At 37.5% G+C, this 283,772-nt stretch overlaps 2 protein-coding genes and 1 long non-coding RNA gene across 9 annotated transcripts; all 3 read left to right on the forward strand.

The window, feature by feature from the left end:
• Nucleotides 1–11,306: 11,306 nt before the first annotated feature.
• CFAP54 (cilia and flagella associated protein 54) lies at nucleotides 11,307–110,559 on the forward strand. 4 transcript variants are annotated; one of them, XM_015858704.3, is made up of 69 exons: nucleotides 11,307–11,547; nucleotides 17,930–18,035; nucleotides 21,924–22,070; nucleotides 23,544–23,715; nucleotides 24,900–24,958; nucleotides 26,646–26,789; nucleotides 27,149–27,262; nucleotides 27,357–27,458; nucleotides 31,399–31,597; nucleotides 32,039–32,134; nucleotides 33,215–33,327; nucleotides 33,487–33,664; nucleotides 34,315–34,397; nucleotides 35,304–35,438; nucleotides 36,105–36,255; nucleotides 37,567–37,625; nucleotides 38,339–38,467; nucleotides 39,143–39,290; nucleotides 40,580–40,657; nucleotides 40,731–40,852; nucleotides 44,612–44,785; nucleotides 47,344–47,436; nucleotides 48,528–48,713; nucleotides 49,251–49,393; nucleotides 52,073–52,220; nucleotides 53,378–53,533; nucleotides 54,539–54,661; nucleotides 57,877–58,011; nucleotides 59,407–59,503; nucleotides 60,863–60,952; nucleotides 61,270–61,396; nucleotides 62,338–62,449; nucleotides 63,371–63,519; nucleotides 64,268–64,498; nucleotides 65,112–65,254; nucleotides 65,690–65,871; nucleotides 66,551–66,778; nucleotides 66,987–67,210; nucleotides 67,309–67,444; nucleotides 69,106–69,220; nucleotides 70,179–70,331; nucleotides 70,851–71,039; nucleotides 71,844–71,925; nucleotides 72,362–72,568; nucleotides 74,128–74,194; nucleotides 76,533–76,715; nucleotides 78,487–78,573; nucleotides 79,622–79,744; nucleotides 81,306–81,359; nucleotides 82,500–82,692; nucleotides 82,948–83,042; nucleotides 84,383–84,552; nucleotides 88,239–88,341; nucleotides 89,565–89,703; nucleotides 90,522–90,679; nucleotides 90,891–91,076; nucleotides 91,988–92,114; nucleotides 92,623–92,778; nucleotides 93,940–94,048; nucleotides 95,912–96,017; nucleotides 96,783–96,878; nucleotides 97,370–97,511; nucleotides 99,379–99,576; nucleotides 100,635–100,843; nucleotides 103,826–104,011; nucleotides 105,390–105,496; nucleotides 106,289–106,475; nucleotides 107,754–107,831; nucleotides 110,234–110,559. In XM_015858704.3, the coding sequence occupies exons 1-69, from the start codon at nucleotides 11,351–11,353 to the stop codon at nucleotides 110,351–110,353; spliced, it is 9,534 nt and encodes a 3,177-aa protein (XP_015714190.3). In that variant the 5' UTR covers nucleotides 11,307–11,350; the 3' UTR covers nucleotides 110,354–110,559. The 4 variants fall into 4 exon arrangements, 3 of the variants coding, with proteins under 3 accessions (XP_015714190.3, XP_085371271.1, XP_085371276.1); XM_085515145.1 differs by lacking the exons at nucleotides 82,500–82,692; nucleotides 82,948–83,042; XR_014934236.1 differs by lacking the exons at nucleotides 82,500–82,692; nucleotides 82,948–83,042; nucleotides 88,239–88,341; ... (9 more) ...; nucleotides 107,754–107,831; nucleotides 110,234–110,559 and having other exon boundaries at nucleotides 92,623–92,747.
• A 4,229-nt stretch (nucleotides 110,560–114,788) lies between these two features.
• Nucleotides 114,789–136,133, forward strand: NEDD1 (NEDD1 gamma-tubulin ring complex targeting factor). Of its 4 annotated transcripts, none has more exons than XM_015858738.3 (15): nucleotides 114,789–114,947; nucleotides 115,871–116,014; nucleotides 117,130–117,224; nucleotides 118,280–118,396; nucleotides 119,298–119,438; nucleotides 125,000–125,229; nucleotides 126,183–126,384; nucleotides 127,306–127,492; nucleotides 129,141–129,272; nucleotides 129,451–129,513; nucleotides 129,967–130,190; nucleotides 130,890–131,049; nucleotides 131,265–131,421; nucleotides 133,083–133,149; nucleotides 133,822–136,133. In XM_015858738.3, the coding sequence occupies exons 2-15, from the start codon at nucleotides 115,879–115,881 to the stop codon at nucleotides 133,924–133,926; spliced, it is 2,016 nt and encodes a 671-aa protein (XP_015714224.2). In that variant the 5' UTR covers nucleotides 114,789–114,947; nucleotides 115,871–115,878; the 3' UTR covers nucleotides 133,927–136,133. The 4 variants fall into 4 exon arrangements, with proteins under 4 accessions (XP_015714224.2, XP_015714241.2, XP_015714215.2 ...); XM_015858755.3 differs by having other exon boundaries at nucleotides 117,134–117,224; XM_015858729.3 differs by having other exon boundaries at nucleotides 114,789–114,832.
• Nucleotides 136,134–260,001: 123,868 nt separating this feature from the next.
• LOC146762367 (uncharacterized) lies at nucleotides 260,002–262,376 on the forward strand. Its single transcript, XR_014943100.1, has 3 exons — nucleotides 260,002–260,184; nucleotides 260,869–261,046; nucleotides 262,289–262,376. It is a non-coding gene; the product is annotated as an uncharacterized LOC146762367 (long non-coding RNA).
• Nucleotides 262,377–283,772: the final 21,396 nt, after the last annotated feature.

Genomic DNA, 283,772 nt, shown 5'->3' on the forward strand with positions numbered 1-283,772 from the left:
GTTGAACTAGTCATTACTTTCTATTTTCTTCTTCCCTGTAAATCTCTTTTGTGGTTTGCATTATTTAGTAACCTAATTGTGTCTGCTTTTCAGGTATTCTGTACAGAAGATAATAGTCAATGGAAATAATACAGATGTAGCAGAAGTGCTACAAATGCACCGAGCAGGAAAAAAATGAATTCATTTATAGTTAGTGATGCCTCAAAAAACCTGTTAGTATTGAAATCTAACAAATTTATCTCCTTATTGACTAGTTCAGCGTGACATGGCTTCAGGCTACTGTTGATGTACTTTAACTTCCCATGTAACTTGTTGTTGGCCAAATGGCTTTTTAAAGGGAATGAAATTTAGCCTAGGCAGCAATGAACTGTTTCCTTCTAAAATCCTGCAATCATTTCAGTTACTAAAATGCAGTGACCACCTTAAAAAAAACAAACAAAAACAAAACCATAAAAAAGTAGGATAAAATAAATGAAATAGAAAAGGACACAAAAGAAAATCACCAGTCCAAATCTGGATAACAACCTTATAACAAGACAATAATAAAGAACAGAGATATCCCTGGAGCGTAACAGAAGTGTACTTTAGTGTAGACAAGGCATTATCAAATCATTTGCTCTGCAACAGGGTGAACCCAAAAAGTCATCCTATGCCACTTATGAGCACCAATCCCTTCAAAGCTTCCAAAACTCACTCATGGCTGACTAATGAAGAGAAGATTGTCTTGGCTCAGTCCTCCCAAGCTCCCTCTGCATAAGAACAACTCTGGAGTAACCTCCGCCATTTCTACCCTCGGGGTAAAACACTTTCCTTAAGGAAGTTTCCCACAGGTCCCCATCTGCAGACTTCTCAGGGATTAAGCGCCAGACTGTCTCTGTATTTTAATGTCTCTCTTCCATATTAATAACTGCAGAGCCCCAGAGAGGAAGCATCACCTGTTGAAGAGGTTTAAAGACCTGAAATTCCAGCACCATTTCTAAAACATTTGCCTTGACCTACTCCCACTTCATGTTTTTCTTTGCTTCTTTCTCTCTTCTATTGCTCTTAGTTACTGCCTTGTCCTTCTCCTAAGGAAGACCATTATCTCAGATCTCTGCTATACCCAGCACATATAATTGCCACCAACAACTCTGAATGCTCTGACTCAGAAAATGTAAGTCAAAGGCTTGAGGGAGCTCCACCCATCCCATGGAGAATCACCCTGACACCCTCACCTTCCCCTGCAGCCCTCCCACTCTCTTCTACTTCAATGGCTTTTCCTAAAAATGTTTCAGATGATGGAAATTGTAGGAGCTGTAACATTTCTCCCCCACCCACCTCTGCTGAGAGTCTTCATTTTTATTTTTAAATCGTGCAAAAGATTTTCCAAAGACAAAAAAAGAAACAGGTCAGGATGCTTATGATACCATCTTTTCTGTAATACAAACTAAGGCTTTTTTTCCCCTGAAAAAAGAGCTGGAATCACCTTTTAGATGTGCGAAGGCTGTGAGCATCAGTAACACGCTGCAAACTGGAGCTAGATACTAGTCAGGGTTGCTGCTGTTATAGAGAAGCTTGCCAATTTTAGATCTGAGAAACCAAGACCTGAGATCTGCCACATCCAGCTGCATCTTGTTCCTTGCCCATAAACCTACTCAATGATCTCTGGAGGTCCTTTCCAACCCCTACGATTCTGTGATTCTGTGAACCTAAACCACAACAAAAACACACACAAAAGTGAAAGCATCTCTTTTCAGGAAAATTCTGAACAACGTATTATTTTTCCTTTCTCCCTCCCCTCTCCTGTCCAGCCTGTCTGCCTCTGTTCTTCTGAGCAGCCTCTGAGGCTGTGCTGGAGAGACTTTCTTGCATCAGCATTCACGGTAGCATTACTTTTCCCTTAAGAGAAGACTTGAAACCAGACTCTCAGACATCACAGGCACTGAAGATGCTACAGTCTATTTTCCTTTTTTTTTTTCTTCTTTTTTTTTTTTTTTCTTTTCTTTTTTCCCCCCCACTGATTATTCCTTTTTTTCCCCCTCCTTATCCCCTTATTCTCTCTTCTTTGCCTCTTCCCCTATTGCTTTCTGTGGATTCCTATTTTCTCCGCCCATCTGCTCTTTTGTTTACTTCACCCAAATCAAATATCACCTGCATACTCTTTTCCATCCTATTCAGCTACAACAGGCATACTATCACCTACTAGTTTCTCCTCCATTTATGGCAGACACCACATCTTATGGCCTTTGAACTTTCAAAGGCAAATTACAATCTCTCACCACATCCCTGTAGCAAGTTTCTCTCATCTTGTCATCTCCATATTTTTACATCCTCAATTTCTTCACTTTGTGCACCTGTGCTACCATGAACACCGGCCATAAAATATGCACCCACACTATGCAAAGTAAAATAGTACTTTATCAGAAATACATAACACGGTCCTAGATATATGAACTTCAGAGAGCTTGCTCCGTCCTGCTGTAATTACATTGTTTTGATATTTCCACACAGCACTATGCCAAGAGGGTAAGGCTGTTCAGAGCTGGCTCAGCTGCTGTACCTGACGTCAGATCCAGGACTGGCAACAGAGTCATCTGATCCCTGAGTGAAGTTGCTATTTGGCATTATGGTACTGATCAATTCATTTAATCTTCTAATGCTCGTGTAGGGATCCCTCAATTTTCACTCTCATCAATAGGCTGCCGCACGCTATAGCTGACATGGGTGCTGAGAAGTCGCAGAAGTGAACCATGTGCTTCTGAGCCTGCACACTGCTGAAAGATCGTGCTAGGTGGGATATTGCTGGGGTATTTGAAAGAACAGTCTGAAAAATGCTACACTGAGATAGGTATTATGCTGAGACATGCTTCTTCACTTGTGCTTTAAGGAAAATTAGTTTATTTGGAAAGACCATGTGTATCTGCAGGCTCTGTATAAACAGAGCCATTGTCATGAATCTTCCAATGGGAGCCTGCCCTTTGTGTAGTCTGACTGATTTGCTGCCTAGAGAGCTGCACAGTCAAGTGCCTCTGAGCAAGGGACAGTTCACATAGATGAACTATGGAGAGCAGCCTGCAGAAATAGAGGCTCCTAGAAAAGCACACGATGTATGCTAAGTTTATTAACTTTAAGAAAATCAATCAAAGGTCTAAAGAAAAAGATTTTTGTATTCACAAAGATGGAAAATACTTTTTGTGGCTGAGCTTAATAATACGGTTCTTTTTTCTTAACTAAATCTTAACTAAATCCTAACAAGCCTGGGGCATGAGCTACTTGTAATCTTTGAAAGAGATAAAATACCATATGGAATGCCCTGGCATGTTTTCTTAGGTACTTACAATTACAGCAGGTTTGTCGTCTGTGGTGTTGGCATTAAGGAAACACTCAGAATCGTCTCTTTAACTCTTTAAGACAAACAGAAGGTACAGTTCTGGGACACGTAAAAAATCATGTTTAGCTTGCTGCACGAAGTTTGGATGAAATTTCTCTCTCCCCTCTCTGCAAAAAAACCCCACAACAACCAACCAACGAACCACAACAACAAACCCAACGAAGAACTCCAGCTGTAAAGCCATGTGGGTTGCTTTGGTGTCTTACCAGCTTTTTTCTTCAAGTGCAGATATTTTAAAATACTTTTCTTCAGAAGCAACATAGTTGTTTTTCATGTTACTTCAGTAAATGTTGTTTACCGACTAGCAAAGTAGGCCATGGCGATATTAACAAGCAAAGCAGTGCAATTGGAGATCAGTACAGTGAAACAGTTACTCCCAGGGACCATATGTTCACATAATGCATGTTTTGGAGGTTTTACTTTGAAGTAGTTCTAGTCTGTTCCTACAGGCTGTATCTCCAGTACCAGATGGAAGATACTGGGTACCCTCCTGGAGAGCAGCTTTCAGCCTAGTTCCATTCCCCTGGAATTCAACCCATGCACTCAAGATCAACTTCATAACATGAGACAAATGTGGGAGCTGGAGATGCTTCAAAAGTGCACTGAACTAAATTGGTAATGTAGAAGCATCCATTAGCTCACATCTACAAATTAGCATGAATTTTTATTCATGTTTCCTACTAGTGATTATGATTCTGATTACTAAATTTTAATCATTTTGTTTTTTTGCAAATTCACATGGGTGCATAAGGCTTGGTTTCAATGACGTTGTGCCTACATGCAAGCAATCGTTCTAACAGTCTTTTCCAATGAGATTATACAGGTGAAGCACAACAAAAATTGTTCCTGTAGTGATAATTTATTTAGCAGCAATATTGGTAATAATGCAGAAGGAAGAATAAAATCCGGTTGACTTATTTTAGTTTGGCAGAGATAAAAAATGTTCCACCTCTGAATTTAATAGACATACCAGGATATACCAAGTAGGACCACGATGTAAAAAATAGCTGAAATAGCCGTTTGAATATATCCATCCCTAACAGATGAAGAGCCATACATTCACTTGAGAGCATTTTAGCAAAACTTTCAAAATTTGTTTCTGATATTTCATCTGCATTGTGTGGCCAAGTTCGGTGTGATTTTTATTATCTCATCAGTTAAACAAGTAAAAATACTGGTAGAAATTGAATTTATCCTGATATATTTGTGATAAACCGCAAAGTTTCAGGGTAACCTTTGGAGAATAGGAGGGTCTCCTGTTTATTAGCAGAGTTGTTGGTTTGGCAGAATGTTAAAACTGCAAGAATGAGGATTAATTAGCTTTTCTTCTATAAGAGTATAGAAGAGATATTGGAAACAAACCCCCCAAATGGGATGTCTAAGATCTCTGAATCTGATTCTCCAGTCATCTAACTTCAAAAATCACAGCACTGTTTCTCCACCCCTGTTTAGCATTTGTATGTTCCTATTCCTCTCAAAAGCAATACTGAACATAATGGTCTTTCTTTTACAGTGTTAAGAAAACATCTAAAGGAAAGCTTACTTAAGCCATATTTGCTATAACAGACTACTTCTGCTGTCCAGCTCAATTTCTAAAGGCTCAGCTATCAGTGGCAATCAGTGGCTAATCACTGAAAGGAGTCAGAATTCCTGTGGGAAATACCTGCACTTCTTCCCACTCTTGTTAGCGACAGAATGCAAGTTTAGAATTTTAATCTTCCTTCTAGCAACTATTTACTTCTCTTTATTGTCATCAGACTTTTGGATATTGTGGCTTTTCCCCCAGTCCTACTGTGGATTTAATGATCCCATATCCGCATTTCTATCAATGTAGATGTGTAATGCTGTTCCCGGTGACTATTTATTTCAGATGTAATATAATCAGGCAACAGCACCAGTTGCTCTAAAAATAAATAATTTTAATTTTATTCTTGAACTGAAATAAAGCCGAAATGCGCCAAATTCACCATTCCAGACAGTAGCTAAAGAAACTTCCCACCTGTATGCAGAACACAAAACAATTACTTTTGCTCCAATGCAATTTTCTAAATTTCTAAAGTAATCACATAAAGGCTCCCAATGACATAGATTTATCATTGTTATATTTGGTTGTAACAGTATATTTTATTAAGAGTAAATGTGTGCCAAGATAATACAACGGTATGTACCCAAAGCTCAGAATGATGTCTATTATTAGAAATAACAATCTGGAAAATATGACATAGAATAATAAAAAAAGTATTATTGAAAAATGTGAATCATCCAAAGAATTATGTGAAGATAAAGATTTTTTTTCTACTTCCTTGAATAAGCAAGGCTTATTAACAACAACAACAAAAAAATAGCTACTCTTATACATTGTGTAACTTTCTACCGCTGAGTTCCAAGCTGCTAAATCTCCTAGGCCAAGGTCAGGCTATCGCTCAAAACAACCTCTGTCAGCTGCTTGCGCAAACCTCAATCAGCAGACACTTTGACCCTGGAGTGAAGTATTCTGGCAAGTGAGTAAAAAAGTCATATAAATGGAATGTAGAGGCAATGATGCAAAAAAAAAAAAGTGTCAAAAATCATACTGTACTGCAATAAGAAATGGCTGAAAACTGAAGTGCATTGATCTAAAAATACAGGAGGTCATCACCAGATTATTTCAGCTCTCCCTTTGTTTGTTGTCAATGGTTAATTCCTGGAACAGTTTATTTTGATCCTCTGAGCACTCCCTGACCAAACACACGACAGAGAAAGTGTTGTGATAAGGATGCATTTGTCTACTCAGAAACTATATATACAAACAGCAGTGATTTCCCTGAGATGATTTCTATCAACAGCATGTGTAGTAGCTCAGAATTATAACAACAAACACACATCAGGGGAATATGAACAAAAATGCACTGTCACATTTGGCTTCAAGAAAGATTTGGGAAAAGCTTCAGAACTAATTTATTTCTTGGATTAAACTATACTTCCTTTCATTTAACATTTGTCTTGAGAATCTTCATGAAATGAAGAAAATGCTCAATGGTTTAAACAAAGCACATCACTGTTTTCCTCACAGACTGGAATCTTAACTGTTGGATGCCTAGCAGTTAGCTTAAGCAAAACACAGCTAAAATGGAATTCATTTCTCTGTTCTATCTCTGCTGTTTCTTTTCTCACATGCCATAGAAAAATATAGACATTTTACCTTGTCTCCATTCACTAATTTAGATGTCATCTTTAGCTCGGCCCCCAGTGTTTTCATGCATACAGCTAAGTGTTGAACATTTTTAGTATGTTTTTAGATGCGACTTTCAAGCACATCATTAAAACCTTGCTCAGACTTTCTTCCTTTCATGCTGGGAAAGGATGTACAGGACTTTTGCACAAGAGTTCTTTATTATTGCTTTAACTAGCCTTAGGCATGGCTTCTTTATTAAAAGAGCCACTCCAGCTTCCTGAGATTTGAGACAACCTTTGAATGAGAGAAACTGTTCACCTTTGCAGTCTCTACAGTGATCCAAAATTAGTGCATCCTCCATAGATACATCTGCAGATCCCTCGAAGTCTTTCCAAAATAAGTTCTAGCAATTGATACCTACTTCAGTAGAACAGTATATGTAAGCTGGAAAAAAACATACATTAATGAAATAAAGAAAGAACCACAAATTTTAAGCACAGTATCTCCTTGTAGAAATAGCTGCATCTTTTGAAAGTCCCTTATGGACTTTTATGTGTCCTGCTGCTGCCTTAGGTACTTTACTTTGTAAAGCAGATCTGAGAAGATGTTGTGTTTCAACTTAAACCTCTTAGGAACTTGAGCATCTGTATAACAACCCTGCTGCATCTGCCTCCCCAAAGACCAGCTGACCCATTCAGTGCATAACAGTACAGCCTGAGTGGGTTGAGCCATATTGTTCAGATTGTTCACACAAATATTAAACATTCCTACATTTTCTTGGAAAAAAAGAAAAAATCAGCTACAAGAGGATCACTTCTTCCATATAAAATATTTTCTGGAAATTGTCTGAAATTCACCTATATGCTCAGGAGTATTTCCCCATGCAAAGAAACTGAAACAAACTCTTGGGAGCATTCACGCTCACACTAGAAAAAAGAAAACACAACCAATTTCTGTAATATAACCTTGGCACACTGTATCTACAGAATTTGGCACTGAAACCTTTCATATGTTACAACCAAAACACGGTGAGAACTGTCACCACAAACTCAAATGCAGCCTTACAAGAATCTGACAGTTGTGCAGTTCTCAGTAGCTGCCATCCTCCCTCATGCTGATCATTCTTTTCCCTTCCTCTTACTACAGAACCCAGCACCAGCTCAGAAATGAAGCCAGGTACACTTCTCATTTAAAACCAGAGTATTTTCTTTCTCTGAGCATCCACTTACACTAAAATTGTTCCAGATCTGCACTCATAGTATCTGAATAGACCAGCAGCTGTTTGTCAAAATGTGTAAGTTTCAGTTACTTTCAAAGAATGGCTGGGGTCACAGGGGACCTTAAAGATCACCTACTTTCACCCACTAGATGATTACTTGGCCAATGTATGTTTTAGAGTATTAGAGAGCATTTTTCTGTTTAACAAACTTTGTATATCAACCACTGATAGGAAAAGCACTACTAACCATTCAATTGAAAGGCAGCCCCGAGATAAGGGTAGGAACCTACAAATTCTGTTTGAACTGCTAAGATAGATATATTGTAAAACATCTGAGTCTAAAGACACTCACTAAGTAGTAAGCCACAAGCAACTGTACCAAACAGCCCTAAAACAAAAAGTGCAGAATAATGGGAAGGAAATGATGACAGTGTAATCTCACATAACTGCCCATTAATATCCTGTACTCTCATATCCGTCTCATCAGTTATAGGTTCAGACATGTGCCACAAATTCTGATAGCAGTGAACTTGCACAGCTGTTGCCTCTCTTCTTCCTTATGCAGTTAGTTACTTCCAGCAAATAGAGTTCCTCTTGTATGTTTCATACAAATTCTTCCTTTTCCTTCTCCCACTGAGCAACTTTCACTTCATTTATAAAGTATAACATGACATTCAACAACACAGTTCACCTTTTCCAGCTATCTGATGGCTTTTTAAGTTGGACCTATAAGAGGCAGCACAGAGCTGTTTTTTTTTCTTTTTTCCCCCCCACAATACCTGATTCCTCTATACCATGTGAATAGCAAATGCTGTACTGCCATATAAGACATTTTGTTTCTATTGGTCCTCAATTATGTCTTCCTTGGCTATCTCATGAACTGTGAATTACTCCACAAAAATCAGCACACTGCTTCCTTCTCTAGCACTGCTACTCAAAGACAGAGAACTGTAAGTTAGACTTGGCAGGCACACTATGGATAGAGCAGACGTGAACCCACACTTCTAAGCCTATTAGTCCACAAGTATTCAGCATTATTTTGAAGTCCTGTGTTATCCTAACAGCCTGAAATTGCTAAGCAATGACCTAGAATCACCTCAACTCAAATACTTTTTCTTTTCTAAAAGCATCAATAAAGATATCATGTAAATTTAGATCTTTGGTCTCTGAGGTCTGCCAATTTACCCTACTGGAAACGCAGCACCCAAGGTTGCCTCTTGCATACAGAAAAGTCCTTAATCATCCTAATTCAGGTGTACATTTGCTACAAGCAACCTAAGAAGGGATCTGAATGTGAACCTCAGCATTACCGGTAGGGAACAAACTTTACTGTTATACTAAAAGGGCTCAGCAGACGTTACCTCAGCCCCTGCACCCTGAAACCACTGTACACTCTTCCTGTCTAACTTTATTGTGACCACACAGTGTTTTCCCTCCTTTGTTCTTTATAACTTCACTGTAGTTCACACAGGTGGAAGTGACACAGCAGAAGTAAATGGCAGCTTGATGAGTAGCAACAAAGATTTTCCCCTTTCTGACTCAAGCATATTCTTGGTCCCACAACCATTACAGCAGATGTTTCTGATATGGGTTTTTACTAAGTTAACTCTTTGTGGGCTCTTCTTTGACTTAATTTCTGAGGAACCTTCCTCATATTTGACCTGGCAATATTAAATCACAGATTGCTATGACCTCTCTGCTTGACTCAATGGATTTACCTAAATCCTACTTCTTGGAATCCTTTTTTGTGCCAGCACTCCTACAAGACCTTTATCTTGTCTTGTTTCTCACTAATCTCCCTTTGATTCAGATTACAGTCTAAATATTCGCCTACTGATGACAAAGTCACTAGTCTTCCAATTAATAAAATCACTATTATTTATTTATTTATTTAAGATATTAGGCCATGTAATTCAAAGAACTGTGATAAGCTCTCAAATTCATTCAGTCCAATATGTTCAATCTTTTTTTCTTTGGAGGAAATTCTCCTCTCATGGCTGCAGTTTCAATAGTCATCCCTTACTGTTTTGCACCACCAAAGCTTTTCTCTGTAAACATTCTGAAGGCTTCAGAAGAACTGATAATCTTTCTGAAGTTAAAAAGCTCCATTCATTTAATAGGAAGTCCTTTGGACTTTTGGGCCCACTAAGCATTAGAGAGATTAAATGTTAGATGCAGACTATCTTTTGAGTCTTCTCCAGAACAGTAAAACAGCCATCACTATTATAAACACAAAAAGCCTGAAATAACATACATAATAGGATGGTTGCTGCTGTTCTTCGTTATGGCTCTGCAGGGTGTTTTGCACTGGGTGCTGGAAGGGCCTGAACTGTCCTCCCTACACTGAACTCTGTTTATAGGAGGGAGCGGATGTTGGACCCTGTTGAGCTCTGACGCAGAAATTTTAGCCTGAACATTCTTCACGAGCTGGCTGGTCAGCTACGCCCTACTTAACTTCCCAGCAGTTAAAGCTTTATCTTTACTTAGCTCTCTAATCTTCCCCTTTGGGAAATGACTCTGCTCCATTTCTCTCATTGTTTTCTTTGACTCCAATTGTTTCTATGGCTGCAAACACTGATTCAAGCTCGCTAATATTACATCCACTCCACCATCTGCTTGCCAAATGTTAAGAGATGCACAAAGTTTTACTCAAGAGTCTCGTTTGCTGCTTCTCGAGCACTTCTCAAGCTTTTAGGTACTGCTGCTTCATAAGGGCACATCCTACGTCAGCTCTGAGTTTGAATATCAGCCCTTTGGGATACAGCACCACCTAGTGAGGCAAAACAGCTGAGCTCCAAGGGACTTGTGGACAAAGCCAGCGGCACAAGCAGCCTTTCCAAAGGAGCTGGGGTGTGACAGTCAGCTGGAGTGCATCACAGGGAGCACTTTGGTTACTGTGGCACTTAAGTGATTCCTATGTCATTTTGCTGGCCTGCAGAATGCAATGCTTTCAGTTTCCTCATGCTGATGCTGAGTTGTTTTTACTATGAGCAATGGGATGCACCATCCTTTGTCATTCCTTGTCACAAAATGGCAGCCAGGGCCAGCTGCAGGGTGGTGCTCACCGCTCACCCATCGCTCCTCAGCTTTTGCAGCCCTGTTGCAAGTTAAGCATCATGTCTCTCATGTATAGGAACGCGGACATGGGCCTGGTTTCATTCCCCTCCCTCCCAAACGCCTTCACTGTATTGCCTACAGAGAAGCTGAAAGCACTCCGGTTGCCATGGCCTCCTCCAGCAGGGTTGATCGACTCGGCCCGGTTGTTTCCCAGCGTGCCGCCGTTGTTTTACAGGCAGATAACGCTGCTCATAGGGCTTGCAGAGAAGGGCTTTTTTGCTCTTTTCTCTGTAGCAGCGTGGGAGGCCCGCTATGCCATGCAATCAGCGAGTTCAAAGCAACGAGCCAAACATCCATTTCTAACAGCGCCCCTAAGCCAGCTGCCGTATGGCACTGCTGACACCGGGGTGCTGTGAGGCACAGCCGGGACACGCGGGGACAAGGGGCTCCAGCCGCCACAGCTGCGTCCTCCGGGAACGGCCGGGCCGCCATCTCCCCGCCGCCGTTGCCTGGCGACGCCGCCGCGTCCCCTCCGCTCCCGGGCCGGAGCATGGCGGAGCCCACAGAACCGCCGCCCCTCGCTCCGCCGCCGCGGCCGCTGCCGGCTGATTTCTTCGGGGCCGTGGTACCGGGCAACCCCGTGGTGGACAGCCTGGAGGCCGAACTGCGGGACGTCCTAGGCTTCCTGCGGCGGCTGAGAGGCACATGGGAGTCCGAGCCTCAGCGGCACGAGCTGCACCGCCGCGGGTAGGGCCGCGTCCCAGCCCGCTCCGCGGAGCCCCTCTCCGTTCCGTTCTTCCCCGCTGTCCTCGCCGCCCTCCTCCAGCCCACATCCCTTCCCCGGGTCCCCTTACATAGCACCCACGGTGCAGGCGGCCCTTCCCTGTCAGTTTTTCTAGTGGTGTGGCAAGCTGCTCAACCTCCTTTAGTTTTGCTTTTTATCTTTTCTTTTTCTGCTTTATTATCATAGAATCACAGAATCGTAGAGGTTGGAAGGGACTTTTGGGGATGCAGTTTCCCTATGGTAGGTTACATAGGAAAGAGTCCAGGCAGGTCTTGAATCACTCCAGAGAAGGAAGCTCCAGCAGCTCTCTGGGCAGCCTGTTCAGCACTATCACCCTCACAGTAAAGCAGTTCTTCCTCCTGTTTGTAGTTCTGATGTAGTTTGTGCCCATTGCCCCTTGTCTCATCGCTGTGCACCTCTAAAAAGAACGTGGTCTCCTCTGTTTGACTTCATTTTAAGATATTTAGAAGCACTGGTAAAATCTTCTCTCAGCTTTCTCTCCTCCAGGCTGAACAGCCCCATATCTCTCAGCCTTTCCTCCTAAGGGAGATGTTCCAGGCCCCTCCTTTTATGGCCCTCTGCTGGACTCTCTCTTGAAGGAAGTTCTCTCTTGAACTGGATGCAGTTCTTCATATGTGGTCTCACCAGAGCATAGAGAGGAGGATCACCTCCCTTTATCTGCAGGCCACGCTCTTTTTAATACACTCCAAGATACCTTTGTCCTTTTTGGCCGCTAGGGCACAATGCTGGATCATGGCCAACTAGTTGTCCACCAGGACACTTAAGTCCTTCTCTTCACAGCTTCTCTCCAGCAGGTCATACCCTAATTATCTTTTCCTAATTAAAACCCCCTCTCTCAAACACAAACAGCTCATGTTTCCGCACTTCCTAGCGTTTAACACTGTATGAAGATAACACGAGGTGCTGTGGCTGTTGATAGTGCCGCTGTTTGCTGTGTCAGAGCTGCTGGAGCTTTTCAGCAGGGAACCCCCCTTGCTGTGCCAGAGCAGTTGGCAGCCCACCAGCAAGTGCTGCAGGTGCAAGCATGGTGTGGATGGCATACACATGCCTTGAGAGCTGTGCCCATAGCAAGGCCACATGAGGACAGCCCACACAGCTCTTTTTGTGCATGTGTCTGCGTCTATGTAGGTATATTTTTATACCCGTCAGTGCAGGCAGAACATATGGCAAGTGTATTTGTGCATATTTGTTTGCTCACATACATGCATATCTGTGGGTATGCATAAGTCTAAATTTTCTAATGCAGGAAATGTAGAGCAACTAAAATTGGAGGATGATTCACAGTTCATGCATATGTCTTACAGGGACTGTGCATTTCTCGTGTAGCTCTTTCTGCTGTATTTAGGTACATTATGACACAAATGTTCAACTGCCTCTTTTAAACTAATTGTTGATTTTCTATGGTTATTATCTGAACAATGTTCTGTTCTAAATTTACGGATCTTAGACATTAATATGAAAGTCTCCCAGATTATCACAATTTCATTCAAAAGGAGCACAGCAGGTAGCTGTAAGGGTGGTTAGCTTACCACTCTGTGCAACTTCTACCCTTATGTATTTTGCTTGGTACTTTCTAAGATGGAGTCCACAAATATTACTTCTCTAATGGAGCTGTAAACATTTTATGTGGTACTCAAATCTGGCAATCTATGATTTGTATCCATGGGAGATCTTTTGTTTTCTAAATGTTCTGTATTTCTAATTTGTTTATGTGGCATGTCCAGGTCTATGTCTCTCACACAGATTGGAGTCTTTGGGCTTTAGTCTCTCTGTCTATATATATTTTTTTATATTGCTTCAGCAAATGATTTCTGTGCTTTGGTATTTTTAAGCCTTTCATTTACAGCTTCAGACTGTTCTTTGCTTTAGCTGATCTGTATTCTTAGTTTGAAAGTATTCCCTGCAGGCCCCTCAGAGGAAGGAGTGCCACTTAGCTGCTCCATACAGCACCAATTCAACAGAAAACTGCTGATCATGAACACATCCATTTTAACTTCTGGTTGTGAGCTGGGCATGCTGAATCTGATCTGTTTGCAGATATAATACCAAGTAATTGGTTTCTGCATCCAGTGTCTCCAAGCCATACTTTACTTTCTCCTGTGGAATATTTTGATGTGAGCAGGCTCTATCATTTTAAAACTGGTATTTTGTAGATGTTTCCCATGTCCATGCTGGCTCAGCTGATATGAGAACATTTCCCAACCTGAAGAATTCTTCAGCATTCATCATAAAGACAAGAATTAGCACTACCTGGGGCTTGGTTCCAGAAGCTGTTGACAGTAGTGATTCATGCTGGAACTCCAAGGCATTGAGAAAGTTGCACAATATCAAACTCCCCATGGCTCCACGTCTTCCAGCATTCACTGTATGTACAGAGGCAATGCAGAGATAGAAAACTGTAATTCTGATAATTAGCTCACACACTCAGCTGGCAAACTTACAGATATTTGTGATTGTGAAATTTCTATGCTGATTTTCCTTTTACTCTCATTGCTCAAGTTTGGAATACGTGCTGCTTGCAGAACTAGTCATAGTCTAGTTGTTTCTAAGAATTGCTGAAGGTAATAGCTGTTACAGATGATTTCCTAAATGCTCTGAAGGTTCTTGCTTTGTCATTTGTCAAGCTATGTTTTCTGCCTTGGGTTGGTTATCAAAGTGCGTACTATTAGAGCAGCAAGAAAATGAGCTTCCACATGGCACAGTTTAAAAGACTGTCAGCTTCATTATTCCATTGCTATCAGCCTTTGATGTTGATAAGTTAATAGTAAGGCTATAGGTTAGGTGCTTATAATGTTCTAATGTAAGAAATAAAAACACTGATTCATTGTACTGGAATTATGAATATTTTACATTGGAAGAAGTAGTAAAAAGAAATTTTTCCCATCAGGTAAATGAGGAGCTGTTTTAACCCATTTCTCTGGTCAATGGAGGTATCTGAGAATCCCTGTGAATTGCTGGTTTTGTTTCATATTGTGTGGTTTAGGTATCCTCATTCAGCATGACGTTTTTTGATCTGTATCAGAAAATCCTTTGCTAATTCTAGTAAAGACATTTCACCCAGAAAGAAATCCTCATGAGCTTTACCCTGTACAAAATATTATGGATTGACCTTTCAGGAGAAGACTTTTATTATCCACAGAGTGGCTGGAAATGAAGAAGTTTCACCTTTGAGCTCCAACAGCACAGTTTTTTTTCCTGAGAATTCACTTGCTGCTCAACTTGTTCTTCTGGTGTCCTACAGCCTCTTTAAAGGAGAGACTTATTAGCTGTTTGGAAAACATTGTGCTTTCCTTTGTCTGTGTAAGACATTCCTGTGTCATGCACTAACTTCTACTCAGTCATGACATTGTAGCAGAAACCAGCACTGGTAGTACTCTCTCCATGTTAAGAGGTCAATAGCCACAGAGGTTTTTAATTCCTTACAGGTGGACCATGAGAAATACAGTCCCCATTTAGAAGGCGCTCTTTACTATACTGGGGTATGATTCTTTTAAAGACATAATGTGAAAGAAGTTTTTATTCAGGTTGTTGCTTTTGGCCTAGTTTATGCTTTTACTGCATTTTCTCTTTAGGATACACCTCTAGAATGCCCCATTTATTTCTTTGCTGTTTACTTTGAAGAACTGAGAATTGTGCCAAGCTGATGCTTTTAGGGAAAAAAAAGTGTTGCAATTCTTTGGTGTAGAGATCATTTTGACAAGTTGCTCATACAGCCATCTGTTTCACCTTGAAATGTGAAGGTGACTTGTAGCTTTCTGTGTGGGAAAGCTGATGTTTCTGGTTATGTCTTTTATTTCTTTCTTTTACTGGAGTCTTATCATAAGATAAAATGAAATGCTGTCTAGGAAAATGGAAAAATGAATTTCAAGTTCCTGAATGTCAGAAAATAGCTGAAGAAAGTGTCTCGCATTCTAGCCCACCATCACTAACTTAGGAGAGTGAAAGGGTCCTGAAATCTCACACCAAAAACCTTAAAGCTCAGATGTGTAAATTCAGCTAGAAGGTTATTTTCAAACAATAATTCCTCTCTTTCCAGTTGTTTCCCTTTCTTATAAATTGCTACCTATCAATAATTTAGCTGTTGTGGTTTCACAAGACAATCTTTGCTGAGGTTCCTGTAGAAACGATTAGTTAAGTGATTAAATGCAGAAGATGCCTGGCACTATGAACACTGTCAATATTGTTAATTCTGTAACAGGATTCATTTCAGAAAAATGCCTGTGCTTATTAGCAGCCTGTCTGAGCTGATATTGTTTTTAAGTTTGAATATAGATTTCTTTAAGAAATCTAAGTCAGCTAAGTAGTACAAAGGCACTAAGACATCAAAGGCAGCCAGAAGGGACAACACAGCAAGCTGAAAGCAACCCAGGAGATTCCTGGAGTCAGTTGAGGATAACATTCTGGTTCAGGTATTGGACACACCAACAAGAGGCAAAGCGTCACTGGACCTGGTGCTCACCATTGCAGAGGAGATCATTAAAGAGACTGAGATTAGAGGCAGCCTGGGCTGTAGTGACCATACCCTGGTTGAGTTTGTGATATCAAGGAATATGGGCCTGGCAAAGAGTGGAGTCATGACCCTGAACTTCAAGAGAGTGAACTTCAGGCTGTTTAAGAAATTATTAGATGAGGTCTCCTGGGAAATTTTCCCTAAGGACATGGGAACAAAACAGAGCTGGCAGATCTTTAAGGACACCCATTCTGAAGCATAAGAAATCAAGCAGAGGAGACAGAAAACCAGCATGGCTGAGCAAAGACCTTGTATATACCTGGTATGAAGTATATTGGTCAGAAGAGGTAGGCAAAGGAGAGTGTACCCACTCTGATAAATGAGAAGGGAGAACTGGCTACAACACACATGGAGAAGGCAATAGATACTCAAGTTCTTTGCCTCAGACTTCACTTGCAATCAGGCTTCCCATGCCTCTCATGTCCCTAATCCTCTAGGTGGGAGCTGGGGAAGCAAAATCCCTCCCACTGTAAAAGCAGGGCAAGTTTGTGTCTGTGTCATGAGGCTGAATGTGTTCAAGTCTATGGGGCCAGACAACATGCATCTCAGGCTCCCGAAGCAACTGGCTGATGTGGTTGCCAAGGCACTCTCTATCATGTCTGAAAAGTTATGGCTCAGGTAAAATCTCTGGTGAATTGCAAAAGGGAAACATTACTCTCATTTTTAAGAAAGAGTGAAGGACCCAGGGAACTACAGGCTGGTGAACCTCATCTGGGCCTCAGAAGATCATGGCACAGATTCTCCTGGAAGATATGTATGTTGCTCTGAAAGTAGTATCTCGTAGGATAACAGAAGAGCAAAGCAGCTATAGCCATAAAATCCTTTCTTTTTTAACAAATGTATCATTTGCTTGTTCTTTTGTGGAGTCCCATGCTACCGGATTTAATATCCATGAACTTTTCATGCTAGGTGCACTTCAGTGCTAGAGGCTTTCTAATAGGCCTCTTCTTTTTGTGATTCGTGGTACAGCTCTATAGTTTATTTCACAATTACAAGTTCTTAAGTTTGCTGCTTCCGGATAAGCATTGTTATTTTGAGATCTTTTCCCCCTGTTCTAAGTGTCTGTAGCTTCTTGTCCAACGATTGCTCTGACTTGCAATCCACTGAGTTAATCCTTAGGATACCAAAATGTTTCTTCAGAGCTTCTCAAATTCTATCTGCAAAGTGGATGAGATGGGAACTTACTCCCAGGAGGGGAGTAAACTCTTTGAAAAGGCTGATAATAGCAGGACTAGGGGAAATGGTTTTAAATTAAAAGAAGGAAGATTTAGGTTGGATGTTAGGGGGAAGTTCTTTACTAGGAGAGTGGTTAGGTCCTGGAACAGGCTGCCCAGGGAGGTTGTGGATGCCCCGTCCTTGGAGGTGTTCAAGACCAGGTTGGACAGAGCTCTGGGCAACCTGATCTAGTAAAGGTGTATGTTTGGTGGCCCTGCCAGGCAGGGGGGTTGGAACTACATGATCCTTGAGGTCCCTTCCAACCCGGGTCATTCTGTGATTCTGTGATTCTGTGACCTTGTTTCAACATTACAAAGGAATTGATATTGTCATTCCAATAAGTATTTATGTATGAAACAATTCCTTCTCTTTTAAAATCTATGCAATAAAGACTGTTGACAGACATGAAACCCAGAAATGTCCTTGGCTGCTTGTTAAATCTTGCTTTAATGATAACTTGTTTTGAAATATTAAAAGATTCCAATACATTTGGAAGAAGGAGGTTTTCACAATTTGAAGCTTTCTTGATTTGTTTACTTGTTACGATGGCTCTACTGCCAGTTTAATGTGGAATTTTTCTCTCCTGTATTTTCTTTTAGAGCAAATGCTCTGTTTAATACCTGGATCAGATACAAGCCTCGGCTGCCAGACTGGTATTACAATGATAAACTTGTGGAAGTTGGTGATTCCCTTACTCAGATCAAAGTAAGTCATATCAAAACAGAAATGGTTCAATCACAATTTTTGTTTCATTCTGTTTCTATGCTACTTTAATTTTTAATTATATTTCACAGGAAGCTACTTAGAAAGTTGCAAAAACTTTCGCAAAATAACGCCAATGAGAGTAGGTAGTTTGTATCTCTTAATTACCATTGTAAAATCTCCCAGTTTTTACAGTGTATTTGCTATACCTGCATTTTCTATGCACCTGTTGCTTTTTAAAGTTGAACACCCAAGATCTTTATACAGTATTCATTTGTAGTGGTGATTTGCTGCACAGAAATGTCAACTCGGTGCTCAGTTAAGCAAAGTGAATGTAAAGAATCGCAAGGATGGGAACAGAGAACAAAAATCAGATTTCAATTACAAATCTGTATGTATTAATGGCGCTCTTGCATCTTGAATTCAGTGTGCACACATGGACGTAATTTATCCTTTTGAGAAGACCAGAATTGCAACAAGGAAAGACTCGGGAGAAAGTAATGAAGATAACCAAAATCATGAAACAGCACCACATAATGAACAAAAGTTGGCTAAAACTATAAAATTAGGAGCAGAGATCACTGACCAGAGTGTGATGCAGGTCTTTGAATTCAGGAGTAAAAGAGGCTGAATAGGGACTGATATCTTCCAATATAAGAACACTAAATGAAACTAGTAGGTGACAAGTTCAGAGGAAAAACATCTTCTCTGAATACATACTTAACAGTGGATTTTTTTGCTCTCTGTATGATTAGCATCTGAGATTATGTCTTGCTACAAACCTGACCTTATTGTTTAAATAATTATGTTTTGGAGTTCCTAAATAGTTACTGTAAACTTCTTTAGATGAAATGTTATTTGGATTTTTTTATGACAATATTGAAGAAAAAATAGATTTGGATTTGTTTCCTGTTGAAACAGGAAACTTGTTCTGTCCCCACCAGCAAAAGAAAAATAGGTAATTGGTATTGTGCTTACACTGAAAATAATTTTTAAGATCACCCTATTGACTTTTCTATTAAGGAAGCAGTTAAATGCCTATTGTCATGTTTTTTATTATCTGCTGCTGTACGACATTTACTCTCTGACGCTATCAGATTCCCTCTTTACACCTAGAAAAATAGCAGGCATAATTGGAAATGTATCGAGACATTTTGATGAGCCATTTCTTGAGAGGAATATATCTCCTGAAATTGTTCTCCTATGATACCCTTTGCTTATGGAGTCCAACAAGTATAAAAACTATTTGTTATTTATGAACAGTATTTGTATGTTCGTATGTGGCTATTGGGCCACCTTTACTGAAGACCTGGAGGAAGGAATGATGATCATATAAATGTTGCACAGTCTTACCTGACCTAAAGAATTGCATAGAAGTGGTCTGCCTCCTAAATAGAGAACAGCAAGCTATAGCTCAGCTGTGGCAATACTGAATACTCACTGGTAGGTTGAAAGCACATAGAAGAGTTTGTAATTGTGGCACTATTATAACTGAAGATAAAGTCTCATGGTATAGGTTTAGAAATATTCACAGAAATTCTCATGGCAGTTCTCAAGTAACAGTATTTGTTAATAGCTCCTTCATCACCTAGGCAATTCCACTTATATTTTCTTCATATTCATATTCTCCTTAAGCTTTCATAGCTTCTGGTCCTAGGAATTGATTTGAGTATTATGCAGTGATTTTAGTGCTTGAAACTGCTGCTCTTATAATGCATTCAGTAAAAAGTTATTTGAAATAAATCAAACCTTACCCTCTTTGCTTTGCACTGACTTCCCATAGCATAACTCAAAGATGATAGTTTGCTCCTTGTATTCAAGGGTCGTAGAAAAGCTTGTCTTTCTGGCTAGCATAAAACTTTGAAACGAGCTGTCCCCAGAACTCCCATTTTTAAGTGTGTTGCTTTCACGTTTTTACAGATTTAGCTTTCAGTGTATCCACATTTTTCTCAGGAGAAAAGGGAAAAAAACATGATGGGTATTAGTTACAAATTTCAGTGCGTTATGGGAAAGACAAATGTGGTGTAACAGCAAGTTCTGTAATAAGTCGGGTAGAATCTATTCCATACATGAAACATTCTTTTGGTCCCTTTTGATTCTTAGTTGGAAACTGCTGACGGTCGTTTTAAAACTGAATCCTCCTTTATGTTCTGTAATGCTTAATGATACATGGTCTTTTAAAATGAGTTACTGGTGACTGAGTACCAACTTAACTTTCTGTCCTCCAGCAGTTTATTTTAATGCTATCTCACACCGAATTCCTTTCTATTACACATCTGCTATGTATCTTTTAGGACACACCTAAATTCATTATGTTATGTATATTGAAATTAGATACCTGTTAGTCATCATACTAATCAGTACTGACTCATTTCTTTGCCCCCTCCCTCTGCCTCTATCTGTCTCTTATCTCCAGTCTTACACGTGTATTTTAAACTGTCTGGAGGAGGAATCACATTTCATTAGTTAGTAAGTAGCTGATGCGTGGTTCTGATCCATTGGCGTTGTTGTCACAACCGTCCATGGAAAGTAAAAGTTTCTGTTCATCCACTCCTTTCACACAGCAAAGGTAATGGGGTCATGCAAGTAAGATTCCTTAGACATTAAGAAATTTAGGGGAAGTGTTACTGTGGTGGTGGGAATTTGAATGGAAAATAGTGTTTATGAGGAAATACTGTTGGATTTTCTGGGATTAAACATCAAAGGACCATTTTCTACAGATAGAAATTAGCTATTTTTGTTCTTTCTAGAATTTCTCATGATTGGTGTTTGTGTGGTCTAGCATTAGTGAAGTTAGTAGAGAAACCTCTGAACAGTCTTTGCTGTAGGGAGTGACAGGTGATTCAGTAAGTTAAATGGCACTTGGGCAGCTGAGTCAGATCTCACTGTCACAGTATGATGTCAGAATGTATCAGAGTGCTGCTGGGGAGCTGAGCACTGCATGACACAGAGCTCAGCATCCTGTTTATTAACAGTTCTTAAAGTATCAGTGTGATTTCTGCTCTATTAATTTTGACCTCTTGGCCTTATTTAATTCCAATATTCACTGGTTATGTTTTTCTTCTCCTGCATCTTGTTTGAAAAGATGAGCTTTGACATCAGGGCAAAGGGGGAGAGAAGTGATATCTGCATATTTTTTATAAAGTTCTGCCCTGTGACATTTCTCAGTGTAGCACCATTGTCATTACTGTTCACAAACTGCAGGATATTTCAGAAATTTTGTTTGGTTTTGACTTTGATTTTGATATTTTGATATTAGCCTAAGATCATACTCTACACTTGTTCTCTGGTTTGTCATATTGTAGCAGAAATGCCAAGTCAGGGCTTGAAGCAATGGTTGAGCACCTGGTGGGAAGGCAGGGCCAACCCAGGGGAGCTCAGGTGCATGCAGTGCACCTCAGCAACCAGAAGGGATATAACCAGCCTGCACCCCTTCCTAGACTTTACTGAAGGGTTGGCAGTGGAGGCAGTGGATCTCTTGCTGAAGATCCCTGTGCACCTGAGGCCTTTTGAAGATAAGGAGAATCTTTCCTTTGTTTCTGTGCCCCCAGCTGTTGTATTTGAGCAAGTCCTCACTTGCTGCAGTCTGAGACTTTGCTATTCTGTTGTTATTGTTTTGTTTTCCATCATGTTACAGTATTACAAGTATTTATGACAAAAATTAACAAACTCTCTTATCACGAGCTCTTCTTTTAAGTATTTTAGCTTTCCTCCACTGAGGATTTTCACATTTGAAATAACATTGATGGATGTTTGCGTGAAACTTTGTTGCTTTACTTCCAGGTGATTTCTCATGTTGATACTTCTTACGTAAGCATAATAAAATGACACATTTTATAGAAACAGATGTAATATGTAAACTATAAAAGTAACTTATTCTTTATTTTTCAGGAGTATAAGTTGGCACTTACTCAGTGCTATGGAAGGTATCTTCAGCAGTTCTGTTCTGTAAACCCTGATGACATCCCAGCTGATGAAAATCAATTAAAATCCACTTTTTTCCCAAATGGTTTCAGGGATGAAAATGCAGCTCTTACGGTAGGATGGTGATCATTTTTCTTGTTAAAGACATTCACAGTTTCAAAACAAGTAGTGTGTTTTATCACCTGTAAGTGTGCTTCATGTTACTCTGTTAATTAAATATTAATATTAATGCATCTTTTGCCTTGCCTGTACAGCTTATACAGACTTAAGTCATATGTATAATATGAACATCCAGAGAGGTGTATGCTTCCAAGAATGAATAAGTGTTTATGCTTCTGTGGCATAAACCAACCTCTGTCAATGTGAAAAAGGCAATTTTCTCTGAATAGGCTTTGTTCTGAAATAGTTGCTAATAGCCACTGTCAGAATCAGGATATGGACCGAAGTTGATAACTGTCTTTTAATTGTTGTGGAAATTTCCATATGGTATGATCTAAGAACTGGACAGAATACAAGAGAATTTAAACATCGTGCTTTAATTTTTATTGTATTTATGCAAGAATATTCCTGACATCAGTGCATTACAATCAATAGATTATTTGCTCAGCATGGAAAAAAAAAAAAAAAAAAAAAAGAAGAAGTTTTGTAAGTGTTCTAACCATTGGGGGGCTAAGTGACCTCAAGAGTATGTTGGCACTCTTGTGTATTAACTTTCATTTTAGGGGTAGGTGTCTGCAGTTTATTGCTTTTTAACCAAAAAAGAAAATGTTTCAGTTGGTATAGCGGAGTGCTATAAACACACTGGATTTTATCTTAACCAGTGCTTTGCTGAGAAGCTCTCTTTTCATTACATGGTGGATATTTTGAGAAAAGAAATATACAAAAAACAAACAAACAAAAAAAAATAATGCAAGTAATGGAATAGATTGGCCAGAGAAGCTCAGTCCCTGGAGGTGCTGAAGGTCTGTGTTGAAGATGGACAAATTAAACCCCAGTCTTTTGAGTACAGTTAACATGTCTTAACATTTCTCGCTTCAACTATTCATATGGCTTATGTACTAGGTGCATTTTTACCTTGTCTTTTTCCCCTTCGTCTTTTTCCCCTTCGTCTTTTTCCCCTTCGTCTTTTTCCCCTTCGTCTTTTTCCCCTTCGTCTTTTTCCCCTTCGTCTTTTTCCCCTTCGTCTTTTTCCCCTTCGTCTTTTTCCCCTTCGTCTTTTTCCCCTTCGTCTTTTTCCCCTTCGTCTTTTTCCCCTTCGTCTTTTTCCCCTTCGTCTTTTTCCCCTTCGTCTTTTTCCCCTTCGTCTTTTTCCCCTTCGTCTTTTTCCCCTTCGTCTTTTTCCCCTTCGTCTTTTTCCCCTTCGTCTTTTTCCCCTTCGTCTTTTTCCCCTTCGTCTTTTTCCCCTTCTTCTTTTTCCCCTTCTTCTTTTTCCTCTTCTTCTTTTTCCTCTTCCTCTTTTCTTCTGTGTGTGTGTGAGTGATGGATCTTTTCATGCTCAACGTTTTATTATAGTTTACCAATGTAAATAATGTGTATCTGTTAAAAATATGTGCATGTATATTTTACATGTATTTCCATGTGTTTCAGTTCCATGCTTTGCAAGAGAGGAATGTTTGCGTTTATCAGATGGTTTGTAGCAATGACAGAAATCTTCAGAAACAAGAATCCCTGCAGGCTTGTTTCAAAGTCTTGTCATCATTACGACTCACCATGCAAGTGGCTCTACCTCAGCAGAATTTGTGTTGGCTTGTCTACAATGGTATCTTTGCATTTCTTTGCTAAGCAGAACATCTTGGAGATGTTTTAAAGGTCAATGTAAGGGTTGTGAATGAAGCTCTAATTAGTTTTTAATGAACTTCTAATTAGTTTTTAATTGCAGCAGTGGATTTTAAAAAATGTTTCTTGTTCTAAAATAAGGGAGTTCTAAGTTTCTAAGCTGAGGTGTATTTTTGTTTGTTTTGTTTTATGGATAAATAATTAAAATTAAAATATAATCACCTGCCATTCTTAAGTTCAACTATGGGTCTCTGTACCAAGCCTAGACAATAAGGAATTTTTTCCTCTGAATAGAAGTTAATGTTAGGTAATTAGTCTGACTTTTCCCAGTTCCTAAGCACTTTCCTGCAACTTCTGGCAACAGATTTTGTCTTATTACATTTGACTGATTAAAAAAATAAATCGTACTAGTACTTGGTGAAGTCTTGTTTATTGGGATAATAACACCCTTCAAACTATTACAGTAGGCACTGTGATGTCTCCTGCTGCTGCAGGTGTCCCCTTCTGAACAGTCACACACACAGAAGAGAAGACTTTTTTTTCCCCTTAGATTTTTCCCTAAGAACTTCAGTCTTTTGTACTTCTAGGGCTGATTTTTATTTATTTATTTATTTAAATGTGGCATAGCCTAAATTAAGTAATTTATTTTGACATGATTTTATTCATAAGTGACCTTGATGCTTTTGAAAATTATATTCACGATCAGTTTCCTTCATTTCATGTATCACGCGGAATATCATCTTGAACAGTGTTGCTGTGTGCCAGGATAGTGCTATGACAAACTAAAAGATTCCTGCTAGTTAAGATGTGAGAAGTCAGCCTATTGAAAGAAAGAAAAATACAACTAGGGATAAAAAAAATACCAAGCCTATTTATTTCATCACTCCATTGAATAAAAAAATCAGTGTATTGAATTTTTGTATTTAATTATTTAATGGTGCTACTTTATTAAAAAGTTATTTAAAAAGTTGATACTGCTCAAGAATCTGATGTTTTCATCTTCTCTAACTTACAAATAGTCACAGAAAGATGATGATGATGATTATTATTTATTATTATTTTCACCCTTTGGAAATACCAATCCAGATATATGAGGAAGTTCCAGTTGCTGAACATATTTCTTCTAGGAATCCAGAACTTACCTGTTCCTTTATTTTATTTTTACAGGTACGATTCATATTTATACCATATGCAGACATTTGATGACGATAGGTCAGTCTGCTAAGGTATGGAAAATAAACAGAAGTATTTGAAAACTGCACAGAAGATTAGAAAATGCATCTCTTTCTTGTGTAACACTGTAGCCTGATGTCTGTTTTATTCTCCTTGCCAGCAGTAGTGCTTGTCACACTCAAATAAACACTCTAGGTGGCAGAATGGCCAATTCAAAAGTCCTTGTGCCTTGATGCCACTGTACCTCTTTAGCTATGGAATGGAGCCCAGCTCATTGTCTCCCTGGACCCTGAGATGGAATGTTTGATGATTTTAGAGTGCTCTGGATGTTTTTTTTTTTGTCTGAGCAACTCATCGGGATCCAAGGATTGTTTTTGTTTCTTAAAAAGTGGAGATGTGCTGACACCTGGTGGATATTTTTTAAAATCTGTTGTTTATGTCAGTTGTTTCCTGAACAAGAGCTTTTCCTCCTTGTATGTCCGAATAGAAGTGAGTTAGCATCTCCTTTAACTTTTAGTCTTATAGTACCATATTCAGAGAGACTAATCATTGGCGTTTCAGATTATTTTAATTTATATAGGGCACTCCAGAATGTCTCCCATTTATTTCCACAGAAGCTACACTAGCTGCAAACAGCACAATAATACTCTTTTACAGAGCAAATTCTCAGCCACAAAACACTTTATTCAACTCAGTCACCACTGTTAGCTGTAGGTTTTTGCCAGGGATGGATGTGCATGCTACACTAAAAATCTGCATGACTGTCTGGAATGTGGCTTATCTTTCACATTGCTGCTGCCACTACTGAAGTGCGCCACTCACTGCCTTACTGTGCTCACATCCATTGTTTGGTTTCCAAAAACATTCAGGAATCGTCTCCAACTATCAATGGACACAATTTTTTTCCATATGGAGGTATTCAGTTCCACAGCTTTGCTTCACGCGCACTTTTATCAGACTCCGTTCTGTCCAACTGCCCCTCTGCTGCCATCTGTTGCACAGCAACAGAAAGCGATGTTGGTGTAACGTTCAATCTCTATTGCTGTACCATCAACATCTGCCTTGCATGTAACAGCCCAACATAATAAGCCCTCATCTATTGACTATCTGTGCGTTGATTTAGTTTGGGAATAAAGCTGTGTGTATTTAGTGTGCCATGTGGAGCATCGCACCAAAGAGAATGGAAAGGAAGATACGGTTCAGCCAGTATTGAAGGGCTAATTCTCTAAACAGAGCGTTTGCTGCAATGACTGTTAGTAGAGACAGATGTAACTTAATATTAAGAGCAAATAATATGGTTCCATGGTTATAAATTGATTTCAGTGCAGGCTGTCATCAAAGAAGGCAGACTCCATTGTGTCACGTCTGCTTGCTTGAAATGTAACTTAGAAATTAAAATGATCACTAGAGGTGGCACAAAGGAGAGAGGGAGCTCTCATATTAAGAGTAGATGAGAGAGAAGGGTGGGACCAGTGTCTGCTGGCTAGTCTACAGTGAAGTAGAATGGCAAAGTAGCTCAGTGGTTAAAATGCTTGCCTGTAGCTTCTGATAGAAAACCAATAATAAACAGGAAGATTACTTCTTAATCAACAAAATATGTTAAAAATCAATATAAATTCTGTGACTTTTTTTCCTCTTTGAATTAGTCCTACCAAGAGGAGAAGTGTCCTTACCTGATAGAAAGTATGTTGGTACAGTAGAAAATGAGTTCAGTTTGAAGCTGGATTTTTTTAATTACAGGTACTGGAATATCTACTGTGGGCCAGTGTATGTATGGAATTATCCATTCCACTCTTATCTGTACATTATTTGACATGGAGAGCTACCCTATATGCTGCAGTTTCTCAGTGTTATTATGACTGTCAAGCCGGCATTCATGGAGAGGTATCTTGATTTACCATATGTCTATTTACATATGCCAGCTTATCAGACCATATGCATTTAGAATTCTTTCTTTATTCCAAAATTTAACTACATTGTGGAAGTGTTTTGACTTGTAAATGAGTAGACAATTAAATTAGTACTTTGCATTCTAATAATACAGATTTCTATCACTGAGTAGTGGCAAACCCCAGTACAGATGTACGAAATATATCTTGCAAAATTTTTCTTCTTATTTTCTATTGACTTTCCTGAACTCCTTTGCAGTTTCCTGAGTTCAAGTATGATGTGACTGTAAAATTACATACCTGCAAACAGAAAAGAAAAATCTAGTCACAGGTTTTTTTTTGTACTTTGGACAGGTATTTGCTCGTCGTGGTCTGCTTCAAATCGATGAACTGAAGCAATTAGAAAATATCAGTTCTTCGCAGACAAGTTCAGAAACAGAAAAGATTTTTAGAGAGGCCACTATAAAGGTATAATTCTGCAAGTAATTATTAACAGCTACAGTAGCTAAACAGTCTCTGTGTGGGGCATATGACATAGTTACTTGCTTTTTTCTTTTGCTAGATGTCAGTAATGATTTTCAAAAGAGCAGTATATGAATCCAGAAGAAAGCCAAAAAGCCAGTCGCGAACTAAGTTAAGAGTTAGCTTGAAAGAATCACAAAATGTAAGTTTAACATTTTGTATAATCCTTCTCTTTGCTTATTCTTCGCAGGTGATGAGTATGTGATACAGTTCTGCTTAGTGCATATGGTGCTATTTACAAAGAGGAAGTATAATCTTTCCGTTTTGTAATGAATGCAATTTATCATTAAAATGCAGAAGAAACTTGAAAAAGAGAAAATGTGGCAGTTCAGTGAGAAATACTGTCTTTTGTACCTTTTTGTTTCCTTAGCAATAAAACCAAGAAAAATCTCGCTTAAATTTATACTGAATGTATGGGCTTTTGCCCTGCTATGCCCAATTACTCTCTTGAAGGGATACCTTGAAAAAAAAAGTTTTAGTGCTTTCATTTTTATTTATTTATTTCTAATCTGCTTATTAGGTCCACTTTTCTGAAAGATGTTAGAGATGTTAGTTAGAGAAAGATATTCAGAATACAAAGTAGTCATCTAAGGATGTAACAATTTCCCCTAAATACCATTCTATCTTTTTGTTCTTTACAGCCAGCATCGTAAGATAGGTAATTCACTGGCATAAGAATTATAAAATATTAAGGTGATGATTTTAGGTATGTGATTGTGTTGTTCCTCTTCTTTTTCATTAAAAGAAAATTGCCTGCTGACATTAGAAAGGCTGATCAGGAGTAACTGAGGTTGCTCATTTGATGCTGCTAATGGCTAATAAAAAGTTATAATGAAGTTATACTGATGTGCTACAGATGCAATTTGATCATGTTGAACACTTTTTATTTTTACATAAAAAATTACAAAACCATTACAATAACTTATTCATTTAAGCTTCACAGAAGATTGTCTGATACCTCAGTTTTGAATCACTGACTTAAATCAGAATTGATACTGAATTATTGTGTGGACAGCACAATTGTTTTGTTGCAGACTTCACTTAATAGAAATTTCCTGTTATCCAAAATGGGGCCCAAACCTCAACATGTTCAAGTATGTGTGGTCTGCACATAAGAAGATGCTGGTTAACTTTCTTAAAGTCAACTGATTCCAGAAGACTTAAGTACTACCGAATGGTGATCATTTAAGAGTTTTGCTCAACAGTCAGGGTATTGGGAACCCAGCATACTCTCTTATTGTTAGTTCATCAGGCATTCACAATAGTACTATGTCTGTCACACAGGAGGAGCCTCACGTATCTGGTCTCCATACAGTGGAAGAATCTTCAGTAATTAATTTTGCTCTGCAGTTTCTGATTGAACACCTGACATTAACAACACATTGTTAGAAATTGTTCTGTTCCTCCACCAAAATTCTTTTGCTTCTAGAATGTTCTCTGACAGTTTTCATGAATTTATGCAAGAAGCAATAATACTGAATTTTCATACGTGTTTCTGTACGTTTAGTAGTTTTAGAAGATTTCTTATGTGTTGTAAAATCTGAAAGCACTCTTCTATAATTATTTGAGAATATTTTGTAGATTTATTGTGTCAAGTAAATATGAAAATGTAGGATATTTATTTTTGCTTGATGTTCTGACTTTAAAAACAATTTCCTCTGTTATTTATAGAATATATAGTATAACAGGTAGAGCACTTACATTTAGAGCTCATTCCAGCATGTTGTAAAGCACATAATTCTGGAATTAGCAAAGAATTAACACTCTTCCTTCTAGAATGTGTGCAGTGCAAATTATTTTTACACTTAGATCAGCTTGAAAATCGAAACAGGCATGTCATATCTATTTAGTTCTATTTAACTTTCACTTTTAAGATTCTTTTCCATTAATACAATGCTTGTTTTCTAAACATGAAAGAGCTATCGTTATGTGAAATTCTACTACTTGTAGATTACTTACCATTCTGCTCTGCATCTTTAAAAATAAAAAAAGTATTTAAATGAAACCTGCAGTTTGAGATCAGCCTGCCCTAGAATATATGTGAAATATGTTGCTTTCAACTTGAATAGATCTGATTCCTAGATGGATTTGATGAAAACGAATCCACAGAAATGTTGAATATGATAGTGCAATATATTGAATAACTTTCTGTAGTTTTGTATAGCTAGCTTCAAACACTGTTACAAAGATTTAGTGGAAAGAAAACAAGAAGTGTTGAAAATTTATTTTGTAGTTATTTTGTTAGGAGGATGTCAGAATCCCAGAATGGCTGGGGTTCACCTTTGTCTAACCCTCCATTCAAGCACTGACAAACCTAGAACAGGGTGCCCAGGCCCATGTCCAGGTGGCTTTTGAAGATCTCCAAGGAGGTGGGCAGCCTGTGCCACTGCCTTAGCAGCAAGGGTACTTTGTTGACTTAGCTTCAATCTGATGTCCACCAGAACCCCTAGATCATTTTCTGCCAACTTGCTTTCCAGCTGGGTGGCCTCCAACATATATTTCTGCTTCTGTATGAGGTTGCTCCTCACCAAACTCCTGTCAGCCCATTTCTCCAGCCTGCTGAGGTCCCCCTGGATGCCAGCACAACCCTCTCGTATATCAGCTACACCTCCCTTTCATGTGTCATCTGCAAACCTACTGTTGCTAAACTCTGTCCCATCATTAGAATCATTAATGAAGATTAATGGATAAGCCAAAATGGACCCAGCAATGATCTCTGGAGTACACTTCTACTAACTGTCCTCCGAGTAGACTTTATGCCACTCATCAGCACCCTCTGGCCTGGCTGTTCAGCCCATTTACAATCCATTTCACTGTCTGCTTACCCAGCCCCTGCAACAACAACTTGTTAATGAGTATCTTATGGGAGACAGTGTGAAAGGTCCTACTGAAGACTAGCTAGACAATAATCACCGCTCTCACCTTGTTTACTAGATGAGTCATTTTATCACAGAAGTTTATGAAATTGGTCAAGCATGACTTCCCCTTGGTGATTCTATGCTAGTTACTCCTAATGATTTTCTTGTCCTTGATGTACATAGAAGTGGTTTCAAGGATCATCTCCATTAATATCCGGTATTAAATGCCTTTCTATGTTTGCTTTGTGTGCTTTTTACAGCATCAAAATAGTTCCTCTTTCTTTGGAAAAGACAAATATTATTGATGAGGTTCACTTGCAATATAAGCTTATTTGGAAATGAAAACAGCCTGCCAGCTTTAATACTTAGAATACTGCCTGATATCGAACAGATCAGTTTTATTTTCATCAGATAAACATCTCAGCTTTTCTTTAAGCGTTCATTTGGAAGCAAAAATATAAGATGCTACTGCAGCAAAGTGAGAAGGAAATTCCAAACTTTTGTCTAGTGAAATGTGCCTGGAAACCATTCAGAGGTGTTTTTATGTGGGGAAGTGCCAAATAAATTGAACTGGAATGTTGCTGGAGTAATAAGCAACTTTTTCAAGCACTGTGTTTCTGATTTACGTTGTGTCTGGTAACAGTTTAGTTAGGAAAATTAATAATTATGTGGAAAGAATATTGAAATAAATTTTTGAATGTTTTCTTGTGTAGATCTCTAATTTCCTAATTATCGATAATGAAAACATATTGCTTGTGTGTTCTGTACTGTATTTTGTGTTATGCTGCTTGCAAATGTGCTAGTCAGTGAAGGTAGTGCTTTCTCTGCAGTGCAGAGAAATGTTTCCCTGATTTTCTGTGAAGTATGTAGAACTTGATTTTTAATGGTCCCGTTTGTATCGTTATAAGGAGAGATCTGGATGGCTTTGAACTGTGTGACCTCTTTCACTCATAATTTCTACTCTCGTGTTTTCTAAGGGAAATAGTATGGAGAATTGTGTGATTGCAAAGAAAATATAGAACTTACTAAGTACTGTACTCACTTAGCATGTGGCTTTGCTATGCCTCTGAAACACAAAATTTGTAAAAACAATATTTTTTACCATATATTTTATAATGTTTTAAATATGTTCTTTCTGAAAGAGAACTGTTTCAAAAGAAGTCCTGCTTTTTTATGAGAATGGCTTTAGATATTACAAGACTCACATTGCTTTTTCCTGCACAGTCGTCAGGGCCTCGCACCACTACTGAACGGCTGCTGACGGAAATGTTTGATGGTACTGCAGCTCAGTTCCTTGCCATCCTGGAAGCTCTGTCTGATAGCAGTAGGCGCGTGCTGCACCCTACTCCACCTGTTCCCGATGAACCTGAAATCTGTGATGTGATTTCAGAGCTTTTACTTGCAGGCCTGGAAATCCTCTCAGGTAATAGCATAAAGAACCAAGAGTGTTGGTGAGGAGCACAGACTTCCATTTTCTTAGTTTTTCCTTGCTGTGAAAGAAAAAGCTTGCCTGAAGGCAAATATTTTAACAAGGAGAGGAAATGGAAGAGCAGCTTGGTGGCAATGTGACAGACAGCCAAGGTCAACCCACCACAGTGATTTATGTTTTTTTTTATTTTTAAGTTCACTCAAAGTTAGATTTAAAACTTGAGAAAAGCTTTCGACTCATTGATTCCTTCCAAACCATCTTTGCTATGCTATAGACTGAGCATAGCTATAGGTATAAAGAAATTCTGTTAATAAAATTATCTAGAGAAATTAAATGCACTTCAGTATCATATTTACTTTGTATGACTGTTGGCTAATTGGCATATAGCAGGTCAAATACAGTATAAAGCAGTGTAATGAATTGTCTGTTTTAAAGGTGGAGTGAGCAGTACTGATGTTCAAGGTGATGACTGCACTGATAAATTTGGTATAATTGATGCATCATCAACTCTTCTGCAGCTGATACTAACAGGTAAACTAGCTCTGAATTTTGAGAGGATGCTGTACCCAGCAGCTGCACTAATGCTTGGTGAGCAGAATTCATTTCCATATTAGTTGCATGTATGTGCATGAAGGTATTGCAAGACACTGTCCTTTTCAGGTGAATTTTATATATATAATGCCAAGGCATTCAAAATGAATTATTTACAGAAATGGTAACAATTTCCTTGAAACAAATGCTACCTATTTAACATATAGAAATATATTTACAGTGTGGTGATTATGTATTGTTCAGATATGTTAATGTCCCTAAGCCATTTAAAGGCCAGCCTCTACAGCGATGTTCTGGTATATTTTTGCAAAAGGGAAGTGGGATGTGGCAACGTTAGGACTGCTGTAAGCTTCTTGAGATCCTACAATAAATCAGTGTGCTGTTTTAGAACATAGCAGCTCTCTATTATGAAGTTGGTATATTTTTTCCTCTGTGTGTCCATTTGCCCAGGTGATAAAACAATTGTGGCACTTCCTTAGGATAGTATAACACTACTGAAGATACTAGCTAAGCCACTTTCCTAGAGTTCCCATGATCAGGAAATCACTCTTACACTTGTCTGTACTTAGGATAAACTTGGAGAGTGGAGAAAAATAGACTCTCTCTGTATACATTATATGTTTTCTGACACTGCAGTGAGAAATGCTCAGCTGTCTTGTAAGAAGTTGTTCCTGTTTCTATGCATTGCTTTTTAAGTGAATTGCTGGTGAGGAGGGTTGCCTTGAGAACATATCCAGATTTAATCTCTTTCTGCATTAGAAAGGACTAAATCCTTGATGCCCTCTACACAGTCAAATCAATATCAATGAATAAAGCCTCTTCATAGTGAAGCAGGACACTGTGAATACATCATTATAGTAGTATGCAAGTGTAGATACTATGGCAAAAAACCTCTTCATTGCATTGTAGAGTTATTAAGAAATCTTTCAGGATTATGATGAATGTACAAAAACAGTTTTACCTTTGTATTTATAAACACCAAATTATTGCTTAAATTAAACTTCTGAATATATATATATGTAAAGTATTAAATATTAAAATGTTTTGTCATCATTATAGGAGAAAAGAGAGTGTCTGGAGAGGCTGCTGTGAAGTTTGTAAAATTAGCTTTCAACTATGAAGAGTGGGATGTGTTTGATCCTGCTATTGAATTTGTTACTAATTTTCTTCAGGTAACCATGATTTTTATTATTTATTATTATTATTATTTTATTATTTATATTATTATTATTATTTATTTAGACATTCTTTATTTAGTCTATTCCCACGAGGAACAATATTTGATTTGCAAATTTTAAGACAAATTTCTACTGGTTGTTTCTGTCAATTAGGCTCAGAATGACCCAAGATGGAAGAAGGCAGAACTGGAACTCAAACTTCTTACCTCAATGCGACCATTCCTATTTCCAAGAAAATTTAGGCATGGTTTTTCTGTTAGTGAAAGCAGTACCAGGATCAATCGCACTCCTCGTGTTTCTATTAAGAAGAGCAGTGTTCAGATAAGAAGAAGTGAGTGTTTTTGGTTATGGCTCTGTTTGCATTTCAGATATTTTTGTGGCAAGAAATATTGTTCATTGATTAAAAGCTTTATAATATGTTGCATGCAGTATTCGGTGAAACAAACAAACAAACACAAAAGCCAGCAATTGATAACTGCCACCTACTGACTTTTGCCCAGTTGTCATTTGCCAAAACCTGTCTTCATACTGTTTCTCTCACATGAAATGACCTGACCTCTATTTGAGATGCATCTTGTTATATGCAAATATGTAAAATGAATGGATATTTTTGAACAGGTTTTCAGGAAAAACATGAAGCAGACTTTCTTTTGCCCATTGTTTTACTTTGTTTATTTTAAAATCCTTGCCACTGAAGCAAGAAAAAACTTATCAAAGAAAATAATTTAATTCAGTGAAATTCCAAAAAATGCAAAATCTTGAGGAATTTTATTTCCAAAAATAGTAGTGTTTGTTTTACACAGTAAGGGAATTAACTTAGTAATATCCGTCTTCTTCATATTTATTTTTTCTCATACCACGTTATCTGCTGGTATAACTTTGTAAGTTTCTTCTCTGAATGTTTTTGAATATAGGTCTGTATCCAGAAATAATGTCTTCTGTTTCCTTTTCTCTCCTTTGTATAAACACTGAATGTAACAGGTTCCTTAAAGAATGAAGAGCCTTCTCGTGATCTTATCGTTTTGGCAACAACTGCGTTTTCCTGTGTCTCTGCATCTAAGCAGGTATAACAAGATTAGAAACGTGTCTTATTAATTACTCACTTAATCTGTAATGAATATATGTAATTTAAGACCAAAGGAATCAGGGGCATTAACAAACTATAAAAGAGAAATAGTAAAAATGAAAAATTTAAGCCCCTAAAATGTGATCTATTGGGATTTTTAAAAAAAGTTTATTTATTAAATGTAATCAGGCTACCAAAATTTAACAGGTATTCAGTCCATTTGGAACTGACATGGTATGTACATGCTCTTTTGCCTTATTAACTGTGCTATTTAGAAGGTTAACTGAATGGAGTTTTGAATTTATTCTTTATTCTCTCATAAGATAGAGATAGGTTTTAACATTTCTATCAGCTGTTCCACTGCAACCCTTTTTTTTAGTTAAATTATTCTTCAGTGTTCTGTTCAGTGAACCAAAAACCTGTGGAAGTACTCTGTCGATACAAAATAAAAACCTACTGATTTTGACCTTCTGCAAATATATAAATACTCCAATAAAAAAATTCCCCAGGATAATGTAACAGTTAAATTACATTATGGTTTTCCAAAAATGTATTGACTATTATAATGTTTCAGTGACTGTTAATTTCCTTGTTTCTTCCTTGTATTTTTCATCTCACTGTTTGCTTGGTATGACTTTTAAAAGCTTGCCAATAAAGAGGGAAATGATAATACTAATAATAAGCTTCTAAAACCACACATATTGTCAGCAGAAGAAAATCTGGGTGACCAGAAACTACTTTAAAAAATATTTCTTAAGCTTTCAAAATGTTGTCTCTTCTAATCATACAGATAAATATGATCATGGTTATTTACTTACTTTGAAAACTTTTAAAAGTGTTTATGTACAGTGCATGCAGATCTGTTTTTACAATTGTGTTCTTTTTTTTTTTTTTTAATTTCCAGAATATCCTACCTGACAAAGAAATTCTTTTTGATGTCCTCAGCTTTTTGTGGCAGAAGTGTAAAACAGGACTTCAGTTAATCCAGACGAATGGAAGTGGCTACTTTAAATATAACCACAAACACAAAGCTTCCAAAGTACTCCTTTATTATAATGTGTTTCTCTTAATACAAATGTCATCTGTTATAGTAAAGCCAAGAAAAAATACTGGTCTCTAGACTAAGTGCATTTTCTTATGGTAAAATTCAGATAAATCACATTCACTGAGAATGTGAATTGTATGTACACTCTGAACAAACTGTGCTCTCATATGCCATATCCAAATATCTCAACCTTTTCACATTAAAGTAACCCTTTGTCTGGCAGTAGGCCAGTTGATTTCTAAAAAAATTATTGATAGATTCACCAGAAGGGAGCTTACAGTTAAAGTCCTGTATGTGTACAACAGAAACACTGAGGTATCTTTTACATTGGTTAAGTGGGAAGATACGGAGATAACTAAGTGGCAGATCATATTTGCTGCAACGCTTACCATGCTAAGTATGAATGTTCATAATATTTTCCCTTTATAGAATAATAATAAGTAATAACTTTCTAAATTTTTTAAAGTGTTTCTGATGTTTTAGTGGTTTGTTTCTTTGTCTGGTAGCACTAAAGAATAGATGTCAAGTAGAAGTTGTGTTCAGGTTTATGAATGTCTTTAAACAATGTTGAGTGCAAAACCCTACCTGCCTCTAATATATAAATATCTTAAAAATGTTTTAATTATATCTTGATCCTGTTTTTATTCCCTCCTTTTTTAGTGGGTTCGTGTACTCTGGATAATAAATGAAGTAATTCTGCAAAGTAATGTAGCAGACACTGATGTTGTAATGGTAGCAGAGATAACCTTATGTCTCACTGCAATACTGGAAAGTATGGCTGATTCCTCAATTAAATCTAAGAAAAATGCAGGTAAAGCTTTCAACAAAAAAATGATTGTTTAGAACAGTATGATGCAATTTTGTAAATGCAGCTTCATGAATAGCTAGAACTAATGAAACCTGCTTTTCAAAGGATTTACATCTTCCTACATTTCCAGTTCTGAAATATTCCCATTTTGAATCACATATTTTAAGAGTCATCTTCTGCACAGTTCTTTTTACATTTCTCTAAGACCCTTCTTAGTAGCTTTGGGTTATTCTTATGCTCTTTGGATATTGACTAGATAGAAGGCAGCATGTGCTGCGGCTCATTTGGGGAGTTGAACTGCTGTTTAACTAGTGACACAACAAACAAAAGAGGGAAATACTGAGGTCATACTGAAGGTTTTGCTTTTATTATGTCATTAATTTGGATCTTGTCTACACAAATCTTGTTTTTTGTATTGGAATTTAAACAGATTTCCTAAAAAGACCTTACTAATGATGTAGAATGTGAATATATCTATATACTTTAAAACTTTTCTGTTACTGTTGATGAAGGATCCTGTACTATGAACTATATTTTTATCATAATTAATTTACAACTTATTTAGAGACTAGATGTTAAAGATTCTTAAAGCATATCTAGGAACAGAAGAGAGTGACAGTACATTTTGTTTGTTTTGGAAATAAAATAATGGGACACTTCTACTATAAGGTCAAATAGGTATTGTTTTCTGTTAATGTCATGAAAATCATACAATTCAGATGGAAACTGATGAATTATCTTTGCAGCATATTACTCTTTTTCACTTAGTTTATATATGTCTTTTTTTGGAGGGAAAAAGACTGAACTGTTGGGAACTGTTGCACAACACAGGCTGATGAAAAGCCAGTCAAACTTATTTATTAATAAGTAGGAAAGGAAGATGTAATTCTCATTATCATAAAGATATGAACTTACATGTTTAGAAATCATCAAAAAGTTCTATGTTCATTAAAAAACTGTTGTGAATTAAATAAAAATAGATTTGGATTGATTTAAAGATAAAATACCAATGTGGATCATACCATAGTGAGAGGAGGTATGGAATGAGTCCAATTTTCATTGCTTGGATCTAATGTTACTATGAAAATTGTACTGAAAAATACTACTTTACTCAATAATCATATACTAAATTATTGTAATTGCACATAGGTAACAGTGGTGTTTAAACTCTCAAAACCTTTCAAGAGTATAATTAATGGTCAAGCACAGAAGAAGTGAATTGCCAAGCTCTTAAATTAGTGGTAAATTTAATCCAACAGTACTCAAGTTGAGATTTTCGTTTTTACTTCTGATTTTTTTTTTCTATAATAAAAGGAAAAAGAAGTGTAATTCTCTCTGAAGATGAAACCTGTGACTTTCCTGAAATATTAAAGGTAATGCCTAATATATTTTCCCTTGTACAATGTTTTTGAATAGCATAAGAATGCTTATTTCCCCTAGTAGCATCTTTATAACATCTTATTTTAAATTTTATAATGTTGAAACGATTAATACAATGATACTATTGAAGAGGAAGAATAAGCAAAGATTTATTAAAATGAAATAAAATTCATAAATATTTGTGTCATCTTTTATAATAAACAGTAATATGAGTGAAATTTTATTTGAAATGTTTTTAGCAGCATGATCATCTTGATTTCCACTCTCTCCTGCCAATGCTTAGTACCTGCTTTTAAATGTTTAATAACACTTATTAGTAGCATCATACATTTTTTGCGTTATTTGGGGAAATATTTAAAGTTGTGCTTTTGATAGTTTGCTTTGTAAGTTTGGTGTGGAGCAGGTGGAACACCCTTGTTTTGTTCAGTCTGTTCAGTGCTCAGCACTGTGCTGAAATGTCAAACCAAAAAGCCACAATTTCTTAATAAAACACAGTAAAAGAACTGGTATGAGGATTCAGAAATTTTATCAGTATTATGTATACCTAATGAAACTTTATGAAATGACTTCTGAAAATGCTATTTGTAAACTCAGTTCTCTAAGTTCAGTTTCATTCCGCTCTGAAATAGATTCTGTGATGTAGCAAATTTCTTTTCAAGAGCTTAGGGAAAATTCTGAATTAATTAAAGTTTTGTGTTCATCTCAGAGAAGTCCTACAGAACAACTGCAGCTTGCTTATGAATATCTTGAAAAAACAATTAATGAAATGAACAAATCTCGCTTAATGACCTTTCAACAAGATGGAAAGTCAATATTTGACAGCTGCTGTACAAAGGTAAATCCTACACAAAGCTGTATTGCAACTAACTATAGAAATAATATATGGGACTTTTTGGTCACAAAACTCCTATTTTCTACTTAGAAATCTTTGTATTATCAAATGAACTTCATCTTCTGGTCTCCTGTAAGATGAGGGTAGAAAGAATAAATCATTGTGTGGGAGGCATAACATTTTCTCATACAATAATAAACTACAAACTCTTCTAGGTTTTGCTCTTTTCGTTTGGAGACAGATATAATTTGCTACTTTCTCCTATATTGCAGAAAATAAATCATTTTCATCTGTATTGTTTGCAGATCTTCGTTACTAAATGTAATTTTGGTTGTGGGAAGGAATCTAGATTTTCTAAATTTTGTCATTCTATGCCAACTCAATCTTTGTTTCATGGTTTGGTAACAAAAGAAACCAAAGTCTTCTACAGTTTCTTGTTTATTATTAACCCTATATCCTATTGATTATTAGTTTTTGCATACTCCTTATCCATTATCCATGCTCTTCTCTGTCTAGACATTGTCCTTGTGTGTTCTCTTTTATGATTGCATACTACAGCTATGAATAATTTCAAAGTATTTGTCAGCTTGCTGAAATAATAGTACAAACATCAAGATAAATGTAGAAAAAATTTGAAATAAGCTTGCGTTTGCTTATTTAGCATTTTCTGTTTACTAGATGGGCTCACATGTCCAGAATTTGAGTTCTGACTTGGAATGGAGTAGTGATAGGACAAGAACAGGAAATCATTTTTTAATGGATTTACACTTGGAGCTCATTCAGGCTCAACATCGAATAGCTGTGAAAATTCTTAAACTGACACAAGGTAAGCTGCAGTAAAGCTAAATGATAATCATAGCTTGATTGCAGTCCTCTGTTAATACATTTCGCAATACTAATAAATAATGGAGTATCTACTTTCCAATGAGGAGCCAATATAGGGCAATTGGCGTGTCCTATGCTGACAGAAATAGGATACCTTATTTGTAAGAATTTCAGTTTACCACATGTTTATCTCTAATCTATAGTCATCTGAAGGGAGTTAAACTTTGCTAGCAACTACTAGATTTGATTCCTATAGAGGGTTCTTTTTTGGTTTGGTTGGCTTGTTTTGTTATTTTTCCAGTTACAGTATATTTTCAGTCACAGTGTCAATAAGGACACTGTGCAGGAGTTCTTTTTTCTGCAATTTAGAAAATTTTCTCTGGAGGATTATACTTGGGTACTTTCATAGAATTGTGGAATAATAGAATCTCAAGATGGCTCAGGTTGGAAGAGACACTTGAAGATCATCCAGTTCCAACTCCTGGCCATGGACAGGGCTGCCACTTGCCAGATCAAGCTGCCCAGTGTCCCATCCAACCTGACCTTGAACACCTCCAGTAATGGGGCATCCACAGCTACTCTGGCAGCCTGTGCCAGTACCTCACCGTCCTCTGAGTAAAGAATTTCCTCCAAAAATCTAATCTAATTTTCTCATCTTTTTGTTTAAAGCCACCCCCCCTTGTCCTATTACTGTCTGCCTGTTTGAAAGGTCAATTTCCCTCCTTCTTATAAGCTCCCCTCAAGTGATGAAGGTTGCAATGAAATCTCTTCAGAGCCTTCTCTAAGCTAAAGCAAGAACAGCTCCCTCAGCCTTTCTGCATAGGAGCAATGTTGCAGCCCTCTGATCATCTTCATGGCCCTTTTCTGTTCTCTTTGTAATCTCAGTGTCTACTCCTATGAATTTGTTCTTATCTCTGCAGCAGATACCCAACTCCTGCCAACTGCCTCCTGCAAATAGTGTTACTTTGTCTTCCATTCCTGTAATTTTTTTATATTTTTTTTAAATTGAAGTTATTATTAACTTGACACAAAAGAGTTCCCTTGTGAACTGCACTTCACAACCAGAAAAGATCTTTACTTTTGTGTGATATTGGCATAACTACTCAAGTTGCCAGAGTATAAGGGAGGGACAGGGTTACTGGCATGGTCTTTCCAATAAGTTCTTGATCCAACATAAAGAGCACATGGTGAAACAGAGCTTTTCTATAGAGCTATATGTTAACCCTCCTTACTGAAATCTTTTCAATGGTACTATTAGAATTAATTACTCAGGATTTGCTTTCTGTATAGGTGTTCAAAAGGATGGAAGAAGTCTTAAGTCTAGCAAGTATCAAGTGAAGAATACTGAAGATTCCCATTATTTAACAGGTAAGGCCTATTAATTAAGATTTTAGGAGTATAATAAATTATTACTGCTGTTTTACAAATATCTATTTTACAGAGGCAGATATAATGGGAAAAATAAAGAAGAATAAGTTATCAAGAGCAATCTTTTTGATGGAAAAAGCTGTACAGGTGTTCCCTAAAGACTTAAGTACTTCTTCCCAAAGGCAGCTACTGAAGGTAATATCACCTGCAATATCTCAATTTTCCATGCTCTGTAGAATTATGCCTTGAATTACCCCTTCTTACAAACAGAAGAAAAATTGAAGGAACTCAAAGAACAATGAGTGTTTTTGGCAACTTTTGTTTTTTCCTTGAGAAGCGTCATTGTGATGAAGAAATAAAGAGACTTAAAGTAGGAGAGAGGATATCTTCAAATTTTGTGCATATGTGCAGGTTACAGGAAATCTGAAAGGGATGACTTTTATTTCTACACTTGATTACCTAGGTTTTGCTATTTTCTACACTTCATCACCTTTTCCTTGCCAAAATGTCATGAAGTTCTTCCCACTGCAACCTTCAACATTCTTATTTTCTAAAAAATCTGGATTTTTTTTTTTTTTTTTTAAGATTACTGTGTCTGGTGATGATGACATTCATTTTATTTAAACATTTAAAAAAAACATTTTATTTATCTAAATTTATCTAAATTTAGAGGTTTTGGAATTTATGGAGGTTAAAGGTAGACTGTACGTGGGTTCCCTTCAAGGTCTTCTGAAATCAGTGGAAGTCTTTCCGCTATGTGACCTTTGTGACTTTTTTAACCCATATCTATCCATGAAAATTGACTATTCATCAGTAGGGCACAAAATTTGTCTATAGCCTCTACAATGCATATCTGAAATATTCAGTTATATAATACATGAAGAAGTATATTAAACAAGAAGTTACAAGAAAGTGTTTTTCTTTCAAGTGCTACAAGTTTAGAACGTGCTAAATTGATTTGAGTGCAAAAACTGCATCAGAAAAGACACACTAAAATTAGCAAGAATATCAGATATATCAGTATATTATGAAAGTTGTAACTGTTGCCACCAATGAAGACTTAGAAGCAATTCCCAAGAAATGTATAGTTACCCCAAACAAGTGTTTGCATAGGCCTTTTGTTGACCTTCCTTATGTTTTGGTTCTATGCACTCTTTACAGAGAAGGGAATAGGTAAAATTATACGTTTGCATCTGGTTACCAGAAAACATTAGGTTAATTTTTGACAAATTTAACATGGTGATTTTAGATAATTTTACTGTGATGCACTCTATTCCTTTTCCTTCTTGAGGCAGAGAGTACTCACTTCACAAACAGCAAATTTATGTTTTTGTTTCTATGCTTCTGTATACACATTATTGCCTTTTTATTGTTGAACATCCAAGAGCTTTACAGAGAATCACTTGTATCTTCTGATGTTTTTAACAATATGATATGAAACCTTACTTTTGTTGCAAAACAGAAAAATATTCTTTCTGCTGTTTATTTATTGTGAAAACATAGATAAACCTCTTACCATTTATCAAACCACTGGACAGGTATGGAGACTTCTTAGTAGTATGCGTATGCTCATCCACATCACACTGTTTAACTACTTAAATAGCTATGTGTCTTTTATTTTGTTTGATTCCCTTCTGTTGTTTTATCCTTCCTTTCTGTCCTGTATGGCTACTTGGATATGCAAGTCTTTACAGATTTGGATACACTAACAGTTCTTGTTGTCCAGCTCTAAACTGAATAAACATGATCAAGCTACTGCCAGGGGGCAGGTCTGTGCCAGAACCTTCCTCAATCATAAGATTATTCTTTCTCCTCTTGTAGCACTGCCACATTGATTGCCTCCTGTTCTTCAGTTAATGATGGAGAGGTCATGCAGGGCCTCTTGCAGTCCCAGCACTATCTCTGTTCAGACTGGGATAGCGTGGATTGCCCTAATAAGAATTATGTCCTCAGGGAAGAATGATTCTATAATCCTTTTAATTAAAATTTCTATCATAGCACAGTTTGCCATGAAGAAGTATTATTTTTAAGCAAGCAATGGAGTTCTTCCAGAAGTTGACTGGTTGTGTGATTTCTTGTTTATGTTATATTCTTCCTTAGATATTTCCCACTAGGGTTGAAATCTGAAAGTGGAGAGGGTGGGGAGAAGTAAGGGGACTGATCTGTGCTTCCCCTGGGGAAAAGGGTTTGAGGATGTAGGTAGATTGAAGACCCAATATAAGCTGTCAGTCTGTGCTTTCAGCCCAGGTGGCCAACTGTATCCTAGGTTACATCAAGATAAACATAACCGTCAGGTCGAGGGAGATGATTCTGCCCCTCTACTCTGCTCTTATGAGAACCCACCTACAATTCTGTGTCCAGTTCTGGGGCACCCAACGCAAGTAGGCCATTGAGCTGTTGGAGCAGGCTAAGAGGAGAGCCACAAAGATAGTCAGAGGGCTGGAGCGTCTCCCTTATGAGGAGAGCTGGAGCTCTTCAGCCTAGAGAAGAGAAAGCTCTGCAGGGACCTTGTAGTGGCCTTCCAGTACCTGAAGGAGTCCTACAGGACAGGTGGGGAGGGACTTTTTATAAGGGCATGTAGTGACAGGATGAGGGGAAATGGTTTTAAACTGGAAGAGTTAGATTAGATATTAGGAACAAACTCTTTACTGTGAGGGTGGTGAGGCACTGGAACAGGTTACCCAGTGAGTTTGTGGATGCTACATCTGTGGAAGCATTTGAGGCCAGACTGGATGTCCCTGCCTGTAGCAGAAGGGTTGGAACTAGATGACCTTACTGGTTCCTTCCAACCCAAACCATTCCGTGGTTCTATGTGATCTGATTAAGACTGTATTAAATTTTAACTTCCCATTTTGCTATAAGTTTAGTTTTTGATCATTTTGTGGAGATGAGGTACAAGACGAAGTTGACCAGTAGCAGTATGGCTGTTCTTATGACTTTATCAATTTCTGAGGACAGAAGTAAGGAACTGTTAAGGTGCAAGTTTATGGGGCTCTGACTGAATAACCAGTAACTTGGGATTTTCCTTGTCAGTTCATCATCCAGTGTCAATTCAGCCTGAACTTTTTGTTCAGTGTGTGGACAGTGCTATAAATGTATGAATAAAAACTCTAATTATAAGAACATGTTGTATTTCTCCCAAAGAAATGTAATTTGTCCAAGACTTCCTTGATATCTTTATCTCAACTGACCTTTTTGATTTGCACTGAACAGGTACTACAAGTAAAGATATAAATGTAGCAAGTTCTTAATATTAGTTTTTGAAGCAATATTTCTTTTATTGTGATGATACAAAGTAAAGAAAGCTACCAGTTTGGCATTTGGTTCAGTTAAGAAAAAACGTACCCCGTAAGCCATGTAATTGCTTTATGCAGGAGGTACACACATTTCTGAAGTACTGCTAATAGATTATGATGGCAATTAGGACCATCAGTCAGCTTTCAGCTATCTCTGGCTAACCAAGAGGACTGGCATAGCCCTAATTATTTCATGACCGCAGCCTCCTCCCTTTTCATTATTTCTTTTCTTTCTAGAAGGCAAGTCTTCAAAAATGCCACAGGTAGGTCCTCAGCTCTCTCCTAAAGCAAAGTTGTTTATCTTTTTTTATATCTTGGAGCTAATCACTCTTCACCTTAAGCTGATAATCATCATTAGTTGTAACTGACTTTCTTTCTGTAGATTCTTTCAAAATTGGAGATGCCTCATCCCTGCCTCTTTCAGACATAACTCTGCATTCACTTTATTGTACAGTGTAAAATTAATCTGCATATGTAAGTCATGCACAACATACCATTCATACTAATTTAAGACCTAAGAGAATATGCAAGTTTGAAAAAACTTCTCTATGTAGCAGTGATTTTTTTTTTCTGATAAGATTTCTTCTGAAAACAATTTATTACGTCTGCTAACTGTTGTTTTAACAATGTTTGCCTTTTGTTTTAATTTAAATCATAGGAGGCACTAACTTTAATTGAACAAGTTGAAGCTGAACAAAGTGCATTGTATCACAGTCTCAAAGAATTTAAGAGCGGCAAGAAAAAAAGCAAGATTCCTCCTCCTCCTATATTACTTTCTAGATCACATTGCTCCATGACATTTAAACCAGCCTCATTCTCCTCAGATGTTCAGGTAATGTTTTTCATAATGACCGTGGAAGAAATATATTAAATAATGCATGAGAGAAAAAGTTGTTTCAGCAGTGCTGCACTATCACAGTTTTCTCTGTTAGTCTCGAGAAGATTATGTTACCCTGACTTAATTAAGTATGCATTTTTTATATCCTGTGACTCAGTCATGACTCACTGTTTTGATCTTCACATTTACACTGAACTTTCTTTATCTCACATATCATCTGCGGTTTTTCTGCTTTATAATTCTCATTTATTATAATTGTCAGAAGTTCAGTCTTTTTCTGGGGATTGACATATGCCTAATCACTCTCTGAAGAGAAGGAAGACTGTTGTATCATGTGTTGCAAGGAAGTATCACAGTCAAAGCTCTCTTAATAAAGTGCTAATGTGCCATAACTCAGGTAGAAAATCTACCTCCTATCATATGTGTAGAGTCAGAACAACTCAGACCAGAAGGTATCTTTGGAGAGTTCTCTAGTCCAAACTTTTGCTCAAAAGAGAGTCATCTGTGAAATTAGACCATTTTGCTGGGCTTTGTCAAGTCCATTCTGAAAAATATCCCTGGATGGACACTGCACAGCTTCTGTGGTCAGCCTGTTCACGGGGAAATTTTTTTACTTATGATAAACTCTCTTGCTTCAATTTAGGACTGATATTTTTCATTATCTTACCATGCACTACTGTGAAAAGCCTGACTGCATCTTAACCTTCTTGCAAGCATTCAGTGACTTTAGACAGATCCACTGAGGTCATCTCTTCTCTGGGCTGAATAAGCCCAGCTCTCCCAGACTCTTCCGGCAGGGCTAATTCTCTATCTCTCAACCGTCTTGCCGGCCCTCTGTTATAATCACCAAAGTTAGTTTTTTAACATCTTTCTTGCCAGAATGGTGGGGGCAGGAGGGAACCTGGCTGTAGTATTTAAATGTAGACTAACAAGTTCTACCTAGAGGTAATCTTTTTCCTTAATTTCCTAAGTATGACTGCTTAACAACTACTCCAATTCTGATCTTCAACTGTTATTTTTACCCATTTATCTTTCCATACACCCATGTCATCCTACTTCATCATAAGAATAATAGAAGACTGCCGAAAGCCTTGCTAAGGTCCTGGTAAAGGCCAGCTACTCCTCTTCCCTCCTCTATCTCACCTGTAAATCCAGCCATTTTGTCCTAGAGACCAATGATGGTGGTCTGCAATGATTTGCCCTTTGTAAATTCGTGCTGACTGTTCTGAATCATGCTGATCTCCTTCATATGCCCAGAATACCCAAACAGGGTAATATATGAAAATTCCACTAGTTGCAGTTTTCCCAAAAGAGAAATTTTCATAGTGATTTTGCAAGCTACTGTAAAATAATAGCGTGCTTTGTAGCATGTATAAAACCAATAGAAAACTAAATTGTAATTGAAGGATGATTCTACGAATAGTTGTTTTATAACTTGCAATTTAATTGCTGCTTTGTAAGCAAATTACAAACAAAATGATTAGGAAAAAGTCTTTCATTTTTATTCCTAATGCACATAAAATTAAAAATAGGTTTTCCTATACGTCTTGGTGTTCTTTGTTAGCTACTGTTAAAGCTTTTATTTCGATACAGGGCATTGAATGCAATGCATTGAGCCACTAGATGGTGCTATGCGATTATTATTCTTATAATTTGAGCCCATTATTCTATGATTATTATTATTATTATTTTTTCCAAAAGATATGTAGCTGTTAAGAAAACATGAAAAGCAGATTTTTAAATGATAAGCTTATTAACTGAAAATGGACACCTAGTATTAAGTGAAACATATATAAATCTTGTACTGGAAGTCCAAGTATCTCTACTTGTTTTCTGAAAATAATTTCCTCTACTTCAATATGAAATTTTGAAAACACAGTCAGGATTTGTTACAAGACAAATTACATGTAACACAAGAAAAATGAATGTTCCAATTGTTCAGAAATTTTTTATATTGATAAATGATCTCATCAGTCCCACCTGAGGTCTACTGAGAACAAATTGATTTAGTACAACCTAATAGAAGTTTGCTGTAAAAGAAGTTACTGTAATCCATCTGCCCAGTTCTGTGGGGCTGCATCAAAATGATAATGTTTGATTTCAATGGGCACACCTGATCAAGGTATACATGCTCACATTCTCTCTTGATTAAATATATTATAGAACTTAGACTGGTATACCAAATGAGATTATCAGCAACTCAATGACATGGAAAAAGCATTTATTTCAATATAAATTAAGAACATGGACATTTTTGAAAATATTACTAGGTTTGTGTGTGAATTTCTGTTGCCTTCTTGTAAGGATTTTTCCTCAAGTGATTTGCTGAATCAGAATGACATGCCAATTTTAGAAGAAAACCATTGCAAAAATGAAATAAGGGTTCTTTAATTTACATCAGCAAGGTGACTTATTGAGTTTATACTTTGGGATGTGTTTGAGGTATAGGATAGAACAAAGTAGGAGACAGAAAAATGGAGTTACCTGCTTTCATCATCACTATAGTATAATTGTTTTTAAAACAGCTCATTATGTCTTCATTTTCTTTAAAGGTTGCATGGTACACTATTTTGGGCTGTGTAGCAGGAGAAAATAATCAGAAAGTAAGATTAAATCACAACAAACTTCCAAATGCTGGAGAAGAGGTAAGACAGAGCTCAAATCCATTCAGGTCATTCTCTAATCCTTAAAAACCAAGTAACCAACCAACACAGCAAACAAACAAAAACTACAAGAAAAAAGACCACTCTACATGCATCTGTTATAAGTGTATGTATTTATGTCTTTTTAAAATTAGGTAACGAGCCAAGTCTTTGACAAACAGTTTGAATATTTTTTATGATACTGGAACTTTGCTAGGTGGAAGGCATGATATATTCTGGAAACCTTTGATGAATAAGGAATTAAATGCTTTCAAGAGCTTCGTGTTAGAGAATTCTCTGTCATTTCTGTAATAACTTTTTTTTTTTTTTGGGGGGGGGGGGGGGATGTATGTGTGTGTTTTGTTTTCTTTGAGAGAGAGATAAGAAATAGAAAAGCAAATGAATTTTTATGATGTATTTATAGTGTACTTTGGATATTATTCTGTTTTCAGGAAGTCAGAAAAAGATAAATATAAACTTCTAACATGTTGGTAAATTTTCTATCATCTACCAGCTATTTCTCCATAGTAAGAATATGTCTTTCTTAATTCTGGCAACAAGGTAATATAACTCCTTCAATAATCCATGTGTTGTGACATGGTTGACCTCTATGTTCATGTGTTAGAGAACCTGAACCATCCTCTGCCCTTTTCTATTATACGTATGTGGCATGTAAGGAGGAGAGCCACATGCATTTTTGCTGGAAGTACAGCACAGGTCAAGAACATCTCCAGTGTGAACTCTGCAAGCATGCACACTCACAGTGTAAATTTGGAAAACTATATGTAGTTTATATCGAGAGATATGTAATTTTTATATTTAGCAATCTCTTGGAAAAAGGGCCTTTGTAATTAACTTTTAGGATATGTTCTTTGTACAACCAAATTGCATTTCATAGAGAATTGATACTTTGCCTACTCTCGTTTCATTGTTTTCCCATTGTTTTTAAGAGTTCAGCATTGTGTGGAAATTATATGCTGATTTTGATTGTATCCAAGAACATTAAATAAATTATTTAAGGACAAAAGCGTAGAGTTTGAGTTTTGTTTTTGACATACTCTTAGGATGTAACCAGGAAATATTTTTATTCATAGATACCAGCTGATGGAAAAAGCCTATTGGAAATACAAGACTTAGATCCCAATGAGGAATACATATTTGCTGTTGCAGCATATTCTTCTGATGGAAAACTTATTGGCAATGCGACTGGGGAAACAACTAGGCCGATCCTCGCATATCCACCGCTTTCTGCTACTATTGTTCGAGCTTATCTAACTCAGGTGGGGTTAGAATGTTTGGTAATAAGCTTTAACATGGTTGTAGTTACTGTTCTTTGGTAACTCTAAGATTTCTAGCCATAACTCAATATGCTCCTCCCAAAAGTAGAAAACAGAATTTCAACATTCTGCAGTAGTAACAAAGGTAAAATGAGTCTAGATGAAATAATATATATATGATATATAATATATGTTAAGTATTTCACAAAGGAATATTAAATCCTTGGTTAACAGCTAAGAAACGTTTTTGCCTTACCTGATGCTACTTCTGAAGAGAAACTATTATTAGCATAATCAGATGGCTACTACATTTATTTTTTTCAAATACATCAGAATATTCTTACAGCTATTGTAAGCTCAAATGTTGAAGGAAGAGAGTTTTAAAACCTTTCTTTTTCCTGTAATCATATTTGCTTATCTGAAGACCACAGAAACTCAGTCAATTAGTTTTAATTAGCAGTTAGTATATAAAAGGAAATCTAATGTGTATATATATATATTTCTGTAAAAAGTTGCATAAATATATGTGTTTTCTGACAGGCAGCCTATCAGACTGGCAACTACATGTTAGCCAAAGGAGCATTTTCACCGATGTGGGATTATTTTGTTTCAAATTCTTCTGCACTGCCCACCAATGCAGCTGTTATTTCTGCAAGAAGTACTTTGACTATATCTGAAAAGAGGTAACTGGTGAAATCAAAATTAAAATAATAGTTAATTATAGATGTGCATATTTTTATTTTGAAGTGTACCAGGGTGTGAAATTCTGTTCAGCCTTCTCATATGAAAAACATTCTACAAAAAAGGTGTGAAATGTGCTGTAAAGATACAGTGTTGTGTAATTAGAGGAGGGTTTTTGTTATTTATGGAAATGGTAGCATTTACACACCTAAGTCTTTATAGCGGTTGTTTTATTACTCTAGATAATTGGGAAATATTTATAAAGTGGCTATTCATACCATAAAGTGAATTATTCTATGTGAAGTATGTAATATTAACTGGGTTCTTGATTTCAGTTCCAATAAAGGAAGCAGTAGTGCTCAGAAATGATTCATAATTTTCTTGGAACACCACCCAGAATGGGTAAATGGTTGCTAATTTTATTTTGAGCTGATTATATAAATGTTCTAATATTTTTTTAAATATACCTCTGTACTTTAGAAGAGACATTAAAAAAAAAAGAGAAAAAAGAAAAAGAAAAGCACAAAACTATTCTGTAAAAGATATGTATTTCAAATGTTTAGCCATAATATGGATTTGTTGTGATAGCAAAGCCGGGCTGGAAATACTGTGGTTAAACTCACTGCAATCCTTTAGATAAAAATGCAAAAACAAATCAAAACTTAATTAATTTCTGGTTAGAAAAAAGAGACTTGTATGAAATGGTAGATATGAAATACAGTAGTAAAAAGTAATTCTTTATAATGTTGGTCAGCTGCTTGTAATTTAATAATAAATTAACATCAACGTATCTGATTGCAAATAATCCTCTTTGCTTGTGTTGAATTCTTCTAAGACTAATTCTTTCATTAGGAGAGCTTTGGCAGCCTGCTGTAGGAGATAAGTAGTCTTGCAGCTTCTGAGTTTCAGTTTTAGCAGACTGCCTTAGTTCTGAAAGTATCATAACAGAAAGCATCCTTGCTGCATATGTTTTTAACAGTTCTGTGAAACATGGATCTTAGTTCCAAGAAATAGATATTAGGGCAATTTTGTAGCAGTTTGGTCCTAATACTTTCACTTCTACCTTGTAGACAGAATAACCAATAATCAGCTGTTGTGAGACATGTAATAAATACGGAGAGTTTTTCTGTATTGTTTTGTTAAACTTGCATAAGAGCCCACAGTTTTCTCTGCTGTTTGAATGTGAGCTGATAGTGTAAGTTTGTATGTGCTTAAGTAGTATTACAGGTAATGCATCTATGTGTACTAGTTATGTGGGGTTCAATCATATTTCTGGTAAATATCTTCTGTGTTCATCGATGCCATCAATGTGTCTGATACCTGCCATACAGTTTGACATGAAAGTCTCAATGTTACATGCCATCGGGGGTTTACAGACAGCCCATGGACTGTTTGTCTCAGACTGTTAATCACTAGATATCCTATGTCATGGCTGTATCTATGCCTTAAATCTGTCCATGGTCTGGGAATGATGCAGGAATGCCGTCTGGTGACTATGACTTTTTTATTCTTGTTTTTCATTACTTATTTTTTTACTAATCACTTTCTCCATTTTATTTTATTTTATTTTATTTTATTTTATTTTATTTTATTTTATTTTATTTTATTTTATTTTATTTTATTTTATTTTATTTTATTTTATTTTATTTTTACTTTTAAGCACATACTGTTATAGAAGTAACATTTAAATTAAACTCCGTTCAAACAAGGAGCAAATTTAAATGAAAAAAAAAAAAAGGTCAGGAATTTTGCTTTTCTGATATTTAAGTTAGGACATATTATATTATTATTTTATGATTTTTACAGCAGGAGAGAGTCTCAAAGTTACATTATGGGACCTGAAACGAGACAGTTTCAGTTTTACTCCTTGGTAGGTAGGAAATTAACTGGACTAGCTTGACAGCACAGAGAGCATAAGGAGACAGTAGAGGGAGCTGGAAGGAAAGGAAGACTCCTGTTTCCAGACAGAAATTCTGTTGATGTCTTGTCAATGTCAAGTATGGGAATATGTCTATTTGTTATCCCTTTTTGAGTTCCAGTCTCTTTTAGGAAGTGCAGTCAAGGAGAAGTAGAAATCTGAATCTTATACTTCAAAATGATAGAATTGTTGCTGTAATAAGTAACAGAACAACAGCAACAAAGAGGAAAAAAAAAGCCCCAAAATAAGAAGGACAAATACACTCCTCCTCCTAGGGAAGAAGAAAATAGTCCAAAAGAAAAAAAAATTAAAAGGCAGAAGGAAAAAAATAGCATTTTGAGACTTGTGATACAGGCCTCAGTGATGAAAAGGAGTCTGTTATTAATATCAGAAGGGTTCTTTACAACTTCACCCATCGTTGTCAGTACAGAAGATAACATGGTAAGTGAGCTGTGGTGTCCCAAGTTTCCAAAGGAAATTCAAACTAAGCTTCACTGTATCAGATGAACCTACTAAGGAAAAGATACTTTAGTATAGTAGAATGAGGGCAATTTGAAAAGGAACTTTATTCCTTTTATTTGTTTTTAAGATAGAAGTATGAAGCAATTTTTTTTTTCAGTTTTTTGTGTGTCTCATTTCCAGCAGCAGCTACAGCAATCCATTTTGCCTATCTTTCTACTATTAAAGATTGCATTTTTGTGTAATGTAATTTCAGCGCATTGCTATCTTGCTTTTACCATTCTTTTGCCTTTTTGTTTTGTAGGTTACGTTTCGAGGTTATATGTCAGACTTCTCCTATCACCTTGTATCTCTTTCTGAGGAATATATTTGTTATCTGTGACATTAATATCATGGAAGGAACACTCTTCTGTGATTCCATTTGTTGCAATGAGATACTTTATAAGGAACAAGTACGTGCAGCATAAAATAATATACTGGTTTTTTTTTTCTTTCATTTTTGATCAGCATGATTTCATCATTCCCAAATAACACAATACACTGTTAGTCTTAATTCGCAGAATACTAACCTACTTTTTGCTTATTTCAGGCACTTTTATATTACAATGGCATGCTTAATTTCTATTTTTTTTTATTATTCTGTATTATTCTATTACTATTCCACTCTTTCTTTGCTAAGTGTTTACCTCTTATACATGTGAGTATTCAGTTACACTATAGCTTTAATGTATCTGTTCACATGCAACAACCATAGCAGATAGGTGTTATCTTCCACTTACCTACTCAGAGATCTTAGCATGTGAATTTTCCAGTCTGACCATTATGAGGGTAGCTATCAGGGCATTATAAACTACACAGATAAACTCAGAGGGCAACATTGATTCAAGACAAGCAGTTTCTTTCAGAATCACGAATACGGCTGCTTTTGTTTATATACTTTTAACTGAAAATTCATTGGTGGAGGTCAGCCTCTTCTCCCAGGTAACGGTGACAGGGCAAGAGGGAATGGCCTCAAGTTGCACCAGGAGAGGTTTGGGCTGAAATTTCTTCTTTCTAAGAGTGGTGATGCATTGGAACAGGTTGCCCATGGAGGTGGTGGAGTCACCATCTCTGGAAGTGTTTAAGGGGAGGTGTAGTACTTAGGGACATGATTTAGTGGACGATATTGGGCAATTGAACTAGATGGTCTTTGAGGACTTTTCCAACCTTAGTAATTCTACAGTTGTATAATCTTTAAACCTTAATCTTCCTTGCTGCTTACACTGCTTTTTAAATTGCAATAATCATAGAATCACAGAATGGTTTTGGTTGGAAGGGACCATTAAGATCTCTAGTTCCAACCCCCCTGCTATAGCCAGGGACACTTTCCACAAGACCAGTTTGCTCAGAGCCCCATCCAGCCTGGCCTTTAATGCTTCCAGGGATGGGGCATCCACAACTTTGCTGGGCAACCTGTCCCACTGTCTCACCACCCTTACAGTAAAGAATTTCCTCCTAACATGTAGTCTAACATCTGTCTTCTTTCACTCTCTGAAATGATTATAATCAGTGGTATTTATATTTAAATCACTATTTATTTATTTATTTATTTATTTATTTTCACCCACAGGTCAGTAGATTAGCACAATGTGAAAGAATGTCTGTGGCAATTGAACTTAGTAGTTTCTTGAATGATGCAAGTTATGCACTGCAGTCAGTCGTACAATGCTATGGTCTCCTTGCTCCACTTATTTATCACAAGATTTCTGCAGTTCCAGTAGTTCAGGTGAGAGCATTTAAGACCTTCTTGCACCCAATTCCTGTGATTCAATCTAAACTTACATAGAGATTCAGTCTTACCTTAAAATGGAGTTTATGGTAAGACAGCCAAGTATCCAAGCCTCTACTTTTAGAGAAGCTATGGAAAGAGAAGCCTTTACTGGTTTTATGTGTTCTTAATGCACATGTTCAGTGTGACCTGCATAGGTTCTGCTCTGATATGCTTAAGTAAATGCCGAATATTGATAATTTCTTTAGGACCATTCATTGGTATTTTTAAACTATAATTTGCTACAGCTTCTACTTGCATGCCATTTGCAAATAGCAATTTTGAGGAAAGAAAAGCAGCATTTTCTCTCTCTCTCTCTCTCTCTTTTTTTTAATGTTTGGTTTATTTACAATTTTATAATCTAGAAAACAAGGCTGTTCAACATTTTGATAATACAGTCCATGGTTTTCAAGCAAGTGTCCCTTTCCAGAAGCAAATATCCTCTCCTTGAAAGCAGAGTACCTGAATGCTTCTCTGTCATTTCTAAAGCACAAGGCTTGTTTTTTGAGATTCGGCATGGATACAGAAGGAACTTGCAACATTTTTATGGTCTTTTATTTTTAGAACATACTGAAAAGATTTTTCTTTCTTTTAAAATTCTGATCAGCTCAATGTATTTTTAAGCAGTCCTCTACTAGGAGTATGTCATCTCACTGAATTAAACATTCTTTGATTTCATGTTAATTAAATCAGCAAAAATATCCATCATGTATCTATAATTTAATATCTAAGATATTGTGTGAACTTGTCATTTATATCAAAGGGCTGTGGATGGAATTTTGACACTATTAAATTCAATGGAAATTTTATTATTAGTTTTTGTAGAGCAAGCATTTCATCATAGCTGCTAGATCTTAAAGTATTTTTAAAGTTCACCATCAAATGCAATACACTGAACAGAGGTACAAACTTGAAATTGTGTTACAGAACTTCAAAACTATTTTTTAACCCTTGTATTTACAGATTCTCATTAAGTGCTTGGCTGTTCTTCAAGAAATTCCAAATGCTACTTTGCAAAGGAGACAGGAAGGATGTTATGAGAGTATTCAGCATATGATAGCTTGTACTTCATTTTTTACAGCAAAGGTATGGTACAAATTATTGCATTTCCAACTTTATTTAAGATACAGCTCCTCCCATACAGGAAAAAGAAAAAAAGCTGTGATATCTTCAGATATTTCAGTGTGATGTCTTAGAGAATGGGCACTATTAAATGGTATGGAAATATTTATTTTCAACCTTCATATTAGTGCATTTTATATAATAATGACATTTAGAATTTTAAGTAAAATAATGTTATTTCTTCACAAAATAAAAAGTAATTATTAGTCCTTGACATGAAATCTGTATTATATGTGTTCATATGAGTTTACATTTAAGGTCAATTATTTTCAGTAAGAAACATAAACATATAAATTAAAAAAAAAATTTACTGAAAAGAGGTCACAGTTTTAGTTTTAATTTGGTTAACATACATGCCTTATTTCCTAATTAGATATGAGAGATTTTATGCTATTTTTTTCCATGTGTTGATGGCAACATAAACATGGTAATTTTAAAATATAATATATATATATCTGTAGATGGCATTTATGATTCAGATAGTACATTTTGTAAGATTAGGAGAAACATGGTACTTGTAGGATATTTTAATCACAGCCATGTTAGAGTCAAAGTACCTGCCATGTAAAAGTAAACATATGACCTTGAGCAAGCTAGATTTTCTTTGTCTCTGAGTGCATCTCAGCAACAAGTTCATGCTGAAGCAGAGCTGTGGCTGCTGCTTTGAAGGATTCCCCTGCTTTTGGGATCCGTCACATGAGTCATTATTAGAGCGAGATCTCTGTACTCACCGTGAAAGATCAGATTTTTAAAGAATATATGAAGTCCTAAAATCAATACGATTTTCTTGATGTTAATTAATTGCTACATGGTTGTGATAGCAGTGTCAGGGCACAGATTGGGCTGAGAAGCTAGGAGCTGAAAACAGTACCATAGCCAGCAGGGCAGCTCCTTGCCAGCCAAGCCCGCTGCCCCAGTCAAGGAGAAGGGCAAGCCAGAGGTGGTGGTCAGGTTCAGCCCGGGGTACAGGTTTTTGGGAAAGCTTGTGGTGGCAGGCAGGTCAAGTTGAGAAGTCTACAGGTCAGGATCACGTCTCATGAAGGTAGTTGGGTCAGGTACAGCACGTGGGTCTGCCGTGATGGGAGCAATCTGAGGTCGAGTTGAGGAGTTAGGCCATGGTTCAGCTGTCCAGATTAGTGGATTCATGGCCAAGATAGGCATGACTTTTGCTAGAGATTTTTTGCTAGAGATTGGGGCACCAATAGTGTAGCTCAGGCAGGGAATGTACTCTCAGGCCTGAGCTGAAAGGAAGCTCATACAGCCATGGGGAGAGAGCTTTGAGAGGGGATTGTCTGTAACCTCAGAGCTGTCCGCTCAGTGTCACAGTATTGGAAGTACAGATTTGTGGCATTAGGAAACATAATTCTGTTGTACCTAAGTCACTGTTGTGACATCATCGCTAAAGAAACTATTACTATGAAATATTTATACACTCATCTCCAAACTTAGTACTAAAAGGTTGTGCATTGTAGGACACCTGACTTGTCAGCATTTAGGAGCTTACCAGAGGACATGATGTTGCAAAAGTGAGCCCAAATTAAAAAAAAAAAAATAGTGTGCTTGATGTTAAGATGATTTTTTTGAGTTTATCAGTGAGACATTCACAGCAGATGGCTGAAATCTGAGGAAGCACTTGCTTGAGGAAGCATGTTTTTAAACATAGTTTGAATCACCTTGTATCTCAGTTTGCAATAACTTTCATGCAGGAACATTCCTTATCTAGATATATTGGGAGTTGAACTAACTGATGAACTCATTATTTTCTGTTTGAGAGTGGATATGACATGTCCAGTGTCACTGATTCTCTTTCATGTCTTTAATCCTGAATGCCAATTCAAAATATCAAGTAGATAAAGCTGAAGTGACTCAAGTAATTTCACCATGAGCAAGGCAAAGCTGGTTTCAGGATAAAAAAAAGTCTGACCCACAAGGCATCCAATATCTCTCACTGCTTTAAGCAACTTTTCAGGATTTTCAAAGCTCCACTGTCTCTTGTTTCTTTATATGTATAGTGTTCTGGCTAGGTTTTAGTTAATATGTTGAAAAAATATATATTATTTAAATGTCCTGATTTAGTGAAGACAGTATTCCATGACTGGTAAGTGTTATACCAGAGAAGATGCTTCTGCTAAGTCTCTTACTGTAAAATTTGTTCTCAACAAGTACAATATTATATTCTTAAGTAAATCCCATCTTTAAGACAGCTGAAATAATAATATGACCTGTAGATGTTTCCTTGTGACTTTTTTATACATCATCTATTATAAGTCCCCCCAAATTCTTGCTTCTTTTTTTCTTTTTTTTTTTCCTATGAGGGTCAACATATTTTACAAGACCAGCTACCTTGATTCCTTCAATATCAGATCTTTTTTTTTCTTGAAATCTTAACATAGTGCTTGTTTGTTGTTGGATTCCCAAGTTAAATGATTGTCTGCTGGTACTACAGATGTTTTTCCTTAGAGACATCACAGAGAAAGAATATCATGCAGAACAGCAAACAGAACAAATTAATCACAAAAGTTTCTAATTAATCCATTTTATAGTTTTCTGTTGTTTCATTCAGGCTGTGTACAGTTATTTTTTATTCCAAAGCCAAACATCTTAATTTGAAATTACAGTGCATATAGTAAAATTACTTGACCTTTAAAACTCTGAGGGAGATGAAAACACCTAAATAACATAACCTGTAATGTTCAGTTACAAACTTCATATTTTTCAAAATAAATTTCACCATTCTATTTTATTAAATAAGTTTTACCAGCATGGTTGAGTTTTTCAAGTGTGCACTTGATACCAGAGTGGTAAATGAGGATAATGTGGTTACCTTTTATATTCTTTGATAGTAGTACTGCCTGAGAACAGGGAGAATGTCAAGCACTGCTATAGGTACTTCTAGCTGAGTATTTTTATTCTTTGAAGTACAGTCTATGGGTAAGCAGAACACATAGACAGATTATCTGTAATTCCAAGTATTTTACAGGTCTATAGTTCCATTGTTTTCTTAAAGGAAACCTAAGTATTAGTTGATGTCTATTTGTAATATACAAATAGTATACATATACAAACCTAAGTATAGTTGATGTCTATTTGTAATATTCATATGTTTTGTCAGCTATGTATATAATAATTAAACATGTGTTATGCAAAACAGAAAAATGTAACTGATGATTCCTTACTAGGTTCTACGTTCATGGAAAGAATATGAACTAGCAGTAGTTATTGTTAACTATGGGAAAAAATTGTTGGGTTCCTCACAAACAACCACACCTGGCCAACCAGGAGCTAAAGAAACTGAAGAAACACGCAAAATTAAGGTAACTACTCTGATATTCATTTTTTTCTTTTTCTTTTATCTCAACATGCTATTCTTTTATTTTAAAGACCATATGTATTAATTTTCTGTTTATATTGTGTGGAATAGAATTTTAGATGTAGAGTATGAGTTCCCAAGAATACAGACAGCTGAGAAGCTTAGCCATCTGTAAGGACCAGTTGCAGACTACAGTAGGTACAGGGTCTAGTTTAGTTAAGCTGGAGAGGAATTAGCAATAATACTGTTCAGAGCCATATGACCCATAGTACCAGCATCCTTAACTGATCTGCATATAGTGTTTCAGCTGAAAAAGAAATGCTTTTCTGGGCAGGAAAAAAATCCATAGGACAGGAAAATCAAAAGTGTCACGAACAGTGTAGAAACAGCTTCTCATTTTGTGTAGCAGCTACTTGAGACTGAATCTATTAGAATAGTAACTTGGGAATGTGTAGAATAAAAATAAAATCTAAATGAAGGAAAAACTTTCAACCTCAAAGACCTCTATACATCAATTATGAAGAGATGGAGTAGGTTGCAAGGTTTCCTACAACTTAGGATAAAGTGCTTATTCTTTATAGTTCCCTGATAGATTTTACTAGTAAAGGAGATTTGAAAAAGATATAAGAAAGTAGGAATAATGAAGCAGGAGGAAAAGAAGCACTGAAAGCATGAAAAGAGGTAAGCTGAGGAGAGGAGCAGCAAGTCAATCAGTTTACAGGGGTGGATTTCTGGAAAAAAATATATTCTAGGACACTGGTATGATCCATCCAGGACAATTTTTCTCCAGTATTTATTGCTGATTTTCTGCTAGTTGCACTCAAATTAATTTTAAAAAAAAAAACCACACACACACACACACACACACACAAAAAAAAAAAAAAAGGAAAAGAGAAGAGAAGAGAAATCTATCCAAGTTCAAAGGAATATTATAATACCTTGAAATAGATAGAGCCAACTAAAAATTATATTTTCATTAAAATGAAAATAAGATCCTTTTTTTTCTTGAGGAAGATTTTCATATCTCTAGAAAGTAAATAATCTTCGGAAGAGTATTATTTTTCTGGAAAGCAACATATCTTGTCAAAAATCTGTCTAAGTACATTGTTGTAGTAGCTGGTAGCATGTGAGAGTTTGCAAAATTTTTCTGTGGCAGAGCACATCCAGTGACTACTTTGGGAAACAATTAAGAATAAATCATGACCAAGATTTTGGAGTCATACTAAAAATGGTATGAACCTCAATTTTAACTCAATTGAAAAAGTGGACAATAGTTGTTAAATCACCAGATAAAGAATTAGAAGATTTGGAATTGAATCCAAGTTCCACTGTCAATGTGCTCTTTTTAGTTAGGTTGAAGCTAATTTTCTTAAAAGCTATTCGTTATTCAATATTTCAGAAAATTTCTTCAAAGATGTCCCAAATAGCTGCAATGGAAAAAGCAACAGAAAATCTAAATGCTCTTGAATCAAATCTCCTAAAACTGACACAACCAGGTGGGTGCACTTTGTCATCCACCTTCTCTGTGTATGCATGCTTAAGTCCTAGAAGAGAAAGCACTCTGTAACAAACAGGGTAAAAACCATGATGCAAAACTGTTCCTCTGTGTGCTGACCCTTCTGTTTTTGCTACTGACACTGATGTCTTCATTCCTGTAGGACAAGTCACAGGATGAATGAATTCTGTAAGTTAATTGAAAATTACATTGATTGTTTGACAAAATGATCTTCCATTCTTACTTAATAGAAAGTTAAACTAATGGATTTATCAGTTAGAGAAGAACGAGTTTTCATTAACTGACAAACACTTGACTGCTGAAGTCTGCTCTGTTGCTAAAACAGGATAATTTTATACCAATCAATACAAGAACCTTCTGGTGAGACGATGCATAACAAATAACAAAGCTTAGAGGCATCATTACAAACATGTATAGGTGATTTAGAAAAAAAGAGCATGCTTGTAGGGCATGCTGTTGAGAAGAAATATTGGAAAAGCCTTCTGTAGGATATCCTTAAAGTGAATCAATACTTAATATTCCATTGATGGTAGCCTAAGAGAAAAATGAAAAAGGGCTGAATATGCATCTTTGGTAGAAAATGGAGGAAAACAAAATGTTTCACACACATTGCAATGTTACATTGTGAAATTTCAGATGTGTTTTCCTATTTAAAATTTTTTGGGAATCACTTTACTTTGTTAAAATGCTTGTTTGAAATACTATCTTGTTGAACTATTAAACAGGAGGTAATACCAACATAGGTGGTGGCTTGACCTAAAAATAATAACTAAAAATCTACTTATATTCTAGTCCAATGTATTTGATTTCGCAATATTTGCATGCCATAGACTGTTGCCACTGGAGGATGCAGTTCGTGATCCACTATCTGAAATGGTTGTTCCAGAGTTCATTTTTAACCTCACTTTTTTTCAGGGACTGGCTGCATTCATCTTTTTCAACCACGGAACTTGGAAACTTTTACATTAGTGACTGGCACACTTATAGCTTCATGTGTTAAGTTCATGCTGTACATCTTTAAAAGTAATGTCTGGATATTTCCTTACTGCACAAGTGATCTCCTCCATAGATGATATATATGGACCTTTGTAAGACATGTGGTGAACTCCAGACATTTACTCATGAGTGTAATAGCTGTAAGTTCATCAGTAACATCTGTAAGCTCTCAATGCCCAAGCAGCGCAAATGCTTATGAGTTCTGAATTTCTCTCAGAAAGACAGTGAGAGATTTAAAAGCCAAAGAAGGATTTTGCTAGTTTTCATTTATGATTCCAAGTGCAATTTGTATTGAACACTGTCGCTACTTGTCATAATGGATTTTATTTGTTTATTCATGTAGCTCGTGTGTCAAAACTTGGAGGACAGGAAGATCCTTTGTTCCTCTACCCTATAATTTCATGTTGGACATCAAACAATGCTTATCGAGAAGGTAGGGTAACTGGCATCTATTTCAGTTGTAAAGGCTTTCTTTCTTTATATAGTTTCCAAGAAAACAATCTTTTTACTGCTTGGAATAAACTCTTAGAAACCTTTTCATCTTTTTATTTTCATATATTTAGAATCAATTAAAACATAGCTTAAAAAATCTATAATGTTTGTATACTAATGTGGCTGTCACTGAAGAGATCAGTCAGTGTGAATAGCATGCTTTTACTTTGTTTGTCCTTGCTTTATTGTGGTGCTTTTTTTTTAATTTAAAAAAAAAAAAAGAAAAAAAAAGAAAAAAGTGTTATTATTGTATTGCAGTGATGAAATTCAAAAAACAATCGCGTTTTCTGGAGTTCTTTATTCAAGTTTTGCACAAAATCCTGAATGAAGAGCAATTTCACAGTGTTCTTGAATGGGCAGAAAATGTGCAAACAGACTTGAAAAGGTAGGACTCTGCTATAGTTAAATTATTACTTAGTTTCATCCATGTCACAGTTATAATCAAACGTAAATTGTATGTATGTCACTCTGTCCATGGAAATGATTATAGATACAAAGAGCAGAATAATACTATTTGATAGGAAAAATTCTCGGCTACAAAACTCTTTTTCATCATAACCACCACTATTAGCTATGCATTTTCACCAGCAATGAACAAGAGCCTTTATGCTACACTCATAACAATCTGGTGGAGGTGACAAAGTGTTTAACAACTACTATGATGGCATCGTTTCTGCAAAAATGTTTCCCATTCAATACAACTTTCCGTGTGTTTACATCCAGTATTTGCTTCATAAACATTCAGCAAGCGTCAAGGAATATCAGTGGGTGCCACTTTTTCTGCATGGATGAATCCAGTGGCACAGCTTTTCTTCATACACACTTCCATATCAGACACCACTCTGTCACACTGCTTCCCTGCTGCCATCTGTTGCACAGCAACGAAATTTCATGGAATTTTGGTGGGAAGGTTCAATCTCTGCTGCTATACCACCACAACCTACCTCTGACATTGCAGGCCAAAGCAATACATTATGGGGTGTTATTTCTAGAGCAGCCCTCACATGTTGTAGGGAACAGAAATTTCTATTACAACAAATAAACAAACAAACAAACAAACAAAAGAATTGAAGGATTGGATTTCTCATCAGCCTTCTGTTAGCTACATGCTAAGAAAGTGAGATAGTTATTACCTATCAATTCATATTTGTATAATGAATTTTGATGGTGAGCACTCTCTCTGAATAAGAAGAAAGAAAAGCTGATGAATTCACAAATTCTAGTGAAATATGAATTGCATATGCCTTATGCGCTTCCAAAGATAACCCTTTAAATATCAAAGGAGTTTAACATGATGATGATAATTTTATCATTATTATTTGTCAGGAGGAACAACCATCTTCTTGGCATCAGTGAAACGCCAGGACAAAAATCAGTTTCTCCCAGTGAGCCTGAGGGCACCAAGACGTCCTCTGCAGGAGCTAAGGAGTCCCAGAAGGTGAGTTTTACTTCTGAAAAGTCATGTTAGTCTTAACTAGGCAGCAATGCCAAGTACAAATATATTGTTTAAAAGCTGTCTTTATAAAAAGTACAGATGGAGACATGCATAATTGCTATAATTTGAGACACAGACTATCCCTCAGTAAACCTCTGCACAGAAAAAGTTCACATTGGATTTCTCTGAAAGACCAACTGTTGTGAGGCATTTCAGTCAGAGCACTGAATTCTAAAATCAATGAAAGCTTTAATCTTCCCATTTTAGAAAAATAATATGAAGAGACTTGGGTACCATCACATTAAGAAAGGGAGATCAGTTCTGGCTTTTCTTTTTGGTGCAGTATGTTGTACATTTTATGAGTAGTTGTTCACTATTAATGTCTATCCAATAAATGTCTATTCAATGGCATTTTGTTTAGAATTCTTTTAAAATACATTTTTTGCTTTTATTCCAATGTAGGACAAATCCTAATGGATTTGTATTATTTTTGAAGAAGAGATTTTTCCCTCCTAACCCTCTAGAGATGCTGTAATGCTACTAGCATCTCAGATGGATGAGGGTAAGGCTTCTGTGTGTTTTTGCATTACAGTTTTTTTACTATTTACTATTTATAGTAGTAAAAAAAACCCACACATTATGTATGAGATAGAAACCAATGGCATACGAAAGAAAATTTGGGAGACCTGTCTGGATCTTAGTGTCAGTATTTGAAACATCCATTACAGAAAAACTCTAGAGTCTTCAGGAATATTAAGTATTCCTTTTCCTGCCATATTTTGAGAAGCAATTTGAGAATTTATTTACTGTTCTGTTGTGTTACTGCATAAGCCAAACTGCTGTATAGCTCAAGTAATTAATAATATAGGTATAAATAAATATTTGAGTTTTATTTAAGATTGTCATGGAATATTTTTTTCGAAGAGTACAAAGTCCCCATCTGAAAAGAAGAAGGAAGCATCAGCTTCAAAGAAGCAAAGAAAAGAAACCCCGAGTCCCACTAGAAAAGGGCCAACTCTTAGACAGTTTCTTGAGAAACATCCAGACATAATGAATTCTCCAGAAGAACAAAGGTAAATGAATATAGACTGTCTGGTTAATTTACAGGAAAAACAAAAATAATAATAAACCCACAACAAGGCTGAACACAGGCAGAAAAATATTTTGGAAAGTTAAAGAGATCTGTTTATAGTTTATCAAAAAGAAAAAAAAAAAAAGAGCTGTGATTTCACTACAGTGTCATTATGCATCTTCATAAAGAGAAAATACTGCGTCATGAAGAATTATTTGGTCTGGCAGAGAAACAACAACTGAAAAACTCTGTGGCTGTAAATTGAATCCAAGCACCCACATCTGAAATGGAATGCTTTCTTCAAATTAAGGATGGTTAGCTACTAAAACAAAGCAATAAAATAATGATCCAAATTTGCAGTAAAATAGTTGATCCTCCATCTCCTGAGCAGACTGTGTGAAGCACACACTGCATTTTGTATAATAATCTGTTTGAATGATTGAACTTTGAGTAACTGCAGACATAGAGCTAAACTTACTTTTAAGTACTAAAACAAATACCTTACTGAAGTTGGTAGAATGTAGGATTTAGTGTGTGTTAAACACCCTTAAGATGAAAAGCAAGATTGATTTTCTTGACTGTAGCAAAAATCATTTTGCAAGAAATGCGACTTCTGAGTTAAATACAGGTCTGTGGATATGTAATGGGATATGTCTGTGTATCTTTATCATGCTTTGGAATTCCAGATCTTTGAGAAAAACCAGTTTCATTTTTTTTTTTTGCTACTGTTTTTTTAAAAATCATTTTAGGAAACATATGGAAGAATTAGAAAAATTAGCTCATAAAACCTTAGTGATACTGCTGAAACCAATTGTGAGTAATTACTTAAACCGAAAGCAGTTCCATCAAATATGTCTTGAAGAGATGCCTTGGAGGTCCCAGATGAATATTTATCTGGCGATTGCACACTACAACTTATTTACAAAGAAACTAGAAGAACAATATAACATTGGAATTTGTGGTTCACATCACCAGGACAGGTATGTCTTACTGAGTTATCAGTGTTTGCTATTAATATTGATTATTGTATTATTGCCATTAATGCAAATAGATATGAATAACAGTATCATCAGTCAGCTTGCCTTGTGAACAATTTGTCTTCCACATACAAATGAAGTTACAGTTTAATACGTTTTGACTTCAATTATATGGCAGGTAGCATTAACATTTTTGACTGCTTACTGGACTGGTCAGGTTTAATGTCTTCTGAAAGCTTTGGAATGTACTATAGATAATAGTAGATAATAGTCTTGTGCAGGTTGGAAGGGACCTTAGAGATCGTCGAGTCCAACCCCTGGGATTCGAGCCTCTGTGTAGCAGAGCGGCACTTCTACCACTTGCGCCACAGGGGGGATTCGAACTTGGGGCCTGGTGTTGCAAAGCGGCATTCCTACCACTGCGCCACCGGGGCACATACTATACTGCAGTGTGTCATGGGCAGTTTGCACCTTTCACCTATTTTTAAATCTAGTTGCTAAAGCAGCTAAAAAACAATGAAAACTCACTTTTGAGAAACTGATTTTTGTGCATGTTTATATAAAAATTCTTTGGTATTATTATTATTATTTATTTCTCTTTTCTTCTATTCTGCAGTTACAATATTCTAGATCCTGAAATATTCTCATTAAATAATTCTGGAACTGTAGTGGTGAGAGAAGCTGTGGAGAATAACAGAAGAACTTCAAATCCTCTTCCTCTTGAGAAGTCACCATCAGCCATGACCAAAAAACAAACAGGTAAGAACTTTTAATGGATGCACGATGGTAAAGAATAAAATAATGAAACAGTTCTACATATATTGCAGATTTTTTTCAAAAAACCTTTCTTCCTAACTTCTCCTTTTAAGACTTTGGTTTCAGATTCTTGTGAGCTTGACAAATGGTAATTTCTTCCTTAAATTTGGTAACTTCTAGGATTAGTTGTGGTTTGGCTTTGAGGCTGAAAACTAGTTGGAACATATTATTGTGCTTTCTACTTCTTCCTCCTCTTAAGTAAGAAGCATCTTATATTTTAAATATCATAACCTTATAAATTTGATAACCCCAACTCTGGCATTTCCTGACACATAAGTATTTAGCTGGCACAAAAATCCTAGCTGTCTGATAACGTTTTCTTTCTTATGATTTTGAGAACTTTAATTCAGTATTAACCAGTTAAGTCTCTGTCTTCAGGTACAGATAGATCTTCTGAGCACAGCACTAAACTGAAGGCAAGAGATACTCCTCAAACTCGAATGACAAAAGATAAGAAAATATCCCTCTCACTTTCTCCCAAAGAACGCAAGCAGTTTCCATCAAATACCATTTTATTGGACCATTTTACAAAAACCTTTCTACATTTAAGAAGAGCAGCGGTAATATAAATTTTTTTGCTAAAAATTTTATGTTCTACTAAACACTGCATTACAAAACTTACTACTTTTTACATGTAAAAAAATCCTAAGACACTTTAAAAAACTTTTTTTTTGAGGGGGTAAAAGCAATGATTCCTCATCTTCTGCAAGGTGTCTAAGTACGGTGTATCAAAAGTCAGAGGTATTACCTATTGTAATGTATCCCAATCAAATATACAGTAATGTGCATGTGTTTTTTAAAATGCATTTAGTCTTTGTAACTTTCATGCTTGTTAAATCTTTCTCAAACAGTTGTGGACTTACTTTTCCATTTATAGGTCAGAGCAGATACCTTGCTAGTATAAAAAGAAAGGAAAAGTAGTCTGACTAGTTTTCCCATAAACCTTCCTAAAACAAAGTAAAAAATACATTTTTAGGTGATGTGAATTAATTTGTTCTCTTATTCTCACACCAGAAGCAACAATTAAATGCTGTTATTAATTAGTGCTTCCATGAAAAAAATCCCAAATTAAGTTTTTGCAATGCCTTCTATAAATTGAAATTCTGAGTAAGAATCTGTTACTGAGGATGATTTGTTGAGTCTAATTTTGAAAGACTAGTCCTGCCTAGGCTCTGCCATGAAAAAAGGAGGCTTTTCATTTCTGTATTTCTGAAGTATAATTTTGAATGATATGCATAGGTTCTTGCTCACCGTGGAGGCCACTGGACATTGCTTCAAAATGCATGCAGAGAACTGTGGAACTACACTCAAGAATCACAGTCAATTGCTAACCATTCCTATTCCCACAAGGATGCATTTCCCATTACCAGGCAGTTTCTTAGGAACACAGTTTGGTTGCCATTTTATTTGGCATCGGACATGCTTATTGATATGATAACTGAACTACAAGCAAGCAATTCTCTTAAGGTAAAAATATGAAGATGATGTACCCTATATTATCATGCCTTCTGTAGAGACAATTTTTTCACTCTTTTTTATGTTCTCATATCTCCAAGTTATTTTCTGTTAAATGTTTTTAGACAAGCACAATATTTTCTGATCTTTATAATCTGATTTCTCCTGAAAACAGTTTTGACAGTACCAGGTAAAATAAATTTTTTTTTTTTTGCTATAGATTGTGGAGCCTGAAGGAGATTTCTGCATTCCCAGTTGCTTAGGAGGTACTACTAGTGAGAATGGTGGTTCAAATCTCCATCCACAGTCTCCCCTGGATGATGTGAATGTGGTTGACTTGAAATGGATATGTAATCTGATTCTTAAAACATTAGAATTTTTGTATAAAATGAAGAAATGGGAAGCACTGGTACACATAGCTCTACAGTTTAATGTCTTTACACAGTAAGTTACAACAACTCTGACAAAAACTAAAAAGCAGCATTATACCTTTAGACATACTATTATTTTGATTAATTACTATGCTTCGCTTTTTCTTTCAGTGAGAGATATACAGAACAAGTGAGTCCATTGCTGGTGTACGCTCAGAGGCAACTACTGGAAAGGATACAGCAGTTCAGTGGCCCAGACAGCAATGAATCTCATTTCACAAAGTATCTATCCAGTAACGTAAATAAGGTGACCAAAAATTTCTTTTTTTTTTGGGTACTAACTGTTAATGCCAACTAAACATAGAAAAGTATGTTTGCTGATTAGATTAATATGGTTTTCCATAACGTCCACAAATAGAAAATTAAAATAAGAACTTAATGAACATAATTGGCTGAAGTGCATGAGGGGGCTTTCATGATAGGATTCCCTCAACAGCAGAGGTCTGGACTTGCTGACCCAGAGAACATTTCTTACATGCATTATGTATTCATTCCATATTATGAGCCTAAATCTAATTTCATGTCCTTGATGCTCTTTTAACTGGAAAATAATTATTTAGGGATTGAGTAATCTTTGCGATTAATTAAAATTAAATACAAAGAAATTCTTTCTTTCCACATTGGAATGCTGCTTTTAAATTAATCACATGAAGTTATCCCAAGCATTGACCACGCCAAGAAAAAGCATGCAATACTTTATTAAAACAAACAAACAAAAAACAACCCAGCTGCTCAGCAAGTTCCTTTCATTAGAAGACATGGCTTTCTATATTTACTAAACTGATATCCCTACTTCCATTTTTTTGTGGAATTACCTACTGCAAGTAAGGGTTTTTCTTAAACTTTATTTTTAATAAGTGGCATGATTTATATTTTTTATATATTTCTATTAACTAACATAAACACAGGACACGAAGGAGAAGGGGAAAGTGGGGATGGAAATTCAACTAGGCGTAGTTCTGAATTTGTTTTCAGTTCAGGATCCACTGCCTTGCCTAGAGACAATTTCTGCATAATACCTGCAAGACATTCGGAAGGCACTCAGGGCTTATAAAGGGAGCTGAGGATATTCTATGATTCTCTGATCGTACATCACTGTGGTCTGAGCAGTGTGGAAAAGGAATCATAGTAATGAAAACATCTTAATTTACAGAATGAAGGCTAATGTTCTTTAATAGTAAATAAGGAGTGCTCAAAAAAGACAGCACTGAATTAGAAATTCAGAGAATATGGCTACATTTTGCAATGCTATTCAGGGAGAGTGAAACTAGCTCTGAATTGATTTGTTCTTTCCTGAAATGATGTGGCTACATGTGCACAACTAAATGCTACTTTAGTCCTGTATAGAAGCTAAATACACTTTTATGGAAGTTTGCCTTTCTCACAGAGTTAGACTCTTGTTATTTCCCTAGAGTTATTTTGGGTATCCGTCCTCAAGATGACCATGTGCTTTGTAGGCAGCATGCTCTTCAGGCATACATACACTTATAGGTTATTTGCAAACATGCATTTCTCCAGATTAAGAAAGAGTGTCTACTGAATTTCAATAGCTTGCTTATGATTATGGCAAACACCATATGAAATTCAAGTTTAATTCATTAATATGAATTGCTTATATTTTCCTACTCCGATCCCTAAAGATAAAAAAATCTGTGACATAAAATTTCACACATACATGATATCTCTACTATTTAAATATTGTGAATGCTGTACCTCTTATTAACCTGGGTATTAGTGCCGTGTCGTTAGTGTTTTTGGAAGTTAGTCCTCTTTAATTTTGTGATATAGGACTGCTTAGATGTTTAACTATAAACGTGAAACACTTGTGATTTTGTTGTTGTTGTTTTTCTGTTTTTTGTTTTTCTCTAAATATTGTTCAATGATTATGAAATAAAACTTGTTTCTTAGATGAGCTGCAGAGACTACATAGGGCAGAATCTACAGCCACCTGTTGCCCATTCTGATAGTATACTGGTCTTTTCTGGCTGCTTTTTCGATCCTGAGACAAAAAATGACTATGCAGGTCAGAGCACATTTCACTATCTTGAGTTATGTTTTCTCCCCAACCCTTTTTCTTTTCTTATTTTAATCCTACTGGATGTTGTGTTTTTATTTTCCTTCTTACTGTTTGCCTTCCACTGTTTCTACAATAGGATTCTTTGAATATAGGATCAGTTTAGTCTTTAAATTATTATTGTTGATATTTTGATTGGATAATAATGCTGTGAAGACCTTTCCAAACACATTCAGACTGCATCTGAAAGCAGTTGTTGCAAGATAGCCACAGGATGTTGAGTAAGGTTGGTGGTCTTTGCTCAGTTTTCTGAGGGTGTTGAATGCCAAGCAGCGTATCCAGAAGTTAACGTGAACCTTCACTGTTATTGGTAGAACCAAAACAAAAATTGAGAGAAAGTATGAAATGACAGAGAGCCTTTTTTACATGTAAAGATGTTATTTCCAGTCAGGATTAAAATGTTTTAATAACTGATGTAAGTTTGTAAAACATCGTTCCATCTTCAGAGATGTCAGGACATTGCACAGAAGGCTTTGCGTGCATTTCAGTGGAGGAAAGTCATTAAATGGTGCATAATGCTGCAGAGTACATAACATTATGCAAGCAGCAGAGAGAGCGTGTCAGCTAACAGGTTTGGTATGTAGAAGCTACAGGAATAGTATTAAGTAGGACCAGTGGTTGTAAATAAATATTTGTTCCTGCACTAAAGACATATGAATCCAAAGAAGAGATAACAGCTGATTCATGCTCAAGACAGATGGAATTCATGGAATGTAGGTGTCATGTAACAGTAGAAACTTAATGCTGAAAAAGACACACATGCTCAGAAGTGCGGTTCCTGATTGTTAGTATTTTGCTAGTTTCGGTGTTAGTTTATGGAATACAAGTGCATGTACAGGTTGCTCTCCTAAAATATATGTGCTTTTATGTAGCAAAATTGTTCCCCATAATTGTTAATTTCTTTTAGATGGCAGTGAAGCTAAACCCACAGTTTATGTACCCCTTGATGTAAATGACGCACTGAAATGTTTTAGAGAAACTTTACAAAAATCTAAATACCACAGCAGAGCATTGAGACACAGCAGAAAACTGCTTTCACTTTTTCTTGCATCCACACAAGGTGAGTACTTCATTGAAGTGTTTCTCACTCAGCAATAAGTGTGTTTACAGTTAAAATATTACAGAGCAGAAGACAGTTCTTTAGAAGATGAATTATAATCATTATTGAGAGTCGGAACTAAGATATAATATTATGCATGAAATTCTTTAATTGCATGTTTTAAGCTGCATTTCACATGATTTGTGCCTCTCAGTTGGATGATAAAAGTTTTTCTCATACAAATATGTAACTTGTCTTTCTGTTGTCAAACCTCCATCAGAGGGACTGACTGGCAGTTCTTATCAAGCTTATTTTCTCCGCATGGCCCTGCATTTTCATTTTGATGTGCTCCCCAAAGAGTTATGACCAATGAGCTTGATTAGATGACACTGACAGAATCAGAACATAGGAAACAAGATTAAAAGAGGACACAAAGGAATTGTATATTTCTTTGAATGATGCAACATGGAAATATTTTTGGTGCTAGAAATAGAACAATACTTTACAGAATTGTTCATATAAATTGCTTTTCTGATCTAGAAAATGTTGGAAGAACAACCAGCACTCCAAGTAGAAGGCTGGAATTTGATGTGGGAGCCGAATTGGCATTTCTACCAACACCAAGTGACCTTTCTCAAGAAAAATTTAATTTCTCCAGTAGCATCGAGAGTAAACCAATACCACAGTCACAGTTTTCATTAGTTGTCTCTTCCTATGAAGAAACAATTGGTAATTGCTTTTTATAACTTTCTGTTTACAACTAACACCACCTTTCTATCTATTTGGGCTCACTATCTGTTTATTCCAGTGTTATTTTTCTCTATCAGACAGCTATAACTGTGTGGAAAATGGTCACCAGAAATACAAAAGCTTCTCTTTTAATTCTGAAAATGTATATTAGCTCCAGAACAAAGCATTCATTGGTTGTCACCTCTACAGTATCTTTTCTTATGGAAAAGTATTACTTCTGTGGTGTCATGCTGATTGATCTCAAAAGTCTGTCAAGTTCAAGGAAGTCATTTCAATTTCATGATACATACATAGATATATGTATATGTATGTATATGTATGTATATGTCTATTTACATCTGAATATGAGAACATGATTTAGGGGAGGGTTTTAGTTAGGGTAGTATGGTTAGGTTGTGGTTGGATTCAATAATCTTTAATGTCATTTCCAACCTGAGCAGTTCTATGATTCTGTTCTATTATATTACTTTATAATAAGACTTTACTCATATATTTACATCTCAGCTTGAGAACATTTTCTCAGTCTAAGAAAAGAAAAATACAACAGCTTAGGTAAACAGATGTGTGTAAATATGTAGTAATCCAGCTTTTAGATTTAGTAGAAATAAGAAATTATACATTTAAATAGAAAATGTACAAGCTTGGTAAATATTTAAAACATTCTTGCAATGAATTACATGCCAATGCATGTCTACTTTTTATGCAAAATTTGTTCAAGATCCTGTAACTGACTTAATGATGTGATGATATTTTTTTTGTATTTGATTATATAATAAATAACAGAAATCCTGGACAACCAGAGAGACCTCAAAGTTCAGGCTCTACACGAACTTGGAAATCTTCACTTTTATGCTGGAAACAAAAGGTAGGTAATTATTGGATTAAAAAAGAGCATAGATTCATTTTTTTTAAAATTGTGATTCTTACTCACACGAACTGTCTTGTAAGGTCCTGTGCTGTTTTAAGGTCTGTATCACTTCTTTCATCTATCTCACTGCTAGCTCTATTTTGAGATTTTCTTTTTCTCTGGTTTTGGTTTATCTTTGCTGACTAATTGTCAGATTAAGCATTGCTATGTGTATTTAGGAAGTAACATTTATCTTGTGTCAATTTAATCTCAGTAAGTGTCCAAATGAACAAGTTGACCAGAGATGGTATCTTTTTCTCAAAACTATATTTCTGTTTTTGACCTAATCAGAGTTAGTTATAGCTTGGACAGTGGAGGTAATATGAATCTAGTCTTATCTTCTGCTTTAGAAAATGTCAGCTATATGATGAGTAAATTTTCTTATGTGTTACAGAGCTGCTTTTAAATATTGGTGTCAAGCCCTTGATGAAACACTCAACACTGTGAATATTCTTAACACCTGGCAAGAGTTAGACTTTCCAAAAAATGCTACAGAGTGCTTTGCAGTTGGAAGATCTACGAATATTAGTCAGAAATTTCTTTCTCAGGCTGGAATTTGGGGATGTTTGCATGCAGCAGTTTTAGTAGCTAAGATAGCTCAGTAAGTATTTTATTACTATATTTTTAAATATAGGTGTATACATTTCTTCCATATTTTAAAAGAACTGCTTGTCCAGGACATTTCACAACTTGAAATTAATTTAAAATACTAAAAATTTGCTATTAAAAAGACTCAACAAAAGAAGAAAAAAATGTTCCTTTCAAGAAGAAAGTTGCTCTTTTGGCAAATAGTGTTTCTTCCCTTTCCTGTAGTGCTCATCTTTGATCATAATTGCAGCTGTATATTACATGGAGAGATCTTGGAAATAAAACAAGATGATAAAGAGTCATAAGCACAAGGATTTCACAGTCTTATTGATTTTCAATTGAAATATCACATCCCCCAAGTCATTGCATGTATTAAATATTAATGTATCCTAAGGACAGATTTGCTGCCTAAAGTATTCATTTTCTGGTGAATTACAACTAAATAAGATCTGAGTTACTGTATGAAAGTCTGCCATCAATAAACATTTCATTCCAGTACTGCTTGGCTGCTGGTAAAACACTACAGATGTAACTCTGAGCTGTTCCTCGATATATTATGCATTATATAAAATGTACAAGATTTAAAACTTAGAAGTATCTAAGCCAGTTCCAAGTGACCTTAGAAATGTTATTCCCATGAAAAGTCAGAGCTTTATCTGAATGAACCGCATTAGCTCGCAAGCAGGTCCTAGTAATAGCACGGTAAAATATCTGTAAACCAAAGTACTTTTGAAAGCATTAACATGGGTATTTCAGCATGAAATGGCATTGTGCAGCTCACAATTAGCAATCCTGTGAAAAGAAGTGATTTTACATGGATTCTAAACCACCTTTGCACTCTTCTAATTCTGAGCTCTGGTGCAGCCTCAGGCTCACAGCAGGACCCAATCCTGAGCTACTTCTTAAAGTGCTTGTGATGCACCTTTGCTGGACTTCATACTGTCTTTTGCAATATCCATTCCAAATCCTGGTAGGGATCTGGATGGAGTATCCTCTCAGCTTATCTCTTAGGTAGATCTTTTCTCAGATACACATTTGGCTGTTAGCAATCCTTAAGTTGCTCTTTCTATAATAACTTATTATGATTGTGAAATGCACATTAGAGGACTCCAGTATTGCATTAAAGATTTTTGAATATTATAGATCACAGGAATACCCTGCTACCATGATGGTTTAAAACTGGTGAGGTAGTGTGTGTTTCATTTAATCTAGGTGAACAGCTACCATGTGAAACTTCATGTGTGCTAGACTTCCCTTATGAAAAGAAATACACCTTATAAACATGCTTTATCTTGTTTGAGGTGAGATTAATTTTGGTCTTAAATTGCATATTTTTCTCCCATAACTTTAAAGGGAATCTAGACAACTCCTTTTATCTAGGTATGCCTTTGGTCAGATGATTCTTTCTTTGCATGACATGGCTGAACACCTATCTACAGAAGAGTCAGCTGTTTTCCAAGATGGAAAGCATCTAGGTTGCATTAGTATTATTATTATGCTACATTAAAAAGGGGTTTAAATAATTTATATTGATAGACACATTCACATCTCTTATTATTTGTTGTACTTTAGGTATGTAACAACATCAAATGTGAGATTAAGAACTAAATATTGCCACTTTTCTGCTATACTCTTTAAGGTAAGGATACAATTTCAGTTAGAATTCACAGAGACGACAAATTGCTTATAATATTTGAATCTCAATAACATCCTGTTGTAATATTCCTTTTCTCATTCTGATTGTAACAGAAAGCTGGAGATCAGAGGTAACTGACAATTTATGCACATTAGATGTATTTATTCTCTGTTTTTAACAATATTCCAATTCTAAAGCCTAAAAATTATCACTTCAATAAGACATGGGTCTCTCCAAGAAATAAAGAAATATTGAAAAATGAAGATGACTGAAGTATTTGGCAGTCAATTATATATCTTTTTCTCTTGAAGTGTTTTGCTCAAGAAGTAGATAGTATAAACTGGATACTCAGTCACTGAGCTGATGTACATTGTACAAAGTCTTCAAAGATTGTCAAACATTTTCAAGCAGGAGAACAGACTCTTTAGAAAAAGTTTTTTTTTTCTTTTTGTATTTTTTAACATTGCAAAGTATTTTTTTTGTTTTGTATTACTAATATAATACAAAAGAAATTTGCTCTAGAAGTAGTGGGTAGTCAAAATAATTTGATTTCATTTACTAAGAAAGTAAGCTTATTATATTGAGTTTGCAAACTTTCAGGAACAAACGATGGAGAAAATAGAAGTGTTTCATTTTACTTCTAAAACAAGGCTTTAAAACATTAGTAGTTGAATTGATACTGGAAAAAATAATGGCAGATATTCTGTCAATCAAGCTCCACTGGGGTCAATGCTAACTCATCTCAATGCAGCAACAGGAATTTAGTTGGCCTCTACAGAACAAACTGATGCCAGTTTCCAACATCTCATGCCAGCTGAGACTGTGACTGTGTGACCTGTTCTAGGTCATATTTAAAACCTTGCTAATTTCAGCAAAGGGAGAACGAGATGAAGAAACAGAGATATAGGGGAATTATGATTAGCTTCTAGCTCTGTGATCTGCAGGTGGTACAAAGCTGAACAATTTCGATTCCTCCTATTGAGGAGTTACAGTTTGTTTCAGCTATATAGTGGTAGAAATAATTGTGACTTGACTGAACTGAGACTGATATTGAGGTAGGAGCACGTTGCAGGATGAGAGGCTTGAAAAATACTGAACTGAGTTACTGAACTTTGCCAAGTTCAAGCCCATAATTTTTTCTATGATGTGGAATGCTCTTTTAAACCTTACTTAAACTGCACCTCTGGTATTGACTTCAGGCTTATTAATATCTGAGATCTAAGTATGTTTGTCTAATGTATCTTTGCCAACAATGACACGATAAACACAATTAGAAAGGAGTATCCTACATGAGAGACAATGTTAATGTTACTTCCTTCAAAGAGATTAATTTTTAAGTTATATCACTTAAGCTGCACTAGACCTAGATTGAAGCAAGCTTTGGTTAGTATACTTTGGTCTGGTTATATGTCACAGAGATAGTGGTAAGGTGGAGCCTGCTTCCTACAGTATTTATAGTATGCAGGGCACTTATTAATTCAGAAAGATAACAGTACATAGTTCATACAGTTTAGGCATTTTAGAGGAAATGTCCTATTATATATAATTTGAAATGCATTTTATTCAGAATGACTTTAAATACAAAATGTCAAAGTTTTAACCAGCCTCTAACTGGACTTAAATAGTGTGTCTCAGAGGTAATGACAGAGGTGATGATTGAGCAAGTGCTTAATGGTGAGTAAAATCAAACTACTGCTCTCAGTTTAAGAAAAGAAAAAAAAAAATAGAGGAAGAAAAATATTTTTCTTCTGATAGAAACATTTGCCATGAAACATCTGTGCACTGATAAATTGATTGAATATTTCTCCAAAGTCACTGTAGTGATTTTTTCCTTGTTATTTTTCTTGACTGTGGAGATGTTTGAATACATCACTGTATTATTTCAGTGTGCTGATCAGAATCTTATCCTAAGCATTATCAAAGTAGTCTCTAAGAACCCTTAGTGACTTCCTAGTTTTTTTCCAGTACTTCAGAAGTTTTGTTTCAGATGCTTTCACTTGGAATCTGAGAGAAATGCCATTGGCCCTTCAGGAAGATTTCTCATTGCTTGGGGAGTACTTGCTAAGGAATCTGTCATGATTATTTTTCTGCTTGTGCCATGAAATGCTGTCCATAAACTAATTTTTTTTTTTCTTTTTTTTCTTCTCCATCAAGTTCACTTATAAATCAGTAATCATTTAAAAATAGATATTTTCATGTTTTTATCCAGAAACTAGATACTTTGTCATTGACTTAGTTTCATTTATAAGGTAATTTATGAATCTCAAGGGTTAGAGATTCTTAGTGTCTCACCTAATGACTATACATCTTTTTGTATGTATTTCACTGCTTTTTCTTCCAGACTCTGTTTAGAGCCTCTCTTCCACATCCCACATTTGACTGTGACTTTGCACAGTATGAAACACATATGCTTATTCCTGGAATTGACTTGTTCTCTGATCGCTACAGAGCTGATATCTCTACTGTAGTTGCAAGTCTGAATTTCCTTATGTTTGAATTGCATTGTGCAAAACGAAATTTAACAGTAAGTATCATTTAATAGTATTTATTTATTTATTTATGATGTTGTAACATTAATAACTTTTTATTACATTATTGGATGTATTTATGGCAATCCATGGAAGCTCTAGTGAAATATGCCTGTGTTAGGTTCTGTGGCAACTTTCTCACGTTCTGTAACTACTCTGACTGCTTTTATACTTTCCTTCTTATGCTGATTATGTGGCCATTGCCTTTGTTTAATGACTAACCTCTTCTGGTTTAATCTAACTTCTTTCAAGGGTGCTACGCCATCCAGTGGAATAAATAGACTGTGTTGCTTTATAGTACTGAAAAGGGGCAGTCTGTATCTCTTCCTATTTGCAACTGGATGCTCCAACAGATTTTCTTACATCTTGTCAGACAATTGGATACCTTAATAAATCAACTCCCAACTGGAAAAGAAAACAAAACCTTTGAAGCAAAGCAACAAGATAGATAGATAGCTGCTGTTTTAATGAGCTGAATCCACTTAGGTAAAGGTCCTTCAAAAGTGGCAAAGGCAGTGTGAGGGGATAAGATTGTATGGCTATCAGGACAAGTTTGGCGGTGGAGATGGAAGGGGGATTAGAGAGGAGGTGAGGTGATGTGATACTCCTTTTTGTCAGCAAACCATTCATTGGACTGATTTCTTCTGGAACTTCAGGCTAAGTATCTATTTTGTCTCTGGTTGATGTTTCTTTCCTCCTTTCTTTACTGGAGCTCACGTTGTTAGTGATCTTTATCTAACCTGCCTTCACTGTGGGAGATACAGTGAGGTAAAAGAACAGTTACCTGGAGGCAGGGGTACTTAATGTGGCTGCTTGCATTTTTTATTCTTTTTGTGCTTGTACTGGCATATTATAGATCCAGGCTGTAGATTATAATCAAAGCAATAACAAATTCGGCAGAATGAGAACTTCATTTCCACTGAATGCTTAATGTGTAGGAATGTTTTGAGTGATGAGGACTGAGATGATTTGACATAAATCATAATATATCAATATTAAAGTTTTATTAAAAAGAAAAAAGAGACTTCAAAGACTAATTTTGCAGAAGCACCACAAATTTCAGTTAGAAACAGTACGGGTACAATTAAAATGTTTGCCTGAAGCTCTTGTAATCCAAATTCTGAAGCTATTCTATAAAAAAATAAAAGCACATTTCACAAGAAAGTAACAAGGCTGATATGATTTGTCTTTTCTGAAGGCTTTTATTCTGTGAGTGCTTACTAGAAAGCTTTTTTTTAAAAATTCATGTAGTTTTTCCCCACAAAACCATTTAATTGAACAGAAATGGTCAAAAAGCCTCCTCATTATCTAGTTTATTTTACAATTGGTATCTTTTCACCTAGACAATTGCTAGACACCAAAGTATTTATATCTAAAGCTCACAACATTCCATCCTTTTGTTGCTTATATGGAAACAATTGTGGCATTAAAATACAGACAGCTTTAGAAACCCCTTATATCAATATCTCTCCAGTAGGTTTACTAACCAACAGTATCAAAAAACAAAACAAAACGAAGTTTTGGAGAACCTTTACATTGTGTTTTGTGAATCCCATGTAAGATAGTGCTAAATAATTAGGGGTTGCATTTAGCCAGCTGAAAAACTTTGTAAAAACTTCATCTTTCATACACATAAGGGAAATAGTGGTGACATCCTGGCATGTGGCAGTGAAAGCAGTACTGCTTTATTATCAGTGTATTTGTGATATATAATTGTGATACACATTTCTGTAATTGAAACCTTTATGACCTAATATTTTCCTACAGATTTTACCTTTGTTCACATTATACCAATACTTTGTTTCTGAGATTTGTAAGGACCCCACTAAAAGCATCGAAGGAAGAATCTTCAAGGTAATCAAAGAAGCTTTCTTCTTTTCATGGCACATTGTAATTGCAATAAACTTTTTGCTTCCTTTGCTTCCTTGCTTCCAATAAATTTTTGCTTCCTTTCCATGCTTTAATATGAGTTCATATACAACTACTGTAAAAAATGGTGCTTTAAAGTAGAGCTGGTTTAGTATTAAATGTGGAAGTTGGTGGGCCTGCCTGTGGCGGGGGTTGGAGATACATGATCCTTGAGGTCCCTTCCAACCCGGGCCATTTTGTGATTCTGTGAGCAGATTCTCAGTATTTCTTAATAAAACAGACTGCAGAATAGGAATACTTTCTAAATGAATAATGGTAGGATGTAGGGTTATTTAGAAAATTTTATTATTAGTGACTTAGAGTGAGTGCTAAATAGTTCCATCATTTTTCTACTTTCCATTTAGAATATATGATTTTCCCCTCTTAAATCCATACTCATCGTTTCTTGTTTTATCTTCTTCTGTTGTTCTCTTCTGTTTTCCTAAGAGCAAAACATGAATTATTTGCTCATAATATTCACTTTCAGATTTGTGATCAATATCATAGCGAAACCAAGTTGTCAGACTCCTAGGAACAGACCTTAATGATTCCACTAGTGTTTTCAAAGAATGTACCTCTGAAGAGCCAAGGTATTATTGCTTTTAGACATCTTCAGGAAATGCTGAGATGGATTAGAGAGACTAGATGATGAGTACTATGAGATTAATAGGAGAAAGTAGCTGATCTTGGACTATGACTCAACTGCATGAATTAAGATCTTTTCCTTTCACAGGAGTTTTTGAAGAAGGTTATGAATTTTTTTTACCTCTTTTTTTTTTTTTTTTTTTAAAGACCCATATTTGAGATTTCACTTAGGAAAAACTATGAAATAATTCATTATAGAACGTTCTCCATCAATGTGCTGTTCCAGGAGTCAAATCTATTTGAAAATTACCTTTAAAAATATCTAATTTAGAGGAAAAAAGAAAAAAAAAAGCTGATTTTTTTTTTTTAAACTTAAGCCTCTGTTATTATTATTTTTTTTTTTTTACAGATTAAAGTACTTACAGATTTAGGATTTTTTACAGAGGCTTTCAATGAACTGTATTTACTTAATTATGCAGAAAGAATCCCATGGAAAATACCAGCAGGGTACAAACAAAATGAAGAAATGAAGGTAAGCACCAGTAAAATATAACATTGATAAATAACACTTTAATTCTCTTCATTAAAGAGACATAAAGATTAATTCTCATCCCATTTAAGGTGGATGGCAGGGACAGGACACCAGGGGGTCCAGGCAGCTCCCTGGGGCTGGGCTGAGCCCAGGCTGGGCAGGGCTGTGAGGAGCTGGTTCCTGGCCCTCCTACATCCTCACTAGGACCTGGGACCTTGGGTGACATGGTTGATGGGGACCTGGGGTGACATGGGGCCAGTGTGATCAGTGGCCTGACTGACCTTATCCTGGCTAGAATGAGCACCAAAGCAGCAGTATCTTTTTTCACAGTAGCAAACTGTCTGAGCTAATTAATAGGGGAAATTACAACTAAGTTTATGATGTTAAATATTTACATTTAATATATTTGACAAGCAGTCAGACCTTTTGAGCTTCCCAATGACTCCTTTGTACAAACTGCATGGAAAGATAAAAACCTGAAACCCAGTCTTTTTCCTTAGAGCACAAGCTTCATTGCATTTTCACAAAGTTGAGCCTTACAGTTATTTGCTCCCTCACTGGAATTGATTCTGCAAAACTTCCTTCTTCATGCCTACAGTAAGGAATGTATTTAATCCTTACTGATGCTAATGAGATTAAAATACACCCTGAAGTCATCTTAATTTGGATATTGTGTCAGTAGCTCACAGTTACAATGAGGTCTGGTTAATTTTGGCACCTGTATTTTTCTAATGTGGCTTGTAGATGAACATTTGGCCTAACAGCCGAGAAAATTCAGTATTAGGACTCTTGTTAGGATGTGGCTCAAGCAGTAATTCTTGCTGGACTTCTTATGGCTCTCAGACTGGGAAGAAGGACCCACTTTTCAGAGATGAACAGTAATAGTATGGGGCTACAATTGGAGTTTATGAAAGAGTTAATAAAAATCATACAAAACACAAGTGACAGTTGTGTGTAGAGCTCTCAGTTAGGATGAAGGCTGGAAATGATCTTTATTTCTATCTTTTCCTTCCCCTCTGCAGACAGATTAGTGAAAAGGTAAAGGATTTTTGAGCAGGGATTGGAATTAGGTTTATGACTCAGAAAACAAAGCCTGCATAAGTAAAAAAATATCTGTAGCTTTTATGGCCCTCAGAGAGAGTTGAAAGTCTTCAGTTCAACTTGACTTGTAGTTTGCACTTTCATTACATTCACAGGTCTGTGTTCTGCTGAACAGCAGTGCAGGTATGTGCTAAGTCTGGAGTTAGCTTTTGGATTCAGGTGAAGAACATAAATGGCAAATGGTGGCCGATATTTTTGTTGGAAGAAGATTTTTGTTGTCTGCCTTCTTTTGACTCATGTTGAAGAGTCCTGGTGAATGGCATAGGAGATGTAGGGGTAGATCTGGTTTCAGGTTGTTGTTCAGAACTGTGAAGCCCTTAGATACCAACTGTTAATGTTTTCAGGGCCCTCAAAAATAGTTGGAAATGCATTATACTTGTCTACTGCTCTGCTAATGTGCTTATTTCATACTTCTGTTATAACACATTACTAATTTTTTTTATTCTGTTGATTTTTACAGAACTTCCTGTACTTTGACTCCTCAAAACCACTCCTGAATTCTACAAATTTACAGGTATAAAAATAACCTGAAAGTACCAAAATTTTAATGCTGGATGTATAGATTTATTTCAGTGGCTTTAGTTAGAGATTATTTGGTTCAGAAAACATATTTTAGTAAACACAAATAAAAGAAAACATATTCTCCTCAATAGTTTTGTTGCAACAAGTAGCAACTGTTTTTCATCCTACCAAGAACATCAGTTGTTTGACCTTCTGATTTTATCTGAGCTGTCTTCATAGGCTTATCCTAATTTAGATTGGAGCTGAAAGAAAAACATTAATCTGAATATTAATTAATCATGAGTAAATTCTTATTTTAATTAAAATTATGTTTATCAGTAATATTTTTTGTTTATTTTTAGTTGCTCTGTCACAGACCTGTTGAGCAAGTCGAAGTAGATGTTAGCAAAAACAGCAAAAAAGCCATACCATAAAACCATACTGATAAAATAGAAAAAAGAACAACTTTTTTCCTTGACTTTCATTTACTATTTACAGCAAGGTTATATGTCTCTTTCAACAGCTGATATTGGAAGATAGAAATGAAATGTCTATCTCGACAGCTTTCAATTTCACTTGTTTCAGATTTATTTCTCAATTGTGCTTTTTGCTGAGATTTTGATTTGAACACTTCACAGTCTGTATGCAGTTCTTATTGGTCTCCTCCTGATTTTGCAAAGCTGTGTAGACTTTCTACTTCTAAATGTATTAATCTAAAGCGAGGGTAGTGAACTCTAGACAGAATGATGAACATTTTTTTCTTTGCCTCACCTTTCTAGTTAGGGGAAGTCGTAGCAGAGTTTCCTTTGAGTTTGCTTTATGAACTACAGTTTACCTATGGACTTTTTGTTATCGCTTTAGCTAAAAGAGTGCTATGGACAATGTAGAAAACTAGAACTCGCACAGAGGGTTAGACGCATCTTCTGTGGGAAAATTGATCACTGAGGCTATAGCCTCAGCAGTAGCTGCTAGGGAGTGAATTACATTTGGGAAGAAGAACGTCAACTATGACTAAGACCAAGATCACACTGCTAATGCCGCTCATGTTAATTATTGATAAACATTGTTATTATTAGAAGTAGAAAATGCCTTGAACAATGAAAATATAAAATACATAATTTCAACTAGTCACAATTATTAATTTTTTTTGTAGGTCCTGGAGGACATATTTAATTGGAGTCTGTCTCTAACAATAGTGCCACTGTGCAACCAACAAATCATGAATAAATTAATCTTAGCCAAAATGCATTTCATCATTTGCCTTTCTGCCACAATAAATAATATACCTGAAAAAGTAGAAAAATGCATATATTCTGTTGATGGAAAAACACCAGGGAATGTAAAAGGTAACAGTTTAAGGGCAGTGAAAAAGTGAATTTATTCTGCAAATTATGAAACAGCGTTTTTTTACTTTTAACAATTGCACATGCATTAAACTGTCGCATTTTAAATAATGTTCATGTTAACTGTTGCTGATCATATCAGTCCTTATGGAAATAAACAACATTAAGATCTTTCAAGTCATTTTAGCTAATATATCTAAATATGGATTTGATTCTGCTTCTGTTATCTGAAATCATCATTTGAAATGCATTTGACAGGTGATTCTGTTAAGAATTCAAGACAACGGGAACAAAGAGGCACAGTGATGCAGCTTATTGACTGTAAAGCTGAATTAAATATGACCATGCTGAAGGTAATTTTTTTCACCCAAAAAACGACATAATAAATTTCAGGTTGTTCCAAAAACATAACTAATGTTTTCAGTGTATCTGAATTTATGATGGCAGAATGACATAGATGTCCATATTTTCACAGTTAGATCTCAGTATGGCAGTTTCAGCAACAAGAGTAGAGAGTGAATGGATTTTCAGGAACTAACTATCTCCTTTCAGAGGTGGCAGTTGTAGAACATGTCAGAGACTTTGATGAAGCAGTATGTTCTACAAATAAATGGAAATGAATTCTCTATCATATATGAAATATCTCACATTTTTCACCTTGCTCTCTCTCATGATTTATTTAGAGAAAAATACCATAGGTTGTTTTTTAGGTGGTTTGTTTGTTGATAAATTGTAACTTTCATGTCTGGCGGATCCACATCGTGAAAAGTCAAAAGCTGACATATTCTTCTTTCAGAGTGGTTTTCCATTTCAGGCGTATCTGCTTTTAGCCATTCTAACAGAGTAGTATGTGAAATACATCTGGTGAAATGGGGCTTGGTTTTGAATGGCAGTTGCTACATGCTGTGAATGAGAAACTTAAAAGTTTTAGTATAACTTTAAAATGGTGTGAACATAGCATCTTGAAGATACTTAAATTAATCTGAATCAGACTCAATTAAGAGGCAGAATATATTTCTTACACTCTTGATTTTTCTTTTATCATTTGATCCTTTCTCTTAAAGTAGAGCTCTGAATTTGTCAGAGAAATTGGCTAAAAAGGCCAAGGAATTCTTCTGAAAGTTCCATGATTGAGCTTTTATGTAAAGCTTACTTTGTTTTAGACTTGGCTTTCCCAGCTTCTTGCAGCTCTGTTTGTTAGAAAGACTGCAAATTACAGCTGAAATTTTAGGATACATACTATGCTCAAAGATCTGTCACAATACAGATAGAAAACACTGTAATATGTCTTGCAATGTCGTTTATATTGTATTCTAATATTGTAATTTATGATATGAAATTACTAAGTAAAAAGTACAGTATAAAATTATCAAGTATAGCTATGAGATAATGAGAGGAATTAAGATTATTGAGTACTGCTGTTAAGCTGTAAAATAATCTTTTATGGTATATAATGTAGTTGAAATTGAAATAGTACAGGCACAGTTAAAATGTTGCTATTTTAAGCACTTGGAACCTATAAATATGCAAAATCAAAATTATAAATCCCAGCTGCTTATAGGAAAAGGACGTTGTCTTAACGTTGGTTTGTTCCAGAGTGTAGTGCTATCAGGCTATCATGGAAAAGAATACTTTTTAAGAAACATTTTGTGGTATTTTTTTTGAAATTATACAATGCTGTGTTCTTCTCTAGGGAATTCTGTTAACAGAAGCTGAAGAAAGTCTTAACCTTCTTGTGCAGAACATACAGGACAAATATGATGGGAAGGTATCCCAGTGTTCTGCAGAAGATTTAGAGGTTCTTATTGAAGCCAAACTTCAGCTTGCAGCTATTTCTCAGCAGTGGCACCGAGCAGCTCTCAGGTAAATATCCTTATGAATGTATGTTATATAGCCTTGCTTATGTAAACTAACCAAATAAATAAAAGCTTGCAACTTCTTCTTTGAATCATTTATTTCTAAGTTACAGCGATTTTCTAAATTTTAGTAGCTAATCATAATAAGCCCATTAATGCACACACAAACATAATTTGTACTGGTATTTCATTTTTTATTACTGCTTTATCTTTCTTTTTTAAAGGTTGTCAGATATAAGCCTGTGATTTCTCTGTGAGGTGTTTTTGTGATATGGTTTTGTACAAAATCAAAGAATAAGCTGCAAAGTTTTCTCATTTTTTAGAGTCTGGATTTGTTAGGTCCTGCATTTTTTATGATTTTAAAGTGTTTTGAGGTTTTCAATTATTTTGGAGAACTTCAAGAAACTACAGTTGTGCTGTTCCTTGAATATACAGAGCATACATAAATATATTAACTACTTACAGATATTGAATCTGAGCATTGTTTTGATCTTTCATCTAGGAGGATTCTTCTGCTTAGTATACTTGTAATTTTAATTTTAATTTGTATAAAAAGTATAATACTTTAAAAATACATCACTTTTAGTAGTGACAAGCTTCTTCTGGGCATCTTTTATTAAACTGAAAACTCTCTGAGGATACAAGCAGCTTATGCAGGCATAGCACTGTTACTTGTCAGGCTGTACTGAGGTTAGATAGAAAGTAATCCCTGTTTGTCACTTTCGTCAGGTCTAGTCTGGCTAAACAACACCAAAAATATTACATAAAATCATACATTACAGTGAGCATCAGCCAAAAAGCAAATTAATGTTTTCTTTTATTGTTAGAATACCCTTATTGTAAAGATTCCTGCAACACTTGCTGAAGCTGTAGATTATTCAGGTGGCCAATCAATCTCAAGCGCTTTTTTCCCTTTATGCCTAATTAAAAAAAAAGTTTCATTCTATGTCAAAAGCAAACTACTTTACTTCACCCAGCTGTCCTAGGCAAACAAACATAGCTCCAAATCAGATAGCTTTTAAATAGCACAGTTCCTTTTTAGCTGTGATGTTACAGCAATAAAAAACATTAACGAGGACAGGAGCTTCAGAATGCTGTATGGAGTACTAAAATGAAAGCAGTAAAATAATACTGCTGCCCAATCTATCACCTAAGTTTCCATTAGATTATTTTAAAACCTAGGGGTGTACTTAAAGTTCACAAATTAGGACTACAATAATTTATATCCAAGCTAGTAAGGTCATTGGTGAAGATGAGAAATAAGAACTTGTAGGCTATTGTAGGCATTTCTACATTTCTCACCATGAAATATTAATCTGAGTGCTCTCTGAATTAGATTAGTTTGCCATAAATTTGTCAAAGAGATAACAGCAAATCACTGGACAATGTTCTCATCACTTTTTTGAATATGGATTTTATTAAGTTTTCATATTAGCAACTAAGGACCAGCACACAGATTTATGCAATATTTTGTGAATAATTCTGGGTTATCTTGATAGTAGGCTTGGTAAAAATCGGTGTCTATAGAACACTGACTCTAGCATATGCACCCTGCTAAATTGGCTCCCTTCTTTTTGACCTGTCGTTATTTCTTATAGTTTCTCTGCTGACTTATAACTTGCATAATACTGAAGTCACTATTTCACATTGTCAGTGGTTCACAATAGATGTGAAGCATTTTATAGATTTTTTTTTTAGGGCTCGCAAATTTTTGATGGCTGTAAGATGGGCCTTATATATTGACAGTGGTCAGATAACAGAGAAGAAGAACCCAACAACCTACAGACAAAGCAAGAGGGTTTTTTGTTTGTTTGTTTTACTTTGTTTTTTGTTTGTTTGTTTTACTTTGTTTTTTTTTACACTATTTTACAACTTTATTGCAATGCCATGGAAACTGCTGATCTGTCTGCCTCAGATAGAAATGAAACATTCCTTTGGACAGCTAAATGTTTCCTGCCTGCCAGCCTAGAAATCAAACTTTGCATGATATTACAGAAATTTATCTTTTTTTTTTTTTTTTTTTTTCCTTTGGTGAAATGATTTAGTGGTGAAATTGATACAGTCAGCTGTACTTTCTTATTTTGATCATCTTGCCACTTTCTGAGTTGGCTGATGAAAGGATGTGTATTTTGTCAAGGGAAATATATAGACCCATCACTCTTGTTGGCAGCAAAAGAGGGTCACAAAAATTTCATCAAGGAAAACTTCTATGTTATAGCCTCTGTCTTGCAAAAAATTAATCCCTCGGTATAACTGTATGTATAAGAATATTTGATCTCAATGAGAATATCTACACAGTATCTCCCCAAGTTTGTGAGGTTTCTAATTATCTAAATATGTACTTGTCTGTCTACGTGAATAAACTACTGTTTAAAAGAGTGTATATATGAAGTCTTGGCTTTGCAGCCTACATTTTAATGCTGAAATTGTATGTAAGCATGTTTAAAAAAATCACCTCATTTTCGGAATTGCTGGGCACACAGTTAACTGAGGGCCATGGCACTTGGGAAGGTAGATTAATATTTCTTAAAAGCTTGGATATACTCTTGAGTGCTGCACCTTCTCTATTTTATATGAGAGAAGTCAGCCATAGCACCTCAAAAAATGTTTTGAATAATGTCAGTTTTTGCCATAATTTTAACTTTGATGTCTGGTTTCAGGAGGAAACTTTTCTTAGTAAAAAGATAGAAAAGCATCTGGGATATTTCACTGCAATATCCATAGTGTCTATTTTGCTCTTATAAGCAAATTTTCTTTCAAATTTTCTGTTTGTTTTTTTTTTTTGTTTGTTTGTTTTTTGAAAGAGGTGTCATCAAATTCAACGCTGATTTATTCTACTTTCACTTCATTGAATAAACCTGAGGTAAAGGGATGATGAAGGAGATTCATAAGGACTGAATTCTGAAAGCTGAAAGACAAGATATTAACAGTTGTGGTTCTCACTGCTACTTTTGGGTCTATTTCTGGTGAATTGGTGTTATCCATCCAATTCTGTATCACAAAAACAAGCAGGATAGAATTAGAAATGGCAAGAGAACTTCTAAATACCCTCTTATCTCTGGAGCTTATATATCCTGTGGTCACATAAATGTTGGCAGAACAGTGTGAGTAATTTCAGAGTAGTGAACTCTTCATGCATGAATCAGGAACTTTGCCTTCATAGCAATTAATCTAACACTTCTCAAAAGCAGTACACTCAAACAATCCAAATCCTTCTCACATTATAAGCTCTTTATATCACCCTGGTAGTGCAAGTAAGAAGACCTTAAGGCATTCATAAATTATTTTTTCCTTTTGCTTCATAGCAGCCAGTCTCTGTACAGAGTCTATATATGTAAAATCTATGTAAAGAGGCTTTAGCATAGATTTGAATTTTGGATATGCATCTTTAACAATTAACTGGAAAATCTTTGAGGTGACCTAGAGATACCCCTAAGTACTTTTCCATCATTAGGAGAATGTGTTTCAGTGGGTGAAGAGTAAGTAGCATTGCAAAACAAGCAAACAAACTAAAGATGTTTCAGAGGAGAGCTAGGAAATTAGAAGTTTACAGATTCAGGGGAAAATGAAGCAAAAATTGATAATTGCTTACAAATATCTCTGATAAAGTCAGAAATGGAGTATCTATTATAATGAAAACATACAATGAGAAATATAATGAGTGGATTTTAATAATATTCTTCTGTCTCTTAGCGTTGCTTTGGTTTTCTCTGCAATTCAGCTTCTCCAAGATGCAGATATTTTTAGGATGACAGCAACAAATTTTCAAGAAAAAAAAGATAAAAGGGAGAGTTTGGTATGTGTGGATTTAGTATTTAAATGACTGTTTTTTGTTATATGAAGCCTTGTGCTAAGTGTTGGGAGATTTTCATAATGTTGAAACACAGCAGTCACCCATGGTTGCAGTTATTTTGGGAAGAAAATGATATATAACGTGCTTCAATTGCCTGATTACCTGTACTATATTCAACATGTCTCTATATAATCACCATCATTTTGTATGTGGTTAGGAATTACATTTTCTATATGAGCACTTTCCTGTGCCAGCATTGAAAATCTCCTTTTATTTTATAAAAAACAAGATAGAAAATGGAAAAACAGGTAGCAGGTGAACATTTCAATTAAGAGAACTTGTAGATTTTTTTTTTCTTTTTAATTGAAAACCTTCCACAGAGTATTCTCTTTTTTAAGAGCCAAACAGAACAGTTCTCATTATTGCTGCATTCCAAATTTAGCAAGGTATCCGTGAAATTCTGTTGGCTAGCATGGAGAGATACTGACCTATGCTTTGGGAAACCAGTGTGCAAAACCTATTTGTCATACACCGCACATCTGCATTCGCACAGTTAGGCAAATAGACTCCTATGAACAGAGCAAGTGTTCTTCTATTGCTTAGACTATGGACTGCAGAGCTTTAGTAATAAAAATACTTTATAATATGTAAAGAATGGTACAGGGAGCTGAGTTGAGAATTCTACTAGGTGTTTCCAGTCAGTACTACATTAAATTGGTGTTTGTTTCAAATTAAAGAAGTGCTTAGAACTGGAAATCAAAGACTAGAAATTTGTTTCTAATCTTTACTATTGCCAGAACTCAATACTGTCCCCACTGATAGACTATTATGGACCTTAGAATTTGGTGCAGTGGATTCTTTTTGATACAAGTCCAAACTCTTAGAATTATTCTCCATGAGCCACTCATTGTGTGGTGCTTCAGGTTTTCTTACTTACATGTAATATATATTTATGCACATTCCCGTAAAAACTGGTTTAATTAGATTATGTTTTGATTTTTGCATAGATTTTAATTTAAATAATAAGTGAAATCCTCCTATGTATTTAAAAACAAACAACTAACAGTATCTTTTCTTCAAATAAAATTTTTGTTATGGTTATGTATTTATGTTTAATATATTTGCATTAACTTGATTTATCTTAAACTGATACTGTCCTGTTGCTTTGTTTGTAGTAAAGCAATCGACTCCATAATTAACATTTGTCTTGCTTCTGGAAATATTAGGATCCTTGTGTTGAAGATGACCAAGAGACTCACAGTGCTATAGCCCAAGATCATCTGAATATACATCTGTGGCAAAGGTGTCGTAGAATGTTAGTTACTGCACTAGCAACACAGCTACACCATGCTGGTGATAAGGAAGGTATTACCTTTTTTCAATTTAGACTTTTGGAGTATTATGGGAAGATTCAATTATTTTTCATAAATAAAAATGCTAACGGTGCTCTGCAGTTATTTGTAATAAATTCATCCAATGCAGCAAGGACACCGTACTGTATTTCTGAGTATCATCTCTCCTCAGAGCATTGAAAACACATAGCATTACATTGGTGTTTACTATCTTTTGATAATCATATAGTAAAAAGTTTCAAATGTAATTAAAAGTGAAATTAAATTAAATTGTTATGCCTGTTTTAAAACATACAAGGCACTAGTTTTAAAAATATAAAAGCTTTCTTTTTTCAGTTTTTATATTGCCTATAAATGAAAATATTATGTTCTAGATTCTTTTTAAGATTTTGAATGAGATCCCATGTAGTACGTTTAAAGATTTGTTTGATGATGAAAGAAAACTTTTCCTACTTAGTTCTATAAACTGCATAAACTCTGAAGCTCACTCTAGTATCAAAATCACAGTTCAGGTCGGCAGTCAAACTTTTATATTAATCTCTCCTGCGATACTATTTTGGAATGCTAAGTAAGACCAGATTTTTGAATATGACGTCTATTCTGCAAAATCTAATTATTAATGTTGGTGACTTACATACATAGAATGCAATTGGATGAATTTAAAGATTGTATGAATTAAACACTGTAGTTTTTTTTGTTTTTTGAGAGCAAATTTGGCACAGAATGGATGAAGCAGTAAATGTGGAACCTGTATTTTCAGATTCCCTGTAAATTTTTAGAGAAGAATCAACTTGTGTTATATTTTACTAATCATATATTTCCTCATTTTAGAAAAGTATGTGGCCGAACGCAGAAGTATTATAAAAGAAGTAATATTAGAGTCAGAAGCCTTTCGTGATACTGAGACTCAGGCTGAAATGATGGTTCAAGCAGCAATTCTTGACCTGCAAGAAGGATGTCCTGTGGCTGACATTAAACTTATTTTGCAGGTTTGAGCACAAAGGAGAAACTGTTGGCTTTTCTTTGATACATTTTTTTTTTTTTTTTTGGTAGAGTCAGAACAGCTGATGCCAGCATTAAATAAGCTTGTAATAGTGCCTCTACAGTAGATTTCGTTTTTCACTTTCTGTAATTTGTCCTCATAAATAGACAGCAAAAGTAGTAACTACATTGTTTTTTTTTTTATCTATGTCCAAACAGAATATCATCAGTTTACTGCAAGAGGATAAATTTATTTCTCCTCCAGCTTCTTTGACGCTTGTGAAAAGTATGCTTCTGATGGCAGACATGCTAGAGCTGCAAAGAGCAGAGAATATGGAATATTGTTCTTCTGCAGTGGAACCATTAAACATATTAAATTTGGCACATGAAATCACCTTGAAAGAAGTGAGTATGTGATTTATATAGCATTTGCACATTCTTACAACAATTTTGGTAGTTCTTCTAACAAATTATTACGAGGGCTATTCCCATTAACTAGAAATTTTCCCAAGATCACATAGTATAAAGAAGTAATTCACCTTGCCAAACTTATTTTGTGTACTCCTCTTGCATACTCATGGTCCTAAGTAGCCTGATATTTTTGTGGTTTAAAAAACACTGAAAACTTGCAGATGTATATTCATTTGTGAGAACTGAAATAGGGAGTTTCATTTTTTGTAGGTGCTGAAAGCTCAGATTTCCCACTTGAATCTGAGGGATACGTTATGCTGAGCACCTCAGGGAAGATGTACATCTCATAAAATTCCTGACTTTTGAGCACAGAATTTTAAGAATTTAGCTTTATTCTGTAACTTACTTAGAATCATTTGACTTACTTAGAAAATCTTTACAGAAAATCTTTACAATTTGTAATGTGTCCTCCCTTACTCTTATGAATTCATTATGAATGAAAAGTTTGATTGATCCGTAGGTACATTATTTTTCCTTTCTGGCCTTTGCCTTTGGTTGGATGTCAGATTTCTTTCCAGAAATAACAGTTTCTTTCTAATAATAGTGTTACTTGGGAGTTCTCCTTCTTTAGGACAATTTGTTTTGAGGGAATTTGATTTTAGAAACAGAAATGATGTTAATAAATCTGATTAAGAGTTCATTGAAATTCTCCGTTTGATACCAAACTTCTCTGCAAAGAACACAATCACAAATTGAAGTAAAGGAGTTCAAGAGTATCAGGCCGTCTTCTAGTGCTCTTTTATAAGAAACTCTTGAGTTCTAGGGTCTTGCAAGTACCTAACCTACTTCAAAGGATTTAATTTGCTGTCTGTAACACGGTTTTACAAAACATACTCTTTTCATAGATTTTTTTTTGTGGAGAATGTATTGAACAGCAGATAGAAGACAGAACATTGTCCTGCCTTATCCTGCCTGCAAAAAATATCTACTTGCCCTACATAAACCTTCTAGCCCAGGTCAAAATGAGAATTGGTAAGAAAAATGCAATTCATTAATATATATATATATATATATATTTCCATTCATTTTCATTCATATTTTATACATCAGCAGATAAAACAAGCTGATATGTCAGAAGTAAAGATAATGAAGCAATTATTTCAGAGAAGGTTCTGATTAGTAGATAGGGAATTTCAGAATTTGTTAATTCTCAGGGAGGGGTGGGTTCTGCCTGCAACTGTCAAGTGAAACAATGGTAGGAAGTGGCTTACTGCAGGTTCTTACGGATCGGTTGTGGCAGATATGATTAGTGAAGCCTAAACTTATTATTGTCTAAGTAAACCTTATTAGCATTGCGAAGTAGTGAAATAGTATTATACTTCCATACCTATACCCGTTAATCACTCAGATTTTTGAGAATTGGATTGTAATGGCAAATATGTAACAGTATTTGTTCTAGGAAATTAATTTTGCTTTGCATAGCTTTTTAAAAAATCGTCATTATTAAATCATTTCCTAAGATATGTCTGTTTTTCCTTAGGAAACACATTAGCTGAAAGAGTAGCTTGCACACCTGAAAGGGAAGATCCGCTGCAATGGTTACCTGCTCTCAAACATCTAGAAACAGCACTGAAGCTTTGCAGGGCATCTGCAACAAAAGTATTAGATATGGAAGCTCAACTTCTTTTTCAGATAGGTAAATAAAATCCTGTTTGTTTGTCATGATAGCATTTCTGTCACAATCTTATACTTGTGGGCTTTCTTGAAACTCAGATGTTTTCCTGTCAAAATAGAACAGATGTGGATATGTATCCCTATAACTGCAGAATATTATGATAGCATAGTTCAAGGTCCATTATGCAATAAATAATTTCAAAACTGCAGTAGAACTTTTCCCATCTCTGTGTTATGAGGGATCAAAGGGCATAACTGATGAGGTTTAAGATACTGTAGAAAGCTAATTAGCTTATTTGCATCAGTCTGAAGTAAAGAAGATGAGAGCTTCATAAAGTATTTCTAAATGACTTAACAAAGCTAACGAGTTACACAATGTCTGCATGCATTTGGACTTCACTGGCATTATGTTTTGCACCACAAAGAGCTGGCTTGTTAGGGTCCTAGACAGAAAGTTACTCAGACTATAACACTTAAAATGCCATGTGCAAGAGTTAACACTATAAAGGTGAGGATAGTGCAGTAGAACTTATATCCATTCACATGCTGAGAATCCCAAGTTGTTCATTATTGAGTGGGCCTTCAGTCAGGGTGCAGTACACCATAAACATCCTGTCAGTGAAAGGATTGTCTAATTTTTTGTCTTTTGGAACTGGTAAAGGATTTCCTTAAAGGAAAACAATTATATTCATTGTTTCTACTGTCAAAGGAAAAACATATTCACATAACTTTTTGCTACAATTTTGCAGAAAGGCAAGGGCCTGCAGGTGGCATAATCATTGGTAGGAAGAAGCTGATGCCAGCAGGCTTTCTTTGTTCAGACTGGCTCAGTTCATCCTGTGGCCAGGGGACATCCTTCTGGCCACGTACAGGCCTACACATTGACTGTTACATAGATCTCTAATCCCACAATGTAAAATGATCTTCTGGTTAAGTCTGCTGCATATTAGGTATTGTTATGGTTCTAAAGATCGAATATTTTATCTACTTTATGAAATAACTTCTAATACAGGATTTATGCATAACATTTAAAAGATCTGGAAAGGCTTTTGCTTATAGGGAAGAAAAATCATAGTGCAATCCATTGTTGAATTCTCCTAATAGGCAAGCAGGTTAGGTCTTATGGGAAACAAACAAAAAACAGCAAAATCCTCCAAATTAGCTTTCTGTATTTCTTTCTTAGGTAAGGTGGAATGCCAGATAACCAAAGCAGGCAATAACAAGTCTTATCAAGCTGTGGAAACCCTGTTGGAAGCTATAAAACTGAGCCAGCAGCATGATCAAAACTTTGAGTAAGAAAATATATATAGAATTATCAAAACATGTTTTGACCTTTTTCTAAGACTTGATGTTGTATTTCTTGTGGTTTTGGACAGTTTTCTTTACGGATAATGTAGAACGATGGTATATTGATTCTCTTCCTTGAAAGAAATGTGAAGACAACTTTAAAACATCTTTTTGAGTACACAAAGCTATGGCTTTTGTTTTTATTTCCAAATTTCTTCCCCTTCTCCCAACCCAGAGACAGTGCTAGTTAAAGAGGAGTTTTATTCATATTTCAGAAGATGAGCTGTGGCCTGCCCCCTTCCAGATAATAGAAATCCAGCTTGAAAAGGTTAGCAGCCAGAAAAAAAGCAGAACAGAGGCAGAAGGAGCATAGGAAATGTGTTTGTAACAGATATCAGGACAGTGACTTTGACATTAGTTATCTTTATAGAAGATGCCTGAAGAACTGAGCCAAGCCAGCCAATAAATTCTTTCAAGCAGCTCTGACATATTGGACTTCAGCATTTTTTTAGATCGTTGACCAGTCTTAATGAATAATGTACCATGTATGTTTACGGACAGTGTGAAGACAGCAGTTTACCTTGATTGTGTGGGTATTCCGCTACTTAAGTTAATGAACCAGAACTCTGAACACTGGAGCAGTAGCATAGTTATAAACATCTACAAGCCATCAACATGATAGAGGATGGTACAGAAATGGGCTGTGGTGAAGTTCTCCAAGTTTAATTTGCTGCACTCTTACTTAATTTGCTGCAGTCTTTCTAAAAGTCTGCCCAGCAACTTCAGTGAACCCTGGCTCTCTTATTTTAGGTAACTAAACACCCCAATCACCCTTGTATAAGCTGTTAGATATCTGTGGAATTGTCAAGTCTTCATGCCTGAAATACTTATTTATTAGTGAGACTAGAATGTTAACTAAATCATGGCCAACTGAGTGTAGAACTTGTCATCTTCACACTTCTTGTTTTCCTGTACATCATTCTGTGACTTTCATATTTTGCTTCAACAAGTCACACAAGCTGAAATTTATGGGACTGTCTCAGCAGCCAACTCTGTGCAATGTGACTGTCCAAAAGAGTAACTGCATGTGCAGGGGTTTATTGCTAAGATTAAGGAAGCCAATTCTTAGGGGAAATCTGCTGCAGTTTTCTGCAGTGCTGGGAGGAATCTACATAAAAAGTTTTAGAAACAGTGAATATAAATGTACAAGAAGTTCTGCAGATACACTTATTTGGGCCTGGTTTATGATACTACTGTAAAAGTGAACAAAGGAGAAGGAAATACTAGAAGGAGCTGATAAGGAGAGTTTGTCTGAAGATGGAGAATATTCTGGTATAGAACTCGTTACTAAGAAGGTTCCTCAGTTGAGTTCAGAGATTATTTTGGTCACCCTTAGCATTTTTGCTGGTTCTTGGAAGAGAGAAGGATTTTCTATGGAGTGACTGAAGAACCATATCCAAATCTGCCATCCATATGTCAAGGAAAAGCAGGACAACAGATATATGCCTTGACTTGAGGAAGGAAGGGCAACCCTTGCCGGTTCTGTACTGAAAGATCACTTTTCTTTTAGAATTACAATTTTCTTACTAAACATTTGCCATTTATTTATTCACTACTTGTTGCTCATGGAGCAAATTGTATTTGTCAAACTCATAAACCATTGTGTTATATGTTAAGCATACCATAGGGATGTTTTAGACTCGCAGAGACTTCAAAGCAAGATTACGTGGCTTTGAAAGGAGATGTGTTTTAAGTAGATGATTTGGACTGGATGAATGATTTATATAGTGATGCTGCTTGGCAAGTCTTATTATCATAACACTGTCTTTTGTAGTAACACTGATTAACCTGTATGTTGTCTCTTAAAGGTTAATAAGAAGATCATACCTTGAAATAGCACTACTGTATTTGCATTTTGCCACAAATAATGAGAATTTGTCACAAAGAGAGAAGGTGATCCCTTCAGAATCAGAGGTATGTTTTCTATCTTTTAGGTAGTGGCCTCTTCAAAGCAGGAAGCATCTTTCTGTTAGAGCATTGTTCTTGCCAAGCTATTACTTGCCAAGACTTATTACATATAATAATATATAATATATAATACTTATTATAAATAATACTGATATGAAAATCCTACTAGAAAAACCACATGAAAAAAAATCACATAGTACAGCAGTAGAACTATATAATGTCTAATGTGATTTGTCATTTTTTACTGAATATAATGACATTTTAGACTTTTTTTTTTTTTGTGTTGTTGATGGTATCATAAAATGGGAAGAAACAGAACCAAGTGGTTTCATTCCTGATTCTGTACAAGTTTATCTTTGCAAAGAAAATGTAACATTCTAACATGATTCTTACATGGTAATACTCATACTTTACCATATCTCAATTTTTTTCAAGTCAGACATGAGAAATATGTTAACTGTGTTACAGCAGCTGCTAACTGCTTTCAGAATGTAATGTCTAATATAAAAGAATAACTAAGATTGTAGAAAATAGAAAATTATACCAAAAGTCCATAGGACAGTGAGGGTAATTGTATGAGCTGATCTGAGAAAATTTTTAGAGGAGCAACTTTATAAGTTTTACCATTCAATCAATGTATTTATTAAATCATTGCCAATTTTTAGTTTTAAATGAAACAATTCTGCAAGTCTGAGGACTTTTGCTACCAGCAAAGTATATTTTTTCACAAAACATTTGGAATCATAATTAAGAATGGGTGTATAATTTTAGATCTCTGCTGGAGAATACTCTTCCTCTCCCGGTGAGGCTCTGAAATCAGAAGGCTACAAAGTACGAGCTTGGATTGCAGTAAGAGCAGCCAGACAGGTTGGAACAATATTCTAAAGAGTTAATTTTTTTTGTCTGGTTTTATCTCATACAAAGAGCATGCAAAAACAAGACAAGAATTAAGGCTCTCTGAAATTTCTGGCAGGGGTCTTAATTTGAGGAAATTAGAATGGACACTGTGTGAGTGGTGCATTTAATCTCTCATGGACAGATATGACCCTGTTTGCCTCTATGTTGATTAAATGCAAATATAACAGCACACTGCCTGATATGTGCATATGTATTTGACGTGTGGGTAGACATCAGCAGCGCCCAGGTGAAGATATCTGATTTGAAATCACTTGTATAGTAATTAAGCTGCCAGCAATAATGATTTATTTAAATACAGTATGTATCATATGACAGGTGCTTTAAAAAATATAATATGTTGAATAATTAATTTTTCATTGTTAGCATGCTGGTCTCACATTTTAAAATCTGTATAAATATCACAGTGAGCAGGTCTTAAATAAAATAAATGTTATTTTTAGGTCAGTGAAGCAGTGGTTGCCTCTCAGCTGTTAATTGGAATGGAGAACGTTAAAGAACGCAATGTGGAGGATGCAGTACAGCAGAAAATTCCAGAATTTGCTTCCATGGATCTTCTTGCTTCATACATAGATTACTTGTCTGGTATTATTTTCTACCTAGTAATATTAGAACATTAAAGAAGAAATAATGTATGCCATAAAATCTAGTAATACGTTTCGCATCTAATTTTCATTTATTAAAACTGCAAGTCAGATTTGGAAAATAAAAGCTGAATCCTGAAAGCATGAAATAAGAGCAGTTTAGGTCACCTGACTAATGGATCTTCAATATCAGCTGGTGTGTGTGTTTGATAGGCTAAGCAAAATAGCACTGATTGCATCATGTGGCTCAGAGAAAGAAAGTGAAAGGAATAGTGCACATACTTTAGGAAAGCACATGGACCTTTGTAACAAGGCTTCCCTAGGCATATACTAGCTCTTGGCCCCCAGTCAGTCATCACAGTTTTTTTTTAATCAAGCAGTCAACTAGAATGCATTTTTTCCTGTAGCTATACAGCTTTTGCTTGGATATTTTCACATTTCCTTATGATTTGGTAAAGAAATCTTTATGTTGAATAGCTCCCCACTAAAATAATACAAAACATCAACAACAGAAAAACAGCAAACCAAATAAACAACTCCACCTCTTTCTAAATTATCTGCCCAGGCACTGCATTTTACAATTACAAGCTAATAAGAATCTGTCTTTCTGGTTCAATGTATTATCTACTAGGGATTGTTCCACTGGCTTTTCTGTGGAACTATGCCTGGTTTACTTCCAGCTTCTGCATTTATTTTACGATGACTGGATTTGATGGAATGAAAGTTTTTCAGAAACTATAAACTGAATGCAATTAGGAATTCTGTTTATTTTTACACTTGGAAACATTTAGTAACAAATTTTGGTTCTGTGGCTTCATTTCAGTCATCTCAAATGGCTGACAAAGATTGAACAGTTCTGCCTGATGGTTGCTGGCAAAGCTGAGCAATGTCTGCTTACTTTACAGCATTTAAACATATGTGTTTTGATTGGTTTATGAAATCAAATGTTTTCTGCTAAGACCTCCCATCAATCTGATTGTCTCGTGCTGGCACCATTTGTTTATAATTATGGGTCCTTTTTTTATCGTAGCAAACGCAGCAGGTGTTTATCCTGATAGGACTGTTGGGCAGTCCAAGGAAAAATGAAACCATAGAAAAGCAAAATGGGCCAAAATACACAAACACGAATTGAAATGGAATTGATCAGCACAGCATGGCAAATATTTTCTTTAAAGCCATTAATGAAACACAGTGTTTAAGTTTTGTTAATACACAGTGTAGATATTTTAAGTAAATTCTGCTTTTACAATTGCCTGTGAAAAGACAGTAATACAGTTGTACAGGAGAGCACGTGGTGTAATTAATTTGGCCTTTTGTGATTCCACTAGTAGAGAGGAGTAGGATTGCATTTTGCTGTGGATTTAGAGGGTTCAGGAGAAGCGTTAGATGACAGAGACTAGACATGGATCTGCGTTTAAGTTAAGCGGTTTATTTAAATGTTTTAATTAACAGAGTTTTGTAAATAGATCTAAACACGATGTATGCTGTAGCATTAATGAGTCAGAACACAGTGATACAGATAGATGGTTGTGTGCCCCACAGTTTGGAGACAAAGCGCAGTGACTTCTGCATTTGCTTTGATCTTCCATAGCTCAAATATAGAGAGAGAAGAAAGCCATTTTCTCTGCCCTTCTGTCTTTCTTGCCAGGATCACTCAGATTCTTGGCTATGATAAGAGAAATATTTTCTGTACAGTGTTCAAAAAGTGCTGAAACAATATGAAGAATATTCCTCTTATGAAAAACATAATTGAGTTCACAAGTTGCTTTTCTAGTTACAGACAGCCAGTTGCAACACAGTGCAGAAACAGGTTTTGAATTGCAACCTTTGGCTTAATATCTATTTTTGATCTGTTACTGGATTTGCAGATGGATACAGCGTTGTCTGTGGAAGTCGTACAACATCGTCTACTGAAAATAAACAAATCACACAGAAGGAGCAGAACCAAAATGAAGGAATGGAATGTCTTGACGCCAGCTCCAGCCAGAAGAAAGAGATAACAACATGGGCTCACCTAATTCGCTACCACAGTTATATAAAAGGGCTTTGTCACACAAACCTATTTGGTATGATTTTTTTTTCTTTCTGGAAAACTGCTGTAGGCAACATACTGTTTTTATGGGCCTAAAGTTTCAGATTTTAAGTCCATAATCTCAGATAGTCTCATTTTTAGTTCCTTTAAATTGTGTAAAAGTGAAAAAGTCTTCACTGAAGTCATGATTTATACCAGCGTACAAGTGGTGTTGGTGAAGATATCAAGACCTTTTTTAATAGTTATTCACAGACCTTAGTGATACCATAAAGAGCATCCAACAAAACTTAATTTCTGTTACTGTATGTAGCAGAAATGTTAAGTCATGGCTTGAAGACCTCAGTGATTGAGCACCTGGTGGGAAGGCAGGGCAACCCAGGGGAGCTCAGGTGCACGCATGCAGTGCATCTGAATGACTGGAAGGAGTGGGACCAGAACTCACCCCTTCCCAGTCCTCATGTAAGGGCTAGCAGTGGAGGTAAGGGAATCTTGCTGGAGATCTCTGCCTACCTGAGACCTTCTGAAGGTAAACAGCTTTTTTCCTTTGTTTCTGCATCCACGGCTGCCGCATTTGGGCTTATCCTCACTTGCTGCAGCCTGGGACTGTGCTACCCTGCTGTCATTGCTGTGTTTTCCATCGTATTATAGTGTTACACTATCTCTGGAGCATTAAACCCCCCTTCCGTCCCCCCCCCAAAAAAAAAACAACCCCCCGAAAAAACAACTTAAGCTGTGTATTATTTTAATTCTAGGTATGTCAGGCTTAGATCAGAAATAGAGCTGTTCAGTTTGGAGGTTCATTTGTGAAGATGGGAACTGACTAGTTTAAATTGAATGCTGAACATTGTGGAGCATTTGGGCTAAATGCCCAGATAATACATACTTGATTTATTTCACTACAAACCAAGACAGATCCTTTTAAAAAGAGTAAGAAACTATTACTTTCAGGGCTGGATATAAAAGTGCTGCTTTAATAACTAAGAGTCAGGCCAGATAATTTATGTATTTTACTGTATTTTAGAAGGTGTGAATTTTTAAAATTTACTTTTAAATGGCAGATGGTAATTTAATAAACATATTATCTTTTCAAAGCTGCCCAAGAATCAGAACTTGGATCTCTTTCTGGAAGAGACGGACACTCAAATTCTCCTTTCAACTCATGGATTGTTCTGCGCGTCGCAGAAATGCATTCCTTTCTCAGAAAACACTTACTTGAATACTCGGTGTGTTGTCTCGAGAATTCCCCAGAACAGCTACAAGATTTAGAGGCGTCACATGTTTGTCCGTCTGATTCTTCAAAGGTACTTGCTGTTCTCGTGGATTTTTCAGTAGTATTTATTACAGCTGCATTCTGTAACTCTTCAGGCTCTTGCAAGTTCTGGACATGATGTTTCTGGGAGCACTTCTGAGGGAAGAAATTATTTACCTAGAAGGTGTATTTTCTCAAAATTTGATGGAGCCATGTGTCTCAAATTTAATTGATGTTTGAATTTTTTCACTCCCTGGTGTTGGGTAGAAAATCAGCCTTTTCTGGCTTGCAAAAAGCCTATCTGAGCTTTCAAATACATAAGCAGCTCAGTCTATGCCACCAAGAGAAATATCGAATTGAAGTTCTGGAGTCCACGTTGATCGTGGCATATGTATAGAACACTGAATGGGAAAAGACGCTGAAGATTCAATTCCAAAGTAACTTTCTTCCAAGTTTCTCCATTCTGCTTCTCATATTAATAAGTACCTTAATACTTAAAAAAAAAATAAAAATATTAAAATGACAGCTTACTCTCTGTGGTTTATTTTCTGCCTACTGTGCCCAGGGTTAGGCAGAGGCAGGGGACCCTTGCAGATTGAGAACTTTTTATTTTATAAAAATGCAATAAAAGTACTTTTTAGCAAGTAACTCTTCTAGAGTTGGTGAACTTTCTGCAGTGTTGGACAGCATATCATCACTCATTTCCCAACAAAGAGCTGACTGTGCCGCTGAATATATTGTAAATATATGGTATGTGACATTTGTAACAGCCGTCGTATATCAAAAATTATTTTACTCTGTCTGCTCTTCTTTTGACATAATTAGTATTACAGTGTCCTGGAATAATAAGCTTCAGAGCTTGCTGTCATGTTCGTGACAGGTGCAAGCCGCATAATCGTGTGCTCGCTTCACTGTTGCAGACAGCTAACAAGCATAAAGCTCTTACTTCTTTAAATTTTAAGCTTCATTGAATTCTACCACAATATTTTTAGAAGCTTTAACTATTTAGAAAACTGTATAAGTTTCTTTTTTTTTAATGTTACTGTAATTTGATACTAGCATTTTTAACAGTACTAAAAATTCCAGAAAGAGTAAATTTTATGTACAAAATTGTTTCATTCACACATGTCTTGTAACTGTTTTTAACTCACTGATTTATGTTTTTTTTTTTTCAGTTCTACTGAACAAGGAATCCAAGTATGTTAGGGTGTTTATAATTAAAATCGTGTGCCTGTGGCAATTTACATGCTTTTTTTCCCCCCTTCTCCAATCCATGATAGCACATAGGAATGGCAACACTTGAAGTCAGCTTGTTCTCAGACTTTCAAGAGGGTCAAATGGATAAGTAGTTGTATGTAATTCAGCAACCCTCCAGTTTGACCAGAGCAGTTATAGTATCATTCCTCAAAAAGAGTCAATTTGATATAAATAACAAAAGATGTAGTTCCATGAAAGAAGAAAGTCTACCACACGTTTTAGAAAGATATATGCCCAAGGAGGTTGTGGATGCCCCATCTCTAGAGGCATTCAAGGCCAGGCTGGATGTGGCTCTGGGCAACCTGGTCTGGCGGTTGACATCCCTGCCTATGGCCGAGGAGTTGAAACTGGATGATCATTGTGGTCCTTTACAACCCAGGTCATTCTATGATTCTATACATCATAAAATGAACTTTTGAGAACTTCAATTGAAGGTTATGTCACAGATGATATTGTTCCAGCTCCATGTAGATGTGTGTCTATTTCTTATAATTTTCTTCACATTCCATGTTAGCAGAATCATGGGTGATTCATGGCCAAAACTAAAATCCTGAATACAAAATATTCTTGTTCTAGATGAGTTAACTAGCAGTACTTGTGGTGGCTGTGAGATATGGCCACTGTTATCACTGCCTTGGTAGTCTCAGTCTGTGTAGCATGGATCAGCCCCAGTTAGTTGTACCATGCCATAATGAAGGTATATGTATGTACCCAAATGCATGACTCCATATTTATCTTTGCTTCATAAAGCCACACAGCTGAAGTAATATTAGGTCAGAGTGAAAAATCCATCTTCCACTCATTTAGATTTATTGCCTTATGTCAGTCATGAGCTGCAATTTCTGAAAATGAGTTGGGTAAAGTTCTCCAGGCTTTTTCAGCAATGAATATTCAAAGTATTCAAAATCCAGAACTAATGCCCCAGGCAGGTGTTTTCACATTTTGGAATCAGTGATGGCAACAATATGTCTCCAAAGAGCAGCAGTATTCCCCCAAAATGCCATTTTTTAGCCTCTATTCTTTGCAAATCTGCAAATCACTTTTAAAACTAGGAATGGCGTGGCACTGTTCAGCCTTTAAATAAAATCTATAGCCATTTTTAAAGGCTTTTATTCATAAATGAATGTTGGTTGCCAATACTCCTCCAATTGTTTCCTTGTTAAATTACGTCCAAAAAGTGATGTCTGCTAATGCTCCACATGTATCTTAGTAGATAATGTATATGAAAATTCCTCACAATGTAAATGACTGCATTTCTGTAAGTATCACTGTTTGTGGGCAGTACAGCAAATGACAAAAAGAAAAAAGTAAAAAAAAAGTTATGCATAAATAAAACATCAGTCTGGCATTCAGAACTGTTTTTTATTATCAACATGGATAGCAGCCCAGTTTCTTTCTTAGCAATAACTCCTGTGTGGCGTGTCAGTGCTTATTTTTTAACAAAAAGGATAAAACCATAAGGAAGACAAGTCAAATATAACAATCACAGGTACCGTAGCTGCCTAAGTCAGCAAGGAGGTCCTTTGTATTGTCAGTAGAAATATCTCTTCATGTGAACTTTGCAAAGCTTTCACTTGGTAAAATCGACACCTTTTTATATTGCCTGTTTATCTAAATAATCATATATTTGTGCAGGACTGAAAGTCGTATTGATTGTAAGAGATGGTAGATTATGATAAACATTATTATTAAAAAAAACAACACATGTTGTACCAAAAAATTATTATTATCATCAACGTTATTATTATTCTTCCTATTTCGTATGTGTGTGTTTCAGACGTCTCTTGAAGATTCTGGAATTTCACCGAAGGTGTCATGTGTGAAGATGGCTTCTCTGGATTCTGGCATCACAGAAGCAGGCAGTCAGATGGAGAGTAGGGCGGCAAATGCTTCAAATAAAGAAATTAGCATTCAGTGGTATATTCCTCCTCTGGCAAAGCCAACTGATGACACAGAGACTCAGGTATAACTACACCAAAGCAGTTCCTTATGTATTAAAACAAATTAAGTCTCATTTCTAATCAATATTGTGCCAGAAACAATCAGCTTTTTAACTGAATTATACCTACATTAATTATCAAGCTGGACAGCAGGGAACTATTAACTTACATTGACACAAAACTGCTATGCAGGGCACAGAACGCCCTGACAGTCATTTGGTGACAGGCCAAAGAACAAACATTGGAGGTGATGTAGAGCCCCCAGGCCATATTGTATTCATGCCTTTTGCAAGACATTGAAGCCTTTAAAACCTCCACTTTGTTAAATTTGGTCGAGATCTTCTCACTGTGAAATTTGGCTGAAGGTTAAGGATATTCATACAGCAGCGTTTGATGGGGGGCTGTCAGAAAGGCCCAGGTATGCATATATAGAGAAAATAGGGTTTCTTGAACCTTGTTTCCCTAAGAAAACAGATTGAAAATGAAAAGTAAGAGGAACTGCAGGTGTGTGTAGAAGTGAGAGACTGGGAGAAGGAAGTTGTGTTGTCTTTAAACAAGAGAGTTGCATGTAAATACAATTTCTTATACCCACTGTCTCCAAACATTTTGGATCAACAGATCAGTGTTGAAATTTCTACTAGATCCTTTGCTTATCTGCTAGAAAGTTAATAAAGCTATGTGAAATTATGCAAAGAATGTCATATTCTATATAGTTGTTTTTTCTTTTGTTATTTCAACTGGGCCTTACAGATCAGTAGAGATCTGGAGACAAGTCTTGAAAATAACTTGCTTGTGAACGCCACGTTCTTGACACTCTCCATATAGCCAATATATTCAGCTACTACTAGGTGCATACAATTCATCGTACAAAAGATTAATTCAGTGAAAGAAAAGAATATCCTAGTTCATCATCTTGTGCTCTGATATTGATACTGCTGTATTAGGCTGGTGAGTTACGTGCAGTTCATGGATTTAATTTCAGTGTGATGACAGCCATGTACAAGGTCATATGGGAAACATAAATAATTGCCCTTTGGAAACTCAGTAAAAGCTCTCTGTTCAGCCTACTTGAAGCAAGAACTTTTGAATTGAATGTAAGTAGGATTGATTGACTAGGATCAGGACTAGACTGAGATTTTAATGGCGACTCTACTATAGAGTACAACTCATTTTCAAAGCCATATAAATTATATCCCTTAAGAAATTGCTTTAACGTCTATAAAAACTGAGTGTAGTACAAATTCAGAGGATCCCAGACACTACCTTGTTATTGAAAGTCAGTTATCTAAATCTTTATCAGTACAATGAATTTGTTAATAATTATGAGTCAGTATCACTGAAATAGCTCGGGTCTCCTACAACACACTACTTTATGGCTTACCTATTCCATCTCTTTTACAGATTTTGCTGCTTTATGCTTATAATACAGAGCCTGTCAAGATCAGCAATTTCAAGTTTTTCAGTTCAGTGTCTGTGTTTTCAGGTCAGTTGTGGATTCCATTAGCAAGGTAAGCAATCACTGACTTTGTCCTGATATTTCATGCCATATTAAATATCAGACAACCATTTAGGACTAAAGAATATAAAATAGAAAATATCAAAAAGCTGTAAATCTTTTAAAAGCATCCATTCGAGCTTCTTGGAGACTTTCTCTATAAAAACTGTAAGATGAAAACTGAATTAAACCTGTCCAAATGTGTGCCTTCAGAGTATTCCAGTCTTCTAGACTGGTTTCTTAAGGAGCTGAGTAACATACATTAATTACACTACACTGGCAGAGCAACAGAAGAAAATGCTACTAAATTTAAGAACCAGTCCAAGCTGTTTTCCCCAGTCTCTCATAGGATCAGCTACTCTCTTCTTCCCATACAGCTCTCTGTCTGCAAGAGTTTTTCTCAGCTGTAGCCCCGTGTTCAGCCCTTTATTGTCACATATTTACCCCAGATCTTCTTGGAACTGTTCAATAGATGGATGGGAAGGACTAATTGGACAAGAACTAATGGCTGCCTCTGCCACCCGGCCAACCCTCTGCCAACCCACCTTGTTCTGGTTGAATGAGAGTCGGGGTTCTTTTTAATTGTTAAAGAGGCTTTTTTAAACTACTGCTTCCTACTGTTTTAATGCAAAAAGATAAAACATTCCATATTTCCACTCCCATTAATAGGAACTGTATTGTTAAATTATGAAATCAGTCTTGAAATGAAAAATGTCGAACCTACTCAATACATAATTCAAGCTAGGCCAGTTTAATTACAACCTGTAGATTTATAAAAACAATTTAAAAAATTGTTGTATTTCAGAATTATTTCTCTAAGAGAGAAACTATCTAATCTGAAACATCAAGTTGAAATGCTGATGCAAAGTTCGGGAAACTCTTCAGCTGCAGAACCAACAAGTTTTATTGAACAGAATGAAACCCTGGAAACAACTCCTTCGGAAAAAGCTGAAATGAATATTGCGGGAGTGCATCTTGATGAAAAAACAGAAGTATGTGAGAAGAGTTCTGCTCTTAAATATGTCTGACAGTTTTATTTAAAATGTCTATTTTGGGAAAATAAACGACAGGTAACTTGGAAGGCAGACACAGGAGATTAAATTTGCTTCTCTCTTTTCAAGGAATGTTGAAATATTTTCACTTTTCATTTGCTGTTTTACTTTTTCTCCTCCTCACATATTGCTTGATGCCTTACAGAAAGGCCAGGCGTGTTCAGCCTTCCCCTTGAAAAATACAGGCTACATCTTCAGGCAGAGAAATTGGAAAATCGATGCCTAATTTAGAGCAATCTACATTTGAAAATGCTTGGCACAGTGTTAAATTAGCACAGAGATCAACCCAAAAGTGGTTTTTAAAAATCAGTTATGCGTCTTCAATGCAAAATGGGCAGTGATGGTTTCTGAAATAGGAACCTTGTAGTAATACTATTGAGAGTGAAGTAAAACTGGCAGTGAATTTATTTTCATTTTCTCTATGCCCCCTTTCTCTTTCTTTATTATTAAAAAGGTTGAATATGGTCCGCAACCAAATAACTCCCCCAACATACATACACAAAAGAGGTAATTTCAGAATTTTCCATGTGGTCTCTTTGAGATAATGTCAGTGGAATAGAATGTTGCCACAGCATAACTGCTGCTTGATAAATGCCAAGGCAAAATAGACGTTTATTTTCAATGTGAGAGACATTTATCATGTGACAGGATTCTCTTTATATCTATTATATGAAATGATTAATGATGTAGAGGCTGTCATTTGGTCTGATGGATGCTATGAAACAGTGACAACTGTGCACCGTGCCATTATTATGAGGCTGTATTTCTACCAGCTTGGAGAACAAATGATGTTTTGGCCAATCACAGCGTATGGTGTTTTTGGTAGAATAGACAGAGCTGTCCTTTAGTGGGCATTTCTGATTACCTGTAGGTTTTTGCTCAAACTTTCATTAATATCTGTCACTAATTGGAAAAGCAACATTTTGAATACTAATAAGATCGATATGCCATGTATTAGACATGTATAAATAACATCTTGTCAGATAGTTTATAATATCTTCAGTAAACACGTAGCAAAAGTGTGTGTTGGTTTTTATATCTGAGCCAGCAGCAATTTATATACAGTTCTTGGTTTTTTTTTTTTTTTTTCTTCTGTGAATTCAACTAGAATAAGGAAAATCTTGATTGTGCTGAAAAATGTTGTAAAGCCAAACCATCTGTTAGCTTAGCAGAAGAGACTGATAGAACATCCATTTTTTTTCTTGTTTATTCCACTAGGAAATGGCTACGAGGTGCTTATCTGAACTCAAAGCTCTGCTCTCTGCTGTTCCAGTCCTGACCTTGCCATTAACTGAGGTATGCTATTTCCATTAACTATATTCACAATAATTAAATGTGTTTTCTAAAGTAAAAACGATTATTCAGCTAGGCTGAAGCATGGATTTTACCAGTTAAGTAACTTTCAATTCTTTTCTCATATGTTGTTGGGGTTTCTCTTCTTTTTCTGTCTTCACAAATAAAATACAAATGTGCATGATTACCAACTGTGAATATTGTCACTGTTGGAGTCACCTTTTTATACATACAAAAATGCATTCGAAATGAATCTCGCTCACAATGAATTTATCTAGTTTATCCACCATTCTCTGACCATTGTTTACATGGACTCCATTGAATTTCCATGATGCAATTGCCAAATGCAATTTACTTCCATCCCTGTCCCTTTTTTTTCAGTTATTCAGGTTTCCCATCTATTTTCTCTAGCTTTTTCTGCCTTTTCAATGTCCTCAGAGACAGCATACCATTTTTCATCCATGCTGTTGTATTCAAATTGTTACTTTAGTTGAGTATCCCAGAGTAGTCCATGGGAACAGGAGATGATGGGACCTGGCCCACAGCAAGCAACAATTCTGCTCAGTGTTCTTGTTCATCCCAGAGGATCAGTAGAGGAGAGGAGCTGCTAATGCTCAAGGAGCTCCAAGGAAGATTTCTGAATCCATAATGAATTATATTAACTGAGTAATTCTCAGATATCTTGCTTATCATTGTTCAAATAGAATGATAATAGATAAGCTTTCAACTATATTCGTTTGTAGTCAGGTAGCTCTTTTTCTACCAAAAGGAAATACCTGGTTATATCTAGAGTTTGACAAGTGGCCTGTTATTTAAGAGAAAATCAGTAATGCTGCTCTGTGCATCCTGCAGGTTGGCTTTGCAAGTTTTCTATTCCCCTGTTATAACTACTGCACCATTCTTGCTATTCTGTCTATCCTGGAGGTCTCTCCCACCTGACTCCCAGACCTTCATATCACTCTGTCCACCCACGTCAGTGCATACATGCACACGCATTGTACAAAGCTGTATTTTCTACAGTCCCACTGTAATACCTCCCATGGTATGGACTTGACAAAAACCTAGTCAAAGGTGCAGCTGAGCTTCCTTTGAATCCCATGGACCTCTCAGACTTGTTGAGATGTCTCAACAGATGAATCAATTGTTTTTTCACTATGAAGCATCAGTCAGGGGCTTCAAACTAGAGTCTATTAAATATGGGGGATTTGATTGAGCCAGTGAAGCCTTATCATTAAAGACTTTGAATATCTTCATTCTTCTCTGGAGCCAGCTGAAGTAGTAGACTCCTTAACACTTCGTTATGCATAGAATATTTTTATGTACCGTTTCCAAACTTTCAAATAAGTTGTGTGTGCGCACTACCCTCTCTTCTTTGCAAAGGCTGGAAACCTCAGCATGGAGTTATGTATGCTATAGAGTAGGACATTCCCTTTGTTTTCAGACACACAGGATAAAGCAGAAAATACATTGCTTATAAGCAGTTTTACATCAAATTTTCCCCACTGTACGCTTTTTTTTTTTTTTTTTTTTTTTTTTTTTGCTGGTCTTTTGCGAATTAATTGGGCAAAGTTGGTTCTAATTTGTGGTATTTGTTTTCTCATTCTCTCAGCTGTCACACTTTAACTTCTCTCGTGTTTTCAGTTTCTCTTCTTTGATTCTCTTTTTTCTCTTCATGTGTCTTCTGGTGCTTTTGCTTCAGTACTGAGTTACATTTCTAAGGGGAAAAAATACGCCTTTTCATTGAATTATTCATTTAAAATGATTTGACTGTTCATGTTCTAAGAATAAAAACTGATTCAATAGCTTGTTTTTAAAGCTAGTTAATGAATAGCTACATCCTTGAGGGAAGATAATAAAGTATTATGCTTGGGAGTTCCGATTTTAAATGTTTAAAGCAAATTTCTCAATAAAATAATTGCATTAAAACTTAACCTCCCTGGATAGTCTCTTCCAATGTTTCTCTTCATACAGTTAGTTTTTCTTAATATCATAATAATCATTTTGGTTGTAAAATGAGCTCTAAATAGCTCTTTTCGCGTCTGGTGGGCACACAAAACAACTTACCAGTGCTCGCTGTTTCACTGGTTACATCTAGCTCAGTTCTTTCAATTTCTTGTCCAAGGAAAAACTTTCAAATTAACTGATCATTCTTTCTTCTCTTTTCTGATGTTTTCATTTTACCTACGGATGATCAAAAGAAACTAAGCTTCTAGGTTCAAGTTAGAAATGTCATTAACCACAATCTTATATTGTGGCAACAAGCATTTCTAACTATTTCTTTGGTTGCAGATCTTTAATAGGAGATATTTGAATACTACGTATATTTGAATACTAAAGTATGTACTTTCTGGTAGCTGTACACTTAATTAAGTTATTTATTGGGTATCTATTTTCCTGTTTTTCAGATTCCATTTGACATTACTTTGCAATCAATAGCAAGCTTGGAAGATATGTTTGATCTTGCAAATGGATGCACAATAACTGAAGAAAGTCTTTTCAGTTGGATCATTTCTCTTTTCCAGTAAATTCTGGTTTTGCAGTAACTCAAGCAGTTGCTGCTTGTTAAACATTTTGACTTCACTTCTGGTGTTAACCGAACAACTTCACTTGGCTTCTAATGTGTTTGTTTCATCATTTTCATTTTCAGGTCATTTTCATCTATTTGAAAATTAAATTTTAAAACTTAATACATGTTTTTAGGAATTAAATGTACTGAAGGTACTTTCTGAGAGAGGAGATTAAGAATCTGTGAGTTTGCTTTTTGGGGATTTTCTGTCTTTTCAAAAATGTCTTATTGATTAGAAAAGCTGGACAGGCTTGTAGCGTTATCATAGAGTTTTATTTTCATAGAGTACCTTGGGTTGGAAGAGACCCCAAGGATCATCAAGTTCCATTCCCCCCTACCACAGGCAGGATTGCCAACCACTAGATCAAGTACTAGATTAGATTGCACAGAGCCCCATCCAAGTTGGTTTTAATCACCTCCAGGGACAGGGCAATTATGAGCAATTTTAAAACTGGTTTTGTAATCACAAAAAGGGGGTTTTAGTTTTGAGTCTGGGACTGTGCCCAGAGAATGGTTGTCTATGGCTTAATGTCTGAATGAAGGCAAGGACTGACCACAGCCTTGCCATAAAGGACCTGGGGGAACTGGTGGATGGCAACCTGGACATGAGGCAGCAGTGTACAGGAAGGAAACTGTACCCTGGGCTGCATCAAAAGCAGCGTGGTCAGTAGGGTGATGGAGGTGATCCTGCCCCTCTGCTCTGTGCTGGTGAGACCTCACCTGGAGTACTGCGTCAACATGGGGAGTCCTCAGTACAGGAGAGACATGGGCCTGTTGGAGAGCATCTAGAGGAGGGCCACAGAAATGATCCAAGGGATGGAACATTTTCCTGTGAAGACAGGCTGAGAGAGATGGGGGTGTTTGGTGTGGTGAAGGGAATACTCTGGGGAGACCTAGGAGTGATCTTTCAGTATCTAAAGGGGGGTTACAAGAAAGGAGAGACTCTTTATCAGTCTATTGTATAGGACAAGTGGAGATGTCTTCAGACTAAAAGAGGGGAGGTATAGATGGGATGTAAGGAAAAAGTGTTTTACAGTGAAGGTGGTGAAGCACCGGCACAGGTTGCCCAGAGAGGCGGTGGATGCCCCATCCCTGGAGACAAGCAAGGTCGGGCTGGAGGGGCTCTGAGCATCCTGATCAGCCATAGGTGCCCCTGGTCAGTGCAGGTGAGTTGGACCAGATGGCTTTTACGATTCCGACTCAAATGATTCTATAATTCTAATCTGTAATCCTTCCCTCCCTCCCCCCCTTTCCCTCCCATGGATCATAGATTGTCAAGAGTGAAAATGATCATTCAGATGTCTCCATAACTTCCTTGGTCTGAAAAAAGCCAGCTTAAAAAATAAGTATAATGGTACTACAGACAACCTTTTTAGACATCATTCTAAAATGCCAACAGATCCTCTACTTATGCTGTCACTATGGTAAATATGATTTTAAAGTGCTGAAGAAACCTTACTGAGTCCTACCAACAACCTCCTGAGGATCTATATTTGTCCCAGATGGGGAATTTGGTACAGAAAAGTTAATAAGGCTGAATAAGAAAATGCGGTAAGATTTGGGGGGAGAGGGAAGGGGCAAGGGAGGGAAGAAGAGGGGGAGAGAGAAGATTTAACACAGCGCACATCTTAAATGTGTTCAGTAACAGGAAAAAAACAGAGAAACAGAGTTCTGTGTCCCACAGTTTGTTTTTATTCCTATAAAGAGAAATGTCTGAATATACTTGAGATGTGTGCACTATTTTTAAGTTTCTCTCTCCTCTTCTGTAATGTTGTGGGTAGCAGAAAAATTAAAAGGATTGAGATAACATGATAAAAAGAAAGTGAAAAACGGAGTAATGGAAAGGGAAGGTATTTCCGTGAGCCAATTTTAAAACCCAGTTTGAATGGTTATTTAACTCAGCTGCCTAACAGCCAATTTGGAGGAGATTTTCCTCAGCAATCGCCCTTCAATTAAAAGAATTTCTGGTTCTGGAGTTCTTAAGAAAGCAGGGGAGATACAAATTGACGTTACTCGTTTTTCTTTCACAAGAAACAAGTAGAAATTCGCAGCCCTTTCAAGAAGCTCCTCATGCTCTGTAATAAAAAAAAACCACCATACAACCTTTTCTTTGAGTCACCTTGGGGATTAACATAGGAGTTTTGTGCAGCTTAATGAGCATTTGTAAAACGCTGCAGGAGTGTCAGGTGAAAATGGAAGAAATGGAAGTACCCTTCTAGTGCAGACAAGGTGTTTCTTCAGCACTGCCAGTCTGCACCTTGTTCTAATTCCGAGGTTCATACTGAAAAGAGAAATATTAAGTGAAATGCTTTACATATGCATTTAAAACATGTCACACTTTAAGGTATTTGCCTGGAAACAAAAAATGTTATCTCACCATCTCCTCCAACCCTGCACAGTAAAGTAATGATGAAAAGTTGACCTCACTGTATCCATAGCAGCAGCGTTTACTCTCAGAAGCACGGGATTAAGTATTCAATGCAGGCTTCAAAAGGAAATATTAGAGAAAAACATCTTTTTCTTTAAGCAGAGAATTAAACTTTTTGTTTAAAATCTGTTTGTAAGGAAGAAAGCTTGCATTTAAACTTCTCCAGTAATTACACAGAAAAAATCCAGTATAGAGCTAACAGCAAAGTAAAAAGCTTCTTGTTTTAGTTCTTACAGCAGGTGGGTTTGTCCTTAGCATTGAATGCAGGTGGAAGTTTTCCATGCATTAGAACAGAATAAATTTGTGTCAATGTTGTGTTCAATTAAGTGTCTGTGGAACACTTCTGTGCTTCACTGTCTCCAAAAGCATAAAGGAGGAGAGGGAAGGCACCGGGTTGTTTTCATGGCCAGGTTGGGGGTCAGGAGGGCCCTCTGTGGCCTGAGGCCTGCTCTGCCCAGTGTGCTTGCATACCCCTGTGGAAGGGCTCCTTCCTGCTTTTGGCAGCTTCTAACAGATGTCCTGCCTGTAAATTCTTTTCATTGTAGCTGAAAGTTTGCCTCCATTCCACATCTGGAAAAGGAATTGGTAGTATTTCCAGATCTGATAAGTTGTGAGATAGTGTAAGGGAAGAGAGAGTACCGTGGGGACAAGTTGAAAGGACTGCAGAATACACAGCGTTTATCTGCAGTGCATCTCCTGGATGATGCACAGGATGGATCCTACTGGGAACCAAAGAAAAGTAAAAGCAGCATTTCCTTTACATTCCTTTGGTGTTCTCTGTTCTGTGAGCTGAATGTAGTAAGAAACCAGCAAGCAAAAAAAATCTTCTGGTCCTGTAACGAATAACTGCATGTCCCAGGCTGTGGTGGGCCTCAGATTGAAACTGAATGGAACTGAATGCACTGACAACTCTGAAGGTGCTTATTTATTTATTTATTTTATGTTTATTTCATTCTTTCAAATTCTGCTTTGATATATTCTTAACTAATATTCCCTCCCCCCCACTCCTCCCCCCCCCCCCCCCCCACCATTTGCGGCACTCGGAGGATCTGTCTCGCACCAACAGATATCCAGCAACTTGGAATTATTTCTGCTTAAATTAATTTGACGATGTGGAAATCGGTAATTTCACACACATTTATTCAATTGTATGTGACTGGCTTTTAATTCCTACTACAGCTCCAGCTCACGTTCACGTTTTGTTTGGCATCAGGATTTCCCCAGTATTTGGAAGCCAGCAATCTAACAGAATAATCCTGGTAATGAGCCGCTCTATGCCTCAGTTTCTTTATTGGATGATGACAGCGATCCCTTCATTGCTGTGTATTATGGAGCTTTTTGCATCGACATCTGGAAAATGTTTTCAGATCCTTGAATTAAAGAGGCGGAGGATTGAAGTTATTAAGAAATTGATTCGCAGTGTAAAAGGAGCAGCCAGTTGTTTCCAAAACCGCTTTCAGTCAAATCCAAGAATAAAGATTTTATACACTGAATAATGAGGGAACTCGAATTAATAGTTGGAATTATAGGCTAATATGCTGAACTAATTAAGCTAGCAGAGAGTTCCATTAATGTTTGCCAAAGATCCTCTTTGTGTTACAGATACTGAGTATATCATCAAATGGGAGAAATGAAAACACGAAGCATAGGTTTATGAGGGTGGAAGGGTCCAGGGGCAAGCGCAGAAGTGAAATATTAACCAGTGCAATTTAATTTTCCACTTTGAAACAAGAGATAATGAGAATGAATCATCAGCATGATTGAGGACTCTACTCAACTAAGTAGTAACTCTCACTCTCACTTTGCCACCCCTCAGTGCTAACCCACAAGCACAGCGATGCTCTATGGTTGAACACCGGCTGTATCCCATCCAGCACCCGCACCCCTCCAGCCCCGCCCCGCCCGGCTTCTCTCGCCCCCTCCGGGCCACCGTAGCGGCGTTGGGAGGCGGGTGCGCGCGGGGGCTGTTGGGACGGGTTGTGAAGTTGGACGAGGCGCGGAAAGTCGGCGGTGAGTAGCGGAACCGGACAGAACCGCGAGCGGCGGCTGCTGAGCACATCGGAGCGGCCCGCTCCTGCTGCCGGGCACGGGCACTGAGGAGGCGCCGCCGGGCGGGGAGGGGAAGGTGGGCGGCGAGGCCCAGAGGTGCTGAGGGAACCTGTGGAGCGGCAGGGATGGGGGTCGGGGGGATCACCGTCAGCTTCTGCTTCTGAGTGAGGGGGAGCGGAGAGCGAAGCCGTGTGGGAGCGTCCCGTCAGAGCTCCCGGCTGGAGGCCTCTCAGCGTGTGTGGGTGCTGCTGGTGCTTCAGGTTACCCGGGTGTAAGCTCCACAGGGCTGGGCCTCGGCTCCCAGCGGCAGCACAGTTCAGCAACACGGCGGGTTTTCCTGCTTCTGGAATATTGTATTCAGTTCTGGACTCCCCGGTACGTAAAAGAGAGGGATCTCTTGGAAAGAGTCCAGCAGAGGGCCACTAAGATGGTGAAGGGCCTGGAGCATCTCCCCTATGAGGAGAAACTACGTGAACTGGGTCTGTTCAGCCTTGAGAAAAGAAGGCTGAGAGGGGACTTGATCCAGGTTTATAAATACCTGAGGAGCCATAGTGGTGAGTCTGGTCTCTTTTCAGTAGTGCGTGGGGATAGGACTAGGGGTAATGGGATGAAAGTTCCGCACGAATGTGTGGAAGAACTTCTTTACAGTGAGGGTGACGGAGCACTGGAACAGGCTGCCCAGGGAGGTGGTGGAGTCTCCTTCTCTGGAGATATTCAAGACCCGCCTGGACGCCTTCCTGTGTGACATGGTGTAGGGAGCCTGCTTTGGCAGGGGGGTTGGACTCGATGATCTCTGGAGGTCCCTTCCAACCCCTACAATTCTGTGATTCTGTGATTCTTCATTTGTGAGCTGCCTTAAAAAAGACCTTGTAGTGTCATGTTTCAAGTAAATCACCTTGTTCTCAAGGGAATGGTGTTGAATGGGGTTGTTCTTGACTTGTAAAGTGACCTGTTGTGTGTTCTTCATTAATTATTATTATTATTTTCTTTGCAAATTAGGTGCAGCCATGCAAGAGAGCATTCGTTTTGCTTCATCAGGAGATGACATTAAGATATGGGATTCCTCATCTCTGACTGTGGTGGAGCAGTTCAACCCACATACATCTCCGCATCCCATCAGCTCTCTGTGTTGGGCCACCAATAGTATCCTTTACAGCTTCAGTTCTGTGGGTGCTCTGCAGTGATTAAGCGTAGCAGGAAGGGGAGGGAAACAAGATCTGTGTATTTTTGTGCGTACAAATGTGCGTGTGTATGTATATTTACTATGTCTATACACACACACATCTATATATGTCTGTGTCGATAAGTAAACTTGAGCATAGACACTTTTGTCCTACTTGCTTTATCTCTTTATCCCTGTCTCCAGAGCTGAACAGCATCCTGCTCCATATGCTTGTTAGGTTAAACAGTTGGGTTTCATTCTGCATAGTTCTTTGAGCTAAAATGTCTTGAAATAAAGAAAAAGTCACCACTCTGCATATCACCTTATAGTTGGACTAGATGATCTTAGTGGTCTTTTTCAACTTAATGATTCTGTGGTGTCAAATGTAGTCCTATAAGTTCTTAGTAAGTCTCCTTAGTAAGCAAATATAGAATCACAATGGGTATCAGCCTGAAGACGTAGGGGATGCAGATCTGAGTGATTACCCAAATAGTTTGGGGTTGGGTGCAGGGCCAGTTTCCTTACTCTGCTCCTATACTGGAGGCTTTTCTTAGCGCTTTGACCTACTTGGTGCAATAAAAGGTATTTTCTTCCTTTCCCCCTCCCCCATACAGACAGAGACAAGCTAGCAAACGTATTTATTGTATTCCAGGGACAATTAGACAAACTGCTTTTATTAACATTTATCACGTGCAGGACTTCTCAGTCAAATTCTTTTGCTCTTTCAATTTGTTCTGGTAGCAGCAGCAGGTGTCACTCTGAACTCCAGTGATAAAGGAGCTTGTACTTGGGCTGGTGGGGTTAAAAAGGAACTGGGTGAGCTGCCACAGGGAAGAGCTCTTAAACAATATCTGCCCGATATTTCTCTTCTGAAAGAAATGGCACTGCTTTGTATTGGGAAGCAAGAGCTGCAAACGCTGCGAGAGCTTCTTAGGGGAAGCTCATTAAATAGCCTTATGTTTCTATTTCTAGGGCCCTTCAAGGTGAAGTACTGCAGATAGTTTGGTTTCCTGTTAGCTTTTCAGTACGGGAGACTCACGGTTGCTTGTATTAATTGAAAGTTTGATGTGGTTATCATCCATAACTTGTCCCTAAGATAGCTTCCTGGTCAGTGCTTCAGCTGCTGGGGATAAAATCGTTGTGTCAAGCTGCAAAAGTAAACCTGTTCCACTTTTTGAAGTAGCTGAAGGAGTAAGTATGGTGTGTGTGTGTGTGTGTGTGTGTGCACGCCCAACCCATCTTGTGTGCTGTTTGCATCTCATCTCTCCTGCACATTGATTATCAGTTAGATTTTGGAGGGGTGAAAAGTGAATGTGAAGGGGACAGGTGGCACTATAAACTCTTCAGAGAGCCAGACTTGGTTTTGACAGGGTTACTCCAGTGACTCCTTGTAATCTAAGCCATTCTAGTTGTTCTCCTTAAGTAGCTACTGTAATGTTCATTTAATTGGGAGTCCTGGGAGGTGTGCAGAGAGGCTTTTAGGTGTGCAGAGCAAACGCTTTCAGAGGTGGGGAGTTTCTTGTGGAGATTCCACCGAATCTGATGCGATCTGAATGCGATCGTTCCAGTTTAACCATCCCAATCATTAGATGGACTTGTGTGGTTTGTTTTTTTTTTCTTCTTCAAATCCCAGGAACTTAAAAGTGAATTTTCAACGTGATAGAAGTGAATAATTTGCCCTCGCTGTGGGTCTATTGCTGAGACTGATGGGGTTTTTTTTCTATTCCAAAAGCTGCCACTTTGGTGATTATTTTAAAAAGAAGCACTTTGTGGACTTAGGAGGTTTGGCTGCTTTAATATTCTTTGTCATGTTTTGGGAATGTGAAGTACGTGACTGAGACAACTTCTTAATGTTCCGAGGGCTTTTTTCCCCAGACTTTAGCTGCTTCTTTTGAAGAGTCTCTACCCAAATAGAAGCCTATGATTGTACTTTAGAGAGCTCTAATTTCAAGGGAAAATGCATTTTGAAGGAAAAAGATGCTCAAATAATTTAAAATAGTGATACTAGAATGTAGTGTTGGAGAGTTTATTAATTAGAATATTTGACCATTGAAGTATATTGAACGTATGTCCAAATTGGGTTGGACTTGAAATGCTTCATGTTTGGCAATGACTGTGGTGTACCAATAGGTCCATCAGGCAGTGTGGTATGTTGAAAACACCATCATTGTGCTTATAAGCAGATGTGAATACATCTCTTAATTACCTTTAGAGTACAATTTTTCCTTTCCCTCCTTTCCTGTCAGGCTAAACAGACGTGCGTGAGCTTAAGTTCCAGTTCTTTGTATGTTGCCAGCGGTGGCCTTGATAGCACCGTTCATATCTGGGATCTCAAATCCAGAAGGGTTCACCGCAGCCTTAAGGTAAGCTTGACTGGAGAGGGACTGGAGCTTACATGACTTCCAGAACTTGTTGCCAGTTGTAGTAATGTACTTTCTCTGTCATGGATCTGTAGGATCAAGTTCATAGGTAGGAGCTAGAATGGCTGTGTGTCTTATTTAACTTTGTGTTTTTTTATGTATGGTAACTTGCAAATATAATAACCAGGCTTAACTTGATGTCTTCAAGGTACAAGTCTATAATAGCTTGTGTTGAAACTTTCAGAATAGACTTCCTATTTTGAGAATTTTTGTTGCTATTCTCTAGTGTTTTTCCAAGGGCTGTTTTGGGTAATTGCTGCTTTTGATACTTCAAACCTGGAAGGTGCTTCTGTATTTTGTGCAGTCAAACGATGGCTGAAGTTGGAAGGGACTTGAAAGTTCATCCATTCCAACCCCACCAGCTCAGGCTGCCCAGGGCCCCATTCAATCTGGCCTTGATGCCTCCAGGGATTGGGCACCCACAGCTCTCTGGGCAGCCTGTGCCACCACTTCACAGCCTTCTGAGTAAAGAATTTCCCTCTAACATCTAACCTAAATCTCCCCTTTTAGTTTAAAGCCACTATTGCCCCTTCTCCTGTCACTAGTTGTAGGATACTGTAGTAGAGCTGATGCCAGGCACGACTCGGTAAGAGAAAATAAATGCAGAACTGACAGCCATTTTTCTCTTTTAAACTGGATCTAATATGATTTCTCAGAATATTTCTATGATGTGAAAAATATTACAGTGTTCAATGATGCGTGTATTTCCATGTTCACTTCAGCAGATGATTTGCCCTCATTTAGGACCACTGTTAAAGGTACTATAGTGCTGCTATGGTGGTTTTATAAAACTGCTTTTTTTTTCTAAATGTCTTGGTCTTTTTCCTCCTACCTTCTTCCACAGGATCATAAAGACGAAGTTACATGTGTTGCGTATAATTGGAATGATTACTACATTGCTTCTGGATCTTTGAGTGGTGAAATAATCCTACACAGCGTTACCACCAATTTATCCAGTACTCCCTTTGGTTATAACAGCAGTCAGGTAGGATCTGCATTAACTTACTGTTGTGTATGAAGCTTAAGTTTGCATGAGGTGTTTAGAAATGAGAAGTCTGTATTGAGAGCTGTACGACTTCTTCAAAAGCTGCCAGAACATTGTTGGCTTCTTTTTTTTTTTTCCTTTTGATGTTTTTAGGGGTGCCTTAACTGGAAGGAAAAAAACAGACCTCTATTTATTCTAGCCTTAAATAATTGGTATTAAGACAGGGATCTCTTGGAAAGAGTCCAGCGGAGGGCCACAAAGATGGTGAAGGGCCTGGAGCATCTCCCCTATGAGGAGAGACTAAGTGAACTGGGTCTGGGTCTGTTCAGCCTTGAGAAAAGAAGGCTGAGAGGGGATTTGATCCAGGTTTATAAATACCTGAGGTGTGGGGGCCATAGTGGTGAGGCTGGTCTCTTTTCAGTAGTGCGTGGGGACAGGACTAGGGGTAGTGGGATGAAACTACAGCATTGGAAGTTCCACACGAATGTGCAGAAGAACTTCTTTACGGTGAGGGTGACAGAGCACTGGAACAGGCTGCCCAGGGAGGTGGTGGAGTCTCCTTCTCTGGAGATATTTAAGACCCGCCTGGATGCCTTCCTGTGTGACGTGGTGTAGGGAGCCTGCTTTGGCAGGGGGGTTGGACTCGATGATCTCTAGAGGTCCCTTCCAACCCCTACAATTCTGTGATTCTGTATCGTGGAAGTGCAAACTTGGGAGATGTATTGCCAGTGTTCCTTAGCACAGGTTTGCCCTTTCTGAGTCGGTTCTGGTTCAGTGTTGTCCTTTCTTGACTATGCTGATGTTGTTGGTTTCTGGAACTGCAGTGATTTCCTGTGGTGATTCTGGGGCACCCTTGTACTCTTGCAACATCTCAATTTCTCTGTTGCTTTGATGACTGCATACCTCATGGAGTTCATTTTACACCCTGGGATTACGCCCACAGACCTGGGATTCCCTCTAGCAGAGGAATTCCCACTTCCTTACCCATCTTATTTTCCTCAGGTCTGCCTACTACACCAACTGTACTGCAGATGCCCCAGTGCTTCTGCATGAGGCTTACTGATCCCAAAGGCAGTACACAGAGGCAAGTTATCAGCCAGCACTTGAATGGAAGAGTATTTGGATTACCGAGAGCAACTGGTGCATAGTGTGTCCGCCAAATCCTTGTTTCTGGTGGTGGCTGGCTGGTAGGGTGTCTGCTCTGGGTTTTACCCCCGCAGGTAGATGTGGGAGCAGGCCAGCCAGATGTCCTCACAGCCCCTCGGTGCTGTGGCTATATATATATATAGCAGCAGGAGACTATAAAGCATCCCATATTGGAGTCATTCGTAGGAAGCAGCAGGACTTGTTTACAGCTACAGAGCAGTTTCTCACAAACAAGTTTTTTCTAGCTATGTGTTCAAGCTAGAAGCGGTTTACTTGTATTTTCAAGCTAACGTGAGCTCTTTCTCATGGGCTGGTTACCCTTTCAGGCCATGATCATTATTTTTCTGCTCAGGAGGTACATTTATTTTTATGCAGTTTACAGCAGATTTTATTTTGTAGGCTCTGCTGCCTCAAGAACAAACTTCTGTGCATCTTAAGACTGAAAAAAATACAGTCAGCTCCACATACCAAAGCAGGATTTCAATATTCTACTCGATGTCTGTTGTTGCCATGAGCAGACTAGGTAGCCCAGTTTCTGATTTATCCAATTTAATCAGATTTACGACTGAACAGAGCCATCTGTAGAGTAAATGAGAATGTAAGCCTATGTTTGAAAATAATACATTTATTTAATCTGGAGATTAAAATCGCACAGCTGCTCACCAAGTAAGAGCATTGAGGTTTTATATTACCTACTTAGGTACTTCAGGGAGATTTTTTGAATGACTAATTTGAAGGAAAACTGGGAAAGACAAATAGAAATCAGGTGTACTATTGAAGGCTTTGGTAGTTTCCACTGCAGTTCCTTTCTGCAGACTCAGAAAATACTGCAGAATTAGGGAAGTGTCATTAGGATGTCAAGGCTTGGTATCAAAGCTGCCACAATAGTGAAGGAGCTCTGTTGTCCCGCTGGATGTTCCACAGTGTGTTCTTACAGTGACTTCTAGCTGAGGAATGATGAAGGTGTTGTGCTCTGGATGTTCTTCTCCCTTTTTCATTGAGCCACTTTCATAGAGCCAGTGTGGGGACCTTACCAGTGGGAAATACTGAAGTTGTGCCGTAGTTTTCTGTCACTACAACAGCATTTTTTAGTCTTAGATTGCGGATGGAGTAGGAGGTTGCATTTTTCTCCTATCTAACCTGAACAATACAAGTTGATGAAGAATGTCTTATGGCTTTACAGCATCACAAAGATCGTGGTGCATTTCTGTTGAAAAAATCTCCATTAAGTTCAAACCTTACTTTCAGTGCTGCAGTATCTTTGATCCATCACCGTAGTCTCATACTTATATTGAAACAAAATTGTACTTCATGCTTGGCTTGATCTTAAAAATCCATCTGTCTAGTCAGTTCATTTTTTTCTGATTTGATTGTTGCTGTGAAAAACATGGATGTGAGACAAAGACTGCGGGAATATCCACGGGTGGATTAAAAGGCTGAGATGAATATCTGGAGTGGGGATTGTTCTGCTAGTTAGTTGGAAAATTAAAGAAGTTCTGGTGAGGATGATTTGCATCAACCTGTTTGATAGATTTCTACTCTTTCCACCAAGAAGTGATTAGGAGTAAGTGATGCAGTGAATAGCTATTTTGGCAGATGAAATCAAGAGGCCTACTGCAAAGCTGAGTGACCTTTAAGATGGCTGAAGATCTCTGAAGTGTTAAATCAAAGTAATTGCGAGCATGGAGTTACCGTTCGCTTTCTAAAGGGCCTCTAACATGTTTTAAACTGGGGCAGTTATTTGATTGCAGTGTTAATTTAAAATGGAATTTAGTTGTAATTTGTAATGTGGTGACTGCTTGGGTGTTCGGATTTATCAGCTTATCTCGTGTCCTAATAATGATCTCCGTTCTCCTGTGCAAAAAAGTTTTGTTTTTGTTAGGGAGTTTAATTGATACTTGCAGGGGATTGCAGGATTAATTGTGCAGTGAAGCAAATACATGAAGACTCGAGTCACTCCCTTAAAGAAATCTAAAAAGCCTCTACTTGATTTATAGTTTAGGGGCACAGTTATCTGAGAGTGAGCTTGAATAGATACACGGTGTATTGTTCTGCCTGGTCTTGGCGAAGCCGTCTGGCTTAGTAAGGGTCACCACTCCTTAGTAACTTTTCTCCTGTTGGGGAACGTGAGGTCAGACTAACCTTATAAAACTGAGCTTGTCTCTGTTTGGTTCCCTGTGGTGGAATGTAGTTGCCTTGCCAGTTAATTTCTGTAATCGTCTGGACTCTACAAGTAGCAGAATAGCCCAAGGTTGCGGTGCTTTCTGTGACTTTAAACAATACTCTTTTCAAATGAGTATTGGCCTATGTTCTATTAATTGATTTTGATTTAGAAACATCTTTGTGCTTTCTTAGAGCTAAGTCCTTGCACTAAATTGTTTGCAGATCCCATAATTTGTCTTTGCTGTTGGTATTCATTAAGACTACCAGATTCTTATCTGCTTGCTGTTGTGAGGTTGAATTAAAGTTTGTTTTGAGGCATAAAGATTGTTCAAGTCTTTGCTGCCTTGTGCTATTCTCCTAGCAACAGGATTTAGTTTAGCTGTTTGATCAGCTGGCTGATTTGTAAAGAGATGTGATGAGTTTTGGTCACCTCGTATAATGAAATAGCCCTCAGCTTTTTAAACTGTCAATTGTGTTTACAGCCGCCTTCTCGCTTACAAGGCTCACTGAGGTGAAAGGAGGTAGTGTAGTTTCTTTATCTTTAAATGAGATAGTCGATAACTCTGGACTACTTTGTGTTTAGTTTTGAGTGTGTCATTTGTTTTCCAACTGTGGAAAGCCCTGAATGCAGGCAATCCTGAGCAATGGGATAACCATTGTCTGAAGCGTGCTTTGCATGGTCTGCCTGTTTTACAGTGAGGTGTGAAGGTAAAATGTACTTCTGGGTCTTACAGAAAGTCTGCTTCAGTCACAGCTAAGGCATAAAAATGTGTGTGGTTTGTGCTGTGTTTTCACTGTGCAGTGAAACTTCCCTCATATCTGCTCCTTTCCTTGTAGCCTTGGCAGCTTTAGCTCCTGAAAGTGGCTCTTTACAAATCACTGCTGTGTACTAAATAATCTTGAAATGATTTTTCCTACTAGCTTAGAAAACAGACACCCGCTTCTATTCAGTGACGTACTTAAGTGTGTTTGAGTTTCAGCCACAAATTTAAGCCTCCTGTTTCCTTGAGTGTGGTTTAGCAGTTGCATTAATGCTTGTTTAGCTTGGAGCTTGTTGCTGACCAGGTCGTTGACAGCGAGGAGTGAATGGGAGCTTCCCTCACGCATCTTCCGTCAACAAAAGTTGGACTGAAACTGCTCTGAGGAAGCACAATGACTTTAATGAGAAGTGTAGAGTAGAGATAATATGGGAAGGGTTTGTCATATGAAAGACATGAGAACTGGGCCTGAGGAGAAGGAACATTAGGAAAGAAAATGGGAGGCTTGAAAGGAGAGCAAGGCAGGTTTGAGGAGAGCTGAGAGAATGGAAATGGTGGGCAGGAGGATGGGTGAAGGCAAATATGGAACATGAGCAGGTGCTGGTGCAGAAAGGAAGGGATTTGAAAGTGAATAGGAGAACTGTGAGGGATGGAAATGTGTCCCATGTAGATCTTGTAATTCATTTACTCTATGGAGATAAATTGAAAGATGCCAGTAAAAAAAAAGTCTCCTTCATGTCTGGTAGTGGATCGTGTTAACTATATCAAGTCATACTCCATCTTGCTTGAATGCACAGTTGAGAGCACCACTTCTTTGTTAGGCCCTTGCACTTCCAGTGAGACATACAACACAACTGCTAGAGTTTGTGCTTAGAGGTCCAACAAATGTCTCCAGTAAAATGAAGAGAAAAATACGATAGTGTTTAGTACAGTGCACTGTGATGAGGGCCATGCTAGGAAGTACGATAGCTCTTCTTGTGAGAGCATTGTCAGACAAGCTGATGGCTCTCATCTGTCTGGACTTGAGTGAAGCACTTGAACTTGTGCCTTTTGAGAAGACATTAGCAAGGATGGAGGTTGGAAGAGGAATAGGGGTGGGTGGGAATCATGGGCTACATGAAAGAAAACAGTAGGTAATACTGAAGGAATTATTCTGATTTGGTTATCATGAGCTGACTTTGTTCAGTGTTTTCAGTTGTGCTTATGATTTTTTTTTTTTAGTGTGATGTATAAGTTGACTTCTTATGTATTCGGAACCAAGAAACTTTTCCAGTTCTTTTTTTCTCGTCCATCGTTGGATGGATCAGGGCTGATCAGGGCACGTGCTGCCCTCAGACAGTAAGAATGGAATAATAACGCAAAATGAACTATTCATTTGTGTGTAGAGTGGCCAGCCATTGTAGAGTCAGCTTAACGTTGGTACTTCTAACGTGTGTGCTGTAAGTAATTTGGTGATGTCTAATGGCAGTATTGCAATCTGTGTTTGTTTTACAGCCTATTCGACATTTGAAATACTCATCCTTTAAGAAATCCTTGTTGGGCAGCGTTTCTGACAGTGGAAATGTGACGCTGTGGGATGTAAATACTCAGAACCCGTACCGCAATTTTGAAAACACCCATAAAGCACCAGCTTCAGAAATCTGCTTTTCTCCAGTAAATGAGTTGCTCCTTGTAACTGTAGGGTTGGATAAAAGAATTAATCTCTATGACACTTCAAGTAAAAAGTGAGTACGTTAAACACCTTTGATTTTTTTTGCTGGACGTGAACGTTTTATGAGCTGAAAAAACACCTGGCTATGACATTAAATATTTAATTCAGACCGTGTTCAGAGTGGTTGAAGTGGTTGACACATTTCTGCTGGAGAACCTGTTCCAAAAGCCTTTCTGCTTTTTTTTTTTCTTTTTTTCTTTTTAATTAAAATGGGAACTAATCGAAGTGCTGCATGAGTGACCACTTGCAAGTGCTTAAGTGTGAGATTTTCTTATTGACGGAGAGCAATTGGCTACTGTGGTGGCCAGTACAGCCTGTGAGGACCTGCAAACCACCTGGCCTTAGCTCGCCTGCTCTTCTATTTTGCAATACAACAGCTGTTGAAAGGTGCACAGAGCTGCTGAGCCTTAAATATGGGCAGGGTGTTGGATGAAAAAGGAGGTGATGGTGCTGTGAAGTAAGAGAATGGGGTCGCGAGTGTTTTCATGGAACTTTGGTTTTAGTTTGGAGCGTGCTTTTAGTCTAGCTGAATGAAAGCAGGTGTTTGGCCAGAGCTTGGAGGGCTTTAGTAGGATTCAAACACAGATCTGAAGTTGTTCCTAGAGTTGTGGGGAGGTTAGAAGTGATACACCTGGACAACAGAATGATACATGCAGTGTGGTTGCTGCTGGAAATGATGATTGCAGTAAATCTTTGTGTCAAAATGGTTGCTTTGAAGATGAAATCTTTTGGAGCACATGCAGTTCTTCATTGGTTAAGCTTCAACACTCAGTATGTCTAAGCCACTGTTCTGTAAGGTGTATCAATGAATTTACTTGGCACGGGAGAATCAGGACTACTGACCTGCTGTTGAATTCTTAGAGCTGTTTTTTAATACATACTCTGTTGTGAACAGTCTAACCATAAAATGAACGTTGTGATGAAGAAGTCTAAAGGCTTTTCTCCTGTTCTTTCTCCTCTTTGAAGATTACTGACAACAATAGTAGCAGATCATCCTCTGACGACAGTGAACTTCATGCCTGATGGTACCACTTTGACTATAGGAAGTTCCCGGGGAAAAATCTGCCAGTATGACTTGAGGAAACTGACATCACCAGTGAGAACAGTTATTGCTCACAAAGGCTGCGTGACATGCATACGTCTTCAGTCCAGTAGCACTTTTTCCAAGGTAAAAACAAACAAACAAGAACCCAAACTGGAAATTTTCCAATTTATTATTCAGCGTGTAGATTGATAAAAGCAAAATGTAAGCTTAAGATCTGAGAAATGTGAGTAATGAATTTCTAAGCATTATAAATGCCAGCAAAGATGATTCATACGACACGGAAATAAGAGCTTTATAAATCGCTCAGTCTCATGTGAGCGAGGTAATGTTAATGACATTTTTTTTTCCTCCTAATTTTCAATGCAGAGATGAGCGAAACTTTTTAATCTTAAACTTCCTGGTGTGAATGTGTTGCCGTTGCAGATCAGTTTGCGGCATCCTAAATGGATTTGCAGACAGTAGCGCAAAGATCCGTAGTAACCCCTTTTACTTAAGGGGAAGACACACAGCAGCTCAGCTTGAAGTATTTTGCCTGTGGAGAACTTGATTAAATAGTATAGAAGGCTTAAGACGTTCTTCCAAGACCCAAGTAGGCTCTACTTGATCCAAAAAACACAAATGCCAGTTCACTGGAGGTGGGAGAGAATGTTTGAAGTGTATTTTCTTTTTAACTGCTCCAAGACTTTCTTCTTCTTCCAGCTTGCTTGCTGCTGGTGTTGGACTATCCCATTGCCATTTCTGCTAATGTTATTTCTTGCTTTACCTGTGCCTAAGCCTAGGATTAAAATTGGCTAGTACCAGCTCATTGTCACCTTCAGTTCTATTGCTGTTTTCTTGCAGATCCAAACAGCATTCTTATTATAATGCACAAGTTTCCCATGTTCTTTGAAATTACATTAAGATGTATATATTTGTAAAGGCACATCTCCTAGGTAGATTTTGGAAATTGAACTATTTTAGTGTTTTGAAACAGAATATTGGCTTATATTTTTCCTTCTAACTGAACAGATAGTAACTTCTCTTACTTTGTTCTTTTTTCCTCAGGCTAACCTTAAGGGTTCTTCAAGTAAACCTGTACCCAAAAGAGTAGAAGTCAAAGCTGGTAGTAACCTTGCAGGAATTCCAAATACTGGCATCAAAAATCTAGTTTCTCAGGCATCGGCAGCTATTTCCTCCCATCTGACACTGACAAATGAGAGTAAAGGGGGAGAGGTTTTTCAGGATAAAACAGGTAGCGTCTTCTTCCTACTCTTATGTATTAGATATAATGTGGAAGATAGGAGGAATATTTCATGCTTTGACTGCTACGATAGAAAAATTACACTGAGCGAAGGGCATTTATTTCAAAGAAGAAATGTATACACATGCACCTCTTTACTTTCTTCATCTTACCTTGCTGCATTCTTTGGACAGGCTTTGAGACTGTGGGACACAAATCAGGTCCTAGTTTAGAAACTCTTGCTTCAAGTCCAGAATTTTAGACTACTTATATGTATGTAAATATTAAAAGAGAATGTTCCATGGTGACATCATGGGACTCTTCTGTGTTATGCTTTCTTGCAAATTATCCTTGTGTTCATAATATACAAAGCCTGTATGGAATGCAGAGCTAATTATTTGCAATTCTATTAATAAATTGGGGCAACAGACCTCATCAAATAACTAAACCAAACAAACACACACACAGAACAAAACAAACCCACAAACAAAAACCCAAGTGAGAACTGTGCTGTATTATTCCTATGATAGGAAAATGTTAAATATAGTTGCAAGTATAATTAGTTGTATAACTGTACTTGCTATTTTTGCTTCTGAAATTAACAAGTATTTTTGGTAAGAATTCTCAGTGTTATTCTGAAGTTCTGCCACTGTGTGAAATGTACTCTTAATTTTAGTTAATTCAGGAGTTCTTAAAATATGATCACATCAGCAACTGTTAGTTTGATTCTTGGAGATTCCAACAGCACTTTTTCCACATTTTTAAATAAGAAGATATACATTTAGAAACACTAATTAGGCAATAAGCCACTGCAGTCCGCAGGGACGTGTATTAATGACCTCCCTTGGGCATGCAATGAATTGTGAGGTGAAGTAGAATGATTCCTATGTACTCCAGAAGAGTTGCTAATCAACATTACTGTATAGTGTGGAAAATTTTACTTAATTTAAGAAATTCATAGTTTATTATCTCTTATTGCCATTGCACTTTGAAAGTGTGATGATTGTTACCTGTTAAGTGGGACCACGTGTAACAAGTTAATGTTTGAAGGAAATAGAGGTTTATCAAATAAAACGTATTTTGTGAAGCAAAGTATTCAGCTTGGAAAGTGAAGGAAGTCTGCTTAGGAAGATCATAGAACCATAGAAAGGCCTGGGTTGAAAAGTATCACAGTTTCAGTCCACCTGCCATGGGCAAGGTCACCAGCCACTGCTCCAGGCTGCCCAGAGCCACATACAGCCTGGCTGTGGTCTTCAAACTTCAAAATTGGAATGGTTGAGAGACCATAAACAGCATTTTTTCTTTGCTGTGGAAAATCTAAGCCAAGAAGATGTATTTTGGCATTGTAGAAATACGTAGTATTCAGTGAAGTGACCTGATAGCATATTTAAATTAAAAAACAAACAGTAGCCACCTGTTCATACAACTTACAAATGGACTGGAGCTTTCAGAACAGGCCATTCGATGATTCTGTGACAGTCACCTGTGATGACAGCTCATGTGAGGTTGTTCAAGTTGTCCCTCGAACCCGAATGTGTAGAATGTTCTGAAGTACTTACTGGACTTTGCAGGCATCAGGCTTGCTGTGAGTTTATTTAGGGATAATGCATGTTGTTTTTGAAACTGTCAGTTACTAACTGAGTGTTGTTGTCCTTTTAAGGCCTTCCCCACAGCTGCAGCCTGGATGTGATTCCATCGAAAGAAACAGATAGTGGGAAAAGTGCAGATTTAAGTAGTTTTGATGACTTGGGTCGAAGTAGTTTAGGTGATGTGTTTTCTCCTATCAGAGATGGTAAGTTGCTAATACTGACACTTGTTTAAAAAAAATAAAATGATTTGCATAGCATTACAGTTTGGCCTGTGTGTACTCACTTGGTCTCGTAGTTTAACAATGAACTGAATACAATTATCTGAAAACTTCAATGATGTTCATTTAATTAAAGAACTGTTTCTGTTCTGCTGTTTTGTAGATGTTATTGTGTCTAAAGCAAATGAAGATCCTCCAGGAAAAGGAGACGATAAAGATAGTTTGAGTAAGTTTTTCTATGTGGTCACCAGAAGCCTACGCTTGTTCTTCTATGCTAGCTTTGTCATACCATAGGAAGATGTCAAATGATGCAAGCAGGCACTGAAGCAGATGAACTTGATGAGCTTTTCTGGAAGTTGTCTAATATTGCATGTTAAGGCCCAACATGCAACAATGGGAAATCACAGATATGGTCTCAAAGTGATTTTGCTGTCCTCTTAGGAAACTGGGAGTGGTGTATGTACACTTTGCTTATTTTGTTGCTTTCACGTGGACAGCAACAGCATAATTTGGGGATTCCTTTGTTTTGGTGGGCTGTGCTTTTTGAGTGAGCTCTTTGCTTTTGTGGGTGTGTGGGCTTATTTTTGTTATCATGTCTTTGTGTGATCGTGTTTTATTTGTTTGGTTTTTTCTTTTGTTTTTAAAATTTGTGTGTTTCAGCTTTTCCTTCTCATTTTAGGTCTGGATTTTCAGTCCTACCTTTCAAGTTTAGATTTGCTCCCACAGCTCACCACTGCCTTTCCAGTAAAAAGAAACCCAGTGGGCAGTAGCACACAAGGGATACGGTCCAGCCCATTACATGCACAAGTGGGATCTCCAATTAAAGAAGAGGAAGAGCAACCAGAGACTGACATTAAAAAAATGAATGTTGGGAAACAAGAAACTAAAGAAGCCTTAAAGCAGGTATACTGTGTTAATCGCTGTTATGAGTGCTCTTTTTAGTATCTGACAGAAGTATTTCTACTTGAAGGAAAGATTCCTAAGCATCCCAGCTAATCTTTTTCAGTTCTTTTCACACTGACACAACCTGTGAAATGTTCAGCTTGAAGTATGTTGGTTTTCAGCAATGCAAAGTAGTTGTATATTCCTATTAGGCTCAGATTACAAAAGTTTATGTGGAACAAAACTGAGCTAACTTTTAAAATACCGTTGATTTTTCTAAAAACATCACAAATGTCATTAGTAGATCATATCACTATGTTTCTTTATTGTTTATTAGGTCAAGTCCAGCAGCTTTTCTCTCTGTTCTCTCTGCCAAAATTCTTTTTTGAGATACCTTTGACATGCTAATGCTGAGACCCCAGCTCCTTCTGTTTTCATTTTGAGAAGTCTGGTTTACTAGGAATGATATTTATAACTCTGGCTGCTCTTTTTGCACTCCTTTCTCTATGTTTGCAGCTGAGGCAATTTTGAGATATTTAAGCAATCGATTTTTAAGGTGTGTTACTAGAAGAAAAAGGCATTTTATTGATAGTTTCTTAAAGCCAAAAGTATTTGAAAGCTGTGTGTTCTTGAAAACTTGGTTTTCAAGTGATGCTTAACTTAGTTTTCAAGTGCAATTAGATAACTGTAATCAGTAGGGATGTGTTTTTGTTTTTTCAGCTTTCGAAGCTGAGCTCAGTAAATGCAGAGTCCAGAACTTTAAGTCCTCCTCCACCAGTATCCACTGCTATAAAGAGTCTTGAAACAAATGAGCGATTAGTGAAGAATATTCAGGCCCATCCTGCGTATGATCTAGCAGTGAATGGTACTACCTCAGCAAGTAAGTTGATAGGTTTTCTTTGTGGGTTTTTTTTTCAGCCCAGTTGTAGATGGTGTTCATTGCAAACTGATGCAAAACCTGCTAAAATGGGCTTAACAACACTCAGCCTGGATTCTTCTGTAAATTCAGATAGCTCTCTTAGAACATCTCTATTTGCCCATGAAAAAAACTTGTTCTACATCTGTATTTTTATGCATTTCTTGTTAATTGTAAAGGTCCAAAGATAACTGCACCTGTCACTACTGGAGTTGCCAACTCACTGTCAGAAAAAATAGTAGAAACCATTGGGAGTGGCAGAATAAATGCACCTCTGACATCAATCCAAATAAACTTCATTCAGAATATGATCCAAGAAACACTGGATGACTTCAGGTACTGACGTTTATGCAGAACGCTCTGTCTTCAGTGACGTGTTTTCTTAGTAAGGTATTCTAACATTTGCTTTAGCGTATTTCTTACTCGCATTAGGAGATGACTCCACAAATAGCCTTAATCTTGAAAATCTAGGTATGAAACTTTATTTTGAACAGCTCTGAGAATGTTTTTTGTGTGTGTGACTTTGCTAACATATTGCCAGAGTGACTGTTTGAATAACTCTCAGACAGTACATTTATCTGCATAATGAGGTTCTCACTGCTTTCACGCAGCCCTGTGCTGACTTCTTTCCCTCTCCTGTAGTCCTAGCAGGAGAAATTCCTTTTCTTAAAGCTGATACTGTGAAGAGCATGGTTGATTTGTTGGACAGTTGATTTGTGTTGGCTTTGATTGATTGTTGTTTGCTTTGCATGTGTAAGGTAAATCACTTTGTATATTTCTGTTGGCAAAGCTTTGCATAAAAAGATATTTGTGCTGTAAATCATAGATCCATAGAATATCCTCAGTCAGAAGGGCTCTGTAAGAATTATAGAGTCACTTTCCTAAAACATGTAGCAAACAAAGAGAGGGAGGAAAACAATTGCTGGGCAGGGGAGGTGTTGCCATCTTGGTGACAAAAGGCAACACAGAACTATTGCAGGAGGTCCATGTGCTGTGGATGTCTGCATCTGCAGACAGAGTACACTGATAGTTACTAAAAATCTTTAAATAAGAATACCATGCTGTAAAACTTTATTGGGGATATTTGGCTATAATTGCGCATCTGATTTTAAAACTTCCTCATGATTTAAAATACAGTTTATGGATTGTGTTTCCTTTCTCTTCGAAGTTTGTTTTTTGGCATTTTAATATTGGAAAATAAATTGTTAGATTTGTACTTCCAGTGTCTGAGATGCAGAGTTTGTGAGATTGTGTTTCTCACAATTTATTTGAATTGAAAAGAAAAACCACTCATCTCTTGAGCTTTGTGTTTTTGGGAGATAACCAGCATTTTGGACTCTAAGATGGCATCTGTGCTTAATATACATGAGGAAAATGTTTTACCTCTAGTAGGAGTTCTGCACCACAACAACATGTGGAGACTGAAATTGAAGGTCATAGTGCCTTTTGCATACACTGTGTGTTTTAGGAAAGGAGGATGGTCCATGTGTGACTACTTACAAATTACCTTAATTTGTCAGACCAGTGACACCAATAGCACAGTACTTATTATTGGGCATTGGCACTGCCAGTCTTCAGGAAGAGCATATGAGCTTGCCTGCTTTTTTTTGGGGGGGGTGGCTTGGGGGTGATGAACTGAAGCAGCGGCTTTTTAGTAGCAGATAAATATCACACAGTGGTGCTTGTGGTCTAGGAACTGAAAATCAGCTTTGCATGGTAAAAATGAGGGTTAGAAGTTAACAGCTTGCAAGTGAAAAAGCCATCTTGATATCACCATGTATATATTTCTGTTTCTAAATGGAAAAGTTCCTAAACAAAGATTAAATCTTCCAGTAAATAGCTGGTAAAGGAGTCAGTTGTGCAGTTTAAATGTTTTTAGGCTGATATTTTGTAATGTCACAAAAGTGAAGAAGTAGAGCTCTGGTCACTCAGGACTGGAGATAATTGCTGCTTCCTAAATAAAATAAAGCATTATCCATCTGTAATTCTTTCCCCAGAGAAGCATGCCATCGAGATATTGTAAATTTGCAAGTGGAGATGATCAAACAATTCCATATGCAGCTGGTATGTATAAAGAGAGTGTTCACTTTTAGTAGTACCAAGGTTTGGCAGCTATTCTGTCAAAATTGGAAATCAATTTTTGCTTACTATGAACAAGAAAGTGAAGATGGGATGCGAAGGAGGGAGAAAATGTTATGAGATGTAATCTGTTAAACTGCTTTGTGTTTAATAAGTAAACATATGTGTTGGATGGGTATCATCAGTTCCATATTTCAGAAGTTAGGACAAAAAGGAATCAAATTTAGTTGTCCTTCATAAAGGACCAAGAGCTGGGCTAAGTAGGCGGTAGATGGAGTTTATAGGGACTGCTTTACGTACATGTCCCATGTGTGCTGCCTGGTGCTCTGTGTCCTTTAACTTCTCCTTTCTATGAAACTTTGTTCTTTTGATCAGTGCTGGAAATACCTTGTCTCAATACCAAACATTTTAATGGAACCTCTGTTAGTAGAATCTCATCCTAAAGAAATGCAAAATAGACTTTGATAAAATATTCACTAATGTATTAATAATCAGAATACTGTATGTTTAATAAAAATAAAATTAAAAAAAATCTTACTTTCCTTACCAGAAGTTTAAAACCAGTCTTATTTAGGTTATTTAATTTCCAAGAGGGAAAAAAATGGGAAAAAAAAATTGGTATGGTTGCTTATTGGTTTTTTTTTTCCTTTTTTCTAGAATGAAATGCACGCTCTACTTGAAAGATATTCTGTAAATGAAAGCTTAGTGGCTGAAATTGAGAGACTGCGAGAGGAAAACAAAAGACTGAGGACTCACTTCTGAAAGCTTCCCACTGCTAAATTTGTTAGCATGAACTCACTGCGTGTGGTGCGTTGCTTGTGACAGATCGTCCATCATCACTGACGCACTGTGTGGAGACCTGCTATTATCTCGAATGTGAATCTTTCCTAAATGGTGTCACATACTGTATGTAATGAAAAGATTTGTAACAGATAAACACCACATGAAGAAAGTTTGCCTAGGCATGCTTACAGTCTTGAAATTTATCCTTCCAATTGAGAAGCTGAAAGGATAACTACTTGATCAGAGTTTTAGCGATATGCAAAGTGCCTTTTTATAAGCAAAACCAAAATAGGACAGATGCTTTTTGTATAAGAATTTTTTGATATACCGACTTTTCTATCTCTTTCTGTGTTTTACTGGTGTCAGAAACAATCACTGTAGCTTGCCTTTCAGAAACTTTTCTCAGAGAAGGAGGGAGAAGGCTCAACTTCCATATGGCACAGAGCCTGCGGTATTTTGTTGATCTTATTCAGCTGGCAACTCTTCAGCCCTGAGTAAAAACTAAGTTTCAACATATTCCCAAATTCAGTGCCCACCACCTCACTTGTTATATTTGTAACTCTGAAACCTGTGCTTGTCTGCAGTGAACTCTGTTGCTGCAAACACTACTTCAACCACATAATGAGGTTTTTAATTGTATGACTTCAGCTGTCAATCTAGAAACCCGTTTTTACTCACACATTTGGATAATGTCATAGTTTGCCCAGTTTGAATGCAGCCTTAGACTTCCAAAAATGAGTAAATTCAGCCATATGATGTAACAGTGTGTGAATGTGGTCCTTCAGTCTGTGATTTAAGCACCTTTGTCCCCCCCTCCATTTTTTTTCAATGCTCAGAGGCCCATGCTTACTACTGAGCAGTTGTTTTACAGTTTTGACTGTGGTTTAGCAGCATTGCAGCCCTCTTCTCTGAGGTCAGCTGCAAACCAAACATGGGTGTGTGAGTCACATAACAAATGGCGTAGAGGAGAAATTATTACATCCGTGTGGTAATGTTATCGTAGCTGTGTGTAAGTGCACTAAAGTGAAGCTCAATATGGAATCCTCACTGCTGAAGTTCATGAGGAATTTATCTTGGCCTTTTTTTTATTATAAGCCAAGAGATTAAATTCAATTAAAACATCAATTTAATTTCATTTGAAAATTGAATTAAATTTTTTAGTGTTCATTTATAAATTCTTCTGAAAAATCTCTTCTATAGAAGTGCTTTTTGCTATTTAAATTGTTCTGAAAGCTTCTTAATTTTCTCACTAATATTTTGTGGTTTCTTTTCATGAAATCATTAAATCTCAAGCAAGGGAAGTCTGTGAGCGTGGTGAGTTAATTAGTTAAAACATCAAGTGCTGAAAGTCATGGTGGCACTCTTCCACTAAATGAGAAAGCCATAATATATAATGTAACTTATTTTTAAATGTTGTAAAACTAAAAAAAAACAACACAAAAAACCCTATATCTTTTCGCCACCTTAACTTCTTTTTAAAAGTTAATTTTTAATGTCAGTTAATGACAAATAAAACCTCGTATCAAAATGAGGGTGTTCTAGTCGTCAGTATTGCGGACAGGACTTTGCACGTCTGCAGGCTTATTGCTGTTGCCTTTTAAATGCATTTCTATGCCATAACTTCATGGGGAGAGGATGTGGAGTAGGTTAAACTTTTGTTTTTGTAATTTAACACAGTATAAAGAACTTAAGAAATAAGATTAACTTATAGATGATGTAAGTTTAAGTCAACCTATTAACCACAGTTTTTTAAGACAGTAGGAGTTAAAGGCATCGAAAATGTTACAGTTCTTCAACTAGTTTTGCAGCATTAACAAGTAACCTTGCGTAGTTGCATCTCTTGGTTTGTTCCCCAAGTGCTCTTGCTGGTATACCCAGATGACAGCAGGGACTTAGGTAAGTATCTAGGGTATTTGGCTTGTAGATACTTGTTTTTTGCAACTGGGTAATGTTTTTCTGAGTTCCCAAACTGAGACAAATATAGCAGCAGTGATTGAAAGGATACATTTTGGCCTTTCTCAGTATTTTAGGGCTTCTTTTCCATATCTCAGGATTAGGGTAGCACAAGTGGCCGCACACGCTGTGAGGAGAAGTAGTGCACTACCGCTATAGGGAGCTGTTTTGCCTTGTACACAAATCTGATTTGTATGTTAAAATAAAGCTTGTTTTAACTTTTACGAACAAAATATTGTGGCAACCTATTTTTTAAAGATGATAATTTAATACTGTAATCTTGCTACCTCGTTGCAGCCAAAAACCTGTCCCAAAGAAGGTGTAAATGACTGCTTCCTCTCTGGCTTCACAAAAGTGTTTGTATTACCTCATGCTTTTGAAGTAAAGAACAGATGCAATCTCCCTTCTTCCAGCTTGGAAGTTATTAGAATCATGACAGAGAGATCGTATTCACAGCTAAAAATAATGTTCAAGCAGATGTTCAGGGTGGAAGAGTAACCTCACAACTGAAGCTGCTGGTAAGCTGGAGATCTTAGATCCTGCATCATCATCATACTTAACGTTTGGCTTTTTGTATTTTATTTTAAATCCCATTTTGTGTCATGCACAAATGAATCTTTTTGTGAGGGGAATTGTATTTGCATTATTGAGGCTTTGAAAACATATGACGACAAATTGCATTTTTAATGAGGATAAGTCAGCATCCCAGAGTATTAGTTAATTCCAGGCAGGAGCCCACCGCTGCCTGACACATGAACTGTGCTGTTAAACACACATAGCAATGATGAACGTGCAAGCTGCTCACTGCCCCTTTCTGTAGGACCAAGATGTATGAAAAGGAAGAAAATGCTTTATGTGCTCTGTCACCGACCTGTAGATTTCCTTGCTCGCTGATACCATGGATACTAAAACTTAAGAAGAAAAATGGTCAAGGATTATGTGGTTATAAAGACAACAGCTCTGATAGAACTAGACGCATAAGACTGGCAGATGCACTGCTCTTTACTTGCCCTAGCTGTATACTCATGCCTATGTGGTCATTACTGGTGGGTATCAGGATCTGCACCTTCTGGTCTGGCTCAGTATGGCAGTTCTCATATGACACCGTGCAGTGCAAGGGGGATGATGATTAATAAATTATCTAATAGCAGACTATGGAAGGAACCTTAAGCATCCTGTGCTAGGCATTTGCAAAGATGATATATCGGGCTGGAAAGGCAGAAATGAAAATTCTGAACTGTAGCATGTGAAGTGTCAGAACACAGCTGCTATCTACGCTTTCTCATCTACAGAGATGGCAGCTCAGAGTTGTGAGTAAGCTTAGAAGTCTCCCCTGAGACTGCAGAGACTTCTGGGTTCTCTCTTCAGCTGGAATTGGGCAACTGAAGGCTAAAGCAAAAGGGAGAGAAGCATGGACTGCTGACATTCATTCATTAGCACCACTGGTACTTTAATTACATCTAAGCTCAAGGAGAAATTGTCATCCATTTGTTTGGATGAACTATCAGTAGAATGTTGTTTTCTCCCTTGGTTTTAACAGGCACAAGTTGCAGCACTGGTGGCTGTGCTTTGAGCCCTCTGTCTCTCTTGAATTCATCATCTCTGCTCTCGTTCTAGCTAAAAAATACCTAGGTGTAAAAGTATCTAGGTGTAAAAAACACCTGGTGTAACTGAAAGTTACTGTGGTGCCCATCTCACTTGTTATGCTACAAAGTTCTCTGTATAGAGGTCACTGGAAGACAACGCTTTTTTCAGTCAATTATTTTGCAAGGGCGATCATTCTGATTATTTTGTTTTTCCTCAGCCCTATTTGTACTTTGAGTAATGGTCGTGGAAAGAAATTACACAGAGAAAAGGACGCGTGAGAAGAGAACACAATTTCCTATACAAGTTATTTGCATACGAGTGCCTTAACAGGTTATAAAAATGTATAGCAGCTAATACAGGGCAGGAAAGTGTCAGAATTCATTTCTAAAAATTAGCACTATAAATAAACATTAGTGCTCTGTGTAGACTATGACACTACTTAACAGAATGACTGAATAGCCAAAGCTTTCCCGCTGGAGATGCGTATAATACCTGAGATAGTTTTTTTTATAATTATGAAGACAGGGTGAGCTGTGTTTTCTGAAACGTTCTCTGTGTTTTTGTAGGGCCTGAGTCTGGCCATCCAAAAACAGAGCAAGCAAAAACGGCCATTCTTGGCAAGTTTGAGGCTAAGTACATCAACTCGTTGTTGTTGATTTCTGTAGATTTTATCCTACCAGTCTTAGTGGAGCAAAACCACAAGGAGAAAGAAACCAAACCCCAGCATACGCTGAATCGTCCCCTGAATTTTGTAGCTTCCAAACTCAGAAGTAGTTCTGGATTTGTGCTTTTCCAGTTGTCATTTCTGAACAACTTCTGCGGTAATGAGCTTAAAATGTGGGCCAAATTTAAATGAAATAGATCATGCAACCTCATGCCACGTTAGTGTTAGAAGTCACAAGCGATGCCTGCAGCTGGGAGTCCAGTTCACACCATTAGTCTGAGCTTGCTCCGTTAATCAAAGTTTGCTTTGTTAATCTGAGCTTACTTTGTTAATCTCTGCTCGCTTCCCACTGCACACAGGGGTGGGGCTGGCACAGAAGTGACATTGCAAGTTTCCATGGTAACTTCGATGCTTCGGAATGGAAAAGACAAAACTGAGAAGAACAACGGGATGATACAGGGAGCTAACAGCTCTTCAGTGACACGTGCGGATGGCCCCGTGTTATTCTGAAGTGACAGAAAGCCCAAATGTGATAGACAAGTGTTCTCCTACAGTGATACTATGACTGTGATGACTTTTGTAACTGCCAAAGCCATTTTCATTTCATTTTGTAGTTTATTTTGCTCACTTTATTTATTTTTTTATTTTTCCAAAGGTTCCTTTCTACACTTGTGATTGGGCAAATCATAGAATGGTCTGGGTTGAAAAGGACCACAATGATCATCCAGTTCCAACCCCCCTGCTATGTGCAGGGTCACCAACCACCAGACCAGGCTGCCCAGAGCCACATCCAGCCTGGCCTTGAATGCCTCCAGGGCTGGGGCATCCACAGCCTCCTTGGGCAACCTGTTCCAGTGCGTCACCACCCTCTGTGTGAAAAACTTCCTCCTAATATCTAACCTATCTAACCCCTGTTGCAGTTTTAAACTTATTTATTTTCTGCGAGGCTGGTGAAGCCATCAGGTACAGGCATTTGAGGGTGGTGGTGCCCTCAGAGCTGTGTCAAGCATTTCTGAACTATCAGAAATTTAAGCATCCATACTTTTCTCCCTACTCATACCTTTGTAAGGTCGAAAGATACTTATATTTCATGTAGTTAACTGAAATTGTGGAAGTCATGTTGATCTCTCAGGCCATCAGCGTCACCAGAGAGCAGAGCTCAGCACTGCCCCTCCACTCTCCCCTGTGAGGCAGCCAGAGTTAATGGGCAAAGTACTGAGCAGGAGCATGGAAGTTTGTCTTTCTGCACCAGGAAGCAGTAAAACATTGTTGGTCAGTCAGCTTCTCCTCTGGATGGAAGTTGTGCTGCAGAGAAAGCCCACCCTCATTTCAGTGCCAAGCAGGAGCCAAGCTGCATCCACCTGCCTGTCCTTGATGATCACAGAACCCACCTGCAGCAAGGAAAGAGGAGACCTGACAACGCCTAACAATTAACCTGCTTCACCTGCTAATCTGCTGCGAAGATAAGGACCTTGAAGTTGATCTGCAATCAAGGAGAAACCCCTAGCTACTACTGCAGCAGCTCCTCTCAGCCAAAATACATTAAAAAAACCCCTAAAAATAATAAAAAATTCCTCTCATGCCTCCCTTACACAGCTGTTCAGCTGTTTTGTATTTTTCTCTGCACTGAGGTTGCTTTTCTGGCCTTCACTCCTAGGAAATTGCTGGAGAGCAACCCAAGCTCAGGACTTGGCTGGCAGCAGCTGGCCATGGCTGCAGGAGGAAGGACAGAGACATTTCTTGCCACTGTTGCTGAGTGCATGTAGGAAGGAAAACAGCTCTCCAAGGATTTACAGCCCTTGCCACACACTGAGTCACAGCGCTGAGGATTCAATCACAGGAGCCCTCCAGGTCCTTGAAATGCTTCTTTCAATGAGCATCCACTCAATCACACCAAGGCTGAGCATAAACAGACCTTCCTATTCACACGCTCATCTCAGCCACCAGTTGGGTTTTCCTGACAGCGCCATAGCAGTCTGCAGGGCCACACAACCGGCGTGTGCTTCAAAGTCAGCGCCGGGGAGCAAATTAACTTCCCTAAGGGGGGCGACGATTTAAGGGGTCAAACTTCAGAGAGCTTGTCTGAGGGCACAACTCGAGGAGAGCGTGTGGGGATGCGTGAGGGACACAGGGTGGTGAAGGCACATAACTGAGATCACCGGGGAGGTTAAAGACCTCGCTCCACATCAGCCTTCATGGCGGGGAAGCAGCTGTGGGGATCCACCCGCTGGGCTCGGGGCAAGCAGTGCGACCCGGGGTGGGCTCGGCCCTCCCGTTCCTGCCGCGGGCGATCCCCGCTGGCGGCAGCAGGGGGCAGCGAAGCCCCGCGTGGGCTCGGCCCTGCTCTCCGCCGCTCCCTCCTGCAGCCCCGCAGGGTTCCCCCGGCCCCATGGGCATCCTGGGGTCCTGCAGCGCCTGTGGGGATGGTTCTGGTTGATCGCAGCGCTTGGATGCTGAGGGACGTCTAAGCGCCTCACTGTCCTGGAGCGTCAGCATAAGCCTGTCTGCACAGCTGCTTTCCCGTGTTGGACAGTCAGGTCAGGCTGTTCTCTGTGGGTTAAAGGTGTTATCGGTGCGGTAGAAAAATAACACACAGAGCTGATACCCAGAATAAAGCCAGATGACCTTAAAGCTAATTACGCAGGGCGAGAAACTGTGACCTGAATTGTTCTGTGTGGCCACCGCTTAAGGTGTCTGTTAGAGTCTGAGCTATTTTTACCTTGTTTATATCTTTCAACAATAAGAAAGTTTCCTATTTGCCCCTGGTCACTACAAGTCGAAACAGAAGCAAAGGGATCGGTGGACTTTGAAACCCTCTGTCTCAGTGTTTTCTAATGTTTTAGGCTTCAGTGCCTGTGGGAGCACAGCTGTGCATGTTCTGAGGGCAGCATCCCATTCCCCTGGTGCTGTAACAGTTTCAGCTTTACAAGATGTTTTGTGTGAATTGGGTTTGGTGCAGGCAGGATGAGGAATTCTGTGCCTGCTGTCACTGGGTGCTGTGGCCATTTGTGTCACTGGTAGGAGTGGGCTGTGTAGCTTTGGGGACCTATCATGCTTTGGCTAAAGGGGGACTACAGATCCTGACTAATGACTGTAGCATTTGGGTCTGTGTGTGGCTGCCTTCCTGCAGCGTCTAGCTTAAGTATTGTCTTTAGCACCTGGAGAAGGGGAGGATTACAGCACCCAGCACTAGATGCAAGCCTTGGCTGGTGATCCTTGCTGGGCCTGCTCCCCAGCCAAAAAAGAGACATCTCTTCTGTGGGGATAAATGGAGTCTAATGCCCCAAGTGAATGTCTCTCCTCACTGAGGTGTTGCTGAAGGCTCTGGAGGATGGTTCAGGTGCTCAGCAGGGTGGTATTTATCCTCTCCTGTGCAGTCAGGTTGTGGTTGGTCACAGGTTTGCTTCCTATCCCAGGCATTGCTTGTTTGACAGTGCACTTGAAAGCCTTTTTCCTGCCTTTTTTCCGATTCTTCCCTATGTTGTACAGAATATTCTACTCTTTCATTTGTTTACTAATGGTGATGGCCGTTGCCAATTAAAACAGAAAGAAGAAGAAACAGCTGCATTTCATATGAAATAAAACAAAAGCAATATGCATCTTTTACTAATGCCGTTTAAAGCAGGATTTGTGCATGTTTCTTTGCAAGCCGTTGTGGATATTTATTTTTAAAACTGTTTTTCTTCATCCTGGCTACTTTATGATGGTTTTTATTTATTTGTCTATCACAACATTGATGTGAAGCTCATCTCAACATCATTTCTACTTTTCAACTTTTATTTCTAGAAAATCTAGTAGAGTGCTGCAGTGTTTACTTGGAGAAAAGCAGTATATTTCCGACTAATAGGCTGAAATAAGGCAATAAAGAACCAGTGTCACAAGCGTTCATAACAGCAAGGTTTGTCACCTGGGAAAGAGGAACTGCTGCTTCACTCAGTGCTCCTGAGTTATTAGGGTTGACTCCAGGCTTTGGTGCTGTGGTTTGGATCAACACGCAATTTCTGACGTTAATTAGAAGCTGATGCCTCTGGAAGGCCTGAGACAAGCTGCTGTGGAATAGTTACTGGATAACCAGCCCCAAAGGAAGGTTTTGCTTGCCTCTGTTGGACAAAGATGGACTTATATTTCTAAAATTTTTAAGTATATCTTCTACTTAAAAATGCAGTGATGTGGAATGTCTCGCATTCAGTGTAAATGAGTTTGGTTTAACTCTTAATGGTGAGCTATAGGAACACAGGGACTATGAATTTGGAATTCAGTGATTGTTTTTAAGCAGAACAGCATCTTCTCAGTGTATGGTAGTTTCATTCACACTGTCCATTTTCTTTTAAAATGTGATAAAGAATGGCATAATATTTAACTTCTCTGTAGCTTTTATTAATGTGCTGTTCTAGTGCAGGCTCTCTTGTTTCCTCTCACTTTGGCGTTTAATGGGGGAACAAACTTAAAATGGTTTCAAGAGATCGTTTTTTAATGTTAAGACTCTCCAGGGCTGTCAGAAATAACTAACAATTAATGCCAGTACCGTTTTAATGCTTCTTTGGAGTTGTGAGTCATGCTGATGCTTGTAGCATGAATTTGCAATATAGGGAAAATAGGCAGCATGTGCTTGGTGTTATAAAGCTCCAGGTTTGAAGAACCATAAGGGAGCTCTGAAGTGGGTGAAACCCAGGAGGAGGTAGTAAATAAAGCAAGACTGAATGCTAATGGGTGTTTGGTATGAGTGAATTAAGCTGAGTAATCTGAGGAGGTGTTGGAACAGAGGAAAACAAAAACAAAGTCAGACGTATACTTAAGACCATATGTGAAGGTTGATGGTTATTTGGTTTGAAATGTATTATGAAAGCAAGCAAGGATGAATCTGTGGTTACAACTGAAAATAAAGCACCTAGAATGTGGCTGAGGCAGAGCAGATTAGCAGGCATCTAACTTCTTTAAGTTGCATAAGAATTGTAAATAAACTTGAAGTTAGGATACTTCCCTCTTTCAGGGAGCAGTGGGGAAAATGTGAAAATGATTACGTTCACCATATTCATTGATTGCTTGGCTGATGGAGAATGGCTGGAGTTTTCTCTCAGGTCATGAAGCTGCATGATGGGAAGAGCTGGTTGTCCTGAAGTTAGAAAGAGGAAGCTATCAGGTACAAAGTGTGTGAGTTTCTGGGAATGAGAGTGATAATGCAAATATTTAGGCAACTGCTTTAACTTCCAGACTGTGATTCTGAAAGTATACACTCACATGCTGCAATGACAATGAAAAGAATGAAAATCAGAGAGGCTGATGAAATGAATGGAGCTGCACCAGTGCAGGGTTTGTTCTGCAGATTTTCTGTTTGGTCCTCATTAGAACAATTGGGAAACTTCCATAATATAATGAGCTGGTGGTTTTGAGAGTTCACTCTCAACTAGTGTGCTAATTGGAGCTGAAATAGTGTGGTGTGCGTGGTGCCCTTTGTGAGTTGGAGTTACAGATGATTGGGACCCTCACTATAGGAAGGATGTGGAGCTCCTGGAGCGGGTCCAGAGGAGGGCCACTAAGATGATCTGGATAAGATAGGCTGGAGCACCTCTCCTGTGAGGAAAGGTTGAGGGAACTGGGCTTGTTTAGCTTGGAGAAGAGAAGGCTCCAGGGAGACCTCATTGTGGTCTTCCAGTACTTGGAGGGAGCATATAAACAGGAGGGGGAATGGCTGTTTACAAGGGTGGGCAGTGATAGAACAAAGGGGAATGGTCATAGACCGAGATAGGGGAGGTTTAGGTTAGATGTTAGGAGGAAGTTATTCACACAGAGGATGGTGACGCACTGGAACAGGTTGCCCAAGGAGGCTGTGGATGCCCCATCCCTGCAGGCATTCAAGGCCAGGCTGGATGTGGCTCTGGGCAGCCTGGTCTGGTGGTTGGTGACCCTGCACATAGCAGGGGGGCTGAAACCAGATGATCATTGTGGTCCTTTTCAACCCAGGCCATTCTGTGATTCTATGAAATTAAACATCTGTGTATGTTTCGACTGTGCTTCTGTGAGGGCTGAGTGAACAAACGCTTCACATTTTGGAGAACAGTCAAGAGTTTGTGCTTTGCTGTAAGTTTTCTGGACATCTCATGTTTGCAATGGAGCTTTCCTCGTGGCAAGGTTCTTTGGAGCATTAAGTTTGGGTTGCAAATGTGCAGTGAAAGGTACTAGATATATTCTGGTCTCATTTTGCAGCTAACTAGAAACCACTTAACTGTTTCAAACTGAAAAATAAGATACATAATTAGAAAGAGGAGTGCAACATGTAAACAGATGCCCAAAACTTATTTTATGAACCAAGCTATGTTTTGTGTAGTTTTTCTGCACGTTCTGTTGCCAAGATGCTATGCTTTTATATTGACACTACTTAACAACGTTGTTGAAATTTGGAAGATGAGCTGGAAAGAATCTGGACTTTTTATAGCCTGCTGAAGGACAGTCAGCACTTGAGCAATTTGGTATTTAGATTGAAAATTTTAACTGGATGTTCTTCTAACTAAGAACATCATCGGGGACACAAAATTGATTAAGACCTCCCCGCCTCCTTGTTTAGGTCTGTGAGTCGACTTGATTAGACAAACTGCTCAATTCTTCACTTTTCAGATTTGTTTGGACTGTCTCCAGAGTGAGGAGGATGATATTGCGCTGGATTTCATTTGGTTCACGTCAGTGATTTCACAAGTATGAGAGCAGGAAATGTGCTCTGCTTTCGAATGAGAGCTTGGGTTTTGGTGCGGTTGTGCACTGCAGGAGCAATAGCTCTAGCAATTTCTGCAATGAGTGAAAACCTAACGCGTGATTGCATGCGCTCTGAAACCTGCCAAGATGTTGTCTCATTCCCACTGCTGCAAGTCTCCTGCCTCAGGACTCAAGCCATCGTGGGGCTGACTCTTATCATATGAGACATCAAGAGTGTAAAACTGGTGGGTAATTAGATGGTTTACTGATGAATACTGACTCAATTATATAACTTAGCAGTAATGTCTGCAAATGGGAGTGAAGTGCAGGGGGAAAGAGGCATTGTAGGCCCGTATCCATGAAACACGAATTAATTCTAGCAGTGAAGAGAACACGGGAGACTTCTGTAGTATTTTTCTGAGTGTTGCGTGTGCTTCATATTAATTACTTGATGCTGTTCTGCCAAACTGCATGAAATTAAATAAAAGGAAACTGCTAGAATAAAACAAACAGGAAATGCAATAAGAAGTGGTGTAAGATGCCTCTAGAGGGAATAGCAAGGGATTTGCAGTAATATTGGAGGAGATATTGGACATGAGAGTCCCACCTGTGTGCTCCAGAAGCTTTATTTTTCTCACAATTCAATGAAGCTGCATCTTGGAGAAGAATGAAGATGGGAAAGGCAACGTGCATGAGTAGATTCTGGGATCAGAAGCTTTAAGAGTGGGATATCGTGTTGTGTTGTGTCTCTTCCTCCCCCCTCTCCTTGCTCCTCACCACAATGGCTTTGGGTTGAATGCAACATAACCACAATAAATAGAATCCCATAAGTTGTGAATATGTTGGTGTAACCTGGCAGCAGCTCAGCACCACACAGCCATGTGCTCATTCCAGGTGAGATAAGGGAGGGAATTGGAAGGAACATAAAACTGTGGGTTGAGATAAAAGCTGTTTGTTAGGACAGAAGAGGAACATGGAAAGAAATATGGAATATTAACAATGTATATCCAGCCACAAGGTAATTACTCACCAGCTGACACTCAGCAACAACACAACTGCCCACCAATGGATGCCCTGCTAGCAGCACAAGGTCTCACCATGCCCAACTGATGCCCAGCAGCCCCTGAGCAGTGCTTGACCCCCAGCCAACTGCCCACAGCCTTACAGCCTTCTGCATGGTGTCATGCAGTATGGAACAACCCCAGGCCTGATTCCCATCAGCTGTCCTGGCTCTGCCCTCCCCCTGCCTGTACCATCATGCCAGTGGCTCTTCACAGCCCTGACCCTGGCCCCCCTCCCATCACTCAGCAACAACTGAATATCAGTGTAATACTAATGCTGCTTTGGCTGAAACCAGGACTATACCTGAGTCATAAAGCCTCTTTTCCTATAGCATCATTTGCTCTTCAGCTGTCAACCTAAGTTGATATCCATCATCCCCCCATTCCCTGCCAGTCTATGTCCTGGTACTTCAGTACCTTTCTTTTTCCTCTGGTTCCCCAGCATCCCTGAGACCACTCAGCAGCATGCCTAGCCCTTCCTACTTTGTGCTTGGAGCCTGTTGCCATAGCTGATTGAAATTCTGCCCTGGGTTCCCTCCTCTGTGAGGTACAGATGTGGTTGTCATCACTGGGGCTTTGTAAACTGCTTCAGTGTTAAATCACCTCCAGCATTAACATGGACTATTATATCTTCACTTTTTACCATCGCACAGCCTAACTGTATTAAAATGGAGAAATCCATCCCCTCATAAATTGATTTTTAGCTTAAGCAGGGATCATCTTGCATTGGCCTATCCAAGGCATTGGCCTTGCTGTGTCACAGTTTGGTTAGGGTGGTATGTTCAGTGTGTTACCGTAACCTGCAGCAGAACCAGTCTGCTTGGTATCAGCATGTACTGTTAGTTGGCTTTCTGAACACAGTTGAACCTTAAGCCTTAAGTTTATGTCTTAGTCAGTGTCCTTTTATGTTTTGTTTTAAATACAAAATGGTTAGAATTTCTGCTGAATGAAGTTCCCACTTATATATTTCTTTCTAAATTTATAAAGAATGCCCAATCCATGAAGCTTTCTGAATTCAGAGCGGTCTCTGGTATCCTACTGCAGTAAATATATTTTGCTCTGTTCTTTTGGAGTGAGTATTTAACATGGGACTCAAGGTATCTAAAGCATGTAGCTTATTGAATTGTAAGCTGAGAATGCTCTTTTTTGATTTGTCCTGCAAGATCCTTCCCATTAAAATGGAGTGAAATCTTGAACATTGCATAGAAATTTCTTACGTTAGCTGCCTTTTTTTGTTTGTTTCTTTGTTGTATCATCAAAATATTTAGAATTCTTTGTAAGAAAAAAAAATGTGGAAAAAATGTATTGTTGCGTCTTCAGCTCTACAGAACTATGGGCTTTGTAGAGTAGAGTTTGGCAGGAGTCTGCATTTTTGAAGGATTTCTTTTTTTTTAATACTTCTATTTAATTCTTGCCAAGTTTGGAAGTCTTTGATAAGTATATACCAGTAATGAAATTCTGAAAGCCTACCTGTCATCTCTGTACAATTAGACAGTTGATGTCCCATCGTTGCTGAGCCAGCAAGTTTCATTGCAGGGCTGTGGGGAGCTCAGACTTTCCTGAGCAGTTTCTTCTGGCTGCAGGCTGAGGCTGATGGCACCCTGAAAAAGAAATGGAAGCATCTCCTTCAGGTATCCTTTTAGTTTTGCAACCTTCATCCCTCTCTGGTTTCTACAAGCAGCTATACAAGCATGACAGAGGGATCCCCAGGAGAACCTACATTCTGTCTGTGCAGCGGGGGCTGAGTGCCATGCTTTGCACTTTGATTTCTACTTGTCCGTGTAACACGAATGCTGCTACTGCATTTGCACTTGGAGTTCTTTCACACAGAGATAAGTGTCTGTTGGCACTGAAGTGGAGAGAGAGTGTTTATAGTTTCTGTCTGGTAAAATGTTCACTTGTACCTTGTCTGAGCTCTGATTATATATATATTTTTTTTACTCTGTTCTTGTAGTTTGGGGAAAACATGTTATTATTAGTAGACGTGCACCTGAGACTCTATTTAATTGGGATCAAAGTTATCCAAAACAAGAACATTTAAGTTACAGATTAGTCTTGAGGGATTTTTTTCCTTTTTTTTCCTTTTTTTTTTTTTTTTAAATTCCTTCAAAGGGTTTTGATTAAAATTTTTTTTATGGATTTTGTAGTGTGGGTTTTGCTAGTTCCATACAGAAGTAGGCAATGAATACAAACTGCGTTATCTAAAAGCAAAGCCAGCTGAAAATCCAGTGGAGCTGCCATGTGAGACAACATTCTTATTGACTGCACGTGTGGATCCTGCTGACCCCACTGCTTCAACCACTGCTGCATCACTTCTAAGTATCTCTGTTAAAGCCTCAAGACTTGGTCAAAATTTTTATTAGGTGCTCAAGGTGGTGCCCAAGGCCAGGTTGGATGGGGCCCTGGGTAGCCTGATTTGATGGGTGGCAGTCTTGCCCATGGCAGGGGTTTTTGGAACTAGAGCATATGTAAGGTCCAGTCCCTTCCAACCTAAACCATTCTATTAATCTATGAATTACAAATGTTCTCATGTTTAAGTGACAGTTTTGGGTTTTTTTCCCCTCACTTTCATTTAGACAAATCCTGGTGGTTTTGCATGAAAAAACAAAGCTTTTACCTCCTGAGCATGTTTTGTAGTGGAGTTGTTGCAGGTGTGCTTCTGCAGACATACCTGAAATACCTTTAAGTTCACTAGTTCTCAGGCTGCTAGAATTACTGTCACCACAGTGTAGAGGTCAGTGCAAGGTAACCAGTGTGATGCTCGGGTAGTTTCTTGGATGAAATTAGCTGCTCATGCTGTGTACTTTGCTTGTTTAGCTGTACTGCCCAGGATTTTACGGGGTTGAAGAATCCCTATTTTAGGCTTTTCCTTTCAGATGGTCCCCATGGTCATGTGAGTGTCCTAGTATTTCTCAGCACTTGTCTATTTCCCCCCTCAGTGGGCTGGCCCTCATTATTCACTTTTCATAGCTAAGCCAGTCAATGTGTCCAATGATGTCGCTGTTGCTGTCTGTGATGTAGTACCTGGTTCTCACCAGCTTGGTGAGAACCATCAAATGGTTTGAGGATGGTCATTCTGGGATCCCACCTTGACAAAGAAAAGAGCTGGCTGCTCCTTTGCTAGGGACTGTGGTCATGGCCAGGCAGAGGGACTGCTGTGTGAGTGCAGTCAGTAGCTGAGGCAAGAGAAGGCTACAGCATCCTTGAAAGGGTCTGTGTGGAGTTTGCTGCAATCCAGAAAGTCACTGAAGAATCAAGTTTGGAAGAAGAGAATTGCTCTTGATGGTTTTCAGTGGGCAAGGGAGGCCTAGAATATAGACCTATTTCTATTTTCTTCCCTAATCTGAGATTTCTAGTTTTTTTGTTTGTTTTTTGATAGGACCTATCCTTCCTGAGCTAGAAGACTTAGTCTTCTAAAGAAAACGTGTTATTCAGAAGGCTTGTTTTATTGCAAAGCACCTCAAAGTTTAGGCCAGCCTCAGAGCCCTTCTGCAAAACAGTTCTGAATGAACCATCAACTGCATTTGCCTCTTTTCACGACTACATTTGCCTGGTCTTGTGACTATACCAAGTCGATAATGTGGCAATTCCCCACACTGCAGCACTACTTATAGGCACCACAAACCTTATCTTGTGTATGTTGTCCTCCACTATGATGCTCAACTTCATGTTCCTGAAGAACCACACTGTAGGAACGTGTTAAATCAGTAGCTTTCTACATGATAATTTCCACTTACTCTTGCTTTCCCTATAGCTGATTTATACTTTTTATACCTTTGCTGATTTTTTTTCCAGTTTTTCCAAGGTACTGTATGTAGTGCTTCAGCAAATGATTGATTAAAATCTAGGCTGATTATATTTAAAGCATTTCTCAGGGGAATGAAATAGATAAGAAAGATTTTGAACAAGTATGACATGATCTGTCTTCTGTAAACCATTTGATTTCCTTTTGTTTTTCTATTTTTTCCTTGAGATTTTTCTGTAAGTTCTGTGTGTTATCTCTGGGTGACCGATGTGTTTGCACTACCAAAATGTCTTTCTTCTCTCTGTCTTTCTTCTCAAGTGTAGGCACCATTTTGATTTTCTTTAATCATATACTACTCCTCACTTGATGGATTTATTTAATATCCATGCCATCAGACTTTCAATTTCATGTTCTTTCGGTGTTCTGTGATTAAGATTATTCTGCCACCCAGACTTGACAGCAATAAGCTTTTTGGATTTTACTTTTAACTCAGTAATTTCTGTCTCTGAGAACTCATTCTTATTAGCTGTCATGCATCAGGCCCACTGTTTGGCATCAGTTTGCCTTTTGAAAATGAGAAGAAATACTGATTTGTTTTGTGAGCTATGACTACATTTCATATTAATCCTAGCCTATTGTGGTTAAAAGCTTATATAACTGTTTCCCATTCTCTTGAAGTACATGAACAGCTGGGGCTGGAATCTACGCTTACAAGACTTTCTTCCTTTGGACTGAGCAGATTTAGCACCACTTCTTTGAATACATTCAACTTCAGATACTTCAAGGAGGATTTCCACTTTTTAAATGAGTATCTAAGATTAAAGAATGTGGGATAGCAGACTCATAATATGGATTTTCTTGTAAATAACAAGCCAGTGAGAGCATGTGCATGCACTTCTGTAAAAAGCATATAGCTGTGTACTTCTCTTAGCACTGGTTCTTTTGTGACCTATGGAGGTGGAAGCCCAGCATTTTAGAAATTCTCTAGAGTAGCTCCTCATGGAGTAGAATCATAGAATCATAGCATTACTCAGGTTGGAAAAGACCTCAAAGACCACCAAGTCCAACCACAGCCTAACCATAGTACCCTAACTCTAACAACCCTCTGCTAAGTCTCTGAGCACCACATCCAAATGGCTCTTAAACACATCCGGGGACAGTGACTCAACCACCTCCCTGGGGAGCCTATTCCAGTGTTTAACTACCCTTTCTGTAAAGAAGTGTTTCCTAACATCCAACCTAAACTTACCTTGGCGCAACCTGAGGCCATTTCCCCTCGTCCTGTCACTTGTCATCAGTGAGAAGAGACCTGAAGAGAGCAATAATATCTCCCCTCAGCCTCCTTTTCCCCAGACTAAACATCCCCAGCTCCCTCAGCCTCTCCTCATAGGGCATATTCTCCAAGCCCTTCACAAGCCTTGTTGCCATTCTCTGGACCTGCTCCAGTACCTCAATGTCCTTTTTGTACTGAGGTGACCAAAACTGAACATAGAACTCAATGTGAGGCCTCACCAATGCCGAGTACAGGGGCAGGATGACTTCCCTAGTCCTGCTCACCACACCATTCCTGATACAAGTCAGGATGCCATTGGCCTTCTTGGCCACCTGGGCACACTGCTGGCTCATATTCAGCTGACTGTCCATCAGCACACCAAGGCCCCTTTCCATCAGGCAGGTTTCCAGCCACACCTGCCCAACCTGTGGGGTTGCCTGGGGTTGTTGTGACCAAAATGCAGGACCTGAAACTTGGCCCTATTGAAACTCATGCAGTTAACCTTGGCCCATCAATCCAGTCTATCCTGGTCCCTCTGTCCCTCTGTGCCATTCTTCCCTCTGGCAGATCAGTACTCCCTCCCAACCTGGTGTCGTATATCACAAAATAAAACCCAAATGTCTTTGGCACTGACCTACACACAAAGACTAATCTGGCCTTGGGATGGGCATGGAAGAAGCATGCCCTTTCAAAAATGTTAGCTGGTTTTAATTGCTTTGTGCCAAGCAGTTGGCTATACAGTGAGAGTTGAATTAATCTCTAATTCTTTGCGCACCTCTCTAATTCTTTGCGCACAATTTATGGTCCAATTGTTACTTTCTGCAATCGAATTGAAACAGCAAATCAGCAGGGAGATGTTTTTTGTTTCCATACAGTGTTTCTGCGTGCATGCAGAAATTAAGAAAGGATACCTTGCTTAAAAGCACACAGAAACAATTGCAAGTGAGATGCTGCAGATTCTAGCTTTACTGAAGCATCTGTGTCTGCTGCTGTGTGTATGATGTGTTCACTGTGAACCATCTACACAATAAAGAATAGCATGCTGGAAGCTGCATTGGTTTGTGCCTTGAGGAAGAGTGTGAGAGCTTTAATGTGCTAGCCTGAACATAAGTCATCTCTCCTGCTTGGTTTGGTATTTACAGCATCATGCAGGGTCTGCCAGCTGGTCCTTCTCCTCCAGAGAGGACAGGGGAGGATGATAATTGGAGGTGAGCAGCTGCTGCTGACTGTGGGAGAAGGTTGGGAAAATAGTGATAGGACAGGAGTGAATGTTTTTAAACTAAGAGAGGGGAGATTTCAGTTGGATGTTAGGAGGAAGTTTTTCACTCAGGGGCTAGTGAGGCACCGACACAGGCTGCTGAAAGAGGTTGTGGATGCCCCATCCCTGGAGGCATTCAAGGCCAGGTTGGATGGAACTCTGGGCAGCCTGGTCTGGTGGATGTCAGCTCTACCCACAGCAGGGTGGTTGGAACTCAGTGATCTTTGAGGTCTTTCTAACTCAATCCATTCTATGATTTTATGATTCTATAATTCTATGATTCTATGAACTGTGAGAGGAAAGTGACTGCATCTTGTATCCTGGAGTACAACAACAATGCCATTGACACAACTATCAGCATATAATTTGCCCAGACTACAAAACAGGATGGCAGGGCTGACCTTGTGAGCTCTACTGCTCTGTGAGTCAGACTAAATTGTACTGTTCCCAGAATCACAGAATCATAGGGGTTGGAATGGACCTCAGAAGATAACCTAATACACCCCCCATACTAAAGCATGTTCCCTAAAGTAGATTGCAGAGCAAAGTAGGTTTTGAATGTCTCCAGAGGAGGAGACTTCACAGCCTCTCTTGGGCAACCTGCTACAGTGTTCTATCAGCCTCAAAGTAAAGAATTTCTTTCTTGTGTTCAGATGGAATTTCCTGTGTTCCAGTTTGTGCCTATTGCCCCTTGTCCTGTTGCTGGGCACCACCAAAAGGGCCTGGCCCTATCCTCTTGACACTGGCCATTTAGATAATTGTAATTGTTGGTAAGATCCCCTCTCAGTCTTCTCGAGGCTAACAAGTTCTTGAGTAATCTCAGAAGTAACTGCTAATTTCCTGGCCTTGTGAGCCATCATAGTGCCTGACAGTTGGGTCTATGAAGAGTTGCTTTAGTTTCCAGGGAGTTTCTCACATTGAAGCACCAGAAACGAGTCCAGGTTTTCACGCCTTACTTATATTGGGTTAGCCAGCCTTCCCAGGACTGCAGTGCTGGAGAATTCAGTGCAGATTCACTTTCGTCTTTGCAAGCATTAGTACGTGTTTGACCAGACCAAATAAGAGCAGGAGACACAGGAGTGGCTCTGGATATGTTATAACCTTTATCAGAAATCCCGCAGTGAAGAGTAGTGGTCATTAGAACTATGAAGTTAGTTATGTAAAAGATATTTAACAGGCTGAAAAGGATGGCCAGCAGTGCTTGTTCTCTCTCCCTAAAGAAGTATCAACAGGAGGATTCAGAACTTAGCGTTGTGCAATTTAACATCTTTAGGCTAAGTTAAGAAATTAGAAAATCATATTACAGCAGTACTTTGATTTCAAAAGAACTCTAAACCAACTAAGAAGAGATAGTACTGTAGGAAATTACATTTTCCTCTGTGTGAAAATAACACTTTGATAAATAAATGGTATAATTTATGAATGAGAAACTGCTAAGTTGTATTTGTATTTGAGAATTTCATTTCTCTTCTAGTTTTGTTTACTGGAGGCCATCACAGTTTATACAAGCAGTTTCATGTGTATGATAATGATTAATAGGGCCACTGTTATTGGTATATCTATATGGAATCTCTTAGAGCAATTCATTGGAATGTTTGAGGTTTATTATTAAAAATGTAGAATGAGATTTTTGTTTAAATAGATAACAAACAACCCCAAGGAAATAAAATATTTTGGGTATATTGGTATCTTATGGATGCTTAAATGGGAACCTGCAAACTAGGTTTGTTTTGTTTTTTTTTTGTAATCTGATTTGCTCTTAGTTAAGTCTCTGCTCTGTAATGTTTAGATTTCCAGAGACCACAGGGAATATCTTTTTCCATTGTAATTAAAATTGGACTGGGATATGTTTATGTTTCATTTTTGAAAGCAGGCAGGAGAACCTCCTTCAGCAAAGGATATGCTGTAGGCAAATGCAGTCTATGTTGATTCAAGAATATGTTTTTTAATGAAGAAGGCTTAACAACCAAAGTTTGACAACAGCAGAGGTAACCAATATGACAATTTCTAAGGCACTAATATAAGATCTATATAATTGATTACAATGCAAGCACAACAAAATAAAGGAAAAGAATTGCCAAATCTCATCAACCAAATGTTCTGAAATGGTTGCATTGGAAAGAGATTGTGTGGAGCTGAGTGGATCATTATTCAGACCTCTGTGATCTCTCCAGCACAAACTCTGCTCTGTGCTGCCATTGAGGTCAGTACTGCTTGGTCTTTTATAGTCTCACTGCTGCCAACGTGCTTGAGAGATTTATGGTTACATTGCAAAGGTGACCAGGTTGTAAGTTCATTGAGTGCAAGTTCATCCCCTGCCAACCCCTAAGAGCTGAAACCAAGCAGATTTAATCATGGCACTAATTTGACAGAACTGATTCTGCTCTGCTGCTCCTTTACATGCCCAAAGCTCTGCACTGCTGTTCTGTGAACAGTTTTCCTTTCTTGCCTTGCTCTGATTCCTCATGGGTGATGCCCATACCAGTTAACTTCTCCCTGAGATTGTAGAGCCTAAGTTAACTGTTCAACCTGATTTCTATCCAGAACTCTAATGCTCTTCAAGCAGAATGCTATTCAGCATTGTGATGGTTAGCCATGGCAGAAGTTTAGTGGTGGTGGGCTGCATAGGTGGCCTCTGAGAGGAGGCTGGAGGTCCCCATGCTGGACATAGCTAGATCCAGCATAGGGAAAACTGAAGCTGGGGAATAAGAAGGAGGAAGAGATGCTTCACAGTGCCAGAGCGGATTTTCCCTGCAGCTGTTGGAGTCCATGCTGCAGCCAGAGTTCTTCCCGAATTGCTGGGGCCCATGGGAGACACTGCAGTGAATCAGGAGAGAAGTGCAAGGAGCAAAGATCTGCACACAGGAACTTTCCATGACTAGGAAAGAAGGAGGGAAGGTGTTGCTTTACTGATTGTTTCTCCCAGTCATAATTTGAATGAGTTAATTTTCCCCACGTTGAATCTATCTTAACTGCAATTGATGGCTTTGTTGGTTTGTGTCAAAGGACCTCTAGTCATTAAAAGTGTCTGTTTTAATGTTGCACTGACATCAATGAGCACGATTTGGACTTTGATTTTAAGAGCTATTTCTCATGATTTTGATATAAAACAGGATGAGACGTCGGGGATGTTTGCAACACAAAACAGATGGCTGTTGCTTTGGAGTAGGCTAGTCAGAGGATTGCAACTCAGTCTAATTAAGCAGTAGACAGGTTGAGTTTCTCATCTCCTCTGAGCAGTCTGTAGCAAAATTTAAAACCTTAATCCTGGAAATAGTTAATTATAAATATCATTTTGGCCATGCACGTTGCTTCACTGAACTGGATGAGATTTCTCCAGTGAGCAGTCACTTGTGCTGAAGTGCTTCCACTTGTTTTACATCTTTAATCTGTAAAGATTAAATATATCGTAAGGTATCTGAAGCTCAGGCATGTCAGTGCTGTATCCTGAGGGGCGTTTTATGCTCACAGACTCCAGCAGCCCAAGCCCCCTTTGATGCTGGTATCTGGGCTGTGCACCACAGAGGGCAGTGGCCGCTCTTGGATTCCTACACTCAGTGCCAAATGTTCAGGTTTTTCAGAAGTGTTTTAGGTTGTAGCAGGACTTTCAGAGGCACTGAACATGTTAGATAGCCAACCACCAGGAATTTGAAAAGAGGATAAGCATTTCATATAATAAAAATGCTTTTAATATCCACAAGGTGCCTTGCTAGCTCAGTTGAAAGTTTGATATGAGGTTAAACCTAGGGAACTTTCAGCATTTTTAGGACATTTGACTTTGACAAAGAGTTTGAAACATCCTTGAAAATGTTTGTCAAATCAAGTGTTGCTTCAATTTTGGGCAAGGAAGGTGGTTTGTTCATAGCAGAAAGCATTTACAGTATAGAAGAGGGATGAAAAGACACAAACTTGTCTTTTCTGTTCTCCTTTGCCTTTGAGAAGCGTAGGAGTATCTATTAAAATACATCAGGTTTTATCTTCCTTATTTTGAAACCCACGAATTTGAAGTAGCAGCACTTAAACCTTTTGCCCCTAGTTTCAGTTCTAGAAATACTTGTTTGAAGGACTATGTACTTGTACCTCTTTCTCCTTCATGTTTCTGAGAAGGACAGAATGACAGTAACACTTAACATTTTCCATCCATATGAGGAAACTTCAGCATTTCTATATCTTGTATTATGGATCATAATGAATAAAGTGAAGGTTGAAGTTTGCTGAATTATAGAACATAGCTTGCTTGAGTTTGTTGATCTGATTTGTAGTGGATCAAGAAAGGGATGTTTCTCATTGTTGAATACTTTCCTAGGAAAGTCATTTTGATATAGCTGGTGTGCCATTACCCGGAGAATTATGGAGAAAACTGGGGGTTTTCAGTCTTCCAGTATGCGTGACATAAAAACAAGCCATTAAGATTAGCCTGCAGTGTTATATGTGTTCTAATTTACATAAACATTTTGTTTTGAATAGGAGCAGTTCAAATTGTGTCTAAGAACACAAGAGCCTTTCATGTGTGGTTTCTATTCACACGTGCTGATTTTTATTAACAGGTTGTTGCTTAATGCCGTAATTCATACTTCATTTATGTAACACAGGCAAATGCTCTGCGGTGCTTTGCACTGTTTAACAAAAGAAAATGTAAGATTTTACTAAAGGACTAAAGGACTGGTATCTGTCTTTGGAATAAGTAGGTGAGAATCGCTTCATAGGTGTATCTCTTCAAAACATCCAACCATCTTTCTTAAGTAGAGGATATATTTGTTAAAATTATGCGTCTCTTCACCTTTTGTTTTCATAAATGTCTGTTTCTTGCTGGTTAGGCTTACTAAATGTAAGATGCAGGAAATTGAACAGATGTTTGGAGAACTACTTACCTATCTCATGGAAGAAATACATAAATTGGTATTTTCATTGTTATGATGAAACTATCATTACATTTGCTTGCGAGGTTTGAATTGGGTTCTTAACAGAAGCATGTTCAACAGGCAAAAAAAAAAAATTAAATGGCATAAAACATCATGTGATGTTCAGATAATGAAAAATGTATCACTTACCAGTGTTTGCATTATTCAGAGTTATACACATACAAGTGTCTGCTCTAATCCCTTGCCAGCATGTTGTCTTGGTAACCAGTTACCTGCACACCTGCTCAGCTTCTGCAAGTAAGAGAAAATAGATGGTTATTGGCCACAAATATATTGAAATGGAATATAAAAATCTAGCACAGTATTAATATTTAATAAGGCAGTGCCTTCTAACTTTAGTATTTAGTCTCTAGCAGCAAGTTTTATATTTGAACAAAAAGAGATTTGACATCATTCGTGTTACATCTTTCTGCAAAGCAGGGAGAAGTCAAATTGAAATTCCCATCTGAAGATTCCATAACACAAAGGAAGAATGTTGGCAGCAAGTGTATTAAAGCAGTAGTGTAGTGACAGCCCACAAGGTAGTAGTGTGCTAGTGACAGCCCATTGAGTGAATGTTTTGGAGCAATTAATAACTCTGGTGGAATGTGTCCATTTTCAGAGCAGTTCTGTTTTGTTACTGAACTATACTGAAGGTCAATTCCTTAAAGGTACTGACCTGAGAACCAGAAATTGGAGTACAAGGGCTCTTGGGGAAGGAAAAAATCCTGGGAAGTCTGGTCTAGAAAATGTATTCTGCTTTGGCTGAACTTCACTAACAAATCTTTAACTTAACTTGAAATAATTTATCCTGGTGTAAATGTTAGGCTCACCTGAATCCCAAGGACACGGGGATTTCATGAGGTGGTAAAGAAAGCATAAAGTTTTGCATGGACTTTTTGTTCTTTAATCTTCAATGTTGTGAATAACTGCTAGAAAAACATGATTTTTGATGTGCCAGTATACCATATCATCCTTGGGGTCCCTTCCAGCCCAAGCCATTCTGTGATTCTATGATAACTAGATCTAGAAAAATCCAAAGAAAGCACAAAAGCAAACAGAATACCTGAACAGTTGAGAATAGATACTCCAGCTTTTTTTTTTTTTCTTTTTCAACACAGAAGCACCTGGTGCACAACAGCCAGAAGTAAGCCAGAGGACCTGTGGGACTGTGGTACGTATGATGCTGTCTGCAAACTGAGCATAGCCTTCTATGAAATGTTTTCCTAGTGCACAAGTGGGGTGAACCTGCTCTTACTGACTGCTGTGGCTGTAAACCTTTGTTGACAAGGCAAATCGAGTCTGTATTTGTGTTAAAGTGCAAGTGGCTTAAGAATGCCCTTTACATCATCTGATTTTGTAATGCAGGGTCTTGCATAAATTTCTGATGCAAACTGTTGAATCGTGTGATCTGAAATCTGGAATTCAGTTTCTAAAAAAGGCAGGATATTTATTTTCTAAATATATAAACATCTTGCATGTAAATCTGTAAATCTGTTTTTAGTACTATTGTTTCTGTTCATTTTTCAGTGGTCTTGACATCACGCTAGATACTGCTCATACAGACAAAGAAGGCCAATGTCACTAATGTATAGATCTCATTGTTTTTGCCATGTGTCTTATGCAAATGAATCACCAAAAAAGAGATTCAAACTTTTTATTTACTCCCGTGCTTCTTCAGAAGGTTTTACAAGATATGTGATGTAAGATGAGCTTTTTTTGAGATTTCATGAGGGTGTATGAATAACTTATATACATAAACAAAGCTGAGTCCTTTAGATTTCACTTCTCAAATGATAGCTATTAATGCAAGTCTATAAGGGGTAATCTAATTTTATTGTATTGGCTGCACTGAAGGCTGGGGCTCATAATGGTTTATGTAAACTGATTTTTTCCCCTTTTCTTAATTTTTTTATACTATAGAAATGTACTTGCTGATATATGCTGCTTTTGCTGCTAGCTTGCTATGTCTGGACAGTTGAAAGGAGAGTTTTGTTTGTGTTGTGCTTTATGGGTTTCATGGTAACAAGCACAAAGATTCTCAGGACAATCAGATTGAAGTGTTTTTTCTTTGCTTTTACAGGAATATGAACTGAAGTTAACAATATTTTAAAGTGTAAATTCAAACCCTAGAGTTCAGAAGTATGAGAATGGATTGCCCTTGCTATTAGATTAATTATACTAGCTCAGCCATGTGGGAAAGGAAAGTTCAACAATGAACCTAATATTACATCAATATTACTCATTCTGCTCTGTCATGTTACGTCTCTTATTTGGTTGGGGATGCTGGAATAATGGAGTAAGTATGTCAGATGCTCAATAAAATATCTACGAATCTTGGGAAATTTAATTCTGTTTCTTATGACTTTAGGATGGTTAAAGCTGTGGATTCTAAAATTAGAAGATTTATTTTGGATTGCTTAAGGTATAAAATGGGAGAAATGGTTGGTAAGCCAGGTGGGGCCCTGCCACCTGGGGACCTGGGCAGGTGGGAGTGGGCTGTAGGTGACAGGAGCTTAGACAGTGCAGCACGGAGCCAGCCCAGGCACCAGAGGAGGCTGGAGGCTGCTCTGTTGATGACGACCCAGGGTCCCTGTGAACAAGGTCACCATGAGCTGGCAGTGTGCTGTCTGACAAAGGCTGACAGCCTGCTGGGCTGGGCTGTAGGAGGCAGCACATGGACAACAGGGCAAGGGATGTGGTTCCTGTCCTCTGCTCAGCTCTGGTGAGGTGCAGGTGGGGTGCTGGGACTCCCCAGTGCAACAGAGATTTAGACATGCAGGAATGAGTCCTGGGAAGGGATGCTGAAATTATGAAGGTCTTGTATTACCTGACATACAAGGAGAGGCTGAGAGAGCTGGAAGTGTTTGACCATGAGAAGAAAAGCTCGGGGACTCTTATAGATGTGTGCTAATAACTTGATGGAGGGAATAAAGTTGATGGAGCCAGGCTCTTTTCATTGGAGGTACTAACAAACAGAAACTCTGTTTGGATCCAAGACAAACCTGTTTTGTAAGGGTAGTTGAACAACGATCTGTGCTGCTCAGAGGGCTTGTGGCACCTCCATCCTTGGAGATACTCAAAACATAATTGGACATAGCCATGAGCAATCTACTGTACCTGATCCTGCTTTGAGCAGGTCTGTTGAACTATGGGACCTCTGGAGGCTCATTCCAGCATCAGTGGTTTTATGAAGTTAGTCTGATAAATTTCTTCTCAGTAAGAGAGGTTGGGCACTGGAGCAGGCTGCCCAGGGAGGGAGCAAAGTCACTGTCCTTGGAGGTGTTCAAGAACTGCATGGATGTCGCACTGAGGGTCATGGTCAGAGGGCATGGTGGGGATGTGCTTACGATTGGGCTGGAAGATGAAACCATAATGATTCTATGATTCTGTGATACTATGATACACATTTGTATCACTTCTGCAACCATTTTGTCACTCATTAATGAACTGATGGCAGTTGCTTTTCAGCTGTATTTTCAGAAGCAGCCTCGGTGTAGAAGTTTTATCTCAAGCCTGTAATCAGCAGCAGGTGTGAGGAAGAAGGGATATTAGTATTATTATTTTCATGTGCTAACCTAGTTCTGAGTAAATCCTTTCTTGCAGATGTGATTCTGGGCACAACCAGGAAATCTCATTGTGAATTATTAGTACCATTCTATTACACAGGATTGCTATTGACATTGTATTATAAAAAGGAACAATTTGCTGATGGAACAATAGAATAAAGTGCCTTCACATTTAAACAAAACAAAGAGAAACAAAAAATCAACAACAAAGTCATAACAAAAGCCTGTAAAGAAGTTTTAAAGCACATTCCTGAAAGATTTAAGTAAGGCTAAACTAGTGCCCTTATATTTGTTTTAGTCTGTGTAATAATATTGCTATTAATCAAATAGTGAAGATGAAATCTGATGGCTATGCATAGAAAACTGAGATGCAGGAAGGAGAGAAGCAATCTGTATGCAATAATTTTGGTCATCGTTTGCAGACAGCTATGCAATTGAAAAGGTCAGATTCAACAGAACTGCTTCCACACCATTTTTACACTGAAGTAATTCAAGCACAGAAACTATTGACAGCAACATATTTAGTGACATATTTAGTTTTCTCTCTATTATCAAAATATTGCAGAGATTGGTCATAACTGGCAAATCAAACCAGCTTTGCAGTGGTGGCTTCACATCAGTAGAACCCTGCACTGGGTCTGTATGCTGAAACATTTTCCTTAGGTGTGTAGCCATGGTCTTCTCCCTTCTGGCTGAATGCTTTTCTGGTTTTAGGACCTTCCACCCCAAATCCACATAAGAGAGGATGAAGCTGATTCAGATCACAGAATCACAGAATGTCTGAGGTTGGCAGGCACCACTGGGTCCAACTTTACTTAGAGGTCGTTTCCAACCTTGGTGATTGTATGATTGATAAAATTTCCCCTGAGCCTCCTCTTCTCCAAGCTGAAAAGTCCCAGCTCTCTCAGTCACTCCTTACAGGAGAGGTGCTTCAGTCGTCATCTTGGTTGTCCTCTACTGGACTCTTTCCAGTTTATCCATGTTTCTCTTGTACTTGGAGTGCAGAACTGGTTCTAGTATTCCAGGTTAATCCTCACAGACACTGAGCAGAAGGGAAGGATTATCTCTTTTCACCTGCTGTCAACATTAGTAATGTCTTAATTAAAATATTGTCAATGTATTTGTTTATAGCTAGTGACTTAAATTTGGCATTACTGCCTGGAGAATATTTATTCTCTTTGAGGAGAAGTCCTTTGGAACAAATTGTTTTGTTTTCCAAGATGAGATCATGATGGATAGAAAAAACACATACACACACACAAAAAAAAACCAACAAACAAAAACCCAAACACTGCAGTTATTTTTCCAATAATTATACTGATTAACTTTCAATCTGTTCTTTTGCATCACTGTGGTAAATTTGTTAGGATTAAAAATGAAATAGGCTGTTAAAAGAGGAAAGATGATGGGTCGGTGTGAAGCTATGTGCAAAATGTGAATGAAATGTTGAAGGTGAATACTGTTGTTAACTGATAGTTGGACTAAATAATCTTAGTGATCTTTTCCAACCTTAATAATTCTATGATTCTAAAAGATCTCTGGGTTGATTTGAAGACCAAGCTAGACTTCAGTTTTGGTGGTACATCTTGAAAGCAGAGAGCACAGATAAAAGCTTTCCGGGTTAATATACTTATTTTACTGTAGTTGCTTTTTTCTTTGTGCTTCTCCCTTCTCCATGTCCATTTGGAAAACAGTTGGCATTGGGTCACGTGAAGAAAGCAGGAATGGCATTTTCAAATTAAATTTAAGTGTTTCAAAATGTTCATATTTGTCAAAACCCCACATTTAATGGTACAAGGATATACTCAATTATAAATGTTAGTTATATTGATCTAATTTAGTATTTTATGGGATATGCAGACTTTATTAGCAGATTTTGAGAAAGCATGAAACAAAATAACCCACTTTCATATTAGCATGTAGTTAAAATCTAATTAAGGCAGTACCCATTATACAGGGTTATAATTTACAATTTGAAACAATTGCCTTGTAAATCAACTAAATATGCATTAGAACAAACAAAAACCTTAGCAATTCTTGACCTTTTAAAATCGGAGTAATCAATCCGGGCTCATTCTCTGCTTTAATGCATACTGGCACCTAAAGTTTAAATGCCAAATGGTGATTCTTTCCTCTCATGTGGGTTTAAGGACATTTGTTGTAGAAGTTAAGCAGAATGACAGCTTGCTTTGGCTGATGGGTAGAGTTCTTGACTGTGCTGGTTTTTCTTTCTTCTAAAAGAAGTTGTTAATAGTAATTCACTGGCCTGCAGGGCAGAGTTAATTTGTCACAAATATTAGGTTGATGTAAAAGGAATGGAATGCAGAACAATAGGGAGGGATTTTTTGGATGCGGGCTTTTTTGACTTGATGTTAAACATTTACCAATAAAGAAGTTCTTTCTAGACAAAGTGAAATTTCTTTGCATATAGTTAATTTTGCTTTGCATACTTTTACAAAGGGTATTCACTGCTATATATTAGAACAAAGGAAATTTTGAGATGTCATCCTTAAATTTTAGTAATATGTATTAATATATTTCAATGATGTTGACTTTTTTTTCCATATGAACCAATCTTTCATAAGAGTTGCTATTAGTCAAGTATATATTCTGAAAGGCAATAGCTTTATGTTTTCTTGTTATTGTTCTCCAGTTAGATAATGTTATTTTCATTTTCAGGGTTTAAATTACACAGATTTCACTCTTAGGGTGGAGTAGTATAATCCTGTTATTTTCAGAACCAGAAAATGGTCATAACAGTAATAATCTACAAAAAAAAAAAAGGGGGGGGGGAGGTGGGGAGGATAAGGGGATGTAAATACCACAGTACAATACAAAAACTGCTAAGCAAGACCAGGTCCTATAGTAGTTTCTAAGGAAAGCTTATACGGGTCTCACATGCAACAAGAAAGCTGTTTTCTTCTGAGCTGATATCTAGTCTTTCAGATCCCAAGTCATTCTTTAGTTGGCTAAGTGAAGAAACTTTAATTATTTTCCGAGTTGCTAAAGTAATCTCATTGTCAGGGCTCTGTTGACACACTGATTTATACACATTGAGATTCCATATAGGGTTTTGCTGTTTTGTAAGATGAAGTCCTTGTTTCTGTCATGCTGATGAGACAGGCATTTTTTTACCTGGCTCTATTAAAAATAAAAATTATTTCCTTATTTCTTTTAGGGGAGTGTCATAGTTTGATGATTTTTGGTTCCTGGTATTCCCCATCATAACATCACGTAGTGCACTTTGAGTTACAGTGTTAATGCTCCAGTTCTGGGTACATGCCCAGAAAAGAAGAACTACATTCCCCAGTGGGTTTTGTGGTGAGAGAGGAGATACAACTCCTGGCAAGGTCCCCTGACTGGGCTCTTTGGTGCTCTTCTCCTCACTGCTGCCCATCCCGACTGTGCACATCACTTCAGTATTACTTTAAGGACTACAACTTTCAGATATGCTCTTGATTTAATAGCTTCAATACTAATTATGTTGTATTATAGTGTATTATCTTGCATCCTGATACCACATTTAGTAAATTGGTTTGTTTCTCCTCAGATAATTGCCACTGTTTTTAATCATTTTGGGGTCCCCTGTTTTCTTTTTCTGGAGGCACAGATTTTGTGAAATCCCTCTGCCCCACTTGTTACAGAACCTGGCCAAACCAGCCCGTCAACTGTTGACAGTTGTATTTGTATCTTAGCGCAAAGGTTTATTTGTAAGGTGTGGTTAGAAAGTACGATTGGTTTAAAATGGCAGTGTGCTTTGTTCTCAGGTTGTCTCACATACAAAGCCAGACATTTAGGTGTTTACCAAGGAAATGGCTGTATGTTTCTGTCACCTTCATTTTAACCTGTTTTCATTGATAGGATGTAGAAATGCAGTTGTAGTTTGTAGGACTGTGTGTGAGGTAGAAACATTATTGAAAGGGAGGTGTAGGCTTCTTAGACAAAGGTATAGGCTGGTTATTTTGAAAATGAGCTTGAACTGATTGCCTATATTTACATTTAACAGACTTTCCATCCACTCTGAAATGAAGATGAAAAGGAAGAGGAGATCTGGCAGGAAATCCTAGGAACTACTCAATTATAAAGAATAGTGAAAGTCTGTTGTTAGATAGTGATTTATGCCGCTTATAAAACCAAGGAAAGAAATCAGCTTGGTCTTTCAAACACAAATACAATTACTGTAAAGCAGAAGTATCTGTTTTGAAGGAGGTGAGTTGTTAAGAAGAAATGGTGTCACCTTCATAATATCATCACGTAAGTAAGAACATGGTATATACCCAGCTTCAGCTTTAATAGACAAAATGTCTGTGAATATTTTCAGCTGAAGCTCTCCTACACCTCTTGGAATCTCAGCCTCGGGTGAGACAAGTGGACAGTAAATTTTCCATCAGAATGCTATTAGCAGAAAGCAAATCATGTGGCTTCATACTGGTGCACATACACAAAATTATGCTGCATTGTGCACTTTAATTAGAAAGGAGAAAGTGAAAATATTTCAAGAACATGTACCTCAATAGCTGAAATGCTTAGAAAATATTTCTAGCACCAGAGTGACCATTACAGGTTTTGATGAGACCTGAAATATTCCTCTAACTATGCTTTTATAAGTTTCCTATAATATGCTCAGTGTTCCTGATGGTAATTCTGTAAGACAGAACCACAAGATGACCTGCCTTCCCACTGCTTGACATAAATCTCTGCTGATACAAAATGAGTTAAGCCGCAGTGAACTTAAATGCTAATGCTGAAGGCATCAGGCTATCTGCTGTTTAGTATCAGAAAGTTTTAACTTTGGCTTACTCCCACATCTTCCTTGTCCCAGTATAAATTAAATTGGTACCTCACCATCAGTAATGGCAAAAATCTGTTTCAATTTGCAAACAAGGAAGCTCTATGTTCAAAAAGTCACTAATAACAAGTGTTGTACCAAGTATGTGTGTGACAGTGCAGGCTTCAGTCAGATGACAAATAATTCCTGTCCTGGTTAAAGATGTATATAAAGTTCATTGAATGTTTTTGGCTGTATGTAGGCAACATTCTGCCTTTCGGAAAATGAGTCAGAATATTTCTTTGGTTCATAATGTCAGAGTGTATTCTCTTTATGATATCAAATAGTATATTAAGTAATTATTTTTTACATTCTGCATTAATTTTTTTTCTTAATTACTTTTCCTCTGAAAATAATGACCTTTCACTGATTGATAGGTTATCTATGCTTCCATCCTTTCTCCATTCCATGAATTTTTATGTAATGAGCTGAAGTAAATGATAATCAGTATTTAATTTAAGCCCTTCAGAGTTTTAAATGGTCTAGATTATTCTTCTAGTTTTAGACAGTCAGCTGAGGAAAATTTTGATGTCTTTACTTTTCTGCTAGAAGTCTGATCCTGTTGAATAAACTGATGACTAAGTAATTTATGAGATGTGCTCCTGATGTGTTGCAGGTGCAGCTCATTCATGGTGAGCTGCCTTAAGTTCCCTCCACCTGGGGAGTGAGGGGTTCTGATCTGTATTCGTTTCCACAGTAACTGAGAGAAAAAGCTGAAACTGGGTACTGGCTGTGGTGAGGGAAGCTCCTGATGGAGAAGATGAGGCAAAGCAAACTTCCAAAAGGTATATTTAGTATCTCCTGATTTGAAGCTGTAATTCTTTAATTACATAGAAGTGTGGTAGTCTGACCCTGGAAAACATTACCTGTATGTGTGCTGTCAACACTTCCTACTTTATTGTTAAGATATTACATTGGTAATAAGACTAATGTCATTGTGTAGGTTCTTTATTCCCTCTTTCTCATAGTCTACTCTTCTGTCAATTGTTCCTTCCAATACTTGAAGTGAGCATATAAGCAGAAGGGGGAATGGCTGTTTACAAGGGTGGATAGAGATAGGACAAGGGGAAATGTTTTTAAACTGAGATAGGGAAGGTTTAGGTTAGAAGTTAGGAGGAAGTTTTTCACACAGAGGGTGCTAATGCACTGAAACTGGTTGCCCAAGGAGGCTGTGGATGCCCCATCCCTGCAGGCATTCAAGGCCAGGCTGGATGTGGCTCTGGGCAGCCTGGTCTGGTGGTAGGTGACCCTGCACATAGCAGGAGGTTGGAACTGGATGATCATTGTGGTCCTTTTCAACCCAGGCCATTCTATGATTCTATGAAATTATCTGTGTACGTTTTGGCTGTGCTTCTGTGAGGAGGGCTGAGTGAACAAACACATCACATTTTGGAAAACAGTCAAGAGATTGTGCTTTGCTGTAAATTTGCTGGACATCTCAGGTTTGCAATGGAGCTTTCCTCATGGCAAGGTTCTTTGGAGCATTAAGTTTGGGTTGTAAACGTGCAGTGAAAGGTACTAGATATTTTCTGGTCTCATTTTGCAGCTAACTAGAAACCACTTAACTGTTTCAATCTGAAAAATAAGATATATAATTAGAAAGAGGAGTCCAACATGTAAACAGATGCCCAAAACTTATTTTATGAACTTTTATTTTATGAACCCATTGTTTAGGGTTTATTTAGATTTCTAGTTTTTTAGAGTTACCTAGAAATGTGGGTTGGGAAAAGCCCATCACACAATGATCATTTGCTTGAAAGAAATGCACTTTGTTCTGCTTAGAGTTTGAGCTTAAAGATGGTCTGAGATTCTTTTAAATGCATTGAGAAGGCCATGTTTTTCTTCTCAGTTCATTTGAAAGTGCTGGTTGTAGTCGGAAGCTAAATGAGTTGAAGGCTGATGTCTTTATGTTTCTTCTATTTGCCTAATAAGGGGCTAATGTTAAATTGATGTTATCCATGTATGTAGGCACTTACTTTTGAGAGAGAGTGAGAAATGAAAAATGTTAGTAGTACAGTGAGAACTTGAGTCTGTTCCTTCTTTCCTACTTTTACTGGGTTTTATGTTAGTCAGGTGTAGTGACTGGTTTTATTATTACTTTAATATTATTTTGATATTACTTACAGTTTTTGGAAGGTGGCTCTACATAATGCATAGCTGTAATTTTAACTGAGGTCTTCTGACGTGCTTGTAGATGGATCCTATCAAAAACTGTGATGTGAGAAGACATTTCCCACTTGTGTTTGCTGAAATTTTAGTAAAAACTCTTCTGAAATATTAAGGAAGGATAAACTGTTTCTCATTCAAAATCTCAGCAAAGCACCTTATGTTGTGATTGAAATAAAATAAATATAAATAAAATTCATCTTCATTTATAATTCTAATTCTGTATTTTATATACACATTGTGTTTTTTAGCAACGTAGTTCAAACATTAAAGTGGTTTAAGAAATTGATTTGCGCTAACATGTTTCTGGCCTTGGTGGAACTGCTTTGAATTTGTGGGAGAATGCAGTTCAGTTTGATGTTTTGTTGCGAGTTTTGGAAACGCTTGCAAGAAACTGTATGTGATGAGGAATAACAAAAATATAATGTGCAGAAAAAGATCTGTACAATTTTCTTTCTGTAGATGTGTTTTGTTAATTTGTCTGCAGAGGCTAATAGATTGAATGGCTGGGGAGGAATTATCTGGTTTCATTCGATGTCTTCTGCAAAGTGGAAGGTACTGAAAACTTCTGTTGGTAATGAATATTTCAACATCCTTTTTTTGTTAAGAGCAGTAGTTGCTAATGTAATTACAGTTTTTAGTATGTTGAAATGGATGGCTCTGTGATGCACATTAATATTCAAACTGTGGTATTTTCCTTCTATTTATAACCTTTCTTTGGTCACTGTTTCCTTGATCTGAATATATTATTTATTTTTGAGATGTTCATAAAGAACATCTCCAGAGATTGTTAACATTTGTCAGTTCTTGGAATGACAGCTCCAGTCACTATAGAAGACAAGTAATTTTCCTCCTGAAGAAAAGGGATGCTAATCCCCACCTACAGTAACATGTTTTGGGAAACATAATGCACTAAGAAAATGTACCAATTAGTTGGCTGAAAATTGCTTCTCCTCTGCAAGACAGACAATCATAACATTTTTGGACTTTTTTTTTTTTTTTTACTACTAGTTTCATAACATAGCTCCCCTCTTTTGCAAAACAAAACTTCATGGCTCAAGGAAGAGATGAATGTTCTATCAACTAGTTGAGCAGCACTGTACTCTGCTTCAGTATTTCAGCTTTCCATCCAGGTTATGACTGTTGTTCAGGATCAGTAACTAGAAAACAATTTTCCTCTGCCTTAAGGGAATGTACAGGTAATGCACCGCTATGGCACACACATGCGCACCATTGTTTGACTTAACCAGATGTATAGGGCAAGATGGGCAGCTGGTTTTTTATTGGTGAGAATCTGTTTTTTTATTTTCTGTTTACTTTCTCAGTTAGCTTTCAGAAGCCATTTACTGACTTTTACCTACTAGAAACGTAGGGTTAGTAAGTGAAAAGTCTACATGTATGTGCACACACACTTGTACATCTCAATGTGGTTATTTGCATATGCTAAATATGCTAAGCTAAAAAGAGTGGGGAAAATCGCAATTATATTAATGAAGTTGCTTAATTGTGTATAATGAAATTTTTAATTTACTGCAACCTACTGAAACTATCATCGACCTAATAAAGATTATACCCTTTTACTTGTACTATTTCCTGTTTAAATCAGCAGGAGTATATTAAAACAAACAGTTTAATTGTTGAGAAATTAGATAATTTGAGATGTAGAAGGAAAACAATAACATTGTAATATAAAAATTCACTCTATTTAATAAGCAGTTAGACAAATGTATCTTTTTAAAACGTTTTGTGCCACAGGCTTATGACATTAGCAAATGAGTCATATCAAGTCACTTTCCTTGGAAACATTTCTAACATTTCAGCTGGAAGCTACTCGCAGTCATGTCTGCTAAAAATAAAGAGCTCTGCTGGTTTCACCCACAGCCTCCTGGGTTTCTTAAGGGGCAGGAAGATGCTCTACAGATGAGCTTTAAGGGCAAAGGAGAGGAAAGGCTTAATTGCAGTTCATTCTTAACACCTGTTCCATGAATATGCTGTTGTGTAGTTCCTTCCTAGAGCAGTAGGAAGAGCTGTATCTGGTCCCTTCTATAATGAGTTTCCTCAAATCCCACCGATTTGTGTTCTGGAGTTCATACCTTGATATGGAACATGTTCCTCCTTCCCCCATGGCTGTGACCTCTGTAACCTTGTCTCTCCATTTCTTTGTGAGACCCCACAGCCTCTAGTGATGTGCTTTTGTTAGCAGCGTGGTGTGGAGGTTGGGATGTGGCAAAAGGAACCACAGAGGTGGAAGAAGATGAGGAAAGTTTGGCTAAAGGTTGAGTCCTGTACAGAGCTGCAGAACAACAGATTCCTGGTGGGACATAATTGCGGCAATTAGGGAAAAAGTCATGCTAATGTAAAGGCTGGAACATCTGTTTAATGGTTTAGAAGAAGTTTAAAGTTTGACTTCGCTAATGGCACTGAAAATTTTATCATTAGTGTTTGCTAAAGAATGACTCACTCTCTGTTGTCTATTGACTTTTTAAAAAGTTATCCTCCAGCTGGAGCTCTACAAGTGTTACATTTAAAGTCAGGAAACTTCTGGAAAATTCGAGCAGGACAAAACCTATTTTGTGGGCAGTTAGTTATGCATATTCTTGGCTTCTGACTAATCCAGTTCTATTTCCTATTACTGATGTGTGCCTGTGTTAGTGCTGTGTGATAACGTATACCTCCTGTGTAAGAACAGAAACATCTCAAACGCTAAATAAACGCTAAATAAAAGTGTTATTTAAATTCTCTTATACCTGGTTTAAATAGGGGAAAATACACAGCTGGCATAAAAACTTTCTGTATGAGAGGAATTTTTTATTAACTATAAGCCCAACAATCCAATTAACTGTTTAACAATTTGGTTTTTTTTTCTTTTCCTTTTTTTTTTTTTTTTCCCCTTCCCTTTCCCTAGCAATTTTCATCATCCCTCTGTTACTTTTAAGCTAGCTGAATCTTTGAAAAAGTAATAAAAGATTATTTTCTTTAACTTGGTTTGTATACTTCTGGCTGTCACATTAACCCAGTTTTACTATTAGATTTTAATAAAAGTCTACATGGTGAGAATAAAGAGGCTTACTGATAGTAGAAAATGTTATGTAGAATTTACTTTTTAATTCCTAATGTCAAAGTATTTTGGTATATTGGACTTTCTAAAATATTTTTTTTTAATAATTAAAAAAAAAAAAAGACATCACCCCCAGTACAATATTTATACTGAGACAATAGTAGGGCCATTTAAAAAAAAAAAAAAAAAAAAAAAAGATAGGAAATAAATCCACAACCATGTCACCTTTCCCTTGTTCTTCAGATAATGGAGGAGAGTATCAGTAATGAAGTTACTCTACTTACTATGAATAGCCCCTCGTTTTTCATCTAGAGTTGTGATGGTGTTTTCTGTATTTGAATAATTAGAATTAGGAATGGATTTGGGTGTTTTCAGAGTTTGCCTGGAATGTTTATGAGAGGAGTGCTTTTATAATTAATTACCAATAAGGGCATGGAACTCCATTCTATGTCCCAAGGGCCAGAGGTAATATTATGGCTTCTGATCAATGGAGGCAAATTTCTGCTTGTTTCATGATTAAAATAACATGCACATTTTGGTGGATGAGGGGTAATCTTTGGAACAAATGTGGCTGAGATGGTACTACTTTAATCAAACAGCCATTTCACACATGCTCTGCTTTTGCCAGAGATAATCTTGCTATTAGTAATTACCAGAAGTTATTGCTGTTGCTTTATGTGGCATCCACCATGTAAGTAGTCATGCCTTTTTCTGAACTACAATATTATACCTCTAATACAAATGAGGGGAACTCTCCCACCCTTCACTCAAAACTGTTAAGTCAGTATCTTCACGTGCGAACTTAATTTAGTGTATGCTGTTGAAGGAGAGGAAGGAAGGGGAACACGAGGTGGCATTTTGTTTTCAGTTGAATTTCCTGTGCAAATGTGTGTTATCTAACAAGCCTTTTAAACTCTGCCACTAGTGAATGCTCAAAGCAAATGTTGCTCCTAAAGATCTATATTTTTACAATGCCCATTAAACTGATGACCCCAAATCCTAGTGAAGTCAGTGGTTTTTATTAGTCACAGAACCTCTGGAAATAGAGCTGAAGAGAACAGCAAAACTTACACCATGAGCAGAGTTCCGGACTAGTGACACCATAGAATCCTACACTGATGTCAGAGACTGCAGGAATTGCAGAAGCTTCTTCCTTACTCACCAAACTGGATTTTTTACATGCTTTCTTCAAGGACTATCATCTGTGCAAACAGAACAAGTTTATAAAAGATGAATTTGGACATGCACCAAAGATACACAACAGTGTATAAGTGAGAAAAATGATTATTGATATAATTCTTAAAAAATTCATTCATATGCTAACAACATGAGAATCTCCGTGTACTGGTGCATATGAATACTCTTCTTGTCTCTAGTTAACACAGTTTTTGTGGATACTTCCATCATTTGTATATACTTTTTCTATTAGAAATAGCTTTTGTCACTGAATACGTGGGTGCTTTAAAGGAAAAGAGATGTTCTTGTACATGGGGCAGGTGTGTTTGGGTGTAATCATCACTAGGTATGTGGTGTCTGCATCCTTTCTTGGAGATGATAACCTGTAGTTGACCAGAACTGGGCTGCTTTTAATAGCTAAATTTGCACTTGCATTGCCCAGCTACCTTTTGTTTCTGGAGTAGCTGTCCTTAAAATCTAGTCTGATAAGCGAGCAAGAATGACACTGATTAAATATTACTTTGAGGTAGTGGTGGTTATGTTGTAAATGTATCTTTTATCTCTTCTGGAAAACTTGATCTGAGAGGCAATGAAGTGTTGTAAAAATGGCATAATGATGTTAGAGAAGTATATATCATTGGTAACCTCAGGATATTGTTGAGAAGATGTGGTTCATGATTGATAGGCTCGTGGGAGAGGAGAGAGGAAAGCAGCAGTCTGCTGCCCATCTTACATTTCTAAATACTGTACAAGACATAAGAGGAAAAAAAAGAGGAAGAACTGAAATCCTTAATAGTCAAGTTTATATGGCATAACAAATTTAGTGAGGTGATTCGGAGTCTTAAATATTTTATTGCTTTTATTAATAGGAATGACATTGGTTTATAGAGGTGTAATACAAGCTTGCTCTGAGGTCTAGACTGCAGTAGAATACAAGTATGGAAGTCTATCAGTAATTATGAAAAGGATGAAAAAAATGGTTTAATGGTGATCCTCCTTCCAATTGTGTGCTTTACTTTAACAGCACAATTACTATCAATAACAGAGCTGTAGAAATATGGCATATAAAAAATAGTATTGTATTGGTTCATCCTGATAAACATCGCCCTTAAGAATTTAGAGAAATGGGTGAAACATTCAAGTTCAATAAAACATTCAGGGGTGGTAGAGAAAGATGAAAAACAGAACACCTGGCCATTGCTTTGCATGCTGCACTGATCATCGAGCAAAAGAAATGTGTGGTAGATGAAAGAGCCTCAAGCTGGATCAACTCATAGTTAGGAAACTTTGTGGAGTAATTTTGTGACGCATCTGCTGTTGAATAGGAAACTGAATGCTTCTGGAGGATTTAGTTTGAGTCTGCTCTGAATACTTCCTTATTTGCTGGTGACAGCAAGAAATAAGCAGCAAAAATAACTTTGGAGGACAAGATTAAAATGAATATATTGGAGAATTAGCCTGTAAAAAGTTGGATTAAATTGATTTCTGCATTGCACTGCACTTTGGAATAATTAACTGTGCAAATACAAGATGGAGGAACACCTGCTTAGAACTGAAATCAAATTTACGACAGCTGTATTGGGTAACACATCAAATGTGAATAAACACTGTTCTGCAGTTAAAAAAAAAAAGTATCATCAGCATTATATTATGTGTAAAGTCTTTTGACTGAACTGATGTATGAAGCCTGGGGCACTGAAATTCGAGAAAGGTGAGATAAACAGCAGAATCAGGAAAGAAAGGACATTAGTGCTAAAACAAAAATTGATAATGACATAATGTAAGAGATTCAGATAGGTGATTTATCTAGCTCTTGGCTTTGTGTATTTTAGCCCAGGTGAAAGGGGAAGTGACAGACAACCTGCTAAATTTGTAATAAGGTGTTGCACAGGGGGGAAGGAATGATTGAAAAGCCAATTACAACTAGGAGACTGGGGGAAGTGGTGTGTTGTACTGTACCGAAAGATTCACACCACAGGTTAGGAAAGGACTTTTGTGATAGTGAGTGAGCAAAGTATCATCACATGAAGCCTGGAAAGTCTGTGGGATCGTTGCTGTTGGAAGTAGAAGAAGTTAAGCAGATGTGTGGCAAAAGAGATTGCTCCTATCTGCAGACAGGGGTGGAATAAAGGACCCTTTGAGAGCAACTTAATGTGCTTAAGATAGAGGGGCGCAAGGTAGCAAAAATAAGTCACCAAATATAGAGCAGTATTCCTCAGTAATATCAAGTGTTCCTTATTAATGAGAGATTGCTGTTAGGATTTCTCACTCTACTATTAATATCTTGATTTTTTTGTTTGTTTGTTTCCAGAACAGAAAAACACCCTAAATCATGAAGATTTCTTAACAGAAAGTAAATGTCAAAAATGTCATTGATTTGGATGATGTAATGGCTGAGCCATTTGTTTCGTCTTTCCCTGCAGTATCCCATAAAGCATTGTAGTCTACTCTCCCAGAAAAAGGTATAAAATAACAAAGTGTGTTAGGTGTTAGTTTTTTTTTAGGAAGCAGAGTTTTAGCCCATACATGACAGGGACTATTATTATTTTTTAATATTTTATGAACTGTGAGGGCAGCAAAATATCTCGCTGGTTTCTTTATTTCTGCTATCTGTTGAAATATTACTGATTTTATTACTAGTTGCATACTGTTGGGGTGTGTACCAATATGCTTACAAAAACCCCACACTTAAAAAAACACATTTTGGGGTATTTTTTGTCTTCCTTTGTCTGTCTGTTTTGCAAAAGGCTGTGCATTAGGGGAAGAAGGTTGTAAATTTTCCATTGAATGGCATGCAGCAGTGACTTGAACATTTTTCTGTGAAATGCATTCTTTTATCTATTTTTTTTTTGCCTGCCTGCTTAAGGAAATGAGGCGTATGCAATTACCCCATCTCTATTTGGGCTCTGACAGCTGTGGATCTGTTGGCTAATTCCAAGCAAGATTTTCGAGTTATTGAGATCTCAGATGCTATGTGAAAACCGGTGGCATCTAGTAGAGATCCATGTTTAAAGAGGGAAGAGAGAGTTCATCTTATTTTATCTTTGTTTTCAGTATGTATAGTTAGAAGGAGGTCAATGTATTACTGGAGAGAAGAGTGAGATAAGAATACTGTGTTGTCAAGCCTAGGAATAATCTTGGATATATAGTTGAATGGCTCTAGAGATGCTGTGATGATATAGACAATAGTTAGGAATATGAAGAGAAACTGAAGATTGCAAGGGACATGGGACACCAGGCTTAGAGAAACATGAGAATCATTGAGAATGGAAAGGATCACTAAGATCATCTGTCCAAATAATCATTCAGCTGCTAAAAGAACTGGGTTTAGTAACTTTTACTATTCTTTCTGAATTTCTTCCTTGTGTTGGCTGAAATCCAGTCACAGATCAGGCATCAACTGGACATTAATCCAAAAAAGCTTAAAGTCATAATTATGAGCCTCTGAATATGTTTTGGTTGTATTGAGCAGATTTTCCTATGAAAGTAAAGAAAAATTTGTGCACTGCATTTCAGTTCACTTCTGAAATTTTTGTAGGCTGCTATGGCACTTCTGCATTTGCAGCTCCCATTTCTTTTAACCCTCTCTTTAAGAAATGTTAGTAATCACCCAGTGGGTCTTCCATAACAAGTATTGAAGAACACATGGGAAAAGAAATAATATTAAGGCATGTGCTTGCATTCACATCACTTTGAGTATTGTCTGTTCTTACCAACCCACAGAAAACAATAAGGTTGGAGATAAGGCATAGCACATTATTATCTGCATGTTGTACATGGCATTAGGCAGATTGCACATCTGATCTCACTGGCTAACAACGCTTTTTATTATAGGAATTTATATCCCTATGATAGGTGAAGATGACTAATCTTACAAAAATTACTTGGAGGAGTGAAGAGGTCCTGGGTTAAAGAAGAGATTTAAGATATGTCTTAAATATCAACTGAGATATCCTATAACAAGTATTTCACATCTGAAATTGCACCTAAGATATTTTATAATCAGTATATGAAGTGTTTAAATGTCATTTCATATATGACTTAACAAAACATCATAGTACAGTTTCTTCAATTTTCACCAACATCAGTATAGTTCTGCATCTTTCCCAGATGGAGCAACAGATATGGAGACATTAACTGCTAAAGCTATGATTATGGATTATTACGTTCTCTGTAGCTCAGTGACATCTTAAGGTTTTTTTTTTGTTGTTGTTGTTGTTTGTTTGTTTTTTATGGTTGTTAATAAATTCAGATTTTGAAGTAATGTAGTATCATCTTGATGTAAGGAATAGAAACATTATTTCCTGTGATACCACATTGAGAAATATGTGTGATAACATGTAGCTGACTGATGTCTGTTGCAGATAGTTAATGCAAACTGCAGGCAAGAGATAATACAAAAAGCTTTGGTAGAAGAGAGTTTCATGAGACTTTGGCAAAGTTACTGTTCATGTTTAGTTCCTTCAATAGATCCGTGATAACTGCTGTGGTGGTCATTGCAATTTCAATCAAAAGTTTGTATTTAAGACCAGGAGTGAAACTTAACAAACTACTTGATTAGTTGATATCAAATGTTAAACTAGAAAAACTTATCAGAGACTTGCTTCTCTCTGATTTAAAAACAAACAGAAAGCTCTTATGTGGAAGGGGAGCTTAGAGTCAACAACAAAATAAGTCATTTAAAAGAGTATTCTTGGCATCATCAATATGCTGTACTTGGAATTTATTATGTGAGCAATAACAATTTTGTATAGTCCCTGAGGAACCATGATTGTTAAGGAGACTTCAGTTTCATTTCCAGCTGTATGAAAAACTAGCAGGCAAAAGCATTTTGGATAGGTAACAAGAAATACAAAGTAAAACAATACACTTTTTAGAGAGAACTGGACTTATAGTCATGTAAAACTGCAGAATATATTACTGAATAGCTCTGTCCTGTTATTAGGGAAATATAGGCAAATCTGAACAAATGGAACGTGACAAAATGATACTAGAGCCATGAACAAACTCCTGTCTATAGGCATCCAGCTGGGATTGTAACTTGAAAGGACCATGATGTCTCACTTTGACTGAAATTATAGCCAGCCTAAAAGCCATCTGAATTTTGTGAAAAAATTAAGTGCTCTTCAGCATTGACTCTTTTTACTACATTTCAAGATATTGACCTGACCTTTAAGCTTCAGTTGATCTGTAATTCAGCATAGAAATACTTGATTCAGCTTTATACAGGGTGACTGTTTTGATCCCGGGTCACAGATAACAAACTAAACTTTTAAAATTGAAATGTTGTGTTATGTTTTAAAAATACATTGATTGTGTTCTCCAGCTTGCCAGATCTTGAAAGTTAATGCTCTTTTCCCTTCTTTCCCCTGACTGCTGTTTACAAGTGCTGACAATAGTTCATATTCTCAGTAAGTGAAAAGCAAGTCCGTGCTAGGGGATGGACCTGGGAAAATATCTTCAAGTCTAATTGATGTATTACAGTTTTTTAAATACTCCACCCTTTAATGCAGTGAAGAAAATCCAAAGCGCCTGAATTTTGCAAGCCAATGTCAAGTAAGTTATAGGGAAACTGGGGAAACTGACTTGAGAGACAAACCTCCATGAGGTATGGTCCTCTTGATGCTTTTTTCCTTGTTTTCCCATTTGAATAATTTATTTTTATTTATTTTTTCCTTTTTTTTTTTTTTTTTTTTTTAAAAAGAGTTCTGCCTCTTATTAAAATAGATAGCATTTTCCTTGACATATAATGCTTGCTTTTGTCAGCAGACTTTCATATATTTGCCCAGCTGTCATCTTCAAAAAAAGTCTAACTTGCCAAAACAAGGTTTCCTGTCTGGAATAATAGGTACCACAGGCTAATGTCAGCCTCTGTCCTGTATGTGAATGCCACTAACTTATCAAATCAGTGACTCACGCAAGTGAAGTACTGAACAGGTGCTGTCAACACAGGGGAGACTTGGTGCACAATCTCAGGAGTTACAGGATGGTCACTTCCAGAAAGAAATTTGTGAATTGATAAGAGATTGTGAATTTGTTTTAGCATTTACTAATTAATACAGTGGGGCAGCATTGCATAGGAAGTGTTACTGCAGTGAAAGGATAGCAGTGGTCCTTACTGGAAGCCAAAAGACAAAATTTGAGAAGGGGCATTGCACACTTTCCCTATTTCTTACAGTCCTTCTCTGAGTGCCAGCTGTTTTTTACTTACTGGTATAGGAGCCTCTTGCTTTGAGCTACCACAGGACATTTTGTGAATGGCTTCTGGGAGGCTCGTTGCCCGTGTTAGGTCTGTTGTCTTGATCTGAGTGCTGTATCTTGAGTAGAACTCTGATAGATCAGAGGAACATAGTTGCTGCTGCTTGTATTGGTCAGACTGTAACCCATTATGAGGTTGGGCTCCTGGGCCTTCTTATCTTGGTCTCTGGGAGCAAGGCTTCTGAGCTGGATGCTGAACTCTGTAGCACGCAGGCCTGATCTACTGTTGGGACAATGTCAGTTTGACTTTTAGGCATCACCACTTAAGTAGTACATCATGACATCTGTTCTGGAGCTAGACAGTGTTTGAGTTAACTCTCGTGTGTATGTGGCATATGGAATGCTTTGGTCTGAGCACTGCATGCTTGCAGCATTAGACCAGGTCTGTCTGGCTTCAGGTCCATATGTCTCCTTATTCAGTCCAGCAAAAATATTGCTAATTATCTGGACCAGTCTTATCACTCTTTCTTACCTGTTCTGCCACAGTAACAGCCTGTTCAAATGTCCAATGAAACTGGTGTTATCACTCCATTTACTAAGGGTGAAGCAGTGAGCCAGTCTGAAGTTGTCCAGCTTCAGCAGAGTCGCATTTGCTTGCAAACTACTGGTTGTGCTTGGGCTGCAGAAACTGTGCTCGCAGAAGCTGTGCGGGGGCATACCTGGCAAATGCACCTCTTGAAATACACACCCACTCTATATCACCTGTTCAAGAGTAACTAGGGGGCCTCCTCAGTAGCTTCTCACATTGGAGACTGGAGAGCACAAAAAGTATGTGAATAAACTGAATTCAAAATTTAAGCAAGGCAAGCATCTCCTTTAACGCTGTCTCAAAAAAGGTCCAGGCTTAGTGAAAATCAGTGCGACGTTACCTTGGGACCCTGGTACCAAACTCCTACCTACAAATGAGGTGTGCAATACTCAAAGACTCTGTCTTGATAATGCATGTTTTTTTAGTTTCACTTATGAAATGGGATCACGCATGAGGCAATACTCAAAGAAGGATAAAATGGCTTAGGTTGTTAGGGACACTGAAGTTCATCTGGTTCCAATCCCCTGCTGTGGGCAGGGCTGCCACCCAGTAGATCGGGATGCTCAGAGCCCCATCCAACCAGGCCTTGAGCACCTCCAGGGATGGGGCACACACACCTCTCTGGGCAGCCTGTGCCACTGCCTCACCTCTCTCTGAGTAAAAAATTTCCTCCTGCCAAATTGTTGTTTAGGTGAAGCTTAGCCTGCAGAGGAATGCATGGCATGCCTGTTAATCTTAGCAGAAGTCTGAACACAGACAGGGCAGCCCTCCCTACCAAATTCAACACTAAACTGTGCCATGTCTGTGTGCAACATCTAATCTATATTTTCCCCTCTTTTTGCTTAAAAACAGTTCCCCTTGGTCCTATCACTATTGGACTGTGGAAAGTCGATCTTTGTTTTTTTTATAACTTACCATTAAATGCTGAAAGGCCAAAATAAGATCTCCCTGGAGCCTTCTCTTCTCCAGAATGAACAAGCCCAGCTCTTTCAGCCTTTCTTTGAAGGAGAGAAGTTCCAGTTTTGGCCACCTTCATGGCTCTCCTCTGGGCCCTCTCCAACAGCACCATGTGTCTCAATATCAACTAAAGAACAATTAAAAAGTCTACAGTGGTTAGATTTTGTGGTTCTCATTATGCAAGCAATCAACAAAGATCAACATCTAGCCAAAGTAGCTATGAGGTATTACTTCAAGAGATCAAAAATTTACTTAAAAATGCGTGTGAGATTGAGAATTTTGAACCAGTACAGACTCCTAGTAACAAATGGTAATAGAAACAGGAGTCGGGATTGATCAGTGTCTTTCTGCGCTCCTCGGAACCTCAGCTGAATATGCATTGGAAGATCACTTTGAAGTTATAGTATCAAGATTCATCTTTTTCACTAAGATTTGGAGTAGGTCATAACACACTGAGATAAGCTTTGAGCTGGAATTTCCAACTTTTTTGGAGCTGGTACTCTATTTCTTCTCCCAATTTAAATGTTTTTGTGACATTCTTTCAAAATATTTATAAGCTGATGATTATTTTTGCTCTGTAAAATAAATTGCTAGTTAAAGTTTTGTAATGATATTCATGTTGTATGTAACATATTCAAACAAAGTGAACTTGAATTTTAATTAAATTTCAAAGATTTCTGTCTTTTTCTAATAGTGCTTCTTGTTAATGAGATAGATGAGTCTGCTTGGAGTCACAAATCTGTTTAGAAGCAGTGGGAAGTTTCAGACATAAAAGTAGCTCATTCTCAAGACTCAGCAGGTTGCTGGACTTGCTTTTAATGGCAGGGTTTTTTGTTTGTTTGTTTGAAAATTCTGCTTCATTTGAATACAAAGAGGTAGGCAAAAAAACATTTCTGAAGCACATGAAGAAAGGCTGATGTACATCCTTATTGCATTTTTTAGTTAAAACACCTATAGTTGTTGTTTTGCTGTGTTTTCAATAATTCATCATTAAAAACAGCCATGAATTTTGTACGCTTTTTAGCTGCGTGTTTTTGGTCTTTTTTTTTTTTTTTTTTTTTTTTTTTCATCTTCAACAATATGAATATAAATTAATCTCCTCCTAATGTGAGCATCATCCTCAGGGAAGAATTTTTACATACAATCTAAAGTTTGAACACTTGTTTGGAAAGCTTTGATTAAGCTGCATGGCTGCCAGTGTCATTCAGAATTGTCCTTTCAGGTCATTAGCTGAAATGCAGATTCCTGTTTTTCAAGGTACCCTTTATGACTCTGAAAGTGAGGGGAAGTGAGCAGCCTGTCTTGAGGGCTGTTGCTCCTGAGTTGGTGCTGCTCTTTTCCATGATAGAGGGAGAAGGGCTTTCCCCTCGATTCACTAGGAAACGGAGAATAAAGCTCAAAGAGCAGAGGAACCTGTGACAAAGTAATAATACTTGAAGGACAGCATTATAAGAGACTTTTACTCTCCCTGATGGCATCTCAAGTGCCTGTACAGAAACAGTGCATGGGAAGCAGAAAGTTGAATACAAGTAGGCAGTGAACCCTTCTGGAATGAAAGCTATCCTTATGCAGGATTGAATTAACAAGGACATTCCCTCAGCAGTTTGAGGAATGTTGTTATTACCTTCTTATTGACACTTTAGACTGTATCTGGAGTAGGGTGTCCAGTTTTGAATTCTCAGGTGTAAGAAGGATATTAAGGGAATTCTGATCAGGAGAAAAGGAAAAAAAGATGGTGATCAACCCTGGAAGAAACTGTTAGATTTTGGTTCCTCCACTCTGGAGATGCTAAAAAGTTAACAGGGCTCTCAGCCTTGTTGAACTAGCATCAGATTTGGTCCTGTTTTGAAAGAGGAGTTGTAACTTTCTGAACTCCTTTTCAACACAAAATATTGTATGATTTTAATGATCTTCCATTCATCTATTGAGCCTTCTCTAAGAACTAACTGTTTGAAGTTTTGCCTTGAGGCTGTTTGTTGTTTGCTTTGTTCTCCTCTGCTTCTTTTGGGAAATTGATTCATGTGGATAGGCTACGTCAAGCCAAATGATATCTGAAGGCTTGGTACTGTATCCATAAGTGTCCTGTTGTAGGTGTCAGGAACAAGGTGACCATATGCATACCCTGTATTTCTTTTTCTTCAGGTCAGCCTCTTACCCTTCTGTGGTTTGCAGCTAGAGGAGAATGAGCCTTTATAATGCTGTTTCACAGAAATTCTCCATGCTGATTTTTTTTCTTGTTGTTCTTAGTACTTTGTCAACACCTATAAATTTAGCATATTTAAAGAAAGGCAAAAACAAGTTGTGACAGTAAAGGCATGGGTAAAATTTAGGACTGACATTTTTGCAGACACACAATTCCTTTTGAGAACTGAAATCTGTTAAAAAAAAAAATTGAGACCATAATATTTGTTAATCAGCATTGTGTTGTCACTCTCCATATTTATTATGAAACACATTTTTATAACCATGAAATAAATGAGTAAATGAATAAATAAAAGAAAACTTGGCTGTAGATGAGTAATCAAAGCAATTCAACCAGCTGATCCATACCAGATGCCATCATAATACATTGTTTTTAAACCACGAGGCTTTTTGAAATTTACTTTTCAGATGCTCTTGGTGAATATATCTGCTCTTACTGTGCCTGTTTCTTTTGCCAAGGATCTGAGTCAATGCTATAAAAGATGTAAAAGGAACAGAAGATTTCTATTTCTCTTGTGCTGGCATATTGGCATGTACTGGAAGTGGGCACAGTCAGGGCTAGAGTTGAATTAGAGTTGAAGGACAGCACTGTCTATCAGTTTCTTTCCCATTACTGCATTGCTTTAAAACTTCTGGTTTTCTGACATTGGATAAAAGAATCTGAAAGCAAACACGACACCCTCTTTCAGCAAGCTTTCTTCTCCACAAGAAAGGTCTGCAGTCAGAGTCTGCATTTTTAAATCCACTTGTCTTTTAGTTAATTCTTTTCATTTAAATTATATTTGTAGTACAAATAAAGCAATTCTATGCTTCTTGCTATCATTCACGTGCCATCATCAAGATTTACTGAACAAGTTGAACTTTTAGATGATAGATTTTTGTAAAAAATCCTGTTAGTTGATACAATGGGGACAATAACAGTCTCGGTATTTTTCCTGCGAGTGCAGTGATTCCTGCTCCATCTCGCAGCACTTCAGGCATATACACTGCTCTCAGGCAAAAATGACAGGTCTCGTGCCAATGCATGCTACTCAGTGAGTATGCTTTGTGTGTTTTAACTCCAGTGATCACAGATGCACATCTGTGAAGGAGGAAGCTTGCTGACTACAAGCTGCACTGATAATGTTCCTGAGGGCTTCAAGGTCTTTGTGCCTGGCTGCAAATTCAGGTGACTGATTCAGATGAAGGTGAGAACAAGTGAGAACTATATAAAGCCAGTGGCATTTAAGCTATGTGGAGTTTACTTCATTTTTATGTACGTCAGTCGGTGAATTTACCTCTTTCCCTTTTGTCCCTCTTTTGTCCCCCTTTTTCCCCTTCCCTTCTTCTTTTTAAATGTATTTTGCTTTAAAAACATTGTTCTGCGTGCTAGGGCACTGCTGTTATTTGGGCCCTTGGTGCATGAAGATTGATGCAATATCCTTTTGACAGGGTTTCTCCAGCCCACTTCATACTTCCCTTGCAGTGCTGCCAAGCTCCCAGCAGGAAGAGTGCTTTCAGGCAGATGAAGGCTACTGTTGAGGGATGATGGGCAAAAGTGAGGGAAGTTACAGAAAAAGAGTTGAAGATAGAACTGAAAACATCCCACAACTTCTTGAGTGCTTCTGGAAAGCTGCAGTGCAGCTTGTTTAGCACAACAGACCTCAACATTCAATAAAATTGGGAGATATATATATTTAATGAAGAATGTAAAGGTATTTAAATGGTAAAACTTGCCATAGGTCTTTATGGAAGATATTTGAATTGCCATGAAACTGAGATTAGAACTAAAACCTGAAAAATACAACTGATGTAAATAAAGGCAATGAAAGGTGCTGTCTCTTAAGTTCAGTCGCAGTTCAAATTTACTGCTTTGTTTGCATCTCACTGTTCAGATTTAAAGAGACACGAGTGCCAAACAGGGTATCAGCCAAACATTTTATCTTCTTTCCATTTCACCAAAACTGGTAGCTGAAGACCAGATACAAGCTTTGTGTTTTTACAGAGATGTTGGCTTTTGTTTCATTGACTTAGACCACTAAGGTGTTTCTTTCTAGGCAGCATGTCTTCACTCTGCCTTAGTGCCTAAGTGACAGGTTCTGGCAGTGAGTGGAGGATAGTGTTCTGCGGGTTGTCCTGTGTCTCTTTCCTGGTTTGTTAAACATGTTCACTTCTTAAATACAAGCACTTCAGAGGACAACATTTAAAATGAAAACAAAATTGTGCATGCTCGTACATGTGACTGTACAGAACAGATCAAGTTTCATGGTTCCCTCAAGTTGTATTCCCTATATTGAGTGTTTGTGCATGGACTTCCTGCATTGGAATCCTTTTGGCATGAGTCTGGAGTACCAGGTGCTTAAAAATGAAAACTGTACCCTTAAATTGGAGGTACCAAATTTGTGTGAACTTTTGTTTGGGGCTAGTGTTTCTCAGTTGGTTACAGTATTATATGTTCATTCTTGGTACTGCATGAACTGTAATTCGCATGACTGTCTTCTGGACTGGAACATCCCTGGGAAGTTGTGGAGAATCTATCCCTGGAAATGTTCAGGTTGGATGGGGCTTTGGGAATCTGGTCTAGTGGAATACGTCCCTGCCATGGCAGAGTGATTTGAACTGGATTGTCTTTGAGGTCCCTTGCAACCCAAACTGTTCTATGATTCTGTGGTCCACATGGAGATGGTCTCCCCACCTCTCTTTACAGAGTGGTGTTGGTTACCTCTGATTATTAATTCTAACTATAACACTAATTTTATTTTGTTTTAAGACTTGTCATTCAAGAGCAGATACATTACAAAAATAGGTGCAGAAGTACTTAGCATTGCAAGGATGATTTGTTTCTGAATTTTATTTGCATTTCTGTGTAGCTATTCTGGATCTTGACATATGCTTCAAGGAGGTTGAGGTTAGCGCTGCTGCTTTCAAAAAGTTTCAGTGGATGTTTTTGTCATTTTATGTGGTTCTGAGCAGACACTGCATTAATGACTGAGGGTGGGCTGGCTACCGTATGAACATAAGTTAATTAGTTGAGCAGGGACTGCAGATCTTTGTTTTTATTTAGAAAATGGCATTTCTTGACAAAGAGAGTAATTCTGTTTAGAAGCAGTTGTCAAGCTGTGGATAAACTTTCTATTATACCTACATTTGTACACTGTAGTTTAAAAAGTACGTGTAGCTTTTCTCATGCAAAATTATAATGTCCTCTTGCATTAGACGTGAAGCCTTGTAATCTAAATAGCCTCTTCTGAAATTCCTGGTACAGAGCTATATTGAGTTGTAAAACTTAGTTTTTGTGATGTCTTGCAAAACTAATCTTGTAAACATGGATTAGCTAAACATTAATTCTTCAATAGGTTTTTTACTAAGAGCTTTTTCAGATGACTGGTTTCTTAAATTTTGTAGCAGTTCTGAAATAAAAATATCCACTGCATTTTCTTAATTAGTTATGGAAATTGAGTACAATATGATGTTATGCTCGAAAGAAAACAAATCTGGGAGCAACAGCTAACCCCAAGCAGCAGTCTGATGGAAACCAAACATTTTGAAAACAACTTAGTGTTACGGGAAGAGAAATTATGCTCAGCACAGTTCTTTTTGCCTTGTTGACTGGCACTTGCTCTGTGGGGAGCAATTTGCCTGTCCTGCCAAGGAGAAAAAAGTATGGTAACGCACTGGCAGCTGTTAACAGCAGTGACTCAGCTAGCAAAGAGATATGGAGAGAAAACACATCTATTCTATGTGCAGAATTATATAAAAGTTCCATTCCTTTTAGTTAGAGATCTTATCCTGTCTGGTGTTGAAGTGCTTAGAATATGAAGGCACAGATAGGGATGTTCTGCTATTGTTTTTCTGGTATCTCCTGTTTCTGAATCTTTGTAGGTATTACAAGCAGAGCTAAATAGCAAGCTAGCTGACATTTCAGCAGAGCATGTATTGACCACTGCTTTTCCTTCTCTCTTGCTGCTTCACTGAAATTTTGCTCTGCTGCGCTATCTGAGGGAAAAGATTTAAATATCAGTTCATACCGTTCATGCCTTTGACTGCAAGTTTTTGAAGTCAATTGAATTGATTGTTGTCTCTAGCTAAGTTCTATCTCTCTGACTTGTATTTCAACACTGTGGTCATAATGAGGAGAAGGTGATAAGGGCCATTGCCAGGCAGGCACCATCTCCACATATTTAAACAGAGCTAAGATTTGATTGTGATACTGCTGGTGTGCTGCTGTGTAATTTTGAAAAGATGTATATATAGATATTTATCTTCCCCTCTACCTCGTTTCTCTGTAGCCTACCATGACACAGGTGCTGTTAATGCTCAGGATTTATGAGCCAGCTTGCTTAATGTGTAGAATGTTCCTGGCAAGAATGAGGTGACAAAGAGTCCTGGGTTATCACTCAGTGCCGGTGTGGTCACAAAAAGCATGTGGCTGCATTGCAGGGGCTGATTATTTCTAAAGAAGTCCATTTATTAGCAAGTTTCCTCAGTATTTACTGAGGAAACATTAGGAAAAAGTATTAACAGTGGCAATTTTCCAGTTAAACTTTAGAGAATTATAGTATTATAGTGTGGCCCACGCACAATAAAAAAGTACCCTAAAAATAAATCCAACATAATGGTAGGAAAACAAACAAACAAACCCCCAACATTTTCTCTGAATATTTATTCAGCTTGAATTTTTGCATATTTTTGCCTGGTTAATTCTGGGGATCACTCAAACAATGTCAAAGGGAACTTCAACAGAATAGAACATTATCGTGGAGTTCTCATTGGGTGTTTTAGCCTATGCTGAAATGTTCTGAACATTTCCAAGTTGTATCAAAAGCTAGAATATTCTTCTGGTAATGTATCTGGCTGGTTTTGCATGTTGCAGGTTTTTGTGACACAATACCATAAGCTGTTCTCTGAGTATGTTGTACAATGGCAGTGCGGAATGTTACAACTCTGTCTGCCTGGCAAAATGTCTTGCTGAGATATAAATAGATTTCTAATGAGTGTCAGGCTCTGTGCCTAAGAAATTTCCTTGTAGATATCTCATTACAGAACTAACATCATTAATAAAATAGCTGAAATATTTTGCAAATGCAGGAATATTTTTTACATCAGTAACCACAAAGAAAATACCTACCATATGCATAATTTGAGGCTGATTTAAAAACTGTAATTTATCATAATTATCTGCATATTATAATGGCAAAACACACTTAATTGCTTTTGACTGGACTGGTATTATGATGGGAAGGAAAGTTAACAGCAGATGGCCCTACTGTCAAAACTGTAGTCTCTTAACCCAAAATGAAGCAGCAGACTGAACATAACACGTTTCTGGCTCCTTTTTCTGATTTTCAGCACTAAGTGTGAGCTAACATTTGGTGGGGTTATGAATGTTTACAGAACAATGGAAATAGTCTTTCGTGGTGACAAAAAATGCCAAAGAAAATGTGACTAGATAGGTTTCCTTATTGTATTATGACTTAGAGTTGTTAAAGGATATCAAGCTGTTTAAAATACTAAACTGGACTGGAAAGCAAATTATTTCCAAAACATTAGAATCTATAACGCTGCTTTCTGCCCTTTTACCACCACATGTTCAACAGCTTCTACTTTCATACAGCAGTAGAAAGAGAAAGTTCTTAATACTCTAAACCTGTCTGGCTGTGAACAAATAAATCAGCCAGGGTTGAGAAACAGAATGTTTTCCCATTCTTCAAGTAAGTTCAGCTTTGCTGCATCGGTTGCAATATGCCTGAAGCATTTGTCTTATATTAATCACAACGTGCATGCACAGATGTGGTGCTGTAAAAATCCCAGCACTTCCACTCACAGAATGCCTGAGAGAATTGAAGAATTTAAGATTACATTTGTACAAAGTTAAATTACAGACTGAGGGAGAAAAATGATAAAAAAAAAAAAAAGAAAAAGAAAAAAAAAGAAAAAAAAAAGAATTAATTTACTTATTTTTTAAAATCTATGTAGCCAGAGAGAATCACAATAAGCAGGTGGTGCATTATACTCCTGGATGGTCAATGAAAGTAAATTAGCTGCTTCAGTTGACAGAAAAGAAGTGCTGGTTCGATCAGCTTAAATAAAGGTGACATGTTATTTGTGAAATAATGCAAAAACCAAAATGTGGCTTAACCCAAAGTTTGTTTGTGTATGCGTATGTACACTTTGTATGCTTTGTATTATAGGTTTTATAATGTTTAATCTACTAGGCTAAAATAATGGGTGAATTTATTAGAAAGCAGAACTCATTATAAGGAGAGATTTATTGTTTGTGTAATGTCAGAATAGATCTTATTCAGATGTGCCCATTGATGGGACAATGTAATTGCTCATTGTGATTAAAAAAAACAACAAACAAAACACAACAAAAATAGAAAGCAGCGGGACAAAAGTATTTTGTACTTGAATATTTTCCCTTTCTATTCTGCAAATAAATGGAAAGGTTTGAAAGATATCATAGTGATTTTAAGGGCTAAGCAAAATAAATTAGTATATTTGGTAGAAATGGGCTCCAAGAAACCATTCTAGAATAACTGTTAACTCTGAGATGATGCATAGTTTGGAGTAGATCTATTTGGAACAATTTTCTGTACGATATATATATAAATTTTTCAATGCATCATCACTTGGTATTGTTATTTCTGAAAACTGACAGCCAATTGCCAGCTACAATTTATCTTTTACCTATTTCAGGAGACAGTTGTTTAATGTTTATGTTTGTCCCTTAGGCTGTATAATCTAGACCCTTGCTTCAGCATACAGAGCATAATAATATCTCTTACGGTATTATGTAGGCATACAGGGATGAGTTTTTCAGTCTTTCTATGATCTTTTAAAATCTAAAAATATTACAGGATATACATTGAATAATTCATTCCACATACTAACAAACTGTATGCAATAAGTATATAATTTTTTCTAATCTACTGTCTCATGATAGAAAACTGTACCTTTGAATACTCTTCAGATCAGTTGTAGAAAAGCTTGTCATAAATTTCCAGTTCTTTATTTTTCCTTGGAATCATCGTTGTCTTTGTAGGAGGCTCTCAAGATATGTTTTCTTTGAACTTCTAGTGATCTGATGTCTTGCTTTTACCCCATGCTGGCATTCTGAGCATCCTCTAAGAAGACTTCTGTGATCTAAACTGAAGTTCTGAGTTCAAATTAATTAAAATATCTCATTATTTAAATCTGATTCGTGTACAGTAGAGGTAGTTTGTGAGACTTTAATGAATAAAGCCAAAATTAAACGAATCATTAATTTTTTTTTTTTTTTTTTTTTTTAATCTCCTGCTAATATTTCCCACCATTCTCATATAAAATATTAATGTCATACACATTGGTACTGGAAAAATGCTGAAGAGCATAATTCAACAAAAGTTCCTTAACATTTACTTTATTTTAATATAAGTTTTAAATACTTCTTAAGTGATTCCTTATACAGTATTCACTACATTCTGACTGTTGGTAGACAACCTTGTCTCATTCCTTTCGTCCAATCTTGCTATGCCCTTTTGCACTCTCCAAAACCTAAGCAGAAGTTGTAATTCACATGCAATAAAAAAATCATTAATTTTGATGGTACAAAATTTTCTCCATAATACTTCTATTTTTCAAATTTTTCATTACTCTTTTTTTTTATAAAGTATTTTTTAATGTCTGTTCAACTTTTAATTCACTTCTATTTTTGTTCATAATTTTGTTTTTTGTTATTTGTGAAGGCTATATTGCCTATATTTTTCCAAATGGATAGAGGGGGAATTGGGGAATGTGGTAACACTTGAGCTTCTAAAAGCCTTTCTGTAACAAAATCTATTCTTTTTTCTCATAGCAGATGGGCAATTGGATGCTTGATTACTGAAAACAAAGCAGAAAATTGGGATAGGAATTAAGGTCTAGATATAAAAATGTGCCAGTGAAACAATGAATGGCATCATTATGGTAAAATTTAAAAAATAAGTGAAGTTGTCACTTGTAAACTATGCCTTGAAACCTCTAGCCAATAAAATGTTAAGCAGCTCGATATTTGCAGAAATAGCATGGGTCTAGGGAAAAGGCGTAACAATCCCCATTGCCTTGCATTTATAGGGTAGTTTTCTTCATGTAACTAGTTAGAATGAAATGTCCATGTTTAGCTTTGTAAGTATATATAGGCACATTTCATTCAAGTAAGTTTTTTTCCTCGATAGAATTGCTGTTCTTGTTTGAAATACTAAATTATGACGTACACGTGGAAGAATGAACTAGATGGTTTTACAGCAGGATGATTGATTATTTTTCTTATTATTTGCTTATGTGTGAAAACAAGTGTAGGGGAAAAATGAAAATACTATTTATTTGAAATGACTCCTAAGCTCTGGAAGATTTGGAGGTCAGTACTGCAGCGTTGTACATGGCAGCAAACCAGCAGATCTTGGCAACGCAGACAAAACACAGTGCCTCTAATGTTTTTTGTCTTTCTCCTGCTGGAACAGCAAGGCTCCGAAGGCCTGTGCTGACAGGTAATGAGAGCTAATAAGCGTGGGGGGAAGGGGTGGGTGGGAGTAAAAGAATAAGGGAATATCCATATTCATTATTTAATCAAATAAAATTCTCTTGGAGGATTCTGGGAATTCTCCATCCTTGCTTCAAAAGCTTCTCTGTAATAGCTGTAAACAAATTACCTTTCGAATAACTTCTTAATCAGAGTAGAGTTGAGCTGTTCTCTACTTGATCTCTCCCTTTGGGTGGTCCCAGTCAGGGAGCAGCAGCCTTCCTCCTGATGGCTTGGCTTCAGAAAAGCTATACAGCATTATGCTGACAGCTGTAGACCTCTTTTTGTTAGGGATAACAAACATCCTGTGCTGAGGACAGCATCAAGCCCAGCTTGCAGTATGCCCAATTAGAGAAGCTAAAATCTCATTTGTTTCACCATGGGAGTCTCTGAAAGCACACCGTTTTGGCCTCATTACAGTATTTTTAACTTTACAAAAACAATTTCATTATGGAAATTAAAGAAGCTCATTTAGTCTTAGCATTTATGCTGAACTTAATAAATTCTACAAGTATAGCAGCTGCCCCAGTGTGCAGGCTTTTTCTTCTTAATCTCAGTAGAAAGTTATTTTAAAAAGTATTTGCAGATTGCTTCATAAAGAAATCTTCCATTTTGTTATGCTGGTTATTTCTTACTAAAATAAGCACATTTCTATACTCCAAGTTATGTTGCTTTCCTTCACTGGTCATCCAAGCATTCACCAGCATTTGCTGCTCTGACACCAATGCAAATCCTCTGAGTACTCCAGAAATATGTATATTTGTGATGCTCTAAAGTATGGTTTATTTCTTATGAAAGTAAAGATCTTTCTTTGTTCAATAGAAATGGCTAAAAAGGGAGTGGTACTTTTCTAGGACTGTATCAGAGAGGTAAGGATCTTGGTTCAAAGCAGTGCAGGAAAAGCCAACAAAGGATTTAAAAATAGCAATGGGTATATCTTCTGTACCTTGAGAGACTGTTTCTGTTCTCTGAAATGTGAAGACAGGAGGACAGGGGAAAAATCTGCCCGTAATTTATCTTTAGAATTGAGACAACGGTGTAGAATCAAGATTAGTGATTTATGATGCTTGTTTATAAATTTATTTGGTAAGAGAAAATTTACTACTTGTCCATAATGTGTTGCAGAAAGTGAAACAGAGATGCTGAATACATTTGGAATCTGTACAAATGTTTTCTGATGAGAAAGTTGGGAGACCACTGATAACTTTGTATTTATTTGTCAAGCTTGCATCCAGAAAGTATTGCTAACATGCTGCAAAACAGAGCAAATTTGCTATGGAGTGTTAATGTAAATTATTTAGTTTGTCATAAAGTAGGGAATCTATAAGGACAAATGTTAGATGACACGCTGAGTTCTTGAGTTCTATTAATTTTTAACTACCCTTTTTGGTTTTGAGTCTTCCCAGTGGAAATAAAAGAGCTAAATTTCCAGTTATGATATTCTTTGTGATGTTTTATCTTCATTACAGTAGTATTATAGGACATAACCGATGGAAAATGCCCACAAATCTCAGTTCAGATACTCTAACCAGAACTGATTTATTATAGCTTTTCACAATCTGGGACATTCTTTGTGTAAAACAAGCAAAGATATGGGGCGAGGGTTGTGAGAATTGGAGTAGTTATTTGCTTTTGAGCAGGATGAGTGTGTCAGCAGTAGTTGTAGATTGAGTGAAAACTATGGATCAGAGTAACTAGTGGAGAGGAGGATACATATGTATGCATGTATCATGAAGCTGCAAACATTCTCAATATATTTGTGTAGGGTTGATCAAGTGATACTGCCAGAGACATCAGCAGGGAGGTGTGGAGAGGGACTAATGTGAAAGCTCATATGCATGTGTGTTTTCTTTGTTGTTTTGGTGTTATGTTTTTCTTTCCTAGGCTATGGGTAAGGTAGCTGGAATAGTTTGTAGTATTATTTTTGATAAGAACCTCTGTTGTACTTTTCCTCATAAGCTGATGAAGAGCTGTCAGAAGATACTATCTGTTAGTGCCCATTAATGCAAGCCAGGGATTGGATGCCTTGAAGTACAGGTGAAAAGGCTATTTATCCCATTAACTACATGTGAAACATTTAGGTCCCTCTGAAACATTTCTTAGAAGTGAAATAAATCAATAAAAGAATGTTGCCATAACTGTACAGTTACTATGTATTTCTGAAAACAAACTACACTGATTGTAAGCATCTGCTTTTATATATTTTTCTCGCTTGGAATATGCCCCAGTGGCTTGTTCTTTGTTAGAACATTCCCGTTTGCTTAATAACCTATAAATATGTGGAGCTCAAGTCAACAAAAGTGTTTTCAACATGCACAGCATTATAAATAAACCAAATCTTTTCCTATGTCTCTTAGGGGCAACAGTAGGAGAAAGGTAATCAGTATCAGTGAGGCTTCTGAGACTTTTTCTGGTCTCAGGTGCCAAATTCTTCTTCCTTGCTGCCAGTGCTGGCACTGTCACTGCTGTTCCGTATATTTTTTCTTGCCTTTGTATGCAGAGGCTGGAAGGAAATAGGAGTGAATGAGACAGAGGCAACTCATTCCACTACTACTTCATCTTTCCTCTGCTGTCATTGGAGTGATCCCATCAGTTTCCTCAAATTCTCTGTCTTAAGATTTATTTAGACTGGTGAAATGTGTCTGCATCCAGCTTAACTAGCTGAGTCATTTTTCAGAGTAGTATCTGTCTTGCTAGCTTCAAAAGTGGTGTTCAGCAGCCGTAATCATTTGTTTCTTCTGTAGCTTGCTTTTCCAGTTAAGCTGTGGTATTTTCCATAGTTATAATGTGTACTATTTTAATTTTGTTTAGCTATACTTAAGTGACGTAAAAAGCTGTAAAAATGCTCCATTTCCATTAAAACTGAATATCAGTCCCTCAAAGGTGTTTTTCTTTGCCCGGAAGTCCCACACCCTTATGTTACTGAGAGCTGAGATGATGGTTTCATCATTTTCATATTTTTTTGCTCTTCTTCAATGTGTTACGAACTAGAAGCCAGTCTTTCCACCATCTCTTTAAATAAGTGAGCATAAGTAAAAATACTAAAATAAAGGATTGTTACAAATGATTAGCCAGCGGTTGGCACAGACCAGGTATCCTTTTAAAAAAACAAAATAATTCCAGATGCATATTCTTAATCTCTCTTTTGGTTCTTCTTTTGTGATATTCAAAACATGGCCCTGAGTGTCTTGATTGTAAAATCAAAGTTGGCCTGAAGTTGAGTAAGAACTCAGTCAAGGTGACCTCCATTCCAATCTTAATTGGGCTATGATTCAAAGCCTCAGCAGGGAAAGACTAATGGATGCTGAAAATCCAGTGCCAGTGGCTAGTTTAACAGACAGATTGTAATTCTTTGCTAAAACTCCCCTCCCATTCTGCTTCTCACTTTCCATATCTCTGCCATTTTAAGGCACCAGCAAGATGTATCTTCACCGTCCACAGATTGGGAGACTGATCTAGATGAAAAATGTATTTTTAACAGGCTGAGATTTAGCTGGATTACTTCTTTCTGAACTTCTGAGACGAAACTTATCAGAACTGCAAAAACATGTGAGGGCATGGGTGTCTTGGGAACAAACTAAACTAGGAAATTTGTAATATTTTGATTTTCCTATATACTTAGTAAGACAAGTAATGCAAGGAGACTGTAAACTTTCATTTGTTCATACAAATCTAAAGAAGAGAATAGCATTCCTGTTGAGCCTGAATAACAAGTCTTCAGTCATTCAGTGCCCTCTGCGACATACTTTTGTTCGCTATGTCAAATGTTGTTTTACGTGTTAGAAAATATCAAGACTCCATCTTGAACAAATGATATAAAAATGAAGTTTCTCTATCTTTCCTTAGAAGCCAATTAAAGTGTAAAACAGAAATAATACAATGTGGTTATAGATGAAGCAGTTGCGCAGATGCATTCTTGAACTGTACTCAGTCCATTTCATGCTATTATTAACTACTGAAACACTATGTTTACTTCCTTTATAAATCAAACAAATTTTGTTTTTATTGCAGAGAGTGGGAGGTTAGGTAATAGTGGAGTGGGAGGATGATTTAGAAGAGAGGTACCTGCAACATGCAGATACAATGCTCCTGAGAGTTAGGATATGTTATATTCCTTATGATGAGTTGTTTGTAATGATGGTTAATAGCATCCCACAAGAGGAAAGAGACTTTAAGTGTGCTAAAATCGAGTGAAAGGTAAGATATAAAGTTCAGGATCATTTATATCAAATGAGAATCTTAATAGGAGGGCAATCAACAATTTGGACAAACAGGAGCTCAACCCATAATCCTTCAATTTCTTGAAAGATAGCAGTCTGATCTGGCTATTTTCTAGAAGCGCTGTGTATTTGGTGGTTATCAGAAACAGAAAGAGAGGTAATATAGAAAAAGAGCTGGAGAAGAGATAGTAATTCTAGCTGGTAATGAAGCAGTGTGTTACAGCTGGAATTTCTTTTCCACATGGCATATTACAAAATGAAGAAAAATGCGAAGTAAACATTTAACCTCCATCTTCTTTTTCCTCCTAATTAGGAAGTCCTCTTTTGGTATAATACAGTTGTCATCCTTTAACCCAGCTCTATAAATACAGTAAATGAGGTTTCACTAGTGCCACTGTTTCTTCTGTATTAGTTAATTCATCTTCAGGAAAGAAAACCATCTACTTGGGACAGACTCCTAAATATGCCCATTTGCATCTGATCTGGTACAGTGGGTAACTACCTGTCACACAGTCTAGAACTGAACAAGCTGCTGTTTGAGGCCAAGGGGTAATCCACCAAAGGATGCTTTGAAAATTTGAAAAGATAGATTTTGGCAAAACAGAGTAAATGGGAATAAAAGAGCTCTGCAATATGAAAAAATTTTGCAAGAAATTTTGTGTAGGTATCTGGTAGGAAACCTGCCTATCCAAGCACATGCTGACTCTTGGGAAATGGCTTTTACATATAGTTTTCTACTTTGATTATTCTTTTTGTATGTGTGGACATATAAACCTGGCATCTAATGGCAGTACTAACAAATATAAATACATATTAAGTTTACCACATTAGATTTTGGTTAGGACACCCCAATACATATATAAATTACATAATATATGTAGTATCAGCATATCCAATCTCCTGTCAGTGAAAGGACGCTGACCAGAAAATGAAACCATCTTTTGTACAAGACAACAAAGTCTTGTGTAAATAGAAGTAAACAAGTTCGCTAGGAGCTTTGACCCAAACGGATCATTAGTTGCAGCCCTTGGATTCTTTTTCAAATCATTAACTGCATCTCACAGTATCTTGAGAAGAAAGAAGTGGAGGCCACTGCTTAATGAGACTTTCCCTAAAATAGATCAGACAGCCTAGCTTCTTAAAATGGGCCAATTTAGCACTTAGAAAATGATTTAATTTAATTCAACCACTAGAGCTTTGTAAATGTGGGCATATGTACGCATGTGCTACATGCAATAGAAAAACTGTCAAATGTGTTACGTACTCCATTTATTGTTGACTCCCAGCTATCCTGCCTTTATGTTGCTCATTAATCTGTTGTGGATTTTAACACTTCAAACACATATTTCTAAACAGTGCAAGCATCTAACATATTTTCTCTGTCAAAACGATCTTCCGGAAGAAATAGAATTAATGATAATATGTAATTTTTAACATCTAGTGATGAGTATCTGATGGTTTGTGTAATTTACTGTGCCATTGAGTATGAGCAGCCGCAGAAACATGAATACTGTTACTCCCACCTACCATCAGATCCAGGCTGGTGTTCTGAGCTTATGATGGGTTTCTGGTCTGCATCTCTAGGCCTACCAGGTTTAAAAATGAAAGGTGTGTTCTACTTATATAATTAGAAATACAGGGAAGAAGGTGTATGCTGTGCTTGTTTTTACATTAATGTTGATAATTTTCCACGTTAATTAAACAGGCAGCATTAAAGCATTGTTGTAAGAGTTGTGATTTTTTATTTTTCTTCTCCCAAATGCATGCTGATACAAATTCATAATCCTGTATGTTTTCCTGACTTTCTCAGGATTAATTTAAGACAAATCTTTTTTAAAAAAATGGATTTACTTATTTATTAAACAATAAAGCCCCAGTGAAATTAACATAAACTCATAGGAGAAATTAGGGAAAATACTGTCTTTCATTATTACATAATGGATAAACTTGCAGGAAAGCAGGACTCGCATTGTTTTAGGAAGGTGAGAAGGTTGAATATTCAGAGACGCCCAACTTGGCACGTCCCATGGTGCTGATAGAGGGAAAGTTTATTATTTGTGTAAACATTGATGCCTTGGGGAAGGAACTGGGAGGAGGACCATGTGGGGATGTGGGTCCCATCAGCGTGGTTCCTGCTCTGCCTGGGGAACTGTACACAATGACAGGGCAGTTGCAGGTGCAGAAGCTGGTATAGGGCAGCGGGTTGACCATGGTCTCATGGTTCCATGGGCAGCATATGCTCTTTTTCCTGTATGCTGGGCTGCGGCCAGCCAGCTAACCAGCCCTGACAGTGCAGGCACTAGAAGATTCTGTATGCAGCTTTGTGCAGACTGTGATCTGCACAGCAGAAGAGCTACAAATAAGCTTTCATTCCTGTTCTACTGCTCATTAGTTACCTCTCCCTTTCCTTTTTTTCATTCCTTTTCACAGACAAAATATAAATTGCCTCAGTGGAAGCAAATTCTATACTTAAATGTCACATCTCTGTTTCCAGGAGAGGCCAAAGTAGATGCTTAGGTAGAATAAATTAGGAGAACAAACTTAGAGTGATTGCTGTTTCTTTAGCCTCTGTCCTTCCAGCAATCAGAAAGGGGGATACCTTTGAAACTGTTGCCATAAGAAGAAAAATATGAGAGATACTGATTTTATTTTATTTTTTTTTTTTGTTATGTAACTTAAATAGTGCCTTGATGCTTGAGTCATCAGCTAGTCTTTTAAATCATCAGTTCTTTGGGGTAGCGTTTATCATATGTGAAGCTCATTTGTAGTTGTAATTTGATTAATTGCCTACTACTAATAAAGGTGACAATAAGAAATTTTGAATGCCTGTGCCTTTAGTTTCACATTCCTCTATTAGTTATTTTTCCCCTCTTGTATTTTTGAACGGCCTGATTAGATTTAAATAAGATGTTATTACTGATTGTTCAGTTGTGTAATTTTGACTCACATTTATTTGATGTCTTTTGTGCGATGTTATCAAGTCTCATGTACAATTATTAAACCTGTAATTTAACATTACAGAGAATCATAATACAATGATGGAGTGTAGATATCTTGCATCCTAACATTGTTTTACATTTCAGCTTGAATTAACAGCATTGTAAACCTGGAAATATTGTGTCATTTATTTTTCTTTTTAATTTTCTTGGTTGATTGAAAAGTTTACCTTGAATGGCATTTCTCTGTGAACGTCTGTTACAGTAACTGGAAGCACTGGCGAATCTTAGAACTTTAAGGGCTGTTCAGGCATTTCAAACAAAATGAGTTTTGTTCATTTTGGAAGTGACTGGAGGAGCAGCTGCACCATCACCTCCACTAATTGTTCATGTCCGAAGAACCCAAACCAGTTACCTTGAAAGAATGATCACCATCTTGCTTAAGGGCATTTCCATCCCCATTCTGTCTTTATAATACTAACTCAGGTAAGGATTTATATTTAGGATTTCAGCGCTGGTGAGGCCACATCTCGAGTACTGTGCTCAGTTTTGGGCTCCTCACTACAAGAAAGACACTGAGGCTCTGGAATGTGCCCAGAGAAGGGCAACATCTGTTCCCCCTCTTTTTATACGTTCCTTTCAAATACTGGAAGGCCACGATGAGGTCTCCCTGGAGCCTTCACTTTTTCAAGTTAAACAAGCCCTCAACCTTTACTCATAGGAGAGGTGCTCCAGCCCTCTGGCCATGTTAGTGGCCCTCTCCGACAGCTCCACATCCTTCCTATGCTGGAGGCCCCATGCCTGGATGCAGTACTCCAGATGTGGCCTCACAAGAGCCACGCAGAGGGGGACAATCACCACCTTCTCCCTGCTGGCAACTCCTCTTTCAATACAACCCAGGATATAGTTGGCCTTCTGGGCTGCAAGTGCATGCTGCTGACTTGTGTCCAGCTTCAGGGGCTGAAGGAAGATGGTAGACTCTGTCTGGAGTGGCACAACTTCTTGGCTTTTGAGGTGGTTGAAGTAAATGAGTTTGACTGTTACTTAAAGACATGGGTCTGGAGATCTCTTGCTAAGAATAAATGCTGCTGCTGATGGCCAGTGGTAGCTGCACTGGTTGGTGGAGTCCTGCTGAGTTACTGGTTGTCTTTATTTATCTGTATTTTTAGCCCTGGAAGATTTGGCAAGACTGAATGGAAGACTTTTCTCTGACTAGGACCTCATTTGTGTTGCAGTGACAAGTAAGGTCACTCCCTTAGAGTTTGATAACATTACTTAACTCCAAAATATTTTTTAGCCTTTTTAGAAGCTGGGCTCTTTTCTTATTTCACCTGCTTCTGCTCTTATAAAAGCCTAGTGGCTCTGACTGTTACTTGGGGCCTGTGATGTTTGGGAGCATGGGGTTTGTCTGACAGCAAACAGGCATTTTTACTTTTTGCTGTTTGTTAGAGCTTCATAGCTGTATTATATTATGAAGCATTGGCATATACTTCAACATCTTTGGGTCTGCATTTTTTTTCCATCTGAAAACTGTCAGTAGCCCTTACTTTCTATTGATTTTTTTTCTACATCTTTTAAAACATTATGTGGGTCTCACAGAGGGCTGTTTTTTTCTTTAACCTTTTGGAAAACAGTTTAACCAGTACAAGATGCAGTAACTCTATGGGAAGTGTCATGTGTGAAACTAGAGCTTACAAGGAAGAAACATTTATTGATACACGGTATATTTCTTGATAACACAGAAATATTTCTTGATTATTATTATTATTTTGATTAAAATTGTGTTAGTGTCATTTTGAAGAATCTGCCAGCTTTAAAGAAATGTGTGCAGGCTCTTCGAATTCATTATAATATAATCTAAAATTTATTTGTAGAATATCTTTGTACTCTAAAATTAAAAGGAGCAGTTGAAGCTTGCAGACAGGAATCAGGAAAACACTAACTCTAGGTGCTGCTGATGGCTGTGTGTACAGGACCATTTTTAATGATCTGGACCTTACAAGTAGCTGGAAAATTTTCTCTTTTACTTCACTGAAAAGAACAGCTTGATGCAATTGTAAAATGTATCTGTTGCTGCAAGGGCACATTTACACAGCCAGAATGGGAAGACTGATAGTTTTACTGTTAGCAAAGCTGGCCTCAGGAGGGTTTTATTAGTTGAATTTTATTTTTCCCTTTTTTTTTTACTTTAAGAGCTGAAGTGGGGAAAAAAAAATCTCCTGAGACAGAACCAACTCATTGTGTTTCTAAACACCTACAAACTTCAGGAACTTCTTCAGGAAACCAGTGAAGTTTAAGCTTCTGTGCAGTGTTGTTTGAGAGCACTGAATACTGTTGCCTTTTTACTGAATGCATTATGAATTACCATGCTGTTCTCTGTCATTTGCTTTATGGATGCAATTTTATTTTCTGCCCAGTGGTAGCTATGACTTATGCACTAAAGGAAACAGTTTGTTGGGTGCCCAGTCTATACAGACTGGGAAACCACCATGACCTGGCACAAGGAAGGAGGCACCTACAAGGAGGATTTGTATTAAGGAGAAAGAGGCTTTGGTTTTACACATTTTGTGTAAAATCTCTCTCTCTCTCTTTTTTTTTTTTTTTTTTCTGATATATTTTAAAATACAAAAATATTACAGTATGGTATTTTTGCAAAATTTTTTTGGCAAGATATATTCCTGTAACGTGATACAAGAAATAACCCATAGGTCCCTTATTCACACAGCACACTTACGTAGGAAGCCCACAAGTGACTGTACACTCATTGAAGCTCAATGCTGTTTCTCTTCAGGAAAAAAGGGTGCTGAGAGTTCTTGCATTTCCCATACCAGAAGATTAAATTTTAGGTGTACTGTGAAACTGGAAAAGAAGTGCTGTGAATTCTTTGGTTTTTGAAGTGTTTCTAGGTTATACTCTTTAAAATATGTATTTTATTTTACAAATGATGTTTTTCTCTCTCACCAGATATTCTGTTCTGTCCTTCATATACTAAAACTTTATTATTCCCCACTCACCGTCTTTTAATTGCTATTTCCTCTAATATTTAACTGGTAACGTGTCAGAAGGCCCCAGACTCTGCCCACTATAGGTGGCCTCACAAGATTTTACTTTTTAAAAAATTATGGTTTTTATTTTTATTTTTTTTTCTTTTTTAAGATGTAATATTGTTTACATTTATGTATGAACATATATGTGGTTTCCTGGAGATTCAGAACTACTCTCTAACTGCAGATATTTGGATGAAAACATTGCCTGCATGTTGTCTGTACTTCATACAATTTTAATGAAGAAGTTTGAGCTGTAGGTGACAAACAGTGACTATTTCCAGATCCACTGATTTCTTATGCTTTGCCCCAGGCCCCATGTGTATAAATACCTGTCTGAGAGCAGTAAAGAGGTAAAGCCAGGCTCTTCTCAGTGGTTCTGAATCATGGGACAGGAAGTAGTGGTTCAAATTCAAATACAGGAAGTTCCTTTGATGCATAAGAGGAAACTTTATTACCTTGAGAATGGTCAAAAATTAAACCAAGCTGCTCAAAGTTGTTATGGCATTTTCATCTTCGTAAGCATGTACAACACAGCTGGGCATGGCCCAGAGCAGCCTTCTGTTGTTGGCCTTTGAGCAGGAGAACTGGTCACCTTCAGGCATCCCTTCCAACCACAGTTATGCCTTGTGTGATTCTTTTTTATTTTACTTTGAAAAAAATGTTGGCTGTATTTCTTCTCTGATTCACGTGTTTCAACACAGTCTTTTCAGACAGACTCAACAGAGTTCTCTGTGCATACTGAAGAGCTGCATTGCTAAGGGAACTAACGGTGCTTGGAGGATAGGATAGTTAAAAGTTGTTGCTCATTGAGAAATATAGGATAGCAGCTTGCGTATTTAACTGTAATTTTTGGAAGCCTGGGATTTGTAAGTAACCATTCAGCTGTCCATCCCAGATGTTATGTTACAAGTATGGCTAGAACTTCCATGTTAATATTTTGTGCAGATTACATCTTTTTTTTTTTCAGCCTCTATTAAGGAGTTGCTGGACTCTTTTCATCTATTAGCTAGCAGAAGAATTTTTAAAAGTCAATTCTATCCACTCAGCTGAGGAACAGGCTCCTTTCAACAGTCTACATTTCTTTCCAGATAGTCTCTATTTCAGCTATCTTTTAAGAAAGTGCAACTCCACTTTTTAATCCACTATTGAAAAAAGAAGGCAACATGATTGTAGCTTTGAATGTGTAATTTTTAACATGGGCTGTATCAAACTAATGCAATTGATGTTTATTATTGTGCAGAAAGAACTATTTGAATGATAGGTAGTGTTTATTGCTCAAGGTTGTTCCCCTCAGTAATGCTGGAAAAATTTGACACATCATGTATTATGATCTTACTGAAGCCAAGTATTTTGGAAGACTTTAAAATTACAATAGTTGGCTAGGTAAACTCTATAATCATATCAGAACTCAAGTAAGAAGTGTATTATCTGTTGTTTGAGGGAGAGAAATGTAATTTACTGCATATTCATGAGCCCTCAGGTGCTCTAGGAACTTGCTCTTTCTCATTCAGCCTTCTGCTGTTCATATACATGACAAAGGATTTGGATGAGGCCTGTGAAGTTTATGTCCTTAGTGTAATCAATGAGTCTGTGTCACTTTGGAAAATGGTACAGCTGTTCTACATCATATATATGAACTACAAATGTTCTGGTTTGGGTCTTTCACACTTCCTTACTGAGTACACCATGTAAAAATCTCTGCTCAGTCCTTACAGAAGTCTTAAAATTTGAAATGCTTGAGTGCTTGAAGTCTGCACTCCATGGGCATTTAAGAATTTCCGACTTCATTTTATTCTCTGTGCTGACTTTTACTGCTTTAGGTACACTAGACATACTTTTGTTTTTGCCTTTGAGGTGCAGAGCCAATGAAGCCTTGATCTTTACAGAGCTGGTATGTAGAATGCTGAATTCCAGCCACCTATTAGCAGGGGAGTATCTCATTATCTCCAATTTGCCATTCATAAACTTTGGTATCTTGGGATCTGTATTTCCTTCTGTTTTGCTGAAGATTGATCAGTGGACTTTCAAGATGTATGTGGAGAAGTAAGAATACACATGTACAATCAGCTAAGCCCTTTTACCTGACAACATCAGGTGAAGGGTGAGTGGAAGAAGTCAATGCTTGTCTTAGAGAAAACTTTGTGTTATGACCTGATTTGGCAGCAATAACAGTCTGTAGATGGGATCTTTGTTATCCTAATGTTGATGTTCTTAAAGGCCATAGGAGAGCTTTGCGTAGCTGAGGTTAAGGAGAATTTACCCAAACTGAGGCCACAGTCAGTGAAACATCTAGTTCAAGCAGTCAGTTCCTGCTACCAGCTGGGTGGGAGTACAGTGACACAAACAGAGCCAGCAAACTGCAGCCCTGTCAGAGATGTGCCAGAGATTGCATGGAAGTGACTTACTTGTAAGGCTTTTCCCTTCACCGGTGGTGAGCTTCATAAATGGTTAAATGAACAGTATTTCTGTGAAGCAGAACTGTAGGGTGCCTTGGCCTGCCATGACTTACTATGGAATATAGCTTGCTATCTCTGCAGTGCCCTCCGATGATGGCACAAATGTCCAGAGACATTTCCAGAGCTGATATGGCTGTTGAGAGAACTGAGTGTAAGACTGTGAGGAAGAAGGGCTGGGATGATGCAGAGGTGTTTTTGTGGGGGGGAGGGTTACTCTGACAGAAGGATTAAGGGTTTCTGGAGTTTGAAACTGCATGTAAAAGTGGGAATGTGCGTGGTAAGAGGGGGAATGAGTTTTCCTTCGTAAACTCACCAGAGATAGAGGACGTGGCTGAACTGTCAATTGACTCTTAACAGCTGAAAAAGCCTAATTTATCAAGCTGTTGCAATATTGACAGCCTCTTCTGCTTTGCCTTTGCTGCTAGCCTTTCAGTGCTCTGTTTCTCCTCTTTGTGTCTTTTACATTTTCTCTCACTGTCTAATTTGTGAGGAAACCTCTTACGGTCATCTCTGACAAGATGCCTGTGAAGACCTGACAGCAGGGCCACATTAAGCCAGGAGATAAGATGCAACTTGGAAAGCTGCTCTGTATGTAAGGTTTTATTTTATAAACCATTGCTTTCCTTTGCCCATCTCTTTTTCTTTTGCCTGTTCCTTTTTGCCCCACAGAAAGGCTGCAAGGTCTTTTAACAAACTTATTTCTGTTTTATGTCTGCCCAAGAGATGTGTGGCTTGGGCTGCTGAGTGCTCTCCTCATGCTTGTGGTGAATTAGGAACAGCACATCAATGAGGTGTGGGGTTCACTGTTCTCACAAAGGGACAAGGCATCTGCAAACACTCTGGGCAGCCATTGCTGCGCATCACCACTCTCTCAGTGAAAAACTTCCCCGTGCCATCTAATCTAAATCTTCCCTCTTTTTAGTTTAACACCATTCCCCCTTGTCCTAAGTCAAGCGAGATTCTTACAGGATGGCTGGTTCCAAACAAGTGCTCACCCAGAAGGCATAGGGTAATTCTGAGGCTCACTGAGGAGCTGCATGGAGAGTGGGTGACTCACAGGAGCTATATCGCTGTCATGTCTCCTGCTGCCCCTGAAGGCCAAGAGCTGGGAGGTGGTACCTTTGGAGGACAGCGTGAAGACATTCCCTTCCCTAAGCATGCAGCTTAAAAGGAGAAAGACCCAACTGGCCAAAAAAATTCCCTGGATTCAACATGTTACATTTTTAACGTAGTCAACGTGAACATTAAAAAAAAAACCAAACAATAAAAACATGCATTCAAATGAAAGTATATATAATATCTATGGAGTTTCTGAAGAATCTTCTAAAATGGCTGTGTTTTAAGTAAGCAATAAAATTTAGCAGTGTAGTTAAAAAAATAAAAATAAAAATACTGCATCATGAGCTAAACAACTGAAATCTGTGCATTGGCAGATGCAACTGAAAATTATGTTCATTATGCAAGAACAAATCCTTTGTTCTGGTACCCCACCAAATGCCTTTGACATAGCTGTTTCTGCTTCAGTTAAAATTGTCAGGAAACAGTAGGGGCAGGGTGGTCCCTAAGGGACAGGGAGCTGAGGGTTGTGTCCTCGCCAATAAGACATTCCCATGGGATCTGCACCTGGTGGGCAAAGCAGGCTCTATGGACTGCCCCAGACAATGTGATTGATTGCCCAGGCTCTGGGGACGTCTAGGGGGCCCAGCATGAAATAAAATGAGACAAGGACGGGCTGAGGGAGCCTCTTCAGGAGGCAGGCTCAAGGTCCATCCAGGGCCAGAAGTAGGGCCAGAGAGCACTGATGGCCCCATGGGGGCTGTAAGGTGGTCCTGGGCCATGGACAGGGTGAAGGGAGGCAGCTCAGGGACTGTGAGACCTATTTAGTGGTTCTCATGGTGCTCTTACAAAACAGCAAAAACTCTCAGCCACTGTGTTTGAGTTCTAAAGCTTGATAGTCTTTTTGACAGTCAGTATACATTCATGTGCTGTAGGGGTACTTCAGATGAACATGCTGATTCTGCTTTTTCCCTTTTTGACCACTGTGCAGAGCCTTTTATCTGCTGAAGTTCATCAGCCACTGGTCCCAGTGGGCCTTTTAAAAAAACCATTTTGCATACTTACTGTTTCCATATTTTCTCCCAAACATTTGTCATGTGAATATTCCCCCTCCCAGAACTCTGATTAGTTACATGAGCAGAAGTGACTTTGGTATTAATGATGCTATTATATACTACGCTGAGTCCATTAATAAATTAATAATGCTGTCTTGTTTGTTTATAAATGAGGCTCACCAAAGGCTGTTTCAAATGAAAAATACCACTGATTGCTTGTAATTTAATCTAGCGAATTTTTCTGCATGTGAGGCAAAGTCAGTTAGCCCTAACGGGGAGAGCTCTAGTCCCCAACTAGATTTCAGACTTATTACAAATAGTTTAGTTAAAAATATCAAGCTGGAAATATTAACAACAACAAACAACAAAAAAGCTACCAGAATTCTTTTGGTTTTGAAAGCTATTTTTTAATAGTTGTTACCATTGTGAAATGTAGCTATCTTTGTACATTGTTTCCTGTACATGAAGAATACACTGATTTTTAAGTGTATTCATAAATTTCAAATATATTTGGACTTTGTTGACTTGTTCTAGCACCAAAATCTGGAACTCTCGGGCTACATGAGGTGCGATGTTGCTGGGCAGCACAATTCATTCACAGAAGCCTGTAAACTGCAAGGTTGTGCAAGCCTTTATTATTTTTTTTTCTTTTTGTCAGCTTTTTGCATTGTTGATTGGTTTACTGTAGTGCTGCTGTCAGTGATTTACCAGTAGTCTGATAAGATCTCATGACCAGAGTTTTGCCTTTTTAAAAACCATCTCATTGCTGCAGTAAAGAATCTGAACCTCTATATCAGCCATCATTGCTGTTGGCATCCTTTTATTATTATTAATGTGCTCTTGGGAAAGGAATATTGAACAGTAATTAGAAGCAAGTAAAGTACTGGAATAAGCTTGAGAAGGTCAGTTTCTAGGCAAGAGGCCTTTGATATGTTATCTTTATTTATAGTTATTTCTAATAATTAATAATATAGTAACATGCATTAATTTATATTGTCAAATGGCGTTTAAAATGCTTCTATAGATCACACTTAAAAATATGAGTAATTATTTGCAAACCACACCTCGATGGCGATGCTCAGTTTAATTCTTAACTGCTTTGTTTTAATACTGTTACATGTTTTTACATAAAGTGATAAAAATATTTGCAATATTTTTTTCATGTAGTTGAAGAAAAATAGTGATTGTATTTTGTAAATTGTGTGCTAAGAATTTAGATTAAATGTAATTTTTTTACAGACAGGAGATGCTTTCAGAAGAAAAAACATTTAAGTACCAAATGATATTGTAGGACATCAGACAGTATTTAGACTATTTTTGTATCTTATGCAGGTAGGTGTATTGTTACAGAAACAAAGACCAGGAGAGCTGGTACAAAGCTGTAGGAATATGAAGAGATCATGTAAGTTTTTTTTATTTTAGCCCTGAATGATATCAAAATAATGAACTAGCTTTGATATATAAAAGCATTTGGGAGATTACTGCTTTGTTTACTTAGGCTCTCTTTGATGTGTTTTTCTACAGGCAACTTGTATGGTTAGAGACAATATAAAATGCTTTTAATTTTTTCACTATTGAATCTTAAAGGTAGCTTTTTCCCTCTAGTAGCAATCTCCATATGCATGCATTTTGCATCTCTTTGTAAGATGCTCTTGTTTTTTTGCCAAGTCATTTTTCTCTCCCTAGAGGTTGCACATTCCTCTTCCATTCAACTCAGGAAGTCCTCACTGATCTCTGTGGATATGTGGAGTAATAAATTGTAAAAATTATACCAGTTTTAGATCTTTGAAGTCTAATTATCTCCAAAAAGGCATTTCTAATTACCTAGTTTTCAGAAAATTATATGAAGGGAAAAGTGTTCTGGACAGGAAGTTCTATGTGCTGAGAAGGCAGTGTTGAAAAATTATTCTTCAGCTGAATGTTTTTTGTCAAAACTCTTAGGTTTTTTTGTCAGTGTGATATATGTTCTCCGAGTTGTGCCTTAATAGATTTTTAACAAATGTGTAGAAGGCAAAGAGCAGTCGTTTTCCTTTCCATTCCTTCCCTTCCTTTCCCTTCCTTTTTCTGCCTCCATATCTGTAACTTGCACGTGTGTGTTTGCATTGGCCAGGTGATGGTAGCACTTTTTGTTGGAAAATAGCAACAATTATTGTTTATTATCACTGCTGAGCCTTGAATAAATGCTTTCAATTGGGATTTGACAATTGGAAAGTATTATATGGTTACTCTGTTGGAGATTAAGTCAGTAGTCTTCATTAACTACTTAACAGCAAAAATAAGCACAAAAAAACATATTATTTAAAGGCAGTGTGTGTTCTACATCTAATTTATAAATCAAAAGTAGATGTTATGAGATTTCAGAAGAAACATTCTTTTATATTAAACTCTTAAGTATCATTTTGCTAAGAAGCCTGAGAACTCCCAACTACCAAAACATCTAATTTAGCACAGCTTTTCTTTTCTAACACCTTGGGGAATCTGAGATGACTGTGTAAATTGAAACAGTAAGTCTACAGGAGGTCATTTTTCTTTGGGAGTGTAACCAAGGGAGGTGCAGAAAAAATTCCTTGAACAGGTAACATTTTGGGAGGTCACTTTATAATGACCTCTCGATTTATCTCTCTCTCCAGAAAGTAGTTTGTAGTAAAAATATTTCTTACCAAGCAGACCATTTCTCTTGGACATGTTGCTCCAATTTTTTTCCTTACCCTCAGCAGAGACAGTGAGAAGAAACTATGAAGGAAATAACAATACTTATTTTCATATGCTATAATTCATAAATGGCAGAGGAAAGTGGTGGATAGTCCAGTTTTCACTGCTGTAGAGTATGTATGCAAGGTATGTGTATTCCACACCTGTATTTACTGTAGGTGTACATAGGGAAATTTATTTGCTGTTTGGTCTTCATGGCTGAATGAGACAATAACTAGTTTGATGCCTCTTTCTGGAATAAATCCTCTGTGCTGTTCTTTAATGTGTATAAATTTTGAGTCTGTGGAATCAACGTAGACATATCCATAGAAGCAACAGAAAAGATGTATTTAGAATTAGTTCAGAATAAAACTCTTTCACTGGTCTGTTAGGATTATTCTTAATTGTCATGTGTTATTTGGGTATAAGGTTAATCCTTATTTGGAGTTTTGCACTGCTTACTTTTCACTTTTGTGATGACCCTTTCAGGCAGATGTCTTTGCAAGAACCTTCCACTCAAATTCTCTTCTTTAATAAAATTATCAGTCATGCTTATTTCAAAGCTGGGGACCATGTTTAGCCTTCATTGATATGAGAGTGATCAGACCTTCTGCTAGGTGGAAAATGCAGGTTTAACTGTGATTTGAAAATGTTCTGTTGTTATGAATTTAGGGAATTGCATTGCTTGAAAGTGCTGTGTGGGAATTATCCATGTTATCTCAAGTGATGCACTGGGATCTTATATGTACGTTAGTTACTTTAGTAACAAATTGAAATGGCTCATGAGAGGTGCAACAGTTTGGTCTTTTTAAAAACGACCTCTCCTCTAACTAGAAACTTTACAGGTCTTTGAATCCATTCAGCTGGGAAATGAAAATCATTCCTTTTATTGATATAAAGATTCCTTTTTCTGCCTGAGATCAGAAGACGTGAGAGGTGGTAGCTGGGATGTGCATGCTCAGGAAAGCTGAGAACAGTAAAACTGTTCTCTTGTAGCACTGTTGCACAGTGTCTGCACCAGATTAACCAGAGCTGCTGCTTCTCCCACTGAGACTATCTGACTCTGGAATATTTGCAGATTGAACCCTTCTGTGAATGCAAACGAGACTATGCAAGTTAGATCTATGAGTAGGAAGTATGAAGATACCTGCATACGTCAGGAAGATTGAATAACTGGTTTCCAGGAGCACGCACAATGCTGTCTTAGTGACAGAACATAAAAATAAAATGAGAATAATTACAAGTTCTTTCAACTCTGAAGTGGCTGACCAAACAATCCCACTTCTGATGGGTCATCTCAGAGCCCAGGCTGTCAGGTGAGTCTGTGGTTACAGAGACAGGCTGAGAAATATTTGCTTTCCCTGATTCTTTTTTGTTCTCATATGAAATATCAGCTCTTCTCCATATAGTCCTCCCCAGCTTGGCTCTCCACTGACACTGCAATAGATAAGCAGCTCTGAAAACTGCTTATGGGTTGCTCATGTGTTTGACTGTGTCTTTAAATGACTGATCTTAAGCAGCTGCTTTTAAAATAAATGATATTTAAGTGAGAACCATAAGTGATGTTTGGGAGAGAACCACAGGGATCCTTTCTGTGGTGTTAATTCTGCAATGTGTGTGTATGCCTGGAGCAGGTCATGAGGGCATCAAGGCATTACAGAATGCTACATCTTAGTAATATACACTCCTTCTCTCTTCCCCCCAATTTTCTAAACACTTACAAAATAGAACAAAAACTATCTCTAATAAGAGAAAGAGCCCATTAGTCTTCCTAATTGGCTTTTCAGTTAAATCTACAGTAAAAAAAAAAAAAAAAAAAAGAAAAAAAAAAAAAAGAAAATAGTCCTGAAGCTCAGTGGTACCATCATTTTCCTCATGGTTGCTTCATTTTGAGCACATCTCAGTACAATGTAGGTAAGAACAAATACTTTCGTTTTGAAGCTTGTGGGAATATCTCCTTTTCCTTTTCTCTCTACCAGTTCCAGCAGAGTGAACTTGATATATATTCCCAAGGAATTAAATTCACTGAGAACTGTGGAGTTTACTCTGGAAGAACTTCAGAACATTTTTTCCCATCTTTTTCTAATGAAAAAATACTTTTTTTTTTTTTTTTTTCTTTTTTCTTCAGTTCACAGGCTCCAAGGATCAAAGGCAGCCTTTTGTTAAAATGGGAGATTGTCCTGATGTTTTTAAGCAGATTTTTTTCTTCTCTTGCTGTGTTGCTGGCTGACTGCACCTTAACTAAACCCCTCTAGCTAAGAAATGTCTGTTTTACACTTTTGCTTAATGTGTTTATAGCCCTTGGGGTATTTTGAACTCCTCCAGGACAAAACAACCCAAGCATTCTTAAAAACATAATATTCACTATTTGCATTCCCTATAGAATTGTCAGATAAATCTGACTATGTTGTAGTCCTCTATGTGTTTAGATTTTATTATATTGAAGACTTCATATAATTCTTGCATGGAAACACACATAAGGAGTTTATACTGTATTTGAAGGTAGGATTTTTTTTCATTGCATCTATTTTAAATGGTTTGAGCATAGAAATGTTTGCTTGTTTGTCCTCTTGATTCCTGGACTTTTGACATTTAGTTGTAATATACCAGAGAGTTTTATTCTTCTTCTTCTTTTTTTTTTTTTCTTTTCTTTTCTTTTTTTTTGTTCTTTCCTCCTACCAGTAATTAATTAATTAATTTACCTTAATTCTGGGATTATTGAGGAGCAGGAAGGGCTGGATATGGCAAAGCCCAGCAAGAAGCCGGGCTGTTGAGCAGCAAGCTGGAGTGCCCTGGAAGCAGCATGTTTAATTCCTTCTTAGCAATGACTTCCTAGGTTCTGAAATACAGAATAACAAAATGGGTGGTGTTGGAAGGGACCTCTGGAGACTGTCCGGTCAGGGAATCTCAAGGAAGGTTGACTGGAGAAGGATGCTCTGGACTGTGCCCAGATGGATTTTTCAAGAGATGAGATGAGATGAAAAGCTGAATTGGGTCCTGAAATGTTGCTGCCTATGAGCTAATTAGCCAGTTCTGTCTACCAGACTGGGTATCTTCATTCAGCATAGGCCAAAAGTCCCACCCTCCCCTAAACACAGCAGGAATTACTGAGCAAAAGATGCACAATGGGTGACACTATTTTTTCTTGGCCTAATTATTTATCTATTCTCCTCCCTTTAGACCTTGCCCTGTTAGGGAACACTGATGTACAATTTTATGTGCAAGGATGAGGTATCTGGTCCACTAAAAGAAATCCAAACCAAATAAAGACTGATGGTTTTGTGCTGTGAGATTATAGAGGTGATGGGGAACCAGGCTGGGAATGTACCTAACACGAAATTTAAGTGGCTTTTTTAATCCTGTGCTGCAGTATATAACATTTATAATTCTACATATAATGTATGTAGCAGTTCTATTTAATAAATGTTCCTGGTGGCGCAAGTGGTAGGAATGCCGCGTTGCAACACCAGAGGCCCTGGGTTCAAATCCCCCCTGTGGCGCAAGTGGTAGAAGTGCCGCTCTGCTACACAGAGGCTCGAATCCCGGGGGGTTGGACTCGATGATCTCTAAGGTCCCTTCCAACCTGCACGAGACTATGATACTATGATACTATGATAGTTATGTCCAGATCCTCCTTCAGCTGTGTAAAGGTATTTTAATTTTTATCCTTTTAACAGTCTCAGATTTCAACAAAACATATCAAGTGTCTCTTATACAGTTAACCTAAGGTGGATGAGAATTGTTCGTTAGTTTTGTTTTACCAGCTGTCATGTCCACCCCCTCCCCACTCTTTTCTCTTTCAGGACAGATGGGGAATGGTGACGTGACAGAACAACGAAACCATAGGTACTGATAGGAGGAAGGATTAGTGCACCTTACTTTGCTTTGCTTTTATTAGCATTTATTTAACTCTAGTGCCTGGATGAGTTTGGAAAAGATTGTCTTTTGCTGAAAGCTCAAACCTACCTGCTGCTTTCATTGTTGCGTGGCTTATAGTCTGAAAACCCTGAAATGGAGATGTGACAGTGATATTTCAAATGTTAAAAAAACAACAATATCCAAACAGAATAAAGACTTTATTTCTTTATTTCTTAAAGAAACTATGTTGAGCAAAATTTGGATTTAATAAAGAAAGACAGAAATGTACAATTTTAATTTAGAAAATAGAGTGAATTGATAGTCATTTATCCAAAACCATGATCTCTTTGGAGGCAAGTCTGCTTTTGCAAACTGTTTTTCTGTTATGACAGTGAACTTCTTAAAAATGAAATGTTTCTTAGATGGCATTCATACAAATATCTGGTATGAAGCTATTTCAATTGTAGTGGTTAGCTAACTAAAACCTAATAATTATGTAGCAGTGACAGATAAAATTTGCATTGATGGCCACTAATGATGGTACAACTTTAAAATAAGAGAATGTTTGAATGGTATTATTCCACACTGTGAAATGGAATCCTGATATCTTGTTTGTTTGTTTGTTTAATTATACTTAGATTAAATTCAAAGCAGCCAGCTGATCTTAGCAGCTGGTAAATATTTACTGCTCATTTGCCAAATTCTGCGGAGCATAAATTTTTGCCTTTTCTATGTGCTGATACTTAATGGAGAAGAACTGATTCCTTCTAAATTCCCACTTCCCACTTTAGGAAGTAGAGGGGGTAGTGAGGGGAGCCCAGACATTTTTATATACTCCTCTCTTATAACAAATATATACGGAAATGTTGGGGATGTTTGAGAGCTGGATGCTGTCTATGTTGTTCATTAAATATGTCTGCCTCAAAAATGCACCAAGATTTGTGGTATCAGGCTGTTGTTACTTGTGTCCTTGGTGGAGTATAGCTATGCCCATGTTTTTTATAGCTTTATTTAGCTTCATCCAGAGGGCTTAGTGTTTAAGAGTTAATAGGAATGTTAGAAGAGCTGTGCAGGTTGGGTTTGTGTACTGAAGCAGTAGGCTTCAGACTACAGTGAAAGCCACCTGACATTTGCTTTAGAAAGTGCAGAGGAAAGACATTTACTTTTTGAATGGTACAACTGTTGGGTATGTGGGATGTATCTGTTCTTGTGAACAATGGAGAGTTGTCAACCAGTAAAATGTATTAGCTGCTCAGAAAGTGACCAGGAATATGCTTTGGGCTGTTGTGCCACTGAAGTCCCAGTATGTATCTCCCACAAATAAAAAGGGAGTCTGGGAGAGATGTGGCCTGTTGGAACAATTTTATCAGAGAATGTAATTGATCATTAAAGTCCAGTGTACTGTACAGCTGATCAACATATCTTGTTACATCTGTGCTCAAATAAGAGACCAGTGCTGACAAGTCAGAAGTTCAGGTATCATTACCCGGAACTGAGCAGCCATGAAAGCGTGCAGACTGCTGCAATTTTGTCAGCCTTGCTTTGGCCTGTAGTCCTTCTGACTGGCTCTCTCTGAGGGTACCATGACAGTCACTGGCTGTTGTATTCAGTTAAATTAAAGGGGATTTTGCTAGATGACCCAACTTCTTATATTTGCAAAATCCTGCCTGATGGTGCAGAGGCTGTAAGCCCTCAAGATTTCAATTAAATTAGGCCACATGACTTGCTTAAAAGATGCCTCTGTCCACTCCTTCAGCAATGAATAGGAAATGACTCTACACATTTAAGAACTCTTAAGGAAGTTACAAAGCAATTTCCTTTTTTCTTCCCCTATACAGTAAAATTGGTATACTATCTTCAAGTACTTTCTTCAAGCAGATTATTATCTGCTTGGCTTCTGAACAGAAAAAATATTTCAGGAACTTTAAACCTATTACCTTAAAGATTAAATAAAAATACAAAAGGCACAGAAAAAAGCCTACAATAGTTTCAATGTAGTTGTTATCACTGCATCTATTTTTACAATTCCTTTTACTGTTTTACTGCATTTCTCATTTCTTTCTCCAGTTACTCTCTGAGTAATTGAAAGTTCCAAGCTTTGGAACTTGATTAGGTGTTTTTCATGAAGGAATCAACTTATTTATAGTCAAGTTGTAAATTCTATGAGGTTATAGAAATGCTACAGAGTAAATGTGTAATACTCTAGAAAAAAAAGCCTAGGTACTCATCTGCAAAGTTTTAGCCGTGTTCCTCCTCTCCCCTTTGTTAGTATGAGATGCTGTTTTTAATAGTGCTGGTTAATAATGTAATAAGTCTATCCTCCTAAACAAAGGGATTTTGAACTTGACAGTGTTTCTCGAAATTCTACAGAGCGTATTTAAGTGGGATAGATTATTTGGCATCTTGCAGTCACTTAAAGAGAAAGGCAAACAGTTCTCAGGCATTAGAGAATGATAAATAATGAACAGAGAAGACAGCTGATCTTTCTTTCCTCTGGTACTTTCCTCAATAAGGTAAGCACAGGATATTTTGAATTATTCATGAACTCTCACATATTAGTGACTGAGCCCAACCCCTCATCTTACAAACTTTTTTGGTTTCTGTTACTGCAAGCTTCTACTTTCGTAATGAGCTTATTTAGTTCCACTAGAGCTTGCTTTTAATTCTAGATAGATATAGCAATTTATTATCTCAGAGGAATGGTCATAAGGAAATGAAAGGTTACTGCCTTGGCTTAATATTTCATAGAAGAGTGCATTGCATTATGCCTCTGAGAACGTGCAATTTCGGATCGTGCTTTTCAAAATGTTTTTATAAACAGTCTTTCATTGAAGCATTCCTTCAGCAGTGTTTTCTGTTTTTTTTCACCCTTTTTCCTTCTGCTATTTCTTTCATAATCATATGTTAATGCTGGTCCTGCTCTCCTGACTGGCACTTCAGTGCCTCAAGACATTTGGGTATGGGTTGTAACACTAGCAAATTGCCACATAGGAGGAAATTGCCCATTTGCCACCAACACTATATCAGAGTGGCAGCAGGAGGTCCATGCTGCCTTTCATATGTGCTCTAAAGTTAATGCTTTTATTAGTAGGCAACTGTGAAGAAGAATATCCTTTTTTATTCCTCGGCAACTTGCTGTAAGCTTTTTATTTTTGTCAACTTGTGCAGTGTTTTTTTTTGTGGGTTTTTTTTTTGACATGGAATCTCAATGTTCAGTGATAACCAATTAATTAGCCTCTGTTTAGCTTCGGAGTTAGAGTACCATATTTCACAGCCTGTCTGTATTAACATTGCAGCAAACACAGTGTTTTCATAAACATGTACACAATATGTCAGCATGAAAAACCAGGTGTGTTGATTCGCCTGAAGTAAAACACCTTTTGCTTAAGTAGTAAGTTGTTGTTGTGCAATGTTGGATTCTTATTGTTATGACTAGTCAATACCCATGAGTTTATTGTTATAGCTGTTTTATCCTTTTATATGTCTTGCTGAAAAAATATATATATATCTTTTATACTTAAAAATATCTACAGGAAAAAATCCATCACAAAAGAAGCATCAAAATTCCCAGGACCTGGATAAGTAATTTAAATTGCATAAAGTGTTTGCACCATTTGTGTGATCTTACTGCCTCAGACAAGGACGAAAGTGTCAGGGGTCAACCTAAACCACTTGATCTATATAAAACCTACAGATAAACAGTGACCAATGATTTATGATACAAATTAATTTTCCTTATGAAACGTGTTTACTTGCCAGAAACTGTGTGATTATGTTGTACTAATTAGCTTCCAAGTGACAGAAGGAATATTGTGCTAAGGAGATGAATAGTAGAATTCAGCAAGAGTACTTGGCTAATAGAGGGAAAAAGGACTTGCACTTGTCAAATCCTGTTGTTAGCATTGCAAGTCAGGAAATCACAGAGATCAGAAGGGGAAAAGTCATGGTCTGAAATGGTGGAGTGATACTACGGATAAAAGCATATTAAAACAGAAACTTACTAAGGATCCAGCTTGAGAAAGTGGGAACAGTATTAAAAGGAAAAGAAAATATTACTAGATAAGAAGAAAATGGAAATGTCCAGAAAGTCTCTTGTTAATCCACAAGAAGGTAGAAACCTAGAGTAGTGAATTTGTTACCTGCGTCTTAGAATCTTTTATATAGTTGTTAATTAAAGATTAAGACTTATTTGAAATCAAACAGCACACCATAAATTGGAGCATCGTCACTGTCACATGCTTTGCAAATGCATTTGTCTTTTAAGCAGTTTTCTGAGTGTACATGACAGAGTCCTTCTGCCAGAGAATAATAGTTAACTCTATTTATGGAAATATGAGAAAATGTTAACATGGCAAGTGAAGGTCTCTGGATATTACTAATGTAGAAAGAAAAGTCTATATAAAACAAAATATTTTGTTTAATATCATGGAGAGTGGGAGCATAAAGATAATGAAAATCTTTGCTCAAATTTTAAATGCTAGATGAACTGTAGTCTGGAAGAACCTGTATGCAATAAGAGGTTATGTGTATAAAGAGAAAAATCTTTTTCCTCTTTGAATTATTGTGAAAGGAACAAGGAGATGTAATGTGCATAGCGGACCTCAAGCACTACGCAAGAATGGCAGCTGTATTGTTAAAGAAGAAATTAACAAGGAAAATAGCACTTCTGTTGAATGTTGGAATGCAAGTTTACATGTCAAAGCAGGGTCCCCTGTAATGTGTGGGCAAGCACTCTGCTTGATTACCGCTTTATCCAACAGAAATATCAAAGCAAGTAAACATTATTTCCCCACCAAGTTGGTATTGCCAACTTTATACAACTCATGTTGACGTTTGTGTCTCCTTCTTGCTTGTCTGCCAACGCATGCTTCATGTTTGGATGTTATTATTTTTTGTCTTTGGCAAACAGTAGGCACTGATGTGTAACTGATGGCTTCAGAAAGATGCAGAAGGCCATTTTGCAGCCAATATTCTTTCATTCACATAAACAGTGTCTTTGGGGATAGCCACGGAATAAATCACAGATCTCCTCACTTGACTTACTAGCACCAACCAGTGCTATATGACTCTGCTGACATGAGTCAAGGCAGGCTTTACTCATAGCTACATGAGTGGAAATCTTTCTTACAAGATACTGTTGTTTCTGTATAATGTTGTGATTCCAGCATGTTAGCTGTTGCCTTGCACCACGCTTGCAAGTTTTTGAAAGCAGATCCTCAAGTGACTGAATTGTGCTCCGGGTGCTTTGTTTTGTTTGTTAACATTTGTGATGTTACCATTACCAGTGCCCCAGAATTATAATCTGCCTGGACTGAACAGTGAGACAACTCTGCTGCCTTCCTTCAGCATCCTCTCCTCAGCTGCAATAATGCAAACAGGAGGCATTTATCCACTGGAATCATAATGTGAGACCCACACAGGCAGAAGTAAGAAATACATGTAGACAGAAATGCCCACTTGAAACATGTTTGTGAGCTAAAAATGCTTCTGTTCAAATAGGAAAAACAAGTCCTCTCTGAAAACATCTTAAATCAAATTGTTGGCTTGAATTAATGTGGAGCTAATTCAGAGAGCGATCCCCAGGAATCCTAGCAACAACCCAGTTACCTGTGGTATCGGTTTGATGCAATTACACAAATGTAGGCTGAGTGCAGCTCTGCAGTATCTCTATTCATAGGTGAGCGTGCTAATTCTGGATGTTTATTCTCAGTTAAGTACATGTTCCCATCTGGGTATAACATCTGTGCACCATTTCCTTACCTGTAAATCTAATACCTGTTCCAAGATTTGTAGCAAGATTTTCAAGTGGTGCTTTCTTCTCTGTTGCTTGGAAATGTGGCAGAGGACTTACATTTCATTTCTTGATGAAGAATATTTTTAAAGAGTTGATGATAGTAATGTTTGGATGAAGTTCTTTTGATCTTTTTTTTTAAAAAAAATGTTTCAGTACTGCAGAATACTGATGAATCAAAGGTTATAGTTTTAGAAATGCTGTATTTCCATTGGTTTCTAGTCTTTCAGTATCATCACGAGGTCTTTAACCATCATAGAGAGAATGTCCACAATAAATTTGTGGGCTATAATATTGCAGATTTATATCAGAGGCACACACAAAACTGAAATGTTTCAGTGGTGTAGGTCTACTGCAGGAATGCTGACAAACAAAAGTAGCCTCTTTCTCTGCTCTCCTAGAATGGGTAAATGTTTGATTCCTGAAGTTTCTTGCAATGAGCATGCTTAACAGAAGATCATCATGTAACTCATCTGCACATTATTGGACTGCAGAACCAAGATCCGTCCTTTATTTTAATGATGAGCTGAAATAAAATCAAAATTACTTAAATGTAAGCAAAAACATTAATGAACCATTAGGTCTAAAATATTAGCCAGCACATCAGAAATTGTGTCCAATCTGCTTTTCAGTGTATTTTGTTTCCATGCAGAGGAAATATTTTGAGTAATCTAGAAACCTGGAAATGTAAAACTGATTGTAAATATATAAATGCAGTAGTTCATGCTTCGTAGATGAAACTTAGTTAAATTTATTATGTTTATTATAGCAGTTATTAGGAAGAAGCAACAAAATAGATTCATACTGAGAGAACGAACTTATTGAATTAATTTACGAATCTTAAGAGATGAGTTGATATTACACAATTGCATAGAATATTTCTTTTCCTGGTGGTCTTTAACAACAATTATTTGCTTGAAACTGTTTCTTACAATTTTATGATAATAGCATAAAATTACCATTTTGCTTTTATTCTTCTTATTTTTGTTTTCTACCACATTTTCTCTCCACTTTTCCCATAAAAATGATAAAAGAATAACTTACAAAGGAAAAATTGGCACTACTTCCTTATTAACACTGGGGGAAAAAAAGTTTTATTTTTAATATTTTTTCTATGCGTCTTTCAGTTTCAAATTTGAGAAGAAGACGTGCTTTATCCTTAAAGAATACTAGACTTTTGTTTTCTCATCCATTCATGTCAGTGTGAAGTGATGAATCTCTTAGGTTTTACTGCTGAATGCAGTTTTGGCTGTGTATGTATATCCTGGTTTTCGGTGTACATGGAGCAGGCCAAAGAGGGAGGAACAGGCATGGTTACAGGTGAGCCTGGGGTGCCTGGTGGTTGGGTGCTGGATTTTGTTCACTTCCTCTGAGCAATGTTGGCAATGTGCTTCTTCTCAGATTCTGCACAGTGCCGACAGTTCTGTCAGCAGCTTTTACGTTCCAGATTTTTTTTCCTCATAGATATTGATACTTCTGCAGACAGACTTCAAGCTATTTTGGGTAGTATCAAAATGTTTTTGCTGTTCTTCGGATGTTCATTTGCCAGAAATGCACTGTCTGTCATAAGCCTCTTTAGGAGGACCCTGAATTCTTTCATGTTCAATGCCTGCTCAGCCCTATGCAGATATGAATTGCACAAGAGTTTTAGTATTAAATGGGCTACAATGCACGAGCATAAATGTATTACCCAAGTGGATAACTGTCACCCCTGCAGGAAACACTCATGGTGTTCTTTGGGTTCTCAGTGAACACTGAAAGCTCAAAGCTCATGGCTATGAAGAAAGGAAACAGAGACCGACTGCTTGTTGCAGGAGCCTGTCAAAAACCCAGTCCCTCAGTGACTGTGCATGATAGCGTAACAGAAGCCTGAGGAGAAACTTGCTTTCAAAGCTTTGAAGAGATGTCATTGTCAGCTGATCCTGGCTGGGGGAAAAAGCAATCAAAAGGAAGTCTGTTGGCCACTTCAAATGTAATTACTCTAATTCTCTTCCTGGGGACGCTACAAGATTTGACAGAATGCAAGTGAATCCTAAGGGACGCTGAGATAAAATTCTTGGATGGCTGTCTGAAAACAAGAGGTACTGCACCTTTGAGGGTTTGATTTTGCCAGAGCTATCATCTTCTGAGAACTCCAGGTGAGTGTTGGTGGCCTTGGACATGGCCCAGAATGTAGCAGGGGATGGCCAGGTTTGGTACAGGAAGGGTGGTGGCACTGTAGCTCAGTTTAGCTTCATTTGTGACACACTCCTCAGGAATACGCCCAGGGCTTGGTCCAATGGATTTCATCTCATAGCATGTATATAGATGGTGTTTCAGAGTCTGCCAGAAGAGCTCATTTTGACAAAGATCTCTTGCATTTAGAGAACTACTCAACTGATAATATCAAATAGCCTGTTCACTTCAGTAAGGAAGATGCCTCTAATTGTTTTCCTGTTTATGACAGAATAGCTGACAGGTCTTTGACCCTCAAGGAAAATGCTCAGGCTTTTCAAATGTGCTTTCTTGACATAGCTAAACTGATCCAACAGCTATCTGCCTCTCAGGTAGGATGCTTGTCCTCTTCCTATGCCATTGGCTAGTCTTGTGTTCTGGATAAGCATTCTTAGTGGTCTGATACAGTTAACTGTTTGAGGGAGCTAAACTTGTAAAGGATGGCAGTGGTGAGAGAGTGTTGGTGTTGATTTTTTTACAGCGTCTTAATTCCTCATAGCATTAATAGCTGGATGTCAGTGCTGAATGCAGTTAGCAACGACAGCATGCATTCTAGCTTAGCTGAATGGTCAAACTTCATCCATAAGTACTTTTTTGTTAGTGAAAAGTTAGGTATGTAGTGAATCTTTTTCTTTTTTTTTTGGGGGGGGGGGCAGAGGGGGGGTGTAGGGGAGGGTGATAAAAAGCAGCACTCATCTGTATTGGTTATTATACAAGGTGTGATCATCTTCGTTCTTCGCTAGAGTAAAGGATGATACTGGCATGATATAATGAACTTGAGAAAATGTAAAATGACAAGAGAATGAAGAAAGCTCGGAATGTTAAATTTGTTAGAGGCAGCAGTTTCTGTCATATGTTGCAGATGTTGTCTAAACAGTTTACCTTGTTTTTCTCTGTCTTATGTTGTTGTTTGGTTTTGTTTTTCTTTTAAGTTTTCATCATCCAACACTATCAGCCTGCTATCTTCGCATTCTCCTTAGCAGTTTATAATTCTTACACAATCACCACATTGCTTGGCTTCCCATCTTTAAGATCTATTCTTATGTTGCTTCTTCTAGATGTTCTATTTTAATCCTGCTTACCCTGATACACATTCACTAGTGTCTTAATCTGTATTTTAGCCTCCATCACTCCACTTCTGGTGACCTCAGTGTTATTTTGCATCCAGAATTCATAACTGGTCATTTCATTCTCTAGGAATCTCTGGTTTAAGTGTACTATTTTCAAGTATTTATTTGTCCCACTCAGGACTGCAGCCTATTGCTGACTTACAAAGCACCAAGTTTGCATTGGCAGTGTATTTTCATTCTAAAAAACCCACCCAAAAGGAAACAAAAAAAATCACCCCAAATCCTTAATTAACTCTCCAGAGGACAGAAAAAAGTCTTACTGTTCCAGAGGAAAGCATGCATGTTGTGCAAGGCTTCTGGTGGAAAGCATCCAGTCACTGCTTCCAGTCCACTTAAATCTAAGAGGTATTAATCACTTGGGTTATTTGTTTGGTTGTGGCTCATGGGAAATCAGTATGTGGAATCTTCAAGGAAGCCTGATTTCAAATAATAAAATTAATGGCTAATATTGCATCTATCAAAGAATTTACAAGTTGAGTCAGATTTTTGTTGTATGAAGTTATTATTGTCCTCCTTCTTTGGAGTCAGTATTCTAATGAAGATTTATAGCAGGTTTTAGAAATCCAGTCCAAAACTGACAGTAGACTCCAACTGTGGTAATATCAGTTACTAACCATCTCTTGGGGACTGCTGCAGGGCAGTGCAGATGTGTACCCAGGCATGGGGGCAGCCTGACAAATATCCTTGTCCAGGGATTCCATTGAAGTCTTTCAGGCAAAGCAAGCAGAAGGATGTGTAACACTTATCTTGGCCACTTTTTACCAAATTAGAGTTAAATTTTATTTCAGCTGTTAGTCAGCCATCAATAAAATCTCCATCTCTGAGTCTGCTAGACTAGTGAGCAGCACTGTTTGCTGTTTTCAGTTCTCTGTGTGGGTGGTTTTGCCATATTTCAACAGGTAAGGGATCCATTTTACAAACATACTCCCTTGGGGAAGGCTGTGCTTGGGGACCTTCCTACTGCTTCGGGACTAGGAGTCAGTTCCAGCCTGTGCCTGTAAGGCTGGAGGGCCTGGGGCAACAGGAGGGCTGTATGGTACCTGTGCAGGGCACGTGTCTCCTGGTTAGCATTTTGCAGTGTGTGGTTGCATGACAAGTATAGCACAGCTCTTGCAAGTGACTTTGTCAGTGTCTCATCTTCAGCCAAGCAATTCTGAATTTGTGCCCAGTTCCTGAGAACGCCTTTCTAAAAATCGTCTATTTTTTCAGGTCTACCTACTGAGTTGACTATGGGGGTCCGGTTAGACACTCATACTTCTCACTGTAAATAATAATAATTAAAAAATCACATATTTGCTTTATAGCTGGAGAACATAAATTTGTTGTGCTGCAGTCAGCCAGCTCAGCAGTGAGCTTTAACTCTTACTTTTTCAGTGACAGATAATTATCTTTTCCAATGGCATGTAGCTTTCCATCCTTTTGCAGAGTGGTTTTATTATATTAAATCTAGTTTCTACTTGTCCAGCATCTCAGGCCAAAAGAGACTTTGCAAATATTAGTCAACACAGATAGATCTGTCCTTGATAGGCTTTAGGTAAGAGTAACTTGCCTGAGAGTGCTCAAAATAAAATGAAGCAGAAGACTAAGTTATGGATGAGGCAGCTCAAGACGCACAGATTTTATCAGTGTGTATATGCATCAGTGAAAAATACTCATGTATGAACTAAATTTTTAAAGTGTTATGTGTAAGGGCCTGTTCAAGTTCTTTTTAATTTTCTCCCTTGAGCACTGTGCTTTAAAACTGTTTTTTGCTTTTAATGGGGGCATACTCTTGGTTTTAAAGCAAATAAATAAAATTCTGTGAGGAATTTGTGTTCTGTATATTATTGGAAATATATTATACGTTGAGTAAAACTGAAAGAATAAACAATTTGTTGTCTTAGCAGAGGTATTCATTCAATAACGTGATGCTTTGTGTAAAGCACAGGATATTGTACTGTGCTGCAGCTCTACAGTGCAGGAGAAGGCAGATAATCTTTCAGAGACTTTATTTTTGTTTGTTTTGGATTGCACAGTGTTCACTGGGAGCTTCCATTAGCCCTTCACCATTTTTATGAACACTACGATCAAAATAACAATGACATTTGTAGGATGAATGCTTCACTTAAAATGTTCAAAGAAGCAGTGTTTTTACATGTCAGCAGTCTACTTAAGCACCCTACCTGAATGAATGAATAGCTAAGCAAAATGCAATTGTAGGAGCATTGTCACAGTGATCATTCTGCAATATTATCAAGCTGTTGTACTCCTGTTACCTTTCAGACAGTCGTCATTACTCAGCAGGAGCAAACCATGGGGACTGAGTGAGAGTTGCGATAATCTGATAAATTACATTTTAATGTTTGCCAGATCATTTTGTTAACTCTAAAACTCTAATTCAAGTTTTCTTTCACTATAAAATTGCATCCTATGCCTTTATTAGCTGGTTTTTATTTTAATGAGAAAATGATCGGTATGGAGAGGCCTCTTATGGGAATGTTGGTAAGAAACTCAAAAATCTCTGGAGGTAATTCTAGGCTTAATATTTTGTCAGCTGTCAAGAATTGATCTGATCTAATTGCGTTTGATATAATGTAACAGTTTGGGAGTCACTTTAGTGGTAATTAATCCCTCTTGCTTAAGGATTTTCACAAACTCTAGAAACCCATTTTGTTGCTTTAACAACAGAGACTATGTGAGTTCATTGGGGAAGTTCTGTTAAATGTTTCTGTTTTGATGCATACTTTGAAGAACTTATCTTTAGAAGCAGTATTTTTAAAATAGTAGAATAAAGTAACATTTACTTCCTTGAAAATAGTTCCTTCTCTGCACACTTCCTTTTTAGATTGATAGGGACCATTTCAAGGTTAACGCCGAGGGCAAGACTAGTTCACTTACAGTCTGTATAAGTAAAAATGTGCAAACTGTTCTATAAAACAAATAGTACAAAAGTAAGTTGAACAAATTATATATATGAATCCAGATAGTGTTATCTACAATAAAATTTGGAAGAATTCCCTGTGGAAGTAAAGAGGAAAGTAATTTTCCTCAACTTCAGTTAATTTCTTCACAGGCTGCCTACCTTCTGAATAAGTGAGTAAATCTTATCACTTCATTTTTTTTAATATCTATTTTTAATATGGAAGTGCGTAAGAATCCAGAGTACTGAAAATAATGCCACATCTATCATCTTCAATCAGAGAGAGGTCTGACAAGCTGTGTCACTAAGCCTCATATCTCCCATCCAATTTGAAATAGAAGAGATGGAGGGCATAAAAAGTTTTAATATATTACTTGGTGTTTCTCTAAGAGGGACAAAATATGCTTGGGTTAGTTCTTCGGGAAAGGTATTTTATATATTATGTTACCTTGGGATTCTTTTACTGTAACTCTAAACATCTCAACTTTTAGACTAAGATTTTATTATCTCACAAAGTTAGAAGAAAAAGAACCTTCCTCCTATAATGCTGGAGGACAAGAGGCAGCAATTTCATGCAGTATGGGAAGGTATGGAGGCAATGGTACGGGCATGGGCAGTGGTGATGAAACTACTTGTTTTAAATGCATTTTCTTTTTTAACATTTTCATAGGTTAGCTTTACACTGTTGAGTTTTGTACGAGGTTAGTTTTCATCTCCCATGCAAAGTAAATATATAGCCAGCAGAAACCTGGTATTGCGTGATCTGGTTGATGTGCAGTAAAGGAGATTGTGTTGATATTTAATTTGGATCAAATTTGTAATTTTGAGTGTTCCTGAACTGTGGTGCTGGCAAATGGATAGCTTGGTTTCTTTTACTGGGTGGCAAGTTTTAACCATAGGGGACAAAAAATGGGTGAGTTTTGAGAGAGAATGTGAATAAGGAAAGTTAACTGGCTCTGGATATCTATGGGAAAATTCTTGACCTTGTGACAGCAGCACAAGAGAATGCATTGAAAATCTAACAAATAACCTACAGCCATGTAAGGTGTCTCAGGCTGACCAAACACGTAAAGTTGTCACTTTGCTGCAAAGTAGCTTTGAAAGTTGAGAGCACATGATTTTTATTTTTTTTTCCATGTATGATTGCTATTGCTATTTATATGTTATATTACAAACCTATTTTATCTGCTTTATGGTAATCATAGCTTATTACAGGCAAAAGTCTTCTCTTTTTATGACAAAATATATTCTGTTCAGTTTTTAATATCAAAAAGTCTTGAAGTCTTTATTGTTTTTAAAGCTCTTCAAGCAAACCGTTCTAAAGCAATTTTCATGACTGTCACTGTTGGTATTTTTGTTTCATTTTATTTCAGGAGGTAGATTTAGATTATATTTTAAAATAAAGAAAAAAGAGTGAAAAAGAAGATAAACAACTTTCTGGTTTTAGTTCCTTGCTAGTTTTTGTTCTGTGAGAGTGCGTTATCTTATTTTTACACCTAGTGGTTTAGTTTCCTTAAGACTTCAGCGGGGAACTTTATCCCAGGATGTTTGGAAAATCAGATTAAAATCAATGGTGTTGGATCTCATAGTCTTTTTGGATGGAGTAGGAAAGTTAATATCTGAAACAGATTCTAAGTGGCAGTGATTGTTCTGTAAAACAGAATTTTATTTAGGATGAAGAAGATCTAATTTTGTTCTCCCTGAGAATCTTTGGTAATACTTGCAAGTATTATCAAACTGAAGTCAGTGTCCCATTGCCAATTACTCCTTTGCTAGTGGGACTCTAATGGGCTCAGTGTTCTGCAGGGTGTATATTTTCCTAGTAAGTAACACAGAGTTTCACTGATTAAATGTGATCATTACTCCTGTTTCATGAAATAGCCACTGCATCACACAATCCAGAGCTCCCTTGTTTTTATAGCTGACCTTATGTCATAGTATCATGTACTGCTGTGCCTATGTCATTTCAACCCTCTGTCTCTGAGACAGAAGCTAGTTTTCTAACATAGTAACAGCAGTTCAGTAGCTTATGAAAACTTTATTAAAGAAAAATCACCTTCCATGCCTTAGCAAATAACATAGTTTGTATTAGGACACAAGACGTGTGTTTTTTAGGATGAGGATACATTTTACAAGCTAGTTGAAATAAAGGTATGTTTTTAATGAAATAATGTTTGCTGTTTTCTATGAAATAATGTAGTTTTAAATGCTGTTACCTGTAGTTGCTGGCTTACAGAGGAAAGACGAATACATATACACTTACATACATACATACGTATGTACACACAAACACATTTATGTATGTACAAAGCTTTTGAAAAATTGGGAAAGAAAGAAAAATTGCTAAATGAGGTTCTTCAGACCTACCAACATCTGGAAAAGTTAAGATTCTTTCAGAAGAACTCCTGAAATGTTATTAATGTATTGTAATAACATTAAAACTGCAACTGTAAAAATCTAGTTAGCTTAGGACTTGTGTTCTGACTGTACCTTCACTGTCATGCTGGATGGACACCAAATTCCTGAAGTTTTCCTTGGTAGAAGTTGCAGAAGAGGGAACTCCAAAGTTCCAGATCCTTCCAAAGCCATCCCTCCTGTAGACTTTCAGGTTTACCTCTACACTCTTTCTTACTTCTGCATGGTCAGGAAACCTGGGAACATAGAGTGATAATTGAGTGGGACTGAATATAGAACATTTGATGTAAACACACATAAAGACAGCAAATTTCTGACTGTCTTAATATTCCTCTTGCATTTTGCCTTAAGGTGACTTGAGCTGGTTTGGTACAAGTTAAAGTATGTGATGTTGAATCTCCAGTGAGTTAGTTTTAGTCAGTAATTTGCAATTACATAAAAAAATGTTCTGTGTCTCTATGGAAATTTTGCTAATTTCAAATATTAATTATTTATATTAAAGCCTTATCTAATTTTAGAGTAGGCTGTATTGACATATGACCTTGGCCTTTATCAATGAAAATGCAATGGCTGTTATGCTACTTAATTGAAAATAATCTCTTACATCCAATATTAAAGACACTGTTACAGAATATTTGCTTTGTAATTAACTGTAGAGCAACTAAATCTGTTTCTGTGCCTGTAGCAAGCTCACACTACTGCAAAAATACGTCTTTTACTGTGTCTGTAGTTTCCTTAAGGAACAAAGGCATTCTTAATAGTGGTCTTTGAGGTATTTAAATGTTTAAGATCTGGTGTTTGTGTAGATTTAATAACAATAAATGAACTAATCTCCTAGGGTTGACAGAGGAAGGGAGAAAGGCAATAATCTGTAACTGGGATAAGAGCTTTGATGTTACACTTCTATAAAGGAACTGTTTCTGACAGCTGTGATGCTTTAAGAGAGTATGTAATATGAAAAGACTTCCATAAAATTCTACTTTTTAAAATTTCCAGTAAGTATACTCATCGGAGGAAACAGAAATTCAAGGTTACTGCGAGAACAAATAAAGAGTAATAGGAATTTAATCTTAAACTCGTATTATTCAGTTTACAAACGGCCTTTGGGCCCTTGGGAGTCAGAATAAAAGAAATTGTTCTTAACTTGAAAATCTGAGGAACTGCAACACCCAGAGCATTGTTTGAGGGACAGTTGTTTTCTGTTAGAACAAACTTGTTACACAAGTGGATGATTGATCATGTAGAACTCCAATACTAATGATCTATCAGTATCTGTGTAAAGCTTCAATATACAGGGACTTATCAGTCAGCAGAGCTGGTTTGAAATGCTGAGTCTTAACACTAATCTGTATTTAATGTCCTTGACAATGACAGAATATATGAAAGGGCTTCCTATTTGTCAGGAATTAGACAAGTCCTCAAGAGCACTTTGACTGTTCAAATCCCTGCTATGACCCCTGTGGGACTCCCAGATTATGCAAAAACATCGTTGAAACAAAGTTCAAGGCAAATCTGGATGATATGATTTTTGCCTTTTAACAGAATACTTCTGTTATTGTGCAGATTCTTCTCTGCAAGAGCTTGCCATTAAAAATGCATTTAGTAGTCTGAGACATATGGAAGCCATAAGACATCTGGTCCCTAAAGCCAAATTGTGTCTTTGGGTCTTTTTTTTTTCATTCCTAAATGTTCTCTGCTCTGATGGTAGATTAAATGGTTTGTAATGCTTTCCAATATGTTGACATTCATGTAAATCAACACGTAATCTATCAGCATTGTATCCTTTTGTCTAGTGATATTTCTAACTATTGATTTTTGTGGAGGATTGAATGCAGAATACTGGGGAAGTGATTACCTTAGCTAGATGACTCCTATATTTTTAAAACATGCATCTTCTTTTCTAGATTAAAAACTCCTCAGAACAGGAGCTGTCAGTCTTTATTAATGAGGAGTTAAGACTGGAGGTAATACTTGCAGGAGGGTAGAAGGTACTTGATGCTATAATGCTCCCTGAGCAAAACATTACTAAGGCATAAAAGAAAATCATAATGCAAATCACAAATCTAAAAGATGGTAAAGAGAATCCACAGAGTTGCTATATGGATATATACTTCACCTTACCTGAGGCAATCTAATAAACATAATGCTGAGTAATTTTAATGATTCTGCTCTCAGAAATGATGATATTATTATCCTAAATTTCTAGAACATCTTACCACCTTTGGCTAACTAAGGAAAGCAAACTTGAAGCTGTTTGGGCCTGCAGTGACACATTTTTGCTGTGCAAGAGGGCACAATGTGGATCTCTCTGGAGGTAAGAGTAGCCACTTAGCTCCAGACCTTAAAGGCAGTGTAGCTGGAGCGGGAAGATGTAGTGTATGAGTAACTTTTCCAGATCAGACTCAGTGAATTCTTCTGATGAAGAGCTGTATAATATTTCTAAGCCCATATTATAGTGACTACTTGTAACCTTATTAAGTATTTCTAGTGTTTTCATACAGTGTTTGCTCAAGAACAGACGTAGCACACTAGGATCTGAGCTTGTTTTGAGTTTTGGATTGTATTACCACCATGGATTTCCGTCTCTGAAAGAGGAGTTATTTAATCCACTTGTTAATTAAATGAATGTTAATTAATGTAATGAAGAGTCTGTGGTGATGTAAAATGTTCTGGCAGTTTCAGATTGATGTTGCTGCTTCCTCCTGCACATTTGCAATGTCACACATCAGTTTTATTGGCACAAGTATTTGCGTGGTCATGTGTGGTCAGTGACTGAATGATGGGAAGATCTACAGAGTTTTATTCCTAGTTCTTGGTTCAGTATATGAGAGATTTTAATGTTTTTAATTATTTTGAAACTGTGGAAATCTGGAGGAACTGTATTTTCTTTTAACAGATGCTGGAGAAGAGCATGAGGTTTGCTTTAGTGTCTGATAACGCTGAATGAAGACTGTGCTCTTCCTTGACTTTCCTCACTACCTGAAAGCCATCAGCATTTGGTCTTATGCATCAATTTTTCTAAATTTTTGCATTTCCCTGTGATGTAACAGCTTGAGAACCCCAGGAATTCCAGCTTTACCAAGAAACGTTCAGAAATTCTATATCATTTACCACTTCCATTAGTTCTGTCCATTAGGGAGATTAGGTCTGTGGGAGTCAAGGTAGTAGGGTTGTAGTGGCAAACAGCAAATTAAGGGTAAATTTGGAGGTTTCTAGAATTCGACTCCTTATAGAGACTTTTTTTTTTTTAAAGTATATATATAGTTAATACAGTGTATGTATATATACTAGTTAATATGTATACTAGTATATATACTAGTTAATACAGTATATGTTCTATGTAAGCTAAGCATTTATTTTCATTTTGAAAATCACTTATGGGTTTATATGATGCTACTCTAGTGAAATAATTTTATCTGGGGATTGTTTCATTTTTGGAAATCTAGTAGGTTCAGAAAATTGTAAATAAACACAACCACATTTGACAGACTGCAATTTGATAGAATATTTGTATATGGCATATGAAAAATGTGTTAGCTCAACTTGTTATATATTTTTTTTTTCCTTTTTGTTACTTTCTCTAATTTCATGCATATCTATACTGATCTAGGAAACTGCACGTGGAAAGAAAGTTATGAACAGTCCTTGACTTTGCCCAAATGGGGAACTTGGACCTTGTCTTGGTGAATATTGAACTGGAGATGACCTAGAACATGCTTATCCTGGAGCTAACAATGGGATGCAGGTAATGGTAACTGTGGCAACCCAAGTGAATGTAGCATTTGATTATGAAGTTTGTCTGTCCTAACCAGAGTTAAGCTCTTATTTGTCATTGTAATAAACCAGTCAGAAAATACTACTCCATTTCTGCTGGAAGAGCATTTGAAGAACCGATTTTTATCATTTCTCAGTGATAACTGTCCTTCCAATTGAGAGGTAGTATGGGCCAGTTGTCCGTAGTGGGTCAAGGTGAACTTGAGATTGATATAATAGCAATTTGCCATGGAGAAGGCTGTGCTAAAAAAAACCCCAAACAAACATATTTGTCTACTCCTACAGAAATATTTTCATGTTTTTTGTAGCTTTTTTAGTTCGACTAATAAAAAGCCAATGATTTTCTTATGTAGATTTTAGTTGGTTTATATTGCAAAATTCCCAGAGCAGGATTAGTAATTTTTTGTGAAATGATAGTAATGGCATTAATTGCTGTGTTGATCAATACATAACATATGTAATTATTGTTAGCTTAAACATAAGGTTGATTTATTCCACTTACTTTGGGGTCTGAAACATTGAATTCTGTGCAGGATTTGGATGGACAACTCCAGTCATGTGCATCTTGTGGAAGGACACAGATTATTTGTGGAAAGCATATCTAGGGAAGCTGTTCTATTAAATGACTGAAGCTGAGATATTTTATCACTTCAAAAAAAAAAAAAAAAAAAAAAGAGAGAGAAAAATGTTGCGTTTTTATTCTATCTCTATATAGATCAAAATTGACTTTGTGTGGGAAAAAAAAAAATGTCAAGCTTACTTTTATTATCTTATGCTCATTGACATTATCTTAGCTGTCCAGTAACAAACTGACCTTCCAATTGCATATTCTGTGTGGCCGGTTGACCTTGATTGATATGTGTAGATTTTCAGGAGTAACTGGGGCTATTTGCTGCTAGTTGCTACTGGTCAAGAATTTGTTTAAAGAAGTATATGCACAGTGCATATAACACACTTCCTTGTGGACTGCTTATGTTGAATTTATCACACTTCTCCAGTTCAGTTTATCACAGAATTACAGAATGGTTGGTAATGTAAGGGACTTCTGGAGGCCATCTACTCCAACCTCACTGCTCAAGCAGGGTCCCCTTGAATATACATTGCCCAAGATTGTGTCCAGATAGGTTTTGAATGTTTTCAGGGAAAGAGATTCCATAAGATTTCCAAGCAACCTGTTCCAGGTCTCAGTCTCCCTCACAGTAAATTTTTTCTTCGTGTTCAGTAGGCACTTCCTTTTCTTTGTTTTATACCATTGCCTATCATCCTATTGCTGGGCACCACTGAGAAGAGTCTAGCCCCATCCTCTTGACATCCTCCCTTCAGGTACTTAGACATATTGACCAGATCCAGCAGGAGCCTTCTCTTCTTTGGGCTGAACAGTTCCAGCTCTCTCAGACTTTTCTTATGAGGGAGATGCTCCAGTCCCTTAATCATTTCACTATGCCTCTGCTGAACTCTCTCCAGGAGCTCCATGTTTCTTTTGTACTGGGAGCCCAGCACTGGAAACAGCACTATGGGTAAGACCTCACCAGGGCAGAGCATATGGATAGGAACACCTCCTTTGGCCTGCTGGCATTGCTCTTCCTAATGGAGCCCAGAAAAACCATGGCATTCTTGGCCACAAGGGCATACTGTGGACTCACGATCAATCTGTTATCCACCAGGACCCCGAGGTCATATTCTGTAGAGATACTTTCCTGCCGCTATTTGGCTTATCCATGGTCACAAATAGCTACAGGCAATGCTTATTAGATAACTTTGATTTTATAAGCAATTCTATCTTGTGACCCCAGAAAGTACTTTATTTCCCGTTTATCTACTCATTTTGGAAAAGCATATCTGTATGTCTTAGTTAAAAATGACAAATGAGCAAACAAACCCCAGCAAAACAAACAACGTTTGACCCACCTTTGGCTGTTTATAGCTGAGAGGAATTATGGATAACTGAAAGCAAGCAAGCTGTGATTTTGGTACATCATCTATTGACACTATATGCATAGCTGCAAGGGATCCTCTGCAAAAGCTTTTGAGGCTCCTTGATTGTGCTGGTGATAAAGAGAACATGGTTTGAAAACAATGAAATTATTAGACAGCTGCACCAGAGAGCCTGCTTTGGAGGAGTTTCTTTTTATTGTTAATGCTAATTAAAGAAGCAGGTAAGGAACTGTCATTCTGTATAAATTTGTGAGTTAAATTTTAATGTCTGGTGCTTAATTTTTAACAAATACTGCATTTTCATTTATAAATGAAGTGATAATCACAAAATCCTCCCCTTGGTACTCATTTTTTATTATAAAAAAGTCATATGAGATATGCACTTCAAGACATGGTGTCACAAACAAAACTGCATATGCTGTTGCGATATGTAGAGGCCTACTTTCCCTGGTTTTTAGATTCTTCAGTTTATTTTAAAAAATACTTTTCCTGCAGTTTGTACAAGGCCTGGTGATTTCTGCAAATGGCACTGCTTATCTTATGGTGACCATAATGCTTATGGGGCCTGTAAAATAAAGCGTGTATTTTTTTTGGAGTGAAGTGTTTACTTTTTGAGCTGCTCTGTGGTAGGATCCCTGGTTCCCTTGACTCATGGCTTTAAAACTTTCTGCTTTCTTCTAAGCGAGCAGGCTGTCATTAGATTGAGATAAACTTGTTCTTAGCTTTCAGTACAACTAAAATGGACCTACAAGTTTAGATTAGATAACTTGCTTTTCTGGCACATTGCAGGCTGCTTTTGCTTTCACTTCTTTAAAAGCTTTCCAGCCAAGCTAATAATATAGCATCAAATTTTCTTCCACATCTGAACTCACTTGCTGCTTCTAAAGTTGTCAAATTAGTGCTCTGTAATAAAGTGTCTCTGTAGTGCTTTTAAATTTAAGTGTTAGTCTGTAGCTATAAAAAAAAAAAAAGCGCTTTTGTGCCTGCCTATGCAAAAGATGGGCTGAATTAATTGTGCACTGATAGCTGTGAAAGGCTGGATAAAAGCTTCTGTTAGCTGTCTTCCTTGCTGTTTCTCCTCATCTCTGGGCATAGCTAGCAACATTGACTGAGATTACACCAAGCAACTGGAGTGATCTAATGGCTTGCTGCTGCAGAAATTATCTTTCATGCATCCTGGGTTTCTTATCAGGAACTCAGTCCTTGCTGGCACTGCTGCTCATCTGATTCTTGATAAATCATTTCAATTCACCGCACTGGTAGGAAATTGACCTGTGAAAAGAAGAAAAAGTTTTTCTCCTAATTTAACACTCTTAAACTACTTAAGAGGACTGGGCCAAGGAAGGACCCTGGTTATTTTCTGTGAGATAAGGAGTACCAAGAAGGGAAGCATTACCCTTGTCAGTGAGTACCCGTTTGATTAGCATTAGTAAAGTCAGCAGATGCTGAAATTGACTGATACATCAAGATGGACCAGAGTGATGCCAACTACATATATTAAGTGTTTAGATTTGGCATAGCACTTGCAGTTGCTTTTCTTCCTACCTGACTTTTTCTGATTGCAGATAACCAGACTGATAGCCATGATCTGAGCACACAAAACCAGTATCTCCTGACACAGTAGGTTGGAGCCCAGAAATCTGTAATATGCCTATGTAGAGAGAATATATCCTCTGGGCGCAAATGTGCTGTATCTTTTGAATAACTAGTCAGAACAGGCAGTTGTCTAAACTCCATCAAGCAAATCAGGCAGCTCTCCAAGCACTGCCCCAACACAGCTCTGCACTAGGGGCCCCACTCCATCCCCAGGGGTAGCAGCTCCCCCTGCCCTCCTGCTCCACCACAGGCTCCTCTCTACAGGCTGCAGCTGTGGCCTGGGCTGCTCTTGCAGGGGCTCCCCATGTGCTGTGGCTCCTTCAGGCCTCATCCGAAGATGCACATTGGGCTTCTCCATGGGCTGCTCATGGAGATTTGCTCTGTGTGGTACCTGTGGGCTGCAGGAGGATGCTCTGCTCCCCCATGGGCCTCTCCTGTGCTGCAGGGAGCTTCTGCTCCATGCCTGGAGCACCTCCTGCCTTCCTCCTGCACTGACCTTGGTGGCTGCAGGGCTGCTTCTCTCACATTTTCTCACTCCTTTCTCCCAGCTGCTGTTGTGGGGCAGTTTTTTATTCTTTATATCTGCTCTCCCAGAGGCACACCCAGCATTTCTTATGGCTCAGCTCTGGCAGCAGTGGGTCCCTTTCAGAGCAGCTGAATCTGGCTCTGATCTGACACAGGGCGATGGTGGGCTCACAGAGTCTATTCCCTACTGAAGCTTTGCCATGTAAGTCCACTACAGATACTTCTAATGGAGGAAAAAGAATCCAAAATTTGAAATATTTTAGCAAAAACAAACAATTGAAAAAACGTTGCTTCCTAGTATTATGTTATCAGTGCCATGGTCTCTCTGCTTTATCCACTTTCTCAGAAATATAGATGAGAAGCAGTTCTTTAATTTCTAATACTCCAGGATAATGATCTGGAATAATAAAGATCCAGGAGAAAGCATTCTGTCTTACTCACATCAGCATTCTCCTTATTGATCTGCCTTTTCTTCTAAGAAAGAGACCAAAACCCATTTTTGGCACCTCTGTAATCCTACCAGTTCTAACCAGCTTTAACAGTCTGACTTTCACGCTGTCAACCATGTGATCATCACATCTTTAGCTCCTTTTGCCATAGGAGTTCAGTCTACTGTGTTTTGACAAACTGCTAGTATTAAACTGCTGGAATTGACCTTCTTCGCTCCACAGACTGAAGCAGAGGTTTTGCTTCCCCGTCTGCAGATCTACAATTCTGGTGTCTGCTCAGCATATGCTAGCACCATATGTGAGAAGGGGAGGTGTTAGCTTCCCCCTTCTCTCTGTGTGTAACCTGGGAAGCTGTGGGTTATGCCTTACATATGCGTAAGGAATACTGACTGTAATTCATGTATGATCACAGCAGGCTCAAGTTCTGTGCTGCACTCTCATAGCTGTATGGATGGCCAGTTTAGACTGTATCAGTTTCCTAACCTACCATCTTCTTTCTTGCTTACTGTTGCATTTAAAAATCATTCTTACTGGATTTTTTTGTTTGTTTGATTTTTAAAGTTCATGAAATGGGCTGAGTCTTACAGTGTTAACTGCATTATGCTAAGAAATCTAAATGCAACCGTTCAAAGCAGGCATCCTTCAGTGTTCCTTTTTTGTCTTATAAAGATCATATAGAGTGATAAAGAACATTTTTCTTAAACCGAGACTGCAATGCAGAAGAGACAATGAGCTTTGGGGGCAGGAAGGGGAGAGGGGTGGTAGAGGGGATGAAGTCACTTCATCTGGCATTGCTGAAAGAAATGTCTGCGCTCTGCTCTGAGAATCGCTGGAGCAGATCATCCATTTGCTTAGCAGGTTGCTGGCGCTTAATGAACAAAGTTCAGGAAGGTGTGAAAGGGCCATTACAGTGTCATCAGCAATGAAAGGCTATCACTTACTGTGGGAACAGATATTCGACTTTTGAACTGTCTTTTGAAGTCTTGAAATTCTTTTCACCCCATCCCAGCCCATGCCACAGATGGAGGAGTGAGGGGACGTATTTTGTTTTTGATTTTTTAGTTGACTTTTGGAAAAAAAAAAAAGAAATGAAATTACTTAAGGTTAAAGAAAAAAATAAAAGAATGCATGTTGTCTATATAGGTTCCTTCTCAAGCTTGGAGGGTGGTGGAAAAGGAAATACATGGCAGAAACCAGAACCAAGCATGTCCTCTTGAAACAGAAGAGTATTTAGGGGAAGGGGCTGTCCTTTGTGTGAGAGCATATTTATTTCTTCCCTTAGATTTTTGTGAAGGCTTTGAGGTGTAACCAAGTGTATATGTAAGAAGTTTCTTGCTTAAGAGCTTGCACAGCTTACCAAGGCATTAAAGCTAATGATTGATAATATTTGTTTGCTATACAGCTCTTAACTCCAGGGGCTGCATAAATGCACTCGCTTGGTTAACATATTTTTTTTTCTTGTTTCTTTTTTTTCTGTCCCTTTTCAAATGCTCACTAAACATGGACGATCTAAGAAGTGGGCAAACTACCTCTAATATTACTGTTTAAATGTCTTTGGTTTCCCTGCACTACCAGGCTTCAGTGCAAATAATCCCTGAAAAAGCATGTAGTAAAGCTTCTTTCAAATTGGTCTTACAAGTGATTTGACAAGGAAATCTCTCTTTCTGCACCATGGAAACTGCTGACTTCCATCAGTGAAAATTGCAAAATGATTATAATTATCTGGAACTTTTTGGCTGTGCCGTAAGAGAATGGTAGTGTCACCTCACTAGTAATTTTATTTTCAAGCCGATGATGGTCTTATATACAAGAGTATATCCTTTCCATCCAGTGCACTTAATGTTCATGTGCGTGTATCCAACTACCTTTTATAACTCCTGAAATTTGAAATAATTGAGAAATGTCTGCTTCATGTCTTGGCAAAAATGTGTGTCTGTTCTCAGATTTCAATGAAAAGATCCTGATATTCTTAACAGTCCCCTGGTTTCATAGAAGAGAAGGAAAAACTTAATAGAAATATTTTTGTGGGAGGGAGCCATGATAAAAAGAAGATAGTTTTGATAAAAAAAAAAAAAAGGAAGACGGGTGTCTTTATATGAGAGTATGAGAATGGGAGAAACTATAGAAGTCTAGGAAGAATGGTGCATCACAGCACAATGATATTTTTTCTTCTCCTATATTTCAGATTTTTTTGGGCAGGACCTAAACATGAAAGGACATGTCCCAGGGTATTATAAATTCTAATAAATTCTTTGAGTCATTGGTGCTGCTGAAATTGTTGGAAGATATGCTTGCTGGGATTCTAATATGTTTCACATTTAACTTGTATATTCTCTGCCTCTCCTATTACATCTGAAGGGTGGGGTGGATTTGTATTAAACCAAAACCTTTTCTGATCTATGCCCGTTAGGAGATATCTGAAAGTCTTTGAAGTCAATGGAAAGATTCCCACTGGCTATAGTGTACTGTGGATCACATGCTTTGCAAATTCTTCCTTTATTGTGTCATTTTGTATCTTCTACATAGTTAGTATTCTTCAGTAATTTATTGCCTGCTTTCTCACATCTGTTATAGGTCCAAGAATGTACTGTTGGCACTTAACGTACAGTAAAATGATTTTATTTTTTTTTTTAATGAGCAAGTTGTTTCTTCAATATACATGTCTTGGAGTTGATAAAGATTTTGAAAATATGGTTTAATGCAAACCTTTGAAGTGTGAAGAGGCACGATTTACAGTTTTTTAATAATATAACTTATTTGGTAGTAAACTGCAATAAAATTGTTGTCTTCAGTCTATAAAAATAATCTTGCTTATTTGTTGGTTCTAGAAACTTTGAAACTTAACACTTTTTTTGGTAGTTTTCTTCCATAGTAAGAGAAGACCATACATATTCTGAACGATGAGAGCTAAAACTACAAGGAAAGGAAAAAATGGAAAAGCAGCTTCGGCAACTATTTTGATCCAGGATGGTCTCTAGAATTCAATGTCCCTATAACTCCATCTAAAAAGTATTTGGGACTCTTTTTTTTTCCCCTATCACAAATGAAAGAATGTGATGTTCATCTGCGGTACCTGGGGTGCATGATCATGATTTGATTATCTTCCCTTCTCATTTTCATTTATTTTTTTTCTCTACATTGTGAGATTTGTGGGGTTTGTTAGTCATTTATCATTGTATCTTTGATAGTGTTTTTTTTCTCCCTTTAGTTATTATTTCATTAATCTTCTGGCTGAGAATGAAAAATTTGTCAGTTTGAAAGAATAGAAAGGGGAAAAAAAAGAGGTTCAATTTGGGGAGATACCCTGATGATCAAGGCGAGATGGAATCTGTGAACCGTGGAAGATAAGAGCTCAGAAAACTATGAAATTCATAACCTAGCTGTATGTAGAGTGAATACAGTATTGTTAGGCACATCTACTTTCCAGTTGTAAGCTAAAAGTACATTTCAGTGAATCCCTATTTGGCAAGTAAGAGACGATTTGAAAAGAATTAAACTATTAGATGATCGTTTAATGTATTTCTAAAGAAGATACATTTTATGCTGTATAAATGGGCTGAAGAGTCACACTTGTGATTCTGTAGAAGTGAACACCACCAACATATCATTATCCATATAGGTTTAGATATTAAATGAATTTCTTGAAGTTTAAAACGTGTTCCTCAGGATGCTGCCTACTTCGCAGACAATTCAAAAACCATTCCTTTGTAGATGTCAGTATGCAGCAAAGTGTTGTTTATACCATGGATCAAATGTGCAACATTTAAAAGGCATTATATAGGCATATTACTGACTCTCATTATGTGACAGAAGTGTGTCAGTGAAATTAACAGCAACAAAAAAGACAAAGATTTTCTTACCCCTTAGTTGGGAGGTAGCAGCTGTTTGAGTAATTCCACAGAGAGGTAACAATGACCAACTGACTCGCACGTTTTAAAGAAGAAATGATATCAAATCCTTTGAGGATGCCATATGCTCTGCGCTTTGAAGCAGTCTGTGAACGGTATCGTAGCAATTAGACAGAATGGAGACTCTGCTAAAATTTTATCCGAAATGCCAGCAGAGATGAATTTCTTGGGGCTTTTTAATTGGGGACAGAGGGACATACCTGTGTTCTTATTATTTATTAGAAAATAAGTTATTTAAAATACAGATTTATTTATTTTTTTTTAGTTTACTGTACTGAGCTCTATGTCAAGTGTTGTTTAGTTATTATTAAAGTTAATAATAATGTGGGATAATGTTTAAAATAATGCTGTCTTCTGTCTTCTGTGAATGATATATGAAGTACTTAAAGTGTGCTGAACAGTCTTTGTGAATGCCGCTGGGGCACTAGGATGATTGCTGGACCTGGGACTGCAGCTGGATCTGTTCTGTACCTTGGTACTGACCTTCTGTAGTTTGATGCAACTTCTTACCAGACCTTTTCTGATTTTGGAAAGCCTATATTGACTACTTTCCTGAACCGGGCACGTACAAATAATGTGCGCTGATGTTTTGGGGATATGTCACTCACCAGACTTTGTTGAGCTCAATGCAAGAGCCTTGTATCACAAGAGATATATTTGGAGCTATTAGGAAGCAGAGAGGCCTATTAGCTGAAACTGCTACAATGATGTTTTTGGTCTGTACAGCAGTCTCCAGAGAGCTACCAGGACATATAACCCTCCGTTAACAAGCTGAGAGATAGTTTGTCTGAGGATGCCCGTATATACACAGAGTTACTATATCCATTTTGAAACTAGGCCTTTTCTGCTGTGCAGGTCGCATTATTTCTTTGCCTAATAACTGACAGCAAGATCCACAGTGGCACTTGACTGTTTTTTCCAGTGTCTTGGTTCTGTCTGGCTGTTCACAAAGAGCCTGTCTGACCCTCTAGGCATCTTGGCATTCAGCTTTTCTTTTATTTAAATCACGTTTCTTGTACATGTACAAAAAAAAACCCCAAACAAAACCAACAAAAAATAGTCTCCAGAGCTTTATCCTTCCTGCTTACAGTTCTTTCTAATGTAGTGTTGCAGGGCCAAGCACTGGGATTCCTAGCTCTCCCTATAGCCCCTCTCCTCCCCACCCCAGCTCTCATTCAGAAGTGCATCAAATCCTCAGGCTGATTGCTGAATTAGTTTGGTTTCCTGTCACTTGATGAAGTTAAGGACTGTGGAAAGAGCTTCATAACCATGTATTTCTTAAGAGATAGTGCAAAATTATAGGCAAGTGGTATTCAAAGGCTTGTGGTCTGGGGTTTGTATTTTCTTATACCTAAGAGCAGGAAGCACAGAGGAAGGAATGAAGGATACCATGTTTGCCTATTATTTGGAGAGATAATATAAAACTTAACATCAACTTGGCCATCAAAGTCTACAAGTAGTACTATTGTAAGGGTTATTATACATTTGAGAGTGAGAACAGAAATACTTCATGAATTTTTTAGTTTTTGTTTCTTTGTTGTTTTTTTTTTTTAATACTTCATAGAGACAAATGTTTGTAGCCCTTGTAGGGCTACTACTGATCAGCATGGATTATCATGTGTACCATAGTTCTGTTGAAACATAGTTCTATAGTTTGTCCTGCTTCTTCTGCTGAGGTATGTTTACATACTTACATACACTTGAATTGAGTATTAGATGCTCTATTAAATATATATATATGTGTGTAGATATAAATATATATATATATGTATGTATATATGTGCATATTTGAGATTTTATTTGTTCTTCTGTATGTTGCTTTATAGCATCAGGTGTATTTATAATGTATGGCATAGCATTGTAATGTTCTATGCTGAATTACATACTTAGATGTTTGCCTAGTGTGAAGGAAACAAGAAAATATTCTTCCCTTTATTTATATATTAGGAGCTTCTACATTTTCTTTCCTGCTTCTTAGTGCTGTGAACACTGACATTTCTGCTGAAGCCCTGTGCTGTCAGTGACTGGGGACATGTGGTGCTCGGTGTAAATGTCTCTGTAGCCGTGGTATCAGTTCTTCAGGGCACCTAATGGCCAGTCAGGGTAAATCAAGAAATCTGTGATTAATGGCCATTCCTTTGAAATGCCTTTGCTGCCGCGGCAGGAGGAAAGACAGGGATGCAGGCAGTCCTCAAGCACTGGCATTGCTGTTGCCTGCTTTAACGAGCCATGGCAACAAGGGGGAGAGGATCCTGGGGCATCTCAGCTCTGAGTGTGCCATCTGCCACTTCAGTTGAAAAAGCCCTTCTCTCCCCATGTCTGACAGGAAGGCAGTGGGAGGTGTTTGTTCTGCAGGAGAAATGCAGACTTGTGGAGGCATGGGGAATAAAGATCCATGTTGGGGTGGGGACACAATGAAGAGAGACTGTTCAGAGGAAGGGTATCTTTCGTTTTGAGGGGACAATATTGCTGTTTGTCTCAGTGATGTGACAGTGGTCTCCATTGCTTTTTGTTTCGGGTGTTGCGCGCTGTTAGTGGGTTTGCATCCTCCTAAAACTACATGTAGTCACTTGTTACTCCAAGTCATAAGCACAGGACGATGTAGGGCAGTCTGATAAAGAGAACTAACTGTAGATATTACAATATCTCCTCTCTTATGCTTGAGAGATCCTTCCTGTTGAAATTAAAACAAACTGAAGTGGCTGCCTGGATACATTACAAGTGCTCTGCTTTGGGCTGGAAGGAACAGCCTGCAGTTTTCCTGTTAAAGGTGGCATATGGTGAAATTTTGACAGTAGGGTCAGTTCAGAGCCAGGATCTGTGAGTCAGGATATTTTGGGAAAGAAATCTGCAGAGGCTTCAGGCTAGCTTTAATTTCAGTTAGACCCCTGGCTTTGGTACTGTCTACTGTCATGCTTAACTTCTCATTTGGAAAGCAACAAATAGCCCAGCAAACTTAGAAGTTTACTGGTCTTTAAGAAACTGAATAAGAAAGTGTATAAAACAGGTGGTTGTCTCTCATTTTGCCAGGTGACACACATAGAATCAAAGCTGTTTCTTCGAGTAGCTTGAAGTGGTGGGGACAGCAGCGCTGGGGGATGCCCACAGTGAAGCGCCATTGTATTCAGTGCCATAACCATTGCTCTTCCAAAGCTTCTTTAGAGCTTTTGAACCTTTCTAAGTAATGTAAAATAAACCACTGTTGCCTAATTAATATAAGTGTGCTGAAAAGAGTAGAAAATGAAGGTGAGCTATAGCTGTCATTACTGAGAGTATTTTGTTGATACAAATCCATATGGAGGCAAAGTGGGCATAGTGTAAGTATAGGAAGCTGGTATTCCTCATCAAGTGGTGCATAAAAGATTAGATTTGAGTTCAGTATTTTGGATCTTGCATGTCTATAATGATCTTTTTTTCAGCCTGTTGCATTTTTTTTCCCCTGTTGCCCCTTTGTACATCTACTACATTAACTTTTACAGTAAGTTATACTGTTTATGAAGGAACTAACAGAGTTTTTGCTATTACAATTCATTTTTTATTAACTTTATACATTCTTCTCTATATAAAACAAATCTAGATTTCATAATAGATAAATAAGGAACTCAGTTCAGAAAGCTGACTGATTAATAAATGGTTCAGCACTGCCGATTCCATTTCATTTTATCTGACTGTGAATTGACAAGTTATGTCAGGCAGTTGAGAAAAGAATGAAATTTAATTTCTTTTGTACTACTGCAATTTCTTTCAAGAAGTAAAATACTTTAATTAAAAAGACAGCTGAAATCATAGCTTCAATTGTCCTTGTTTTATCAGATCTTTTATTATTATTATTATTTTTTAAGTTGCAGTCTTAACCATTAACTGTTCTTATCTTCATATTGGTTATTTGTTGCAGGAAAATGTTTTTCCCATAAGATATTATTATTTCTTATTTTCTTCTGGAGACAGCTTAGTTTACTGATCCCAGGAAGAAACAGAAAGCAGTACTTATTTCCTGACTACCTGTTTTCTTGTTTGAAATTTAACCTAGCTTAATTTAGGCTATCACATACTTAAAGTCCATCACTAGGTAATCTCATTAGAACTAATAAACATTCTATGAGGTGATTAATACTTGCATTATTCCATATATTTTTTTCCTTGGCATCATACTTAGATTTATCTCTCAGAATAATCACTGTTTTGAGTACTTCTTTTGTTGCAGAACAGATAGTCGGGGCACTTAGTGCTATAGATCATCCTGCCTGTGTAAAGTACCAACGGCCATGTCAGACCTCTTTTCTCTCGATATCTAGATTGATCCTGTCCTCAGGTCACCCATCATCTTTCTTTCTCACTTGTTCTGTCTGAGAAACAAAAGAAGGGGGGTGAGGCGGGGGACAAACAAAAGAGAAATAAAAAGTGAAGGAGAGCATGGAAGGGCAGCAGGAATGGCAGAGCAGCAGTCTGAGAGTCTGTGCTGTGTGAGTGTGAAGATGAAGGACAAAAGTCAGTTGGGGTTTTGTGTGCCCCTGTAAAAGTATTATCCAGATCTCAGGGAGTCTGGTTTTCCTAGTGTTCACCACAGTGTCTCCTTCCACTCGGTGGGCTTCTTATCCTTGCAAGAGACCTGGGCTCTGTAGCTGTCTCACTGTCCGGACTTTCATCTAGCAGCAAATAACACAGTAATGGCCATATGCAGACTACCCCTATTATTTTTAGTGTACATCTTTCCTTAACAAGGAGTGCTTCTGGGTGTGTGGATGAAAGCCCAGCTACCCATGCTCTGTCTTTTTCCCATCTCTTTGTGTTTAAAGAGAGATCTGGTTCTGTAGGAGGCAGCTCAAACATCACAAAAAATGACACCCGTGATCATATTGTTTCAGCTGCATTGGAAAAGTTCATTCTCCTTTGTTTTGAAAGCTACCAGAACAAAGCTCTCTTTCCCTGTAATAAGGCCTGTAGCTCCTGCATTCCTCTGCACATCATCAGCAGAAGATCAGGCAAGACAACGCAGTGGTTACTTCTCTGGGTCTTTGATAGTTCTGTCACCTTGGTTTTTAGAAATTGATGAGTCTGTCAGCGCATTCATTTCTGGACATTTTCAAAGACACTGAGCATTTGTTTCAGTGCCCTGTACTTCAAAATCTGATGTGACTTTTGAAGGTGACTACAAGGAAGATGAGTAGAGATGCTTCATGCAGCACAGTTGCTCAGCTGTTGCTTGCTTTATTAGCGGGAGTACACTGACTTTGTATGTGAATTTTTTCCTATTGCAGATGGGGAGACTGTACAGCAATGCCAGCTTCTGGTTTCCTATTGAACATTTGGGACTTCTTTTATTTGGAGCTGACAAAAGTTGGTATGCTTGAAGTATTCTCCCTGCTAGTAATCTTGCAATTAAAAGAGAGTTAGAAAAGAAAAAAGGGGTTAACATCTCAAAGCTTCCAATGCCCTGCTTTTTGTCCTGGGATACCAGTATGGGAGCCTTGTTTTGGCTTTGGATTGAGAAACTTCAGTGCCGTAGAAATTTCCCCCTTCCTTCTCCCTTAGATAATTTATTCTATTATTTTTCTTAGATTGTCTTTTCTCAATAATTTTACCCCAAGTTTTTGCAAAAGTGCTACTCATCTTTTTCTCTCCCTTTTGTACCAGTAACTTTTGTAACTGTTGGCAATAAGATTTCTTTTGAAAGCTTTAACTCCTGCTTGGCTGCTTGGAAAAACCTTTTTGATTAATGGCTACAGTAAAGTTGACTCATATTTGAGGCTACTGTTGTTTGTATTGATTGTTTGTGCCAAAAGAAGTTGTGGAGATGTTGCTGCTAGCAATTAGGATAGGGTGGGTGAAAATTGGAACAGTATGGACACCCCTACTTTGAGGCAAAAGAAGGACAGGCTGCTCTCTGTGGATCCTTTCTTGCAATTGTCACAATTACACATTTTGAAGATTTTTGAGAAGTTTGGAGAGAGTGGAACCATAGTGTGGAATGGGAAGGGCTTGCTGCTCAGTGCTAATGTTTTATTCAACAAATGTATCCACCTTAGATGTGGGTCCAGCTACCAGCAGATGTTGAATCTTTCTGTGTGCGTCTGAGAGATGTGCACATTGTGGGTGTTTGCACATTAGGAAAATGATTTCACAACTGTTTTGCCTCTGTGCCTTCTGATAGATGGCACCATATTGCCAGCTCTGTGAACTGCTTGTCATGGAGAGGGAGGAGAACAGACTATGACAAACAACTCCTGGAAAGTAATTTTTCTTCATGTCAGTAAAATTGAATAATGGAGCAGCATACAGAAGCATAGCAGAAGCTTCTTTTGTAAGCGGTCAGTTTCTAATGTGTATTTGTCATTTTAATTGAGTAACGCATTTTTCAGCATTAACCAAAAACAGAAGATTCTTATTAAGTCTAGGAGTGACATAAAGAGAGACAAACTGATTAATCTTAATCGTGTGCAGTGTGAAAGATTTTATATATAGCCCCTATGATCTCTGCTCTGACTTTTTAATCCAGAGTCCTGGGAGCTGAATAGCAATTCTGACTGCGCCAGAATGCTTCTACAAATCCAGATAGAGATATCTTTTGAAAAGGTTCCCTCTGAACCCCCTCCCTCTGACCCTCACATTATCAGCATTGTCTGTCTTTATAATTGTAAACTAAAAATGTAAGAAATGAGATTATGCACTCCTCAGATGGTGGAGGGCATGTGTCCCGTATCCTTGAGTTCAGTAGACAAGGTTAGGTCAACATGGCTTTGTATTATTTTTTATCGTTTTATTTATTTATCATTATTTAATGAAGAATAGCAGTGTGGAAGCTACGTTATCTCTGCTGCATGACTTCATGGAGAACAAAGCCTATAGTTCCTGAGGATTATAACTTTGCCAGGAACACCCCAATTTCCTTTGGTGACTCTGAACTAAGACCTACATGGGACTCTTGTCAATGCCCTGTCGTTTCCATTAGTACTTCCCAGGGATCTGTTTCTTGTACATTTGTTATCATGTGTTTCATCAGTGTTTAAGAAATTTTCCAGATAGCCTGGAAGAAGGAAGGAAAATATGTAATGTGTTTCTTTGTCTAACTTGCTTTGTAGGCGGGAAGCAGTGTCATGGATTTCACTTTACATTCAAATGCTAAAATCTGTGCCTCTGTAGCTTGGTTTGATAGAGACAGTTAAGCTCTCCATCTGAGTGCAGGGATACTGCTTCTCAGACAATACAGGAAAACAATTTTATTCTTTTTCTAGGACAGGAAAGGGAGATATAAACATTAGAAAGCCTGTGAAACAGATGGTGATTTAACTGGTAAAGTTATTATAGATAGGATGGCAGTCATTCAGACAGAAGATGTGCAAATCGTAATAGCTTCTCAGGTGCATATGCATGATATGAGCTGTGTTGCAGAGGAGGTCAAGCAATCAGTTTTACATTCATATCCTGAGCCTCCGTCATTTTTGTTAGATCACTCTCCTGTGAGCAACTTATTCCGTCAGGGCATGGAAATTTATTCTCAGATGAAGAGTGTTTGTTTGGCAAAGGAGGCAGGAAATTCAAAACTGTTTTGACCTGTTTCTAGATGGCCAAGATAAAAATACTTTTAGTCTTGCTGAGATATTGCAGTGACTTATTCTTTAAAATACAAGTGGAGTTTTTAACTTTAGGAAGATAACAAAAATATTCCTGTGTTTTGTTTTGTTTTTTTTTATGTGTGAAAGAACAACTCTCCTAGTTTCCCTGTGTTCTCTTATGTATATAAAGTGCCTTTCATTAGAAATATCCCCATATTCTTTTTAAGAATACACATATAGTTATGAACCTACCTGTTTTGTGATTCAGTGTAGAATCTATCCGTTAGCACAATGTCATGTAGATGATTTTTTAAGTTCTTTGCATAAAGAAAGAAAAGAACATTTCTAAATACTGACTGTAGAATAAATGGATGTACCAACATCTCCTTGAGAATGCAGAAAACCTGAGACAGGAACTTTGATCTTTCGGACCATTATTATCTCTATGGAGTGTCAGCTCTCAAACTGCATGATAAAAATGTCAGTGGCAATGTTATCCGCTGTTGTGTTCATCATTTTTACAGGGGTATTCAGTAACTGAACCTGTTTCTTAGACCCTGGTCATTTTTTTTTCAAATCACTAAATCCTTTTTTTTTTTTTTTTTGCTCTCTTCTGTGCAACTGCCAAATTTTCCTCCTGCTACAATGACATTGATCATGCACTCTTAAAGCAAAATTTACTTATTTAATACAAACTGTAAAGCAGGTGTGATTATGCATTTTAATATAAATTTCTTCCTCATTAAAAAACAAAATTAGCACTCTCTGTGATGGAGGAAAAGTAAATTGAATTTAATGTCACTGAATATTTTAATGACTATTACCAACTCACATATGGTTCAATAAAATTTCTGAGGAGTTGCAGAAGTATTTCCAATTTGTCTGGTACAGCACAGCAATAATAGGACACTTGGATGAAAAAAGTACAGATTTCTCTACAGGCTTCAGAGCAAGAACTGTTTAGCCAAGTTTAAAGTCAGAATCAACAGATGGGAGCATTATAGTTCTGACCTGTTTTCAAGTAGATGATGATCTAGAAAATCTGAGCTCTGATATGGGCATAGATTTGCATGTATGTAACATGAATATAAGCGTTCTCAAATTCTAGTCTCTGGTAGTGTTTTCTTAGTCCTTCTAGATTTGACATATTGCACATGTGGGAGGAACAGCCAGAAACACCTGCCTTGCCTGTGAAATGACTCTTTTGTGTTCCAGGGGTTTGGAAGAACAAGGCATGCAGGAGATCCACCAGCCTTGCTTATGCCTCGGTACCACTCTGATTCCCAGATGTAATCATCTGCAGGGAGTGAAAGAGAAACATGGGTTAGAGACTTTCAGGAGAGTTAGGAAGGCACTTGAGACTTTAATCCCATGCAAAATAGGTAACTGTGGAGGTAATGATTGTGAATAAAAGTCACAGATGGAGCTAGACATGGCATGTATGTGGAAGTTGGCAAAGTCACAGTGAAACTCCTAACTCCTTTTCTTCCAAAAATTGCATAATTTCCAACTTAGACTTTGGAAAATAATGATTATGTACTATTTTAAGACAAATAAAAAAGGTAGATGTTGGCATCTAGCATATCTATCATGTGGGTTCTAAAATGGAAAATCTCAACAAAGCCTCAGCAAAACAACTGAACTAATTTTACACTAAGTACTTGTTTAAGGGCTGAAGATAATGGGAAGTGGGGTGAGCACTTCAGGGCTTTGCCTAAAGCGGATTACATCAGACAGAACCGATATCTGACTTGCTAAAAATAATTTCTAGACCAAGTGGGTGTGGTTGATGTCATCTGTTTGTACCAGGCATCTGCAAATAAATATCTGAATTTGATAACAAAAAAACAATATGTAAAAAAATGGAACAAATATAAGCAAAATATGAAATTAGGTAAGGGGGACAGAAGTGGATAGTGTTGAATGAGAAAGTATTGGATTGTATATGTATTACTAGTAGAGTTGCTGAAGGATGAGTCTTGTGATCGGTCTTTTTTTTTTCCACAAGATACTCAACTACCAAAAGTAAGCAATTTACTAGTGACAAAAGTTAATTGGCAACATAAATATGAGGATGATTACAGTTACATACAGGAAAGTCTGGATAGACCTGAAGATGGGGGTAATGCAATGAGAGAAAATTCAGTAGTGTAAAATAAAAAGCTACGTGTTTATGGACCGGTAACAATAATTTCTGCTGTATGACCATGGGGGAAGAAGGAATTAGGTCAATTAGTTGGTCACTAAATGAGAAAGGCATTTTTGTTCCATATCATTTGGAGAGGGAAATGAAATTGAAGAGTGAATTTGAACTTGATTCTCAACAGAAATGGGATTTAATTTTCATTGACACACAGTGTAGAGATGCTTTCAACACAGTGGAGAGATGCTTTGAAAGTGCTAATTTACAATTTCGTTTGCTTATAAGAAAATATATGTTTGTTTAGCAAACTCTATGATGGAATATTCATTTTATTCAAGGGGAAAGAATGGCTCATTTATTTTAAAAGATAAGACCAGCATATGAACAAGTTGTCCTAAACTGGGCATGAAAAATTTGTAATAAATACACAAATTAGAAGCTTTCTGAAACCAGAGCAAGGACATTTTACCTTTTGATCAGGATAGTGACTGCAAGGGAGTGAAATAAAGTTGTGTTGCAAGAAAACGGCATGGCAAAAAAATGTGCAAACAGTTACACAGCAGCAGAGAAATGGACAAGATTTCTCTGTCTTTCAGGAAAACTGGTAGTTTCTGCTTCCCTCTTCTGCTGGGGTAATTTGGAAGGGAGGAAGAAAATGAACAGAAGACTAGTTTTGTCTTTTTTATTTGGTCATGGCTGTTGCGGTAACTGATTTGGGATTATTTGGAAGAGGTTGTTTGTTAAATGACCAACAAGTCATGTACACAACTACCACTCATGCAGACCTTGATTATAATGAGCTGAAAGTGGAAATCTCTGTAGCTGCAGTGTTGTCTTCCTGAGCTGATGTAAGTGGACCAGTGGGATTGATGTTGAAGGCTCTCTATTTGACGTTTTGTTTGTTGCTGTGCAGTTGTTCTGGGTGTAACCTCTGTTAGATAAAGCACAATTAGTTGTAATGAAAAACAAAACAAAGCATCTCATGTTGCTAACAGAAACAGCAGAACTAAAATTACTCAAGAATATTTCTCTGGTGACTCACTGCAACAGTCATGAGCAGCAGTGTGGAACAATCACCAACCATCCGGATAGATTCTACCTGCCCCATAAAACTCACCCATCTCACCCTCTATCCTGGGGTACCATGCATGGTCTCCGGGGATACCTGGGACTAAGTTTACTTGGCTGGAAACAAGGCCTACATTACTCCAGTCCTCCTGACTTGTGATGGCATTCAGAAAGGGGTGGGGAAGCGAGAGAACCATCCTTCTACATTTGTCATATGCAGTAGTGAGTACACTTTCACAGATGCAATAGACAACCAAAATCTCTCATCTGTTTCCAGTTATTTTGTAGTGATTAGCACATATGTTAAGTTTGCCCTGACTCAAAGTTAATCTGGATCAGAACTGTAACAGCTCTTTTGTAGATGAGAACCTGACAGATATATAAAGAGATACCTTAACTTCTGTGCCTTACATGGAAATAAGCTCAATAATGTAATAATATGACAAAAAAGGACAAGTAAATTGTTTGGGGAGAATTTCAGTGTTGTAGCAAGAGAGGACTCTTCTGCAAATTAAGTGAGCTACCATTATATTTCACACAGAACTGAATGGTTTGCAGCGTGGGCTTGCAGACCCCTGCAAACAAAAGCAGAACGTTTTTCCTATAGAATCAATTTACAAGAACAGATCAGAGAGAACTGGAGGAGAAATGGTACAAAGGATGCTGAGAGAAGGATGGTGCAAATAAGGTGAGAGATGAAACTAGGGTATCAAAAGGTGGAAGGAAGAAAAGGATAAAGATAAGCAAGGTTAAGGGATGCACAAAGGGGGATTGGAAAAGGAGGAGAGAGCATGAACGAAGACAGAGGAAGGTGTCCATGAATGCCTGTAGGAGTGGCTGAGAAAAGGCTCATGCATAGCAGAAGCAAAGAAAGATGCATAAGGGATGCATGTACTGGGGGAGGGGAGCGGTGGTGAATACACACAGCAGGAGGGTAGAGAGATAGATGGCAAATGTATGTAGGAGTGGTGGGGAGAAATAGTTGATGTACGCAGCAGGGAGAGAGCAAGTGAGAGAGAGACACGCAGCAGATGCACACAGCATGGGGGAGGAATGCATAGAACAGGGGAGAAGCACAGGGGAAGTATCAAGAAGCCTTGATAAAATTAAACAATAATAAGAAATCAAAATCTTTATTTGAACACTTACTGTTATTTAACGCAGGAAATCAAGAGACATTAAAGAAAATCTACATTAGTTAAATTTTTTAAGCACTTTGAATGTTAATAATGTTTGGTTTGAAATAAGACTATGCTTGACATAATGATTTCCTCTTTGCATTTGCAGTGAAGCAGATGTCTGCTTTCTGTCTCTGACAGGGGACCCAATCCATTGCTTTTTGACGTCAATAGCATTGTGGCTCTTTCAAGGGTATGCATGTATCTTGTCAATGTGTTTTTTCCAGCCTGGCTCGCTTCTCTGCTGTGATTTTGCACTGTTAAGGACAGAGAGAGAGAAGCACTGTTACCTAACACTGGTGAAATCTGACGGCTCTCATGTACTTCTCGATTCTCTTATGCGTGTTTGGGCACTGGTCCCTGTCAATCAGTGCAGCGTGCTGTTTAGGGGAGGTGCTGGGGTGTGCCTCCATGTGTGCTTTGTAGGGTACATGGCACCAGACCAAGGGCAGAGGTAGAGTGAGACCGCCTTGACGGCAAGCATAAAGCAGTGTAAATAGTGGGGCTATTAAACAGTGTGATGGGTTAACAGACAGCTTGTGGAGGATTATTTTTTTTCTCTTGGACTAAGCAATGTGCATCTTTTCCCAGTTTTGATGGAAAATACAGAAGAAAGGTCCAACAATTTTTATGAGCCTAACATTAAACTCCACTGGTATGTATGTGGAGGAATGCAAGAAGTTTTGCTGTTATAACTGTTCACAACGTTTCTTCTCTATAACTGAGCTGAAATTTAATTGATATCCTATAAGAAAAAATAAGGGAGGAGGGCCTCAAGATGAGGTACTTCTCGCTTGTTAAGAAACAAGGTGAGAAGCTGAAGGTTAAAGAAGCTGTTTCTCAACAAAGGAACCTCAGCAAATGTTTCCTCAATGGTAGAAGTGCCGTCACTATGGAAGAAATGCTGTTTTGCTGGAAAACTTGGCATCTCCTTGCTCTTTTTGTCAGTGGAATTACAGGAACGTTCATAAGATGGCAGCAGAATGGGCTGTTACGAAAGTCTCTTTCTTACAAGTGCTTTGTAACTGCCTGAAATAATTTATTGCCATTGATATGAGAAAGGCTAGCACTGACATAGCACTGACTGTAGGCTTTTGAAGGGAGAATTAGCAGTGTGAAGATTCATACGTGCAGACTTGTGCCTTTGGCAAGAGGTAGGAATATCAGGCTTTTGTAGCTTCAGTGAGCAGTAGAATCATAGTGACTGAATTGCTGTAAAGTACAAATGTGATGAACAACATATTCTAAAAACAGCAAGTGATGTTATTCACATCACTGTTTTGCTCCTTCCTGAATTTTTGTTTTGGTGTTTGTTTTTTGTTTGTTTGTTTTTTTTCCTCTATAAGAGAAAAAGATTTATTTTCCTTAAGTTTCATTTAACTTATGCAATGTGTTCTGTGGTTGCTGCTGTCCCCCTCCAGTGTAGCAGGCTTCAGGAAGTGCTGTGTTACATGGCCAAGCAGAATTAGAATACAGGTGGGAAGGTGGGTAAAATATGTGGGTTTCAGGAGAGGAGTCTTCTGCAAATCATGTCAAAAATGGTAATTCTGCAGGCCACACTGAGAAATTAGGCACTCATAGAAGTGCCCAATTTTCCTTTATTTAGAATTAGATAGATCTTACTGTCCATTTCCTTCCTATCATGGTGCATGATTTGATAATAATGTTGAAAAGTAAAGGGGGAGAGGCTCCTGTCACACGACCTTGGCTTTTTGTATAAGTGGAATCAGAAATAAATACAGGAAAAAGACAGAGAGTCATGTATTCAATTAGATGTGAATGAATCTCAAAGGGTAGTTCGGAGACAAGCTGGCACTTCTGCTTCTGTGTGCACTGGTACCTGCTCTGAGGGTGCATTAGGGCTCTTAGCATCACTGGTGTAAGCATGCATTGCCTGTAAACATGTCTCCCTTTAGTTTTCTTTTGTCCAGAACAGTGAATTTCTTCTCATTTCTCTAAACATGTATTTTGTTTAGTTGCGCTTGGAACAGGGAGTAGTTTGTGATGAGCTACTTTCATAGCTATCTTCATCCTCTCCTCAGATATCAGCTGAATCTTTTGTTCTGTGCCCTCACGCCATTTTAAATACAACACAACACTGCTGAACAAATTGTTATTTGAATTAAGCAGTAAAAACACTGATGAATGAGTTCTTGTGCATGCAGCCATGTTTCCTGAGTGCTGCTGTGGTTTGAGTGGAGGGAGGGCCCCTTCTTGCCCCTTCTATGGTCTCTGTGTAGTGCCTCCTGAAGCCTCCTGAGGGGAATATGTCTCTTCAGACTTGGTCTGGTACACATGAAAGACAAAATGATGGCTTTTGAAATAGATATCTGTATCATCTCTTTCCAAGTTGCTCTAATAAATTTTGCCTCTTCTTGGATGCTCTAAATTTCTACATGATGTTCTAAATGAAAAATCCTGTTAGTCCAGATGTTTGAATATGACTTGGAAAAGGTCTCCCTTGGTGTTCTGATAATTCCATTTTGTAACCTCAGTAGGCCTGGGAAGGCAAGGATTATCTTGAACAATTCAAGTGTGACATGATGAATCTTATTACCAAGGGGAAAAAAAAAAAAAGAAAAAGCTAAAATACAGGGGATTCAGCAAAAGGTGAAAATTCAATTGATGCACCTTCTGTGGGTCTGTTATAGATCTTAGCAGAGAGTTTAGGATGAATTAGAAGCAAGCATTCTGTGAAGAAAATATTGCTGGTCAACAAAACTTACAACTGTATATGACTATTGTGGGGCCAAGAGCAGCATTTGCTTTAGTGAATGAACATTTCTCTGTAGTTCTCTGAAGAAATCTTGATTTTTGTACTGTTAATATATATATTTTTCTAATTAAGATATATGCTAACAGCACAATCAGGTGTACTGTGAAATGTGTTCTACTGCATACATAAGCAATGCATTAAAAAAATATACATATTCTTGTTTATGAAGTGGTTGCTATACAGACATAATGCTGGAAGAAAAGATTAAAAAATACCAATATAATAGTGAAACCTTTCCGTCTTTCATCACCCCCTCTATTGAAATTAATTTTGGAGAATATTAGATTAGATGTTGTTTGTTTAACTACTTGAACTGTAAGGGTTACGTGACAGATAAAGTGTTTTGAATATAAAATAGTTCAATTATAAGTCATTTTTAAAATGAGAATGAATACTGTGAGAAAAGCTCAGTCCCCTTCAGCTCTGATTAGTGACTGCGTGATGCTTAAAGGGATAGACTTGAATTTTAATATAGTTGATGTGGCCTGTGTTACCCCTTATCTAAATGAGAGGTACAGCACAAATCACATCTGATTCTGTCAATTCATAATGCATTCTTTTTTTTTTTTAATTTATTTTTTAATTTCAACATTACCAATGCTGTGATTTAAATTGTACCTCATGTTCAAAATGAAATTAGACAACCTTATCTGGATGCTCCTTGCAGTTTTCTAGATTTTTTGTCTGGTTGGTTGCTTTGTGGTTTTTTGTTGTTGTTGCTGCTGTTGGTTAGGACCGTGTACTCCACTTGCATTAAACATCTCCTTATTGTCAACAAACATAAGAAAAATACTGAATTCTCACATAGGATGAAAAACTAGAGGGAAGAAACAGATAGAAGAGAAGAACGTAAAATGCCAGGTGGAAGGAGACAGCAGTGAAATTTCTGTGCATTTAAGCAGCACAAACTGGGACTTATGCAGCAACGTGACAAAAATGTCAATTATGACCACAATACTGATAAGTACCTAAAAGGAGAGACCTGCTCGTCTCTGATGCTTCTCATATATTACAACATATTGCATGTGTAGTGTTTTGATTTCAGTTGTCTTCTGAGTGGAATTTAGGCAATGTCATAAAGTCAAATATATTACAAGGAAAGAAAGAGAAATATTTTAATCTACTTTAAGACCTCTCTGGCTATCCTAATATCTCAGTTGACAATGAAATGTGGTTAGAACATGCTGAAAACTTTTCAGAGTGCTTTTAGTACTCCATTCTTGGTAGAGTTTCTTGGTGTATATCACATCAGATGATGATACAATATGCACAAATTGCCTTATTTTAAAATGTTGGTTTGGACTTGATCCTCTTTTTGACAGTATTGAACTTAATTACAGATTTTTTGACTTTATTCTGTTTTAATCTCCTCTTTACCTTGTACGAAATCATATGAAATCACTAAGAGAGCCTTCCTTTAAGTCTTTGTGTCTTGGGGATTGGCATAGGAGAGCATGATGCTAGAGTTCAGGCCATTAAAATTGTTTTTGTTGCTTCTCTTGTGACAAGTCTTCTACAAAATTTAGAGAATCAGAAAAAGAAGATGTATGTATGGTAAAACCTGACATTGAGCACATTCAGAAAAGTGTATTCTTGAAGAAAGAAAAAAAAAAAAAGCACAATCTTGCAAAGACCTGGCTAACATGAGTTTGTTAAACACAATGCTGATTACATTTACAGTTTCTCAGAGGCAACTTTAACTTAGAAAATTAGGAGACTGATTATTAGGAAATTGATTCATTATATTTCCCCTTCACAGAAATCCTTTCCAAATTTAAATCTCACTGCTAGAAAATGAGTCATATCAAATTTGTAGTTGATCAACATACTGTTGCACCATTGGTAATTCAGTAAGGGGAAAATATATGCATTTCTGCAGGAAGTCCACACAGCTGTTAGAAGTTACAAAAGAGACTGGCAAAGCTGAGAAGATATAATAAAGTGTTTGTTTTTCTTATATATTTGAATAAATGAACAAACAAAACAAAATGAAACAGTGGCTGATTAAAACATAAAAAAAGCCCTGCAAACCAACCAACTAAACAAAAACCACAAAATCTCATCATAGTACAATCCAATTAATCAGCAAAATGATCATTGACATCTAAATTGTCTCAATCTCTCTTGGGCCTCTGCAGCTTAAGTAACATATTTCATAATCCATCAAGCTACTGCTCTGTCTGTGCTGTCATCTTTGAATTGTTCTATTATTCATAGTAAAAATATTGGTATAATAATCTTTTATGTTTAGTGGGGAATTCTTCCTACTCATTAATGAGTACCCCCTTTGCACATCACTTGAAGCATACTCTTAGTCTGGGGGGAAAAGCTAGAAAATTCACTGAAGTTCCTGGCTTCTATGATGCATTGTGGTATTCAATTCTTTAAACTGAATTTGTATGCTAAAAGAAAGTGTTTCATTTCAAGAGGCTTTTTTTGTATGCTTGCTCAGAATTAACCATTCATTTATTTGTCACAGTTTATGTGTCTTTGCATTAGGAAACCCAAACCCAGGAGGCTTTTGTCCAAGAGTGTGGTCTCAAGTGGAGAAAGAAAGTTGTCATGGACTGTATCCTGTACTGTTTGGTTTTTGCCAGCACTCAGGGCAGGTCCATTTTCTAGATAAACGGTGAAAAGTCATAGATATAGCATCAGACACAAAGGATTCAAGATATGTTAGTAAGCTACCAATTTTCAAAAACACAAAATGACTTCAAAAGTCTTGAAAATCAACAGCTAATGCGTAGCTGTTAAGGACAGTGGTGTGGTTGTAACCTGTGATTTGGAAGATGTAATCTCCATTCAGTTTGTGACAGGCATTGTATGCTTTCCTTTGGTGTCCACAGCTGTGGTGATGTGCAGCATACTAGGCAGACTAACATTCTGATCTGTGGCTGCCTTTTCTAGATTCCTGATTTGTATATAATTACTTGATCAAAAATCCGCACATTAGTAATGTTTTGGAAAGTCAGCATTTTGAATCTTAAGGAACACTTACATTAATGTTTCTAATGGCAATTGCACTCCCATTACATTCTGCCTAGTGACTGCTTGTTGCATTACTAAGTGATGATTGAGCCTCTGGAAGTATTATGTTGGTGCATGACATGTGGCAGAAAGCAATATCCTCCTATATTCCACTTCAGGACTGAGGAAATAAATGTGCTGTACATCTGAGTAATTACTTGCACTCTGTTCATGAATCTGTGTCAACAATTTATTTATACATAAACGACTTTCTAGATGCCTTCCACACTTTGCCTTTTCTCTTCTAAATTCTCTGTCAGAAGAGTGTTTTCTCTTCTCCTGCAAGAGTTTAATTACTCCTCAGCCTATCCAACCTGTCATTTTCCAACAGCCTGGTTGGGCAGCAGTCAAAACTGAAGCCCATGATACGTGGGCTTTCTGCACATTGGTCTACAAATGAAAGAAAAACCAGTTTATTATGTTATATTTTTAACAGATAATAGAATATTCAAATTATTTTTAAATTTAAATCTAAAAGCCTATTAATTAAGCAATTCATATGTAGATTCAAGTAAAATAGTATTTGAAAAACTGCACATAATAAGGTGTATTGTATATTATACATATTCCCAGTGTATGGGTTTTAATCTCCAGAAAGAGAGATTCACTTGGAAAATGTTGGTTTATACTTTTGAAGAATATGAATGTATAAAGAATCATCTACTGGCTGTGCAAAGCAAATAGCAAACACAGTTGTCTGCTATTCATGACTGCAGTTGGGCAGCAGAGTCAAAGATTATGGTTTGTCCACTCTTATCTGTGGAACACATAGGCTTATATGCAATTTTCAATGCAGTTTTGTATTTCATTTGCTTCTGAACTGAAGATGAAGCATATGTGTGTGTGGCTTGCTGAATAGTAATGGACTTTAGGACACTTGAATGCTTTTGTGCACTCAGGCCTAATCAAGAAGTATTTCTAGAATGTAGGATGTGGTAGATTCAAATTGTTACCAATGCACTAGATTTCAAATTCTACTTCTTTTTCACACAGCTGTGTGTTTTCACTCAGGAAACCTGCTTAGGCTTGTGGAGCTTTATGCAGTGTAAGCACTCTGTTGTGTGACTTTTAAAAAAGGAGGAGGGAGAAAAGGAGAGGAAGAGGAACTGTGGCATAACTCATAAGGGAAGAGCTGTGCTTAGTTCCAAGGTTAAAAAGGAAAATTGAAACAAAAGAAGCACCGGTTAATGGCATGATAGAATAAATGTAGGATGTTCAGGTAAAATGAAGTTGAGTTTCAGGATGATACTGTCTGGCAAGTACTATCTGAAGAAGACATAATAACTAATAACTTATCTGTACCTGGATTATTAGGATAAATCTGCAGATAAAGATATGTGTAAATGGAAGCTTCAAAAGCTTCAATTCTGATGTGATAAATGATTCAAAGTGCAATACATTAGCTTGGATTTTAATGTTTGTAAAATGAATGAAACAATATATCTATATGCCAAAGTCATATTATCATAACTGTATTTGCCAAAATATAAGACATAAATTGCACTTAAATTTAGTAATCTGTGATGCCGTGCTTGAATGTATCTTTGTGATTAAATGTGAACAATTGCTCCTTTAAGGTAAAGGTCTGTGTATGTGTGATTAATCAGATTGAAATGACAGGGTGGACAGCTCATGCCATGCCTAGTTATCAGAATGATTGATTTTAGTCAGTGCTGCTGGATGAGAAAATATCTGTTAATAACTACAGCTGCAAAACTCCTGATGTCACTGATAGCACAAATCACTTTTCACATTCTGTATTATCTGGCTCATTTGCAGATACGGAGCATACAAACCGATCCATTGAAACACAAAATTACAATGTACAGATTTATGCAAGAGCGATGACGGCAAAGTGCACTGCATGAGCAGGGTAAGGAGCTGAAAATTGCTCCTGTTGTAGCTGCACAGACACATTATTTTCTTTGGTATATGTGGAGATTTTGCTGTCAGGCTTTTATCACACAGACTGTTCGTGCTGTACCTCTCTTTCCATTTGAAATGGAAAATCAGTCACTGAACCTGGATGCTATTAGGTGTTCTTAGAATAGTTCTTAACTAACTTGGTTGATTTGCACTTTCTGATGGAAGAACATTTGGTTGTTTATTTCAGGCTCTGAATAAACATGTTTGGAAAGCAACAAATAAGATTACAAATTACATCACATCAGCAGAATCATTTACCGTAGGTATATTCCTTGCCGTATAATATTTATCAGTTTAGTTTATGTGTTTTTATTTTGAGAGATCTGGAGAACTCATCTTCATGAAGCATTTTCTTGCCTGTGTTCTGAAGGGACTAAAAGGGAAGGTGGTGTCTTTTCAAACTCTGTGTAGGAGCAGGGCAGCAAATGTCTTACTGTGTTTGGAAGGATGTATTGTTCTCACATTCTCTATTTACATGTAAGAATCTACCTTGTCCTTTTGTAATGCTTCCTTTTCTCTCCTTTTTCCTTCTGTTCCAAGCACCTAGCACCAGAAGGCATAATAAGCTTCATTTTATTCCAGCATCTATCCGTAAACTGCAGCATGAACACAGGGCTGAGAGAAGTATAAATCCCTTTGCATCAGTATAAAATGCTTTGCCCCCTCCCACAGTGATACACCTCCCATTGTTCTGAATCCAGCCTTTTGCCCAGCTCTTCTCCACTGGCTTTTCATCTTATGTTCCCCACTGGCCCACAGCAACACATTTCATATGCTTCCAAACACAAAAATCACCTGCAGGTTTTTATAGTCTTTCTTTCCAACCAAAATTCACGAATGCATCCATTTTCAGGAAGCAGTTGTCTGAAATGATGTGATTCTTGCTTCCTTGGAATGATAAAATCCTCCTTTGCTCTTGTAAGCTTCTGCTTTCTGCTTCATATTTAAGTTCTTCAATGTCAAATAGATTTATATGCTAAAAAATAAGCCAACCAACAACCCAACACAAAAAATCAAAACCAAGAAAGCACACAAAGCACAGACTTGTTGAATGTGCATGCTGTCCAGCTGTCCAGTCATGTCTCTGTTTAATTATGGTCGTCTTTCTTCAGCAGATCAAAGTGTGGCTGCAGTGATCCAACTTGGATGTGAATAATAGGGAAAACGTTAAGTTTGAAGGAAGCAGATATGATTCTTGATTATCAGGATAGTAAAGCATTACTGTTGTCATTATTTGTTCTTATTTCTCCAGAGGACTGTGGTCTTGATTATGATTCCACTGGGGTAACTGCCTTTATCAATCATCTTCTTGCCTGAAGATGCACTTATAAAGATACTTGGTACAGCAGAATGTCCTGAAGGAGCATCCTGGTAATTTGTAGGCGCCAAATATTTAATAGCAAGTTCAGGTAGACCAGCATGTTTCTCAAGTCTAATGTATTTAAAGATTAAAATGTTATTTAATTATTCCAGTGAAATTCTCCCAGACATAACTGATGCAGAAATAAAATACCTGCTTGTCTTTTGATCTACAGGTTTTGAACTCTGAATGGACAATTAATGCGTCATATATGAATACTACTTTATGTCATAATTTTCATCGTTGAAGTTTTTTTATATATATTAGGAGCATAATCCAAACTAGTATCTCTGTGGATATTGCCTTTCTATGTGCTGAAAAGAAATGTATGGGATTTTGTTAGAGTCTTTCACCCAAGGACTGGAAAACTGAAGGTGGGTCCTTGCCATGAGTGCAGTTTACTTCTTCCTTGTTACTGAGGAATCATCCCTTAATCAGAAAGTCATAACATTTTGAAGAATAAACTTTTAATATTCAGTGTGATCCCAGTTGCTCTCTAGTAATTTTGAAATACCGGTGGACACAGAAACCAATAAATTAAATTCTTTCTTTTTTTTTTTTTTTTTTTTTTTTTTTTTCTTTTTCTGAATGATTGTCACACTAAGCTGCAGATACACTTTACTCTTTTGTTCAAGCAAAAGTACATGGGTTGACTTGAAGCATGCTCATATGTGTGTGGTTTTTTGGGGTTCACTGTCTGATATGTTTACAGATATGGCTGCGGGAACTGAGAAGCTGTGTTAAAATTACTGGCAGTGGTTTTAATGTGCAAGACAATTGAAGAAAGAAGAATCTGAGCTTTGAAAGAACCTGTGCTAGGAGAAAGAGATGGGAGTTCTTGATTGCGCTCTTCTACCATCAGTAAGCCATTATTTGGGCCATAAGTTTGAATGAAGGTAACTACCTAAGGATTTTTAGATAGGATGTCACAATCTGGTTCTGAGTGTGGGGCATATGCATCTGTTCCATATCACAGGGCTTACCAACAGTCTCCAGGCAGAGCTGCAGGACTCTTTATCTATAAATAAATAATCTGATATAAGATAGATTACATTCCTTAGATATCAATCACTGGTAAATATCATGTTCTACTCACGATGTACGAATACTAAATGGAAATCCATGATGATTTCAGATTGCTGCTGTATTTATGGTCCCATGGCTCACTGCTGAGAATTATTGGATGTCTTTGCCTCTGAACATGAGCTGAAAGCTGCAGTGGGATGCTCATTCCTAGCTTGCCTCTTACACTTTCAAATCAACATTTATCTTATTTCTTTCAACCCTGTCTCTGATTTGCTGTCGGTAATGCAAAACACTGCCAGATCTCTACCAGCTAGATTCAGTACAGACACAAAACCACATCACAACCTTTCTTTATTCTGTATCTGGCAAATGACCACAGTGTTTCCTGTCAGATCACAGGGTCTGATTGCAGTGGAAGAGAAGGGAAAAGAATGCAGTAAAGTAAGCTTGAAGCATTGCAGTCTCTTGTAGTAGCCATGCAATAATTTTGTTCCCCTTTCTTCTACCTGGGCATCACAGCTTTTTGTGTCAGCAGTCACGCATCACCCATTTCAAGCTACAAATGACATGTCTCTCCAAGTGTTGGCATCTGGAGACAGAGTTGGTTTAATCCTGGTGTACTACCATCTTTCTATGACAGTGACTGCAAGAAATTGTAGTCTGTTCATAGTCTTACCAGCTTCTGTCTGAAATAAAGGTGAGAGATTGTTTACAATACTCAGGAATTCTGTGTTGGAGACTATGAATGTTTTTAAAGAAGCCACAGTTGGGTGCTTTGAGTCTGGACTCTGTTATTTTTCAATATGAATGTAGCTGCTGTTTCATTCCTTCTGAATTTTGTCTTATTAAAGAATAATTCCAGGCATGTCTAGATTTATTTTTGTTATTCTTAGAGGAATCAGAATACGTAGATTGTTCTTCTCATTTAGCATATTTGCCTGTGAAAACTTTTAATAAACTAGGGGGATAAACAAGATTTCAAAGGTCTCAATACTCTTTGTTTTTAATCTTTGTTGGAAAAAGGATATATGTGTCGTGCTGGATATATATTTATGAACCTTTTTCAGTCTTGACATAACTGCTCTTATTTTGGGTTGTGTTATTCTTGGTTCTGTAACATCCTCATTTAATAACAAAAGGAAGATTACAAACAAAAGAATAGCCAAAACCATGTTGGTTAAAAGTGCCAGTGAAGAGGGATCCACAGCACTTTATCAGACTGTTTTTGTTCAGCTATCCTCAAAGTAGGCCTAAGGAGATTATCTAACGAAGCCAGCTAAGCTGGCAAGAGAATTACTGCAACTTGGTGTAACTACTTCTAATGTGGAACAATAGAATTCATGTAGACCAAAATTCAAATGTAAGTCTAGGGATGATTTTTTTTCAACTGGGGTACCATAAAACATTTAATTTCTGTGTGGGTCTTTGTGATAAGAAATTTTGCCTGCTATTGTAATGTTTTATTTCATACAACGTTATAGTTTTCACATCTTTAATTTTGTGCCAATGGGACTTCTGAATTTTTGAAAGAGATTGCTTCAGTGTGAGCTAAAGCTTTCTATTTGTTATTCATTTATTATAAAGTAAACCTTTTCCAGGTAAGTGATTTGGCTTACCACAAAAATGTACGGTGTTTCCAAATGTAGAAATCTAAAGCTATTTCTGTGAAATGATCATTTAGGGGGAAGCCAATTATTCAATTATGAATGGAGAATGGAAGACAGACTTTTCAGAGGTATGCTCAGCCAGTTTTGATTCTTTAAAATTATTTCAGGTATTTTCAACCATTTTTTTTCTAGTGAGTTCTTATTTCAGACAGTATTTCTGACTATCTATTTTATGTTTCATTGACCACAACATTTGAAATTCAAATCCGTATTGAAGCAGTAGTGCCTTTTTATTATTATTGTTATTAATCACTTTTGCTGTTTCTGTCTAGTAAAAAGAAACAGATGGATCAAGGTGGAAGATTGCTTATTTCTATGTAAGATGAAATGGACTGGCCAAGGAAGGGTAAAGGTACACATACTGTATGTTCATTTTGCTTTAAGAGAGCTTTTGTGCATACATAATTTCCTGAGTTTGATTTTTAAATGTCAAATTAAAGCTCATAAACTTCATGGTGATACTTTTTCTATAGCAACATTACTACTCTTGGAAATCTATTTAAAACACGTAACATGATTCATAATTGAGTAGTATCTTTGCTAGCCCTATTTTCATAAGCAAAGATGTTATATTTAGGTGTACTGTGGATTAAATATTTTGAATTTCAAGAGAGTGGTAGCACTGCTAAATTATAACCTCATAAAATAAAAAGCTAAGTGACAGTAATACCTACTATCATTTTTTTGAGTTATACCATGCAATTATAAAGTGGAGGAAACTGAAGGGAACATGAGATAAGGAGATGAGGTACTGAGCAAATGCTTCTGTTTTAGCATGTTCTTTAATACTACTTATCCATTTACAGGAAACCATGTTTCCTCATAAAAGTGAGCAAAGAGGTAACCACTTTATTTATTTACTTACTTGTTTATTTTTGGTCCATTTCTAAAGAAATTGACATATTATATTTCTTATGTAAATTTTTCATGATCTCAGTCTTTAATGTGCAACACTGGAATTATAATATCTTGGTGGTTAGCAGCTCATACTAATTAAGTAGCAAATAGATAATGTGAGCTTCGTGGGATATATTTCTTCATATATTTGAGCTACAATTTGGCAATGAGACAGCCAAAATATTTTCCAAAAAGCATGCAATGATGTGCACAAACACTGTCATTTGATTTAGCTCTCAGTGATCTGTCTGAAAAATAAATAGGGATGATTCTTCTCTGTAGTGTTTCCTTCAGTGAACCCTTTTGTGCATACACATAATGAATGCCTCTCATCTAGAAATGAGGCTAGGCTGACCACATTTGGACCTGACCTGTGAATTTCATATATGCAAAAAACATAGCTTCTGCAGGAGCTTTGGCTTAGTTCTGGTCTGAAGCTACCAAATATGAAAGTGTGAAAAGACATTACTTATTATAAAGGAATGAGAGTGTAAAAAGATGGAAAGGAATTTTGAACAATGAAGTGTATGCAGGTTCAGGAACTGACAAATTTATCTGTTACAGACCATTTGGCTCCCCTCTAGCCATTACCATAAGCAGTCTCAGCTTAACTTTTGAAGCTTTTGTATGTCATGTTGTCAAGGAATCTTGCTTCAAAACTCAATTAATTAAAGGACTCTAAAAATCTTTCTAGCTAAAATTCCTAAAAACGTGTTGCAGTGCTCAGGAAGGATGGATTGGGAGATACATTCTAGACTTTTCTGGTTAGCTGCTGTTACATGTTTTGTCTATTTTGTTTTTAAAACAACGTATGCACAAGAGATGTTTCACCATGTTAAAATATATTTTACCCTGTGTTGTTTTCTCATCAGTGCTCTATACATCATGCTCAAACTAAGCTGATGTTTTCTTCTATTTTACTCACCCTAAGCATACTTTCCTTGCCTTAAACCATCAGAAAAATTCAGGACTGAAGTATTTGAATATATTTTGACAAACAAAAACATTAAAAAACATGTTTCTTTTTACATCAAGTCTTTTGGGAAGCCATTGAAAACTCTCAATAAATTGTGTAAAATGTGTACTTTTGCTGATCTACATATGCCTAAGGTGTATACAAGGTCTTAGTCTACACATATGAAATGGCCAGTTCCTTGAATAGAAGTTATAAGTCTTTAAGAGACAGTAAGTTTGAAAATAAAATGGATGAGAAATTTCATTAGGAGTCTTTTTTTTTTTTTTAAATATAGGCTACAATTAAATAGAGAGGACAGTGAGTGTGATTACAGTATGTTAAAAAGGCAAAGAAGGGAGTTGCCTACCTGAGCCAATTGAATAGTTTCAGAGAGCTGAATAGTATTATGGTATTTCTAAAGTCAGTGCAGAAAAGTAACCGATCATTGAACTGGCAATAAAATGCTTGCTTCTGAAACTGCAGAGTGATAATCTAAAGGCATACTGTGGTGTGGAATAGAATTGATTTTGCTTTCCCTTGTTTATTTGGGTCTGTGGCTTATGGGCACTTGTATATTCCATTTCCATGTGCATTTTATATTGTGATCTATTCAAGTTCCTGGATGTTTTATGTATCAAAAATATGTATGTTAACTTTCATGAGAAAAATCTATTGCTGACTTTTTGTATTTAATTTTTACAGAATTAATGGCTGTTGTTGCATTTAAGTTTCCTTTTGCAATGGTTTCAGAAATTTGATTGTTACTAGAAATATTAAACTGCTCCATAATACTGCAAACAGAAAGTCCTGTTGGTGGGAAGATTCAACCTCTACTGCTATCCAGTCAACATCCACTTCTGATGTTGTGGGCCAACATAATAAAATAGGAGACAAAACTTTCAGAGCAGCCATAACACTTGAACAGCTCATTGCTGGGCTGAGCTCAAGAAGACTGAGTGCCGGGTCCTGCACCTTGGCCACAACAACCCCATGCAACACTGCAGGTTTGGAACAGATGGCAGGAAGACTATGAGGAAGAAATGGATCTGGGGGCGTTGGTTGATGCTTGGCTAAACATGAGCCAGCAGTGTGCCCAGGTGGCCAAGAATGCCATGGCATCCTTCCTTGTATAAGAAGTAGTGCTGCCAGCAGGAGCAGGGAGGTGATCATCCTTTGTAGTCAGCCCTGGTGAGGCTGCACCTCAGGTACTGAATTCAGTTTTGGGCCTCTTATTACAATCAAGACTTTGAGGCTCTGGAGCATGTCCAGAGAAGGGCATTGAAGCTGTGGAGGGTCTGGAGCACAAGTCTTAAAAGGAGCAGCTAAGAGGACTAGGATTGTTTAGTCTGGAGAAGAGGAAGCCTTGCAGGGGGGAGTGGGTGGAACTTACTGCTCTCTACAGCTATCTGGAAGGCCTCTTCTCTCATGTAAATAGCGGTAAGATGAGAGGTAACAGCTTCAGATAGCACAAGGGTAGGTTCAGATTGGTTATTAGGAAAAATTAATTCCCTGAAAGAGTGGTCTAGTGCTGGAATGGGCTGCCCAGGGAGACTGTTGTCACTGTCCTTATGAGTGTTCAAGAAAAGTTTAGATCATGTACTAAGGGACATGGTTTAGTGGAGAAATAGTGGTGGTAGGCAGACTTGGATCTTGGTTGGCAGATCTTGGAGTTCTTGCCTTACCTTGCTGATTCTATGGTTATTTTGGTTATGAGATCATTCTCTCTCAGATTTGGTAGAACTTGGCCAATAAGTTAAAAAATGTCTGTATCTCGAAAAAACATTATCTCATTAAGCATACATTCTTCAGCAATCAGGCCTTACTACTGTAATAAAAATACTCATATAAGGAAATGTAGATATGTATGCAGTATTCAGATCGAAGTATTCAAAGACTAGTCTTTTTCCCAGGGTAGTAATGGAGACTGCTGACTGATCTCATATATACTTCTTCAGTCTTCATCTTTTATTTTGATACCTGCATGTTTGCAGTACAGGCTATGACAGTTGAAAACAAAATGCTCTTCCTCCTCTTCTTTTTCTCACTGATTTCATTTAACTTAAACAGTGTTGACAGGAATGAGTTGAAAGGAAGGGAGTTCGGACAAATTTATCTCTGTCATATGAAAAGTCACACTTGGGAGTGAAGAAAGGCAGGGAAAAGCATCTAATCTTTCAGCATTAGACTATTAATAGGCAATTATCACAATTAAATATTAAATTCTTGCTTTTAATTATTGTGTTGGTCTTTGAAAACAAAGTATTCCTTGTTATCTCCCCCTTGAGAAGATAAATAAAACTGTCAACTAAAACTGAAAAATGCTAAAATACATCTTTTATTTATCACGCTATGTCCATCGATTTGTCTTTTCTCTCTTCGAAAACATAGGCTGGTTTTAGATTTAGAATTGTTAATTTTTTCTTCTCTCTGCACTTGAAAGTCCTTTATTATCATGTGAAGTCAAAGAAGCATGAGTATAAGCTTCCATGCTGTGTGTATAAATAACTCCTGTAGCATCTCACAAGAATTAAAACATGGCATTATTGGTGATAGCTGCATTAGCTGGAATGGTTTTCCCAGGATACATTAACTAATAAACTTGTATCTATTTAAGAAAGAGTCTAATTAGGATACCTTTGTTACATAAAGCAAACCATGTTGTTTATTCTAATAAAACCTACATAAAATAATGAATAGAACATCTTCTATTTCATTATTTCTTCAAATGAGATGACTTAAAGGTAATTTCTACATTTTAAACATTTAGTTTCATCACATTCCCTAGCAATTCACTGACTATAATGCCTCAAATGTTTGCCATTATTAAGAAACATTTAATGTAAGATTAGATCGGTCATAAATATTTTATAGGGAGAAATATATTCTTTCAGGTGCTTTCTGATGCCTTTATGCCTGCAATTTTCTGCATCTGCATACAAATAAAATGGATGTTTCATTAGCATATTTTACTCCTACCACATCCTTCTGTTTTCGGTGAGTCAGTCTCAAAACACTCTGAATTCTGTTTCAATTTTGTTTCCAAAGTCAGATAGGTAAATCTCTCCTCTCCCTGCCGGTGTCATCTTGGCTGCTCTCTGTCAGATGACAGCAGCCTTTGTGGGAAAGTTATGGCTTTTCCCAAGTGACAGCTGATACCTTGTGGTTTGTGCCTGGCAATGGGAGGGATGGATCCTGCAGCTTCCTTGCTGGCAATGGGCAGCCAGTTGGAGACCACTGCACTGCCTGCCCTGTTGGTCCTTTCTGTAATTAAAAATTGAAGTGTTTTCATGCTAAATGACAATGGAGTTCTGGGGGGCTATGGGTTGGAGTTGGTTTTGCACGGTAACTTGTATCACCCTTTGAACTATCACTTCTGGTTTTCCCTTCACGAGGTTTGCAGCATGGTAGTGCCATTGGATTAAACAGGTCAATCTATCTACATCAAGCCAGTGAAAGGGAAAAGCAGACAGAAGAAACTGATTTTGATTTCTTATAGTGTGTTATGGCAGAAATGCTACAGAAACAAACATTGTGCTTTTGTGGCTTGCAGTTAAATGAAAAAAAAAACAAAAACAAAACAAACAAAACAACAGTGTTTATGAGAAAATGAGCCATGTTCTAGAGTTGGATTTTTGCCTACATCTTTTTGCCTTTTGTAGTGAAGGAGCTGTGTGCCACCTGCTTCTGCCCCATTAGGCCCATGTCCCTCCTGACTACTATTATGATCAGAACAGCCATTCTCAAAATTTCCCTCTCAGGGGCTCGTAATGCACATCTGGGCTGTGATTCATCTGGAGTGGTAGAATATCCCAAGGGATGGTGACCCCACTTCTGAATGCATCCTTTCTTACAGCATATGGATGCTAAGTGAGGATCTGCTGATGTGTATCATGCACAAAAGCTGGATGTGGGCAGCAGCAACCTGGTGTGGATCTTTCCAGGCCATGGCCACAGCCTTGAAAAGAAACAGAACACCTCAGAAATGTTGTGAGGTACAGCTACTATGCTCTGCTTTAGGGCTGTTCTTCACTATGCAAGCTTAATAAGCTTGAAGGAAGTATAGTGTCTGCCTTGCAGCCTGTCTATTCCATTTTATTTCCTTGTTCTGAAGATAAAACAATTCTGTTTCTGTTATGATCATATGTGAAGAAAATTTGTTTTGATCACTTAAAATGGAAATAATACCAGTGACTAAAGATAAGAGAGTAGTTTTTCAAACCATTGAAAACAGGTTAACAAAATGGAATTAACAATTTTTTCTTTCTGAATATTTTCTCGTCTCGATCTATCTGTTATCTGCAAAGTTGTGAATATCTTTAAAATCAGTCAAGTCTAGTTTTGTTGACAGGCAATATTGTTCCTCATTTGGAATTTTGAATTGCTTCCTATGAGATTTCATGATATATACTATAAGTACAGTTATAATTTAAGTTTGAAGAATCCAACCCTGCAAGTGGATGTAAATGAAGATACTCTAAATCATGGGAATATTTCTCCAAGTACGGTATCTTTTGGCTTTGCACTAGCCCATGTTGGTGAAAAAAAAATAAAATGTGAGGAGCTTCAGATTAGATTGATTCCCCAAAGTCTTCTTTGCAATATGCTGTTTTCAGTATGCACAAAATTTAGGTGCAAGGATGTTAAAGTCCTTGAAAGTTTCATTTCTTCTGTGATAACCTTAAAAAGTTCCACAGCATTTCCACATCCTCATGGATGCCAGAGCAACAGCATTCCTTTAGCAATTAACAGAATTGTAAAAAAAGATGAGAGACAGAAATTACAGCCCAAAAAATTGTCTTCTTTTGCGGAACATGGGATTCCAATGCTTTTAAAGTAGTTTCATCTCTATACTTGGCAATAGCCCTTTTTCTTCCCTTTGTTTCTTTTTATTTTTTTTTTTTCTTTTAGTTTAGCTCTGTGTTCTCTTTAATTGTCTTTACTAATGCAAACGGTAGTCCTCATTCAATGCATAGAAGTCTATTATTAAGTTGCATGCATATGAATAATGCCTTTGCTTTTTCCATTCTTTTTTGGCATGCAGGAATTGGAGTGAAAGAGAAAATAGACTGGCAATATCCTTTCTTGCTGTTTAGTCTAAAAACATTATAAAGACAATGATATAACATAATTTATTTCCTTTCAGCATATATTAAAAACAACAACAACAAAAATCCAAAAAAGCAGAGTTGTTTACAATAACATTTTACCATTTACCTCCTTTTTACATTATGTGATAAACATAATATTTCGTATGTAGGATACTTCATACATCCTGCAGAAATAATAAAAACAAATAGTTCCTCAAGCACTTGCAGTAATGAAATCTTTTCTGCTGATTTATCTTCTGTTTCATTTTACGTTGGAGCATTGGAAAGATGGAAACACTGATTGAAACGTTTAATAGGTTTTGTGCCTGAACTCTCTCATGGAGGCTTCTCTAGCTGTTATGTTCATGCCATAGCCTGTATCTTTTTAGGTTTGTTTATTGGAGGGTTCTCCCCTTCAGCAAAAGTCTCTTCTGACAATACCTGTGGGAACACCATGTTTAATCCATCCACTCCTAAGTTAATTTTCACCAAAACTAACAATTCAGGAAGTGATTAATGAGAGTGGCAAACAAGCTGACAGAGCAAATAGTACTGACTACATAAATGTACTCCATTGGACACTGGGTTTCCCAAGTATATAAATAAATAAGCCCCTAACTTTAGCTTAATGTTAGCTTGTAATGAATCAACAGAATTCCGCAGGAACTCAGAAACTGATGACATAACTTGTTCTTAAAACACAGTTTATTTTAGTGTTGTACTGGAAGCTGGAACTGAAGCAAGTGCAGAAGACTTATTCAGATTCTTTTGGAAACTACCCAACTTTTGTCTCTCTCCTTTTATGGATGTATGATGAGGTAGGTGTCTTCTTTCTGCTTGCAAGCCCTGTCTTCTTTACTTAAATTGGTGGAAAATGTTATACAATGTTTGAACCCAAAGTTGGGGATTGGCATTCTTGTCTGTGTTGATGTTTGTCTGCATCAGAGAAGGGTAACAAATACAATTAGAAGAGCTAGTAACTTTTGGATTAGATTTTTCTAATAAAAGTACATATATTTTTGATGCTTAAGTCAGGAAATGAATAAGTGCAGGTTCTCATGGTAACACTTTCTTAGCTGCTTTACACAAACGACTTTTTTCCTGTTTCTTGTATGATGCTAATGCAAATTGTATTATCACTTGCTTTTCTCTGCTTGGAAACAGTTACCTTTCTTGCAAGATATACATTGTCTTCAACTCACTGTCTTTAGTTAAACACTTAATAGTGATGATTAAATGATGGAATGTATAGCTTAGCTAAGCTTAATTAGAAGAAGCACGTTTTCATTTCCTGAGTCTTGATTGTTGATAGTATTGATGTAACCTTAATTTTAACTGTGTATAAGCTTTGCAGCGTAAATATAAAACAGCTCATCTGAAAATGTCATCAACTGTGATTGAAATGTGCTAGACTGTGTACCCACTAACACAGAACCCAAAAGACAAGGAAATCAGCAGTTGAGCCATTTGACATCTAGGGCTTCACTCAGGTCTGCATCTCAGCCGTCAGCTCGTCTTAAGTTTACTATGTACCGGTCCTTATTATCACCCACAATTACCATTCACCGGTGTACTTGATAGGAAGTATAAAGCTGGCATGTCTAAACTAAATCTGTCATACATTTCAAGTATACTCTGTGTATTTCTGCTTGTGAGTTGTGCTGGCTAGTGCAAGGTAGACAGCAAAATCTTGTATCAGGGTTTATTATAGTGCTTCTCTGGATTTTTCTGCACTTCAGAGGTCTAAAGAGGTATCCTCAGCATTGAGTGTGCTGCCCTCTGCTGCTGTGACTCCATCTCAGAGCTACTGATTTCTGTGATCATTGCTCACTCAGGAACCTCTTTGCAAGAGCAGGGCTGGTGGCAGCAAGGTCAAGTCAAGACCAGTGGGTGATGATCAGCAAGGTGCAGGCATGCGCACAGCATGCTTCAGGCAGGAACTAACGGCTGGAGCTTAAATATCTCTTCCAGGCTGATGGGCAGACAGAGGTTTCTCATAGCTCTTTTCCCAACCTCAGATCAAAAGGTGTCCGTTGGCACCATGACCAAGGCTAGCTTTGACTACAGGCAGCTAAATCCTTTGAGGAGTGAGGGGGAAAAGCTGTGGGGTGCCACTGTACCTCACTTAGTGTTGTGACACAGCCTCTGTCAAAATATTTCGGTTAGGTATATAGAGTTAGTAACTCCCTCTGCCTTCCCCGCTATGAAATGCAAGTGTTTGGAGAGGATGTGTGGAACTGGAACAAGTGGGAAATTCTCCCCATTAGTTTTTGGCTCTATAAGTACATTTGAAAATCATACAGTGAGAATTCCTATCATCAGCAAAGCAAATTTGGATCTGAGCATTGAAGAACTGATGGAAATTCTGGTCCTAGTGACTTAGAGGAAAGGGAGCAGCTGGTATCTCCTGTGGGACACTGGCAATCAGAGGTGAAGGCAAAAGCTGGTCATCTTCTGAGATTGCCTTAAGATTCTAAAGTCTTGTAATAGAGTTATAATGACTCTGGAATTTCTGTTTCGATCTCACAAAGAGATCCCCCATCTAACATTTGACACTTTTTCTGATGCCTGAAATAGTAAATTTTCTCTTCTTTTCATAAGTTTCACAAACTGAAATAAAAACCCTAACTAACTAGTTCACCTTTCATTTGTCATCTGTTTTCTGTAAGAGTTAGGAAACTGTTGTTTAACACAGTGAGTGAATAATTGAGAGACCTTGCTTCCTTCTCTCATTAGTGTACATGCCAGCAGTATCTGATCAATAAACACAGCTACATTTGCTGTTTTTTAAGGAATAACAGAAATAAATAAATAAGGGAGAAGTTTGTTTGTTTGTTTTTCCATTGGAGAAATAAAAGCAAATAGATTTTGATGTGACCTTATTAATATTTTTCACAGAAGAAGATATATTTCAACCAAAATAATTCCAATAGTTTGAAGATTGTCTAATCAAAGGTCAAATGACTCCAAAAGGTGCCCTCAGGATTTCTTTTGGTCCTTCTGATTTATCATTCAGTATAGTTGGTGTTGGAATTTTTTTATGTTATTAGGGTGATCCATTTTATTTCCTAAAACTAAGTTGATGATTTTCCTTTTTAAGCAGAATACATATTCCAGGAAGGAAACAGATAATATATTAGAAAAGGACTGGTGTCCTAGAAGTGTTATTTGGTGTCTTTCAGCCTGTGAGGAGGACACCTGCAGAGTTATATTCAGAGACATTTATTCACTTTCTTTTTATTCTTTGCTCAAAGATCTAAATTTCAGTTGTCAAAACTTTTTCCTTTCAAGTATAGAAATGGAAAACTTAAAGCTTAGAGAATAACCTTTGACTTGAATTTAAATGCACATTTTCAGGGATTATAAACTCAAATCAGTCTTCTTTCTATACAACAGATCCTGCAGGTAATACAATATAATTTAGAAATTCTTTTCACAGTAAACCTTGCCCAATCTCTTTCTTTCACATACAGTTATGGAGGGAGTGGAAGAAGAAACTTCAGTACTTGAGACGGAAAGATATTTTTTCTGTTGATACCAACTAGCATTAATCATTCTTTTTTCACCTTACGCCACTTGGCACACCTTTGGCAACTGCTGCTCATTTCCATCTTTCTCTAACAACAAGTTTCTTAGAACTAGTTTGGTTTTGTGATAAATACATCAGCCACAACCTACCTTCCTTTATCTGGACACATGTTCTAGGATTCTTGAAGCATGTTTCCAACATTTTGGTTTAAAAACCTGTATAATTCTTTGTGTTCACCTCTGTAAAAGGACTCTGTTGCATGCACTAGTAGTGAATATCAGACAGAAGGTGGCCTTCACAGGTGATGTGATGCTATTAATCCTCAGAAGTCTAATGTTTGGGAAGGAGTCTTGCTCAGCCATCCAGCTGCAGTGCTACAGCACTCATGCAATACTTCCAAGGTCTGGAAGACCATAAGGAATGTGTTAAAGTGCCTATAGGAATGACATATAAATGTCACTTGCTGAAAGCAATCAAACAGTTCTTTTTACACGTGCGGGAAAAGAGCAGGGTACAAGAGCAATTCAGCCTATCATGCATGTACAACTATGATGCACTGTTTTAGCAAACCAGAGAACTTGTCTTTCCATGCATCATGATGTGTACTATCGTCCAGCACACACATTAAAAGGGAGGGTAGAGAAACAAAACCAAACCACAAATCCCTCAAGGTCAGTCAGTCAAAACAATGACAGGCAACACAGTTGATTTTTTTTTTATACTTAAACAGAAGGGGAGTGGGCAAGCTCCTATTATGCCAGATAGCAGTCTGGCTGTGATTTAAGGCATTTGAAATTAAGTCTCTCTCATCAGCTGTACATTTTTACTAGGTCTGCAGAACAGGCTGGCAGACAGCATGAGCAGATGCTTGTAGTGGGATCAGGAATGGGAGATGAAGGGTGAAGTTCTTTGTGCTGGCTTTTCAGTTTGCAGTCATCCTTTGAATCCTTGTGTAGAACAATAGCAGCAAGTTTTAGGTGTTTTCCAGATGAAATATTGGACCACATAATTCTACTGGTGTATCACAACAGAGAGTCTGTAAAGGCAGCTTCTATTTAAAGATATCTGCTCACTGCATTGGTAAAGAACAATTATGACTCCAGAGGAATTTCATCTTTTTCCTTCTTTCCATCTTCGCATTCCCCTTAAGGATGTTTAGAAAATTCTTGCCATTTTTATCACCCAGACAGTACACCACCTGTTCCTTTTTGGATTTAGAGTATGCGAAACCAACACCTTACTTAATAAGTAACCTAAAGGAGTCTGCATTTCTATTTTTTTCTTCAGTAACAGAAGAAGTAGTAACTTATTTTGCCACCTGCTGCCTTATCTGTGTGGGTGTTCTTGGCCAGTTGTAGTAGCTGGATGTTCATCAATAGCCAAAATCATTAAAGCTTCAGATCCTAGAAGCAGACTCTAATACTAATAATCTTTTCCTCAAGACCATGGAAAATGTACTTTGCAACCAGTTATTGTGAACCTAACGTGTAACTTACTTCAATACATACCTAATGAACCATCACTTCCATGAGATACAAAATCACCAAAAACATGTTTGGAATGAGGATTATTGCTGACTAAAAATATTGGAGGTGTGATTCATTTGTCTTGATTCTTGATTGCTTAAACTTTTGCTTTAAGGCAGTAAATAATCCCCAAAAGTGAGTATGACTACTTAGAAATTAAAATAGATGGATTGATGGAATTTGATGGAAAGGAGCAAGGAGTTAATGAAAAACAAAACAGGAGTTTAAAAATGCCCTTCCTAATAGTTTTCCATGTGCATTATTTTCCTTTGTTCCTCTTTTTTTTCTTTTTCCTCTCTTCTCATAAGCTTTGTTATCTGGATCTTTAGTTCTTCCTTTTTCTTTCATATCTTAGCTGCTCTTTCAGCAAGAGTTTATGGCCTGAAGGCCAATTGTCTCTTTCTTCTTTAATTATGGAAGCTGAAGGCCACTTTGTTTGCTCTGACTGCTTAATTGAAGGAAGACCGTGCATGCTCTTTTGTTGCTGTCCAATCTGCCAAGTGTATGGTGCACTGCATAGATGGGACAACTGCTTCTTTGGTTATTTCATTTTAATTGGCACTCTGGAGCAAAGGGGGAGCCAATAAGGAGATTACAATACTCAGTCCTGGGTTTAGGAAAGATTGTGATGACATAGACTAATTTAGTTTATATGGAACATGTATTAACAGTTTTGCTTTTACACCGGCAAAATATATGGAAACTGTTGTGTTTGTTTTTGTTTTGTTTTGTTTTGTTTTGTTTTAAATAAGGAATTTTAAATCTCCCTCATCTGTTCCTTATCAAATGTGTTTTTGTTCACAGCCCCCTAAACCCACCCCCACGCTTACTCTTTTATCACTAATTAATGTTTTTCTTATAATCTTATTTTAGTAGAATTGCTTGTATAATCACTGCAGACTTTTTCTATGCCATCCCTATGAATCAGTCAGAGTGACTTTAGACAGTAAATATCTCTATTCACATTCTAGTCTGTGTTTGCCCTTGTCTAATGTATTTGCCTAATTTGATATCTGAATGAGTCATTGTTTTATAAAAGGAATGTCTTTGAAATTATTAAATATAGTGATAAGACTTCTAAGCAGCAAAATGTATTTGAACTGCTTTTATAGTATTTATGCTAAAATGACACTCAGACACTCCAGTTCTACCCCAAGATACTTGCTAATGTGGTAGTGGGATTGGGCTTGGCTCTGACTTATCAGATCATGCGTATCTTATGAATGAGTCATGAAGGCAAACTGTCATATATCAAAGCTTAATTATTGCATAAACTTATCTTTCAGCCATTCTCCTCTGATCTTCTCATACCAAAACTCAAGCGTTTCCTGTTGTAATGTGTTTTATTTTGCCAAGAACAAATCCAATGATGCCAAAGGAAGCTGTGGTTGCATTTTAATGACAAAATACAAAAAGGAATGTGATAATTAAGTTATGCTCTGAATATTGGTTATAAATTATGTTGTCTCATGTAAGCACTCGGGGCTTCTGTTTTCTTTTTCTTCCTACTGCATCATTTTTATTTTTTTTTTCACAATATTGGAAGCTTAGCTGTGTGCAGAGATTTTCTTATCTAAGGATACCAGCTGTTTACTGGAGGTTGAAACTAGTTGTTCCTTTCTCAATCAATGTCTGTCACAAGGAGACAAAAATGTGCATATGACTTACATGATTTGTTTTCATAATGATGAATGTAGTTTAGTTAGGAAATTGATTATAAAAATAGAAACCAGACTTTGAAAAGCAATTTGAAGATATGGTATAGGTCTGTTATGATCATTTTAAGGCTAATGAGTATATTTCACTTACATAGTTAATCTTCTCAGTGTCTAGCAACAATGTTAATGTGGGAAGCTCCTGTTGAGAGTAGAATGCACGCTTTGCTGATATGCACCCAAATTATATGCTAACTATTTAACGTGTTATTTCCATGGAATGAATACACAGAATACAAATGCAATATAAAGCTGAGGCATTAATCTTCTTCAGAACACACAAGTATCATCATAGAAGTGCAGTAATCTCATTTAGGCTTTTTGTGGATAATGGTGAGAGAATATTTTGAATCATTGCCAGTTTAGAAACCAGTGCAACAGTTTGAATAGTCAGGTTCTATCAGATCCAAACTACCCCTGAACTGCATTTCAACTCCCAAACTTGAAATGTAATAGTCAGGATGAAAGGGAATCTTTGTTGTATCAGGTGAGTATTTCTTTACTGTGCTATCTTCCTTGCATCAAGTGAGAATTGTTTTAGTGTGCTGCAAATAGGCTCTGTACTGTGCATCACACTGTTCCCTCACTCCTTCCATAACATTAGTTTTGCTTTCCTATTCTGTATTAATTCAGTGTTTATTTTACAAATAAACTTTCAGCAGAGCAGTTGCTTCAGATTCCCTCCAGGCTTTGATTACTTTCTCAGTTCCCTGCTGCCTCCTTTGATAGGCCGCCTCCCAAATGAGGAAGCAGAACAGGTGTAATTATTATAAAAAATAAAAATAAAAAAGAAAACCAATATATGTTAATTTGCTTCTTACCGTAGGAGAGCTGTAAACTTTCAAGTTCTCTTGGTTCAGTATGGCCTTTAAAAAAGATCATATGTGATTATTTTGCTCTCTTGACAACTGTAAGAGGGAGAGAAAAGAGATAGTTACAGCAGTCCTATGGAGATGGCAAAGAACATTTTAGAATGATGCCCTCCCTCTGTGTTACAGAGTATCACAGAAAATCAGTATGGAAGGGCTTGCATTCCTGATTTGAGCTCAGGATATGAACAATTTTACTATTTTATCTTTTTACTTCCTCTGACGCATTTCCTTTGACATGGTCCTACACAAAATCCTCATCTCTAAATTGGAGAGAGATGGATTTCAGTGGTGGACTATTTATTGGATAAGGAATGGGTTGGGTGGTTGCAGCAAGAGGCCCTATGTACAGGTGAAAGCCAGTGATTAGTGGTTCTCTTTAATATCTGTCAGTGGAACAGTGGGATTGAGTTGTAACTTCAGCAAATTTGCAGACAACACCAAGCTGAATGGCACAGTTGATACAACAGAAGGAAGGGATCTGGACAAGCTTGAGAAGTGAGTCCATGTGAATCAAGTGAGGTTCAACAAGGCCAAGTGCAAAGTGTGCAGATGTTGAAGACATGAGTACAGACATGGAAAAGATTGCCTTGAGAGCAAGCCCTGAGGGGGTCCTGGTGGACGAAAATCTAGACATGAGCCAGTAGTGTGTTCTTGCAGCTCGGAAGGCCAATCAAATGAGGGGTGGTCAGCAGGGAGAGGAAGTGATTGTCCCCCTCTACTCTGCCATTGTAGGGCCTCATCTGAAGTACTGCGCCCAGAGCTCCCAGAACAAGAAAAGCATGGTGCTGTTGGAGAGGGTCCAGAGGGGACCATGAAGTTGAGCAGTAGTCTGGAGCACCTCTCCTTTGAAGAAATACTGAGGGAGCTGGTCTTGTTCAGCCTGGAGAAGAGAAAGCTCCAGGAAGATCTCATGACATTTCAGTACTTAAAGGAAACTTCTAAAAAAGATGGAGAGTGACTTTTTACATAGTCTGATAGTGACAGAACAAGGGGGAATGGCTTTAAACTAAAAGAGGGGAGGTTTAGATTAGGAAGAAACTCTTTTCTCAGAGTATGGTGAGACACCTCCACAGACTGACTAAAAAAGCTGTGGGTGCCCCATTCCTGGATGCATTCAAGATGAGGTTGGATGGGGCACTGCTCATGGCAGAAGGTAGGAACAAGATGAGATCTAAGGTCCATTCCAACCAAAGCCATTTTTGATTAGTTGATTAGTTGGTTGGTTGGTATTTTCAGTTCTTGTAGTCCCGTTTTTCCCAGCTGCATAAGACTGCATTGGGTCCTAGGGAAATGAAGTCGTGTCTGTTGCAAAAGAGTATAGACTCAGCTGTTACAATATCCATTGCATTTAACAGAGTTCTGACAAAAGTATCCTGTGAGGAGATGAGAGTGACTGAAGCAAGGGATGATAGATCATATTTTCTTCCATGTCAGTTCTTGCCATTCTTTTACATACCGATGCCTCTAAAACAGGCTGGAAAATGTATCGTCTTTTCTTCAGCTTTACTTTCAAGCAGAGATACGGTTATGTATAAAAGAACTTAGAGTTGTCATACTAACATTTATATATTTTCTTTCCAGCACAGTGCCACTGTGGGTGTGTTACATAAACTGCCACAATGGAGTGTATTTCAGATTCTTTAGCTCAGAGGCCATCTGTCACTGGAAGTGGCACTTCCACCTGCTCATCTCTTCTGTAGTAGTGTGTGCTCAGGACAGAGCACATCCAGGTGAAGTTAACAAACAGGGCAGCACTACATACAGCTGAGTATGAAAAGACTTAGTAATCGAGTCACTCTTTCAGATGAGAGCAAGCATCACAAATAGATCTCTCTTTTTATCCAAGAGAACACCAAGTGCTTTCAGCTTTGCTTCAGAAAAGAACAAGCTAGTTCCCTGAGGGATATTTTTCTACTCAGAATCCAGCATTGTATCTATAGGCACTTCTCTTCAGTGTCTGACCTGCAGGTAATAACAGAACTTTCTTAAGAAAGTTGTCTTAAGTCCTATGATCTAGACAGGATTCAGAACTTTCATAATGATCAGTGCTCATCTATGTCTCCTTCTCAGCATTTCCCCGCCATCTCTGTATTTCCTTGAATTCTGAGGAAGTGGAAGTGAGCCAAGGCATGCTGCTGAGTGCTTGTCCTAATATTATTTGCTTGGAATACTTTTTTTGGCTTGAGAATATGTTCACATTTATATGTTTGTCTAACTTTTCTTTGTTTCATATTTAATGCACTCTATGTAAATTGTTGAAGGATAAATTTAACAGTGTGGATGTGTGCTGACAATTTGCTCTAAGAATTCCAACTATGGGTCAGAGATTTTTCTTCCTAATCAGTGACAATGTACATAACCTCTCTGTCTACTCTAAATGTTCCTGTCTGTAAAATGAGGTTTTGCTTGCCTGCCTTACAGGCATGTTGAAGCTTAATTAGTGTAGGTAATAAATGCTAAGTATTTTTTAAAAGAATCTAAAATGGTGAAGCTTGGATCTTAATTCACAGCTTTTATGGGATAGGGTTCTGTATTGATTACCTTAGATTTTCACAAAGTGTGATCTGAATTTAATAAGGGATTTAACAAAAATAACTCTTGAAAATGATAGTGATCCTTGTTAATAAAAGCTAACCAGCATTTGCACTAAGCTAGTTGAGCTGTACCCTTATACAGAGTTATTTTGAATGGGATGGACTTTGAAACATAAATGTTGTATAGGTCTATCCCTTATGAAGTATATATACTTATTATTTTAGCAATATATGGTTTTATTCTATTTTCTTACCCGGTTTCCTTTAAGTTCCAGTACAAAGGAACAATATAATTTAAAATCACACTGATTTGACATTCTTTCAATGTTTCTTACATAAAAACAAATTACAAGATAGGGCTGGATTCCATTTGACTAGAGTGGGAAGACAAAATGAAAAATGTTGAGATTTTGGGGGCTTGATTTTGGCTTTGTACCTCATAATGTTTAATCAGATTGGTATCAGCCATGAAAGGCTGTCTGTCTAAGATCCCTCTCTCTCCATTGTTTGGAAGACCAGTGTTGTCAGACACCATTCTGTCACACTGCCTTTCTGCTGCCATCTGTTACATCGCAACAAAATGTAATTCAATATTGGTGAGAAGGTTCACCATTCTACTGCCATACCACAAATATCTGCATTTGAAGTCATGATCCAACAGAATAAAATAGGAGGTATTACTTTTGGAGCAGCCTTCACATATGACTCTTGTAAAGTTACCCATCTCCTTGTGTGTGTTGAATGTGATTTGCTTTCTCCTCTGTTTTCTTCTCCAGAATACTATATACTTTGTGTTATTATGCTATTTAATTAAAATTAACCTTATGTTAATCATGGATTACCAGTTAACTTCTGTGGATTCTTCTAATATAAAAGTTGCTTAAAGCTCCAGAATAGGAATTGGGCTGGAAGTGTAATTATTCTGCTGTACTGTAAGTGTCTTTTGTGAAGTTCAGAAATTGTTTCCATATGACAAAGAATACTATTGGGAATGACCTCAGGACTTAGGGATTCCCCTAGGAGATAAAAATTATCATAAATCTCATTTTAATCCATACTCTCATTGGTAAGAACATTTTTTTGACCTTGTGCAAATGCACAACGATATTTAAAAAACAGTAAATAAACTCCCATATTGGTTTGTCTTAATCTCTCAAACATTATCCTCACCCATAAGAAAGGATGGAGGAACAAATAATATGATATGTTTGACTCATACTGCTAGATGCCCTTTTAGAAAATGCTCAGGTATTATTAAGTTTTCAAGTAGGCATATTTGTTGATGTACCAGAATCAGGAGATCTTGCTTTAATACATCCATCATGGTAACTAAGATAGTTTCATTCACAGCTGTCCTAGATGGATGTACAAAAGTAGTCTTGAATCCCTCAAAGAGACATACCTTAAAGAGTTCTTCTCTTGGTGATTAGCTGCTGATTTCCAAAGAGGAGGAGATGCATTTCTGCCCTGATGCAGTTGTTAGGTGCTCCAATAGTGGAATTCAGGTCAGTTGTCCTCTAGCAAAAATTTGCAATATCTGAAAATGGTTGCTTAAAAACGAACAGATAACAAATATATAGGATGATTTTCTGTATAGCAGTTATGTGTCTCCATCTATTTGAAAGGAAAAGAAATTGTGCAAATTCTCTACTGAACTGGAATAGACAGTAAGTTATGTCTTTGATTCAGAGCTGGTGCTCTTTAGATGCTTCTAAAGGAATCATTAAGGAAGATTTCCAGCAAACATCAATGGTTTTACAGCCACCTATTTTTCCAAGTTGAGAAGTCACTGAAAACAAAGCAGCAAAGAACTTTTGTGCTTTAACACTGGTTCAGGTAAAGCACATGCTTAACTGTCCTCTGAGAGTTTATTTAGCTCAGAAAGACTAGTTTGACACTCCAGGCTGCATTTTTCTGTATCTTGCTAATTTCTATTTTGTTAGGAAAGGAATGACTTTCCTAACAGTAGATTCCATTTACTGCACAAGACTGCAAAAATCTTTATTTTATTTTATATTATTTTAGTATTTTTCAGATATATTTTTCGAGGACTTGGTGGAGAGCTTTGATTGTTCTGTCTCAGGAAATGACAGACGACATTAGGTAGGGAAAGCCTGGTGCTATGTAAGTCTGTGGTAAGTAATCTTTGATGCTAGCTGGTAGAAAAGATGCTACTGAGTTACAGCACTGGTAGGTAAATAAGTCAGATTTTCATTTTATAATGCAGTTCTTAGTTGATTGCATTGGGGATGTACATTTAAAAATATTTTCTCTTGTAGTTCACATCTCATGATGGAGTGTGGATTTTTTTGTCTTTGAATAAATACAGTCACTGTTTGATGCTGAGAATTCCTCATGACCGTCTTTCATGGGGGAAGGAGGTTCTTGGGAAGCTGCATAGAGATATGCAGGAGGATCCTGGGAATCCTGCTTCTTTAGGAGAGAGTAGCATATATTTTCCCCAGAGGTAAAATTAGGAAGATATTAGATAGGAGAAGCAAATGCTGTTTCTTTTTCTCTTTAAGGAGATGTTTGTCCTTAGCTATGTGTCTAGGAATGACACTGGAAGGGTGTTTCTCATGTGTGTTGTGGGGTGGTTTGCAGGTTGATGTGGGGAAACTAATCACTATAGTCTGTTTCTTTGTCTTTCTAGTCTATTGGTTCCCCCCACCCAATCTGGAGAATGGAGAGGATATTCACAGTGCTAGAGAATTGTTGAAGAGGGAGAATTCACTTCAGATTTTTTTTTTCCTAAATATTTTAATGAATTATTGAAGTCTAAAACGGTTTCTTTGGCCTAAGCTACAAGACAAAAAGTATCTTCATGAGGTCTGTGTATGAAAGAGGAGAAGGATGTCATACTCTGAACTTGGCCTGTTTTTCTTACTTGTTATTATAAATGAATGTATTGGACATCCATCAGCTGGATGACTAATGAATAGTTCATACTAAAAGAGATTTAACTAGAAGTATATAGCAACAAATATTTACTTCCTTTAGTTAGCTCAGCTGTATGCAGTTTTCTCCAAGGAAAATATGCAGATCCTTGTGTAAAGGAGCATGAAATCATTTGTAACTTAAACTGTCAGTTGACTCTTCATTTCAAATGGCCTATTTAGTCCCTAATGCTTAAGAAATATTTAGTTTGTGTTTTCTTTCTGTAAAAATAATTTCCTGGGGGTTCCCCGGTTAGGGAAAAACAGTGGATAAAATCAGAAATGTTTTACAAGTCCCAGAAAATCAGTTATATTGCAGAAGTTACAGGAACACTTTGAATATCTGATGTATGTAAGGTCTGGAAAGAAGGCTGTATTATAACACAATTTAGTGTTTCAAGGTAAAATGAAACTGGTTTCAACGCTATTCATATTGTGAAAGCCAGATTTTTCATACTCGCTCTTCTGGGACAAAACCTTTGTATGTGTGCATGTGTGTGTATACATATATGTATATACAAAGTGTGCTCTGAAAGTAATGCCTCCTGTCTTAGGATGTCAGCCCACAACATCAGAGTTGGATGTTGGTGGTGTGGCAGTAGAGGTTGAATCTTCCCACTAATATTCTGCTACACTTTGTTGCCATGTGATAGACAGAAGCAGAGGGGCAGTCTGACAGAATAGCATCTGACACAGAAGTGTGTAAGATGCAAAGTTGTGTCACTGCATTTGTCAGTAAAGAAAAAATGACATCATCAATGCTCTCTGAACCGTTATGGAGATGGGACAGTAGATGTGAGCACATTGAGGTGGGTGGTGCGTTTCAGCAGTGGTGACCATGACTGTGGCTCACCTTCACTGGTGCAGACTGTTACAACCACAGCATGCAGGCTCTTGTTCATCACTGGTGAAAATGCACAGCTAATGGTGGTGAAAATGAGTGCTTCTTAGGTGAGAATTTGCTTTATCAAATAGTGTTATTGTGGAGTTTGTTGTAGTTTTCATGGACATAAAGAGGAAGCATTATTTTTGGAGAGTCCTACATATATTTATTGGTGAGTTATTTTTAATCAACAATAATATTTCCCCCTTCCTGCATAAAGTATCTCCTGTAGTGATTCAACTTTGTGCTCGCCATATTTTCTTCTTTTTAAGAAAAAATGAAAAGTCAGTGTGAAAAACTGCAGTCCTACCAGAAAGTTTGTGTTTGAATCACTGTTTAGCATTTTTTTCTGGTGGTTTTACCAGTACAGGAAAAATCTTCACTATTTATCACTGGAAGCCAGATGAAGTTTATTATTTCAATACAGTGTTTAACTGGTTCATCAACTGATTCTTGAGATGACTATGGTGGAAAATAAGTATGAACAGCAGGTCCAGGTTCCGGTGGGTTTGCTAAAAGTCATTATTCACTGGTTGCTCACAGAGAGGCAATGACAACTTCAGGAGCTCAGCTAGCCCACCTACATGTCTCAGGGCAGATCAGATCAGATCCCAGCAGAGCTGCATCTGTCTGTATTGATTTTTGCAAGGACCACTTGTGGAGCATGTCAGTAATCAACACAATCTTAATAACTGTCTGCTTTTTATTTTAAATCTCTATTGGTAATCGATTTACATTTAGTTCTTTGCTTTCACCATGCTGCAATCTCTTTCTTCCAATAAACTTTATTGACAGCAAGTATTAACATACTTTATGCTCACA

The sequence above is a fragment of the Coturnix japonica genome, chromosome 1 (genome assembly GCF_054131305.1).
Source record: "Coturnix japonica strain WE chromosome 1, WE-NBRP24, whole genome shotgun sequence".
Taxonomy (NCBI): domain Eukaryota; kingdom Metazoa; phylum Chordata; class Aves; order Galliformes; family Phasianidae; genus Coturnix; species Coturnix japonica.

Bases quoted from the DNA above. Each gene is read 5' to 3' on its own strand.
- NEDD1 (XM_015858738.3), top strand. From the start codon at position 115,879: ATGCAAGAGAGCATTCGTTTTGCTTCATCAGGAGATGACATTAAGATA. The intron at 118,397-119,297 runs GTAAGCTTGACT...CTTCTTCCACAG, and splicing joins GGGTTCACCGCAGCCTTAAG to GATCATAAAGACGAAGTTAC. The intron at 129,273-129,450 runs GTAAGTTGCTAA...GCTGTTTTGTAG, and splicing joins GTTTTCTCCTATCAGAGATG to ATGTTATTGTGTCTAAAGCA.
- CFAP54 (XM_015858704.3), top strand. From the start codon at position 11,351: ATGGCGGAGCCCACAGAACCGCCGCCCCTCGCTCCGCCGCCGCGGCCG. The intron at 31,598-32,038 runs GTAATAGCATAA...TCTGTTTTAAAG, and splicing joins AGGCCTGGAAATCCTCTCAG to GTGGAGTGAGCAGTACTGAT. The intron at 67,211-67,308 runs GTAAGTTACAAC...TTTTTCTTTCAG, and splicing joins CAGTTTAATGTCTTTACACA to TGAGAGATATACAGAACAAG.